The sequence below is a fragment of the Rhinolophus ferrumequinum genome, chromosome 4 (genome assembly GCF_004115265.2).
Source record: "Rhinolophus ferrumequinum isolate MPI-CBG mRhiFer1 chromosome 4, mRhiFer1_v1.p, whole genome shotgun sequence".
NCBI classification, from domain to species: domain Eukaryota; kingdom Metazoa; phylum Chordata; class Mammalia; order Chiroptera; family Rhinolophidae; genus Rhinolophus; species Rhinolophus ferrumequinum.
The window spans coordinates 104681623-104910648 of NC_046287.1; the positions used below are offsets into that span (position 1 = coordinate 104681623).

Genomic DNA, 229026 nt, shown 5'->3' on the forward strand with positions numbered 1-229026 from the left:
ACAGACGTCGTTCTGTCCTGGGAAGTCGGAAATGCCCGTCTGCCCTGTGAGGTACTGAGTGCCGGGCATCTCAGCATACGGTTTGGGAGCCACAGCTGTACACCTTTTTGTAACTTTTTAATCTAGTTGAGTCAATCCATTGAAACATAACATGAAGTATAAATATCCCCCAATAACTTTGTCCCAAATCAAACTGCCCTTTCCCACTGGGTGGCCAGTTCCTTACAGACATTTTGGGCAGATTCTTGAACTTGGGCCGTAGGCATCTTTGGCGTCAGAGAAAGAAGAGTGTGGGAGACAGAGATCGCCTATGTGACCGCCTATCAGGTGCAGATCCAGACCTGAAGCTTACAAAAATTGATAAACTGTTCAGGACGAGTATTAAAATGGAAATGGGCTCGTGCAGGTGAGGGGCTCTGGGGCTTCAACTTCATTACCTCATGGTAGGTTCCAACTTCTTGTCAGTCATCCCTGCCCCTCTGGCTAATGCTGACTGGGTTTTGTGAGGCGGGCCCAAACCTGGAGCTTCCCTCGGGAAGGGGCCTTTGGAGGCTCCATGAGGGGTGAATCTGCACCGTCCGCCAAGATGAGAGGTCTGGCTCCAGTGTGCCCTCTTGCACAGCCTCTGCCTCCCTTGGTCCCGCAGACCCCCAACCTGGCCCAGTGGGGCAGCCTTCTGAGTCAGCTGCCTCGGGTCCAGTTAGCACTCACAGAGTCCACTCAACAGACACAATCTTACTTCAGGGAAGCAGCCCAGCCAAACAATCAACTGTGCGCTCCCCTCCTCCACTCTCTCAAGCAGTCTTTTCCCGGTTTTCTTCCCTCGCTTGGTGGCACATGGTTCCTGATTAGCGACAGGAAAGGTAAGAGGGCTTGGAGAGCAGCAGGATGGAGTAGGCTGCCCCCCCTCCCCCCCTCCCCGCATTCCTCGGTCAGCCCAAGGGTTCTCAGAATGTGAATTCTTAACATCTTTGATCCCTAGCTTTGGGCCTCAGCCATGATTCTGGAATGAAAGAAAAGCCATGTTACACATTTACTCTAAACACAGAAGTGCCAGAAGTGCAGTATTTAAAGAATAAAATAAAGACAACATTCACGAGTATTATGAAATTAATGCTCTCGTGGGAGTATGAATTGGCAAAAGCCTTTCAGGAAATCAATTTAGAAAAATGTAACAAGAGTCTTAAAAATGCTCTTAAGGATGTAATTAGAGAAGCAGAAAAAGATTTGTGTACAAAGATGTGCACTTTTTTTAGAAACTGTTTATTTCCCATCAACCTTACTTCCGTGTTCTGTTAACAGTCTGTGGAAGAACAGTTTACGACCACGTAGTGGCTATGCCCCGCCACTCAGTGGCCTGAGCAGTGGGCGTGGCTGACTGGGCACAAGGACAGCTGCTCACCTTCATACCAGCCTGTGACCTTGGGTTGAGTAGCTGTAAGCACCAACCCATGACAAAGGAAGTGATGGACCCACCAGATAGCGTCCTCCTTGCTCAGGAGAGAGGAACAATTTTAGGAGGTTGGAGAGTGTGGGGACAGAGTCCCAGAGAGCAGTTTCCAGGCTCTCGGCCTCACGTGGAAAGGTGCTGGCTCAGGTAGTAAATGGCCATCGACTGCGATCAAATGGCCATCAGCTGTGGCTAGTTGGCCGTCAGCTGTAACCAGTGAGCCATTGGCCACTAATATAACTGCCGTGGCTACGCTAGCAGCGGATGGTGGCTGGCAAGCGCGGAATGCAGTTAGCAAGGGGTTGGTTGGTTGGTTGGTTGGCAGAGAAACGGATGGTGGATTGTGCATCATGTGGATCCTGCTTCCTGTGTCTCCAACCCAGTCGCCAATGAGAATATAGTGGTATGACTCCCCTACCTATGGCTCCGTGGGTGTTCCTTTTTGGCCTCACCATATCCTGTGTTTTTATGTGGGGAGTGGGACCAGAGACCCCACGTGACACCCTGCATGACACACTCCATGCCCACTTCTGCTCACATTCTCCCCAGCGGGGACAAAGGACAAAAACTTGGGAGTGGCAGGCATGTGGCCACACTCTCAAATGCACTTTATACCTGTTTGGTTACCATTCCAGGTACACTGGGCTTATCTCCTTGTCTTAAAGAAACTGGTAGAAGTGTTACAACAATGCAGCAAAATGAAAATGTCACATTTACAAGTTACACTTTTTATTATTTATCTGCATCCCTGTGTTGATGTTCAGTCTTGGGGCAGCATTGACAAACCGTGAATAATCACAACCATGCACTTAAGTTCTACAGACGACACTGAAGTCTTGTCCAAGATTTAGAAATCTCAGGCAGTGACACTGATACAGGAGGGTTAGCAAGTCCCTAGGTAGACTGGGAGGTCCCTGGTGGAACAAACAAAGACAGTCATATCCCAAAACTTCAGGTTTTGAAATCACTCCTTTGCTCCAGGACATAATGTAACAAGGCCTTGAGGTGAATCATAAAATTCCTTTTGGCCTGACAAACGGAGCAGATCTGATAGATAAGAGTGGGTTGCTTTGCTGATTCCTTTAGGACGGGCAAGCAGAACAAACCTGGTAGACGAATTTCATTAGAAGGCGCCAGTTCCCTTCTTCAAACAGTTCCCTTCTTCAAACACTCCCCTTCCCCAAGCAGGCAAGGCAAGGTATAAAAGTAAGAGCTTTCTCCTCAGTCATGGGGCACCCCCCATTCAGGACCCCCTCCCACGCGGGAGCTGCAACCTCTTCTCCTGCCTCTAATAAACTATCCTCTTTTTAAAACTTTTTGCCTCTCCCTGGTCTGTGTTTCCATTCTTCGGCTTCATGAGACACGATCCTGGCCCACACTCAGAAACTGCTAGCAGATCCTACATCACCTACATCATTTGGGGGCTCGCTCGCTCGGGATTGAAGGAGAGCTAAATATTATCTGTGCCTTTCTACTTGCTCACCCTATGGGCCTTCATCATTTTTTTGTCTCCTTTACTCTATCATGCCAACAGTTGTCCTCCGTCAGCCATTTAAATGCGAAAAGCGAGGCTGCTACTCTTAAGACTTGGAGAGCAGGTCTTGCAGGAGGGCTCTGGTTGATCCCCTCCGGCACTGAGCCGGAGGAATGTGGGCCGCAGTCTAACTGCCTTCTCTCTTGCTTTCTCTCTCGGGTGGAGTGAAGCCCAAAGATGGCGCGTGGTTGAGGTGAATGCCCTTGGCAGCATTTGCAGAACTCTGATCTTGGCGACTCTGTGATGTGTCCCAAAGGCTCCATGAGTCTTCCCTCAGCCCAACTGGCCATAAGGGAGCCATTCGGAGGCTCGCTCCCCCTCCCTACTGCTTTCTCATCTCTCTTTCCACGAGGAAACTGAATCAGGACTGTGGGCCTTTGCGGACAACTGAGGAAATTTTGGCCGTGGCCACTCTACAGCAAATTTCCAAAGGTTCCTTAGGTTCTCTCCCAGCCCGACTGCCCATAAGAGTTCCAGCAAGATGACTCCTTTGTCTTTGCTCACCTTTCATACTGTCTCACCTCAACTTTTGAGACGCTGGTCTAGGGTCTCTTTCCTGCGGGACCTTCTCAACACTCCCCTGCCAACCTCAAGACATCTTAAGGTGAGAACATGAACCTCTGCCTCTATAGGACATCTCTTGTCACCCAGGATAAGATTTACTGGCATTTAACATTTCCTCTCAAATCATCCCCTGCTCTCCCGTGATCTCACTGGACTCTGGGGACTGCAAGCAGCAACTCAGCTGCCTGGCTCCGCCCCCAGCTCAGCAGGGCTGCAGCCACAGCCCCGAGGGGAAAGGCCGCAAAAGCGCAGCTCCTCCGGAGCACCACCCGCCAGGCCCCCTCAGCCACCTCCAGGCAACGTTTTCAAGGAGGACCAACATAGTCCAGACTCACTTTACCTTAAGGAGGAAACTTGACCTGAAAGCTTTTGGGGCTTCCCTTTTTCTCTTTTTGCACTCTCTTACCCGTTGGGAATCAAAACGTCGCCACTTGCCTTTCTGCGCTGGCTAAATACGCAAGCTCCAAGTCTTGATTGAGTATGTACTCTGTCCTTAAATACCTTTATTTAGAAGGCCACTATTATATTAATTGTGCAATCAATTTCTGTTATGCACAGAGTCGCGGTATACACCCCGCTACTTTAAAGCATCCCATTATAGGCCACAGCCTTTATCGGCCTTCAGGCGGGGCCAGGGTAGGTGCCCACCGCGAGGCACGGGCCGGGCTGCCCCGTAAGCGCGAATAATCCTGGCGCGCCGTGTCTCCCCACCCGCCTTGGAACCTGTCGCGCAGTGTCCGTGGCCCACGCGCGTCTGGGGGACGCCTCGGAGCAGATTGTGGGAGATGAACTGCGAAGGGACGCCTTTCTCTTCTCCCTCCCTTTCCGATGGGCAATCAGCCCTCACGTGCCTCCACCCCCCTGGACCGCATCTTGAAAAATTGGGACAAATTTGACCCTCAGACTTTGAAGAAACAGCGCTTGATTTTCTTTTGTTCAGAGGTTTGGCCTAAATACTCATTGGAAGATGGGGAGACTTGGCCTTCTGAGGGAAGTAGTAATTACAAGACTATCATGCAGCTAGACCCGTTTTGCAGGAAGTGCAAGTGGTCAGAAATTCCATATGTTCAGGCTTTTTTGCCCTGAGGGACAACCCAGCTCTCTGTAAAAAACATAAAGTTGACCCGGCTCTTTTGGCTGTGATCTCTTGTCTGTCTTCCCCCAATGAGTCCCTTTTTAAGGGGACTCCTCCTAAGGGGACTCCTTCCAGGAGGACTCCTTTTAAGGAGACTCTCCTTAGGGAGACCCCTCCTGAAGAGACTCCAACAAGAGAACTCCAGCGGGATGCTCCTCTCCTGGGGAGGACCCTTCAACAAACACCCATCTCCTAATCCACCTATAAACAAAAATGCCTGAGGCTGAGGTAACTGAAGGAAAAAAAGTGGCACTTTTAAAAACCAAACCTCAAGCCAGTGCCCTTACTCCACTGCTCTAAGTCCTACAGCGACCACCCACAGTGAGATTCATTATAAGGGAAAGAGCCTTTAGATTGGAGTCCCAGAACACTAAAGTCATGATATCTCTGTCACAGAATTTGTCAAAAAAGTAGCTTAAATTAAATATCTAGGCATTTCAAAATAACAAAATACTGAGGTGTTAATTGTTAGGTACATCATAAGTTCATCTATTTCTAACTTCTTGTCACACAAATGTTAAGAGAGAAATTAAGATCTGTTAATAAATATATCTTATATTTTATTACTAAAGCCTATGCTTTTAAAGGTTGTCAAGTATATTCCTGGGTTTGCCAATAGAAGTGCTAATTGCTTGCTTTCGGTTGTCAGTATATATGTCACCACAATAATTTCCTGTTTTATATTTTCTCAATCAGATCCTTGGTTACTTAAAAATTAAATCTAAAAACTAAGTTTTGCTAATAGTTAAGTACACTTTTATATTGTAAAACTGCTAAAGTTCATGTGATTTCCTCAGTATCAGCTATAGGCCAATATAAGGAAACTTAGCCTAATGTTTTTCCCTAACTGGCAGGGATTTCTAATGGTTCTGACCCACTGTTACATCCCTGATTAAGAGGCTCAGATCCGAGAAAAGGCCAGGAATTTGTTTAAATGTCTTTAACAGCCAGGACAGAAGGACGAGGAATAAAGGAACAGTGAGACCAGAGCATAAGACCAAAGACAGGCCAGACTTTTGGCCACAGTTACAGACAACCCAGGGCTAAAGCCACCTCAGGGCACTCCAAAAGCCCCAGAGAAAAAGCTCCAGATAAAAGAGCCTACTCTGGATATACAAGCCCAGATCACTGGATTCCTAATCCTCCCAAACAGCTGCGCCCCCTATACAGACTAAAGGGCACTACAGGAGAGAGTACCCCTTGTTCTGAAGGGAGCAAGGACCGACCCCCTCCCCAAAAATGGCTGTCATCACTGCTGGGCCTGAAGTTCCCAGTGGCTCCCAAGCTGTTCTCATCACGGGGTAAAACTGTGGGTGACCCTGACATGGTAAGCCTATTCATTTCCTAATTGATATAGAGGCCATTTATTCTGTCTCAACTGCTCACTCTGGACCTTTTTCCTCTGAAAACTGCTTTGGTTTTAAAGAGAAAGACAGCCCCAGATTTGGGCTCATTTTGCTCAGCCTGTTTCTTGTCATTGGTCTATACCTTAAAGAAAATATAAAATAAACAAAATTAAACTTAAAAAGGACTCGAAAACTATTTAAGTAAAAAAACGAGACATCTTAGCATGCGGTTGGCCAGCTTGCCTCCAGGCCATAGCTGCGGCTGCCATCCTAGTTCCCAAAGCCACCAAGCTCCCAATGGGACAAGCTTTAACCGGTTTCCTTTCTGCCCCACACCACATTCAAAGGCTTTTAAATGCTAATAAGAGTCACAGGCTCACTGATAGCTGCCTCCTACAACATCAGGCCTTCTTCAAAGGTCCTGTCATTCAAGTAGGGACCTGCTCCACCCTTAATCTTGCCGCCTTCCTCCCAGAGACAGAGGAAGAATTAACTGCCAATAAGTTTTAATATAAGCCTATACTGCTAAAACAGATGTACAAAAGAATACCCCTAGACAACCCACATTGGACGCTCTTCACTGATGAGAGTGCTTTTGTAGAAAAGGACATACAAAAGGCTAGATAGTCAAATAACTTAATAACAAAAACCCTAAAAAGCCACCTCACAGGCTATCCATGCCATGAGACAAAAGTTAGGACAGGTCAAAATAACAGTTCTCAAACAAAGCTGCCATCGATTATCTACTTCTCAAACACAATCAAGAATATAAAAAGTTTAAAGTGTTATGCTGTTTCAGTCTCTCTGATAGTTCACAGTTAATTAAAGGTTTCCAATATTAAAGTAAAAACAAGATTCTTTGGTTTAGAGTTATCCTTCCTTAGTTCCTGGCTTCCTAGCCTAACAGGACTTAAAGAAGCCTTTCTCATATTTCTGTTATTCATTATTATAGGAATCATCTCTTGCTGCTGCCTACGGTGTATCTCTGCTTGTGGACCACTCACTGCTGGCTACGCGGCCTCCAAAGCAACAAACTCCTCATCTGGATCTGCTCATCTACCGGGGACCCTTAGAGAGACCTCTGGACAGGACAAGCCCCAGCTGCCGGTCTCTCTCTACGTCCCTCCTCAGCCTGAAGTAGCCAGAGTGGTCGTCGCCCCTATCCCCTAACAGCACTTAGGGTCTTCAGAGGGGGGATCGATACAGGAGAGTTAGTGTGTCCCTAGGTGGACAGGGAGGTCCCTGGTGGAATGAACAAAGACAGCCATATCCCAAAACTTCAGGTTTTGAAATCACTCCTTTGCTCCAGGACATAATGTAACAAGACCTTGAGGTGAATCATAAAATTCCTTTTGGCCTGACAAACGGAGCAGATCTGATAGATAAGAGTGGGTTGCTTTGCTGATTCCTTTAGGACGGGCAAGCAGAACAAACCTGGTAGACGAATTTCATTAGAAGGCGCCAGTTCCCTTTTTCAAACAGTTCCCTTCTTCAAACACTCCCCTTCCCCAAGCAGGCAAGGCAAGGTATAAAAGTAAGAGCTTTCTCCTCAGTCATGGGGCACCCCCCATTCAGGACCCCCTCCCACGTGGGAGCTGCAACCTCTTCTCCTGCCTCTAATAAACTATCCTCTTTTTAAAATTTTTTGCCTCTCCCTGGTCTGTGTTTCCATTCTTCGGCTTCATGAGACACGATCCTGGCCCACACTCAGGAACTGCTAGCAGATCCTACATCACCTTCGTCAACACGTCAAAGCAGCATTGCTATTAGCAAAACTGTCTTGCATCCTGCCATTATCAGTGGAGGATAAAACCCTAGTGATACAAATGTACTGTGAATCATATAGAATTTTAGACTTAAAGGTGACCCTGGAGATGCTAGGGCCCAACCCTGCTTTTTCTTCCTATAATTATTTTATAAAAGGTCACAGTTTCATAGTAGAAAATATAATGGAGGAAGAAAAAAAAAATCACCCATAATCGTTCCACCCAGAAGAGGCAACCATTACTTTTAACACTTTTCATTTTTTTTCAGACATTTAATGATTTGATCTTTGCTCTACATTCCATAATTGAGATCATACTATACATAGTTTGTATCCTCCACTTTTTAACCTAACATATAGTGATTTCTAAAGATTTATGAAAAGGCACTATGGCATGGTTATACCATAATACTTTTAATTGTCTCATATCATTGGGCGTGTCATTGTTTTTAAAATCCTGCCATGAATGTTCTGGAATTAGTAGTTCTGTGCATGGCTCTGGCCTTCAGACACTCTGCTTCCTTTGGTCTCCCTAGAACACAGTTCAGTTGCTACCCAAATCTGCTTCTCCTGGGTTGCAACTCCTTTTGTTCAAATAAATGCTTTTTGTTTTTCATTACAGTCTAAAATTAATTTTGATTGACAAGGGCACCAGACACAGTGACGGGCAAGACCTGGGGCCTGGAGCGGCACATGAGGTATCACACGGGCAACAATGCGAGTGCAGACGTGGGCCTTAGAGTGGAGGCTGTGGAGACAACGACTGTCCATCGTCACACAGGACCCGGCCAGGGACCCAGAGGCGCAGAGCACACACGTGGGGTGGTGTTCCTGTTCTGTGGAATTTTGAACACTCGTGATGACACTGCTCTAGGCCGGAGGGTCTTACACCTTGAACTCAGGAACGCTTTACAGTCTTAAAAATTATTGAGGGGGCCGGCCCGGTGGCTCAGGCAGTTAGAGCTCCATGCTCCTAACTCCGAAGGCTGCCAGTTCGATTCTCACATGGGCCAGTGGGCTCTCAACCACAAGGTTGCTGGTTCAACTTCTCGACTCCCGCAAGGGATGGTGGGCTTTGCCCCCTGCAACTAAGATTGAACACGGCACCTTGAGCTGAGCTGCCACTGAACTCCCGGATGGCTCAGTTGGTTGGAGCGCGTCCTCTCAATGCTGGTTCGAGTCCCGCAAGGGATGGTGGGCTGTGCCCCCTACTACTAGAAAATGGCAACTGGACCTGGAGCTGAGCTGCGCCCTCCACAACTCAGACTGAAAGGACAACAACTTGAAGCTGAACGGCACCCTCCATCCCCAATAAAGTCCTGTTCCCCTTCCCCAATAAAATCTTTAAAAAAAAAAAAAATTATTGAGGACCCCAAGGAACTTTGTGTGTGAGGAGTGAAGGGGTAGAAAAGGACTATACCTATCAATACTTACCATATTAGAAATTAAAACTAAGAAAATTTAAATATACTTATTTATTGAAAAAAATTAATCAGACTGTTACCTGTTCACATACATGTTTTACGCAAAATAACTCTTTTCCAGAACAAAACACAGGTTGTGGTGATGGAATAGGCGGAATCTCTAGAATGTCTGGTTTCCCATTTCTGCCTCTACATTCAGTGTGTTGAGACTGTTGTTTTGGTCGAAGGGGGTGGAGAGAGTCCACGTGTGTGGTTGGGAAAGGGGACCTCGTGGCCCCTAAAGTCTGCGGGACACACTTTGAGAACTGCTTTTCCGGCCTGAGCCAAGGTCTCTGCAATCCTACGGGCAGTGCTCCAGCCGGAAGCTATCAGGTTGGTACTGCACAGAGACCAGACACAAACTTTGTTTGAAAAGGGTTTCCTGGGAATTGCTATAAGTCACATGACACGTTTGTATGTTTTTATTACTTTAAAAAATACTTCAGCCGCACAGCCTGTTCCTTCTCCAAAGCAAAGGTGCTGGCTTCCTCCAGCATCCTGACCTGCACGGCCGTTCCACATGACCCCCCCCCTGGCCTTTTCCAGATGGATTGGTCCAGGGCCCCTCATTCCTAGGGGGCACAAGCTGTGGAGGTCACCAGGGGTGACTTGGTTTCGTTCACCACAAGACCAGTCAGTTGGGTGAGGGGACAATTCATTCAGGAAAAGGAAGTTAAGCAAGATTTAAACTATATTTAAACATGGGGGTTAAATTCTGAAGAGTTGTCCCAAACACTGGGAGAAGCACCATTTGGCACTTTTGCTCTCTTACCAGCTGATGAGGCTTTCTCCTTCCCTTACTGCCTTTAACTGATGGGCTTAAATTCTATGTTCCCATCACTACCAAAATGAGCCCCCCCAACGTGAGGCACTCTACCAGCAAGCACGTGTGGTCAGTACGTGGTGGCAGTGGGCAAGCCACTCCGTCCTGACAGACAGGAGGTCTGAGTCTTACTTTACTCATTGTGACACTGGATGGTCACTTGTGTTCCCTCAGCCTGAGTGAGCCATTTCATCTATAAAATAGGGCTAAGTATTCCTTCTCCGCCCAAGACTTGGTTCCAAGTCAGATCATGGCTGCAGCTCCTGCCCAAATTTGAGGTGGAAGAACCTAGGATCCAACTTGAGTCTGGTAGAGTTCCTTGGTTGCCAATGGCAGAAACCAACCACGGTGAACCTTGCCCAGTTTCCTCAACATGACTCATGAGGCCCTTCTTGGTTCAGCCCCTGCCTATGTCTCAGCCTTCTGTCTCCTGCAGTCACCATAAGCCCCCAGGCTGCAACCTGATCTGTCACTGGGCTCCAAGCAGCGTCACTTCCTCTGGGCTGCCCTCTCTGACCTCTCCAGTCAGGCGCGGGGATGCGCCGAGGTGCTCCCACTCAGCTCCGCTTCCCCAGCACACCTGTTAGATGATTGTGTTGTAACTGTCCAGCTGCTTCACTGCACTGAGAGTCCTAGGAGACAGGAAGTGTGTCTGCCTTCTTCATGGGCATCCCCAACACGCAGCAGTGTCTGCCACATAGCAGGCATATGTGCGTGCACGCGTGCGCGCGCGCACACACACACAGACACACACACATTACTGGATGAGTGAGGGAAAGAAGGGAGAACATGTCTCCTTGGATAGTGCCAGTCACATAGTAGGTGTTCATTAAACACTTGTTGAACTGAGCAGAAAGTTCAATAAAATAAAGATACTAATAGAAATTTGATAATGGGGTGACTTGTCTAAAGACCTCAGATTTGAACTGACCTGTCCTGATTCCCACGGCTCACAATAACAGTGTTTGGAAGAGGAAATGCCCTCTTCTCCACCAGGCACAGCCTCAATAACTTGTCTCCCAACACCCACAGCACAGACTGCTACAGAGACGTCAACCCTCGAGAAGATGGAAAGACAAGGAAGGGGAGCTGAATAGTAGATTCTAACAAGATCCAAATGTGGACGAAGGGAGGCCTCCGGGGACAGGACACACAGGAAGATGCACAGACCCGGTCTCCTCCTCATGAGTGTGAGGCACGTGCGGGCCTCCGGATGTCTTGTCAGCCTGCTCCGCCTCCTGCCCTCAGGGAACACCAGTGAGACTGGACAGCCGGTCCCCTTTGTGCCGTGGTGAGAGCCCCCTACGCTGCTACTGCACAAACACCATCCGCGGCTTCTGAAGGGCCTGGTACACAACAGGGCAAGCCAGACAGAAACCTTCGGTGCTGCACGTCGGAACCCGGCAATACTGACAGCAAAGTCCAGGTAGTGGGTTCTCCCTGAAGGAGCCTGTGGACAGCAGCCCACAGCAGGCCACCATGATGCCTCCTCCACAGACTGCAGCCCCCCCCCCCCCCGCCCTGGGCCCCCCCAGGGGATTACTTATTCATTTTATTTCTAATTGTGGTAAACAACGCGTAACTTAAAAGTTCCCATTTCTTGACTATTTGTAGGTTTACAGTTCACTTCTGTGAAATACACTCACAGTGCTGTCGGCTGTCTGTGCCACGCGTCTCCAGAGCTTTGTCTTGGGAAAGAAACGCTGTCCCCTTTTGCAGTGACTCCCCCGCCCCTCCCCAGTCCCCAGCACCCACTATTCTACTGTCTGTCTCTATAAGTTTGAAAACTCTGAGGGCCTCATGTAAGTGGAATCATACAGCATGTTTTTTGGTGTCTGGTTTATCTCACGGAGAACCATGTCCTCCAGGTTCACCCCTGATGCAGCAGGTGCCAGGATTCCCTTCCGTTTTCGGGCTGGGTATGGTCCAGTATACGGTCGGACCCCTTTGTGTTCACCCTATCATCCACTGATGGAAATTTGAGTTGCTTGCACTTTTTGGTTTTTGTGAATAATGCTGCTGTGAGAAAAGGATTTATATTAGTCACTGTTCTCCAGAGAAACAGAACCAATAAACTATGTGTTTCTAAAAAAGAAACAGCAGGCCAAAATGGAGTCACTTTTGCGAAGTCACATCACCAAACCAAAACTTACTACCAAAACTGATTGCAGTTTTGGCCCCTCCCAGGAGTAGAATTTTAAGCCAATAGGTCTGGAATTCCCTGGTCAGCACTAGTGAGGTCATCTGTCTGATGAGCCCCCCTGCCTTCCCCTAAGGGACAGTGACCTTCCTGAAATAATGCACTCTTTCTTGTCCCACCCTCTCTCTGCCTACAAAAACCTCCCATTTTGTACAACCCAGAGCGCCTTCTAGCTTTGAGGTGGGATGCTGCCCGATTCATGAATTACTTAACAAAGCCAATTAGATCTGTTCTTGTATATATGGAAAAAGAGAGATTTACCATGAGGAGTTGGCTCACCCGGTTATGGCAGCTCAGAAGTCCCACGACCAGTCCCCAAGAGCCTGAGTTTGGTTCACTGCGAGTGTGCAGGCCTGAGAGCCAAGGGCAGGAGAGGACACAGAAGTCTCAGCTTGAGCAGTGGAAGGAGAAAAGGGGCACGTTTCTTCTTCCTCCACCCTTTGCTCTACTCAGACCCTCCATGGACTAGATGAGGCACGCACTGAGTCAAAGCTGACCTCCTCCAGAAACACCCTCTCAGACACACCTGGGATCATGTTTAATCTGAGCGCCCAGCGGGCAGTCCCACTGACACACAAAACCAACCATTTCAGGGTTATTGACTTTGAACAACAATGCATTTATTTGTCTTTTCTGAACAAAATTTTTAACAAGGACCCAGAAATCTGAAGGTTTGGTTCTGAGGACACAGGCGACATGTGTTAGTTCTGTGAGATAAGCCTTGCAGGACTGTTTCCTCCACTGCAAAATGAATTGCCACCTTTACGTTTGTGGCAAACATTAAGTGAGAGCATGGGCATGAAAATATTCTTTTTTTTTTTTTTTTGCCAGATCCTGCCTCAGCTTTATTGGTCCAGGTAACACAGGAGGACACTAGCCCCACGCAGACAGCAGCCCAGGGTCCCCCAGTCTCTCCGTCCTCCATCGGCAGACAGAGGCCTCTACTCTGGAGCCTTCGTGGCAGCCTGGGCACCTTTGGCAGCCGGGGCCTGAGCTGGAGGCGGAGCTGCAGCTGCAGGACCAGTTGGGGCCTTGGTTTGAGCCTTGCCCTTGGCTTTTGGCCGGCGGAGCCTGAGACCCTTGGCGATGCGGGCTCGAGCATGTTTCCCAAGCTTGGGGTGGGCAATGTAGGCAAGTCGACTGAGCTTGCGGCTGCCGCCCTTTGGGATCTTGGGCTTGGCCTCCTTGGGCTTTCCGAGGGCCTTGATGGCCTCAGCCCGTGCACTCAAGGCCTTGGCGTTGTTGGCCTGCATCTTCTTCAGGCCCTTCTTGTTATGCTTCTTGGCAAAGCGCATGTTCCTCAGGAACTTGGGGTCCACCCCCTTGAGAGATTCGTATCTTTGTGATCGGGGTTTCTTGATGCCGTTTCTGTGCCATTTTCGGGACTGGTTGTGCGTGGTGTGGTTCTTGGACTTGGCCATGTCTGCACCCAAGCCCGCAACTCCCAAACTCCTGGGACCGGAAGAGAAGGAGATGAAAATATTCTTAAGCTGAAAAGCACCATCTCGCGTAAACCACTACTGCTTTTGTGACCAACTCTCGTGACCCATGGGAAGTAGGGTCTTGTGGTGTTCACCTCACAGTACATGCAGGTTTAGAGTTTCCTGCAAGAAAAACTGGTCAACAGTCAGGTCAGGTCCATAGCTGGAAAGCAGTTTTTCTATTTTCTGTAAACGTTTAATAAGTAGCTTTTATAAAAACATTCCGTAAAAATCACTTCTCGGGTGTATTTATTTTTTACTGAGACAGATTTTGACACTACCCCGTGTTCCCATGACCCTGAATGGTAGATTTCTTACTGTGAAAAGGGGCTCATTACAGATAAGCCCTGTCGGAATCCCATGAGCATGTTTGACATTAACTTTGATTGAGGAGGGGGGTGTCACAGGATCTTACAACAGGAGTTCTTGAGAGGTACAACAGCTTTAGAAATAACTCGGCCCTGCTCTGTGCTTTTACAGACCGTGCTGGGGTGAGGGCAGTTATGACTTCCCCAAGGCAGCATGACTTCCTGCTAACGGTCACTAATACTGAAGAAGGATAAGAATGAGCCCTATACTTGGCTGGCTATGTGCCCTGCAGCGCACCTTTCCTCTTCACCAGTACAGCTGTGAAATCGACACTGGTATTATTTCCATTTGCAGATAACAAAGCTGAGATGCAGAGAGATTGCGGGCACGTCTGACAGGGGCTACAGTCCTCTGACTCTAGGGCAGAAGCACGATGAACAATGATGCATTTTCATTCATTTATTCAGCAAACATGTCTCAAGTGGCAGCAACACGGTGCCAGGCCCTAGGCAGGCAGAGGATTGGGACGGATTAGGACTTGGTCCCAAGCTCCCGGAGCCTGAGAGCAGCGCTTGTAAACAAATGTCCACAGTCAGCGTGATGACGCGCGGCTGGCGGTCTGCACACATGCTGTGGGGTTTGGAGCAGAGAACAATGTCCGGGGTAGACGGGGCCATTATCGTGGAAACGGCCCTGGAGCTGGGTGGTTTTCAGGTGAAAGCCTGGAGGGAACAGCACTGCAGGTAAAGGAAATGTATGCAGAGGCAGCGGAAGCCCGGAACGGAGGTCCATGTGCCTTCCAGGACCCGTGTGTGGCTCCACAGGTGTGTGGAGGAGGGCGGGGAGCGAGAGGGAGGGGAACTGAGTCCCTGTGCGGGGAGCACGTATGCAGGCGCGAGGACTTTGTGGGGCCTTGCATTTAGATCTCCCAGTGCCACCCATTATCTTCATTTTACATCAAGGAATCAAGCACATTTTGCCTCAGAGGTGTTCAGAAAAGTGCACAGCTTCAGACAGGTGAGGAGCTTAAAGTCAGGTCCGCCTGACGCCAAAGCTTCCGATGGTCCCATCCTGCCACGAGGGAGGGACCTAGAGTGGTGCTGAGAGCCTCCAGCGCTGGGCCACCGCTGGACCTCATCTTCGGCAATGGACCCAGGGAAGCTGTTTTATTAGGCAGATGATCTAACCATAGGCACTCCAGGGGGCGCAGGAACTGACTTCTGGGCAGTGGTCCCCAGGGGGTGGGTAGGTCCCCAGGGCCTCCCTCAGCCCTCACACCTTGGGCTCCTCATATCACTCCTTGCAGGAGAAAAAGAAGAGAAACCAAACAAGAACACCGTGTGGTTTGGAAGCCCTGCCCGAATGCGAAGCTGCCAGTGTCACAGGAGATCAGGGATGGCACCACCTGTCTCCTGTCGTCCTCCAGCGCGTCCCTCCAACTCCGTCCCTGCAGTGCTGTGACTGAGCCTGTGGAGACAGGTTCTTCACAGCAGGAAGCTGCTGGCTGTGTCACATGACTATGGTTGATTTTTTTTCACCTTGTATTTGGGTAGATGAAAGTAAAACACTATGGGTATTTAAGCGTCATCAATGCACTAATACTGGCTGTGTGTACTCCCAAAGCCGGTGGTGTTTGTTTTGAAGAGACGTCATGCTTTGATGAGATAAGGTATAAGATCAAAGAGTTCCCAGGGCAAAGAGAAATGGCTGCAGCTCACAGGCTACGCTGTCTTTAAAATCCAGCGCCAGCAAACCAAAGCCTAGCCACACGTGCCTGGGCAGAAGGCGAAACCCCAGGAAGGTAGGACCAGAGGGGCCCATCCATGCCCCCAGCTGCCAGCGTGCAGTGTGCCCAGTCTCTTCCCTTTGTCTGCGGGGACACACATGCCAGCCCCAGCCCCGCTCTGTGGGCACAGCAGAAGCACGGCTCCTGTGGGCTCCCAGTTACTGAGTGTTAACATCCTGATAACACAGTGTCGGGCTCTGGGTGACAGCATAGAGCAACCAGAAAACAAATGACTATCACATACAGGCCCTGCCCTGAAGGAGCTTGTAGGTGAATATGTGCATTTAACAAAAAGCATGAGTGCCTACTGTGTGCTACGCACAGCAAGTTGATGGGGGAGTGAGACATCTTTAACTAAAATCACTCAACACAAAAAATACTTTGACATGGATCCTAGATCTGCAAAAGCTAAACTTTAAAAACTTCCAGAAGAAAACAGAGGAGAATGTCATAATGATGTTGGGGAAAGAAAAGATTTCTTCAACAAAACGCTAAAAGCACTAACCAAAAAAGGAAAAATAGTAAATAGGGCTTCATTAAAATTAAAACCTTCTGCTCTTTAAAAGACCCCATTAAGGAAATGGGGTAAGCATCCTCAATATGTACACATGACTAAAGAAAAAACAAATGTATCCAAATGGCCTCCTTATAAGGCAACATCCTGAGTTTTCCATGTTAGCAGGATGTAATTATTTCCCAGCATGGAGGAAGAGAATTTAAGTCTTTTTAAGCCCTCTGCCCCTGGCACCCGTGCATGTCCTTCCTGTCCCCCCCATCTTCCTGACATAGTACTGTCAGAACTTTGGTGAAGGATTTAGCATCTTATTATCCAACTATGTCAATGCCTTCTCTGAAGAAACCATAGGGAAACAATAACCACTTTTACTTTCCTACACAACCGTTGGTTTTCCCTAGAATCAATCCACCATTGGCTAGTTTTCCATGCACTTAAATCCAATCCCAAACTCTCCACTAAGTACTCCAGTTCCTTTCAAGACAGGTGAGACTCCCCTAGAGTCAGTCCCAGAGGCTTCTGGCCTGTCCCAGGTGACATCCGGGTGCCTCAGTACCGTCCCCACAACACCCTTCTCTCCCCTCCTTTGTGGGTCTTTTGGACTGCACATCCTCCTCTTGCTTCTTTCAGTGGAGTGCATCTCTCGAGAGCTTCCTAAGGAAGAGTATGGAAAGGAAATACCGGGTTTCCCCGAAAATAAGACCTAGTCGGACAATCAGCTCCAATGCATCTTTTGGAGCAAAAATTAATATAAGACCCTGTCTTATTTTACTATAATATATATTAATATAATACTGGATCTTATTTTAGTAATAAGACCAGGCTTTACATAATATACATAAGACAAGGTACAGTATTAATTTTTGCTCCAAAAGACGCATTAGAGCTGATTGTCCAGCTAGGTCATATTTTCGGGGAAACAAGGTACTCTGAATTCTTGATTGTCTGATACCTTTATTCTACCCTCACACTCGATTAATGACGTGTCTGGGTAAAGACTTTAAATTGGAAACAACTTATGTAATGAACTGTTTTCTTTCTCTGGAAGCTTGCAGGATTTTCTTTGTTCCAAATATTCTGAAATTTTGTATATGGTCTACTTTTATCCAGTGTTCTGGGCACTGCAGGCCCTTTTGATCTAGAAATACATCCTTTAGCTGAATAATTTTCCTGAATTATTGCATTGAGGATTTCCTCAACTCCATTCAAACATTTTTTCCCTTGAGACTTCTATGATTCAGACAGAAGACATAGACTTATCTCATAATTTCCTTATGTCTCTCTCTCTTATTTTCCATTTCTTCATCTTTTGGCTTTTTATCCCCCCGGGAGAGTTCCTTAACTTTACTGCCTAAACTTTCTACTAAGTGTTTCATTTTTGCTATCATGATTTTTTTGTTTTTTAATTTCTAAGCTCTCTCTTATTCTCAGAATGTCTTTTTCACAGTGTCCTATTCTTGTTTCAAGGTTTTGACATCTCTTATCATCTTCAAAACATGAATGGTAGTTTGTTGAAGCTTCCCTCTCCTCGCACAGACACTTTCATTTAGGTTGCTTTTTGTCTGCATCTTCCATGTTAGAGGCTTTCCTCAGGTTCATCTAGTCTTTGGAGGCTCCCAACTGAGAGCTGGACACTGCAGTGCCGAGTGGAGGCTGAGTATGTGGGAGGCCTACGTGTATGAGGTCCTCTGGCTGCTGAACCCTGATGCCAGTGTCTCCAAGTCTCTCCTCCCAGGTGGTTCAGCGGCCCCTGAGAAGACCACCAGCCTCCTGCCCAGAGCATGACAGCCTGTGGCTGGTATTCTGAGAGCTGAGTGGGAAAAGGGCTGAAGGATTCAGTGTGCATATTCACTTCATCCTGCTCTGACAGTCCCATAGTTCTGTCCAAAACAGGCCTCACAACCTCAGCAAACCTCTTGTTTATCATCCTCAGCAAATAACTTTCCCATTTTTTTCCAGTTGGGGGAAGGGCAGCCACTTGTCTGGCCAGAGTTGGGGAGATGATCTGGATAACTTCTAAACCAGACTTTCAACCAATCCTTATTTCAGCATAGAGCATTAATCCAGATAGAACACATTCTATATACATTTTTATACATTTAAGAGACTAGAAATCATAGCTCTTAGAAAGGTAGCTGGAAAATGCCAAAATACTAAGCAACACACTTCCATGTAACACTAGGTCAAAGGAGAAATCTCAAGAAATGTTAATATTCTGAACTAAATGAAAATGTACATACAACTTATGAAAATTTGTAGGATGCAGCAAAAGCAGTGCTTAGAGTGAAATGTATAGTATGGATGCATATATTAGAAAAGGAGAAAAACGTAAAATCAGTAATCTAACCTTCCTTCCACCTTAGGAAACTAGAAAAAGAAGAACAATTAAATTCAAAGTCAGCAGAAGAAAATAAATGATGAACATTAGAGCAGAAATCATTGAAACTGCAAATGGAAAATTAGAAGAGAAAATCAATAAAAGCAGAGCGGTTCTTTGAAAAGATCAATAAAATCAATACACTTTCAACCAGACTAATAAGGGGGGGTAGGGGGAAGAGGGAGAAGATAAATTGATGGTATCAGAAATGAAAGAGGGATTACCACATGGACACTAAAAGGATAATCAAGGAATACTGTGAACAACCCTACATTCACAAATTTGATGATCTAGATGAAATGCACCAATTCTTTGAGACACAATCTGCCAAAACTCACACAAGAAGTAAAAGACAATCCGAGTAGGCCTATATTATTAAATAAATTGGGGTAAGTCTACATCATGCAATATTATTTGACAATAAGAAGTAATGACATACTGCTATATGCTACAATACGGATAAACCTTTAAAACATTATGAAAAAAGCCAATCACCAAAGGTCACATATTGTATGATTCCATTTATATGAAATGTCTACAACATGCAGTGGAACTCAGATAGACAGAAAGTAGAGTAATGGTTGCCTAAGGTGGGAAGTTGAGGTGGGGATAAGAAATGGGACTGACTGCCAAAGGGAAGAGGGCTTCTTCTGGGGTGATGAAAATGTTCCAAAATTGATGGTGGTGATGTTTGTGCAACTCTGAGAATATACTAAAAACTGTTGAATAGTACACTTTAAATGGGTGAATCTTGTGGATTTATGTGAATTATATCTCGATAAATCTACCTTTAAAACAAAAAAAGGTGGTCAGAGTTTTTAAAGTAAAAGTCTCCAACATGAAAGAGAAAAGACAAAGCAAGGAAACAAACAGCAAAATGACAACAAACAGGACCTCTGAGGACACAAGGACACTTGGAGAAGTAGAGAAAAACCAGACCCTTGACATAATAAGAGAAATAATAAACACAAAGATTAAAAATATAAAATGATAACACCGATTAGAGAATAAGAATAAGCTCATAAGAGTTGAAAAGATACTGTCTGTCCTCAAAAACGTTTTAATATAAATTCTGAAAGATAAAGTCAATGATATCTTCCAGAAAGTGGAATAAAAAAGACATGGATCACAGGACATAAACATAAGAAAATCAGAGAATCAATTAAGGAGATCCAACCTAGATGAGTTAGAGAACAGAGGGAATAAAGCTCAAAGAAATAATGCAAGAAAATTTCTCAGAACTGAAGGGCACAAGTCTCTAGGTTGAAAGTACCAAGAGTGTTCAATCTTTATCAAGAAACACAATCATGAAATGCAGGACCCTGGGCATACAGACACCATCCTAAATCCTTCTAGAGAGGCAGACAGATCCATCATACAGGTCTGAGTATCAGAATGGCCTTAGACTGCACATAGTGACACCAGAAGCAGGGGAACAAAGGACTTATGCCTTCAAAGTCACTTTTCATCCTAGAATTTTGTGTCTACCCATATTTTCAATCAGTAAAAAATGACGCTTTCAGGTATGTGGCAGAAATGGGATTCATACAGGAAAGTGACAAAAGGCATTCCCAAGATGATACCTGTTTGGCAGGCTGGGAGAACAGCCAGTCCACACTGCAGGGGGAGGTGGACAGAGCATCTGTGCTCCTGGACGATAGGTTGGCATTTGCCGGATCCATTGCAGCAACTGGGGAGGAAGGGAGGAGCGAAGGAAGGAGGGAGGGATCCGCAGGTTCGAAGAAAACAAATGAAAAAATAAGGAAATTACTAAGTTCAAGAGGAAAAAAAGTTGCGCAAGAAAGGGAACAGCCAAAATATACTATTTGCCTCAAAGACCACCTAGGATAATCTTAATAATATTTACAAGCACAATTGATTTAACTGAAAATCATGATAGAACTATATTGGGAAACAAAGGGCGGGGAGGGGAATATACGAGAATTACCATAATATGCAGTTGATAGAAAATATTTAAAATCAGAAATATCATTAAAAGCTATTAGTAATTATAATGGAAATGCCAGAGAGATAACTTAGAAAGCACAAGAGTGTTGTGCTTGGGAAGCAGGAAGTAGCAGGAAGTGGACAGTGACTCCTTTTTTTTAATTAATATAACTCTTCAAAAACTAGGTACATTTATTATGCTTATAAAATTAAAAATTAGCTTAAAAAGACATTATCAACAATTAAACTAGTGGTTGTAACTTTGTAAGGTATACAAATGTTTAATCACTATGTTGTACACCTGAAACTAATATAATATTGTATGTCAACTATAATTGAAAGATACATTTTAAGTAAATAGATAAAATTAAAAAACCCAGTGGTCTTAAAGCTTTCTTGTTAGAATGCTTTTTTTTTTTTTTTTTTCCAAATTATTCGGCAGACTAAAAGCACAGCTAGTCTGATGGACACAGAGGGCAGAAGGCACTAATTCTGAAGAATAATTTAAAAACTGCTGCTTCAAACTCTCTCTGACACACATAACTGTCGCCATGCAGCATCCTACCCGTCTGTCTCCTCGTACCTGCCCCTAAGAAAGGAGAGTCTGTGAGATGGATCCTTTCAGGGACTTTGCTTCACCTTTGTGTTTGCACCTTAAGTCTCCCTGTTTGGTCCCAAAAAGACGGCTGGTTAGCCAATGACGAGTAAGATTCCCCACGGAGGGGGGGGGGCCGGGGACAACTCAAGCCAGGTGTAGTGGAGTGGGGACCAACAGGAGAACCCACAGGGTTCATAGAGGTGGGCACAGCCCCCCACCTTTCCCAGGCTAAGGAGAGCCTCTGCCTCTGTGGCTGCATTCCTTCCCACAACCTGCAGGGGAAGAGATTCAAGGATGTGGTCTCCATCTCTTCATATGCATATAGGTTTTGTCCCTTGGGGAAGTACAAACATCCTGAGACTTACAGTCCAGCTGCCTGCAGGCAAGGGTGATCAGCTTGAATCAGTTTCCTATTATGGTGTATGGAATTCACAGATCTTGAGATTGACAAGCTTTATTCCCACCTAACTAATAAAAGCTAAATGCTTAGGCCGATTAGGTATGCTCAGTCCTTGAGGCTGCACGTCCCTTGTCCCCCCCTTAAATTCTATTCATTGCTACTGTCTTTTCTTAACCCCGCGCCGCCCTCCTCGCTCCCCACAACCCTTGTTGGGCAGGACACAACTAATCAATCTAACAGAAGTTCATACCCCAAACTATACAAAGCTGGGCTTACAAATCAAGGCCCCTGAATTCCTGCCCAGGACTCCTACTTCGGGAATTTAAAAAGAAAGGGACAGATGTATCAGTTAATGCCAATTCAGTTTTAGCACAGGAAAATGTGGCTATCTTTGATCACATTGGTATGGGAATTGGGGGAAGTGGAAAGGAACACATGAGAGTTGAGGCCTTCACAGGAGGAGAGATTTAGCAAAAGAAATAAACCTATAGATTCAAGAAGCTGAGTGAACCACAAATAGGGTAGGATCCAAAGAAATACAAGCCAAGACATACCATAACTACACTTCTAAAAAGTAATCAAAGAAGAAACCTTGAAAGCAGCCAGAGAAACATAACACCTTACTTCCAGGGGTGGGGGGGAACAATTAGAATGATGGCAGATTCTCATCAGAGACCATGGAGGCTAGAAGGAAGTGGCACAGTATTGCTTCAACCACAGAAAGAAAAGTCAACCCAGAGCCCTCTACCCCAAAGTGTACACCTAAAATATCTGCCAGGACAAAGGGGAAATGAAGACATTTTTAGATGAAGGATAACGAAGACAATTTATCCCCAGTTGACCTATCCTAAAAGAATGGCTAAAGGATGTCTTCTAAAAAGAAGGAAAGCTAAAAGAAAAAAGCCTTAGACCTTCAGGAAGAAAGAACACAGTCAGCAAAACTATCAGTAAATACAATAGGCGTTCCTTTTCCTCTTGAATTTTCTAAAGTATGTTTGGTGGTTGAAACAAAACTTTTAACACTGTCTGATGTGAATTTCAAAAGAATAATGTTGCCATTGGATTACTTTTTCTCATCTAGGCCGTATGTATTTCATTCCAGTATCCAATAACCATACAATTTTTCTCCCTTTCTACAGTGAATAAGCACATTTTATCCACTAAATTTAAGCTGCCACTTTTTAAAATGGAAAATTCTCCTGTAAAGAAGAGGTTCTTTACTGATGGGAAAGGATGTAAGGGTTAATGACGCATGCATAGTACTACCTATAAATACGCACAGATCATCTTGGTTATTCTGAGTTTCACCAGTGGAAATAAAACATTAGTGAAGTTCTGGAGCTCTAAACTTGGTTTATAAGCCAGATCTGGAAGAAGCAAACTCCATTTCAAAAGTTTGTAACTGAAAAATGGTCTGGACCCAAGAAGGCTCAGGGCAAGCCGGTTGTGCTGGCTACTATTTGCATTTCATGATTTGCATTTAGCTACATCAGGGGACATGTAACATGCAAGTGTGAAGAAGGAAACTTGGAAGGAACACAATAAGCTTTTTCCTTCCTCCACAAACTCCAATCACACCCAACAATGACCAAAACCCAAGGAAGCCAGGCTGTGCCTTCCAGCCTCTGAGCAGGTACTCATCTCCTACGGGATCTGTCCAAAACACGTACAGAGTCTGTTCTCCATGACCTGTTGTGTGACCACTAGCCCAATTAAACTATTCTCTTCAGCTGGGCAGGAAGAGGAGACGAGAAGTGAGAAGGGAATGGGAATAGTTTGGGAGTCTTTGAGGAAGGCCACAGGCACCAAACTCAAATAATGCATAAAATCAGGACCACCACGTTGTAAGGATATTTAAACAGATTAGCAAGCCTACACAGAGATGCTCAACTCCTTTCAAAGAGGAATGCCAAGTACAAGTACACCAAGATTGTTTTTTAGTCAGGGGCAAAGACTGGAAAGGTTACTACCCTGTGTGTCTGGCAAGATTGTAAGTATACACTCTACTGGGAATGTGTACATCGACACAATACCTGTTGTATTATGTCAGGTGGAAGAGTTGACTTTACCCCACTTGCAAGGTAATACGTGAGTCTGTTACTCCCTCATGAATGCTGGACTCAGACAAGAGATTCCCGGATCAGAGACAAAGGACTTTGTTAACACAGCACGGCACCAGCGTGTCTGCACGAGTTCTCCCTGCCCCAAGTCTCTGGATGAAGCACAGGAGGCCCAGATGGGTTCTGCCGAGGCTCCCTGAGCTGGAGGAAGATCACCCCTGTTATAGCAAGCAGTAAGCAAGCTGGCTGTTTTTATCCTGGAAGGAGACACTGCCGCACCCCTAAAAGTGCCTACAGCAAACTCAGTGCTGAGAAGTGGTCAGGGCTGTGCCTTCTCGGCCAGCTGGCAGGACGTGTAGGACAGCCATGTAGGGCTCCCTCCCAACACCACTCAGGGCTACTTTGCAATAAAAATTGCACATACACTGAACTTTTGGCCTAGAAATACCACCTGTAGGAATCTATCCTACACATTTACTTGCACAGGCACAAAACGATGACCATAAGAGGTTATTTATTCCAACATGGTTTATAGGAGAAAAAGTCCAGAAACAAGTGAAACACCCACTGATGCAGGACTGGTCTGATTATAATAGACCCTCATGATGGACTGTTACACGGTAATAATAAAGCATGAAGAATTTATGTGCTGGTATACACTTCCAAGTAAAGAAAACAGATGCAGAAAAATATGCATAATTCTATTTGTGTCAAAGAGGCAAAAAAGTATACATATTTTCTTGTGCTGTATATACATAAAGTTTCATTTCTCTAAGGATACACAAAAAACTGATTTTAACTGTCTCATACGACTCACTGACAAAAGCAAGAACTTACAAATTCCAATAAAACATGACACCAAGGAGTTTGGATTCAAAATTTTAATAATAAATTGTGCCAGTAGAAGCTCTTCAAAGGCAATGATATATCAATAAATAATAGTTAAATTGAGTTCCTGAGAAAGAACCTACCACATAAAAGTGTGTCAGAGCGCTGTAAATAACAATATGGCATTACTGAAAAATAGCGAAAATACTGACAGTCACGATACAAGCACAGCAGACTTCAGAATCAGCCATTCATACACAATGTAAACCAGTACACGGGAATCATTTTTTGTTTTTAGTTTAGACATTGATAAACGCTTAAGTGTTGCTGCCTAGATATATACTAAATAATGAATACATTATGCTAAAAACTTCAAGGAAAAATACGTGGAATAATATAATGAAAAACACGATGCGTCAGGTTTTTAAAAAGCAAAAAAAAAAATTGAACTTTTTACTCAAATATAAATCACTTTAAATAGGAATCATACTAATTTGAAATAAGGAATATTTTGTATGTTTAGCTATGTAGTTATATATACATCTACACTTCTAAGAAAATATGTATGGCTTAATTTTTTTGTATTTCAATGTCACTTTGAGTAATCCTTGCTGTTTTACAAAGACGAGAAACATGTATTTTTAGAACCAAGTTAAGATTGATACTTCAAAGCACACCGAAAACAAAATGTGAGAGGGCGCCTGCCTCGGTTACTGAACTCCAGCCCGTCACACCGCCGCTGCCTCAGACAAGCATGGCCTGGGTCAGGCCTCTCAGTGGCCTTCTGTTGGCAGCACGGTGGCGTATTAGATTCCACACGTCAGCTACTCCAGGAACAAGAGAGCAGACTGCCCAGTGACATGGACAGAGTTCCACGATTAACTTAGAACTTTTTGGCATAGCTAACTTAATCCCTTTTGATGTACACAAGTTTAGTATATGACAAATGTTTACGTTTACCCCCAATAGAACCCAATCATACCCAAGACACACACAGAAAGTCTTGTCAGTTACACACTGACATCTCTCCAACAGAACAGTCAGGGCACAGTCACAGCCAAATCACCCACACGACACGTCATCGCGCACTGTCTAGAGCGTCTCTTTTATAGATTCTCGGTAAAAATGTCTTCACAGAACCTGCTGTGAATGGCAAGATATGGTCATTTTATAATAGAAAACCCTGCTCATGCGGTCCTCTGTACACACCAGATATCGGAAATCACACCCAGTCACCTTGCTCACACTTTCTATGATACTATAATATGCAAAAAGCAAAAAAAAAAAAAAAAAAAAGCAGCTTTTAACATTATATCACAATTTTGAAATGTGGGGAAAATATGAAACAAAAAACATTGTGTGAATAAAATGGTATCAGTAACATCAGAACAGTGTTATCTTTCTTCTTATGTTATTGCACAGAGATTTCTTATCACATGTTCTTCAGTTGTACTGTCTTTTCCTAAATGTGAGTAAGTGCTGTGGACAAAATACAAAGGTATAAAATAACAGCAGCAAGATTTGTCAAAGTTAATCCCTATAATTTAGTAGGAAAAATGGCTATAAACAAAATAAGTGCTCTTTTTAAACTGTACTAAATTTTTAGAAATAATGTTTTAATGCAGGATGTTCCTCAAAAGCTAGTTCAGAGCAACGTCGACACCCATCCCACTCAACCAGAATCTAGAAATGAAGATATGCTAGACTTGAGTCCTTTTTTAAAAAGCGTTTTTGTTTGTTTGGTGTAGTTTTGGTGAAGACGAGAATTTCAAGTGAATTAATCATTGGTGGAACTGAACACAGAGCCCACCTGAACTTTCCCTCAGGCCTGTGACGGAGCAGCTACGGCACCCCAGGCCCGAGGCAGCGGGTGAGGGCCGGTTGCTGCCTACACGTACACTGGCTGGTAGCCTTCAGCCTGACCCACCAGGTCAGCGCTTTCCAGCGCAGGGGTGCCGGCCCGCGGAGCCTCGGGCCCTGAAGGCTTTGGGCGCCGGAAGGGGTAGCCGTTGTCGTCAAAGAACCTGCGGAAGGTGAACTCGTAGAAGGCGTGCTCAGGATGCCTGTTGTTTGGGGAGGTGAGTGTGTCCCAGGCCCTGCTGCTGTCCTCACTGGCATCGCCCCAAGGGCTTTCTTCATCTACGGGGTCGAAGTTTGAGGTGTCCATGGGGTGGCTGATTTGGGGAACATAGGGGGCGGGCTGCCTCCGGATGTCACTGGAGAAATCCATAGCGGAGAAGAACGGGTGGGCCTTCAGGTCATCGGCGCCGTTCCTGCCCAGGCGCTGGTCTGCGGCGCAGCACAGTTTGGTGATGAGGTCCCGGGCCTCGGCGCTCAGCTGGGCCTGGGCTGGGATGTGCAGCGTGTTCTCCCAGTTTATCACCTCAAGACACAACAGAACCAGTTTTAGTTTCTCCATATCCCAGGGCCAATATGGGCAGCTCTGGGACAGTACGTGATTATGTAATTTACACAATTTTACTGCATGATGGGAGGAAAGTCAGGACAGACACAGAAGCCATGGTTGAGAACCTGGCAGCGATAGGTCAGTGGGGGTCTAGTAGGGGACACGCAGCCTGAGGCCCGGGTGCTGAGGCCACACACAGACCAAGCGACGACTGTCCTCCATTAGAGGCTGTTTAGCAAAAGAATTTTGCACTCTCCACAAAAACGAAGAGACTGATCCTCTGTGAGTCGTTTCTTTAGCTATGGCAACAGATTTCTGTTGAACCATTTCATGGTTCTCATTCAGTACTTAACTGTAGCCAAGAGATGGCCAACTGAGGTTTTGAAATTTAAAAACAAGCAAGCTCACAGAGAAGAATAAAGCTGACTGACCTACCGCCGTGGCCTCGTATCCCTGATGCTGAACCACACAGACCAGCTGTCTGGATGGCCAGTAAATACGTATGTCACACATGCTCACTGTGAGGGGAAAACCTAAGGACTTCATTGTTCGTATTTCGAATAAGGAGAGAACACGGCAGCGTAACTAGCTGCGGGCGTGGGGATGGGCCTCAGAGGAGGCAGGCGGGGTGTGGGTGGACGGCTGGTTTGAACCTGAGCAGTCGTTTTTAGAGCTATAAAACTAATGGAAGAAAACATGGGCAGAATCTTCATAACATTGGATTTGGCAATGACTTCTTGGACATGATACCAAAAGCACAGGCAACAAAAGAAAAATGTACCATTGGACTGCATCAAAATTTAAAACTTCTGGTCACCGAAGGACATTATTGACAGAATAAAAGGTAACACATAGAATGGGAGAATATATTTGCAAAACATCCATCTGCTAAGGGGTTAACATCCAGAATATATAAAGAACTTCTGTAACTCAACAATAAAACAAACAATCTGATTTAAAATGGGCAAAGAACTTGAGCAGACCTTTCTCCAAAGAAGACACCAATGTCCAGTAAGCACACGAAAAAAAAGAGACTCAATGTCACTAATCATCAGGGAAACACAAATCAGAACCAAGTGAGACACCAGCTCACTGGGATGAAGTCACCACTGGGATGGCTGCTATTTAAAAAAGGAGTAAAATAAGTGTTGGTGAGGATGTGGAGAAAAAGGAACCCTCGTGTACTGCTGGTGGGATTGCAGATTGGTGCAGCCACTGTGGGAAACAGTGTGGAAGGTCATCAAAAGAATAAATACAGAACTACCACGTGACCCAGCGATCCCACTTGTGGGGACACACTGAGAAGAATGGAAAGTGGGGCTCGAACAGACACCTGTGTACACTTGCTCACAGCAGTGCCATTCACAATAGCCACGTAAGGTGGGGACAACTCATGTACCCACTTGCCAGATGGTGGGCAAACACACACACAGGAATAGTATTCCGCCTTAAAAAGGAAGGAAATCCCGTCCCCCGTGACAACACATGGGTGGGCCCTGAAGACATTCTGCTGAGTGAAACCAATCACCGGAGGACAAGCGCTGTGTGATCCCACTCATGCGAGGCCCAGAGCAGAGCAGTCAGATCATAGGGACAGAGAGTGGAAGAGAGGGCGCAGGGGCTGGAGGGAGGGAAGAATGGGGACCCAGTGTTTACCTGGGACACTTTCTGTTTGGGACGATGGAAGTGTTTGGAAATAGTCGTGACAGGTGCACACCCTGTGAATGTACTTACTGCCACCGAACTGTAGTTGAAAAAGGTTAAAACGGTCAAGTTTATCCCACTGGACACAGGGTCATCATCACTCAGACAAATTAGTGAGTGGTTTAGCTATTCAACTAGGATACAGAGGATGCTGAATTCCAATTCACTGTCACTGGAGTGAAGCCTGGCCTTAACGGAGGGTTCCTCTGATTAAGGGGCTATTAATTTAGGACCTACCATGAACTTTGGGGCATATGAATACTCCCTAGAATTGCTAGTAAGCATGTGTGTCAGTGGGTGAGTGCACTCTTCTGAGAAGTTCCAAAGATTTCATCAGATTCTCAATTCAATCCTTCTCAAGTAACCAAACCATTTATTCCAGATTAAATGGCCATCATTCTAAAACTAATTAGTTAGCATTAAATGATTGATAAAATAATTATTTAATTACTTCAAATTAATATTAGAAGTATGCGCAACCAGCCTGATACAGCTGATAGTTTTCAGACAGTAACGATATAACCTCCAAATACACCAAGTGATTTCTTTAGGGAACTTAGAGTTTTCTGTCTGCTTGTAAGCAGCAGGCACGGGGGCAGCAGGGCCTAGATCTGAGCACTGCTTCTCACTGCTCTCCCTTGGGAACACCAAGATGGCAGGTGACCAAGGATTCAAGGAAAATTTCATACACGCATATATATTAACATTCAAGTCTAACTCTGTGGCTTTACTTATTAAAATAAAAATTTTCAAAATAGGTAATAACAATAATGCTTTAAAAAACCCAATATATACAACTGACATTCCTACATTAAGAATTAAAGGTCACAAGACCATGTGTGTTTGCAGCAAACAGACACGTTTCCTCTTCCATTACCTTCAGCTGGGTCTCCGTGGGGGTGGGGGCCAAGAAGGGGGGCTGCCCCACGAGCATCTCGAAGAGAATCACGCCGACGCTCCACCAGTCGCAGAGCTGAGTGTACCCTGGAAGACAGGCATGCACCCCTCTCAGAGACCTGCACGAAGCCTTAGGGACCCCGCGGGAAGCACGGCCCAGGAGCATGCGTGTTATGCAGAAGAAAACCGACCTATACCAACGCGCCTCCTTGCACGAGTGGCTCAGAATAAAGGCTGGAAAGGGCACCTGTGGGGCAGTGACAGTCTTCATGTGGGGAAGAGGATGGTCACTTGCCTTTTTTTATTTTCAGTCATTAGTCTGTGATAAACACAGGATGCTTTTGCAATAAGTAAAGGCTTCTTAATTTGAAAAGACTACTTGTTGTTAGTGACAATACCAACCAGAGTGTTAAGTTCTTTAAGGACATACCAACAGACACAAATTAAAAGAATAGAAAGCACAAAACAGAAAGTGCTAAGACATGTCAATAGACAGGTGTGTGCAGCGACGGGTGCTTCCCGGAGAGCTTTTCTGGGAGGGTCTGGAGGAAAGTGAAGAAAATGGAGGAGGGGAGGAGAGAAGGGGGAACTTTGATAAAGGGAACAAGTGTCACCAAAGACACCGTCTGTGCGAGGAACTACCTAGCTGGCTCTTGATCACAGAGCTCCCAGACAGAGCCGAGGTGGGTCACCGCGGCTGGATCAGGGGCTCCAGAGGCTGTAGACAAGGTACATGTTTCTCTCTGACGCTATCCCACTTCTCCTCCAGAGCCCTAAGGTCCAGTCCAAGCCAGGCTCCAGTCTTGATGTCACGTAACCCTGGCTAGGTGTGACCTGGGACATAAGACCTGCTGGCAAGACTGCCAGTCTAGCTCCTGCCCAGGTGGCACTGCAGGCTGCAGAATAATTCCACCCCCTGGTTGTGGGCCTGTGCACAGGGTGGGGTGCTGGAGGACATGGCTGTCCTCCCACAGTCCGGGCCCCCTCCTCCTACTCTAAGGTTACTATTCCCAACGCCTCTCAGGGTGGTTCCTGTCAGACGTGGCTCTGACAGCGAACAAAGGAAACTGACACTTGATCCGAAGCTGGCTGCTGCAACGACTTGGAACAGCACACGAGCAGAGAAGGCCATCCACGCTGGACCACTGCACAGACCAAAGCAACACACCACTGCTGCGAGGGCCACATGACGGGTCCCTGAGGGGCTCCTCTGGGTCTCAGTCAGATGTCACATCTGGACACCCCCCCCAACTGAGCACTTGTAATTCTCTGCACACTACTATCCCCAAACCTCTCCTGTAAGGTGTTTCTGGACTAACAGGGAAACCAGGGGAAACAACGTTTGGACCGTCACACTCAGCTGGAGATGGCAGGCTGAGTAGTGTCCCGGTGACCCTCAGAGTTGTCTCCATCACATGGCTGGCAGAACCGTTGTGGAGGGAACCCCTTGGGTCACAGGCAGGAAGCACGCACCCCACTCAAAGGAAGGAGTGAGCAGAGACTGCCCAGTGGTGACTTCCATCCCCAAACAGAAGTGACGCACGCTTCCAATGGGAATGTGGTGGGATGGGTCTTAGCAAGCTGGAGCCAGGAAGACAGTGAAAGGACCGGAGTGAAGACCGACCCCCGCTGGGCAGCAGGAGTGGGGACACTGGAGTTGAGCAGCCAGGTACCCACCTTTCCGGAGCAGCACTTCCGGTGCGATGTAATTTGGGGTCCCGACCAGGGAGTGGGCCAGGCACCTCTGGTGCTGCTTCCTGGCTCTCTGCTCCAGGGTCTTCAGCCTGTCTCCACACCGACAATTCGACACGTCATCCCAGAGGTCACTGGGCTCCATGCTGTCCTGCCTGATGTGGCTCCCTTCCACCCAGGAATCATGGCAGCGAAAGAAGAGAATACAAAACGAAGTGAATTGTCAGCATTCAACATCACAACAGATGACAGCTTCAGACGGCCCAGCTGCTGGCACCCTGACAGGTGGCCCAGAGGCTCTGTGGGGCAGCCCACGTCCTGGGGCAGAGACACTGCATGAGGCCAGCAGGGCACTGGGCACAAACGATGGTGCTGTGCTCGTGGGACCGCAGGCTGCACTTGAGGGACCCGAAGGACCCGCAGGCCAGCCCTAATAGCTCACACCCACGACAAAACGCGCTCTGTACATGTGCCACCGGAATGAGCACGCAAGACGTGTTTTAAGGTGACCATGGAAAAGCGTCAGAGGACTGAAAAATGCCAACAAAAATGACTTAAGTGCCATAAAATGGGAATGACTTAGGAAAGCCTGAGCTATGGTATTAAAATAAGTGCTGGGAGGATCCGAGCCATGAACAAGATAATGGCCTGCTGTTTTTGACTTCCCTGTACGACACAACTACAGGAGATGGACGACACCACTCTGCATCTACACGTACACCCAAACACTGCAGGAGACTCAGGCTGGCCGCACAGACGGTCCTCGGGGTCCTGACACTTCCTTTTTAAGGCTCGTTTTAATAGGACAGAGTGATAGTTTCTCACAAAGGCCCACGACACCACATCGCCTACTATCCCAAAAATATCAGAGTAAAACTGAAATGCACCAACTTAAAAAACCCTCATACATGTCACTTTGTCTGTAGGGAGGAAAGGACGTCACATCAAATTATAAAATAATGGAGTGACAGACAATTTCGCCAGGCTGAGCAGTTGCCAGGGTGAGCCGCAGCTGCCCTTCAGGGCGGGGTGGGTACCCGGGCCTGCGACAGTACCTTTCTGGTAGTACTTGGAGTTGTGGGTCCACCTGAAGCCAGTGCAGAGGCCAAAGTCTGTCAGTTTGATGTGACCATCAAGATCTATCAAAATGTTGTCCGGCTTGATGTCCCGGTGGATGAAGCCCATCTTGTGGACGCTCTCGATGGCCAAGGTCAGCTCGGCCACGTAGAAGCGGGCCAGGTGCTCGGGGAACACCTCCATGCGGATCAGCAGGCTCATCATGTCTCCGCCCGGGATGTAGTCCATCACGAAGTACAGGCTGTCCTTGTCCTGGAAGGAGTAGTACAGCTTCACCACCCACTCGTTGTCCGCCTCGGCCAGGATGTCCCGCTCGGCCTTGACGTGTGCCACCTGGTTCCGGTTCAGGACGTCCTTTTTCCTCAGGGTCTTCATGGCGTACAGGGCATGAGTGTCCACCTTGCACGCCAGGCACACCTCCCCAAAGGCGCCGATGCCCAGGGTTTTGATTTTCACAAACATGGACTTGTCCATCTTGGCCCTCTTCAGCCTGTTGTAGTTGGACTCCTTCTGGTAGAGGATCTTCCGCATCTGCTCCTGCTCGGCCTCGCAGAGCCCCGCCTGCGTGGAAGAAGACAAGGTCACGTCACAGGGGCCCTGGCGAGAAATGCCCTAGGACTGACCGGACCCCGCCTGGATCTACAGGAATGACAGGACGCAAGAATGCGTCCGACATGCCCCAAGCAAGGGAACACTCGGTTCTGTTCTTTGTACCACAGGCAGACACAAATCTGAAACCCAAACGAAGACAAAGTAGGCAGCTCTCTCTCGACGTGGCTTTAGGCCCTAAAAACTAAAGGAAACGCCTACTAATAAAATTCTGTGGGAAAGGGGACCATAAAATTCCTGGAACTCTAAGAGCAATCTACTATTTTAATAGCTCATGGAAAATAGGAAAACAGGAAAGAAAAAGTCAATGAAAATGGAAGAGCACAAAACCCACAAATTTTTAGAATTTGAAATTATTGGTTGTATGATTTCAATTTATATTAAGATTTTATTTAAATAATTTCATCAATTATCTTCTCTAGCTGTTTAGTGTCAAGTAAAGTATATTTAAAACATTACTTGTTAAGTATCCACTTAAAGAAAAGGTAAATGAATCACTACTATATTTTTCTTTATATATTCCACAATTTCAATTCATAAAACCTCAAACTTCACTCCTACTTTTCCCAAACTGTTTTACTACTAGTTAGCAAAATCTGATGAATTTTGTTAATGAATGAGGACACATCCTAACAATCCATTTGGTAGTTTTCCTGTTGGCACCCTGACGTCGGGGTGACAGGGGAAGGGCGGCTGCGACACCTGTCACTGCTCCAGGTCCCTCCGCTGTGCCCAGGCCACCGCCGGGAGATGACGGGTTTGCACCTAAGGGGACGACGAGGCGGAAGCGGAAGGCATCTGCTGCCATCCACCCGTTACGGCTGGCAGCGAGTGCGGACAGCGGTAGGAAGGAAACGAGACATTACTCTGGCCATCTCCTGCTCCAGCTGCAGCCTGCGGTTGACCTTCTGCTGGTAGGTCTTGATGACATTCTCCACGTGCTGCTCCATGAAGAACTTGAACGCGTAGGGCGAGTAGCTCTTGATCCGAGACTCCCTTTTCTCCTCGTCTCTGCTGTGTTTGCGGACCGGGACGGGAGACGTCTGAATCTGCTTCTTATCCTTCCCGGCTCGGTCGGCCTTGGCGCCTTTGGGGCCCCGGTCGGCCGGGTCCGGGGTCTCGGCCTGTGCACCCCGCAGCCGCTGCTCCACCTCGGTGCATAGGCTGTCCACGTCCACCTGCTCGGCTGCGCTCCGCAACAGCAGGTGCTTGGGGTACGGTGGGGGCGGGCACCTCACGTCCACGTCCCGTGGGAAGGTGCCAGCGCCTCCTAAGGGTGGGGGGTGCTCGTCGGCGGACTCGGGCCCCTCCGGGCTGGGGGCGGGCGGCGGCACCCAGGCTGGGTGGGAGGGCCCCACGGCAGTCTGGGGCTCGGGCCTGAGCACGCGCACACTCTTCACCGGGTGCAGGATGTGCGCGGCCGTGACAGCCGTGATGGTGTTGGGGGACGCCACCGCCACTTGCTGCTGGTGGCTGTTAAAGGAGCTGGTTCTGCTGGGCACCGGGCCCTCCGGCAGGAAGGCCACGTGCGGGCGCGTCGGCGCCTCCAGGCCCGGCTTCTGCAGAGAGTCTCGGCGGGCCAGGCCGGGCGCTGGCCAGGGCTGCACCGGCGTGCTGCCCGCCTCGTACAGGTCCGCACTGAGGCTGTTCCTGGAGGGCGCCAGCAGGCTCTGCGGGGGGCCCATCACGTGCGCCTGGGGGGCCTGTTTGTGGTGCGGGTGCGGCACGTACAGCCCTGCCGCGGCTCCCGCGGGCTGAAACGCGTGGCCGACCCCGGGCTGCCCGGACGGGCCCTTGGCAGCTAGGTTGGCGTACCCACCCGCGTCTGGCGGCGCCTTGTTCTGGAAGGAGGGGCTGCGCTGGACGCTGTAGCCCAGGGGCTCCCCGGACACCAGCAGGTGCGGCCTGTAGTGCGGGGCCTGCAGCGGGAGGCCCTGGCCCCCGGGCCCGGCCCCCGGGAAAGTCAGCCCTGTCACCTCCATGTTCGAGGAATAGCCTTTGGGCTGATGCTGGGGGCCGCCCGGCGCGCCGTGGGGGCTGGCCCCAGCGAAGAGGAAGTCCACGTACTGCCGGGGCACCTCCTCCAGCGCGCCGCAGCCGTCATAGGCGCCGCTCATCTGATGGTAGCGGGGGAAAGGGTCGCCTGCTCCCTCGAAGCTGGGCCTCCGCGGCACAGAGGTGGGCGCGAGGCCCTTTCCTGCAGAGGAAAGAAAAGGACGCGCCATTAGAGGGGTCTGTTCTGGCACTTTCAGGCTCCCGCTCACCTTAGCATGCTGACGCCGCTCCACAGCTGAAGGCCTCTGGCGGGGCAGGACCCTGCTGTGGGCACGTCCAGGCTGCCTGCGGAATCTGCAGTTTCTGCCCTGCCCACAGAGACCCCTCACAGGGATGCCTGGCAGAGCCGAGACCCCCTACAGCCACCACGCCAGGCAGAAGTCACAGCCAAACATCACAGTTTCCTCGACTAAGAAGATGTAGCACTGGGCACACAGCACAGGCAAATGCAGAAGAGAATGTGGCAGAGACCAGGCCTGCGGCCTGGGAGCCGTGTGAGACGGGTGAGGGCCCGGCACTGCCAAGAGGAAAACAGGCCCGTCTCCTCTGAATAAATAGCCTGTGCAATCCCCACAACAATGGTGTGGGTTTCTCCGAGGCCTTCCACAAGGCGGGGGACGCCTTTTGCTAAGTATGCTGAGTCCCTTGTCACACTCAGGGGTCTCAGGCACCAGACGATCGTGCAGTCGGCTCTGTCCTGGAAGGAGACCGTCCACTGTCTGTGGCCAGTGGGGCAGTGTTAGGTGCTGGACCCTTGGCCTTCCTACAGGCTACAGTGGGAGAACAGGCGTGTTCTAGAACCCAGGAAATAAGCCTCCCTTTTCAAAGACCCCTCCACAGAACCGAGAGAAAGTCAAACAAACGTTTTTATTCTCACTTTGTTGGGCTGCTTAATTTTGGTGTCCAGTGAATTTTTGTATCTTTCATAAAATAAAACAAGCACTTTCCCCAGGTAGGAAGTAGCACAGATCATTTCAGACGGGAGGCACTCAGGTAAGTCCCAGCTGTGACCGCCCTCCGTCCTGAATGTCAGAGCAGGGCAGGCCCGGCTCCACCACGACAGGTACGGTACATGGTAGGGTCCCGAGAGCAGATGTGAGGACGGCCTCGCTGGGCCTCCCAGTGCGTGTGAAAATCGCCAGTGTCCTGGCTCCCAGGGCAGGTCTGCGCTCACCTGGGGAGGTCTGCTTGATGACACGCACGATCTGCTCATTCCTGGGGTCCAGGTAGCCCATCTTGCTGATGTAGTCCAGCGCGGCCTCAATGCTCCTGCTGCCCGTCTGCTTGAGCGCTCGGCCAGCCATCTCCTGTGGGAAGTACACGTGCCATCGTCAACAGAGCCACCAGGGACCTGACTGCTGTGACACTCGCCGCTCTGTGCTGGCTGGAGTCTCAGAATGACAGAGTCTGACCCACACTAAACCACAGTCTGTTCAGCGAGTGTCAAGAACATACAGAAATTTGGGTGGGGGACCTGAAGGGACCTGAGGTTCCGCTTTGTAGAAAATGTGTGGGGTCAGGTCTGGCCTGGTCTGTCACTGCCCTCACTGAGCAAAGGGATTTTGTGTGTGAAATTTCAGGGCCCCCTGTACACGTACACACAGCCATGCTGCCAAAGCTGAAGGGAGGGCAGAAGCTGCCCAGATGCACTGGGCATGTGCAGCTCACTGGCTGCCGTGGCTGCAGCCACATGTCACTGAGCCCTGACCCCATCGAACGGCACAACCTGCTTCCTGTGTGTGGCTGTGCCACACTCAGGCTCTGTCACCAAGCCAGCAGCTTGGGGTGTCACCATAAGAAGGTAAACTTGCTCAGAGAGGTACAAAGTGAGGGGTACGGTGGGCAGTGGCTTCCAGCAAGGTCAGCGGACCCTGCGGACGCACGTCTAAAGCATGACGGGGTCCAGGGCACGTGACACACGTGTAAGTTCTGCTGTCGGCGAGCATGTGCCCAGCAGCCTTGAGCAGCGACCAGCTCTCATGCTGCCGTGGGTCCAACAGGCCTGCCTCACCAGCCACTCAGAGCAGGAAGCCCCCGGCCAGCAGAGGAGGGACAGCGGTTGGTTCTGCTGGCCCCTGGCCCCTGAGGCAGGCTCTCCCTCCTGCTGTGTGGGCCGAGGTAAAGGTTGCTGGCTGGCCAGGTGTGCGCCCACCTGACGTGTCACCTGAGAACAGGCAAGAGCTGTGGGGAACCTGCCACGTTCCAACATTTTGACTCCTAACTCACAGGAAGACAGTTGGGTTCACATACCCTGCAGCTCAAGTGTGTTCCGGGCACCAACCCAGGACTGAGAACATTTTAAATTCAGTGAGAAATTATTATGAACGAAGAAAAGAATTTCCTACAGAGCTCCGCCCCCCCGCCCCCCCCCCCTTCCCGGTAAGAAAGCATTTTTCAAATGTTAGCAAAGTTCTATGCCATCATTTTAACATTCCAGGGAGGAGTCCGGGCCAGCAAAGGAGATGAACTCACATTGTCAGCCTTGGTGGGTGTACGCGGCCCTCCGGTGCGCCCGCGCCTGCCTGCCTCCCCGTATTCCTCACCTCGCTATCAAGTCCAGTGCAGTTTAAAGGGAGGAAAGGCATCTCTGGCCATGGCTCGCTGAAGAGGATGAGACGCCATGGCCACCTGGGCGCTGCTGTCCTGGGGTGTAACAGTTTCAGTAGCTTCTGAGGACCTCAGACGCTGTGCCCCCAAAGAAACCCCACCTAAACGGGCACATCCTCCGCTCGTCAAGGACAAGGAAGGCAGCACAGGCAGCTCTCAGACACCCGAGGTGGTCTTCCTCGTCTTCTCCTTAGAAAGGAGTCTGATCCAAAAGACTAGGCTTGTTGAGCACAGAGGACTCTGAAGAACTAGGGAGCACGAGTTTCCTGAGGCGCGTACATGTAAGTTACAGCCCCCCCACCCCAAAAGGCGCGTCCTGACGAGAGACGCCAGGCCACGTGCTTCCTTGCAGGGTTCCTGCCGCACTGCATTGCCTGGTCTTCTGGAAGCTCAGTGGGGCGCGCGTGCCAGGGTGTCCTGTGCCAGCTCTCCACCCTCAGTCAGAAGCACAGGCTTGGCGGGCTGTGTGGGAACCTTCTGCGGCCGCGGGCCCAGCCCCCGCGTGCCGTGCATTCTGTATTTCCCAAAAAGAACACGCAGGGGGCCACTTGGACTTCTTCAGGCGCCTTTTCCTGTGTGTGCTCAAACGATGGTGGGAAAATAAAGCGAAGGAAAAACGAAGTCCCCTTTGAATTGTAAATGTGTACACGAAAAGAAAATAAATCATTGCTTCACATCAGTGCGACTACGGGGGACTTCAACCCTGGTGGTGGCCTCTGAAGGCCGGCGGATGAAGCTGCAGCCCTACACCCTAAAGTATTACACAGCCAGTGGCTAGCACTTCGGAGGGGTATATGTATATATGATATATGTATATATAAAATATATAAATTTGTATATATTTATATACTTTATATATAAATATATATTTATATATAATATATAAATATATATATAGGTGGGAAATATATATATATAAATCTATATATACTTATATATAAAATATATAAATAAACATAGGTAGGGAGTGAAGAAGAAATTTGGCCTAAAATTAAACAAACATGAAAAAATTTCAACCTTGCCTATGATCAAAGACACTCTAATAAAGCAGCCTTTTATAACTATTGTTAGCACCAAAATAAAATAAATCATTTAAAGACAAACGGGCTAGTGCAACTCTTCAGTCTCGTATTTTTGGTGCCAATATAAATCATAAAACTCTTGAGGCGAATATTTGTTAATAAGTATTAAAAGTAATTAAATGTGTACCCTGAGTCATTAATTTTACTCCTTGAAATTTATTCTCAGCGTGTAAGTAAATTCCATTTGAAAGTCAATTTGTATAAGGGTGTCTTCAGAATTAGGCATAAGAAATCAGCCCCTCAAGTAGAACGGGAGAGGCGGGGCTTAGGCAGAGCTTAAACATCCGATGACAGAACAGTCACGTTAATTATAATGAATTACACTTCGCTGCACTTGATGCAGCCAGAACATCGCATTTATGGCCACAATTCTTTACCTGACAAGTATTTTCTGAGCATCTACTACTGTTCTCGACACTGAGTATGCAGCCGTGAACAAAACATGCAACTTTCAACAGTGTAAACATGAAAAATGCTCATGTATAAAATTTATGTCTCTTAGTATCAAAGCTGTGTACAAATTAATCATATCTATGAACAAGGGTTTCAGTGGAACATGAGAAATACAAAATTTGACTTAATTTGGTTTAATGTTGAAATACACAATGATTTTATTAAAGAGGGTAAGACAAGAATACTTACACATGTGTCAAATTCCATAATAATAAAACTGCCTATACTGTCTCGTTACAGAATTGTGGACAGATGACAAAAATTCTCCAGGTCACAGCTGACTCCAGAAACAGGGCAAGGTTTCACAAGGTCATCCCAAAGTTCCTGCCAACCCTAAAGTTCCATGGTTTTCAGGGATGTTTGACAAAAGTTTAGAGATTTTACTTTGGCCACTATCAAGACAAGTGAACTGAGGTATGACACACTCGATGGGAACTTAATATACCAAAATTCCTATTAGTTTTCTCTGACACAGACACAGACACACAGAGACACACAGAGACACACAGAGACACACACACACACACACACACACACTCTTTCAGGGGTCCTGGATCCTGTATGTCAATTCCTGTGTCCCTAACTGTGTCCAACAATGAGCACAGACAACTCCATCCCCATCTGCATGGGCTGCAGCTCCCGTTGGGACATGGCATCCGTCTCCTCTCCCCTGAATCGCAGCTGGCCTGTGACTTGCTCCAGTGCAACGTGAGCAGAGTGACCTGTGCTGTCCTGAGCCCAGCCCTCAAGAGACCTGGCTGCTTTCACTTTCACTCCAGGATCCCTGAGTGGCCAAAAGAGAGACCCAGCCAGCTCTGAGACCCCAGGCCCGCTGCTTTTCTGACATGTGAGTGATGCTGTGTGTGCTGGATGTTCACAGCCAGCTGAGTCACAGTGCAACGGTCCACCCAGGACCCCAGCAGAGGCCACGTGGAGCAGAAGAATCGCCTAGTGGAGCCCAGCCAACCCAGAGGGTCATAATACGTAATAAATTATTGTCACTTTTCAGCCACTAAAAATCCTGGGATGGTTTGTTACACAATAGATTATTGACAATTAACTCTCCTTTTTTTGCAATGTATAATCTGGAAAGTATGTCCACCTAAAGTATGTCTACCTATTTATGTTAAACTTTGAACAGTTTGATCTACAAAACTTTTGCTCACATAAACCCAATTTCTGTAAAGATCAGAAAGTTTTCTGAATAAATTTACAGATATGTAAGATTATTACTATTATTAGGTTTAATAAAATGCCAAGAAACAATCTTTCTTTTCTTTTTTTTTTTTAAGAAAGAGTGAATTTAATTTTAATATTGGGTAATTATCAGACTTGCATGCATGTAAGGTAGCACTACAAGAAAAAAGTGCGAAGTTTGGGCAGAATTTTACACACGTTTTTACAGAAAAGTAGGAGACAGAACGACTAAAACTTCTCTTATTTCCTTGAGAGGCCAGGGGATGCACTTGTGTACCTTGTGATGGACCCTGAGCTAATTCTGGATATATTTACCATTTCAAGGTCACAAGGCTCACAAACATGCACTGTCAAATGAAAAGAGTGAGCCTTATAACTGGGCCTACTGTGTGCTCAAGAAGACACCCTGATGAGGAGAGAGTGGGTTGGCAGCAACCTTGCTCCTTAAAGAAAATGTCATCCTTATAACTTTACAAGGTCCAGGTGGGAGCTCTTTGATGGTTACATTTTTAGTGATCAGTTTGTTGTTGTGTATCACAAAACATAAACACATCCACATCCTTTGACCTAGCAATTCAAGTTCTAGAAGTCAATTTTTAAGAAATATTTACATTTGTCTTATTTGTATACAGGGAAGTTCATCTCAGAATTATTTAGATATAAGAGCAAGATTTAGAAACAATCTAATGTCTCTCAATAAGTATTAGTAAATTAAACATGGTACATTCACGTAATGGAATATTTTGATGTTGTGAATATATTTAATGACATAGGACAATGCTCACAATATACTGTTGGGTGAATAAAAAACCACATGACAAAACCTTGTGCACATATGATCCCAGTCTTTACATCCAGACACATATGGGGGGAAAAAAATCAAAGGATTTTACTAAGGTTATGTTTACAGGATACGGGATAACTAATATTTTACTTTATGCTATTTTCTATAGTTCACATTTTTATTCAGAAAAACAAAATGTTATCAAAAACTAAGTAAAATAAATTGTAGTGAGCTAGCGTTTAATAGTAGTTACTGTTCAAGGGTATCTAATTTTTTAAAATAATTTAACTACTTTTATTGTTCAGTTCTGATTGACATTCACTATTATACTAGGTTAGCTGTGCAGCGTAGTGGTCAGACACTGATATCATTTATGAAGTGACCCCACCCCCAATTACACGTAGTCTCGTCTCCACCTGGCACCACACACAGTTAGTACAATATTATTGACTATATTCTCTATGCTGTACTTTACATTCCCGTGATTATTTCTGCAACTGCCCATTTGTACTTCTTACTCCCTTCCCCTTTCTCACCCTGTCCCGCAATGCCCCTCCCATCTGGCAACCATCAGTTTGTTCTCTGACTCTGTGAGACTGCCAAGAAAAAGTATTTCATCCGAAAATTGGAAGATTATTCCAACAGTGACTGCGCTATGATTAGTGATGTTTGAGAACCTAAACAAACATATTTTTATTCCAGTATATTCCATTAAATTGTTCTTGTTTTCCTATTATGACCCCAGTTAGTAAAACACCCACTTTGCATTTACTTATCATAATTTGGCTGCATGTTCAGCAGTAAGCGCTGCCTTTTGACAGTCTTGCAACTTTGCAGACCCTCAAATAAAATTTGGTTAGGTTAACATCTGACTAAAAAATTATTATTATATCTTTAAATGTTTTTGCTCTTAAAGAAATACTAAATTCTTAGGTATGGCTATCATCGTGATGACTTAGGTCCAATTTCTTTTTGAGAAATCACAAAAATCAATAGGAAAATAGAACGTAACATACAAAAACACTTTACACTGCTTCAGGGAAGGAGGGGAAGGTGCTGTCCAGTGTCACGTCTTCTGAAGGAGAGCTCCTGGGTCCTGAGCACCTGTGTGTAGGCATGAATTTGCGCCTGCACACTGTCAGCCCACTGCTGGGGCTCACTGCACTGCTTCCCCAGCCCAGCCTCCAACCTGCAGGCAGCCCGCGGCTCCCACTGGACCAGGAGACCGTCCAGCAGCGGCCTGACCCAAGGAGCGGACTAAAGCACAGGAAGACTGCGCACGCGTTTCACAGACAGTCCGCTCTGGCCCCCCCCAGAGCAGCTCCCCCACCAGGACACCCCTCCTAGTTTTAAGGAGGACAGCAGGTGCTCTAAAATTGGGGTCGTACAGTTCACCAGGAAAATAAGCACACAAAAGCATGGGGAGTTCTCATGTGCCTCCCTTTCACAAGGTTTTAAAAGAGTCGCTAGGAAATCCAGATGGTCACTCCTGGGGGCAGACACAGCCGTGCTCTGCGCGTTCACTCCAGGAGGTGGGGGGCCTTCAGCAGACAGCATAGGAGTGGTGCGCTGGCAGGGCAGCGCTCAGGAAGGGGTGACGCTGGTCCCACAGAAGAGACAACTCTAGGGAAGCACCCGCCAGAGGGGGTGACGTCTCAAGTAGGCAGAGGTCCATGTTTTCCCAACACAGAAGAAAATCAAATACTATGTTAGAAAGATTGGGACTTTGAGAGACTGAACTAAGGGGTGCTGTATGGAGGCGGCGTGGTGGGGGCAGAATTCAGAAGACAGCTCAACAGACTTTCTGGTAGCTAGGGGAAGACTGCAGACCGAGAAAGCTCAGAAAGAACACAACTGATCTCGACAGAGTGTGGGCTACACTGGACAGATGCCAATGTAGTCACCTGTCTACAGCAGGCTTCTTTGCTCCCTGGCTGGACAGGGCTCAGGCTGGCCAGGACAGCACTGACTTTCTCTCCCTTTCAAGGAGGTTCAGAGGTCAGGACGTGTCCAGACGGTAGGGCTTGCCAAGCTTGGCAGTTCTGCAAACTTAATTCTGCACTTCCAATGCTATCCTGACAGAGATGGTGATAAGCTAGGAAAGATAAGGTAAGACAAAAGGCCACTGCCCTTGTCTTCCAGTGCCTGGAGGTAAGGAGCCGAATGAAGAAGGGAATAAATTTGGAACTTGAATTCACTCTTGTTGGAAATGCTACCTTCAGAGGAAAAGGTCTTCATAAAGGACAGGACTCAGTTTCTGCCTCAGCCCCTGATGCTTGAGAATGAAAAATCATAGCAAGAAAGGTGACAGGCCAGTGGTCTGTGAGTGAGGCAGGGCAACCTGCCGTTGGTGAGCAGAACTCTGACCGGAGGTGTGTGTGTGGCCTTGGAAGGCAAAGGTGCCCAAGCCCGGTCCCCATGACCCCAGGTGTGCACATCCTGGAAAAGGGTACAAGGACGCGGGTCAGCTCTATGAAGACCGTTCACACCTCAGCCCCGAGTTGCGATGAGACTGAGTTTCCAAGGGGCAAACCTGTGCTGTGACTGAGCACTAGACCGCCAAAGGACAAACCAGAGTCATCAAATACAGACAGCGTGGACGGGCTTCTGGAAGAACAGATGTGTCCTGTTGGGCTACCAGCCAAGCCTGGCTCCCGAAACCGAGCGGGCTGAATGTGTGGGAAGGCTGGCTGCTCTTCCTTCCAGACAAATGAGCCTGCAGGCTGGGCCATGAACACCCCTCACCCCAAACTGCACACGGGCCTACGTCACCCCAAACTGCACACGGGCCTACGTCACCCCAAACTGCACACGGGCCTACGTCACTCAAGCGAGGTCTGTCCCAGTCCCCAAGCTTTCTTCTTCGCCTTTTGTTGAGCGGCTGTGTTGTTTTCCTGTGTTCTGTGGCCCTCAGTGCTACCTTTGTCTCACTGTGCTGGGGACAGTCGACCCATCTCACCAAAGGGAGGGAATATTTGGATGCAGATCACACAGACCTCTCTCCCCTGTGGTTATTTTTCAAATGTTATCAAGTCAATAGGACGATCTTGGAAACTAGAGGCTCATCTAAGAAGGAAGACAGGAATCTGCTCCGTACTGTCAGTGGTACCCTTGAAAGATACAGGGTACTTTATTATTAAGCAACGGAATTTATTCACATGTAAACATTGTAGTTATAAAACATGATAGTGAAAACTGAAATTCCCTGGCTATTAGTTACATTTTTATGTACTTTTCAGAAAAAGTTACCATGTAACTTTGAAAGGGATACATATGGGGGTTTAACTTTTTTGTTTGTTTTGTTTAATTTATATGCTGCTTTACTTCTGTAAGGATACGCTGATACATCACATGATAATACCTAATGACAAAATGTAGAAATGAGGCATCAGCTTCTGTAACCACGGCTACGAGAATGTTACTATGTATTGTCAGTACATGTTCACTTTTGATATCGTCTCATTCTACTAGGTAATATAACAATGTAGATAGAATACAGTAAGTAGGTGATCCTGCATCTCAGCTAAACACTACATGGAAATCCGGTTCTGCCTGTGAGGATGGTGCCTGTGAGGATCTGCCCTGGAGATCCAGCTATGCTCTTGAGGAACGGTCCTAAGAATCACAAGAGAAGGGACGTGGTGGGCCTCTTTAACACATGGCCAGAGAGCAGACAGCTACTATGTTACAAGGAATTCAACCTGTCACTGTTTGGAAATGTCACATCCGTGCCAATGACAGTCCTGGTGCCTGCTCAGCTACCCCTCTAGAGTTTTATGGTTACTTCTGTAGGATGATTTCAAAACTGCGGGAACGTTTGAGGGGGCTAAAATGTTTTCATGCAAGTCTCCAAACCCATAAACTATGTTGCTATTAATTAAAACAAAACTATTAATTAAAAAAAAAAGAAAAAGGACAGCTGAGTTAGTTTTGTTTAGCTTCCAGAAGTATTTGCTGTGACGATGTTCCTCTGAAACAGGCTCGTTTTCTCAGATCTGCCTACTTTCCAAATCACCTGCATGTTCCATGCTTGACAGGAGGAACGTTCAGAAAACGTGCCACACTGGGAACTCAAACATTAGTACAGGGAAAAGGTCAGTTTAGAATCACAGCTAAGTTCAAAAGTTATTTTTTCTGGAAATTCTTTTTACTCATTCAAAAGCACAAAAAGAACAGAAGGAAGGTTTTGATGAGAAAGTTAAACCATGCATTTTGGTAAGTTCTCTTTCAGCTCACAGAACAGGGTGAGCAGTGAGTTGGAGCAGCCGCTACAACTCTTGTGTGTCATGTGACGACACGATGGGTCCCAGCTGAGCCACGAAGGGCACGTCAGTAGGGGCTTTATCTCTTCGGCTTCTTGCTCATATTACTAAGCAGCTAAATGGTTAGCACTTTTCTGCTCTATGGTAAACATGCAGAAGAGTCAATCTGAGTGTTCTTTTTTTTAACTGTGGCCATTACGAAATTAATTTTGCCACAGTTGGTTTTTGCTCAATCCTAATATGATCACTGTGTGCCCTTATTTGAGTAATACTGTAAAATGGGAGAAAGAACAGAGGAGCAACTTCAAAGAGGTGAAAGGCCACTGTTTCCCTACAGTTGTTGCAGGGCAGAGGGCGAGGACACAAAGAACAAGGCTCAATTCCATTTTACAGGACGGGAGCCCCTGTCACTTTACAGCTTTTTGGCACAGTTGGGGCAATACACTTGTTCCTGATGGAAAGCAAAGCACTTGTTGGCCAGGTTCACGGAGCATTTTTTGCAGTGGAAGCAGTAGTCGTGCCAGGATTGTCCTTCATAGGCCACCACACTGGAGCCTTTACCAAAGCCAGTGGTGGGGTTCTTGCATCCAGCACACTTCTTGGCCACAAAGTTCTTGTAGCAATCCACGCAGTAATACTGGTCCTCTACAGCGGTGAAATGCTGCCCAGCCAGCTTCTTAGAGCAGGTGACACACACAAAGCACTCGGCATGCCAGGGCTGATCTTGGTAAGTGATTGCTCCAGATGTGATGGCCTTGTTGCACTTCACGCAATGCTTGGCAAATGTGGTCTCGTGGCACGTCGTGCAGTAGGAGGCCTCCCCGTTAGGGAAGAAGCTTCCAGTCCCGATGACTTGCTTGCAGTTGCTGCAGGTGAAGCAGTGTTTGTGCCAGACGATCCCCTTGTACTCCACGTTCTGATCTCCTGGCACCATTGGCTTGTAGCAGCCCTTGCACTTGAGGGATTCCTCCCGCGTAGTGCACTTGTTGCACAGGATCTTGTTGTCCTTAGCCACAAAGGTCTCATTGGCCAAGGGGTGAAGGCACTTGGAACAGCGAAAGCAGGTATCGTGCCAGCAGCGGTTCTTGCAGTGCTCCCCTTGCAATCCGCACTGATGGGCTTGCGGCAGTCCACGCAGGTGTTGGCGCAGAACTTGGCAAAGCACTTCAGGCAGGAGTGGTGGCCATCCTGCTCCACGTACTTCTTTCTTTCCCTGCAGGGGGTCCCTGCAGTAGTGGCAGTCAAACTTCTCAGTCATGGTGCCCACCCTGTACCTGGAGGGACCCCACACTGGATGTGTGGAGAACGGATGTGTCCAGCAAGGGCTGGATATGGCTGTCAACTTCCAATGTGCTGCCTGGGGATGCTTGGCAGCGCAGCTGTCCCGGCGGCGGCCGCTGCCTGCACCGACACCGAGACACGGCGGTGGCGGTGGCAACAGCGGTGGAGGCGGCAGTGGCCGGGGGTTTAACTTTTAATTCGCATCACACAAGGCTCTCTGTAACAGTTTCCATTTTCTAACAGTGCTTTAAAATCCAATTGTTTGATACTTGGCTGTGAAGACCAGTTGGAAATGGTTTTTAATTCTATGTTGCTGACAGTGAAATCTCAGAACATGCACTGCCAGTGGTATGAATTTTATGTGAAAAAAATCCGTGCACATTTATTTTAATAATTTTACTATTATGTGGGACGCTGCATTTAAATCTGGGTGTGCCCAGCAGGACAAGAATAGCTTTTGCCAAATTGAGGTGGTAAACACACCCCTCTCTGCCCTGAATTTTTCCCAGGAAGGAGAAAGTTATCAATGCCATTTCTAGAGAGCAGGGAGCGACCCCAGGCATGTGACACCCCTCTGCAGGCCAGGCCCAGCCCAGCCGCCCTGCAGAGGGGACAGAGTGAGCCTGTAGGTGTGTGGGTAGGTGTACAGGAGAGGTGGGAAGGTGGAGACAAACTGGTCATGGGCTTAGAAATAAGGGGCCCAAAATCTATGTCATTTCCCTATTTGGGGAAAGGCTGAACTTACAATAAGAGTCAAGAACGTGGGATTCTGTGGCCAGCATTCTCCATGCCAGTAACTGTCACGAAGAGCTCTCAGTTCCTGCAGGGCTCCCAACCCGACATCTGACAAACTTCATAATTGGAAAAAAATGATTGTTATTAATGAGGATAAAGAATGCAATAGGCAGTGAAGGAAACAGCCTGAGGTGCTAGCACTGCCATCATCGCTGCGTGGTAGGATTACGTGGGAATTTTATATTCTCACACTTTCCCCATGTTTTCCAAATCTATAATGAGTTTGTATTGTTCCTATATGCAGAAAATGAAGCCTCAGTAAAAATGCATCATGCATACACACAAACACTCCAGTCCGCTACTGCCGGAATTCAGGTCTGCCCCTCTTTTCCTGGCCTTTCTGACTGCTCAGAGCCCCCCCACAGGGCCACCTCCACAGTGTTGCCTTTTGTGTCCTCTGCAGCTCTAGCTGGGCTGCACTGGGCTGTACTGAATGGCAGCCGCTCTGAAATGCATCACAGAAATCTGTCATGTGGCTTCACATCCTAGGGCCTCTGCCCACACTGCTTCCTAGGCTGGATGTCAACCCACTTCCAGCTCCTGTGTGACCAACGCCACACTTCAGTAGTCAGCGCCAGCCTTATGTCCACCACGGAGCCTTTCCTGACGCCCCATGTGCACCCAGCACACGACCCAGCAGAACTGACACTGCACTTGGCGTTAACACCATCAGTGAACTCATGCCACTGTGTGGTACTTACTGGTTTACATACTATCTGCCTGCGGGCGGTGGTAACATTTACAAATAGGTGCATTACTGAGGGCCCACGGGTGCTGGGATGGCAGGGGTGAATGAAACTGAGGAGCTCATATTTTCACAGGCTCGTAACAAATGAAAACGAAATAAATACCGAGGATGTTGAGATGGCAACAGGTGTTATGAAGAAGAAAGTCAAATCAGGGTGACGGGGTGTGTGTGTGTTGGGCCCGGGCTTGCTATTTTGTAAAGGACGTTTGAAAGCGGAACACATGAGCAGTGACCTGGAGGAAGTGAGAGGCTGAGCCTGGAAGGTTTGTACAGGGGTGGGAGCAGCAGCTGCAAAAGCCATGCGTGTCCCAGGAACTGAGGGACTTCCCTGGCTGAGCAGCATGGACAGGTGGTGGGAGGGGGCCGCTCATGTGGCTGTAGGACACGGGAGACTGTGCCCACGCACAGAACTCAGCCAACTACCCGACACTCGCTCAGTGCCGCCCTGGCCTACCCTACTTCACTTCCTGTTTTGTCAACTGATTTCAGGATTTAAACGGGTGACAAAGCACAGTGGGAAAAGTAATCGAGGGGACCACGATGGGCGCTTCCCCTGAGTGAAACAGGAAGCCCCTGGAGGGTCTAGAGCACACGATGTGAAGTGGCTGCTCTGTGGACACTGCAGAGGCCCTTCCCCCACGGCACACACCAGCTGTGGGTGCGAGACCATAGCTGGGTGGGGAAGGGGGTCTTTTCCATGGGGCAGGGGCAGCGTTCTGGGTATTGTTGGTAGAATGACTGGAGACTGAGACACAAGTGACCAGGAACGTGCATGGGCTGTCTGGTTCTCCTAAGAACTAAATGTAGGTATCGTGGCTCACGGATATCAGGAGACAGGCTCAGCATGAGGACTCATTCCCCAAGTTCACACAGTGAGCAGGAAGTCAGAATCCAAGACACAGAGAAGCCAAAGAAGTCCCACGTTGTTAGTACTCACAGAAGTGCATTTTAAAACAAGGGACCATTGCTCTCATTACACTGACAGATACTGAAAATGTCTGACACACTCAGTTGGCAAAGACAAACTGAGGACAGGCGGAAGCTGCTCTAACCACAAGGGCAACACTTTGACAATATCCAGTCACGTAAAGATGCTCAAATTCTATGACCCTGAAATTCCACTTCTAGGAATACATTCGAGAGAGACTCCCACATCCACAAGAGCTCATGCAGAAGCCCTGATGCACGTCTGTCTGCAAAGGAACTGAAACAATCGAAATGCCCTGAACAGGATAAGGAACAGGTAAGTGGCGCTATAATGATACAATGCAATATAACTCAGCAGTTAAAAAGAAATAGAGCTCATCTATTAACATGGATAAATCTCAGCAACATAACGTCCAATGAAAAAAGCAAGTTACAAAGTCATGTTGTGTCCTTTTTGTATGGGGCAGCAGTAAAAGTATACAATGTAAATGGAGGTGACAAAATTACTAGGGTAGTGGCTGCCTCTCTGGAGGGAGTGAGGCAGGGAGACGCAGGAACAGTGTGCAACACAGTATTTCTCCGAAACAAATGTGGAAAATGCTACATTATTCTTTCTACTTTTACAAATGTTGAAATAGGACATCAGCAATCGGCACCAAACATATTTAACAGTAAAACCAGGCCCCGGGTTCTGTGGGTTCCTGGCCCCCGCCCTTTCCTCACAGCTCTGCCTCCTGTCCTGGAAGCGCTCTGGGCAGGGGGCTGAGTCGTCTCACATCGGGTCCCCTGTGCCTGGCCGACTGGAGCTGCTGGGTCATGCTCGTGAGCAACGAACGAACGGTGTGCAAATGCGCAAGAACACAGCCCCCTCCCGCCTCGGTTTCCCCACCACCCCTTGAGCTCTCAGAAGGCAGGAACAGCACCATTTCACATCTGATTCGCTGCCCTGGAGACATTCTTCCTTTGCACCTGCTCCTGTCTCCCCATCTTCAACTCTCAGGCAACTACCCAGAAACCCCTCTCGCAATTGGTTCAAATCCTCTGTTGGACAATTGGTGTCAAGCAGTGCCAACTCTCTGCCAACACTGGCTAGCGAGTCATGCCCAGCAAGGAATCTGTCCTATATCCACCTGGGTGTGGTTTCTGAGTGAAAAACTGCAGACCTGATTCCCAACGTAAACTAAGGTCTACCATCCATTCAGTGGAATACAACACTGTTTTTTAAACAACTGTGCTAGAGAACACAAGTGAATGGTACAGGGAGATGTTTACAATACACTGTTAAGTAAAAACCAATGAGCAAAGTGGGTCTCGTTAACTTGCACCGTGTGGGACTTTGGCTCATATGTGAGCACTAGGCACTCCGAATCCCTATCTCGTTACTCTGCTTAACACGTCACCATAGCTCTTACGTGACATCACGGTGAGAAGGGAGCTCAGTGCCTTTCAGAACATGAAACAGATGGAGGGGCAGCTGCTGCCCCGCAGCGCAGAGGATGACACCCTGGGGGAGCTGTGAGCCCGCAGGGTAGAGGATGGACTGGGCCTGACTGGAGGTCTGTGGCAAAACACCTGGCTTGTTAGGTCCCTACCTTGCCCGGTCCCCTCCCCTGGCGACACTGCACCAGAAGTCTGGCATCAGGGACGTGGCACTGAGACGGGCAAACAGGAAGCAGAGAAGTAAGGTACAGGGCCGAGGTGCGGGGGCCATGCTGTTGGACCATAGGCCCTCTGGCTCTGCGCTCTGCGACTGCACTGCCCCCCCCCCCCCCAGATTTGAGAATCCTCTGGGAAAACCAAAGGGCCCCTGACACAAGCCTGCAGATGTGGACATCTGTGGGTCTGCCTGGCCACCTGATCACCCACCCTACCATGACACCCCAATCCACGGGCCCCACCCACAGTCCTTCCAACCTGCATTTAACTACATCACTCCCACATATGCACAAACGGCCAAAATGCACTGATGCTCGAGAGTGTTTTCCAACACAAAGCCAAAACCAACAAGTCAAACAGTTCACACAATATGCCGTCTTTGTCAAATTCAAGCACAGCGTCTCCCAACGTGTTAATGGTGGCTACCTCACAGGAGGGCATGGCCGTGTTCTAGAAACGCACACCTCATCACCAGCAGGTCCTCTACGCCACAACCCATGGCCCCTCTCAATTCCTCCCAGCTGGAAATGTTTTGCCTGCCAGCCTTTGCCTGCCAGCTGGAAATGTTTCCCTTCCCTTGGCCTTACCAAAGACTGGAGCTTCTAGAATGGTAAGTGTCAACTTCAGTGCAGAGTCAGAATCTATATCCCTCTGCACCTTCCCCGGGTCCCAGACATTGAGGAATATGCACTCTGACACTTTCTGCACATGACTGGCTGGACGAATGCTTCTCATGATGTGGTGACCTGTGCTTGTAAGCTGGTCACCATCCCCATGAGGGGCAGAGAGCCCGTCAACTGAAAATCAGAACTCACGCTGTATAGCTCGGCAGGCCCCTTACTGTTCTCTGAGAAGACGGCTCGGGGGGAGTGCCTCCCCGTGAGGGAGGAACCGTGCTCCCACCCGTGGCTGCGGGGCCCCTGCCTCAGTCCTGGAACTAAAAAATCTGTCCTGCTTCTTGCTCAACTCTGGAAAATCTGGGGCCAAAATACTAGCTGGCTGCTAGGGACTCCATAGATTTCCAGAATGACACAATGTTTCATTCATTACTATTTGCCAAAAGCTTCAACTCCTCCACTAGGAAGCTTTCTAGTCAAATACCCTACTGAGTGGGTGCCCACCTTAGGATTATGTTCTCAGAAAGTGCCACCACGACGCCATTGGATAGGCCACAAAGGTCAGCTGCAGGCGGATGTGTAAAGGAAACAAGAGGACAATGGAAGGAACAGTGTGATAAGGGGCCTAGTGCTGTGCCAGGCTCTTTGCCCAAATCGTCTGCTGTCAAGCCACAGTCACCCTACGAAACAAGCCTTACCAGCCACGTTTCAAACATGGAAGAACTGAGACCAGGGCAGGTTGGCAATTTACCCAAAGTCCCAAAGATGACATGGACGGAGGGGGGAGGGCAAGGACAGGAGATGACCATGGTTGTCTCCATGACAAAGCAACTGGTTCGGTGACAAAGACCTTGTTCAAGACAGGAATGCGTGCGCTCACTTGCAGTCGCTCATGCACTCCAGTCACTACACAATCAAACAGTGTGAGGCCCTGTTCCCGGTACTGGGGACGCAGTGACAGAAGCAGACAGTCCCTCTGCGTGGGGGTTCACACTCTAGAGGCACGGCATGCTCCTGCAGTAACAGTGCCCCCTGCGCGTCCCTCTGCCTGTCACCCCGCCGGCTGCTTTCCGGGTGACCAGCACTGCTCGCCATTTCATGGCATCAGTGCCAGTGGCACCTGGACAGCTGTCCTGGCTTGACGCCTAATGATCCGCTCATTTCTTAGACTGAGCAATGTGCTTGAGGGAACACATTATTATACCTGATAAAAACAAAAAACAGTGCTTTCTTTCTAATTCTAGAATCCCTGAATGAGTCCAGGTTTCTGCAGACAAGATGGTTTAGGGGAGCACCGCGTGCAGAGAGCACACCTGTTCTGAGGCCAGCTGTGAAGGAGGGATTTCTGACCCGGGAGGGCACGCTGCTTGTTTACCAATCACATGGGGGCGGGGTGGGAGGGTGAGGGAGGCTCTGAGAATAGTGCCCAGGAGGTCTGGAGGTGCTGAGACGGCGCGTGGGGGTGCCGAGATGGCCCATGGAGAGCTGAGATGGCGCGTGGGGGCCTTAGTCACTGAGTCAGAAAGGCCTTCAGCTTAGCAACTCAGTTTTGCTGATCTCAGGAACTGGGAAACAAATCTGTTCCTGCAGCCAGCACACTGCTATCAGCCTTAAAGTCCAATTTGAGCAATAACAATAAATATCACAGGGCCAAGGAAAAAAGAAAAATGATTAAAAAAAAAAGTTGAGTGGTTTAACTTTACAGATTCAACTAAGTCAAACTCCTTTCTCAGAAATTCACAAATAACACGTAATAATTCTTTTTTCAGTGGGGCAATCTAAACTAGTCTTAAGATGTCTGTTTTATGACAAGTTAGTTTAGAGAAAAGGTACTGAAGTGTATTTGCTGACTGGTTGAAAAGTCCAAGAGGGTCCGTCAGGGCCTTATGTTTGTTATTGCGCCTCCAGGTCTAACACAGAACCTGGCACACAGCCGGCACCCCATAATGTGTGTGCTGAGTCAGTGCCACTCAGAATTCCTTTGAGTGACAAATATATGGTGTTCCAGGTCAAACTGAAAACTCCTGGTCCAGTAATATTCAGATGACTACTCAAATGAGCTTACAGTTAACCCTTGAACAACGCAGGGGTTAGGGATGCTGACTCCCTCGGGCTGTCAAAAATCCACATATAACTTCTGACTCCCCCAAAACTTAACTACTAATGGCCTACTGTTGACCAGAAGCCTCACTGATAACATAAATAGTTGATTCACACATATTTTGTATGTTACATGTATTACATACTGTATTCTTACAATAAAGTTAGCTAGAGAAAACAAAATGTTATTAAGAAAATCATAAGGAAGAAAAAATACACTTACATATTACTGCAAACACTTGCGTAAGCGTGGACCCATGCAGTTCACACCGTGTTGCTCAAGGTCAACTGTACTGCACTTTGGCAAGAATGGTTTAGTAACACTTTTCTTCTTTCAAATCAAATCCCTCACTCTGAGGAATTCAGATACCAGCTGCTGGCCGAACAGGTAAAGGGACAGCCAAGCAGAGGACGGGCCGAGGCAGTGGGAGCTCCTGCTCATGTTGGGTGGGGTTTCGCTTTCTGCTGTCTCGTTCCTGCCAGGGTCCTGGTGAGAAGCGCGTGGTTCCGATCCCATGAGGCCAGGACTCGGGTAGGGTTAGATGTTGTACCCCTCTGGGCACAATTTCTCAGATGTGTTGAAAGTAACATCCACACATAACTAAAAACATCTAACGTAAGTAACAGAATGTATTGTAGTAAGCCATACTACACACATTAACTCACCTAAAACCCCAATACAACTTACTCCCACCTTCCGCGCCCTCCACAACTAAGACTGAAAGGACAACTTGAAGCTGAATGGCACCCTCCACAACTAAGATTGAAAGGGCAACAACTTGACTTGGAAAAAAAAGTCCTGGAAGTACACACTGTTCCCCAATAAAGTCCTGTTACCTTTCCCAAAAAAAAAAAAAAAAAAAAAACTGACCCTTTAAAAGAAAAAAAGCTCCATTTCCCTTTTTATGCCAGTTTATTCCTTTAAGAGTAGGGGAAAAAAATCTTTGCATTTCTCCCTCATCCTACACTCTGGAAACATCCTCAATGTACTGCAAATACCACTGAACGCTGCCTCGTATGTGATGGAGTGAAAACCAAGTGCTTCTCTACATCGCCAACAAGCGACTAGTTTGCTAATTCCACAGTGAGAAACTGGCAGAAAGTCTGTCACTCACAGAGCTCCTCTTGACAGAAACCACCGCCACAGGCAGAGGCCGTGACTGCCCACCTTGTCAGGTCCAGCTCCCTGCACTGAGGGAGATCAGGACGAAGGGGAACGCTGTGAACAAGCCTCGCCCCTGTGTTTGTTCTTGCATGGAAGGAAGACTAAAAAGGCACCAAATTACACTTGACAAAGAACTTGTCTTACAGAGGAAAATACAGAAAACCGGAAACAAATCCATCCTCGTTTCATTGCACCTGCCAGGTTTCTAACGAACGTGACGCCTCACAAGTAGTGACAGGTGGTGACACCATCAGCTGTAGCAAAGTGCCTGGCACTCCAAGGCAACCAGCACGATGCCGGTGTCCTCCCGTGCAGGGAAAATCCCTCTATCTGGAGCTGTGTGTCACTGCTTTGTTTATACTGACTCACAATTTATAAAAACAGCAGTTACCCTATTTACATGTGATGTGACTCTGCGTTGTTACTCACAACCCGAACGGATCATTTGATCCAGTCCAGGAGTTCAGTCTGCCATTTGGGAAAAACACTGCTAAAAGGGTGGGAGCTGTCAGCAATCAACACCTTCCTCAAACAGGTAACTCATTTGTCCCTTCAATTAGGTGCCACGATCCTCTTTGGAGCCTCTGTATTTGAAGGTGCCATGGAGAAGCGGGAAGTTGTAACTTATTAGCTTCAGTCCTCAGATCCTTTTTCCTACTCAGAGGCTCACCAGCTATTTCATAATAGACATGTAAACGACGGTTCAGTCAAAAAGGTCATTAAAACTGAACACATTCCCTCAGGCATGTGTATTTAGGGTTCAACGGGACAGTAAATATTTATTTTAAAAATACTATTTAAGGAAATAAACAAATTTCTTCCTGATTGGGACGATCCTACCCATAGCATTTGTTTCAGTGGGCAACAATTCATAACACTGCAGGAATTTATTGCTGTGAGGTGATGAGGCGGAATCACCAGCAAAACTGTGTCACAGGGTAGATGAAGGCCGTGTGAGGGGCGAGGGCTCAGAGGGGGCAGGACGGCTGCAGCAGGACACCTGGGCTTCCGTGACTAAAGGGCAGGAGTCACCCTGGGCAGTGAGTGGCAGGCCAGGAAGACTGTTCTGCTACTGTCACCAGAGCCCAAGACTGACAGGCTGTTCCCCACCAACACTCCCAGAGAGGCAAGGAGTCCCTCTTTCTGGCTTATTTTTCTTCCACAACCACTCTCTCACCCAGCCAGGTCTGTAAAGTGGCAGGTTGTGAAAGCAGGGGCCAGACATGCCAGGTTTGAACGTGGATCAGCCTGAGGCCACCTGCGAGTGTGAAGGGCCTTCCTCAGTCTCTCAGGTGAAGTCATACCTGCCTCTACACGAGCTCTGACAATGAAGTTCGTGAACTTGGCCCCGTGCGCTCACATGGGCAGCACTGTACAGGCAGCTCGGTGAGGTGTCATAACCGTGGTCTATCAGTGTCTCACAGCTGTGTCATGTCAACGTGTGGCGGTGTCTTGCTGAGTGGCGTTCATTATTGTTGTTGTGTGTTTTTGTGTGCTGTTGTGAGAATGTCTGAGCTTGAATTAGAGCAACGAACAAACATTAAATTTCTTGTTAAACTTGGCAAGAGTGGAAGTGAAATCAGGGACATGTTAGTCTAAGTTTATGGAGATAATACCATGAAGAAAATGGCAGTGTACAAATGGATTAAATGTTTTTCTGAGGGGCGAGAACGCGTCACTTATGAAGAGAGGTCAGGGTGGCCAGTACCGAGCACAACTGATGATAACAGTGCAAAAATTTGTCAAATTGTGCGCCAAAATCGTTGGCTGACTGTGAGAAGCATAGCAGACAAGTAAACATTGATAAAGAATCAGGAAAATCTTAACTGAAAATCTTGGCATGAGAAAGGTGTGTGCAAAAATTGGTCCTGAAGGAGCTCACCAGTGAACAAAAACAAAGGAGAGTCAAAGTTTGCCAAGACCTTTTGGAGAGGAAAGACGATGTTTTGGGCCGTGTTATCACTGGTGATGAAACATGGGTGTACCAATACGACCCTGAGACAAAGTGTCAAAGTGCACAATGGAAGTCAGCCAATTCTCCATGACCAAAATTGTTCCGTCCAAATCAAGAGTCAAAATGATTTTGCTAATCTTTTTTTGATATCAGAGGGATTATTCGTTATGAATTTGTGCCAATTGGACAGTTTGGACGTGCTGAAAAGGCTGTGTGAAAAAGTTAGACGACCTGAACATTTTGCAGACAATTCATGGCTCTTGCATCACAACAATGCACCAGCTCACAGGGCACTGTCTGGGAGGGAGTTTTTAGCCAGTAAACAAATAACTATATTGGAACACCCTCCCTACTCACCTGATCTGGCCCTCAATGACTTCTTTCTTTACCTGAAGATAAAGAAAATATTGAAAGGAAGACATTTTGATGACATTCAGGACATCAAGGGTAATACGATGACAGCTCTGATGACCATTCCAGAGAAAGAGTTCCAAAATTGCTTTGAAGGGTGGACTAGGCGCTGGCGTCGGTGCATAGCTTCCCAAGGGGAGTACTTTGAAGGCGACCGTAGTGATATTCAGCAATGAGGTATGTAGCACTTTTTCTAGGACGAGTTCACGAACTTAATTGTCAGAGCTCGTTTTCCTGCAGCATTCCCACTGCCTGCTGTGTCTGCATCCAGTGACTGTCAGCTCTGGGCCTGGCTGCTTGTCTCAGAGCTGCCACCCAAGTCTTCGGCACAAGGAAAACTGAGTGCTCAGGCTTGGCTTCTGGGCCCAGGCCACTTGCCCAGGCAGTGCCTCAGGAAATGCATGTGTGGAAGCCATGCTCCAGACATAAAATGGCATTTCCAGTTCACAAGACCTTGCTCCTGCTTACAACAGAGTACTAGGGGTACTCATAGACCTGGCTTGCTGTCCCCCTGCATGGAACAGGCACATCTGACTGGCACTGACCGGCCCGGTGCCATTCCTGCCACCGTCGGCACTGCTCCTCTGTCCGCCAGGAGGAGTGTCAGCACCACGCCATGGGGATAGGAGCGCACCCGTCCTTTGGCACAGGCACGCCCCCCCAGACATGCCATCCAGCATTCCTGTCACCAGCATGAACACCACAGCTGTCATACCAGTGCCCACAGTCTGCTAGCCCACAGCATGCAAGTCACTTAGCCTGTGTGTTCTCTCTTCAAGCCACACAACAATGCTGGGGAGATGTCCTTGGTTGTCCACACACACAGAAAGGTGCTTCTAGGTGTGATGTCCAGGATTTCTTTTCAGGGAGTCTGGGAGGAGGTGAGGCGAAGGGACAGGTCGTTCAAGCTGGACAATGCGTACAAAAGGGCTCGTTATTTCATTGTCTACTTCTGACATGTTAAGTTTTCCATAATGAGAAGTGCTTTCAGAGGCATTTCTGATTTGCACATTTAAGGTTCCAGAGAAAACAAAACCCTTTCCAAGCCCTGCCTTCCATGTACTTCATTTTAACACCGTTCTGATGTATAGTTTTCCTGTTGTCCTCACTGAAACTCCCCGCCTGTCCCAGAAGCCCTGGCGCTCCGCCGTGGGTGCAGGCTGCTCAGGCCGTCACTGCACACGCTCTGGCACATCTGTCACTTGGCCTCCTCTGACAGAGCTCCAGTGTGCCTTCCGCAGAATCAGGAGACCAGTGTCACCAAGCAGCCAAGTGATACTCCTCAGCCTCCCCACTTCTACAAACCCAGGACAAGCAATAGCCGAAACCTGCAGTTGGACTGCTCTATACTCTCACCCTCAAATCACAAGAGCCGACTTCATTTGTGACACAAAAGTACATGGGGTAACGGGTGGTGGCCCGAAGGAAATGGAAAAGGGCAGAGATGAGACCAGTCGGGGGTGCTCACGGCTGCTGAGGAGGTTGTTAAATACCAGCAGAGCCCATCAAGAGCAACGAAATCTGAACCTCTGGGGTTGGCGCCCAGGCCTGTGCATGCGAGTCGTGTGAGTATATGTGTGAATGTGGTGTGTTTGTATGAAAGTGTATGTACGTGTGCGTATGAGTCACATGAGTGTGTGGATGTATGTGTGTGTGTGTATGAGTATTGTGTGTATGTGTGTGAATGTGTATGTGAGTGCATGTATGTGTGTGAGTGTGCGTTTTTGCTCACTCGTGTTCCAGAGCCCCTCGCTGAGTCTAACGTGTGCTCAGGCCTGCACGTGACCATCTGATGCATTAGATGTCCTCAGCACAGCCCTGACAACCCTCACCCCCACTGGCCGTGGAGCCCAACCTCCCTGACGTCTCCTCTTCAGAAAGCTCTTCCTGTGTCATTTGTAGGTGGCCCACACAGACCTTGTTCCCATCGCCGGAGTTGTAACCATACAGAGTAAACCTGGTCCCCTTTCCAAATGTCTGAAGGGACAGACTGAACTACATGAAAGTCACAGTCGAGCTTTTGATTTCGTTGTCAAGGAGGTTTTAGAAATCCTGTGTTTATCACCTGAGTCAGAGAAATTAAAAACTCAAGCAAGCAGGATGGAGATGAAGGGCATCAGAAACGAACACAAAGTCATATAGACATGAAGTGGGGGTTCACTTATGTGTTTTTGAGAAACTGAAGCTGATGTAAAGAGCTATTCGCCCTGAGAGAGAATAAAAGATCCTTACTATGCTCACAAAGGGATTTTCCAGATAATCTCTGGGGAAGAAAAAAAGCCACAATGCCCTGCTTTCATAGAAATAATCACCTTTTTGAGACACGGCTATCACCTTGACCGTAGGCAAGTAAACACTAAACATCCTCCTGTTCCCTCTTTGGCTGGACGCTTCCCCAGTGGCTGGTGTGTTATACCCTGGGCCTAAGCACTTGATCTTCTTCTTCTCTAGCAAAGGCAGGAGTGGGGCGCCAGGATTTGCAATCCCAGCCACGTAGAGGAAGGAGTGGGCAGTTTCCGGAGAGGACGAGGTTCGGGGCCCCTCCAGCCAGTATCCCGAGCCAGCCCTCCTCCCTTCTTTGGGCTGGTGTTCAGTCTCCCAGCCCATGCTTCTCCTGTGTCAGCACCGACCACTGTGGCAACAGAGGGCTCAGAAGTCACCCAGGAGCCCTGCGACCACTTCCAGGCGAGAGAGACGAGTCACGAAGTCATGGCTTCTATTTTTTTTTTCTAAAGCAAAATTTGGGGTTTAATTAAAACAGAACAAAATATCCATTTCTGATCATCAATGTTTCAGACTGAAAGCATCTCCAAACCTTGGAAGTCTGGCTTATTCCTGAGCGACACTAACCATTACAAAACGTTTCACTCTGAACTATTCACATTTTGTAGCAGAAAACACAACAAAGGTCCTCAGACGTCCTTTCTCTCTTCTGTCTAAAATGTGTTTGCAATCAGGGTCTTTTGAGAGTTCAAAAGAAAAACAGCTTGCTTTCTCTGCTAACTAGCCGGTTCCTCCCACCCTGGGATGTGATCCTCAGAAAGAGGGTTCAGGGCACCAAATGCAATCAGAACTCCAAGGACACCAATGGCTACTTTACTTGTCTTTCTAAGAGGGGACAGAGGCATTAGTCTCCCTAAGAGAGGAGTGGCTCCTCCGGGATTACTGTGCCAGTCCATAGTCAGGAGAGCAGCTGGGGTAGAGGGGGAATGACGGGGCAAAGGAGAAGGGAGAAGAAGGAGGCTTTCATGAACAACCCAGGGCAAGAAGAATGGCCCAGTTTTACAAACCACCCACTACAAATGCTGAACATGCACACCCAAACTACAGGGAGAAGGAAAGAGCTCATGAGGGACCACAGGAGACAAAGGATGGTGACATGGAACAGCAGGCTCGCCTACGGACATTCCTTGTCTTCCTAACACTGGAAGATGTGTGATTAAAAAGTTGCTGTTCAAAATTTACTGAAAACATGTCTAAAAAATAGGTCTGTAGTCATCTTAAAAATAAAAGATCACTCCTCAGATAAGAGAAGTGACAGATATTATCAGATACCAACACCTGGGTATCTTTAATGTATATTTGAAAAATGGCCTGGCAGAGAAAAAGGAAGGAGAGAGGGAGGGAAGGGAGGAGGAAGGAGGGGAGGCAGGAGGGCCAACAGAGCAGGGGAGGAGGGGGAAAGAAAGGGAAAATGCAGAGTACAACGGGAAAGGTAAGAAAATGGGGAATAACACATTTTTAAGCCTATGCTTATCTACGTCAGTTGCCAAAAAAGGCAGATCCACAAAGGAAAAAAGTTTAGTTCTTTTCTAAGAGTATTCTGGAAGTCAACCTTAAACTCAAAACATAAAACACTGCAATCTGAGACAATGAATGTCACAATGCTCATGGGGCTGAAAAACAATGGCCACCGAGACTGGGCACTTGAATAGTCCAACGCTCTCCCAAGGTCATTTTCAGGAACACCATCAGCCTCGTCCCAAGTGCCCCATCACTTGGCACAGACCTGCTCTGGGAGCAGTGAGGTCCCCTGGGTGCTCAGAGCACAAGAGGGCTGGCTGCAAGCAGCGAGGAAGGAAAAGGAGTGAAGCACAGCTGCTTACCCGCCACTCCCTGCTCAGGGAGAGTTCAAATGTGCTAAGTAAAGGGATGGGCAGATGACACCAAAGACAGGAGACATTCCTCCCAAAGGATGGAGGGGAAGGACCTCAAAACACTGTCACAGGGTGGGCTACCAGAGGGGTGCAAAGGACTCTGTTCCCAAGGACAAACAGCTCAGGGGGAGGAGGACAGCAGGTCTCTTGTTTATCTTCCTCTGCTGGTTCTGAAGACCCCACCCCCAGACTCACTGAACCACGGGACCAGACACAGGTAAGAACATGAACAGCACTGAGCCCACGCTTCCCAGACAGGCAGCTGTGGGTGGGCTGATATTTGATTTGGGATGAAAACAAACAAACAAAAATGTTTTTGATGGGGTGTTTCTGCACAGCAAAGTGACTGGGGAAACCAGAATTCAGCTGTTGTCTGTGGGCTGCTTAGTTACACAGACATGTGCCGCCGACCTCCGGCCTGGCCTGCCTTTTCCTGGGAAGGGGAGCAGGTCAGCGACAGGAACCGGTCGACGCACCGAGACCGGGACAGAGGAGCGGAGGCTGCCGGGCCCTGCTCACCGCCTCCCCGGTACGCTCTAGGCCACACGGGGGCCACACGGGGGCCACACCGGGGCACGCAGGTATGAGAGTGGCTGCCCCTCCGGACCCTGCAGGACCATCGTGTGTCCAGCGCACTCTGGGCATTGTCCCCAGCTGCTTTTCGTCGAGACTGTTCAACTTGTTGAAACTGTTCACGTCAACTTTGGAGTCTTTGACTGAGGTGCCAGGCTGCTGACTCCCGGGATGCTGGGCAGCTGGGCAGCTGGCGGGGCGGGGTCCGAGCCACCCGCAGAGACTCTCCATCACACAGGACCCGGGGTCCTGCGGCGCCTACTGGGCCGCGTCACCGGGGGCTGCGCGACGCCGCCGACGCAGCACGGTGCCGGGGGACGAGGACACGGCTCTGGGCGGGCGGCGCTGCGGACCCCTGGCGGACGGGAGGCCGATGGCGACGGCGCCGCGGGGCGCTCCGCTCGCTCCTCGTCCCGCCCGGCGCTCCGGCCGCAGCCTGGGCAGCAGCGGCGACAAGGACGACCGGAAGCCGACGAAGGCCCACGGCTTCTACTTTCCACGGGGAAGTAAAAGCCCACATTTTAAAGTGAAAAGTCCTGGCTTTTCCAAGTTGGGACACGTGTGGGGTAGAAGAAAACGGAGCTGAGGAGAAACAGAGGCGCGGACCTGGTGTGGCGGCTCCGCGCGGGGGGCACTAGGCGGGGCCCAGCGTCTGTCACCGCAAAGCCCAGGGCCCCGCTTCTGACACCCAGGATCAGCAAGGACAGATCTCAGAATTCCAGAAGGATAGCAGGGAGGCCCAATTAATGACACACTTCGTGCTCTGCGTAAGAAAAAAATCAGGGGACTTTGGGAAAACATAAAGCTGGCCTCCTGGAAAATAAAACATCAATTTGAAAAACAACATTAATGGATTTAAACACAAGAAGAAAAAAGACGTGGAATATGGAAATAAGAAATTCATGAAATGATAAACCTTTAGTAAAAATCAGAAAGCTGATGAGATTACAAAAGTGTGATTCTAGTTTGTTTTCTTATAAAATGCATATATACAAAAAGGCTGAAGGTGTACTTAATTCAAATACGAATGTTAAAAAATGTAATCTTACTAGTGGCTTTCTATCAGAGGTCAGCTGCTTGTTTTCCTCATCTGCAGTGCCTGAAGTTTTCTACAATGAGTACACATTACCACATAAAAGTAATGATAATAAGGAACAATGAAATGACAAAAGTTACCCTAGCTGGTGACACCTTTAGTGAGGAAGTTTCAGTGCCAGCGGGAGCTCTGCCTGAGCAGGAGACAGCCTGCTGCTCTCAGCTTTCCTGTGACCACGGCTAGGACAGCACCTTCTCATACAAACATAACATGAGCCACAATAATTTTCAATTTTCTTGTAGCCACATTCAAGAAGAGAAAAAGTGGAACTAATGTTAACACCGGGGGTGCCAAAAAATGTACACATTTTAAGAGATGTTATCTATGTATTACTTTTCAAAGTTGAATTGAATTACCGTAGCAATGTGTCGTATGATGTTGGCTCAAAAGATGGTGTTAAATGAATGCTAGTGTTATTCATTGTATTACAATTTTAATAGTTTTTTTTTCTTTCTTAAAATGTGTATGCATTTTTTGGCACCCTCTGTATATACCGGGGGTCCCAAAACAATGTATACAAGTGGACACTTTGGTCAACGTTGCTCAAGCAGTAGTTCACCATAATCAGAAGTGTCTGGACGCTGATGGTAACCATTTTGAGCACCTCTTGTAATTGCAGAAGTCAAATGTGACTTTTTTTAATTGGTGTATAGTATTAGAATTTTAATACTTTTTTTCCTTTCTTAAAATGTGTATACATTTTTTTTAGCACCTTCTGTATTATTTAACCCAATGTATCTTTTCAACATGTAACTGATATTAAAAACACTGAGATGGTTTATGTTCTTTTTTGCATGGACTCTCCCAGACCAGGTGTAGATTATGGACGCCCGGGGCACACCTCAACTCAAACAACTTCCACGGTGGCTTGGGTGGAGCAATGTGGTCCAGAGAACACCGGCATGCCCTTGAGCCACTCACACTTGCACAGAGCCAGCAGACCTGGGTTTCCCACATAACGGTCTGTCTGATTTGGTCATGACCAGTTATCACCAATTACACTGACATTCCCGAATGTCTAACCCACTATCTTCTACTCCCAGGGAGTTTTACACCTTTAGTGACGTGTCACTTCTGCGCACTGATGGAGAGGTTCTGGTTGGCCTCTGTGGAGGCATGGGTAGCACACATTTGCAGGAGCACCTGTGAGGGTTTCTTGAGAGGATTATGTAGGTGTTCAGTAACTCTACTTCCAGTGTCTTCCTGCAGAAAGGATTATGTAGGTGTTTATCTCTGTTCATGACATGTGAGCTGGCATCACACGAAACTGTCTGCTTTCCATTAGCTCCAAATTACTGACCCAGATGATATCCACATCATCTAGAATGGTCCCTAGATGATTCACAGATGGTGGGGTCTCCCATCCCCCGTACAGAAGAAGAAGTGCAGTTTCCACCATGACCCCTCACGTAATGCTCCAGGCTAGAGCGATGCAGGCTGTGGACTCTGGCACTGATGGCCATGCGGCCTGGAGATGAATCTTGGCGTTCTTACAAGGGCCAGTTTAGGGCCCCATCTTAAACTTCTTAAAGTACAGCTTGCTTTTGGCTTTGATTTTGTCTGACAGTTTGGAAGAGATTATCTCTCCTCCCACCCCCACCCCCCACACACACACACCAAGATCTGGCCAGCTCATCCCTAAGCCACTTCTGAAAGTACTTGCCATAGGAAGCGTTGCCCGTGAGGTCAGTAACAGTGTCTGGAACTTCAGCTGATGTGCCATCCTCCTCTAGGTCATAGGAGGGGGAGAAGGAAACAAACTCTCTATTCGCATTCACTTAATGGGAGAGCTCAAGGAGTGTGACCGGCAGGTACACGAGTAAACCACCATCACAACAGATAGGGTTCGCATCACTCCCGAAATTTTCTTAGTGCCCCTCTGCAACACTCCCTCCTGCACCCCACCTGTTAACCACTGATCTACTTTCTGTCACTTGAAGTTAGTTTACACTTTCTAAAATATTATACAATGAAAATCCTACATAATGCTACTTTGTGTTTATCATCTTGCATGCAGCGTGATTCTGAAATCCATCTGTGCTGTTCCTTTTAATGGGTGAGTAGTATGCCACTGTATGGCTGTGCCAAGGTTTACTTAGCATTCACCCGTTGATGGACACTTGAGGGGTTCTAGTTTGGGCTATTACAAGTAAACCTGCCATGAATGTTTATGCACAAGTGCTTTGTAGAGTATGTTTTCATTTCTCTTTGATAAATACATAGGAGAAGAAGGACTGAGATGTACGGTTAGCACACATTTAACTTAAGAAGCTGTTTTACATTTCCACCAGAAGGGTAAGAAAATTCTAGTTGCTACACATCCTCACCAACACTTGGTATTATCAGACATTAAAATTTTATCCTTTCTAATAAGTATGTAGTGGTATTTCACTATGGTTTTAATTTGCATTTCCCTGATGACTAGTGATGTTGAATAATGTTTCATGCATGTGCTTATTAGCCATTCTTATATACTCTTTTGTGAAGTGTCGGCTCAAATCTTCTACCCTTTTAAAATGTTTGTCATTTTACTATCGAATTGTGGCAATTCTTTATGTATTCAAGAAACAAGTATGCTGTCCAATGTATGTACTGGGAATATTTTTTTCTTATTCCATGGATTGACTTTTTGTTTCCATGGATTCCATGGATTTGTCTTATTCCATGGATTGACACAAGCAAAGATTTTTTTAAGTTTGGAAAAGGCAAATTTATCAACTTTACTTTTATGGTCCATGCTTATTATGCTGGAACTAAGAAATCTCTGCCTTGGGAGACACGAAGATTGTGCAGTAGGTAAACACGACCACATCAAAATTACAACTAAACTACAGAACAACTGTCATTGAGAATCACCTAAAATCTTGCTGAACCAAAGCTCTATAACTAAAGACGTGCAGAAGAAGCCACCTCAAGACTGGTAGGAGGGGCAGAGACGCATAATGGGCTGGTCCCACACCCACTTGTGACCGTTAAAGATCAGGAGGGATATTTCAGCTGTGGAGGTCCCCTCCACTTCCCAGGGGACTGAGAGGTCCCAGCCCCACCCCAGCCCAGGGTTCCAGTGCCTGGGAGAGAAGTCCCCATAATTTCTGGCTGTGAAAACCAGTGGAAATTGTGACTGAGTGAAACTGAGGGCGGCTGCACTCACAGGTGCTCCTCTTAAAGGGACAGCACACGGACTTACCCACCAACGGAATCACTTGCTCTGAGCTCCAGCACTGGGACAGCAGCTGGAAAGGCGGCAGGGACATGTGGTGGGGAATTGAGTTGTCTGACTTGTGACGGGGGCTGGAGAGGTGGCTTTCTCCTGGATGGGGACCTAGGGGAGGCCATTGTTTCTTTGCTGAGTCCTCCCCCTCCCCTGCATGCAGATGCAGGCGGCCGCCATATCTGAGTCTCCCCAGTTCATTCGCCATGTCCTGGTGATTTGAGATCCGGCCCTGCCCAACTTTTGGGCACACCCAAGCCACTACCAGTGGCTTTTTCATACAAACCACCTGCCTTAGCTCACACTGCAGACTTTCTTTGGGTCTCTCAAAGATTTGCAGAACCCAGACAAGCAGCATTTGGCTTGAGCGTGTCCTGTGCCTCTGGCTGAGCAGCCCTAAACCAGCACTAGTGGCAGCTGGCCTTGGTTCACGGCTTGGCCTCTCAAGGTGCTTCCAAGCACAGAACAGGCGGCAGCCAACCATGGGTTTCTTTGTGGCTCCTGCCAGGTGGCCTGTGTGGGGCACAGGCTGTGGCTGAACTTGACCTATAGTGGATCCTCTCCAAGATGGTTCTGGGGCTGGCGCCCCCAGTGGCCAGCTTCAAAAGGAGCTAGGGCATCACCCAGCTGCCTCCAAGTAAGACACACCCATGGGACACTCTGGGCAGACACCAGAGCCCTGCTGAGGCAGATCCTGCTCCGTAGGGTCACCCCTTGCACAACAACTCTTCCACTGTAGTCAAGGCCAGTCCTCACAACCAGTGAGCCTAAGGGTCAGTCCGTCCCATTGAAGTACAATTATCAACCAAGGCTCAACTACAAGAAAAGGGCACACACAACCCACACAAGGGACACACCTGGAATGTGTGGCTCAGGTGATCGGGAAGACTGTGCTACTGAGCCCCTTCCCCCCATCCCAGGCCACCTACAATCTACACCATGCTACTAAGACCAGAAGACACAGCAGCCCTACTTAATACATAGAAACAAACACAGGGAGGCAGCCAAAATAGGGAGACAAAGAGACATGTCTCAAATAAAAGAACAGAACAAAGCTACAGAAAAAGAACAAAATGGAGGCAAGCAATCTACCAGATGCAGAGTTCCAAGCACTGGTTATAAAGATGCTCAATGGTCTCAGGGAGAACTTTAACAAAGAGATAGGAAACATAAAAATGGAGATAGAAAACATAAAAAAGAACCAGTCAGAAGTGAAAAAAAAATACAATAACAGAAGTGAAGAATATAGTACAGGGAATCAACAATAGATTAGATGAATCTGAAGATCGAACCAGTGATGTAGAAAATAAGGTAGCAGAAAACACTCAACCAGAACAGCAAAAAGAAAAAAGGATCCAAAAAATTGAGGAGAGTTTAAGGGGCCTCTGGGACAATATTAAGTGTATAATTCACATTATAGGGGTACCAGAAGAAGAAGAGAGACAGCAAGGAATTGAAAACCTATTAAAGAAATAATGACAGAAAACTTCCCAAACCTGGCGAAGGAAATAGATATAAAAGCCCAGGAAGCAAGAAGAGTGCCAAACAAGATGAACCCAACGAGGCCCACACCAAGACACATCATAATTAAAATGCCAAAGGTTAAAGACAAAGTGAGAATCTTAAAAGCAGCAAGAGAAAAGTAGTTAGTTATCTACAAGGGAGCTCCCATAAGACTGTCAGCTGATTTCTCAACAGAAACTCTGCATGCTAGAAGGGATTGGCAGGAAATACTCAAAGTGATGCAAAGCAAGGACCTACAACCAAGATTACTCTACCCAGTGAAGCTATCATGTAGAATTGAAGGACAGATAAAGAGCTTCCCAGACAAGAAAAAGCTAAAGAAGTTCATTATCACCAAACCAGTGTTACAAGGAATCTTAGAGGGACTTCTTTAAGATGGGAGGGAGGTTAGGTTAGGGATGGGTGAAAGGGGAAAAGGATTAAGAAGTACAAATTGGTTGTTACACAGTAGTCATGGGGATGTAGGGTATAGCATAAGGAATACAGTCAATAATACTGTAATAACTATGTATGGTACCAGATAAGTATTAGATCTATCAGGGTGATAGACGTGAATGGGGTTGGGGGTAGGGTGAAAAAGGTATTAAGAAATACAAATTGGTAGTTACAAAATAGTCATGGGGATGTAAAGTATAGAGAATATAACCAATATGGTAATAACTATGTATAGTGCCAGGTGAAACTAGTTAGGGGGATCACTTCCTAAATTATATAAATGTCTAACCACTATACTGTACACTTGAAACTAATATAAAATAATATTCAATGTCAACTGTAATTGAAAATTTTAAAATGGGGGGAAAAGATCAATAATATTGTGATAGCATGGTACAGTGTCAGATGGTTGCAGGACTTATCATGGTGATCACTTCTTTAGCATAGGGAATAAAATCAATAATGTGATAATAACACTGTATAGTGCCAGGTGGGTACTGTTGAATAACTATGATGTACACCTGAAACTAATATATTGTATGGTAACTGTATTTTAATTTAAAAATCTTAAAAAAAAAATCTGCCTTTGTTATGATTACAAAGATTTTCTCCTATGCTTTACTCTAAACGTTTTTATACCTTTGTATTTAGGTTCATAATCCATTTTGATTTAATTATTGTGAATGGTGTAAGAGTAAATGTCAATTTCTGTCCATCAGGATATCCAGTTATCCCAGCACCATTTGCTGAAAAAACAAAAACAAACAAAAAACCCTAACCTTCCAAATTGAATTTCCTTTATACCTTGATGAAAATCAATTGACTATATAAATGGAGGCTATTTCTGCAATCTGTGTTCTGTCCCACTTATCTGTGTGTCTATCCTATGCCAATACTGTCTTGATTACTGCAGCTCTAGAGTCTACTCAATTATAGCCTAAAGTTTTGATTAGTATAAGTCTTGAAATTAGGTAATTTAAGTATTCCACCTGTGTTCTTTTAAAAATTCCTTTTGCTATTCTAGGTCCTTTGCAGTAACATATGAATTTAGAATCAGTTTGTTAATTTCAATTAAAAAAAAAAAGCCTGCTGTAGCTTTATTGGGTTTGTGTTGAATCTATAGATGAGTTTGGGGAGAAATGCCATCTTAAGTCTTCCAATCCATGAACACAGTGTATCTTCCCATTTATTTAGATCCCTTTAACTCATTCAGTAATGTTTTGTAGTTTTAAGTATACAGACCTTATATATTGCTAAATATATCACTAAACATTTCATATTTTTAAGTGCTATTGTAAATGAAATCACATTTTAAATTTCAGTTTCTAAGTGGTCATTACTAGTATATAGAAAAACTATTGATTTCTGCATATTGACTGTGCTAAATTGTTGTATAGGAAATAATTAGTTCTGGTAGCTTTTTAATAGATTCCGTAGGATTTTTTACAAAAAAGAACATGTCAAATGCAAATAAAGACAATTTTACTTCTTTCCCAATGTGTACTTCTATTTCTTTTACTCTCCTGAATGCACTGGCCAGGACCTCCATGGAAGATGAAAATGGACATCCATGCTTTATTACCAATCTTAGAGGCAAACTATTCGGTTTTTCACCATTAAATGTGATGTTAACTGCAGATTTTACACAGATGCCCTTCAGCAAATTGAGGCAGCTTCCCTTTTTTGCTCAGTTTGGTGAGAGTTTCTGTTATGAATGGCTGTTGAATTTTGTAAAATGCTTTTTCTGCATCTATTGATAGAGCTTTACTCTTATTTACATGGCTTTCCTCTTCACCATATTGATAGGGTGAATATATTGATTAATGTCAAACCAACCCTGCATGTCTGGGACAAATTCCACTTGGTCTTGACATATTATCTTCTTACTGTATCCACCTGGTACTGTTTCAATTAGGATGTTCAGATCTAAATAGCATTTATAACAGATATTGGAATATTGGCCTGTAATTTTCTATGCCCACAGTGGCTTTGTCAAGTTTGGATTATCAGAGTGATACTGGTCTCTAAAATTAGTGGGGGAGTATTCTCTCCTCCTTTATTTTCTGAAAGAATTAAGCTAGGACTGTTATTTCTTCCTTAATTGTTTAATAGCACTCACTACCAGTAAAGCATCTGAGCCTGCAGTTTTCTTCGTAAGAAGGATTTTAATTATGAATTTCTTTAATAGATATTGAGCTATTCAGATTTTTCTACTTCTTGTGTCAATTTGGGTATTTTGTCTTTTAAAAAATTAGTCTATCCATTTCATCTAAGTCACATTCATTGGATAACACATTTATCATTTATATATTTCCTTAAGTCTTTTTAATGTCTGTAGGATCCATAGCGGTATGCCTTCATTCACTCCCGAAATTCGTCATTTGTTTTGTCTATGCCTTTTAAATTTCTTATTTATCTAGTTATTTATTTACATTTCGGGGTAAGTTTAGCTGGAGATTTATCAATCTTATTAATCTTTTTAAAGAACCAGCTTTTGCCTTCATTGGTTTTCTGTACTTTCTGTTCCTATTGTTTGTCCTCTTTATTGTTTCCTTTCTTTGACTTAACTTCAGTTTGTGTTTTTCTAGCCTCCCCAGGGAGAAGCTTAGACAACTGATCTTAGACTTTTATAAACTTCCGTCTAGGTATTGCTTTAGTGAAATCTCACAAATTTTGATATATTGTTTTTATTATTATTATTCAGATCAAATATTTAATAATTTCCTTTGTGATTTCTTTTGTGAGTCATGAGTTGTTTAGAAGTCAGTTGTTTAAGGTCCAGGTATTTGGGGCCTTTAAAGATTTTCACTTTTTTTCTAATTTAATTTCCTTGTGGTTACAGAACACATTCTGTAAGATTTCAGTCTTTGAAAAGCTACTGAGACTGTCTTAACAGATGGCCTAGCTTTATGAACATCGGTGGGGAAGAATGTGTACCCTGCAGTTACTGAGTGGGGTGTTTATGGATGCCAATTAAGTTGAAGTGGTTGGGAATGTTCAGATCGCCTGTCCCTTCCACATACTGTGGCCTCTTGTTCCATCAGTTATTGAGAGGCAGCTACAGTCTCTGCGTATGACCATGGGTTTGCCGTTTCTCCTCTTAGCTCTTGCCTCACATGCTTCACTTCGCGTAGTTGGAAGTTGTGTTTTTAGGGGCATCCTCATGACAACATCTTCTTGTGTGCTGACCCTTCCATTATGAAGTGTCCCTCTTTGTCTCCAGTAGCTCTCATCGTGAAGGGTAGTCTGATATTAATAGATGCCAGTACGTCTATTTTATGTTTACTGTTTGCATGGCATATCTGTTTCCAGACTTTGACTTACAGTCTGTCTGTGTCCTTGAATTTCAGAAGTGTGTCCTATAGACAGAACATAGTTGGAACTTGCTTTTTTAACTCAGTATGACAATCTGTCTTTTGAGTGGAGTGCTGATCCCTTCACAGTGAATATAATTATTAATATGGTTTTATTTAGGTCTGCCGTTCCTATTGATCTCATCTGGTTTTTGTTCCTTTGATTCCCCCTTCCCTGCCTCCTTTCATGTCAATCAATTTTTCTTAATATTCCATTTTAATTCCTCAGTTGGCTTTCCAGCTCTATCTCTACAAATTACATCTTAGTGGTTGCTTTAAAGACTGCAATATACATTTTTAACTTATCATGATCTACTTAAATGCTAATTTCTAATTATGTCAGAAAAATATAGGAACTTTGCAATTAATATAACTCCATTTAACCCCCTATCCTTAGTATTCTGTGTGCCGTCTATATGCGTGATAAACCCATTAATAGTGTTGTTTTGCTTTAAATATTGACATATCTTTTAAAGAAATTAAGAGAACAGAATAAATCCATCTTTCATATTCACTGATACCCACCATCCTAGTGCTCTTCATCCCTTCCTGTATATCCTTTAGCATTTCTTTTCCTATAGGTCCCCTGGTGACAAATTTTCGTAGACTTCTGTTTCTCTGGAAATATCTTCACTTTCATTTCCGAAGGACAGTTTGCTAGACATAGACTTCTCAGTGGATAGATTTTTTTTCCCCCTTCAGCACTCTGAACTTGTCGTTCCAATATGTTCAGCTTTTATACTTTTTGATGAGAAGTCAGCTGTTAACCTATATACATTACTCTGTGAGGAACACATCGTTTTCCTCTGGAGGCTTTCAAGATTTTGACTTTATCTTTGGCTTTCACCAGTTTAAATACGGTAAGTCTAGGAACTGTTTCCTCTGTGTTCATCCTGCTTTGGGTTCACTGAGCTTCCTGAAGTACCTAGAAGTTGTTCCACAATTTGGGCAGTTTTCAGCTATTACTGCTTCAAACATTTTTCTACCCCTTCCCATTGCTCTTCTCCTTTAGGGGTTCCAATTTCACACATACTGGACCACCTGACAGAGACCCCAGGTCTCTGAGATTCTGTTTACTTCTCTTCAACCTTTTCTTTTTCTTCTTTTTTTTAATATAGAAGGAAGACTTATTAAAGTAAGAAGAGGGTTGGCTGGGCAGAGTCTGCTGGAAACTACTGCAAACTACTGCCTCTTCAACTTTTTCTATATGTTTGGCTGGGAAATGTCTACAGATCTATATATCTAACTGAGTTCACTGATTCTTTCTATTGCTGTACCTAATCTTATGTTGAGCCTATTTAGTCAATTTTTAAATTTTATTCATTGTACTTTGCAGCTGAGGATTTCTGTTTTTGTGGTTTCCATTTTTCTGTGGAGATTTTCTGTCTGTGCATTTATTAGTACTACATTAATTCTTCTGACGTTTTCCCTTCATTCTTTGGACATATTTCTAATAGCTTTTTTAAAAATTGTGGTTTTAAAAGCACATAAAATGCCGTCTTAACCATTTAAAAACAACTCTTAAAAAATTTTCTGCTAAAGCCGACATCTCGCTCCACCCAAAATCAGTTCCTATTGACTGCCTTACTTCCTGAGTAAGGGTCTCACTTCCTGTTATTTTGGTTTTTTGTTTTGTTCTGTTTTTTTTTTGCATGTTGAAAACTGGACACTGGGTAATACTGCATTCTGCTGGGTTCTGAGGTTAGTGATTTTGTTGTCATAGGCAGCAGCTTGACTGGATTCAATCTGCAGCACACAGAAACAGGTATCTCTGCTCTGTTCTTGTGTTCCCCCAATGTTTTAACCTGGCACCCTTGTGGGGGGCTCTCCTGTGCCTACGTCATTTGGTTGTCAGCAAAGGCTATGGGGAGAGCTGAGGCTCAGCCTGTCTGTGATTTTCTTGCTTCTGGGAATTCCATCCCCTCACCAATTTCCAGGGGCTCTGTGCTCTGAAGCTTCAAGCCTAGAAGGGTTTGACTTTACACCGCCTACACAGCACATGGCTGAGGAATGCACTTCGTTTAAAAATGCAGCAAGCTCACAAGAGTAGCCGTACACAGCTCCTCTCTCAGGATGTATTCCCTCCTGATCTGTACCTGCTTTCTGACTGCTCCTCCTGGACTGTCCCCACACATGTACAGGTGAACTGCTGCCAGGGGTCTGGGAGAGTTTGTGGTCAGAATCTGAGCTCACCTCTCTGTACTTCCCCACTGCCTAGATGCCCCCTTTACATTCTGGGGACTGCCTGGATTCTGGTCTCTGTATCCAATCAGGAAGGCTGACGTTTACTTCCTCCTCTGTCCCCTTTTCTGCAGCTATGGGCGTTAGATGAGACCTTTGGGCTGGAAAGGCACAAGTTCCCAGTTGTTACCGTTTCCCATTAGTTTTTGGAGATTAAACCTCTCCTGTAGTGTGTCTGTTTTTGGATAATTTCTAGTGTTGTTAAATGTTTAATTTTTAAAATCCAGTGTTTATAACTGCTACAGAATGAGGGTGTCTGCCACCACTTAACTTCCCTCGCATTAGTGGAAACACTTCCAGGAGAGTTTAACTGGTAAATGAGAAAGAGTCCAGAACCAACCAGGCATCAAAAGGAAGGGTGTCTGGTCTCAGCCATCTCTGTGTCCTCAGTGTTTAGCACAGTACACGCACCTAGTAGGTGTTCAATAAACACAAGCTGCAAGAATGACAAAAATATGACTTGGGTTTACTCTTGCTTCACCAATCACTGACTGCTGCGTGCGTGATCTACTACTATTTAAGGTTACTCAACCTCTAGGCAAAACTTGCACAACACAATTACAGAATGAGGTTCCTGGAGTAATTTTACTTCCAAAAATCTGACCTAAGGAAAGTAATAATGTATGTCTTCCAAAACTTATGAATAAACATGTTCACTGTAGCATTGTTTATATAGTAAAAAACTGGAAACAAGCTCATTGTCTAAAACTAGGAGAACTGTTAAATTCTGGCAGATGGACTACCATGATGACACGTGTCATGTGGGGTCTCTGGTCCCGCTCCCCGCACAAGAACGCAGGATATGGTGAGGCCAAAAAGGAACACCCACAAAGCCACAGATAGGGGAGTCATACCACTATATTCTTGCTGGAGGCTGGGCGAGACACAAAAGCAAACATCCACCAGTACCCCAACAATGGTCTTCCTGCACCCCAGTCTCGCTGGCGGCCGGGTGAGACACAGGAAGTAGGATCCACTCGATCTACAATCCACCATCCACGCTTGCTAACCCCACTTGCTAGCCACAATCTGCCGTCCGCTTCTCTGCCAACCAACCAAGCAACCAACCAACCACATAACCACGGCAGTTATATCAGTGGCCAATGGCTAACTGGTTACAGCTGATGGCCAACTAGTCACAGCTGATGGCCATCTACTACCTGAGCCAGCACCTTTCCACGTGAGGCCGAGGGCCTGGAAAATGCTCTCTGGGACTCTGTTCCCACAGTACGTAACACATTTTAGAATAATGTTTTAATGGATATGAAGAATGCTCTTGCGGGGACAGAATTCCAGAGAGCAGTTTCCAGGCTCTCTGCCTCACGTGGAAAGGTGCTGGCTCGAGTAGTAGATGGCTATCACCTGTGACTAGTTGGCCATCAGCTGTAACCGGTTAGCCATTGGCCACTGATACAACTGCCGTGGCTATACTAGGGGGTTGGTTGGTGGGCAGAGAAGTGGACGATGGATTGCAGATCGTGTGGCTCTTGCTTCCTGTGTCTCCAACCCAGCCGCCAGCAAGACTATCGTGTATGACTCCCCTATCGATGGCTCCGTGGGTGTTCCTTTTTGGCCTCACCATGTCCTGCGTTCTTGTGAGGGGAGTGGGACCAGAGACCCTTCATGACAGCTCTGTATATTATTAATTTGAGGAAAAAGATTTCAGGATACAAAACAAGAAATAGCCAGGTCTGGATCTGATTTTTAGTTCCACTACTTAGTTCCACTACCTACACTATTTACCTTGAGTAAGTTAACCTATGATTCAGTTTTTTCATCTGTAAAATGTTGACAACGGTAGAACTTTCTTCGTGGGCTTGTTGGGAGAATGACAGTCCCATAGCAATTGTTCAAAAAAATATTAATTGCATTTACATAGTAAGTTGTAAAATGGTAACCAAGTAGTTATTAAATTATGTTGAAATTATATATATGTGTGTCTATTTTATTGAATGTGATAACAGTATTGTGATTATCTTTTTACTTTGTCTTTTGTGTTTTTTTAATCTTTTTTTGTCTTTTAGAAATATATTGAAGTATATATGGGTGATAAATGATATGATGCCTGGTATATGTTTTCAAAATATCTTAGATATTACACTTCAATTAAATGTTTATTTTAAAAATTACTTCAGAAACAGATGAAACAGGAAGAATGCTGACCAATGTTGATGGATACATGGGGTTTTCTCTGGGCTGGTTTGCTTTTTAAAAAATTTTCCAAACTAAAAAGTTAATAAAAACAAATATATGTATGGCCAAATAACAGTGATTATCTCCAGATCAGTCAGTTGATGGCTAATTTTACTGTAAGAAAATAATCTTATTTTTATAAATGGGGAACAACAGTTTCTCTTTCTCTCTCTTTCAAGTCTCATGGAGCAGACTAAGTGGCCTGTGGCTGCAGCTCTGCCCGCCACCCCACACACACTTGCTGTACAGTCTCACACTGACCACATCATCTTGCTGGGTCTCAGGTATTTCACCTGTGAAAAGACCCTGTGTAGGTGAAAGACGGATGCCCAGATGATTGTGATGAAAACAGGAATTCAGAAAAGGAAGAATTCAGCTTGTGCTGGAATGAATAGCTGGAGAAGGCCACAGAATGAATCATGGAAGAAGCGGGCCTCGAGTGGGTGGAATGTGGCAGGCTGGGGGAGTGCATTCCAGGTAGGGTAAATAGCATGAGTGAAGCCAGTGTGGAGAAAGTGACACAGCTTGATGGCAGACGGTGTGTAAAGAGATAGACATAGCTGGAGCCAACGGGCTGGACTAGTAAAGAGAGAAATAATGAAGTGTGATAAGTAAGTGGGGAGCAGATGATAGCAGAAGGGCAGTGGTTACCAAAAGAGTGGCTGATGGTCACATTCTAGGAAAAGTTCACAGGAAGTAATACTGAGTCAGGGAGATTACAAAGAAGAATCCGGGTGTAGAGGGTGTTAGCATTGAAAAGACATAGATTTGAAAGCTACTTAGGAGGAAAAAATAGCAGTTATCGAGGAAAGTCCTCATTATAATGACTTACGTAGAGACTACAGTCAAAGACAAGTCTAAGACAGAGGTCTCAACCTTTTCTGTGGAACTGCTCCCAGCCTTTCTTGAGGCAGAGAGTTAAGAGAGAGGAAAGGGAGAGCCAGCGAGTCAGAGAGCGTACACCTTCATGTTGCACAAAGGACTTCTGAACCTACCAGTGAAATCCTGAAACAAGGGTGGAAGCACTCTGAACCTACCAATGAAATCCTGGAGGGTGGGTGGAGTCTGAAAATACCAATGAAATCCTCAAACAAGGGTGGGTGGAGTCTGAACCTACCAGTGAAATCCTGAGGGGTGGGCACAACCTCAGCTGCCTCAATCCCTTCTCCTGGGGATCTCAGAAACCTTAGCCCAAAAAGAAGTGACACAAATATGGCACATTGAATACAAGCATATGGAAATTTACTAACAGATCCCCAGCTACAGGTGGGGGCCTCCTGTGCTAACATTTCTAGCACAAAACACCAAAAGACAGTGAGAATGCCAAAACAGCAGAGTTGAATGAAGCCATTAGGCATGAGGCAGAAAGGGGAAGTGACAGGACAAATGCACGCAGCTTCCTCTAGAGGTTGACAGTTGGCACAGAGGCTGATTCGCTCCAGTGTGTTCGGCCACATTCTTGGACATCCAAGATGCCAAATGCCACCAGCTTTACAATGGCTCTCTGCTGAATAAAAGTTTTTATAAAGCAAATGAGATTGCTTTCAATTTATATTGCACGTTTTCTTGTTGGCTGGGGAACTTTTGTCACGGTTAATCGTTTACTTTTTTATTTCTGCCACATGATGAACAACTCTTCTAATGTCATAACCAGACAAGTACAGAACACACTGCATGAGTTAGAGTGAATCTCTTCCATGTGGTTACCGGGGAAAGAGGACCTGAAGCTACGAGACTGCTGAGAGTTGATAAGCTCACCATGAAGCACCTGTAGCCCAGCTCTCCAGCCACTCACAAATTTTCGGGACAGATGACACACAGCACTGTGGTTTAACCACCATCCCTTCCATGCCTGCCCTGTGCCAGGCACTTAGAAACGTTCTTTCTGGTCTGCAGCACTACCCATGAGGCTGAGCAGTTGTTATCTAAATGCACAGGAGATAAAGAACCTGGAGGCTCAGGAAGGTCAGCTGTAAGCCCCCCGCGACACAGCCGGTCTCCTAACCAAGACCCACCTTCCCTTTCTTCCTTTCTAACACAGCCCAGTATTGTTAGGGGCAGCAGTCCGCCCAATGAAAGTGCGTATTTCCAAGGCTGCTTTCCCTCACTGTGACTACGTGACTCGTTCTGGCCAGTGAGGTGTGGGATGCTCCTGAAGGAAGAGGGCAGCCCATTCTTGCTCCCCCTCCCTGCCTCTGGCCTGGAATGCTGATGGCACAAGTACCACCAGAAGGTGGAAGCCTCTCCTGAGGATGGCAGACAGGAAGAGGAGGAGCTTGGGGCCTTGGCAACACCACAGAACCACCGTGCTGGCAACGCCTTGCCAGCCTCACGCCTTCCTTTTCAATCCACATGTGGGTATGGGGACCTGCTACCAGCAGCTTAATTCAATCCCCGAATCACACTCAGAGCAAGCTCAGTGAGACTCTAAGTACCGAGTCTGTCTGATCTGTCACCTGGCAGTGTCTGCTGAGCATTCCTGACCCAGGCCTATGCTGGGGGTAATGGTGAGGGGTGGGAGAGTGGGACCAAGGGCAGAGAAGGTTCCTGTAGTTTCCCATGACTACGGGAACGATATCAACACATAAAGATTCAAATTGCAGCACTGAAGAAGTTAATTATGTAAAATTACAAATTGGAAAAGTATAATTATGAAAGCCATCTCCCTTCCAAATAATGAATTATAAAATAATTTAAAAAAAAAAAGGAAAATAAGAAAATCCAAGATGGGTAAAACCTAACATATAAAAATTGCATGGTGAATGTAGTTCACTTTAAACTTGATAAACGTGAACTTCCGGTAACTGGATTAAAAAAAATAAATCTGGAAAGGGGCAGACTTTTATTATTTATTTGAGAGATACAGGATTCTGTTCAATCAGGAAGGGGTTCAAAAGGGACCTCTCGGAGTGCAGTGACCTTCCCAGACGCGACCCCACTACTGACCTGCACGGGAACTTTCACTGCTGTTTCCCACCTGGGCCGCCTCACCCCTCCTCAGGCAACGTGGTGGTCACTACACTGATGCCGGACTCAGCGTCCGGACACCCGGTCAACACAGCGTCCTGCAGCACAGAAGTGGGCTCAAGCCATCCTCCGGCCTCAGCCCCGGAGGAACTGGGACTCCAGGTGCGCGTCACCCACCCGAGTGGGTAAGTGGATTTTAGCAAAATAAGGAGAAGCTGGTAGTGACTATAACAGGTGTGGTTTCTTTTTGTTCTTAAGTCTGAAATTCATCATTACACTATTAAAAATAGTTCTAAAAGAGATTATTGTTAAATGACATTTAAAAATGGAATTTCCTTATTGGGTTTTTCCCAGTCTCTTCATACCCGTAAATGGATTGACAATGTAAGAAGCTGCGTAAGAAGGGGCCCCAAACAGCTGAGTGCGAACAGGAGACGCAGGACTCAGTGCCTCTCACCCCGGACCCAGTCCATCCGACACAGAGCAAGGTTCAGGCCGTATGTCAGAATCCCCCTCTCCTGGGGCCCACACCTCTCTGACTGCATTCAGTTTCTGGGGTGGCGGCTTGTGCAACACGCCCCAGGTCCCTCTACGCAGCACTGTTACAACGTCTGCCTGTGCAGCACTTGGTAAGGGCTAAATCATGATGCTACAGAAGAAAATGACCATCCATCACCCACGAGGACGACAGGACCCATCAAATGGGCCATGACAACATAACATAAACAATCTTCCATGTAGGAAACTGCTTGGCATGACATACAGCTGGTGGTAAGCAAATAATACTGGTGATCTCCCAACAGTTTTCACATTTGGCACTTGAGGAAATGCTGTATGCCAGTATAAAGGCAGGGGGTGGAGGCGGGGACCCAACTCCCTGCCACAGCGGGGCCCAACTCGTTTGCAAACCTGTGGCCCGTTATTCCTACACACCACCCAGGAAGCGGTGCTGTGCGCACAGAACAGTCTGCTGCAGCAAGCCCAGCAGGCTGTCAGATGCTCCTCCCGCTCCCACCGCCTGTCCTTCTCCCCAGGAGCAGGCCTTGCCCACGGTCTGCCAGTGCGCCATCCCTGGCATATCCACCAGGACGGCAGACTCCTGAGTCAGCCTAGGACCTGTGCCACATGCAACTGTCAGTCACTCAGAAAAGATGTTTCCTCAAAAGATGTGTTTTGGTCTCAATGTCCTAGACTTTATGTCTCATTTCAACAGGAAAATAGAGCCAGTCTCAGACATATAGTAAGAGCCTCACAATATAACAGTTTCCTGCTACTTAAAGAACGATTACCATTTTCTTTTTACTATCACATACCAATCACCACAATTAAGAATACAGAACAAACCATCAACAAAATGAAAAAGCAATCTACAGAATGGGGGAATATATTGGCAAATCATACATCTGATAAGGGGATAATATCCCAAATATATAAAGAACTCATACAACTCAACAGCAAAGAAAAAAATCCAATTAAAAAATGAGCAGAGGACCTGAACAGACATTTCTTCAAAGAGGACATACAGATGGGCAACAGACCTATGAAAAGATGCTCAATGTATCTAGGGAAATGCAAATCAAAACCACCATGAGCTATCACTTCCCACCTGTCAAAATGACTATCATCAAAAAGACGAGATAATAAGCATTGGTGAGAGTGTGGAGAAAAGAGAACCCTCGTTTCCTGTTGGTGGGAATGTAAATTGGTGCAGCCATTATGGAAAACAATGTGGAGGGTCCTCAAAAAATAAAAATAGAACGACCTTATGACCCAGTAATTCCACTTCTGGGTCTTTATCCGAAGAAAATGAAAACACTAATTCGAAAAGATATCTGTGCCCCCATTTTCATTGTAGCTTTACTTACAATAGCCAAGATATGGAAGCAACCTAAGTGTCCATCAATGGATGACTGGATAAAGAAAATGTGATACACACACACATGCACCCAAGCCCATAGATACAGAGAACAGATTGGGGGTAGGGGGCGGGGTGAAATGGGTGAAGGGGGTCAGAAGGTACAAACTTCCAGCTATAAAATAAATGAGTCCTGGGGACGTAATGTACAGCATGGTGACTACAGTTAATGCTGTACTGCACATTTGAAAGTTGCTGAGAGTAGACCTTAAAAGTTCTCATCACAAGGAAAGAAATTGTGTAACTACGTGAGGTGATGGATGTTAACTAGACTTATTGTGGTCACCATCTCATAATATATACAAATATGGAATCATTACATTGTACACCTGAAACTAATATGTTTTATGTCAATTATACAATTTTTAAAAAAGAATACAGGAAAAACAATTAAATTGACAAACACTTGCTTTTTTGTTCTTTTGGTTTATTTTTATTTTTTAGTAGTAGTAGTATTCATTGTTGGCAGGGTTGGAAATATAAGGGCAGTTTAATAATTTTTAAAAAGAAACTTGGTGATACAAATAAAAACTGCAAAAATGTTCTTATCATTTGCTCTAGTAATTCCATTTCTAAAATTTATTCTAAGGAAATCAGTGATATTCATACAGATTTATGTAGAAAGATGTTCATTACCAGTGTTAAATTAAAAGAGAAGGCCATTAGAATGAGGTGGTTCTAATGCCTTAGTAGCTAATGTAAGCAAACTCAAACCAAAGCCTATAAATGCCTCAAGGTTAAGACATCAAAAGCTAAGGACAACCAATCACAGCCGACTTGGCTTTCCCAAATAAGGCAATGGCTTAAGCTAGCCAATCAGATGATCTCCTTGCCTTGCTTCCACCTCTTCTCTATAAGTCTCTCTCCAGCTCCTGTCGGTGGAGGGCTCCAAACCACTTCTGGTTTGGTGCTGCCCAATTCTAATCAATTTTTGCTCAAATAAATTCTTAAAATCAATATGTCCCAGTTTATCTTTTAACACTGGTCATTGTCAATAAATTATAGAACACCTACTTGAACATGGGATAAAATACAGACGTGAAAAATAAGAATGTGTGTAATAAAATGTTTACCTCTTCACTTATTCATCAGATATTTTTGAGAATTTGCACAGTTCTAGGTTCTAGAAAAGAGTGAGTAGAACAAAGCCACTGTCTCTTGGAGCTTGAAATCTAAACGAAGAGATGAGTATTAAATAAGATACACAACTACTTAGTAACAAACTGATAAAGGCTATCTATGCAAGGAAGTTACAATATATTGAGAGAGAACAAAACAGAGGGATGTGATTTAGACCAAGGGCTAAGAAAGGCTTTCTCAAGCCACCACAAGACACCAGGCAGGCCTTCCAGCAGGAGTGGGCTCTACCCAGGCAGGGGCCAGTGTCAGGAAGTCTGGGAAAAGGCCAGAAAGCTGGCCGGCCAGAGCACCAGCAGGAAAAGCGGTGACCGGAGGCCGCAGGGTGGGCCCTGCCTACCCGGCCAAGAACTCCATCCCAAGTACAGTGGGAAAAGTTTCCAGAAGGGAAATGACAGAATCTTTTCCATTTCAGAATCACTCAGACTGCTCTGTGCAGGGAACAGGAGGAGCAGTCAGGAAACACTCCAATCCGGTGAGCCAAGGTGAGGCTGGGGGTGGGGCGGAGGGAGGGGCAGAGAACAGGCTGGGCGGGCGGGCGGTGCCTGAGATAAGCAAAGCAAAGCAAAGCGAGGCGGGATGCACCACACACACAAGGACTTGGAAACAGAAGAATTGGAATCATACTGTATGTACAGTATCGACTCTTTTCCACCTGTCACCCTTGGCACGTCCCTCCTCACTTTTCTTCATTTCCTTTAATCAGAAAAATTCTGGACACTTTTACCAAAATGTTCGGAGTGGTCATATCTGAGCTAATAGAATTATAGGCAATTTCTATTTTCTTTTTATACTTTTCTATATTTTCCAAACTTATACAATGAACACATAACTAGAAATAACTAGAGGGGAGCCGGGGGGATGACACAAAGGTGTGATTTGCGTGTGTCTTGTCGAAGTATTTTAAAGTAAACCTACCTTTAAAAAGGTATATAGTTTATCTTGTGGCAGGGCCAAATTTAATTTGAAAGTCAAAAAGAAAAAGAAAAGGGGGACGGGGGAGGCAAGGAACTGCTACACCCGAAATCCATTGTAATACAATTTCCTGTGACATTACTGACATTCCTAAAGCTAAGTATTTCTTTTTTCTTTCTCATCTTAATATTTCAGGGCCGTTCTCAGTGCCCAATAACACAGAGAAGTCTTTCCTTTTCAGAGGAAGGGAGGAGGAAATGTACACGTTATCTAAATTCCTTTTGTCTTTTTTGTTAGCAAAATGCCTCCATTACAGTAAATAATCTTGAGGCAGGACCTTGCCACTGAAATGAGGGATAGCAGCTTGGTGACAGCATTTGTCTGGGCGTCTCTATAGCTTTCCTGATGGTGCACCTTGTTAGGGCTGAACATGAATAGCGTGAGGCAGAGTTGTGTCCCGGTCTGTGACAAGGAGCTGGGTCCCTTCTTCCCCTCCCATGGGGCACACCCTCCCGCATTCCCTGCGGGAGGGGAAGGGCACCGCAGTCTGCCACATGGCACAGGCCCAGTGCACCCAGCGCCCGAGGAGTTAGAAATAAATGACCGTGGGAGTCCGAACAGGAGCAAGCTCATGAGCAGCTGGAAGGATCAGGAAGCTCCTGCAGTAAAAAAGAATTCATGCTAAACCCAGATGCCCAAGTCCAGACATGGGACACTGGAAACGACATTACCAGCCAGCACAACGAGACGTGAAAAGAGCCCCACACAGAGCCGGGGGAGAGGTGTCTGGGAGCAGGCCACACATGGTCCGAGGCAGGGGGCGCACACAGAAGAAGGACGGAGTTCCCGGGACGGCCAGCATGGCGGCCTGCAGAGGGCCAGCTGTGAGCAGGGTACGGGGCCTGGACAAGCTGAGCAAGTGCTGCCCACAGAAGTGAGAGGACATGGGATGGTGCCTCGCTGGACACGGGGGAGAGAACAGGAGGAAGTCACAGGACGAGACACATATCAGCAAACCCAGAGGTGACAGTGGCCACAGCCTGAGGACACAACCAGCACACACGGGCCACACTGAGGGAGCACAGATGTGTGACATGCGTGTGACAAGCATGTCTACCTCACACCTGCTGTAAGAGCTGCGGGGGGGTGGGGGCTCCAACCACCTGCATGATCCCGAAGCCACAGCTTCTAAAACACAGGGAAAACCACTGGGGTCCATCTCAAATGACTGCTGTAATGTTTCAATGACACTGCGGCCACCAGGGCTTGGGGCAATACCTGGCCTGTGGGCCGCTGTGAACCACAGGTGTCCTCCCCGGGACATCCACGGGCCCCAGCGGGCTCTCGTTGACAAAGGGACATGGGTGGGAGAGTAACGTGTAGGATGGGTTGAGAAACTTGAGTTCTTGCACTTTTTGGCTTGCGAATGCAAAGAATTCATTCCCTTTTCCTAGTAGCCAGTTCACCCTGACGTATTCGGTGCTGCCATCATTTTCTCAGGGAGCCTTGCCTGTGAATGCACATCCCGACTGCTGGCTTTCTTCTTATGCTGAGCGTGGCATAATACATCGATTTGTCTGTTTATATTCCTTCCTACCCTCATTCCATTAAAGACTGAGTTCACTTAAACACATACAATAAGGCTAGGAAAAACAGGCTTAAATCAGGATTAGAAAGTCACACTAACAGGGAAATTCAGCACACCAGGCCAGAGCCCTGAAGCGTCTGCAAAGCTGCCACACACCTAGCTCCCTCAGCAGAGGGCAGGGTGCAAGCTGTCCACAGAGAAAAAGCACATTCCAGCTGCTCAAAGGGAAGCACAAACACCTCCTAGTGCCACATCTGAAGGAGATTTGTCACCTGTTTTCCTCTAGGACACACAGGAAAGTACTTTGTTATTCTGAGGGGCTGGGGGCTGCTGAAATCAGCTGTGGGCTGTCCCAGGTCCCCAGCGAGCATCTGTACCCATCAGCCCACCTCGACCAGCGAGAAGACGAGTCCCATGCTTCTGAGAAGCAGAAATGTCATACCTATCGACGTCACTGCAAAACCAAATGAGTGGTTTCTAAAACACTATCAGGAAGAAAAAGAGGGAAAACCTGGTAGTACGGGCATTTGAAACCATAAAGATTAAAAGAAAAAGTGAAGCCAAATGTTATAAATAGTAAGAGCTAAATTTAAATTATTACTTATCCCAGTAATAAGAATATCCAGTGATACAAAATATGACACTCATAACCAAAACACCGACCTTCCCAATTCCTTACATCTATATTTAAAGAACAGCTCCTTCCTTAAGGAATAATAATATTGTGGCCTTGTTTTTTCCCCATAGGAATTTTCATGTCTTTAGTAATTTATGTACAAAAGATTTATGAACATTGTATCATTTGACACATACATTATATCATTACGGAGAAAATACTTAAAGTCCTTTACTTTTCCAGAAATTTCTATTTGAAACTATTTTAATTAAAAATATACCCATATGTGCTAGTTACATGGGTAAAATTCCTTGGGTAAAAGTCACGGAACTGTACATTTAGGAATCATGTACTTTTCTTTTATGAATTTTATTTTAACAAAAAGTTTAAAATAAGCACTCATTTACAAACACTCAAGTAAATATTTTCAATGAGTCTTAATCCAAATAAAATGGAAAAAGTGTGTGTGCGCACGTACGATAAAACAGTGCATATAAAAGGGGGTCACCACTAAGCTCCTGTAAGACCTCAGGAAAACATGGAGTATATTGCCATTCTGATGACTATAGGTTTAAAAAGGGCAATTAGCCTCAACATACAGGAGAACAGAACTGAACCTAAATTAAAGGGCAATACCATAGGAAACAAAGGGGGAAAAGCTGCAACAATAGGAATTCTCTCTAGCTATTGTAATTCGAATAATCTGCTTTACTCAAGACACATACACCTATTATAGATACGGCTGATCTTTTTCTCACACATTATCTGGACTCACATAGTGACTTTCTGAATAGAATTCTCTGAAAGCAAACATACCCTTTATCCAGACCAGAAACATCTGAGTTGGAGGCTGAAGGGGGAAGGCAGAGCTGTTGTAAGTCAGAAAGGAACGCTGTACACCAACCTGACTCTATTGTTTCAGGAGTATTAACTATGGCAAATGGAGTCCTTTCTGCTAGCAATTAACATAAATAAATATTGATGAGAACTCTCTTGGTGTCGTCATCCTGCATTGCACTGTATCAGAAACAGCACCTGTTCCTAGCACTGTAATTATCATGAATGGATTTTACCATAATGAGACCCCACCTGTATTTTGGATCATCTGCTTGACTTGTTTCTTTCTGTCACAGCTGAAACACAAATGCAAACAACACTCTGGCTCTGATGACCTCTTTTGTCGGCAAAGTGATTTACAGGGATTGTTAGCTTTGCTGCTGGGCTGCGAGTCTCAGCAGTGTCACTGGAGCGTTTCCCCTTCCTACGTGCAGACCATCCAGCTCTGCCAGGCAGGCAGCACCGGGCACCACACTCGACCTCATGTGCCCACGGTGAGAAAGGCCATGGCTGTGCTGTCAGTTCCCACTGCTGGAACACTCCATGCCGCCTCACTCATGGCCCTGGGCTTCCTAAGCAATGCTCACTACACACGAGTCAGTCCTTGCATGTCCCACAGCAGCAAGGAAGGCCCTACAAATATCTCATCCAAGGCATGTAAATTCTCCACTTAAGTTCTGTGCTAACAAACAAGAGGGAGAGAAAGGAGGGCACAGTTAGCCTGTTCTGTGACCGTGACGCCAGGAGTGCACAGTTAGGTTATTTCTAAGAAACTAAAAGTGCTTAAGCCATGCTGATGTGCTTTGAGCATGAAATCTTACTAATCTTCCAAGGCAGTAAAAATACTTCACATTTCCATTTTCATACACTTGTGACTTTTAAGATGACAGATGGTAACAAAACACTGGCTTTCAGAGGTCATTTGATAAGGCAACTTATATTTTACTAATTACATTTTTACCTTGGCTGGACGCTAGTTCCACGGGTTCCGTTTTATATCGCCCTGCCCCAACCTGGATTTTATTCAGTTTTGTGAATAGCTACGGGACCATCAAGGCATAGCTACACATTGTGTATTTATGTATGATTAGTGCCACTTCCATTAATGCGCCCTTTATTCTTGAGCAATTGAGAAGGTAGACTGTTGCCACCATTTTGACAATTTTTCTAGTCTCTCTTATTTCCTTAATATAGTTACATCTCCTATAACAGCATATCGACTTTTTTTTTTAATAGTGGAAAACAGAGTCAAGGAAGAGCCATTGGTGTTAACCTTCCCCTTAACTAAGTAAAAACTGCAAAAACCAAAAACAAGATAAGGGAAGCCAGTCTGCCCTATGACAGGTCAGAGTAAGCCCAACTAACCCCCATGGAAAGGACTCGTGTGAGAGCCCTTCACAAGGACAAGACGTATAGGTGGCACAAGTCAGGAGCACTGAGACACTCCTGTATGTGGCCAGCAGAAAAGCAGCTAAGAAGACCCTTTTGGAGAGAAGGTGGAGGAGGGCAGTGACCCACGGGAAGGGCCGGGGCGTGTTAACCTCGACGCCTTCTCTGAGCAGTATCCCACTCAGAGCAGCATGGCGGGACTCCTAGGGAGGCCGCCACGCGGGCGGGGCGCTCACCCACCTGGTCGCAGCCTGCGCTCACCAGCTCCTGCAGCATCTGCCGGTTCACTTCGGCCGCGGCCTGCGTGCCCGACTCGTTGGCGAAGGGCAGCAGGGAGTACCGGATCTCCCTCAGGGCTTTCTGGTACGGCCCGAACTTCGGGGCGGCTCTCAGCTGCTGCGGTCGCGTAGCATCCTTGCCCCCCAGGGAGGAGTCATTTGGTCCCACGGGTGGGCCCTGAGTGGGAAACTTGGGTGGCTGCTTCAGCCCCTCGCGGATCTCCTGCAGGCGCTGCCGGCTATTTCCAGAGTAAGTGGTGGCGGGAAAAGTCTTCGGCCTCATGGTGGGTCCAGTTCCCTCTCACCATAAATACAACCTTCTTCAAGGGTTTTATTCCCTTAAAAAACTGGCAACAGTATCAGTTAGTTGTAAACATACTTTCAAAACAATCTCATTTTAAAAGTTTTCTTTCCTTCAATTTTTGTAGTTCCTATAGAGAACCCAAAATTTTCCAGAGCCTTCATTTTGAAGATCATCACTACCTGAAAAAGAAGATGGGAAGAAATGTTCATTGGTGGTTTTCACATAAAGTTCATAATACTTTTCAGAACTGGACAGTGATCTTGAAAATATTCCACTTGGAAAGATTAGGAAAGAACACGTCACCTCTCAGAAATGAAAAGAATACATGACATCCACGACTGTCCCAAGATGTTTCCCACCCGTATGGAGTGACGCGCAGCCGAGCACATCTCCACAGCTGCTGAGAGTGGCTTCAAATCCAACGCAGGCGAGAACAGCAGTGTTAACCACTGACGGCTCATTGAAGGTACTTTGTTTGAACAGTTTTATTTTGAAATCCACAGCTGGAGTATTCAGAGCCGAACTTTCTTGCATGGGGTCTCGGATTTCTGGTTGTTCCTAATAAACCAGCTCCTGATCCTCTCCGCTGTCCCTTATCCGGGGCCTCACTGACCTCTCCCCGACATGACGCTATGCTTCTTCCATCTCTCTGGAAATTTTCCCTCATAAAACCCTCCCAAATTTCCTAAAAGATACCACAAAACATGTCACACTGAAGGTGTCCTATATTGCAACTGAAAGTAGTCCCAGTGCATCAGGAGACGTTCAAGGCAACTGCTTCCTTGATCTTTTGTAAATCGGTCAACTTATCAGCATTTTGACCTAAATACCAAAATAAAAATATCTTTCTTGTACAGACTGACACTTCCATGGAAGGTGACGTGTTTCTTAGAGAGCACTGACAAGGTAAGTTATCTGCATAGACCAGCTAGGACCTCAGCATTTTCCAACAGTGATTGGACCTACCCCAGGCTATCCTTGGATACTCTGTTATTCTTGCATCCAGAAATGAAATGAAGCTCAAAAAAATGAACTCTGACAGTGCCCTTAGCAGCACGGGGTATCTAGTGCAAGTCACTTATTTGGGTGACCTTGGGCCAGTCATTTGCCTTCTCACACCCACCCTCTGTAGAGCAGATGACAACACTTGGTAATAGGGTGGAGGGGAACGTGGAATGAGACAGCGCTCAGCAGTCCTTGGGACAAGGTCATTATCATTTACGTAATCAGCTACCAAAGCCCAGCACTGAGGCCCACTGGTGCAGAAGGCAAGGGTCTGCCCAGCCTCCGCAGAAAACGGACCCAGGAAAGAGTGTCCTTTCCAGGGGGTGGGCAAAAGGGGCTGGGCTTTGTCTCAGTAAGGGACTTCAGAAAGTGACAGGGAACTCTGCTTCACAGACGTCCTCGGGTGGGAAAGGATAGCTACCAGACAGCCAGTATTTACTACATGCCAGGCTTGCTACAAGAGTGTGTATGAATTAACTTACATAGATGTATCATGTAAGCATAGACAAGAGCAAGCCCAAAGGATGATGTTAATACTACCGTGTTTCCCCGAAAATAAGACCTCGCCGGACCATCAGCTCTAATGCGTCTTTTGGAGCAAAAATTAATATAGTAAAATAAGACCGGGTCTTATGTAATATAATGTAAGACCAGATCTTATATTAATTTTTGCTCCATAAGACGCATTAAAGCTGATGGTCCGGCGAGGTCTTATTTTCGGGGAAACACTGTAGTATTCTTAGAGGTGGGAGGATGCAGGGTCATCACCATGCCCTTTCTCTACCTGAGAGAGGACTGCATTTAGAAAGAAAGACCCAGACTAAATTTCTCCACATGCAATCATATTTCAGTACCCTTCAACTGCACTGAAGGTGCGGAAAGGACTCGGGAAGGCTGTGCGGACGCTGCAGGCCGCCTGCTGCAGCCCGGGAGCCTGGCGCTTGGCCCCACTGCTGCACAGTGGGGCACACTGCAACTACACTTATTCTCGGTGGCTTCACGCCCTCAGCATCTGTGTGAAATACCTCACTCTCTGAACAGTGAGTTCACATTCCAACAAGACGGAGATGTTCTGAAGGACGTGCTTCACGCATGAGGATCATGAGTGGCTGTCTGAGGACTGAGGCAGAAAGTACGGCTTCTCCTAGGGGCTCACACGAATCACCTGTTTCCCATCATGAAGAGAGAAATCATACTATCTTCACAGTAAACAATGAGGAGGGCCTGACAATATGCAGGGAGGATTGCTTGTCAAACTGTATTTATTCCCCCTCCCCCCCACCCACATGTCCACCTTGCAAACATTTATCAAATGCCTCAGTCTCAGGCACTGCTAGGATACACAAAAAAAGAACCAGATCCTGCCTTCAGCAAGTTCACAGTCAAGTGAGAGGTGAGGGTGCCTGAAAATGAACAGCTTTAAACAAAAAGAGATGCCCAAAAGGAGGAAAAAGTCATCTAACAGATGGGAGAATAAAGGAGAAAGTCAGCAGAAGCTGTGAAGTAGAGATAAGCAAGGGGGGGGGGGCGGGGGGGTACCGAGGGCTGGGTTTCCAGGCAGAGGGAGCAGCGCATGCGGGAGCAGATGGCGAGGCTGCGGGCCCACCCACGGCAGGCTCTTCCTGGAGGGCAGCGGTGAGAGCCAGAGGCTCACAGGCGTGGGACTGGGAAGACCCTCCAAGGCCACGCTGCCTGTGTGACTCAGTGAAGAGGATGAGGAGCCGCAGTATGCAGTTGACTTAGACCAGGGGTGTCCACACTGCCCCGCGGGCCAACTGCGGCCCATGATCCATTGTTATTTGGCCCGCAGCAAATTCCAAAAATATATTTAGTTTACTTAAATAAACCAGGTGAGGCAATACGTACTTCACCTCGAATGAGTGGCCCGGCTGTTTGTGTATTTTACTGCATATGGCCCTTGGTGAAAACCGTTGAAAAAAGATTGGACACCCCTGACCTAGAGTGACATGGCCAGTGCCCTTTAGGGAGTTCAGTCTGGAAGCCACTGGAAGGTGGCCTGGAAGGGAGAACTCAGCACTCCAGCCGGATGAGAAAACCTGGGTGAGATGCAGCAACCCCAGTGCTTTTAGGAGCTAGTCACACCTTGGCCCGACAGAGGTGGAGAGCCAGCAGCAGTGAGACACTTAACTCAGCTTGACCTTCCTACGCAGCCACGAGACAGAGCGGTCAGGTGAGGGGAGGCCAGCTCCTGCCCCTCCCAAATGGCGTTCCTCAGAGGAGCAGCCATCACTAACCAGTGAAATATGGTATAATACACGTGACAATAAAAGTTTCCCCTAAGAATTAAGGGATCTGAAACAGAGTAGTCGCTGGAGGACAGAGAAGAGGGTGGAGTCAGTGGTGCCTACGAGCAGGGCCCACAGCAGCCGGTCCCGTGCACTAGACAGGCTGCTGCAAGATGGAGCCCACGGCTCTGGTTTAGGAACCAGAGCCAACAGCGGTGACTTCTCGGAGCCAGGACAGCCACCTGGACAGTGGGGACGGTCGAGAGAGCAGCCCATATGAGGGAGGAGGCAGCTGTGGGGAGGTGAGGACGAGGCGGGAAGGCTGTGTCTGTGCAAAAGCTGAAGCAGCGGGAGGGGCCCGGCTGGCACTGCACCTCTCCGAGCCTCCCTTTCCTGCCTGCCAACAAGCCTTGCTCTGGCTATGTGCTAGGGTGACACTGCGTGTGAGACCACTGCCATCGGTAACGCACGGCACACTGGCCAACGATTAGGATTCCTAGTAAGTTCAGGACTCAAAATCAGACCAAAGGCTTCAATCACATCAGGAGACAAGACCAGGGCAAAACGCAGGTGTGCTCAGTGGGAAGGCACCAAAGTGAATGCACAAACAGGGTTTCACACTCACTCCAACTGACCCCTCTTATGTGAGTACTTGATAACCACACTTAAAAAGTTCAAGTACCTTCTTTTAACTTGAAAGAGAGAAAAGCGCAGAGAGAAAAGCTGAAGTAACGAGCAGTGCGGTCTGAAGGTGCTCCATTCCCAGCAGGCCTGAGCTTCACTGAGCTGCCTGCCTCCCAGACGACCGAACCAACTCCCATCTGGGCGACCCTGGACTAGTCAAGGCCACTCTATGCGCCATGATAAATGTCCCTCCCGGGCGAGTCACTTCCCTGCCTGGAATTCCCCACCAAGGAGAGTTCCCCTGGCCACCCCGTCCACCTCTGGGCTGCAGCACCCACAGTGTGGGGTGCTGCCGTGCCTGGCTCCTCGTCAGTCTCGGGAACCGCGAGCAGGAAGAGGGAAGGAGTGCCAGCAGAGTAAGGCAGGCCATTAGGAGAGCAGCAGGCTGTGCACGTGCGGGCACGGGGAGGTGGCAGGGCGCTCTCTCCTGAAGACTCAGGCCCCAGCGAAATGTCCCTGAGTGAAGCTTACAGATACTATTATAAAGTCTCAGAACCATGATGCTACAACATGGGGGACCTGGAGGACACCAAGCTCAGCAAGACACCACTTATGTGAGGCAGCTGGAGCAGGCAGAAGCAGAGCAGAATTAGGTGCTGGGGCTGGGGCATGGAGAGCACTGTTTCTGGGTACAGAGCTTGTGTCTAGGATGATGCAAGTTCTGAGTGTAGCGTGTGGTGCCGATGACAGCACAATATGAGTGTATGTCGGCCAGGGAATTGCACACATGTGAGTGGTTAAAAGATAAGCATCATGTATATTTCACCTTGATTAAAAAATGGGGAAAAGGTCACCTAACTATTCCCATCTAGCTACCTAGTGTTTGGAGAACGGGCCCCTTTCTAAACATAGCTACCCAATAAACAGACTTGACCTTGGGGCTGGGTGCTGATCGCAGAGCAAAGTCCCCTGGCAGAGTGCAGCCTGAGCTGCAGGCGCACTGTCACCTCCCTGCCAGGACACTGGGACACACAGTGGGGAGCGGTTTCCTCAGGGCCCACTCGCGGAGATACTGTGAGTTTTCAGCACCTGTGTGTCCCAAAATGTTCCAGTTATAAAGCCGCCAGGGCCATGGACACCAGGCAGGTCTTCCTGTTCTCACGTCTGCATTTATGCTGAACTAAGAAATACCAAGGGGATGCACACAAACAGACTCCAGACCACAGGTCCTGCTTTCCTTTTTTTCTTTATTCCCCTCAACAGGTTATTATGAAAAATTTCTAACATACAAAAAGGTTGAAAGAATTATTCAGTGACACCCCAAAACCCACCACCAGGAGGGCTTCCTGGTATGGAGGGAGAAAGAGGCCTGTCACATGGGGTCTCAGCTCCCGCTCCCCGCACAAGAACTCAGGATGTGGTGAGGCCAAAAAGGAACAGCCACGGAGCCACAGATAGGGGAGTCATACCACTATATTCTTGCTGGCGGCTGATCGAGACACAAAAGCAAACATCCGCCAGTTCCCCAGTGAGAGGTCTTCCTGCACCTCAGTCTCGCTGGCGGCCTGGCAAGACACAGAAAGTAGGATCCACACGATCTGCAATGTAATCCGCTTGCTAACCGCACTTGCTAGCCGCAATCTGCTGTCCGCTTCTCTGCCAACCAGCCAACCCCCTAGCGTAGCCACGGCAGTTATATCAGTGGCTAATGGCTAACCGGTTACAGCTGACGGCCATCTACTACCCGAGCCAGCACCTTTCCACGTGAGGCCGAGAGCCTGGAAACTGCTCTCCTGGCTCTGTCCCCACAAAGCCACTTCACACAGTGGTCACTAGCTTCCATCCCAGGAAGCACTGGCCCTAGGATCACCAGAGGTACTGTCCCTGTCTTAAGTGAGTGTGGGGACAGAGCCCCAAAAAGCAGTTTCCAGGCTCTCGGCCTCACATAGAAAGGTGCTGGCTCAGGTAGTAAATGGCCATCGATTGTGATCAACTGGCCATCAGCTGTGGCTAGTTGGCTGTCAGCTGTAACCAGTGAGCCATTGGCCACTAATATAACTGCCATGGCTACGCTAGCAGCAAAATGGGGGCTAGCAAGAAGATGGTGGCTGAGCCTGCACGCGGCGCAGTGAGGGTTGAGAATTGTGTGGCTCCTGCTTCCTGTGTCTCCAACCCAGCCACCAGCGAGAGACTCCCCTAACTATGGCTCCGTGGGTGTTCCTTTTTGGCCTCACCATGTCCTGCGTTCTTATGTGGGGAGCGGAACCAGAGACCCCCCAGGCCGCCCTGCACTACACATGGTGCAGCGAGCAGGGTCTCCTGCATGATAGTGAGTATGTAAAATAGCACCTATGGGCAAACTGTGCTCTTCCTGAATAATCTGGAAAGGATCAAACTTTCCTTCAGTCTCATAAAGAATGAAAGTACCAGGCGCGCCAAAAAAATGTATACAAGTAGACACTTTGGTCAACGTTGCTCAAGCAGTAGTTCGCCATAATCAGAAGTGTCTGGACGCTGATGGTGACCGCTTTGAGCACCTCTTGTAATTGCAGAAGTTAAACGTGACTTGTATTCATCTTTTGTTATGGGTATATATTAGTGTTACAATTTTAAAAGTTTTCCTTTCTTAAAGTATATATACATTTTTTTGGCACCCTCTGTATTTTCTCAGCTTGAGAGCTTGTATTTTAGGCTTTACTTTAAAGACAGTAGATTTCATGGTCAAAATATGAACTTCTGAAAGAATTTTTCATGAGAATACTCATCAGTCAAATTAAGATTGCAGCTGGAAATGAGGCATCCTGACACACTACTATATCATTTTAATAAGTTCACATATGAGAAATGTTCTTTCATCATGAGTTTTATAAATAAGACATAAGGCCTCATGGATGTGAACTTTAAAAAATGGGGATACAAGCAAAACAAATCTACCTTTGTAAGTTTCTTTGGCATCATCAGTTAATTTAAATATACTTTAAAAGAAACTACAAGGCACTGCAATTTTAAAACTAACATAACTCGCAAAACAAAAACAGCTCATTTCCAAATCTGGAGCTGAGATAGGTACTAAATCCTACACTCAGTATGGGTGGCTCATGTAAAAACTTAATGTGAGAGCAATCTTTTAAGCACCGCTTCATTAGGCTGTACCAAACCCAATTCCAATTCTCAATCCAATCGGAAAACACTATCAGATGTTCAAGAATTTTTATTCTAATTTCTCCTAGTGCTTCATGAACCTAGACTGGCTGCCAAACACACATCAAGCACCAACCAAAGAACCCACCAAACCCACGTCTCGTGGGGCCTCCACTAATAACACATGATGGCATTTTTAAAAACAGAATTTCTTGGACCTAAAATTCCAGTTATCATTTAAATCATATACTTACTATAATTAACTAGCAAAGATGAAACTAAACCAGGCAGATGGGCCAGGCCTCCAGCCAGATGCCGGAGTGTCAGAGTCACAAACCGCCTGCCAGGCTGACGTGCCTCCCAGCGCTGTCCAGGGACCCACAGGGCAGGGGCTACTCCTCAGAATGAGGGTGTCCAAGGACATAGTGATTACCTCCCTCTGGGGGTCCAGGAACACTCTCCAATCAACAGCGTCGACACAAGGTTTCAATGGGGTTAGAAGTGCCACACGTGTGGCAAATACTGAGCTGGACCTTATATGGTCTCACCTAGGCGAAACAAGGTGTTGCCTCTAAATAACACCTACAATCTAGGGGAAAAGCAAACCAGCACATTCTCTATTAGCTTGGTACATGATAGCTGTGTGATACAGGATATAGGGCGGGATTACACGAGATTATATTCAAGTTCATACTCCAGCAGGGGTTTCAATCTTTCAGAAAGCCCAGCCTCCTCTGCCCCACCTCCTTCCCTCCAAGTTCCGGGTGTACCCCAACCCAGGAGTCAGAATGCCCAGTCCACATGAGAAGTCACTGCTACGCACAGAGGTAAATCTGTGGTGCCCAAAGAATCACAGTGCTCATGCCTGTTTGGAGAAAACCTCCCAGTGAAAGGAGTGTCCCACCAAAGTTGGAAAGGCTAAGGGATATGATTTGATGGAGGAAGTGTGAAGCTATTCTTGGAGTCTGGAACTTCCTGTGAAAAGACTCAAACCTAGAGGGGAAAGATGAACAGGCAGACAGTGTTGGGGAGGGGCAGGTCCTCTCTGGGTGCATTTAACGAAAACACTGGAGTGAGACTCAGGAGGCAGAGAGGAGTTAATTACCCAAGGAAGAGGCTGTCCCTAGCATGCCTGCTCCAGGTAACCGCCTGGAGGTGGTGAGGACGCTACTCCAAATGGAGGCCCGCTGCATTCGAAAGCAGACTTACAATTTAAGAAGACCCCTACCATCCCAGCTAATCTAGGGGCCTCAGTACTGCAACAGCCATAACAGTCCATACAAACCACTGCTACTAAATATGAGATTTTTCATTTTCCTCCAGAAAAATTCCCATGAATGTCAAACATTGGCACAGAAACAAAAAGTATTTAACTTAAAGAAGCTGCTTATCACAGTTAGGTCAACATGGTGTAGATGGCATGTGACATAAAATTTTCATTCAGTGAATGGCAAGCAATAAGCAATGCCAAATTTCCATCCTAACTTTAGCATGATAACCATTATTTCCAACATCAACTCGTTTTAATAATACTTCCAGAATGAACCTATCCATCAAATAACACTGCCCTTAAAGCTGACTAGGAGTGCAACTAAGGGTCCGAGCAGGGAGCCCCTTACAGGTGTTCTGCGTAACACAGCCCCACTTCAGAGAGGCATCCAGCACACAGTGGGATTGGTAACCCCAGGACTGGTCCAATTTGGAGGCCCAGTTCTGTTGAGTGAAACAGCTAAGCTTTTCTCTAAGGCTTTTTAAAAAGGAAAGAGATTCAGAGAACTTCTGGAGCTAGAAGTCAGTCACTTCATTCTGTTGTTCAGGGTATTTTGCTCCTCGTTAGAGCAGATTTACAGTCAAGACCAAATAAATTCACAGAATTCATCTTCTGTTTTTCAAGCCTGTTTTTAAAAAGTCCGTAAGGAATATTTTTTCAAAGTTTCACATTATTATAACCATGAAATAAAATATAAAAGCAGCTTTTCAAAAACCGTGTATGTCTGGTTTTCCAGCACAGAGCAGAACACCCCCAAAGCTTCCCCAAACCCTGCCTGTGTGTTTACTGCGCATTTATCAGCATTAGCACTTCCCCCACCTCCACGCACACAGTGGGATCTGGGAGCCTAGGGCTGGCTACTTACAACACAGCATTTAAAACAACAAGGCATCTCATTGTAAAAACAGTCCCCTCCCACCAGAGGAAAGTCCCTCCCACCAGCCCTGTGATTTGCTGAGAAAGAAGTATGTACAGTTCCAGCTCACCCTTAAGTGAAAACTATTTCAAAGTGGATGGAGAAGCTGGAAGAATCCTTCCCAGTTCTACAATGCTCTGATTCTAGTAACTCACCATTATCCTTTTGCTTGATGTCTTCTGCTCAGATACCACTTTAAATTGCTTGACATTTTAAGATTAAATACTCAGCAATTTTAATTTCAAAGGAATGCTGGTGTATTCTATACGCCTGGATAACCATACCAAATTGTATGAGAAGCTGAATAACATAGTGTCTTGTCAATTATAATTTAAAACAGACTTTCTTAAACAGTCTCTGCATTCTTACTTTGGAAGATTTTCCTGTTACTACCTTATTACACCAATAAGGATGGTAAGGATCTTTTTTGCTAAAGAAAAAAAAAATACACGATACAAAGCAGCCTAGTCTCCTAATTTGGCATCAAAAACAGTGAGCCATCACTCAGGGATCAAGGTGAGGTCCCACTGCAGTGTGGAGCCAGGTCTACTTGGTACAAATTCCCGAATAAGCAGGCACCAGTTACTTTCTCCATTACCAAAGGGGGCCCCTCAGCTACTGAGTGAAACTTCAACAGGACACTTGTACCGAGGTCACGCACGTCCTGCGACTTCCCACTCCCGTTCCAGCACACTCAAGCTTCTGGGTAAGGCGTGGGCTGACTTCCCCGACATTGTGCGTGTATTTGGCAGCGCAGTCTGCGAAGAGCCCAGGCGCCTGTCCCTTAAGTCTAGGTCACCGGCACACTTAGAACACCTCACTTACCCGGCAGGAATGCGTAAATGTCAAAGTTCTCACTTAAAATAGTGTCAACATGAGCAAATCCGCACATAAAGTGTACCCGCAAAAAAGGGCTGGAAGCGCAGCCGGCAGGCGTGAGCACCAAGGCCCGTGGGACCAGCACGCAGGACAGGCGCTCACGGGCAGCGAGTAAGGTGCCAGCACTGCGGAGGCAGCCCGCCGAGTCCCGGGACTGAGAGGGTGAGGCCGTGAGCACCACAACACGCGCGAAGGCTCGACGGGGGACTAGGGGCAGTGCGACGGCGGGGCCCTGAGTGGGGGACACTCGATGGCACGGACCAGGGGCAGGGACATGCGACGGCGGGGCCCTGAGGGGGGGACATGCGACGGCGCGGCCCTGAGGAGAGAGGGGACATGCGATGGCGCGGCCCTGAGGGGGGGACATGCGACGGCGCGGCCCTGAGGAAAGAGGGGACATGCGATGGCGCGGCCCTGAGGAGAGAGGGGACATGCGACGGCGGGGCCCTGAGGGGGGTACATGCGACGGCGCGGCCCTGAGGAGAGAGGGGACATGCGACGGCGGGGCCCTGAGGGGGGGACATGCGACGGCGCGGCCCTGAGGAGAGAGGGGACTTGAGACGGCGGGGCCCTGAGGAGAGAGGGGACATGCGATGGCGCGGCCCTGAGGGGGGGACTTGCGACGGCGCGGCCCTGAGGAGAGAGGGGACATGAGACGGCGGGGCCCTGAGGAGAGAGGGGACATGCGATGGCGCGGCCCTGAGGGGGGGACATGCGACGGCGCGGCCCTGAGGAGAGAGGTGACATGCGACGGCGGGGCCCGGAGCGGGACCCTCCGGGGCTCGGGGGAGGCGGGGCCCCGCGAGATCCCCGCCCCCGGCCCGGCCCGGCCCGGCCCGCGGCGCCCCTGCCCACCCGCCGGAGCCGCCCTCCCGCCGCCCCGCGCAACAAAGCGGCGCCGCCCGCCCGACCTCCCCACTGGTCACCGATTCACGGCCCGGGACCGCGACCATGACGCCTCCGACGCGGCGGCTGCGAGCGGGCCCCTGCGCACCAACTTCCCGGCCAGTCCCCGACCCGCCCTCCTCACCTCGGCGCCGTCTACCGCCTCGGGGCCGCCCTGGCCCGCGGCTCCGGGGCCTCGCGCGCCGGGGGACCGGGCGCCGGTGGTGGCAGCGGCTGCTGGCCCCGCGGGGACTGGGGCGCCCCGGGCGGCGGCGCGGACGGCGGCGGCTCCATCTTCCCGGGCGCTCGCGCCGCCGCTCCGACGCGCAGACCCAAGTGGGACATTCGCTACATTGTTGGCATTCCACGGGCGTCACGTGACCGCAGCCGCGTCACGCTCGGCCGCCGACCCGCCCGGCGCTCGGCCCGCCCCTCCCGCCGCTTCCTGGTCCCGCCGCCACCTGCGGCCCGGGCCGCTGTCACCGGCCGGCTCCACGCTGCCCCCATGGCACTCATTACAAGTTGTTCACTGTCCCTAAAACCATCTCTTCTCAGGCGGCTCACGCCCGCCTGGGTGCAGACAGTAAGTTAACAGGCCTGGAGGACCCTTAAGTTACCAAGTCTGTGTCAGCCACCAAAACTGAGGGCAGAGACGGACATACGGACATACGGCTGGCGGGCCATGGAATCAAGTCACAGAGAAGGATGTCAGATACACCCAGATGGAATCGGTGTGACTCACACCCAGTGCTGTGCTCGTGGTCTGTAGGAGAAGTGTTGTGTGATGTACATACAGTGTATTGATATTTGCCAGCAAGTGACTTGTCAGCCGCTGCACACACTCTGCATTTGGGGCCATGGATTTGGTACCTGGACATGTGCAGGGACTGTGCTGCCATGTGGAGCAGAAGTAACACGGGCAGCCAAATGCTCCACCTACTGCTGGCTCTCCTGTGTCATACTTCCTACCACCTACTTACTGTCTATGGCCTGAGGCTGAGGGCTGCTGTCACCTTCAAAGTCAAAGAATGTCCCTTTCCATTAATCAACTCTCGTGAAATTTTCAAATTTTAATCTCCAAAGAAACAATAATGAAGGTCGTCTCTAGATGACTTTAACACCATTTCCAGCCCCTGATATGCCACCCTGTCCCCCTTCCTAGCTGAACCCCAGCTGGGCTTTCAGCCCTGCCTCTGCCTTAGCTCTTTCCGGGAGCCTCCTCACCCCTCCGTTTTCTCTCTCCTGGGAGCTGATAATTAGATTTCTATTGTGCAGCTGGGAACTCAATTTCATTCTCCAGTCTTCTCCTGTACTGGACCCAGGCATTCGGCACCCTACTGGGAGCAGACGTAGCCTGCAGGGAATATTCTGTGATGGAGCGCCCCTTGCACTCACCTGTGTACATTTTCACTCACACACTGAGCATCCTGTCGCCACCTAGGCTGCAGGCCACGGGGTGGCTGCCAGCCTTCCTTTGTGTGTGTTTAAAGGTCCTGCCCTTGTTCTGTCTTCAAAATGAAAACATAATTTTTAAAAACAATCGTCAAATGAAATATTGTAAATAAAAGGAACTTAATGGATTTTACAATTTATGTGTAAAACACTGAATAAAATGTAATTACAATGAGCATTGTAGCATGGTTTGCAATAGAGAAAAATCAGGAAGAATCTAAATGTCCATCAATAGGGAAGAGTAGGAAAATAAAAAGTAGATATTCAAATGATGAAATATGTAAAATAGCTCAGCTCTTTTCAAAGGATAAACGATTGCAGATAGAATTCAAAATCACTGTAGAGTGGAAAAAAGCAAATGGCAGAACTATATACACACTATATTTATAAACAAAATCCTGCAGAACCTATACTAACCACGTATTTTATATAAGTATCATCACAGACTGAAAGAGTACACACCAAATGCATTGTCCAGGTAGAAGAAAGGAGGGAAATTTGACTGAGGAGAGAAAAATGCAGACTTCAACTTTATCTGCAATGCTTTCTTTTATTCAAAAAAAGTAAAGCAAAACTGTCAAAAAAAAGTTTGTTGATTCTGGGTGATTAGGTTTAATAACCTGTGCAGCGTTATTCTTTGTGCCTTTAGAAAAAAAATCTTAAAATTGTCAAATGTATATGTGAAACAAATTGGAAACAAGTTAGTTTCCAAATAGAGGCTTGCTCGGAGAAACTGTGACACACCTATATAGAGAAAATTATGTTTAATGAGATGGTTGGTATGTGTTTATTGACATGGAGGCATTCATTCCTTTGGACTTTTGGTTTTTAATTTTTGAGTACCTGCTGTGAGCCATGAGCTAAACCATATTGTAAAGACACATATGATTTAGCCCCTGGTAGAGCTCACAGTCCTGTAGATGTGTTCAAGAAAAAAGCAAGTGGCAATATCTAATTTTGTGTATAAGCACATATGTATATATATATTATGTATATGTATTTTTCAGTCCAGAAAAATATGCAGCCCAAGGTTAAAAATGGTAGCCTCTGGATGTGGTAATTCTGGGTGATTTTTGTCTTATAATTCCTGATACTTCTACCAAATGATAATTAACAAAGTTTATGTTTAAATATATAATCAGCTAAATAAGTACATCCATATAAACGAGCTAAGAAGGGAAGAAAAAAGAGATGACACAAGGACAGCTGAGCCCACAGCCTACAGTAGGGGCAATGTTGCAGTGTATAAATTAAGACTTCATGCATGCATGCACCCGTGTGTATGCACGCGCGCGCGTCCTTACTCCATCCCAGGTGGTGTGTGTGCGAGTGTGCGTGTCCTTACTCCATCGCAGGTGTTGTATGTTTGTGTGTGTTTTTGTTCTGTGTCCTTACTCCATCCCACATGGTGTGTGTGTGTGTGTGTGTGTGTGTGTGTGTGTGTCCTTACTCGATCCCAGGTGTTGTGTGTGTGTGTGTCCTTACTCCATCGCAGGTGTTGTATGTGTGTGTGTGTGTGTGTGTGTATGTTCTGTGTGTCCTTATCCATCCTAAGTGTTGTGTGTGTGTCTGTGTGTGTGTCCTTACTCGACCCAAGTGTTATGTGTGTGTGTGTTTGTGTCTTTACCCATCGCAGGTGTGTGTGTGTATGTTCTGTATGTCTTTACTCTATCCCACATGGTGTGTGTGCATGTGTGTGTCCTTACTCGATCCCAGGTGTTGTGTGTGTGTGTCTGTGCATGTGTTCTGTGTTTTTACTCCATTCCAGGTGGTGTGTGTGTGTGTGTCCTTACACCATTGCAGCTGTTGTGTGTGTGTCTGTGTGTGTGTTCTGTGTGCCCTTATTCCATTGCAAGTGTTATGTGTGTGTGTGTATGTGTCCTTACTCTATCCCAAGTGTTGTGTGTGTGTCCTTACTCCATCCCAAGTGGTTGTCCGTGTGTGTGTGTTCTTACCCCATTCAAGGTGTTGCCCCAAACTTGTGTATGATCTCACTTAATCCTCCCGTATGATTAATCCTGTTTTATAGAAAAGGACCCTGAAACACTGCCAGTCCCAGATCAAAGAGCTGGGGTTTGAACCCTGGTCTACCAAACTCCAGAGCTTTGACACACTGAATTACGAAGCATTCTTCAGGTAATCTTAAAAAACTCATGATTATAATGTACTTATAAATAAGGAAAGTGGGGTCAGGAAGAGGGCAGCTCAGAGACTGTCTGGAACATCAGCCAGAGCAGAGTACAGGCTGGGCCGCCCCAGGGGACCTGCTCACCAGCACCACTGATTCCAACCAGTAAAAGACCCTTTGCTTCTTTGGTTCCTGGGCATTTCCCAAAAAGTTCACATTACTGGAGGTCAGAAATACAGAAAAGTGGTTTAGTGTTGTTTTTCAGACAGTAATAGATTAATAGGTAGTAGATGAATAAACAGAAACGTTTTATATCTTGTACTTTTTAAAAGCTTTTATTTAATAGGTTCCACCACTAGGATTCTTCTAAAAATTATTTTATTTCACTTTTTAATTGTGGTAAAATACACATAACATAAAATTTACCATCTTAACCTTCTTTAAATGTACACTAATTTTTTACAATAAGGAAAACAATTTTGATACCACAGGGAAAAGGTCCCCAGTATTAAATTTCAATTCTTACATGTATTGTGTTTTCCAATATTAAAATCATGAGAGAGTAAACTTTCTGCTGATTTTAATTTATTTCTTCTTGCTTTGCTTTTAGCCATTTGGAAAACAGAACCTCCTAGAAATTTTGGTAAAAGCCTCTGGTACACATTTAGGGGAAAGCCCCGGCCCCAGCAAACCTTAAGGGGCAGCCACCTTGTCGGCTCTGCAGACCTGCCCTTCCAGCCGCCTCCAACAGCTTGGCTTCATTCTCTGAATAGCTATTCTGCCTCTGAGATGAGTAATGAAGCATGTGATTGCATAAGTCAGAATTGCTCAATAATTTAAGATTTGTTCCCAGAAGACCTCAAAGAAATCCTATCAAGATAAAGATCACATTCTACATTTAAAGAATTTTATGTTTACTCTTTACATTATTAAGAGATGAATTGCTAAATCCCGTGTTAGCTTACTTTTTATGCTGAGTGAGCTATGACAGCAACACCAAACTGTTTACTTATTTCTCATTACATTTATATTTGGCTACAACTGCTATTTCATTTGTAGACATGAGCGGAATGTTGTTGTGTCTGTAACTGAAAGAAAAATTTCACTATAAAGGTCTATATGCTCCTACATGCTCTAAAGTCTTTCATTCAAATATTTAATCTAATCTTTTGCAGTTAAAATTCGTAAAACTTGCTTTAGGAAGAACAAAAATGGTAAGGTTTGACCTCTTGTCTCAACAAAATCAATTTCTATAACAAAATTAAAATTTCCAAAGGAGGGGTGGACGGGTGGCTGGGGCAGACCAGTGGCTCAGTGGTTAGAGCGCGAGCTCTGGGCAAACGGGGCTGCCGGTTCGATTCCCACATGGGCCAGTGAGCTGCGCCCTCCGCAACAAGACTGAAGTCAGTGAGCTACCGCTCAGCTCCTGGATGGCTCAGTTAGTTAGAGCGCGAGCTCTCAACCATAAGGTTGACAGTTTGACTCCTCGACTGCTGCAAGGGATGGTGGGCTGCGCTCCCTGCAACTAAGAGTGAACCCGGCACCGCGAGCTGAGCTGCCGCTGATCCTGGATGGCTCAGTTGGTTGGAGCGCTGGCTCTCAACTACAAGGTTTCGGGTTAGACTCCCGCAAGGGCTGCGCCCCGTGCAACTAGCAACAGCAACTGGACCTGGAGCTGAGCTACGCCCTCCACAGCTAAGACTGAAAGGACAACAACTTGACTTGGAAAAAAGGCGTGGAAGTACACACTGTCCCCAATAAAGTCCTGTTCCCCTTTCCCAATAAAAAAATCTTTAATAAAAAAAAATTTTCAAAGGAAAACATCTGAGCTAATCTAAATTGATAATATTTCACTGTCTGACTGTAAAAAAAAAAAAACAACACTTCCACAGTCTATTTTTAACTCTTAATTTAAAATTAACTGCTAACTGTTGTTTTGGTTGTTACTGAACACTTGCTTTTCAGACCACGTATTTTGCTTTATCAACCAGCTCTGAAAAAAATGAGTGTGTCATATTCAGATGCATGACAAGTGGGGTTTGATAAGGAAAACCATGATGAGGTTACGATAAGGCGATTTCACATGTAGAAGTGGAAGGAGGCCAGCAGCAGGCAGCCTGCCAAGTGTCAAAGACCAAAGGGAAACCTATAGCAGTCAGGAAGCAGTCATGCAGATCGCAGCTGATAACCGGTAACCCCAGGACAAGAAGAGTTTCTGGGTTTGAGGTTGGAACTTGGAAAATGCCGAAATGCTAAGAGCCTCCAGAAAGACAGAAGTGAGAGAAGAACCCAAGTTTGAAGTGAAGATACTTGGAAGGGGGGAAGGCTGGTATTTCGGGCCTGCAGGAGGATGTCAGAGAAATGGGCGCATGGAAGAAATGGCGGAGTTGGGCAGAGGAGATGGCACGGCTCTGTGACTGTGTACTTCCCATTAATACTCGAGGATCAGAAGAGCTGGAAAGTATTTGGGAGATGTCACAGAAAGTGAGAAAAAAATTTAAGCGATCTGGCGTAGAGCCAGGAGCGAGGACCGCGCTGTGCTTAGAAGCACCTGAGTGCCCAAAGTTCACAGGACAGGATGGGGCACGGCTGTTTCTCCCCTGAAAGGCGACCCAAAGCAAAAACAACCTCGAGTTTGCCTTGGTCAGCCTACCCTTTTTCTCTGGTATTGTGTATGAACAGGAATTTTTGGTGTGTTCACGGGTAATGAAAGTTATAATCTGCATCACAAAATCCTGTATTTTCATTTCCAGACTTCCAACCACTCACTAGACATTTTTACTTTTATTGTGTCTTGACAATCTTTCAAAGTCAAGATGACCTACAATGGAATGCACACATTCACTCAATAAATATTTACCGAGCACTTACTATATGCCCGGCATGTCAGCCTCTCCATCAGTGCCTAATCTATTCTACACATCGGGCACCCAGACACTGGGCACAAAATAGTGAAAATGGAGCTTACGAATCTAGTGCGAGAGGTAAGTCATAGTCAGAGAGTGCCATAAACCAACAGAAATTCTGGATGGAACAACACTATAAAGGAAAGACACAGTGTCCGTGAAAGCTGATACAGAGGGGATGTGACCTAGTCTAAGACCAAGGAAGCACTTGAGCTGAGATGCAAAAGATGAGAAGAAATTAATAAGATGAAGAGGGGAGTACTGTAAGTGTGAGAAGTCCGTGTGAAAGGCCCTGGGGCAGGACCCGTTTCAGACACTAAAAGAGATCACTGTGATGGGGATGGAGAAAGAGTGGGTGAGGCCGGAGATGGCCTCATGGTTCATTATAAACATGGTAGTCTCTCCACTCAGGACATGGGAAGTCCAGGAAGGGTCATAAGTAGAGGAATGACACCACCTGATGCATTTCCAAACGATGACTTTGGCTGCTATGTAGCGAGTGAGTGGGAGCTGACAGGAGGGAGGAAAGATGGCGACCAGAAAATTGTAGTGTTGAGGAGAGAGGCGATGCACCTGGGGCCAGGGTGATGGTGACGGGCACGGAGAGAAGATGAAATGGGGAGACAGCAGTGGTAAAACTCAGACCCCAGCGATGGGACAGGCTAGCTGTATGGCCCAGGGGGAAGGAAGGGCCCCAGGGTTTCTGCTCAGTACATGGTGAGTGGGTGCCATCCGCTGGACTGAGGTCATCAGTCTGTGTTTGGCGGTGCCCTCTGAGATGGAGTGCAGGCGATGGAGTGCTCGAAGGCAGTCGGGGACACTGATGGTAGCTCAGGAGATACACCTGCCATACTGTGTATGAGCACTGGTGCTGAAGGTGTGGAGGAACCTGCCAGGGTGGACAGAACAGAGGAACGGGCAGTGGACCTCAACGCTGAAGAAACTCAGCATTTAACGGCAAGGTAGAGGAGGGTGAGCTGCACAGGAGCCAGGGGACAACGTGGCTTCACAGAAACACAGTGCTGCAAGGAGGGAGGGGCCAACAAAGAGACATGGTGCTGAAAAGTCAAGTCAAGTGGTAGCTGGAAAGCGTCAGCTGGACTTAAAAACCTGGCAGTCACTGGAACCTTAGCAAAGACTGGAAGCTAACAGATGAGACAGATTTGTGATGAATAAGGTCACAAAGAACAAAAAGGCTGAGATGTACTTGGAAAGGGGAGGGAATCGGTGACGTCGCAGCGAGAGGAGAGTGAGGGGTCCGAGGCCTCGTTTTCAGTGGGTGACGTCATTCTATCACTGCTGAGACAAATTACCACAGAAACCATGACTGAAGGATACCTGCGTTTCCTCCCTCACATCCCGAGGGGCAGAAGACACCATCGACCGGAAGAGCTGGCCTTGGACAGGAGGCCACAGCATCACAACCCCTTTCATTTTCAGACTGGCCCCCTCTTTCAGTTCCTCCTTTCCGACCCATTCGACAGGACCCTAACTAAGCAAGGCTCGTTTTCCAGATGCACATCCGGCTAGAACTTTCAGGACTCCCCACGGCCTCTGAGGAAAGCTGACATCCTCCATATAAAGTGGGAAAGATGTTTTTCTGGCATTTTCTTGCGCTCTGTGTAGGCGTGTGTGTCCCAGCCTCCCAGTCACATGAAACGGCTGTTTCCTGCATGGGATCTGTCCTCACATCCTGCTCATGCCTTTCCAGGCATGGGTGTCCTCTCCCTAACTTCTCTGCTGGCTGGAATACTACCCACATGCGGTGGGCAGAACGCTGGCCTCCCAGATGTCCACGCCTTAATGTCTGGAGCCTGCAGATATGTGACCTCAAAGGGTAAAAGGGATACTGCGGATGTGATTCAGGTTACAGACATTAAGATGGGGAAATTGTTTTGTATCATTCAGGTGAGGGTAATGTGATCTAAAGGGTCCTTTAAAGTCGGAGAAGACGACAGAAGGGGAGGCTAGACAGATGACACCTTGAGAAGGACCTGACTTGAAGATGGAAGAATGGGCCACAATTCAAGAAATGTAGTGGCCTCTCAAAACTTTGAAAAGCCCTCAATTTACAAGCAGCAAGAAAACAGGGACCCCATTCTTACAACCCCAAAGAGCTAAATTCCACTGACACCCAAAGGGGCAGGAAGCCAACTCTCCGCTCAAGTCTCCAGAGAGGAACACAGCCCTGCCAGCGTCTTAGCTTTGGCCCAGTGACATCCGTGTGGGACTTCTGGCCTGCAGAACCATACATTGATAAATCTATGTTGCTTTGAGCCACTAAGTTTGTGGAATTTGTTATGGCAGCAACAGGAGACACTACACCCCCTACGCGGCCTGGCTCTCACGCAGCGTCTCCGCGATGCTCCCCCAGCAGCAACGCCTGCAGAGGTGGCCTGATGTCACCACCTTGCAGACTTGTCCTTCTCCTGTCAGACTATGGCTTCTCGCGGTCAGGGTGTAGGCTTAGGTGGGGTGGCAGCTGCCATGGTGTCAGCCCGCTGCCTAGCACGTGGATGCCCAGTTAGTTTTTACATAATAGAATGAACAAATGAAGTCCCCACAAAGATGGCAGAAACACAATGCCCAAAGCAAGCGTGCCCTTTCTCTTCTCTTCCCTCAGAGCGGGTATCATTATCCTCACTTTGCAATTAGAAGCTATTCCTTCACTACCATCATGAAGGATGATAAAACCGCTGAAATGTTTCCTGTCCATAGGAAACAGTATTCTTGTTACATAATAAATTTTAATCAGTTACATTTCAAGCCTTTCCTCAGAAGTGGCCCTTGGGACTTTAGGGGAGTAATAATAAATAAAAATGGATAAAGAGACACTTTTATCTGTAAATGGTTGCTGACAACCAAGGTATTTTTCTTAATAAGTTACATTTACACCAAACAGGACTTGGCTTATTCACGAAGACTGAGTCTGTATTTGAATGTTTCTCTCCCAGGATGGAATTGTGATAGAGGGAAAAATACAATGGTGAAGAGAAGTTGTATTTAGACTTAGAAAGAGAAAAAAAAATGAGACTTCCCCCCAAATCAAGGGGCATAGTTATGCCCATCGCTACTGAACAAATGTCATGGTGATAATAGCAAGACGGACAGTACAATTATGCCAGTACTTATCAGACGGACAGTACTAAAAGCCAGACACACAAAGCTACAGTGTTCACATAGTCCCTGTGAAAGCAGAAAGCAAGATTCAAACATTAGACACCATTGCTCCCCTGACTATGGAAGAATGAATTTCACAGGCTCCGGGATTAGAAATTTAAGAAGTCAAGACCAAAGGCAAGCACATTTTAAATAGCGGAAACTGCACTAAAAATCACAACCCAGAGCAGAGCTAATGGACTGATTTCCAACCGGGAGGGCAGGATGACGGGTTTGTTTCTCCAGGGCTCTTGCTGGTCCTCAGCTTCCACACACCCACTCAGTATGCCTTTCACTCAGCACTGCTTATTTTTCACAACGAATGTGAGCTGAAGGCCTCCGTAACGAACGTGCAAGTACTCAGCCGTGGGGCACAGTCAGCTACAGAAATCTAGAGAAACTTTAGATAAAATCTGGCTGGGAGGGAGAAAGTGGCAGGAAAACAGAGGAAGAGACAAGCAGTGCAGCTGGTGCAGAGGCTCAGGAGACAGGACAGGCTGTGAGCGGGAGCTGGGCTCCAGCACAAATACTCCAAGCGCTGGTGCTCCTGCCACAGGCCGGTGCCCACCCTGGGGCTGCAGAGCTGTTCTTGGCAGATTTCTTAATTCTCTTGTCCAAATTAATTTATAACGACTAAGTAAAATAAAAATAGTGTAGGATCACATAGGTTCCCAAACCCAGGTCCTTTTTACTAGGAGCCCTACGAGGGGGTCAAGAATAAGAGAGGAGGATGACCACAGAGCAATGGGAAGTCACTGAGAAGTTCTAAGCTGAGAGGGGACCTGATTTCAAAAAGACCATGCTGGCCGCTGTGGAGTGTGGATGGTGGGGCCGGTGGGGGAGGGCCAGCACAGAAGTGGGACAAGAAGTGACAGAGCCCTGTCGGGGCAGGGTGATATGAATTTGCTGGGGCTGCTTCACAACACACCACAAGCAGAAACTGATTGTCTCCCAGTTCTGGAGGAAGAAATCCAAGGTCAAGGTGGGCAGGGCTGGTTCCTTCTGCGGGCTGTGAGGGAGACTCTGGTCCAGGCCTCTTCCTCGCTCCCGGTGCCCCACTGCTGCCTCACTGGTGGCCATGCTCTCCATAGTTTCAGACCGTCTTCAGACCATCTTCCTCTGACGTGTCTGTGTTCAAACTTCCCCTTTTCTTGAGGACACATAACTATACTGGGTTAGGGCACACCCTAACGACTTCATTTCAACTTGACTCCTCTCCAAGTCAGGTCACATTCTCAGGTGCTGGGGGTTAGGACTCCGTCACACCAATTTTTTAGGGACTCGACGCAATCCACAACAAGGGGTCAGCAAACTTGTGTGGCTCATGGGCCACATCTGGCCCACCACCTGTTTTTTGTGGTCCGTGAGCTAGGAATGATGTTTACATTTTTTAAGGGTTGGGGAAAAAATCAGAACAATAGAATTTATGCTTTGTGACAGTCATATGTGTGTATATGTCAAGTGTCTATGAACACAGCCCTCCTGGAACACAGCCACCCGCCTCACCGACTGTCTCCAGGGCTGCTTCTGCCCACCTCACAGCTAGGCCTTCACAGGAGCTCGCCTGACACTGGCTCTTAAACCTCAGCAGCAGGCGAGGCAAAGCTGATGCTGGCAGAAGGCGAGCACCAGAGCAGGGTGTCAGGTCAGGCAGGGCTGCCAAAAGGGAGATGCCAGCGGCTGCAGCTTCTAGGTCCCCTAAACTACCATAAAGCCCACGACCTGCAAATGCCTACAGGGACCAGCCAGGCGAGTAAGATGAACCTGAGTGTGGACCCACATACGAAATAAAGACAATCTGGGCAGGGAACGGAGGCGTGCCTTGCCTAAAAGTTCACTAAGTCATTTTTTCTGAGAACACTTTGCTGGTGAAACAACACACAGCTGGAAACCAAAGTCAGGCCGACCTTCTGATTCACAACTCCCACTGACTTAGGAGGCTGATGGTGGAAGCCGGTGGGGAGAAAGGTGGAGAGAGATGGAGCCGCATGTGGGTGAAAGCCCAGTCACCTGTCCACCTCTGGGTCCCACGACACCAGGACCCCGTTTTACACCCTCAACACTTGCCAGGGACCTCCTCTGAGTCCCTCCCTCCCCTGGCCCACTTCTGCCTCCATCCCACCACAGGGCTAGCAGACTTGGCCTGCAGTGGCCTGGCCTGGGTGAGCTGGAAACCAGGCTCCAGACTGACAGATCCCGTGAGCGCCGACACATATACACAGCCCTGCTGCTGGGTCGCTCCAGGCGTCAGCCTGGTCTCATGGAACTCTTCTGAGGGTCCAGGTAGAGGGAGGTACGAGTGAACTAGAAGTGGAGGTGGGACGGAAGGAGAGGCCTTACCCCACTGCTGCCAACAGTGCTATGACGGGGATTACTTCAGCCGTAGCTCTGCCCTCAGCACCTGGAATAAGGACTGGTACATAGAAAGCGATGGACAGATGTGACAGGACGACTGAAACCACTTCCTTTCTAACGTGTGATTTCAGGTGCCCGGGAAGGCTGCAATGTGCTATATTTCTATTTATCTTCCATATGGGTTTGAGCCTTAATACTTTTCCCAGCTCACTGCTCTGAAAGCCCCCATCTCTCATCTTAAAACAGCCCCCCAACCTGCCACCACCTCCAGAGGCTTTCCTTGACTGGGGACCTCTGCTCTCGGAGGCAACCGAGTGTGCTGGAAAGACCCAGCCTTTGTAGCCAACAGATCTGGTTAGTTATGAGATCTTGACCAAGTTTCTTAAAACTTGTCAGAGTCCTGGTTTTCTCACTTATGAAGCAGGGCTTCATATCTGTCTCGTAGTGTCATGAGGATCAAATGAGACCATGCATGTGAGGTTTCTAGCACATGGTAGGTGTTTGTTGAGTAAATAAAGTTTCTATCCAAGGAGACATTGTGAAGAGCAGGGCTTACCAAATTATCAAAAGAGTGAACAGAACATCCTAGAAGGGAGGCAAAAGCTAGTCATGTCCCCGTGAGTGCTCAGTCTACTGAATCACATTATTAACGACAATGAATTTCTACAGAAGGTAATAGCACCATATGCTACCAATTACAGCCCAGAGCTGTGCATTCTTAGGAATCGTGAACAGAAAATCTGAAAAAACCATTTATGATGATTCTTAAGTAAGGCACAGTTGTGACCAACTTCCTGTGGACACTGAATTGCTTTCTATAAAATTATTTAGCTCTATTAAATTCTACATGCTGTACATGCTGAAAACACTAAAAGAACTTGGGGACTTTGAATGGAATTTCCCTAACCTTAGGAAGGAATGCCACAAGTTGGAGATCGTAACTGCCAGCTGTGGAATTAATGCTAAGCCATTTTAAGGCCTGACAAGTATTTTGTTTGGCGAGAGCAGAGCCATGTGTTTTGCAGGATCTCTGACATTTGGACTTCTGGTTCAGGGATAATCCTAGTTTCCTTTCATGCTATTATACAGAGAAGAAACATAGGATTTACAGGTTAGACTGGAAATATACAAAGATGACTTTGAACTTGTTCACATCCCATGGTGTCATGTCACCACTTCACCATTTTCTGAAGGTTTGTTTTTACATTCATCACATAATTAGCTGAATTGATCAAAGTCAAGCCCTATCCTTTGTCAAGAAAACTCAAACACACGCACAAATGCAAACACACACACATATACACACATGCACAAAAATACAGGCACACACAAACACACACACAAACACACAAACTACACACACGCGCATGCACACATCCCCCACACACACACACAGATGCCCTCGCTCTTGTCTGGAAACAAGGGTGACAGTCACAGACGAGCAGCTCCCGCCAGCACACTCTGAGGCAACCCCGTTTGGTCAGTCCACACACCCAGTGGAAAGTGTCACTGCAAAGCCTTCAGGTATCAGGAAATTGAGACTATGGGTGAAGGGTGATGGTCATGTGATTCCAGTTCCTTCCTTGAAAGAAGCAGCCACTCACACTGTGAGGAGTGCTCGTAGGAATTCGCTCTGTCACTTCCAGGAAACAGGTCCCCTATCTGATGGGCACCGTGTCAAATGCCAACAGGGTCGACCAAGGACAAGCGGAGGACAAGCGCCAGGCAAGGGGCTAGCCCTGACATTCCTGACAGGGCGGGCCGTGAATTTGCAAGGAAGTCGTTCCATGTAAGTCCCACACAAAAGCACAACTGGTACAACACTGACGTGTGTGACAAATGAGTCCTTGTCTGCTGAAAACATGTCACGTTGGAAGGTGTGTCGTCACTGCGCTGCTCAGGGCTGAGCACAGCCCCGTCTGTGTGGGCGGAGCACACGCACCACATTCTCCGAAAGGCCCCTACCTGCAATGGCCGCTGCTCTGAGGGGAGAGGACCCGGTGTCAGTGGCAACTCCCAGGGAGCACTTCTGTGCCCGGGACCTTGAAGAGAATGAACAGAAAGGACTGTAGAGAGATGCCTGGAAGCGACAGAAGAGAAATGACAGGCTGCTTTCTGTGGAGCGACATCACAAAATCCAAGTGACACACTGCAAAACCAGGGCCACAGTGCTCAGAGGGAGCGAACAGAAACTCTGGCTCGGCTGGAGTCCCAGTGAGGGCATCATGGGACGCACAGATGAGGCTCCGAGGGGGCAGCTCTGGGGCGGCCTGTGTGCTTCACAGTCTGTGGCCTTAAACGGGATTTTGAAATAGTGGCCCACATTCGGCTCAGAAGGCATCATCTCACCCCCAAAATCTAGAAGGCAGAGTTAATTTTTTTGTTTTTGTTTTAACGTATCTAAAAGAAAAAAAGCTGTCTGCTTCTACTGAACTGCTAATCATTCTCATGCGAAAACCAGAAAATCAGTCTGCGGATTCTGCACAGTTAATTGACAATTGGTTTGAAGACAATTTACACTGAAACCTGTGGTGCTTGACAGTGATTAGACAAAAGGAATAGACCAGTGGAACATTAATTTAAAAACTTGGCTTCAACCATTTATGCTTGGCTTCACAGTCCTTCTTTTGCTGGAAGTGGTCTAGCTGAGTGGTACATTAATGAAATTTAACATTCTCAAGCAACCAAAATATACACAGTCAATGTACTATAAATGACACGGCGGTAAATCACAGGTTTTGTGAAGGTGACAGGGCATCCTTCGTTGTGGCTTCTCGACCCAGACCCTGGTTTGGCAAAGCACCAACAAGATGGAAAGCTGGAGTGGCCCCGGCCTGGGAGAGCCACTCAGCGCGTTTCTAATGCACAGGCTGGGGCAGAACCTCCCACAGTGTTGCCTTCAGGCCCAATCCAGGGAGCTCGCTAAACAGCATCGTCCTATTCTCTTTTCCCAGAGGTTCTGAGTCCAAAAGTCTGTAATGGCTCCAAGCATATTTTAAAACTTTTATAAAAGTAAAGAGATTACTATCAGCTGCAAGTCAGGGCCTGTGTTGTTTTACCTATACCCCTCAGCCCCCTGCCCATGGTGTTCTGAAGCAAATCCCACACATAATTGTTTTCTGTAAATATTTCAGTATTTACCTCTGAAAGATAAAGACACTTAAAAAACCGTAAAAGGCATCCGGATTAGAAAGGAAGAAGTACAATTACCTACGTTTTGTAAATGACATGGTCTTAAATATAGAAAACCTAAAAAATACACACACACACACACACACACACACACACAAATTATTAGATCTAACAAGTTTGTTCAGCAAAGGAAAAGGATAACAGAGCAATGTAAAAAATTCCATTGTATTTCGAGGCACTGGCTCAAACAACCCTCCTGAGACTCAGCCCTACTTCCTCCTCCCTCACAAGAACAGGAGCCAGCACCTTGGTGTTCCTGAAGGATCATGACCACCGCCTCCCCCGCCCTTAATCAGACCATCCCCAGGGGAGGAACCCTACAGTTCTTAACTCCAGCTTCATGATCACTACCGATTTTTGCTTTGCCCTTTGTAAGGAGTGCGTTCATTATAAAAAGCATCTAAGCCAATCAAATTTTTCTCTGAAAACAGCTAAAATGATCCAGTCAGCAGTACCTTTCACCATGTATGTATACAGTCACTGCATTCATGTTGCTGAAGTAAATTAAATAAGAAAGAGGAAAGCCAGGTGCAGTATGTGAAATCAATGAGGCAGGAAAGAAACCCTCGGCTCTGTAAAACTGTTCCAAGAAGCAGTGCACACAGGCTAAGAGCCACAGAGGACAGTCCAGTCTGGACTCAGCAAGTACGAGCAGATGGCAGCCAGTTGGCAGGAAGTGCTCCGGGGGCTTAAGGAATCAGGAAATGCAATAGGAATGTTTTTAAAATGGTAACTGCATTTTTATTTTTTGCTTCCCTGATATTTTAATGTTGCTCATATGATCACAAAACAACAATAAACTCTTGTTTTGGAAAACTGGAAAAGGCCACATGAAGGGGCTGGCGGTTCAGGCTGGAGGGCTGCGTGGGCCCATTTGTGACATCTAGGCTGACTGTCCTCATCCTCGGCCATCCTAATACGTTCACAGAAGTGGTGGTGGCAGGAAAGGGCTGGGGACCTGCAAAACCACTTGAGTGGGACCTTGTGTGTTTAATGGTGTCAAAAAATATATATAAATGAAGCCAGTTTAAAATGGAGCTGGCATTGCCATCCCAGAGGAACCGCCTGGCACATCTCAGACCTCAAACCTTGATGTTAAAACAGGGCAAAGTGACCTCAGCACTGGGCCTAAGGCAGCATGCACGTGTCCCAAAGAACTGTTTGCAAAGGTGACAAGAAAGTAGATATTATGACTGCCAGACTGCAAGGTGAAAACATTGTTTAGAATTAGCATCACTGTGTCACGTTATCTGCACCAACAGCAGTGCCTCCCTTCTGTTGATGTCACTGTCCCCCGTTCCCTTTGCATAAATACCAATGCCTTTGTCTCCTGCTCAGATCACTACTTGGGCTTCTTCCTGAACCAGTGTGTCCCAGTAGCTATTCTTTGATCTCAAATAAAGGCTCTTGCCTCTCACTTTGAAGGGCTTTATTTTTAGGTTAGTGATGGTTGACAGCAAACAAGTCTGGCGGCTCGCACTGTGGCTTCGGCTCTTAAAAACGCCAGCGCTGGGTCCTCGCGCAGAGGCCTGTTTCACTGAGTCTGGGCTGGGGCCAGACATTATCTAGAAACTGCCAGGGGAGAGTTAGTGATTGAAGGGGACAGAGTTTCTGTTAGGAAGATGAAAAAGCTCTGGAGATGGAGGTGGTGATGGTGGTACAACAGTGTGAATGTGCTTCATCCACTGAACAGTGCGCATAAAAATGGTGCAATGGAAAATGTTATGTAAATTTCATCAAAATAAAATAAAAGCAGAGGAGCTTGTCTCTCCCTGCAGTGTCTCTCCCTGCAGCCAGCCAGCAGGGAGCCTGGTTGAGACGTGCTCACCTGTGGTGAGCCCTGGGCTGAACCCTTTCCAGAGCTGCTTTCATCTGACCCTCCGAGAAACCCCACGAGAGAGCTATTCTGATAAAGTCTCTTTCACAGTGAGGAAAATGAGGCTCAGGCTTTAATTTGCCTGCAGTCTCATAGCTGGTAAGTAGCTAAACCAGGTTTCAGACCCAGATCTAAGTCCATTGTTACCATTCGCTAAGTGAGCTGCAATTCCATCGCCATTAAAACGGACCAGAAGACGCCAGTCAGTAAGCACCTTTCAGGCCAGTGGCTCTAATAAAGGCACAGGGTATATCCCCCCGCCCCGCCCCCTTTTTATTGAACATACTGTGTTCGTCCAGAGCTTGGAACAGCTTCCAATTGGGTTCCAGCCAGCAGAGCAGGGGCGGTTATCAGGCATTTCTGTGCAGCGGGCCAAGGTTGAGCTTCACTGAAAACTATGTGATACATTTGCAATAAATCCACTGAAAACACTGAGGCTCACACCAAAAGTGAGGAATTTGAAGATGACTGTTTGTAATAGCAAAGGTTGTAACCGTAACTACAGCATACAAGCCAGTCCTGGGTCCAGACAGGTGGGGGGGAGGGCATGGGTCCTGGAGGGGAGGCACAGAAAAGGGCTTGAGGCAGCCCCCTTCCCAGCCTGTATCCTCAGCAAGTGCCCTGTCCGCCGGCCTCCTTCCAGCCCCTCCAAATTCAGACCAGTTGCTGAGGTCTGGCTGGCAGAGCCCCTGGGGGCTTCCAACCCTTCGGAGTTTTGGTGGAACCACCCTCAGACTGGCTAAGGAGGGTTTTTGAACCTTTTTCAAGCCATGAATCTCTTTAACAGTTGGGGGATGCCTATGGACCGGTTCTCAGAATATTTTCTAATGCATAAAATATGTATGATTACAAAGGAGACGGTTTCCATTGAAGTACAGTGATCGAATATCTAAAATCTGGAGATACAGTAACACAGCACGTGTTTCCGTATTCATGCATTAAATCTGGTCGCAGGGCTAACTGCTTCCACAGTTTTCAAGTAGTGATGACCATAAGTCGCATTTCAAGAATAAGGACAGCAATTGTCAAGTGATGTGAAAATCTCTGTAATTCCTATTGGAGACAAAGTCACAGGTTCTGCTAACGCTACTGGGTGGGTGTGCTGCCCACATCATAATGGAAGGAAATGCTCATTTCAGTTAGAACTCAAGGAAAGTAAAGCTGTAACTCGGCCCATCCAAGTTCACAAGCCGCTTGTTTTTCTGGGATCTCAGTCCCTCCAGTGAAGACCCCCTGGACTGGGGTTTTCCACATGCAGGGCAGCCTGGTGAAAGATTTTGTATAGAATTAAACGGTAGGAGGATCACAGTATACATCACCTCATTAGATTTCCTTATTATGAAATCAACTTTCTGGAGTAGTCAGTAAATATTTTTCAAAGTCAGTAAAGATTTTCAAATTTGGGGGAAAAGAGAAGTCTGATTAACCAAAGAAGGATGTGATGAGGCCTAAGCAGAAATCGAAGCAAGTTGAGAAGCTGTGCATTTCTGCAATGAATACTGAAGGAGGAATTTAAAAGCACTGTAGGTAAACGGTTGGACTTCTGGTGAAGCAACCTCATGGACTTTCCAGTAGTCTGTCCCCTGCTGCTCTAAGTGACCTGAGTTAAGTGATCAGGCACAACTTCTCAGTTCACCTGGCCAGGGAATGGTAGCTTGCACAGAAGTGGTCAGGTGAGCTGCCCTCCATGGCTCCCCCCCAGGGTATAAGGAAAGCGGGCCTCAGGCCGAATCCAGATACACACAGGCATTTCTTAGACATTCATTAGCAGAGCAAGCACAAAACAGCTCAGACAACCAGTTCTGGAAGTTCAAAGAAGTCTCAGCGCTCTTTCAGATACCATGGATGCAGCATTCCTGAGAAGCCATGGCCCAAGGGGCCCAACCTGGGGGTCACAGGCTGGAGCCCTCCAAATTCTCAGACCTTGCTCTTGCCTAAGCTATTTTAGCCAATTCATACATGAGTGCCTTTAATTTTACCAACAGGAGCCCATCTGGGGCATTTATCATGCTAAATAACAAGACACAACTTTTACCAGTCAAAGCCCCTTTGCAATAGCCAGTATGCTCACCAGAAAAGCCTCAAGTGTTGAAGGAGACACGGGTGGCAGCAGGACCACGACAGCCATCCTGATAGAATGCTCACTGACCACTCACTCTGCCCCAACATTTTACTATGAAAACGTCAGACATATAGCAAACTTGACAGAACTGTACAATGACACCCATATATGCGTACATCTCCACCGATAGCTCTGTTTCAGCGTGTATTAGAATCACCGCCAGGACCTTTTCAAACATGTGTGGGCTTCACGCCCATAGTTTCTGATTCCAGGATCTGGCCTGAAAATGTGCATTTCAAACAAGTTTCTAGGTGGTGCTGATGTTGCTGGTGCCTGCACCTCACTTTAAAAAACCACAGACCTTGGTTCTACCATTAGTATTTTGCTATATTTACCTTACCACATATCTATCCATCCATCCATCTATCCATCATCCATCCATCCATCCTTCCATCCATCCATCCATCCATCCTTCCATCCATCCATCCATCCACTCATCCATCCATTCATCCATCCATCCATCCATCCATCCATCCATCCATCCATCATCCATCAACCATTCATCTGTCCATCTGTGTGGCTAGCAGCTACTGTACTGGACATCATAGATATAGAAGTAACCATTAACTAGGACCCTGTGGCCGAGAGGGGAAACAGTTCAGGATAATAACAGTAATAGTAACAATAATATGTTACAGCAGGTTGGGGTTTGCAAAGACTTCCACAGACATTATCTCATGCAGCCCTGTAGCAGCACTCTGAGATAATTATTTTCACCACCATCGTTCCACAATGAGAAAATGAAAGCTCCTCACGGTGCAAGTGGTTTGCCCAGCAACACTCAGTGAGGAGGTGGTACAGCAGCCTGGCCTGGCCCCCATCAGGCATGTCATCCCACACAACCTCCCATGAAGCAGAGACCCTACAATCTAGGTGTCATGAGGAACATGAAAGCAAGTGGTTGCCTCCTCAGTCCTTCTGGACAGTGACTCGCAGAGAATTTCCCAGATGGGATTATTTAACAAGAAGATGCCTGGGCCCCAAACCCTGACAGTCTTTTCAGTAAGGCTGAGGTGGGAACACAAGGATTTTATCCAGAGCCCCAGGACATGCGGATACAGGTGGCCCTATGGCCCACGAGTCCCCACAGACGGTCTGGAAGAACATGCAGGCCCTTAAGTAAGAGTCCTGCTCACAAGCCGAAAGTCACGTCAGAAAGTTGTTTGTACTCAGGCAGTCCCAGGGGGTGGCCTGGTCATACAGTGGGGTACCGAGCTGCAGAGGATTTAGTGACACGGGGGGTTGTTCTAGATGCATGAACAAGGAGGTGATTAGACTTGGGCATTTTTTCTGTAGTATGTTATACTTCAATGAAAAGTTTTCAAAAAGAAGCCTCTGTCCACCAAACAAATGTCATTCCACATCTACACATATTTATATGTATCCTCATAAAATGAATGAAAAACACCAAAATATTTGCAGTGGTAATCACAGCCTAACTGGGTTATAGATAATTTAAAATTCTCTTCTTTTACCTTGATCTTTTTTCTGCATTTTGTACAACTAATGTGTGTTATATTAAGTAAATAACTAATCATAAGGAGAGGTCTTGAAAGTTAAGTCCAACTAGTAATCGCTTCATTCTCTACATGAGATCTTGGGAGATGACATTTGGCAGGTTTCCCACTTGGGGTACACATGAACCCCATTCGTGCTCAGGACCCCAGCACGACCGCTGTGAATGGGGAAATTGGATCGGGGAGCGCCTTCAGGGAGCTCTGTCCCCTGGCACTGACCAGAAGGCAGGCACTTTGCTGTGAGGGAGGCACCGAGGCTCCACGTGGAGCCTGCAGGGACCACAGGTAAATAAGCGAGTGGGAGCCACCTCCAGTTTGACATGAAAGCCCAGGGGTGCCGAGAGCACATCTGAAACCTGAGGCGTGATGTGAGCAACGCGTTGATTAATGAAGAGCTGGACCTGCTCGCAGACCCGTTTTCTCTGTTTAGGTCGACAGAGCTAAGGTGCACAGATGGGCAAGTTGAGGGAACATCCGGGTGTGTGGCGGGGGCAGGGATGGGGGTGTATTGTCTAGAAAGTGAAAGCATCTTTTAAAGGCCAAAGGAAAGAGTGTGTTTTAGGGTGGCTCTGGCTTCTGGCGAGTGCCGAATACACACGCCTTGGGGGAGCCAGCCTGGCCTGGTGGGTGAGACCCCAGGACCCCACTGCACCAAAGGTTCCTAGTGAAGCCACACCCCAGGGCGACAGCCGGGCCCTGTGCTCTGTGTCCCTGTGCCCCACGGAGGAGTCAGCCTGGCCAGTCTCCTCGCCTGCGTGGCGAGGTTTTGTGGGCGTGACAGCTGCTCAGAGAAAACTCCATACTGTGCTTAATGGTTCTGGGTCTGGCGCTGAAAGCTGTTACCGGTGAACAAATGAATAAAACAGAGATGTGTGAACACAGTGGGCAGGGGAGAGTGTGAGCCGGCAGCCCACACCTGGGGTCTGTCCCCACAGCTTCCCACCTCCGTCTCCTCTGAGGCTCCCAATGAAACCTGGCTCAGTAGCCTGCAGAGCTGCCCAACAGGCTCTCGCATCCACCCTCAGTCTAGCTTTGCTCTGTTTCGTGCCCCCTCTTCTTTGGCAGGATTTGCCTGCAGGTTAGAATGAAGATGGGCAAAGGGCTCATGCTCCTCAGCCGCATCGCCCCCCTGGGCAGGGCAGGCAATGGGGGGGGCAACAGAGCTGGGCGCAGAGGATGGGGAACCCCCACACTCCTCCCACAGCCAGGAGCTGGCGAAGCCCAGCCCACCTGCACCCCACGTGGTGCTAAGGCCTGGAATTAGCTCAGGACAAAACAAGCCTGAGAACAGAAGAGAACTGTGTGAGAAGAACTAAGCCATGTCCATCGCTGTGTAATTGCCAGAAAGAGTCTAGGTTTGCTGATGAAAAAAAACAAACCCTTCCACCATGCAGAGAGGGAGGCTGCATTTCATTTAACAGCAGGATACAAAAATAAGCCTTAAAGAAGAAAAAAGACTCTCCAAAGAGTTAATGAGATCAAACAGCACCTCCAAGGGAGGCCCTCCTCCCACACTGTCAGGAGGACATGGCGGAGATTCAGCCTGTGGGACATCACAACGCCGGCACGGGACAGGAGGCTTAAAATGCCACACATTTCTGACATTCAAATTTCAGAAATTAATCATTTTTAGTTTGTTTAAGGAAATACTTTTGTTATTGGTTACTGTGTCCCCACAGGACCTCAGACTGTGACGAACTAGGAAACAGGGTCGTTACCGAGGTGACAAAGAGATCATTAGGATAGATCCCTATTCCAGTGTGACTGGTGTCCTTACAAAGGGGACATTTGGACACAGACATGCAGACGTGGAGAATGTCCCGTCAAGATGAAGGCAGAGATGGGATGATGACAAGCCAAGGAACATGGAAGCCGCCCACAGACCACCAGAAGCTGGCCGGAGGCTGGCAAGGCTCCCTCGCAGCCTCAGGGAGAACCAGCAGCCGAGACCTGGACCTCAGACGTCCAGCCTCCAGACCTGGGAGACGACACACTTCTGTTGTTTAAGACACCCCGTCCGTGATGATGCCATTTTGTTATTGCAGCCCTAGGAAACTAACACAACCTTACAATTTTTTCTTAATTGTAGTGGTAACATATGCGCATGGTAAACCACTTCAGAAAATGAACAAGGTACAAGGAAGGAAAATCGATGTCTACAGGGACCCTAGCAGCAGAGATTTGTCCCGTCTTCCTGTCTTCCTTCATTTACTCACTGTCCTCGCTGACACAGCAGGTGCTATGCTAGACCCTCGGGGACAGAGGCAGAGTAGACAGGAGAGCAGTCAAAGCCAGGGACAAGGAAGGCTGGGCGGCAAGTGAGGGACAGATGGAGCAAGTGGTGGGATAAGGGTAGGAGGGCTCAGCCCCAGAAGTTTGGAAAGGTTTCTCTGAGGAACTAACATTTGAAAGGGGAAATGTGAAGGGGAGGAGAGGATGAGCCATGTGACTATTGGAGAAAACACCGAGTGTGAAGACATGCCGGGCATGGTTAAAGAACAGCCAGAGCTCCTGGCTGGGAAGAACAGAGGGAGGGGAGAGATACAGACGGGTCACACATTATTGTGTGTGAGATGGGACATCACTAGAGTGTGACAAATGGACTGAGGGGTCCCAGCTGCCAAGGTTCTCTGTGGCTGCTTGTAGAGAACAGACTGGAGGGGATATGGGGGCCCTGAGTCCTGCCAAGAGCTCTTGTGATAATCCAGGTGAGATGCCCGCAACGTTCACACACAGGCAGAGCGTGATAATGCGTTTAGTGGGGGGCACCTTTATTGCTTTAACGTTTGGTAAACAAATAGTGTCCTAGAAGTGCATATTTTCAAATGTCTTTAAAAATCAAAATGGGTTTCTACTGTATGTAGAATTGTTACATGGTTTGTTTTTGGTTTTGGTGAGCCCGCACTTGCTTCTGATGATCTTGTCTTTCCTTTCTCTCTCTCTCTCTCTCTCTCTCCATCTCTCCCTCCTTCCCGGCCTCCCTCCCTCCCTTTCTCTCTCTCTTTTATTAAGATAAAACGTACACACAGTAAAGCACCTAAATCTTGAGTGTGCAACTTAATGAAGTTTTACGTGTATTCAGTCACCAGATCAAGGCATTACATATTTCTAGCACGAGCCATTTCCCTCCTGCTCCTTCCCCACTTTTCTGTTTTAATAAAGAAAAAATTCCACTCAGTAAATTTGAAGATCTAATTGGCTTTATTAAGTAATTCATGAATCGGGCAGCATCCCACCTCAAAGCTAGAAGGGCGCTCTGGGTTGTGAAAATGAAAGGTTTTTGTAGGCAGAGAGAGGGTGGGACAAGAAAGAGTGCATTATTTCAGGAAGGTCATTGTCCCTTAGGGGAAGGCAGGGGCTCATCAGACAGATGACCTCACTAGTGCTGACCAGGGAATTCCAGACCTATTGGCTTAAAATTCTACTCCTGGGAGGGGCCAAAACTGCAATCAGTTTTGGTAGTAAGTTTTGGTTTGGTGATGTGACTTCGCAAAAGTGACTCCATTTTGGCCTGTTGTTTCTTTTAAATTTAGGATTATGCCTCTATCTCAATCAATATACAAGTTGTGATCAAAAAATATGGTGAATGTTTAAATAAAAAAAATTTATTACAGTAAAAGACACATTGTCATTAATCCCCCTCAAAATACTCCTCCTTGCTTTAAATACACTTATCCCATCATTCTTGCCACTTTTTGAGGTGATTTGAAGTCCTCTTTCGTGAATGTCTTTAGTTATGCTGTTGTGGCTGCCTCGATGTCCTGAATCATTTTGACTTTGGGCAAGGGCTAGAAGTCGCACGGTGCCAGATGGTGACTAAGGTGGATGAGGACACACCGTCATGTTTTTATCTAACAGAAGTTGCCATACCAGAAGCAATGTATGAGACGGAGCCTTTCCGTTGTGATCACAAAATGCGGTGAATGCTGCTGCTGAGCGTCATCCAACGGAACGGCAGGGCTCTTCAATATGAGAAGCAATGCGTCGAACCTTAGTAAGAGTGTGTGACAAGTTTCAACTTGTTCGGTGCAGTCAGTTGGGTGTGAGCTATGGTTGAGAGAACGTGTGTTTTAAAGTGTGCCATAAATCATCCTCCATCTGACAATGCTCCGTGTTACACATTGCTTCTGGTATATGGCAATTTCTGTCAAACACAAACATTACAGTGTGTCCTTGTCTACCTTATTCACTGGATTTGGCACCGTGTGACTTTTGGCTCTTCCCCAAAGTCAAAATGATTCAGGACATCGAGGCAGCCACAATAGCACAACTAAAGACATGAAAGAGGACTTCCAGAACTGCTTCAGAAAGTGGCAAGAACGATGGGATAAGTGTGTTTGAAGTGAGGGGGAGTATTTTGATGGAGGTTAATGGCACTGTGTCTTTTGCTGTAATACATGTTTTTTATTTAAACATTCACTGTATTGTTTGATCACACCTTGTAGACCTACAAATTTATTTATATTTTTTTGGACAGTATTCCATTTTATGGATGTTCCATAATTTACTTAACTAGTTTTGTATTAAAATTCTTCCCAGTTTGTCATGTTTTATAAATACTCCATAATGGCCTTCAGAGAGTCTGCCCAGAGTCACCCTCTTGAAATGCACCTTCAGCAGCTGTATTTTCACTGGTCCAAGCGAATGTACTTTAGGAAGGAGGTTTGAGAGCCCTTTAGAGAGAGCATTTGGAGAAGAAGCTGCCAGGCAGCTTAAGAAGGAGAAATGAACACGGGCACTGGTGGAAGTACTTTTTGGATGGGGACACACTGCAGACCCTCCCAGGTAGAAGGACTGACAGTGCTAGTATATTGCTTTCTTGCAGTTCACACACTGCTTTACACACATACTCCATTTTCTCAAAAACCCACTAAAGCTGGCATCATCATCACAGAGGACAGATTAGTGGTTGCCAGAGGTGGGGGGCAACAGGGTGGGAGAAATAGGTGAAGAGGGTAAAAAGGTAAATAATAATAATAATACTCATAAATACTTTGATAAAATAGTAATGTTCAATTAGTATGCATATATGTACTACATGTAAACACACACACACACACACACACTTCCAGGGAGAGGATCCAAACATTTCCCAAACACACACACGCACAGAAAAATACCCCAGAAAACAACAAGCGTTGGTGAAGATGTGAAGACCTGGAAGCCTGCCCACCACTGGGATGAGGGTGAAAGGTGCAGTCACTGTGGCAAACAGTCTGGTAGTTTCTCCAAAAGTTAAAAATACAACTACATCTGACCCAGCAACTCTACTTCTGGGGACAGACCCAAAATAACCGACAGCAGAGACTCAGATATTTGTAGCCCCATGTTCCATGCAGCACTGTTCACAACAGTCAAAAGACAGACACAACCCAAAGGTCCATGGATGGATGATGGATAAACAAAAGTCCATCCATACAGCGGATGTCATTCAGCCTTAAGAGGGGAGGAATCCTGACACACCCTACATCATCCGTGAACCCTGAGGACGTTATGCTCAGTGAAATCCGTCAGTCACAGGACAAGCGCTGTGTGATCCCACTTAGATGAGGCCCTGGAGCAGTCAGATCCTAGGGACAGAGTTGGTGTGGGTGATGGAGCTGGGGGAGGGGCATGAGGAGTTATTTAATGGGGACAGAGTTTCAGTTTTGCAAGATGAAAAACTGGTGGAGATATGTTGCACAACCATCTTACTGTACTTGATAGTATTGAACTGCACAGTTAAAAATGGTTAACATGGTAAATTCTATGTTATGCGGGGTTGTTTTTTTTACCGCAATTAAAAGAAAAACCCAGATACCTAATTATTAATTCTTGATTCCCTTGTGGACTAATTAATAGTCATACTTGGGTTAATATTAGTTTCTCCACCCTCTCACAGCCAGGAATGTCTGAAATTTCCAGAATAGATGACCGAGCCAGTCTAGTCGCCATCATAATACTCCCTCAGTTGTGCGCTTGGTGACGAAGTTCAGTCACTGTTTATGTTATGTCTCTTTCTCTGCTGTTTACATGAAATCTCAAACTTTGTATTTTTTAAAAAACAATCAAATATAGCATAGAAATTCAAAATAGTGAATTGGAGTGAAAGTTACTATTTCAGCAGCTTTGAAAAACACAGAAATGTTCTTAGTTTTTTAAGACTTTCACTTTAAATTATAAAGTTATTGTCAATTAGTATCACTCATATGGAAAGAGATGGAGTATGATTTGCCAACCGACAAAATATCCCAGTGCCTCTTGGTACAGCTACGAACGACAGGGTCCACACAATAGTGTCCACGTCCTAGGTTTCAACAGGAAGAGCCGGGCGGAGGGGCAGTTCTTAAAGGATGGAAAAAGAAGGTAGGATGAAGCTGTACAAACGTGTCCCTTTTTGAGTCAGGGGCACAGTAGTCCCCACTGTCCTGTGTTATGCTGTGGTACTATAGTAGGAACTTGTTTTCTATGGGGAGCCTGGCTACATTTGGTTTACTGCATTGTTTCACCTGCATTTCCTTCCAATTTCTTCAATTAGTTAATTGCAGTTTGAATCAGACGTAGTGTTTTTACAGAAGCATATTCCTTGACAATTTATTTTAGAAGTTGTTGAGGAGGTCAGCTTGCATTCGGGTGGGATCAGACAGATACATGAGTCTGTAAAAGCAATCAAGAAGCTAAGGATAAAAATGAACACAAGTTGGCAGCCTGGTCTGATGGTGGAAATGACTAAGTTCACGGGGAGGAGACCAGAATTCTCATTCAGTCAGTTACTAACCAGTGAGACTGGGGAGCTCTCAGATTCCTCGGGACACATCTATCCGCCTATCAAATGGAACAGCTGCACCACGTCGTCGTCATCTCTATTGACCCTCTCCTGCGCTAACATCCTCTGATTTCATGAGTGCAGACACGCCTCGCTCTCCCCACACTTCCATGCTCACACCCCTGCGCTGTTTCAGTTGTCCCCTCTATGCAGGGAACTTGGCAGTCTGGCCCTGGCCTCCCCCTTGGGATGTCAGGACAGTCCCACTCCTGAGATGCCCCCAAGACTCCAGCAATCCCAGCTATCACGGCGCCTCCTTCACCCCGCGACCCAGCTCTCTGACACCAACACTGGTCCGCTCGCTGTGCTTTTCAGGGCACCAGCAATTCAGGACTGCCGGTCCTCACTGTGTGCCCCCCAGTCCTCTGGGGGTGAACCTGGGCCCTTCTTCCACTGAGTGTGGGTGACAGCAGCTGTACTTGAGGCTGAGGCTGCAGTTCAGTACAAAGAGCAAGAACAGCCAGAGCAGAAGCCGGCTCTCCCTTCACTCAGCGGGCTGCACAGCAGGTCTAAGGGAGGTGGTGAGCTCAGGACTGAGTGTGACACACGACACACACAACCAGCCCCTTTAGGTACCACTGTCAACGCACTCCCCACGCAGTGAAGCCCTCCCTGGCTCCCAGACCTTGCCGCATGCAGCCAGCACGAGCAGAGCCCACCCTACCTGGTCGACATTCTATTCCTCCTGGGACGGCTGGCCAGGCCTCCTTGGGGCTCAGCAAACCAGAGCAGGGCTGGCTTCCTAGCGGCCAGAGCAGGGATCCTCCCCACCTAGGCAAACAGAAAAAAGCCCAAAGTGTACAGATAAACTTGCCGAGGGAGCGCTGGGTTCACCCAGAAGAAGCGAACATGACACTTAGTACAGAAGGCCACCCCTGACACAGGATGCGGCTGAGACCCTGCTGGACGGAACTGAGGCCAGGCAGGCGGACAGTCGGGGGCCGACCGGCACCCACCTGCAGCAGCCTCACTATTCACTGACAGGCTGAACACCTTCCTCCTTGGCAGAAGTAAAAAGTCTAAGAAAACGCAAAGGACTGAAAATCCAATCTAAAAGGCTAGGACACTTTTTAAAGTTCACTTTTTCGAGATATGACTTACATGCAATGACATGCACCCATTTAAGTGTACACTCCAATCAGTCAGGAGCGTTTCTCCCACACCTCAAAGGTCTTCGTGACTCCCTGTCATCTGACCTCTCCATTTCCCCAGCCCCACAACCACCGACCTGTGTTCTGTCATTAGAGGTTACGAATACCTTGTTTTAGAATTTATTATGAAACAGTTAAATGACATGTACTCTTTGGTTCCTGGTTTTTTCATTCTGTAAAATATCTCTGAGACTCATCCATGTTCTTTCGTGCATCTGAGTATACTCCATCGGCTACCAGCTCGTCTTCACCTGTTAATAAACATTTGGGGTCTTTATAATTTAGGGTTATGAACCTCTGTGGATGAGTCTTGTGTGGAAACATATGTTGTCACTTCTCTCAGGTACATACCTAGTAATGAAATTCTTATAAACAAACTTGATAAAAGGCTGCCAAGTTGCTCGCCAAAGTGGTTGTCATTTCACACCCCTCCAGCAGTCCACGTCCTCGCCACCCCTCTGCTGCGTGGTAGAGAACGTGTGCGCGTATTTTTATTTGCCTTCCTTGACGACTAACGATGCTGAGCATCTTCCCATGCTCTTATCACAGCTTCTGCACAGTGTTTATCAAAATCTTTGGCTCGTTTTCCTGTTGCGTTTATTGACTTTAATGAGAATATTTGTACTGTTTTACCATTAAGTATGATGCTTTTGTAGATTCTGACAGTTATACTTTATAATAAGTTAATAAGAAATATTCTTTCTTTTGCTAGTTTGGCAAGTATAGCAAAATGCTTAGTAACAGATGCAACTAAGGCTCTAAATTTCTCTCTGAATACAATTCTGGACATTTCTAAGGATATATTTTTGCTTAGAAAATTAAGAAATGTGATATTTTTGATACGATTTAGAAATTACAAAATATGGTGTTTCTAATTGAATGTAGAATATAAAGAAATGTGACATTTGGGCATGGTTTATTCTTGTTACATGTTATAAAAAGCCAACAACCCAAATCTAATGATGACAGATGTGTGAAGGTCAGAATGGAGCGGATACGTTTTAACTGGCCGTCCTGAAAAAAGCGCCCTTGTAAGAGGAGGCTGACAAATGCAATGAAGTGCAAGAATGTGAGATCAATCCAACCTCAGATTACTCTTGGGGACAGTAATGGCTGTAATGGGCTGCTCTGTGGGTCATCAGAGTGACAGATCACAGGAGAGACGAAGTTTCCTGTAAACATCCCGATTTATTCAAAGTACGCATGGGTACCAAGCCTGGTGGCCAGCGGGCTGCCGAGATGGCAGGAGCTGGGAGGGTAGCCAGGGCCAAGGCACAGAGGCAGTCAGGCCTCTGCACACCCCAAGCCAGTGCACGGCAAGGCCCTCACCAGCCTCGTCAGACAAGTGCCTCCCTCCAGGCATCTTCCTGCCCCTTGCAGGAAAACTGTCACCTTCAGGTACTGTTATAGGACCACCATGGTGAGAACGGAGCTCACAGGACAGTGCAGAGCTGTTGTGCACAGCTGTGAGCAGCGGCTTTTCTGCTGTCTGGGAAGTGTTGACTCTGTGATTAATCTTCCCGAGACCCCCGAACCCTGCCATGCAGGCAGAGGGACAACATGCAAGCTAGCGGCTCTTTTTAATCAACAAACAGGTAAGGCTGATAAACAATCAAAACCAAGCTCCCCAAAACATCCCCCACAAAATTGCTCTCACATGAGCACCGAGAGTCCTTCCCCACTGCCACCAGGCCACACAGGTCACTAACACACACTCACTGAGGGCTAGGCTGTGTTGTAAGTGCTCTACAAGTATCCACTCCCTGAAGTTAGTCCTCTTAGCATTGCCCAAGGCTGGCATGCTTGTCTGGCACAGATGAGGACTCGGGAGCTGACAGAAGCTAAGCAACTTCCAAAGCAAAGGACACCCAGCCAGTCAGTGGCAGAAGCAGGAGCAAAGCCAGGTGGCTGGCCTCAGCCTCCACTCTCAGTCACTACAGTATGCTTCCTCGTATCCAGAAGAACGCTCACCAGATGGAGATGTACACAAAACCAACGACACACAGCACCGTGGAGCTGCAGTCAATGCAGAGCGTTCCGAGTAGCGTGCTCATGCAGCCCTGGACGCAGGATGGGTCACTGTCCTGACACAATCACGAGTGTCCACAGGATAGCAGCCCATGGCCCACACTGTGGTCTGAAGCAACTGACTGAATCCCCTTCAGAAAATGCCCTTTCCTACTTGCATAGGCTTGGGGACAGTATCTGAGCCAAAGCCATTGTTAACGAGAGCCAAAGTTGAAACTGGGGGAAAGACGTGAAGCATCACAGGAAAACCTGAGGCCAGGTGAAAACGAGATAAGGAACATCCAGCTCTGATATTAATACAAAGCTCCAGAACAGAGGGACCTATGCAGGAATACCACAGCAGGGCTGTGTTGGAGCTGCTCTCTGGGTGTGTGTGGCAGGGTGGCATGCTGCAGCTTATAGACCCCACAGGTTACTAGAAAGAAAACGCATTTGCTCAGGTCACTGCCCAGGTCAGTGGGGCATGCGACTCTGTGACCAGCAGCCACAGCAGCACTGCCTGGGGCTCGAGGAACTTTAGCCTCCACTCCAGACCCAAGGAAGCACATCTGCATTTTAACAATACCCGCCAGGAGATTCACCCACGTTACCATTCAAAGATGGAGGCCACTGTTTGGAGAGTAGCTAGATTTAAGCCCCAGGAGGAGGCTGGGATGCCATACAGTCCTAGTGAGGAAGGGGAGCTAAGGAGAGGACAGGAAGCAAACTTTCTGGATGAATAACCTCTGCTGACATCATTTGTGACAACTATTGTCACAAATCTCACTCCCTTTCATCTTCCCAACAATTTTGTGAGTTTGTACAATCCCAGTACATAGGTAAAGAAACTGTTTCAAAGATGGCATATAATTTGCCCAAAGTTATACAACCAGTAAGTGATGAAGATGCAGTACAAATCCAGGGCCACTGAATGCCACACCCAAACCTTTCTCCTGTGTCTTTTTATCCAAGTGAGAAAAAAGGAAGGTGTGACCTGATGTCTACAGCAAACTCAGAAATGATGGTGTTTATCATCATTGCTGGCTTCTTTTTTCCATTTTCACTAATGTTTTTTCATTTTCACATAATGAACATAACCAAGAGTCTAAAATGACCTTTACATAGGCATCATAAGCAGATATGTATTTTCAAGTTTCTATTAGTCAACACAATGGTCTGGGAAGAATGGAGAATGGGAGCAAAATTTAAATGCCTAAAAATCTTGTGTTTGCATGACTTGGATTTGGAAAATGAAAGCATGGGAATTCAGATCGAGGATCTGAAAAACTCCATGCTCAGCACTTCCTGTCACTGCCAAGCCCCTGAACTTCCTGTTTGGGAAGCAGTGCCCCTCCCACCCATCTCCCTGGTAACTAAGCCTGGCCGTATTTTCAGCCAGGGAGGTTCAGCTTTGCCTTTTCTCCACAGCAGGCCACTGGGAGCCACGCTGGACTGAAGCCAAGACAGTCTAGTGATACTGAATATCTGTAATTATTGCTTGTCCCTGTAACTACCCTTTCAAGCAGTGTCCAAGAAACTAGTGTTTTCAAATTCAAATTCAAATCTGAAGTGGAATCTCTTAGAGATTCCCACTAGAGGTCATTTGATTTATAAGGTTATGATGCTATCATGGCCTTAGCAATGATAGGTTCTGTGTATATGTAATTTGTAATGTGGACCAAGTTTTAGGAATTTTTCTATCTTGCTTTCTAGTATAAGACTAATTCAAGATGTACCTAAAATAACTACCTTTGCTTGATATTTATTTTTCCATATGTTCACAAATGTATTAGGTAGGACCAATTTGTCAATTAGTTACTCACTCATTTATACAGTTTCAACCAATATTTGTTGAATGTTAGATCTCAGACATAAGCTAGATCCTGGGACACAAGGAAAATAATATAGACCTTTACTGTCCAAGAGAAAGAAAGGAAAAAAAAACATTCAATAAAGGCCAGTCACCTCTGTGACAGGCATTGGGTTAAAAAGCCAGATGTATACAAAGTGGCAATTACAAAATAGTCACGGGATGTAAAGTACAGCACAGGGAATGCAGTCAATAATGTGATAACTATGCACAGTGCAAGGCGGGTACTAGACTTACTGGGGGGATCATTGTGTAAGTTATATAAATGTCTAGCCAGTATGCTGTACACGTGAAACTAATATAATACTGAATGTCAACTGTAATTGAAAAATTAAAATTAAAAAAATAGACAGATGTGGTAACAAATAATTGAAATAGAATTTGAAAAGTTCGGAAAGTGCTCATTCAAGACTCCGTGGGCACACGTGGAAGGGGGTGAAGTGTCCTGCAGAAGTAGGCACTCAACTGACACCAACAAATGCAGGCATCGACTTCTCTTTCCTAATTTTGTGTTTCCTCCATGCGTTCTGGTCCTTTTCTTTCCTCCAACACACAGGAGCCCTTCAGGTGTAAGGTGATTTATGAGCACAAACTATAAAAAAAGTGAGCTAAACCCCAAGGGTAATCTCAGTTTACTCAGTGTGTACTGTTGGCTTTCTTGCTGTAAATATATAAAATAAGGTATACAGTCTCCACAGGGAACTTTTAATAGTTCCTCTGGGTCTTTCTTTCATGCAAATACAAACTACAAATGTGCCTGCCTACTCCCTCCCCCTCCTTTGCCTTTACACACAGAGTGCAGACTATCTTCTTTCATTCAACAAATATATCCTGGACAATAATAGTGCCGTCATTTTCACTGCTGTATAACATTCCATTTGTGTATGGGTCATAGTTTATTTAACCAGATCCTCACTGATCATTTTTGGGTTTTTGATTTATAGTCTTTTCTTACAATCTTACAAACACAGTATTTTGTATGCATACATGTGTATCTGAGTGGTCAACAGTCAGAGATGGGGTTGAAAGTCAATGCATGTTAATTGGATCACATACAGTATTGAAAAAGCACCCTTAGAGTTTATCATTTTGCAATCCCACCACCATGTATGAGAACGCCTAGTTTCTCAACATTTGGATTTTTGCCAACCCAATAAGTAAAAAGTAGTATCTGGACCGAGTTTTAACTTGCCTTTCTCTTATACGAGAGGCCGGGCATCCTGTCTTTTGCTTACAGGCCATTTGCATTTCTTCTTCGGCAAACTGTCCATGTCATTTGCCAATTTTCTTTTGGATTCTCCTTCCCTTATATATTTCTAGAAATTTTTTTATAAGTTAGAGAGCCTTGTGTCTGTGGTATGGTTTCCACTGTTTTTTTTCCTGATTTGTCATTTCTTTCTTGGCTTTACTTAATTATATTCACAAAAGTCTCTGTTGCCACGTAACATAATATACTCACAGGATCCAGGGATGAGGTCAAGGGCACCTTTGGGGGTCTATTATTCCACCTTCCACTCTTTGTCTCTGCTGGGAATGTCTTCCTCCAGATACGCATGGCTCACTCCCTCTCCTCCCTTTCATCTACTCATGGAAAACAGCAACACCCACACCTACCCAAGCACACCAATCCCTTCACTCTGCTTTACTTTTTTGCGTAGCAATGACCACTTTCTAACGTAATACATTATTTACTTGTACATTGCCTGTCTTCCTTCAGAAGACTTTAAACTTCATTGGGCCAGAAAATTTTTTTTCTGGTTTACTAAATACCCCAAAAACCTACACAGAACCTGAAGCACAATAAACGTTGAATACATTTTTATTGACTAGATGAACTTAATTTTCTTTTTGTTTTTTCTACTGGAATTTTCATCTTTTGCTCATGAATTCTTTACATATTTAAGATATTAACCCTTTGTCAATGTTATATTTTTCTTAGAACTTTTGTCTCCAGTTTTCTCCATGCATTTTCTTGCACTTTTGATAAAGTATTTTATATGCCATATTATAGATTTTTCCAGCTTAACTTGACCACAGTTTCCCATGTTTTTAAAATCTTTAAAATCAGGGCTTCCTTATTGATAGAAGCAGAAATTTGCTATGTCTGGGCATGCCTTGTGAGCTGGAGGAATGTGCTGGATGATTTCTGTGAGAAAGAAGGTATGTTCTGGGAAATAGAAATTCTGAGAGATGCCAGGCTCAAGCAGCTTGATTTACTATTCTGTACCCATTCTAAGACACCCTTGTTTTCCTTCTCATTTTAACACTCCTAGGTCAGGATGTGTCTTATAAACGATGACATCTTACAATTACAGTTGGCAAGGTTTTCCCTTTTACTGATACATAGACCAACCATGTGTCTCACATCTGATAGGTCTTAGATCTGGTGAAATACAAAAGAAAGTCTTGGTTACCTGAGGGCAGTGTGACTGACACCCCTTCTAGCAGTCTCCGACGGTAGCTCAGTCCCTGGACTCATTTTTATTTTGGGGCGGGAGGTGGGGGTACCAGGAGGGACTGAAAAGTAAAAATGAAGCACCAAATACAAGGGAACAATTGGGGCACAAGAAGGACTGGCCTCCCTTGTACTGCAATGACACTCGGGGGCCAAAGCATGCTGCGCCTTGACCTTGGATCTTCCTACACCTTGGCTGGTGGGCATGAGGGGCATTGCTGGTGCTCACTGAGCAAACCTGCTTGCAGGAATGCTGGACGCCTTCCCAAGAAAGACTATCCTTTGTGATCTCTCTTCATTGCTTCCTCCTCTCAACCCCTGGTAACCATTGAATGTTTTCTGTGTCCATAATTTTGCTTTTCCAGAATGGGATATAGTTGAAATCATACAATATATAGCTTTTTCAGTTTGGCTTCTTTCATTCAGTTAATATGCATTTAAGTTTCTTCCATGGCTTTTCATGGTTTAATAGGTCATTTGTTTTTAGTGCTGAGTAACACTCCTTTGTCTGGATGCACCAGTTTGTTTGTCCATCACTTACTGAAGGACATTTTGGTTGCTTCCAAGTTTTGACAATTATGAATAAAGCTGCTATAAATATCCCTGTGCAGGTTTTTGTGAGGACATAAGTTTTCAATTTAAATACCAATGAGCTAGAATGCTGCATTCTATGATGAGAGTATGTTTAGTTTTGTAAGAAACTGTTACGCTGTCTTCCCAAGTGGCTGCACCGTTTGTATCCCCACCAGCAGTGAGCGAGAGTTCCTGTTGCTCCACGTCCTCACCAGCATTTGGTGTTGTCAGTGTTCAGATTTATCTACATAAATAATCATGTCATCTACGAATTAGGACAGTTTATTTCTTCCTTCCCAACCTGTATTCCTACCATTTCCTTTTCTTGTTTAATTGTATTAGCTAAAACTCCCAGTACGATGTTGAATAGGAGTGGTGAGAGGGGACATCCTTGCCACATTCCTGATCTCAGTGGGAAAGCTTTGAGTTTCTCACCATTAAGTATGATGTTAGTTGTAGCTTTTTGTACATTTTCCTTATCAAATTGAGGAATTTCCCCTCTATCCCTCCTTTGCTAAGGGTTTTTATCATGAGTGGCTATTGAATTTTGGCAAATGCTTTTACTGCATCTATTGATATGGTCACGCTATCTTTCTTCTTTAGCCTGTCGATATGATGGATTACATTAATTAATTTTCTATTGCTAAACCAGCCTTGCCTACTTGGAATAAATCCAAGTTGGTCATGGTGTAGAACTTTTTCTTATACATTCTTAGATTTGATTTGCCAGTATTTGTTCAGGATATTTACATCTACATTCGTGAGAAACATTGGCCTGTAGTTTTCCTTTCTTGTAATATTTTTGTCTGTTTTGGGAATTAGGGTAATCTTGGCCTCAAAATGAATTAAGAAGTATTCTCTCTGCTTCTATTTTCTGGAAGAGACTGTAGAGAATTGGTATAATTTCTTCCTTAAATGTTTGGTAGAATTCAGCAATGAACCCAATGTGGGCCTGGTACTTCTTGTTTTGGAAGGTTAATTATTGATTCAATTCCTTTAATAGATATAGGTTTATTCAGATCATATATATTTTGTGTGTGTGTGAGTTTTGGTAGATTTACTTTTTAATTTCTAAAAGTAAATTTATACTCATTATGAAAAATGTGGAAAATACAAAAAAGATGGAAATTACAATTATCCATTATCTTCCAACTCAGAGGAATTGGAATATTTCCTTCCAGAATGTTTGTGTGTATATGTATACATATTTAAAAAACAATTGAATTGCTTTATTTCTAATATTTTATCCTTCTTTTAAACTTAACATCCTATTAGCATAGTTTTACTTATTAAGAACGCTTAATAAACATTTCGCTTATTAGAAATGTTGAGTTACCTAACTTAACATCTGTGTTTCCATTTTCTCATTTGTAAATAGGTTAAATAATATACACATCTCATAGGTGAATTGTATGAATTAAATGAGATAATGCAAGCAAAACATGTAGCAAAGTGCCTAGCATGTAGATTATAAAAAATGGCCACAATCCCCCCTACCCTGCGTGCATGCCCTTCATAGTGCGTATTAGTTGCAACCCTGATCAAGAAGTGACGTCTACTTCTCCACTTCCTGGACTCTTGGCATGGCCTCTTGGCTTGCTGTGACCAATCACAGGGGTCAAAGGGGAAGCTGTGTAGCTGATGAGCCTGGTTCACAAGGTGCTTTGAAGCTTCTGCTGTCATTCTCCTGGAACTCTGCGACTGCAATGTGACGAAGCCTGGGTTAGCCTGTGACAGACACATGGCCCATCCAATGGCCAGCACCATCATTAGACAGGGAGGTGAAGTTATCATATACCATCTCACCCCTGACACCCAAGGTGAGCTGTCAGATAACTACAGTTGCAGGAGGGGAGCAGGTGGACCAGAAGAACCGCCCAGCAGAGCCCAGCCCAAATAAAACAGTGTCTTTGATTTCTCTGTTTTCAGGTGGTAGTTATACAGCAATAAAAAGATAATGATACAGTGATAAATATTAACTGTTATTATTATGCCATATAACCCTGAAAGGTGCTTCAAAATATTGTTAATCATTTAACACATATTTTAGCGTCAGGTATATATAAAGCAGGGCCTTAAGTTTTACTCATGTCATGGTGGACATCTATTTACATACATTTCCTAATCCCAAAGAACTAATAAGTTATTGGAGATATTTCTTCATGTGCAACCTTAGAATCAGGGCATGAGTGACCTAAGTCTCCTAAAAAAGCACCCCATACATATTTGATGGTTAAATATCTAATCAAATTATTCCTATGGCTGCTTTTTTTTCAATTGAATAAACATGCTCTCAATATTTTGTACTGACTGAAAATAATTAGTACATCCTTATTTATTTGAATGTGCATGATAATGAATTGGCAAAGATTTATAATTCATTGTAACAGCAATGCTATTTTTTCCCCATATAGTTTTCATGGAATTAGCAATCCTTCGGCAATTAGCCTTTTAATTTGCCCCCCTTGCCTCACTGCAAAAGGAGACAGATTCTACATGACAATGATGGTGATGATTTGAATGGCTCCATTTGAGTGCTTAATACATAGAGAACCCGAGCCAACAACTTTAGATGCATTTATTCCTCCTAACAGGAGGTGTTTTATTATGACAGTTTAGGGATCAGGAATCTGTGACTCAGAGCAGTTAAGTGATTCAAGATTAACCAGCTAGCAAGCTGGTTAATTTGCTAACGTTTAAATGTAAGATCTCTCTAACTTCAAAGACTAAACTTTTTAACCACTGATTAAGCCTTTGAGTCACCCTCTGCAACTTGCTTCTGGTAAGTACATATGTTGTTGACACTGCAGACTCTTGAGGAAGAGAATGTTCGTTTAAAAACCATTTCAATATAATCATTCAAATGCTTAAAATAGGGGGTAAAGTGAGAGATTCAACTCCATGACAAGCAAATGCAACCCCCATTCTGTTCCACTGGCTTAAAATGTACTGGTAAGGAGATGGCTCTCAGAACCACCGAGAACTGTAATTCTCCTTTGTAAATTCTATAAAGAGAAAGGATGCATATACTTAAATTTTACAGTTTGTGCTCAGTGCTGGACCTAGAAAGCCAAGTAGGTAGACTGAGGGATGCTGAAAGTCAGCCTGAATTGTTCTGATATACAGCTGCAGTTGCACTGTCACAGGCATCAGGACTCCCATTTTGATGAGAGCCTCATTCAGAAAGGTCCATTATAAAAGCTTACATCTAAGCGACTAAACCTCCCAGTCACCACTAAGAGGTCATGAGGTTCATTTTCAGTTTCAATGTTTCCCTTTAGTTTATTGGTTAGAGTGCCCTCATGTGTCTGTATTTTTATACTATGGAGGTTTTGAAAAAGGTTTAATATTAGAATCATAGAACTTGAAGGAAATTTAATCTTTTGTAAAAAACTGGATATTGACTGCATGTAAGGTCCTATCCCTAAATAATAGTTAAAAATTTTTAACAGTGATCTAAATCACACGAGTATCTAAAATGTACAGCTACAATGTAAAAATGAAAAACCACCCCCACCCCTAGTGAGAAAGAGCACATTTCTAGTATTTTAGAAGCTCCCAGGATGCCCTTCATAAATTGGGTCATCCAGCTTACTCTCAGAGATAACACTATCCTGAATTTAGTTTTAATCATCCCAGTTCTTTTCTTTATAGTTTTACCATGTGGTGTTTGTTTCCCTAAACAGTACTTTTTGTGTGGGGGTGGGGGGAGACAGGGAATATTTTCCTAATTTTGAACTCTGCATAAATTGAATCCCATTGCGTTTTTCTGACTTGCTTTTTTAATTCTACTTTTAAAAGAGCATATTCATTCATTCATTTACTTTCAACTTTATGTATTCCATTTTACCAATATACTCTTGGTAGACATTCAAATTGTTTCTAAAAGTTTGACTATGTGTAACAATTTCTCTGGGGCATAGCATAGAAGTGGAATAGCTGGGTCTTCACGTGTACTCATATCCAGTCTTTCTAGATAACATCAATTTTTCCAAAGTAGATCAGAGTAGCCCATAAAAACTCCCTTTTCTCCATCTCCTTCATAGCACTTGGTTGTCAGATTTCCATCTTGGCCAATCTAGTTGTGAAATGTTATCTCATTGTGATTTAAATGTGCGTTTTTCTATGATTATTCATGAGGTTGGGCATTTTTTCATGTTTACATGCAATTTGTGTTTTCTTTGAAAGGCCTATATGCCCTTTGCCCATTTTCTATTGGATTGTCTTTTTCTTACTGACTTATAGGCATTTTTTTTCCTTTGGTGGGGTATTTTTTAAAATAGCATGATACAGCATTCATGCAGAAGAATGCATAAAACATAAATGTACTGTTTAAAGAACAATTTAAAATCAAACGGTGTAATCACCACCTCAATAAAAAAAAAAAACACCTTTGCCCCTCCATGGTCACAATCCATTTTTTTCTCAGAGTTAACGACCATTCTGACTTTTGTGGTAATGACTTCATTGCTTTTCTTTTTATAGTTTTATCACCTGGAAATGAATCCTGAACAATATGGCATTGCATGCTTTTGAATGTTGTAAGAATGGGTTCACATAGTATACATTCTTTTGTCTTCGGCTTCTTACACCTACCATTATGCTTGTGAAATTCATGATGTTTCACACAGTTGGTTTCATGTGGCTGTAGTTTGTTCATTTTTGTTGCTGTATAGATACCACAATTCATTGAACTACTGTAATGCTAATGGACACTTGGGATGTTTCCACTCTTTTTTCTTATGAACAATACTGCCAAGAACATTCTTATGTCTCCGGATACAGCTGAGCAAGGCTGTCTCTAGGGTATATACCAAGGAGTGGTATTGTTAGATCTAAAGTATACGTATCTTCAATTTTACTAAATAATCCTAAACTACTTCCCAAAGTGGTATATATACCATTTGAGAATTCCCATTAGTCTACCAACAACTGTCAGAATTCCAATTTTTACCCAGAGGTACGTGTAGTTTAAAACCAATCAATTAAAGCCGATCACTGTGGTTTTAATGCATTTCCTGACTAGTAATGAGCTTCAGCACCTTATGTTTATTGGCCATGTGGATTTCTCCATTTTCAAATCAATGATTTTACCCATTTTTCTATTGGAATTCTTCTTTAGTTCTTTCATATCCCGGACCCTAGCTCTTGTCAATCACATGCACCCCTGATACCTTCTTCCACTCTGTGATTTATGCTTCTCTTTCTTTATGATGTATGCTGAAGGTTAGGATTTGTTGTTTTTTTTTCTATTTTAATCTAGCAAACTTTGTCAACCTTTTATGGTTAGTGCTTTTTGTATCACATATCCCTATCCATTGGTCATGAAGACGGTCTACTATGTTATTTCCAGAAAGTGCGAGTTTTGCTGTTCACACTTAGGTCTTTGACCGCTCCCGAAATTCTGTGTAGGGGTGGGGTGGGAGGAGTCCTTTCTTCCCTCAGTCCAGGTCACTCACTGTTCCCTCTGTTTTGCAGTGCCTCCCTAGTCTTAACTCAGGGACCACGTTCGGGCCCTTTTACCACGTGTTACCCTACCTCTATCAAAAAAGAGCTCGACAGTTTGCTAATAAAGGCATGTTTTTGCTTACTCACAACAGGACCTCCTGTACTGTTCTTAGGCGTTTTGCGTTAAGGTTTCCATAATTTCGTGCGAATACGCCCTCGTGAGCTTATTTGGCCTGTGAACATTTCAGGGAATGCATAAATACCTTGGCCAACAAGGTCCGGCGACGTCCCTCAGAAGTTCCGCTGCGGGGACGCCAGCGCCCGCCTCTTCCCGAACAACACAACGCGCAGGCGCGGCCTGTCTGGGTTAGTGCACCGCGCAACAAAATGCGCTTGCGCCGCGGAAGGCCCCGCCCCACCCTCACCCCGCCCTGTCTGCTATAAAGCCTCGAGCTTCTCCTCGCGAGACACTTCGTTCTCATGCTAGCTGCCGGGGTCGGAGGTCAGAGCGAGCGTCTCGCGGGCCACAGGAGGAAGATGGCGGTGGAGTCGCGCGTCACCCAGGAGGAAATTAAGAAGGAGCCGGAGAAGCCGATCGACCGGGAGAAGGTGAGGCGTCCGGACGAGGTGCCAGTGGGCTGGCGGGGTGGAGAGCGGGGCCTGCGCGCAGGGGGCGGCTCGGAGGCCGCGGCGCCTGCGGGAGGCTGGCCGCGCCGCTTCAGCTTGTTCCCTTGCCTTTACTCCTGTCCCCCAGACGTGCCCGCTGCTGCTGCGCGTCTTCACCACCAACAACGGCCGCCATCACCGCATGGACGAGTTCTCCCGAGGGAACGTGCCATCCAGCGAGCTGCAGATCTACACCTGGTGAGTGGGCCGCGGGACGAGCGGGCACCGGCGAGTCCCCTGGGCCGGTGGGGAGCAGCCCCCACTTGAGCCTGCGGGCGCCACTCTCACAGAGTTAGTTTCGGCTGTTAAGTGAAAAGATCGGTCCGACCCGTCTTGTAAGCTTCTGCGTCTAATGGTGAACCTTTGGCGTTGTGGAGTTATGGCTGCTTGGTAGAGCAATGGCACGCAGATCGTTAAAATGCGGCAGCCGCCCATAAGGGGCTGCCGGTCGAATACATGGTACTACAGTCACGGGGAAGGGTCAGCCATGCTGTCGAGTGATGTGTGTTGTCCTCGAGGAGCACTTCCAGGTGATATTGAGCCTTACTGCCGTAGCATCAAATATCAGCAAAACCGGGGTGGTTTCTGATCTGATGCATAATAGAAAAGATTTTGATGTGTGCTCAGTGAAGACCTGCCCCTGAATGTGTATCTCTTGTGTGTACCTTACCTACCCCGAGTCTGACTAGGAACGTTATACACAGCAAGCAGCATGTACGTGTAATTCCTTCGTTTGATTGACATCATAATGGTTTTTTAGTAGCAGTACGAAAGGTATACTTTTTTAAAATTTGTCTTTTGTGTGTGTGTATTACATTTGCCATTTTAACTGTTTTTAAGGATACAATTCAGTGGCATTAAGTATATTCACATTGTGCACCATTACTGTTAATCTATTCCCACAACTTTTTCATTCCCTCGCAACAGAAATTCTATACCAGTCCGGGTATATCCAGGGTAATCTACTTTGTCTCTGAATTTATCTACTTTAGACACTTCATATAAGTGGACTTACACAATATTTGTTCTTTTGTCTAGTTTATTTCACTTAGCATAAGTTTTAAAGCTTCATTCATGGTGTCACATACAACAATTCTTTTTTATGGCTAAAATTTCACTGTATGGATATACTACATTTTGTTGGTCCATCTATTGATAGGCATTGTGGGGTTGTTTGTACATTTCAGCCAGTGAATAATGCTGCTGTAAACATGGGAGTACAAATCTCTTTCAGCCTGCTTTCAGTTCTTTGGGTTCTATACCCAGAAGTGGGATACAGTTGGTTCTATACTCAGAAGTAGGATTGCAGGATCATGTGCTCATTCTATGTTTAACTTTTTGAGGAACCGCCAAACTGTTTTTCACACAGTATTTTACGTTCCTCTAAAGGTGTGTAATTTTAAACTGTAAGCCCAATATACTAGAACTCAGCTCTTTAAAGATTTGGACCTTATTTGTCTTTTTGAAGGGGCTTGTTAAGTTTATGTAGTAGTATGAGTCCAGTTCAGTATATCATCCCAGAATAAAGCCAGAGAAGGTTGATTTCAGTTAGAGGGAGGAACTGTTATTACTGGGTTGATGAAAACCTCTGTTCAAAGATTAAAGTGTATATTTTCTCCAACAAATAAGATTTTGTTTGCCAGGTGCTGTACTTAGACCCTCAGGGCATAAAGGAAAGATGGTGCTGACGCTCCCTACAGTGAGCTCAGTCCAGCGAGAAAGCACTCTAACAAATGCTAAGGAAGACTAGGGTGAAGATGGCAGGGTGAGATTGTTCAATAGATCCTCTACTCCCGATCAAGATTAGAAAAATTCCTGTCCTAAACAAACAAGGAAAGAACCTTATACTATACCTCCAAAAAAACAGATTCTGAAAGACTGGATGGTTGGTGTGGAGGTAGCGCAGAGACCTGTCCCTCTCCCAGAAGCAGGAATGAGGGAGGTTGGTTAACAAATCTTAGGAATTCTCAATTTTTGGAACTGGACCGAGAAGCTAATGTACACAGCCCTAAGAAGTCAAGGAAAAGGCAGTGGGAGTCCAGAGGAGCCCAGCAGAAACCAGTTGAGTTTGCAAAAGTTCAGGGCATTGCGTGGGGCTGGGAACAAGACAGATACACCAGAGTGATACGTGTCCTGTGATTAGGTGGTCATTAAACAGGTTACTGGAAGAAAATCATGTAGGCCACTGTATCAGGGTTCACCCAGGAAAACAGAACCATCAGCAGTTTTAAGAGATTTATATAACAAAGAATTGGCTTATACAGTTGGGGGGGCTGCCCGGCGACCTGAATTCCTCATCTGTAGGGCAGTCTATCAGGAAGGGCACTGCTTGAAATCTGGGTCCACAGCCGGCTACGGCCCTCAACTGATTGGATCAGGCCTACTGGATTATCTAGGATGATCTCTAAAGTCCAACTGATGGGACTTGAATCCCACCTACCAAATAGGATGCTCCTTGACTTACCATGGATGGGGTTATGTCCCGATAAACCCATGCTAAGTTGGAAATATCGTAAGTCGGAAATGCATTTACTACTACGCTGTAGAGTATTCGTTGTTTACTCTTCACCTGAGTGCTCAAGCTGTGGACTAGTCAGAAAGTGCACTTGGCAGTCCAGCTGCTCTAGGTGACAGCCCTCAGCAGGCAGGCGGGGGCTCATGGAGGAGGACTATTCACTGAGAGGTGTGAACCAGCTCCCCATGTTCGTCCTGAGCAAGATGAAAATCTGGAAAACGTTTGTAGAAAGGAAGAGAATCCTTTTTGGTACACACAAGTACATTCTGTATATCAGGAATAATTGATTACAATAAACAGCAGAATATCGGGTTAAAGAAAGTCACTCGGGCCTCAAGTTTCAGGCCAACATTGGAGATCACTGGGGACAAAGTAAAAATAAGCTACAAAAGGACAGGGTTGAGAGGAAGAGTAACATCGTTACGAAGTTTTACAATTCCTTCAATTTGACTTTAGTTTTTCCTTCTGTTAATTTCAAGTTTTCTTAAAAATATGTGTAATATTTGAAGCAGTTTTTTTTGTATTGTCTCAGCATATATAACACGCTTGATGATCAATTTCTGTAGCACTGTGCATGTGCACAGAAAGATGCCAGAAGTGGTGTAACGTCACTGGTTACTGCTGGGTGGTGAGGTGTGGGATATAATTTACTGCATTCCTGCAGATGGCTTTCCCCTCTTTCAATAATGAACATGTGTCATGTTGGGAAAGGCAGTCTTGCACAGCTTCTCGCCTATCACAGGGCCACAGTGGCCTTGGGCCTGGGTCATTTCCTTGTAAAGAGGTAAGGGCCCTCGCCGCCTGTGCTGAGCTTTGCTCTGTCCCTGTCCTGGGCTTGATGTTCTTTGTGCTGCTCAAGCATCATGTGGCCCCTTCCCTGCTCATGAGAGGGACATGCAAGACCGTCTGATGGGCTGCAGGTGAGAGCTGTAGGCAGTGGGGGGACCAGCAGTAACGTCTGAAGCTTGTCTTGCTGTTCCTTCTCAAAGTGTTGTCCGTGTCGTTCTTGGCAATCCCAACACTGCAAACCCTGGAGTGGGGTGACATCCTGGGTGCTGCTCCTGGCGGCACATGCTGTCGTGCTCTTTGCTGTCCTCCAACAGTGGGACTCCTCCCCGTAGGTGGGAAGGGGTAAACAGAGGAATTAAATAATGAGAGATTGAAACAGCACCAGTGGTGGGCATGGAGAAAAATGATTTGATCTGTATTGAGCAGGTGGAAACAGCAGGGTAACGATGGGGAGAGGGGAGCAGTGCTTAGCTTTAGGGCTGGCAATTGAGAGGGCATCGGTTGTTCTCATGGTAACGAGAGGAGCGGCTTGTTTCCAGAGCACCTCCTTGTTTCCAGAGCACCTCCGAGCTGGTGGGAGCCTCCATGGAAAGATTCGATTTGGAGTTTTTTACTCAGTGTGAAGCCGAGGCTTGTAAATAGAGTGTTAAAACTAAATGGCCTTGGGCGTTTGACCCCCTGCCTGGTGCTGTGTTTCAGAGTTCTTAATTCTTCATCAGTGCCTGGTGTCCTTGTGTCATCTTATGGGCCCTACAGGCTATGCTGTTTCAAGTTTTAGGTCATCTGTTTCATCTTCCCAGTTGCCATGAAAGAAATACAGAAATTTATACTGGTTTGTTACTGTTTCCAAGATGCTTGTATTTTTAATAGATTTTTCCACATTTGTGCCACATTAGCTCAAAGGATTATATTAATTTCTGAGATCAAATAAATATTTGCAGGGCAAAAATATACATTGTGAAAGGAGCATGTGCTTAGTCTTGAAACTTTCATGTTTCATTGGCTTTTTAGGATTCCATCTTAGAAAGGAGAAGCTGCACATCTGTATGAAAGAGCTTGCCTATCACATGCATTCTACGATGCATTGCGATTTCACAGATGCTGAAATGTGGAAAAGTATGTGTCTTAGAAATAATGAAATACGACTGTTTTAAGTATTTGGATTAATTTGGACTAGTTACCTTAAAGGGGTAAATAAGTAGGCCACCAGGATGTTATAGCAACAAAAATTACCATGTGTCATTCTGAAGCCCCTTTTAGCACTAACGGTCTGACTTTCACTCCTTAAATTTCAAACACCGAGGTTGGTAAAGGGAGTATTTGGGGGCAAATAGTATTATTAGATACTTTAAAATTAACTGAAATATAAAACTTTGAGTTTCTGGCATAAATCACAATTCAGACAAATGTAATTAACTTTGTATGTCAATATCTGTTATATTATTACTGATTAATCAAATGTAATGTTTGTTTTTGTTTTAATTCAGGATGGATGCAACCTTGAAAGAACTAACTAGTTTAGTGAAAGAAGTCTACCCAGAAGCTAGAAAGAAAGGCACACACTTCAATTTTGCAATTGTTTTCACGGATATTAAAAGACCTGGCTATCGGTGGGTTTTCTTTTTTAATTCCTATAATGTCTTTTTGATTTTGATATTCTGACTGGTAGTGGTGACCCCTTTAGTGAATCTCATGGGTGGGGGGCATAGATTTATACTATGTTAATGCAGCGCTTAACTTCACCTGATGGACAGACCCAGGCCCACGCTCATCTGGTGTGCGTGGAGCCCACTGATTTGTGACACTGACAGTTGCTTTCCTTCCTCAGAGTAAAGGAGATTGGCAGCACCATGTCTGGGAGGAAGGGGACTGATGACTCCATGACCCTGCAGTCGCAGAAGTTCCAGATAGGAGACTACCTGGATATAGCCATCACCCCCCCGAACCGGGCACCTCCTCCTTCAGGCCGCATGAGGCCATATTAAATTTTAGTGACTCTTTGTTGCTCTTATTTTTTGTTCAGTTACGTAAAACAAACCTACGCTTTTTCCTCCCCTCATTGCCATTAAGCCTTTAAACGCTAATCAAATTGTAACGCATCTATTTAGGACTTAGGTTTGGCTGTGCTATGGAATGAATGTTAATAGAAAGTCCATGTATCAAGTCCTGTAAAATACGAAGAAAGTGCTCTTAGCAGTCTATGTAAAACTATATTGTTAAATATATGTGTGCAATCGACCTGAGTGTGGAAGTTAACGCAGGCCTGGGGACAGGGTTGCATTTAGTGTGGGGCTGGTGCTCAGGAGTGAGGATGGTGTGTTGAACAGCATGAGCTTGTGTCACAGACGATGGTTTTCAGTTAGGAAGAGGACTTGTGTGACAGTTGGCAGCAGAGGCATTTGGGGATCGTGGGAGCTGGGCAACTCGAAGGGGCGGTGAGAAGGGATTGGCCTGCCTGAGTCAAGGTACAATTACAAAGAGAAACGGGTGCCACAGTGAGGGCTTTGTGTGTTTTAAAGATGGGCAGAATAGGGCATTCTGAGGGGAGGAAGCAGTGCAAAGGAAACAAGGGTAAGATCTCGAAGTGGAGGGAGGGATGAAGACCAGGGGCAAAGAGCCAGGGATGAGGTCAAGCTGAGTAAGCAAGGGACAGTCACACATCCTGGTGAGTGTTTGTGTGTGAGTACAGCTGTCCTGCTTATGTGGGGGCCACGGTCCAAGACCCCCAGTGGATGCCTGAAGCAGCAGATAGTACCGCCCTATATGTACATGCATACTTGTGATTGTTTAACTGGTAAATTAGGCACAGCAAGAGATGAACAACTAATAATAAATTAGAACAATGACAACATACTGCAATGAGTTATGGGAACATGGCATTAGTAGAGTAAAATACACTGACCTGGACACCAGCACTGCAGCTCAGTCAGTGATCACCCAGACGGCCAGCAAGTGACTGACTGGCGGAGAGCAGAAGCGGATAGCACGGGGACGCCGGACAGACGCATGTGCCAACAGGGCGGGACGGAGCGGGACTGCATGAGATTTCATCACCCCATTCAACACTGATGACCGAAGGGTAAGGGACTACTGGGAATGACCCTGGAGGGGCCGAGACCAGCTGGGCTGAGTGTTTCAATCCTGGTTGCACCAGGAGGGCTGGAACCTTGGGCAAGTTGCTTGGATCTGTTAACAGCCCATAGGGCTGTGAAGGTTAGATGTTGGCAGCAGTGCTAGGATAGTGCCTTCCCTGTAAGAAACATTGTCTGCCCGCAGCCCCAGTTTATAGTCAGCTCGAATCAGGCCATGCACGGCCATGACAAATGGTGACAGTGTGCAGCAGTAAGTCCATCGCAGCAGAGGATGGAAAGTGCACTCCAGAATGAAAGAATACGCACTACCGGGATCCTCAGAAGAAATCTGCAGTTTATCTTGTACACAAAAGCAGCCTCGAATCTCGAGGACCTGTGGGGCTGGTGTCCCTGTCGCAAAGTCAGCAGGTGGCAGAGAGGAGCCTGGAGCTAGACCTAGCGCCTCTCCTAGTCACCCCAAACCCTCAGATTATTTACTCAGACAAGACACTTGAATTCTGTGAGTCATACAATTAATGTACACCTAACTCGTAGAGGAGCCACAATTACCTTCCTATGTGTGGGAAGACATTACAGCTTAGTAAGTGGAGAAGGTGGCAGGAACTACACCAAGAAGCCAGATTTCACAGAGGTGTGAGCCGCAAAAGGGCTCCTGTAACTAGGTTATTCTCCCCCTGGCTGAAAAATCACATACTTTATTATTTCCTTGGTTCTAACATGGCATTTTCCCTTTAAATACAGCTAAAGAAAGAACACTTAGTGAACTTACTGAAGATTAAGCCAAGAACCCAGACTGTCTGTCCTTAGTCCTTGTTTATCTCTGGCTCTGTAAGTATGACTGGAGCAGCTGTTTCCTCAAGTGTAAAATGGGAAAGGGGGGCGCCCGTGCCCAGTGCTCGAGTACCCCGGCTGCCTCACTGAGGTTCTAGAGTTGCTTTTCCCTGTGCAGTGTCAGGGCACAGGCATGGCTCAGACCTTTTCCACTTTGTTATGTGTCGCGTCCAGCGCAACACAGGCAGTGAGCGAACAAGAAGGGGCGGCAAAGGGTTAAGAAAGTAAGAAACAAATCAAAGTTATGAAACAGGCCAAGGGTCTCACAGCCTCAAAGGACTGAGAGCCCCAAATTGGGCAGTCTTGTGGCTTTTATTGATGCACACACAAGAAAGCAACATTGTTTTCTCCAAGGTCTGTGAATTTCACACATTGTACTAAGAAACTGATTTGAACTAATTACCCTTGTCTGCAAGCAGCTGAACTGTCAGTTTCAGGATGTACCTCCCCAAGAGACAAAACCTTTATGCTGAAACTTACTGAAATGGATAGATGGAGAACTGATATTACTACACCCTTGAATCTCTTCCCAAGCATGTTGTGGGAAGGAATGCAGCCACACAGGCAGAAGCTCTCCTTAGCCGGGGGAAGGTGGGGGTCTATGCCCACCTCTATCAACCCCGTGGGTTCTCCTGCTGGTCCCCACTGGGCTGTGCCTGGCTTGAGTTGTCCTCCCCGTGGGGAATCTTACTCGTTACTGACTAACCAGCTATCCTCTGGGACTAAACGGAGACATAAGGTGTAAGCACAAAGGTGAAGCAAAGTCCCTGAAAGGATTCATCTCAGACTCTTTCTTTAGGGGCAGGTACGAGGAGACAGACGGGTAGGCTGCTTCATGACAATACTCATGTGAACATGAACTCGGTATTTTCATTTATTTACTTGATCCTCAGTAGGGAGTCTCAACATTAAATTTCACAAAACGTAACTGGGACTCTTATGCCCATAGCAACCATTGGCTCAGGTGATTGGGGGGGGGTGGGGCGGCATGTCCCAGAGATGTTAGAGGCCACCAACAGATTTGCGGGGACAGTGGGACATGGAAAGTCAATCATCAACCACCGTTTCCCCATCTGAGAGATCGGGAGGGCTGTACCTACTTCAGAGGTAATCTAAGAACTACGTTAGTGAATCTGCAGGACGGCCTAGCCCGAGCTCTGCTCATTGTGATCAGCAGTCACGTTACTGGGTGCTATGCGATGAACGAAGCCAAGGGCCTGGGCGGCACTGAGTGAAGGGTCCAGTGGAGGAGACAAACATTCAATAAACGTGCACTTGAACACTTCTACACATTGTATGGCACACTGCGAAGGGTGAGAACGTTGCTGAGGAGGACTAAGGGCAAGTAGGTGAAGTCTGAGAACATGACATTGAATCACACCTGAAGCAGATGAGCTAAGGCTTAGTTTCAGATGCACTTAGGCATTCGTTGTGCCTCGCTGCCCTGTCTACACGGACAGATGTCACGTTCTGTGGGATGTGAAGGCAAGGCCCTCCAGTGGCAGATCACCAGGAGCTTCACTGTGCCATCTGGAGCAAGCCTGCAGCGTCAGAACCTGCTGGCTTCACACTGAGTTTGGAGTTCTTTCACAGAAGTGCCCCTAGAGCCAGCTGGCTTCAGGCCCTAGCACCGCTGGGCGGGCCTCAGGCAGGTGCTCCCTCCGGTGTGTCTACACATCTGGGAGAGTGCTGCTCTTCCAAGTTCCCCAAGGTCCCTGGACTGGCCATCTGATGGTGTGTCGTGCACCTGGCAGCTGCTGCCTGAGCCTGGAACTGGGCTGAACCTTCAGGCACATCAGGACAGTTTCCTCTAAAGGGGCATAACAGTGGGCAGACGCCAAGTCTGTGCAGTGCAGCATTGGGGGACACGTGGCACAGGGAGAGATAACCAGGCAGACTCTACCGGCCTGTGGGCCTGCCGGACACCCTGGGCTCCATTTCACAGCAGCGGGAAGACATGGAAGGGTTTTCTGCCAGAGAGAGACACTTGAAAGATCCTAAAATTTGAAGCTTGATAAGCTGGAGGTATCATGATTCTACGTAACAGAAGCTAGGATCACAGGAGGGAAGTGGTAAGGGTCAGGGGAAGAGAAATCTGGGGGCACAATTTGAGAGGCCATCACAAAACAAGTGCAGATACCTGGCAGGCAGGCATCCAGAAATGCTGGGTGTGCCAGTGTCGGGCTCCCATCTTAATCCCGTGTTTTCTGTATCCTCTCTAAGCACTGCACCACCTCTTCCCTTCAGCAGAACTCAGGGAGGAGCTGTCTCAGTCTACTGGGGCCTTGGCGATCTCACCCTGCCCTTTCCAAGCTTGTCCTGGCACTCCATCAGCTTCTTCAGTGCTGTCAGTAACACCCACCCGTTCGGCCAAATCCAAGTGACTCATTCTCCTTCCTCCTTACCGGCACTTCGTGTCCTGTGCTAGGCTGCTCTGCCATTTCTGTTCTGCAGGATTCAGCCCCAGGACACTGGGTACAGCTCCTCCCCTCGGCAGTCACATTCATGCCAAGACTAATGTACATGGAGCTATGGTAAGTAATGAACGGAAGGCTGAGAAACTGGGGAGTTATCATACGTAAGGCTGACTACAGCTTTACCTTGAAAAATAAAACTATCTTGAAAATAACTTATGTTCTATTTAACAAAAATTGTAACTGCACAGTAATTCTTAGAACAAAGAACCAAGCTTTGTTTTAGTGACAATTTTCTGACAAAATGAAGAGCATAACGTGACAGGTCTTCACAATGGACTTGAAGACACAGTCATAAAGGAGGGTACTCAGCTGCATCACGTTTCCCACAACTAAGCCTGGGAAGCGCCTGTCAGTTCTTTCTTCTCATCTCGACTGTCTCCTCAGTACTCCAGGCCCTTATTTTCCCAGGGGCCACAATCTGAAAAGCTTGCCAACAGTACTTCCGTCAGCTTAATTAGAAAACATTACTTTCCAGCTGTGCTTAAATTGGCAGGACCTTAGGCTGGTTGGGCAGGGCATTAGGTCTCCCAGCTGACAGTCCAGAGAGGACACCTGGCCCAGGAAGAGTCATCAGAATCTTCCAGAGTGAGCCCTCAGGCTCTGCTGGGCAGCCAAACTGGAGATGGGGACTGGGCGAGGTCAGCAGCCACATGCTGGCGAGAGCTACTTAAGAAGATGAAACTGACACCAAGTAAAAAGCAGAAACATGCATCCTGACAGCAGGTGAGTTCCCAATAATAACTGCCTGGGACATGCCACAGCGCACTTACCTAGGCTGGTAAGTTCTTCTCTTTTCCTAAATTAATTTAAGCTGTCATTTATAAACAACTGTCCTTTAAAAGTACTGTTGAAATAAAAGGTGTAAGACTGGGGATAGTCATGAGGGGGCCCCACTTGTAGACGCAGCATCCACCCAGCCCCGAGAAGCCTGCAGGTGGCCGAACAGTAGCAAACAGTAACATTTATGTTTTAAGTTACTGATCCTGCTTCCTGATATTATCAAACCATCCTGTTAGATTAGGTAGGGCAAATTTGAAATCAATGAAATAGTAATGATATTTAAAAACTGACTGAGTTACATGTCAACAACGCTGAGGTGAAACAAAATAGAAACTTAACAAAAAGCATATTATGACATCAGTGTCCACATCCAGCTTTAATGGGGGGTGTTTTAAGAACAGGAGAAAGATGTGGGGGAATGTGAACAGCAAAGTCAGTCCAGCTCTGTGTTCACCTCATCTGTTCAGTTTCCATAATGGACAGAAAGCCCACTAAAATTTCTGCAGAAAGACACAAATAAAAATGTCAGGTATAATTCACAGCCATCAGCAAAACAAATGGCATGAGACTGGTTACACCTTTTCACACTACGCAGAACAGTGGGGAAAGACCCCCCCCCCCCCCCCACTGACGTCAGCACACTGTAGGAGGCTGGGATCCAGGGATCCAGGGATCCTAGCTCTCTGTAAGAGATGGGCTGCTAACCCATGCTGGCAAACGTCAATTACACATTTTCACTGCCACTCAAATGTTAATTTTTAAATGTTCTCCTCAACACCACGTGCAACACTCACCCCACTGGCTTTGGTGTTACCACATCTCGGACACACTGCTCTTCGCCCTTGGTCAGGAACGCTTCGCTGGGTGGCCCGGCCTTAACTGCCACCGGAGTAGCTAGGTTTCGGTTGTATTTGGATAGAATCTAAAACCAAGCAAATTCCTTTTATGAAGTCACATGAACAACATAAATTTGGAAGGTGTTACAAAACATTCAAGGAAAGTCTGACAATATGGGTTACTGGAAACAGTAAGAACTTTTTAGCAGCACAGAAAGGACGGTGATATCAGAAACCTGACTGGGGTGTGGACACCTGACTTCCAAAATGTATGCTACGGTTAGTGGACACAAGCAGCAAGCAGCGTATCCCCGAGCAAATTAAGCCTTTACGAAAATCTAGGGGAACTACATCAAGGAAAGAGGTGAAATAAATGCTCAGAAGAAAGATCATCAGTACTACAAATTATGAAAAGAATCTGAAATACCAATTATGGTATTTTTCATACAGAGAGGTGATACATCACATACAAGGCTCCCTCTTTTAACACAGAAATAAAAAGAGAAAGACTGACAACAGTGAAGTGAAGTGAACGCTGTGTAAAGCCCACGGACAGAAGCTTCCCCTCCGCTCTCAGTTCACTACAATGCCCAAGAAAGCAGACAGACGGGGAAGAGGGGTAACAAACACTTCACTGGTATCTTAGGGTGAATTGTTCTAATGGCATCTGGGAATTTTCCCAAGTACTTTCTCCTTCTCATGCCTGTCCCTAAGCTAGGAAGGTTTCTAGAATGGTTATTAAGAACAGCATTTGCCTAAGTAAGTGCCAGTCGCCACACACAGTAAGTTCTATTGAGGGGGAGATGCCAAGAATCAGACTGCTGATTACTGAGCGGGTGTGAAGCTGTTAAGTCAGTAGTGGACTAGTGCTGTGCTAAGGAGTCAGACACTAACACACCTAAGCCAGCGCTTCTCCAACTGAGCTCCAACACACGGCAAGTTCAACTAACGCATGTTAGTCATGACACCCCACTATGGAGAACTGCAGGGTAAATGACATTCCTGACTTTCCAGCAACACACCCCTGTGGAAACAGCAGCTGACATGGCCATCACAGCTGAATAGCTATTAGAAAATATAAGGATACATTTCAGAACATGAAGTTAGAGGAAACGTCCCACGAGGGCATAAAAGCATGATGATGTCACCAGCCTGTTGCAGCTAGCATTAGAGGAGCCTAGCACCCAGAATTTAGATTTTTCTCAACACCCAAACCAGCAGAGAAATACTACAGTTTACATCATGTTATATAAATATCTAACTTTGAAAAAAATATGTCAAAAAAATAGCATGGAAAAATAACCTGGAGAATATCTTCTGGAATTGTAGTTACTTTTGGAGGTGTAGGTGTTCTGAGCAGATTCTCATAAGAAGAAATCAGAGGAGAAGAGGGAGCCGTGAAATTCTCAAAGCACTTTTCTGAATTTAAAACTAACGATGTGCAGTCTTTTTTTTCCAAATCATTTGATGAACTATTTGTTTTTGATAGTGGATAATTTGTGGACATCTGAGGAACAAAAACAAGTCATTAAATTATGGTAGTATAAAATAATATAGTAAATAAAAAATTGTCAGTCAGTTGTTAGTTCTGTCGGGGTCTTTAAGTGGCCCAAACTACCCCCTCTCCCCTGACAGAACACTGAATAAAATCAAGGAAACAAAGGAATGGCATATGGAGGACAAAGTACCACCTTCGTTACTAATACAGGCTAGGCTAGCGCTTACTATGAAATTGACTGAACTCCAGACTTAGATGGATCCACGCACCCAGTCTCAGGTCACACTAAACTGGACCACGCAGCAGTCACAGCACAGAAGAGCAGGTGTCACCATACGCCTTCAGCCCAAAGAGGAAGAAAGCAGATCCGAGGTAAGCCCGGCACTTGGTTTCTCTATAGTTGCAGTGTCCAAAAGACTAGCAACAAGCCACCGGGGGTTATTTAAATTTAACTTTAAATTAATAAAATTAAAAGCATAACAATTAGCTCCGTGGGTGCACTTCCCACATTTCACGTGCTCAGTCGCTAGCTATAACTCGTGGCTCCCACAGTGGACAGCACAGAATACAGGACACTTCCATCACTGCACAAGGTGCTATCAGACGCCCGGTCTACTACATTGGTTGTCTTATGCATTCATCTCAACTTTAAAAAGGGATGAGGTTTTTGATTATAGCAAATTTATTTACTGGGGGGAAAAAAACATAAAAATAACCCATAAGTAACAGTTTGGTATGTTTCTATCTATCCTTTTTCCTTAAAATACAGCAGTTCTCCCTTATCTACGGGGGATGCGTAGATACCTGAACCCCCAGTGGATACCTGAAACCCCGGATAGTACTGAACCCTCTATATACTGTTTTTTCCTATACATTTAAACCTATGAGTTTAATTTATCAATAGGCACAGTAAGAGATTAACAATAATAAAATAGAACAATTATAACTACACTGTAATAAAAAGGTTATGTGAGAATGGCTTTGGGGCCATTATTAAGTAAAGAAAGGGTCACTTGCACAGAAGCCCTGTGATACTGAGACAGTCAAAATGCAAACCAAGATGCTATTGAATGACGATTGGGCAGAGAGCGTCTATAGCACGGAGATGCTGGAGGATTCACATCCGGGCGAGACAGCACAACGGCATGAAATTTTATCACGCTCCTCAGAATGGTGCATAATTTAAGACATGACATGTTTATTTCTGGAATTTTCCATTTAGTATTTTCAGACTGTGGTTGACCACGGGTAACTGAAATTAAGCAAAACTGCGGGTAAAAGACAACGCATGTGTGTACACATACATACATGTCATTTTCCATATCATTAAATATTTCTTGAAAACATTCTCTTTATATGTTTTTATCTGTTTTTCAAAAACATTTGGTAATTATAGAACACCAGACCTTATGGATATACTTTAATGTATTTCGCTTCTCCTTTACCATTTGACATTTAGATTTTCTCTCATGTTTTGCTCTTGTAAGTAATGCTGTCTGTCCTCTGTAACTTCCTTGTTATAACTCTTTGTCCCAGTGTGCCTTGGAATAAATTCTGAGACATGGTTAAAGGGAAGGAAAACTTTAAAACTCCTGATATATGCTGTTAAATTACCCTCCAGAAATACATGGTAAATACACAACTAAAGGCTGCATTAGTCTATGTTGTTTAAACACACAGTTTCAGTCTGGAAATAGCAGTATATTGGAGTCATCAGAAACAAAATTAGAGCTTTCAATTTTGTGCAAATTTACCAAAGCTGTACTGTTCTTTGTAGAAGGAATTTTCAAACCAGGAGTGCAGAATGTAGGTGCCGAGGGAGACTCTGTACACTCGGCATCTGGAAGACACATACAATGGTGTGAAAAGAAATATTTGAAAATAAAGTTGAAATAAAGACTTCAACTTTTAAGTTATAATCCTTGTTAATTAATTTGTGCATTTTATTTTTAATAACTGAAGAAATGATAACTGGTGTGTGCTTAATTGGACAGGAAAAAACAAAACTCACATTCACATATCTAATTATCGTGAGCACTAATAAAATTCAGCAAGGTACAAGTGCAATATACAAAAATGAATAGTTCTAGCAAACAATTAAAAATATAATCTGAAGAAATATATTTTGAAAAATATAGCAAGAAAGAATAACAAGAAAGAAGAGCAAGATACCATACATAAATCTATTGACAACTGTGTAAGTAAGAGCTTATGGAGAAATAAAATTTCCGAAGAATAAAAAGGAGGAAGAGAGCAAGGAGGTCACTTGCCTTCCAAGATATTGGGACTTTAACTCTAAAGTTACAATAATTTAAAAAGCAGTGTAACATTGGCCAGGGATGGAAGATTGACTATTAGGACAAATAGGAGATTCTAGAAACGGAATCGCATGTATACAAATATTTGATATCTATAACGCATAGTACCATACAAGCAATCTTAAAATATATCAAAGAGAAACACTGAACATGTTAGGAAACTGATCACACTGGCAAAATCAGATTGAGTCTAAAAATCAAATGCTGGAAAAGATGAGAAATAGGAACTCAAAGATGGCTGGTGAGGATAAAACCAAACAGCCACTCCCAGGGCAGCTTAGCATTTTCTAGACTAAGTGAAGGCGTGCGTCTTGTGATACAGAAATTCTGCTCCTGTAAGACACACATGTGTGCACAGGGGTAGTTGTCAGTACAACACTGCCTGTAATAGTAAAAACTAAAAACAACCTAACTGTCCATCAATAAGCAAATGAACAATTAAGATGACTTGTTCATACAATGGAATCCTGCTGGACCATTAAAATGATAGACTGGATGTACATGAATTAATGTGAAAAACAGACGGTGGAGTGAAAACGCAAGAGACAAGAGAACATGAATTGGATGTTGCCACTTCTGTGAAATTTTGGAATACAACTACTTTATGAGGTCTGGCAATTAAGTTCATGAACTCATTCTAGAAAAAGTGATATATGCCTCACTGCTGAATATCATTACGGTCACCTTCAAAGTGATCCCCTTGGGAAGCTATGCACTGACACCAGTGCATATTCCACCCTTCAAAGCAATATTGGAATCCTTTTTCTGGAATGGCCATCAGAGCTGTCATCGTATTACCCTTGATGTCCTGAATGTCATCAAAATGTCTTCCTTTCAATATTTGCTTTACCTTCAGGTAAAGAAAGAAGTCATTGGGGGCCAGATCAGGTGAGTAGGAAGGGTATTCCAATACAGTTATTTGTTTACTGGCTGAAAACTCCCTCACAGACAGTGCCGTGTGAGCTGGTGCATTGTCGTGATGCAAGAGCCATGAATTGTTGCTGAAAAGTTCAGATTGTTTTTTGTCTTTTTCATGTAGCCTTTTCAGCACTTCCAAATAGTAAACTTGGTTAACTGTTTGTCCAGTTGGTATAAATTAATAATGAATAATCCCTCTGAGATCAAAAAAGGTTAGCAACATCCTTGCAAGAAGTTTGTGAACTTAATTGTCTGACTTCATAATCGTTACTTTCAGGGAGGAAGGGAGTGCAGCTGGAGGGTTAGCTTTATGTGTAACTTTAAAAAAAGATTTGAAGCAAATATAGCAAGATAATCACACCTGTCTTGTGGGGTTTTAAAGACAAATACAGGCTCTGTGAGGAACTGAAGTGGATGTAATGCAGAGCACCAAGGCCTGAAGAGCAGTAGGGGCTGTGAACCTGAGATCAGAAACATCTGCCCACTGGCTGCAGGGTAGCAGAATGAAAGCAAGCAAAGGTAATGGTAGGAAGTCTTTGAGAAAACACTGAACACTCAGAATCTCAGTCCACCCAGTGCAGAGCTGCAGATTCTGAGTTCACCCCCGTCCAGTGCAGGTGTTCTGAGCCAAACGTTAACCTGAGAACTTATCTGCATTTGGCAAAGCATGGGGCCTTGGCTGGGGTAAGCACAAAACAGCTCTATGGGGCACACACAAATGCCACTGAAAACTTATCTGAAGATGACTTCACAGTTAAGGAAACAAGCCCCTACAAAGAGAATCAGAGTGGTAAACAAAGACACAAGAGGATCAACACCTTAAAGAATCTTTCAGATACGTGTATTTAAAATGTTCAAAGGATAAAGACATAGAAATCGTAAGGCAAGAGAATGATATAGAAGGAAAAACAGGAACAGTCATATTTGAAAGAAAAAAACTTGTGAAAGAAAACTGTACTAAAAATTCAAGTGATGGATTAAAATAATAATTTAGATTCCGTGTGAGAGAGAGAGACAGCAAGCAGATCGGAAGGAAGCTCTAGCTAAAGCACTAAGCAGCACAAAGAGGGAAGGAAACTCTCCACGGGTAACATTCTAAAACGTATCATACAGGAATCTCAGGAGGCAAAATTGAGGAATTAGGGGACAGGTAGTATTATTAAAAGGTAATGTAGGAGTATCTTCCAGAATAGATGATGAGTTCTTAGTTTGAAAATTCATACCAAATTCTAAACATAATGAATGAAAAATATACACATATGTTATAGAGAAATGTAGACTATTAAAAATAAAGACAAATATATAGACTACCAAGAACAAAAGACAGATTTTCTACAAAGAAAAGCTGATCAGACCAATCGCCCTCTGCTCATCAGCAGCAATAGAGACCAGACCAAAATGGAATAATTTCTTTAAAATATTGAAGAAAATCAACTGTCAATCTAGTCCTCTATATCCAGCTAAATTATCATTCAAGAATGTTTGAAAGAGAAAGAAAAAATGTTTTCAGACATATAAAAATTGAGATGACTGCACACATGAGAACTAACACCTCTGGAAGAACCGGTAAAGGATGTATTTTAACAAGAAAACTGAACCCACAAGCAATGAGTGGGATACAAGAAACAATTGTAAACACAAAAAATAGTAAACAAATCACTAAATTTTAATAGAATATGAAAGTTGTAATAATGGTATTTTGTGGCATAAAAATAGAGTCAAACTAAAATACTGCAGAAACTCTTAACAAGCCTCCACTTAATCAAATTACTAATGGATAAGCTTTCTGTTCCTTCCGTAAAATATACTGCTGATGGCATGCTGAAGGATTTCAGTCAGTAAGCTATTCTTTAAAAACCCATCTTGCTTCAAAAGTCATAAAAACATTCTCCTTTATTATAGTCCATTGGGAAGTGACTTCTGAGGATCGTGTGAGGTGATGGTCCAATCTCTCATTTTATAAAAATAGGCGAGGGCGGCTGGTTGGCTCAGTTAGAGCACAGTGCTCATAACGCCAAGGTTGCCGGTTCAATTCCCACACGGACCAGTGAGCTGCACCCTCCACAACTAGATTGAAAACGACTTGCCTTGGAGCTGATGGGTCCTGGCAAAACACAGTGTTCCCCAATAAAACTGAAAAAAAAAAAAAGAAAGAAAAAAAAAAGGCTACTCTTTAATACACTCATGTTTTTTCTTGTAAGCTGAGCTCTAAGCTTACTGTGAGTCAGCTGTATTCTTTCACACCTGTTTATCCCACAGGTGCTTGTTAATTTAATAACAAGTCAGTGAAATTAGTATAAAGAGAATTTTTCTGAAAACATACAAAACTTCGGAAAGACCTCATAATGACAAGTTATTGAGGATTTCTTATTCTATATTTCATGAAAATCAGTATTTTTATGCTTACAGGGACAAATATGAAAAAAAAAACATGAAAATTTTAAGTTCTTATACTATTTTAAAATACCAAAATTTGAAATGGTAGCTGATGCATTCTCAGTGTGGTTTATGTAAGAAATAAGAAACACAATGCAGAACTCTAACCAATAAGCTGAAGCTAAACTAAAAAGGGTACTATTGGGTCGACATTAAAAGATTGGAAAATGGATATGTATTTATAGGCTTTAAGTTAAAATGTAAGAACAAACAAGCTGACAAATACTGAATATAATCTGGAAGAGTATGAAAAGCTTATCAGAAAATTTTTTCTCTTGTACGAATCTGAATGCAATGGTATTTAATAGAACTCAATGTCAAGAACTGAGAGCATGCAGAAGGCTCCAGAACACCTGCACAGAGACTGTCTGGAAAGAGCACAGCAGGGAAGTCAGTGGGGTTTTACACTTACCATTTTTTCCCAACTGCTGGTTCACGAGGCCAGGAGTGGTGAAGAAATGCTCTGTGGAAACTGGTTCTGTTTCTATGGCTTCCTCACTGGTGTGATTAACAGGGAGATTATAAGCTTAAAAAAGTTAATACTAAACCTCTGGGAAAAATTTAATCTTACTATAAATCATCAAGTCTGGATGAATGTTCGGTTCTATCTTATGGAACAGAAAGCCCTTGGAACAGTTTTCATTTTAAATGTATAAAAAGGGCTCAAAAAAGGTTAGGAACCATTTTGTATTGACAGTTTTGACTTAGAAGTGGGTTAAGAATCTCTGAGATAAAGGAAAGCTGTAAGTTCAACTGATTATATAAATCAAGTCATTACATAGTGTTTCTGGGCTATTCTGTTCCAGTTACAGGCCCATTCTGTGACAGTTTCATACTGTTTTACCTACTGTGGCTTTATATACTTTAATATCTAGTAGGTCATGTCCCCTCAGTACTGTTATTTTTCATTATTTTCTTAGCTATCCTTTTTATTCTTCCAAATAAATTTTAGAATCATTTTGTCAAATATCCCTCTCCACCTTAAAAACAAAAAAAAATCCTATAGAGGCTTTGTTGTAATTGCGTGACACCTGTACATTAATTTAATATATGATTAAATATCTCAATAATATTCTGTCATCCCATTCGGGAATACATTATCTTTCTTCATCCTAAAGTTCCCTTTATATAACTCAGAAATGTTTGATGGTTTTAACCATACAGGCCTTTCCTCTACAAATGGCATGGGTATTTTACTTTTTTGTTGCAAATTTGAAAGTGTTTTTTCCACTACATTTACCACCAATAGTTATTAATAAAATATAGGAAAACATACTATTTTAAACGGTTATTTTTCATTTATCTGAACTTTCCAAATTTTCCAATACTATACCCTGTATTATTTCTAATAGCTTAAAAAATAAAAAATATAGCCCTTAGTTCCTAATTTTGTCATTTGTATTTAGGTTTAAATAAGAGGTAATCCTTAGATTTATCAATTCTACCCTTCTAAAAATCTTTAGCAATGACATTTTATCTTCAGTGTTTATTCCCTTCTCTTTTCCCCACAATTGTGTGTTGGGTTTTTTTTGGCATCTTTGAGATAAATATTCATTTTCCTCCTTTCACGATTACAGTTCTTAAAGACTTACATTTAGATATTACTTGGCTCCTTTGACACGTGGTATTTTCATTGTCAATGTAAGTCTTTAATTACCATTTTCACACTAATTACTCCCAATCTCTTTAGTCTAGCAGAAATTCATCACGGAAATTCAAATTCATATTAAAATACCCAAGTTTAAGAGCACTTCTACAGGCTCCTCCAAATGAACAGGTAAAATATCACCTTTACCCCCAAGCTCCAGGTATTCCTTAATTCTTCCCCTAGCGTCATCCCAGGCAACAAAGCAGGGATCTGGGATTTATTCTGGATCCCCTCTCTTCCCAAGTCTCCATACCAAATCAATTCATACTGAGTTTACCCCTTTAATCTTTTCCTCGCTTCTCTATCCCACCAAATACCTTTTATTTTTTCAGGCCCTTTTCACTCCTTCTATAGCATCTAACTCCAGAAAATCAATAGCTTGCACTTCACTGATGGAATTGGTGATTCAGAGAAGTTTGAAATAAGAAGTATCTGAAAACCTTTTAAGGATACACAGTCTGAAACACTGTCTTTCTTCTAGGAAAAAGTTAGTAAATACAAAAGATTTAGAAAGTTAGATAAAAGTGCCTTTTAAGAAAGCTGCTCACCTCTTATTCTTCCTGTTTTTAAGTCCCATGGTGTAATCTTCATTTAAACACATCGTATATTCAGAGATACTAACGTGCTCTAATTTAGGAGTCACAGACTCAAAATCGTCCATATTCAGTGCACACTTTGGAGTTTTCTGTATTTTCACTAGCGGCTCTTCCTTTTGGTTGTTTTCCACCTGTGGAGGGTTTGGTGGGACTTGAGAGATGAGGTACCGCTCAAGGCCAAAATCTGCAAGTTGTGGACTACCTGGAGACTTTTCAGAAACAGAGCTGCGTGGGCCACAAGGATCAGACATGTCACCCTTCACATCAGGCCTCTGAAGAGTCTCATCCCTAGTGTACTCTGGTTCGGAGTCAACGACTTCTTGCTCACCCACTGGGAGGAAAAACCAAGGTCATGTTCTATTCACATATCAAATCAGGGAATCTCATGTACTAAAACCACATAAAATAGTGCCATCTGAAATGTCCCAAACCAGCAAAGCTCTGATTCTTTCCTTAGTCTCTAAAGTTTTATTTCAAATTCATGATGTGCACCCCTTATCCACCCATTTTAATGACTTGACATATTATAGAAAAGTAAACTAGTGTTAAAAGATGAAAAATCAATACCCACGAACGTAAGTCCAACTTCCTTACTTCCCCACCTAACGTCATTTAGTCATTCTTAATATAAAAGGAAACTACTGCATCATTCAATGACATTAATTAGTGTGGAATTAACTACAGTCTGATTAAACACAAAGTATAAAAATATTATTTTAGATTTTTAACTTATATATGCCTAAAAGGAAAGACTGTTATACAAAGATACATATATTTTTATCCTAAGTCAGTCTAGAACACATGTCAAAAGCCTAGTGAGAGAAGTAACAGGCAATCATTACATAGACACGCAGGTCCTCAATCTTTAATAGACGACATCCAGCTCCAGACGCCAACGCTTAATCACTACACTGTCCATTTCAGACTAACTCATTTATTATACTAACAACTATACTTTTGCCCACAGTCCTTTGTCATTTCCTGGGTACACTATTGGTTAATGAATTTGGTGTGGAACTTGAGTTGGAGTTAAAAGATCCAGGATAGCACCTGCAATGCCAAGGCCTTTTTGTTTCTGCTGATTCCATCTTTCAAAGGACTGTCTGTAGTTGAAATGGGGTAGATCAGACCCCTGTCTGATATATGGGATCTATACAGATCCCTGTCAGAATCTTCTGGGTCCAAAAGAAGAGGAAAGGAATAAATTTAGGCTGTACATTTACTTGAACAGCTGAGACCCAACAGACTGGAAGAAGTAAAGAGATACATATATTTTCTTTGAAGACATTATTTTCTTTGTTCTGATTGGCAACTGGAAATTAACTTAGGTTAGGGTACCATTTCTGTGGGCATAAGCCAGGACAGGTTCAAGCTGGAGGATGCATCATACCAAAAAAAGTTATAAACTTTGATTACATGGCTTTTGGCCCTTGGAAGAGTCTCTTGCTGATTTGACACCGTGCTTTTTGTTAATTCTGAGAAATGTTACAAGAGCTACCAAAAACCTATTGTATCTATCACAATGCTGTCATTGACGTGATTAACAAAATAAACTCATCATCATTTTCACTACCCCCAGGGAGGTACGATTTAGAGAAATTACCCACAGTCACACATGGTGTAGTGTGACTGGCTGGGCAAGTGTCTGAATCCCTGGCCTGTTCACACCAGAGTCAGCTGAGTTCTTTCCACCAAACCACACGGACTGCTTAATACACCTTCCGTATATGTATCCTCAATATGTATTTGTTAGATTTAATTAACGTTCTACTTATGTACAAGATCATTCTCAATGGAAATGAAGATACTGAAGCATACTGAAATGAAATCAAAGGTGCGGGCACAATAACAATATTAATCACCTGGTGATTAACAGGCCAGGTACTGTTCTAAGCAAATTTTATCTCATTTAATCCTAATACAAGCTGAGAGGCAAATACTCTTACATACCTCCACAGTACACACAAATGAGAAACTGAGGTACAGGTTAAGTAGCTGGTCAAAGACAACACAGCTAGTGTGTGGTGGAATCAGAGATTTGAACTTGGCCAGTTTGGCTCTGAATTTAAAACCACCATGCTATACTACCCTTCATCAGAATTTTAAAACTAAAAAGGACTATCAGTTTATGTAGCCCCAAATCTCTCATTCTACAGAAGAAATTGAGAAGAAGAAATTGAAACAACCTGCTTGAAGGTCAGTCTCTCGTTTATTAGCAGAGCAGGCTAGAAACCAAGTATCCTAAAGTCAGATTTATCTTGTACTCTTCATTCATCTAGCACTGTGTTAAGTTCTTTTTTTTTTAAAATAATTTTTAAGTAATTTTTTGTTTTCTAGTGACACTTGACACACGTGTCAGTTCCTGTCTTGCACTTTGGAAAGGAGAGCAAGGACTGTCCTTACCCTGTACCAATGATCAGCAATGCATCCAGAGTACAGCAGTTGTGTCAGAAATGATCCAACAATAGTCACACGTCAAGAGTGAGAACTAGAGACCAGGACCAAGCCCACAATGGTCCTAATCATGCTGCCCTTCTTTAATACTAAAACAAATGCTATAAAATGCAAGTTATTCACACCTGAATTTTTCTTGGCACGTGGATTATATCCATACTTCTGGAAAAACTCTCTTATTTTCATGATATCCACAGAATTTTTTCTCATCAGTACGTTTGCTGCCTTTATGAAACCAATGCATTTTTTACTTTCCAAACTTGCATTGTCAAGAAGAGTGCGGACATCATCCTTTTGAGAAAAGAAAGTACATTAGAATTTCTCTAACTTTTGACTAAATCTATTTAATTTTTAAAATTACTACATAAAAATATTATAGTAGAGATACCTTTAGAGTCTGAACTTCTGAATGAAGGTCATGTAAAATTCTCATTGGATAACCTTCAAAGTCTTCAATATGAATATTGAAAGGAAAGAGTGCAATAACAAGAAGGAGGAAAAAGAACAGAAAATATAGTTTAGTTTATTTTCTTATAATTATAAAATCCTGTAGATATTTATTTAAAATGTATATCGTGTTAATCACAAGGAAAACTGTTAAGGCCTTTCTTTAAAACTTTTATTAAACTATAATATACATATAGAAAAGTACAGAAATCCTAAGTATATAGCTTGATGAACTTTCAAAATAAACACCTACACAATCAGCATTCAGGTCAGGAAGGAAGGAGGGAGGGAGGAAAAGAAAGAAAGGAGGGAGGAAGAAGAGAAGGATGGAACGTAGTCTTACTGAGTATTTTTTCCTTTATGGTGAGCACTTTTTGTTTCCTGTTCTAAAAATCTTTGCCAATGACAATACTTACATTTTCTTCTAAAAGCTTTATTGTTTTGCCTTCTGTTTGAGAGCTAAAATCCATCTGCAATTGATTTTTGTGTCTGGCATGAGGTAAGGATGAAGAGCCATCCTTTTTTTCATGAGTACAAGTGACCCGGCACCATTTACTGAAAAGACATCCTTAACCCACTATACGTCACTTTTCTTATTAATCATATATTGTTTTTCCAGTCACAAAAATAAAGGTATTTAAGTGGCTGGAAAAGTATTCGTAATATAATTACAGTAAAAGGACTCTGTGTCTGCAGGGTGCAATATTTTAAGGCACATTACAATTATGACATTAAATCTGAACTTGTCTTGCAACAACTTTTAAAAATCTGTAATACAAGGGTTAGTAGTGGAGAATTCTGCTTTATTTACAAATTAGAAAAAAAGAAGAACGAGTACTGAGCGTTTGTGTTGGCAATATGGTTCTTTGGGAAAAATACATTTACTCCAACTGTGGACCACCGGGGCGAGACAAAAGTCACCATACCTGTAAATAACCGTGCTAAGCAGATACATTTTAAAAGAAACTGTTTAAATTTGTTCATACTGCATGTTTATTGATTAGCACACATTCTACGCGACTCAAAATCATACCGTGCGGAAATCAGGCACGCATTCTGGGCCCAATCTGTCCCGAGCGCCGCCGGTTCTCTTGGTCGCGCATAAAACAAGGCTGCTTTCCTGGCCAGAGGAGAGCACTGTGGTTGCAGACTGACGCAGGCGCGCAGCACCCCAGAGGGGCCCAAGGAAATGAGGAAAGGCGGTCCTCGCGGCCCTCCGGGGTGTGCCGATGGCGCCGTCAGTACGCCGGGGGGCGCCGCACACCCCCACGGCGGACGAACTGCCATCTCCGTGATTGTGCGCGTTCAGACCGGCGCGTACCCTTCTGACGCCGCACGGCGGGCGCCGCCAGGGCCCCGCGCCGGAGCCGCGTCCACCCGGCTGCCTCACTCACCACTGTCTTCTCCGTCCAGCGCTCGCTGCAGCCGCGCTGTCTCGCTGTCTAGGGTGACTGCCAGAGACCGCAGCTTCCCGCAGAAGCTCCGGATCAGGTCCATGCCAAAGACACCCCACCGCTCGGCGTAGCAACCGCCACTCGTTTGAATCTCTCGGCGCCACAAGCGTCATTGGCTCAGCGACGTCCCACAAGCCCTCTCTCGCGAGAGCTGAAGTCTCGCGCTAAGGATACAGAAGGCCTGGTGTAGTGGGCACACTTCCGGCCTCGCGTCAGTGGGGGTGCGGACGGACGCGTGGTTCCCGAGTCGTGCGACTGGTGAGTGCGCCGGTGTTTGTGAACCCCCGGGGGCCCGGCGTGGGCGTCCCACTTCCCCCCAGGGCGGCAGGGCACGGCCTCGGGGACGCCGCTCCCCACCTGCGGCCGGGCGCGTCACCACTTCGTTCTTTGGCCTCTGTCCCCTGCAGACGCCATGTTCCTGACCGCTCTCCTGCGCCGCAACCGCATCCCCGGCCGGCAGTGGATCGGGAAGCACCGGCGGCCGCGCACCGTGTCCTTCCAGGCGAAGCAGAACACGATCCGCCGCCTGGAGACCGAGGCGGAGAACCACTACTGGCTGAGCATGCCCTGCCTCAGCGCCGAGCAGGAGTACGGCCACGCCGCGGCCCGCAGGGCAGCCGCCTTCCGGGCCATCAAGGCGGCCAGCCAGGCCAAGTTTCCCAGGCACAGAGTCCTTGTCGACCAGCTCAGCCACCTCAATGTCACCAAGAAGTGGTCCTAACCGGGACCGCTGCTCTGTCGGCACCTGATCCGGAAAACTAAAGTCTAGAAGTGTGAGCCTTTGGACAAGTCTTAGGAAACAGACTGCAGGCGTGAGCACGTCGTCTGCGTAGGGTCTGGGCTCCCGCGCTCGGACTCCAGGCTCATCCCTGGTGTGTTGTGTTTTTTTCATTATCCTCGGAGGACGATACCAGGGATTTGCCCGGGTCACAGAACATGTGAGATGCATTTTAGAAGAAAGCTGCAGTAAAGCTGCAGACTGGGGTTTGGGATCTGTGTCAGACACTTGATGGGGTTGGTTTGCCTACGTTCTGTCAAGAATAATTGCTTACACGTAAATGAAAACATGAGCTTTTTACGGTTAAACGTGTCCCTAAAAATAGCATTTTCTTCTGGGATTTCTACTGAAAGCGGACATTTAAATGAAATAAAAGGTATTTATAAAATCTGCATGAAGATGTATTTCAAAAAACATCTTTATTTGGATGTAATTACAATAAGTCTGTTGAAGATGTTTTTCAAATAACCTTTTTCTAATCATAGAAACATGCGTTACCAGATACAGTAATCCTGTCACTTGGGACAATTTTACACGAGGAGACATTTAAGGAACTCCCAAAATTATACTCCCAGTAATGACAAAGACTTCAATTTGAATTGCTGTAGAATCCAGAAATCTTAACTGCTGTGTTTTTAATTAGAAAATTTTCAAAATGCATAGAAGGAAAAAATTCTCTCCCTGCTTTCTGTCCCCCCCCATCCAACTCTGGAAACACGTGGACGTGAGCCTGCGCAGGTACACCACATGTGCTTCTAAACCTGTGTGATGATACTGTGTGCAGGTTTCTGCAGTTTGATTTGTTCCTTCCCTTAATGTCTTTCCCCTGAGTTGCCTTCGTTTTGATGAATCTAGCTCTACAAAACCTTTAAGTGGCTTCACTGTAACCTCTGAATATGTAACATAATTGAGCTAGTTTCCTTTTGATGGACATTGGTTTTCCTTATTTACTGCTTTTTAAAAAGCCTCACAAGTAGCCTTATGTGTAGGAAAGTTTTTTCTCTCCATGTAGGGGAAAACCCAGTTCTAACCTTTTGTCTCCCTTGTGTCTCACTATCTGACATAGCATCAGATCCCACAGGTTAAGGACTCTGTCCCACAAAACTCCCCCACCCTGATTCAGATGTGAGGTGCAAGTAGTAGGTCCCCAGGTTACTTACAACTTCTGTTCAATTCAGCAGTTTATTAAAGGATATGGACACACAACAGCCAGGTGAAGACGAACAGGGCGAGGTCTGGAAGGGTCCCAACCAAGCACAGGAGCTTCTGTCCTAGTGGAGTTAGGGTGCTTCACACTCCAGGTGTAGATGTGTTCACGAGCCTGGAAGCTTTCAAACCCCCTACGATTGGGATTTATTGAGGTTTTGCAGAGGCTTCCTCACATAGTAACGATCAATTAGTAACAAGCTCCTCTGGAGGATGAAGCTTATGCCTAAAAATTCCAAGCTTCTAAACTTTACTACTTCTGACGACCAGCCCCCCTCCAGGAGCCCACCCAGTCACCCATTAGAACAAAGGATGCTCCTAGTGCTTTTGCCATTTAGGGAATCACAAGGATTTCAGGAGCTCTGTGCCAGGAACTGGGGGCAGAGACCAGTACATTTTTTCTATTATCTCAAACCTTATATGTGTATCTGAATTCTTAGGAGTGGTGTTGCCAGTACAGAGGTTACGCAGTGAAATTGACACACAGGCCACATTCTTTTACAGCTAAGCCATTTTTACACTCCCACCGAAAAGGCATCTGCCTACATTCTCAGCAACACTGCAATTGCCTACATAGGCAAAAATGGTCTTACTGCTTATTTCACTTACATTTCTTTAGTGAAGCTGAGCATCTTTTTCCACACTCTTATCACTGATCATTCCTATTTCTTTGTGAACTTGTTCTATCTCCATTTTTTCCATATTAGTGCAAGTTTTCTTACGTTTTCATGTCCTCAAATGTTATGGTCACCACCAGTATGCCTGCTTAGTAATAATACCTGTCCTATCCCATTATAAAGCCCTGTACCATCTTCTCTTGCGGCACCTTTTTGTTTTCATTTTCCAATACTTAAGCCCAAGAGCCATCTGGAATTTGCTCTGATGTGAGATATGAAGGGTACAAGCAACTTCATTGTTTCCCAAATGGCTAGCACATTGGTCCAGCATGTCTTCCACCACTGATCTAGAACATCTAAGGCATTTTTTTTTCCTACAAGTAAAAAGTGCACATGGTATGAAAATAAAATAGCTTGAAGGGGCGCACACAGTGAACCTCTTACCCCTCGGTTTCCTCTCTGGAGGCAACCCCATTAATCATTAAGTCTCCTTTCAGATGTTCTACTGCACAATGATAAATGGAGGTGGGACATTTGGGTTGTTTCCAGTCTTGTTGCTTCAAACAGTCTGCAACTAATATCCTTATAATTATTGCTCATAATGCATAAGTAAATATATGAAACTCCTGAACAGTACCTGATAGGTCACAGAATATGAGCATCTGCAAACTTGATATCGTCAAATTGTTCTCCACAAATACTGCATCATAAACTTGGCTTCCACTAAAATGTGTGCGAGTTTGACTAATATTTTTAAAGTTTGGGGTAATTTTATATGCTCTGGTGCCTACTTTTGAGAACTTGTGCAACACAAGATACCAAATCTAACGAACATGAAATTCATTATTGCAGTTCTTTTCTGAACTTCAGTGTTTTTTGTGGGTAGCTATTACAAGACCTCAAGAATTTATAGTGAGTTGGCTTCCAAATATGCATAAACAACATGTGGCTAAGTGCAATTAGTGCTGGACAGAAGGACTGTACTCCAGGCAGCACAGAAATGTTAAGTCAGCTTGCAGGCCATGGAGAAGTGTGGTGGAAGAATGCTACCGGAGTGGAAATCCTGGATGAAAAGAAGGATCTTGTGTGGAGAATGGGCAGGCAGGAGACATTCTTGAAGAGCAGGATGCCATGAATTAAAGATTAGAAACAGCGCTCCAATTCTCTGTATTGGATAAAAGGCACTGAAGGGTTACAGACGATGATGACAACTCCACAGGACTGTTAAAACAGCTGCAAAAACCTGTTACACAGATGCCATCATTCCACTTTGCCGGTGGTTCTGAAAAGCTAGCTTATGAGAAAAGTAAGGCCAATGTGATGTCATTAGTTCTATTCTTTAAGCGTCACAATGGCCTTTTGGCCCTTTAATAGCTAATCCTCCTACCTACCCCAGTGCTCTTGAATTACCGAAAAAAAGAAAAGAAAAAAAAGTTGCTTCATCTCTACTGGCCTCAGCAGTTCCTGGGAATCAGCTCTCAGATCCTTCTTGTCTCCTTCAGCTGCCTCAACTATCAAAACTCCCTTTGGAAGTGAAATGGAACACAAATGCCATGAAAGAATTCTATACAAAATAAAATCTATTGTTCAGCATTTTGACAACAAACACGATTCAACAATTTTTAGTGTTTCGAAGGTACTTCCCATTCAAAAGTAACTTCTGAATTAAAAATTATATTCAATAAGAGCTAAGTTAAAACCTTTTTGAATAAACCAATGTATACCTCTAGCACATGTAAATTACAGTGTTGTTGCTTTGAAAGAATACCTATCTTAGATGCAGTCACCCCAAATTATTAGCCAAACCTCATTCTCTAACTAAACACTTTTAGCAAGTTTTTGACAAAAATAAGTCATTCTCTCACTTGGTAAATACCACTGTTCAGACTGAGTCTGAGTTGTTCCCAGATTTGGGCCTGAGAAGCTGCAAGCCCAAAGAACACCCCAGGTAGCTGAGTGCAGACATAGGTTTGAGACTCACTGACCAGGGCGAGTCTCTGGTGGCGGCCGGCAGGAGGGGTAGTGCTCTGCACGCAGGTGGAGAAGCAAGGTTATACGGGTCCAGCAAACAACGAGCGTTCTGTGGGACAGTCATCTGGCAAGTCCTGCTGGCCCGCCCTCATGCACACAGCATCCCAAGAAGCCGGGAGACCTGACTGCAGCCAGCTCATGTGCCTGTGGGCCAGGTCCCTACAGCCAATTCATAACAACAAAAGACTGTTTAAATACAGGACTTCATTTTCATTTCTTTATTAATAAAGTAATTATGATTTTTGAAAAAAAGTTTAAAATGTTCAGCCTTCATGTTAATGTAGGTTAGGCCATCCAAAAGACAAAGCAGAGAATTAACATTGAGTCATGGTTCCGGGTTATACCTATGAGAAACAAATACGAGACTATGGGACTTGATAAGTAAAGACAACCAAGTACAGTGTATTTCAAATTTGTTTATATAAAAACTTATTAAAGATCACGTTAAAATAGTGTCCATCTTTTCTTTTAAGTGGGCATACTCATCTGCAATCACGTACAAATATAATAAACTTGACCAATAGCTTTCTCAAGGTTTTAATATAAATACAAATCCTTGCTTTATATAACACAATAAAATGATATAAAGTGAACTCGTTAGAAAAATATGGACCTTTCTGGATCTATACTGCATTTTTAATTTAAACTGGAAAATATAGTTCAGATTATATGAAACACGGATTTCAGGCTTATGTATTACCTATACCTTACAGATTATTAGATATGGTCTTTATGTTGGCTGAAATGCAAAAATATCAATATCTTAACAGATTAAAAATACTTTCCATTGATAGCAGTGCTAGTTCTAGAACAAAACATAAGCTACACATATTTGTAAGTCACTGTATTCAGTGCCCCCAATATGCAGACCCTAACACCAAGCCCTTAATATACATTTGCTTTAAAGATTACTGAATTGAAATCTCTCATGTCTGATGATCTTGAATTTAAACAATCCTGTAAACAAAGTCAAAATCTGCTTTCGAACAGAAATAAAACTCAAGTAAACATTGCATATTTGATTTCAACTAACCTTAGTTAAATTAACTTAGGACACATTGAATCATAATCATTAAATATGCACTTTAAAAATCATCCATATGTAAAGATGACTGAACTCTGTAAACGTGTTCTGTTTAGTAACTACTCTACCACAGCTGCTCTTTGGTTTGGCGAAGTGATACTGGCTGGATGCCTCAGGTACTGAATATTCAGGTAAGTTTGTACCCAGGGAAAACCAATCTCCTGTCTACATTTGTTTTTTAATGGCAATGGCAAGACCTGAAATTCAACTTTATTTTTCTTAAGTATCATCACATCTGTTCAAGTGTTTGAAGGACCAAAACAGTACCAATAAATTCTCACAGGGCTTCATTTAGACCTTTCTCCCCAGAATGCTAACTAATCAATACCAGCTGAGATACCAGAGGAAGCCTTTCCCTGACCCCCACACCACCGGGAGGCCCTTGCAATATGGATGAGTAAACCCAGCCAAATAGTATTCAGAACATGGCAGAATGTTGGCCATAAATTAAACCAAATGTAACAAAACAAAACAAAAAAAGGCTTTCACTGAAAATGTCCAAAAAGTGCTACTAAACTTTTTTAAACATGCTACTAAAGATGATATTAAATAAGGGGAATGAAAAGAACTGAGAAAGATTCCAACACCACAAAAATGCCTGAATACATTCAAGGGGAAAACTGTTTGCTAGGTGCTTAATCAGGTACGTGCATAATAACCTTTTATTTAAATGTAGAAATACAAAAAGTACCAGGAGAATGTTTCTGAAAGCAGTAAGTTTAAACACTATTTCCTTATAATATGAGAGCTGCCAAACTGAAGTGATGTTTTCAGTTGGTAACTGATATCCCTTAAGCAGTCTTATACTTAAAGGTTTCCTAGAATCAAGATTATTAAGCTACAGAGTTAAAATAAAGGTAGGCGAATCAACATTCTAGTTTTCCAAACTATATTTTCAAAGCTAATGCATTCCTTTGGTTCAAAGGGAAGAAAAGTTAATTTCTTTTAAAACCTAATATTAGTATTAGCCAATGGAATTAGACAAATCCGACAAATTCTAAACCTGGAATAGTTGACTATAAAACCTGTGCAACATTAGACATTAGAGCTATTCCCTTGTACGCTGTTTGGCGTACAGAAGGTACTCCGAAAATATGTGTTGGATGAATAAAAAATAAGGTTATTTTGCAAAATTAGAAATTGAAGAATGTTACATGTTATCCAGTCCAACTCATTCCTTAACACCCCTCCCTATAATCCCATTTTACACATAGGTAAACTATAACCCTTGATACTTATAGACGCTGGTTAAGATTTGTCTGTATCCACTACTAGAAGGAAATCAATTATTTTGGGTTGTGTGTACATATCTGACTTAAAAGTATAAACATTTCTACACTGTTTGTCCTTTATATGATACTGTATTTTTCTTTAGAATTAATGCAACATTTCTTGCCACTTAGACTGGATTTCAAAAAGAGAAGAGGGTGTGTGGGCAGAAAGAGATTACCCTTAGGAGGTCAGATTTACTATTTTGCATTTAAGAGTGGCATCCAGTTGAAGTTTTATGAGTATATGGGCAAGGAAACACAATGATACACGTTTTCTTTTTTGATTTTTTTTTTGGCTTTTTTTGAGATAAACCTAAAATAAGATTTGAATAAAATACAACTGACAAAAATAATGAAGTGGATATGCCATTCTAATTTTTCTAATATTTTGGTTGATAGAGATGCTGGGAAGTATTCCACATGAGAGCTGGCACGTCCATGAATGTTATAGAGAAAGTGTCCACAGGGGAAAGCTGGACTGGATGATGTCTTTCGGGACCCTTGCAAGGCTAAGAGACTGAAGTTTCAAATGACTTCTCAGGTTAGAATTTCTTTCCTGAGAGCAGTATTATTCTAAAGAGTTTCACCCTACTTCAAATTTCATTTCAAGTCACTGATTAAGGTGTTAATAAATTACTGTAAAAGTTTTGAAGTAATTTTTCATCAATACCTAAATTGAAATTTGATCCTACAGACCTTAGAACTAAAATATTTTTAACAGCTTTTAATAGCCTGCCTATTATTCTCTTTACTTTTCTTCTAGCCACTTCTACCCATTCCTTCTGTGTCCAATATTTCCACAGCACATATACCTTTGTGTTTCCCTGCCCATATACTCATAAAAATTCAACAAAAAGGTAATTTGAAAGCAGACAGAAACAAAAATATTTCTTATACTGCCAAGTTTCCTTGAGGCCTTGGGCATACCATTATGAATTATACCAATTATACAAATGTGCTACATGTTTTCAATCATTACATTTAGATATTTTAATCCTTGAGTGTTACTGTGTAGCCAACAATAAAAAATCTGTATTAAAAATGTTGAAAAGTTTAAAACAGTAATTATAAATTAGCAAACACCCATTTTTTAAAAAGCAGTTCTGTTCTTTTCCTTACACAGTTCAGCAACAGGAATTGGGACTCACTTCTGGCCACCACCCTGCCCTAGATGTACTTCACTTAGACAAGTTTTCAGCTTGTTTCAGGAGTGAAAATTTTTATGGACACTAAGAAACAACTCTGGTAATGTAACTCAGGTATTAAAAAGTACGTCTGCCATGTGAACATGTGATCTGACAGCTCCTTATAGCATCTCACGACAGGCAAGTGTTATTTGCAAGTAAATGAAGTCACTCTTGTAACTGGAAGCTGCGCTGGGCTTCTTTAAGATGAAGGCATCTTCGTGCTCTGCAAAGGGCTTCGTGGGCCCCGAGGTCTGTACAAAGACTTCCTCTCTGAAAAAATGTATCTTCCGTTATGCTTCAATTACTTCCTTCCATTGATCATCTTGCAAGTGATACTGAAAATATCAGTCATAACATGTTTTTATAAACCTGTAAAACCAGACGCAATTGGGTTATTGGTTAAAACTTGATTTTCTATTTCAACAAACACGATGTATTCAGTGCTGCTGTGCGCTAAGATGTAAAGCTGCTACTCTAGCAAGATACGCAGGAAATACTTTACACGATATGCTGTCATAATAACAAAGAGTTTTATAAGCAGAAAGTAAAGGCAGCACCCAGAGCATTTTACAAGAGGCAGGTTCTCAGAGCTGCCTCCTGCTGCTCACTGGGGCACGTGTCAGGAAACAGCTCCCCGCACAGTGCTGTGGGGCGCAGGCTGGTGCCCACAGCCACTGTCTAGGGATTGCAGCCAGCCCGGCACTCAAGCAGCACAGGTACCAGCCACTGTTCCATCTATAGGAAGCAGCAGCGAAGCCAGAACCGAGCAGCCGTCTGAGGCCCACCTGTGGCCCACAGCCACGTTCTCAGAGGCACTGACCATGGCTGTGACCAGGGCTCCTGCTGCTGTCTCCGAGTGCAGCCTGCGCTGCCTGACAGCAACCCCACCTGCATGCCTGTGTTCTGCGTCCGTCCAGGTCTTAGGCTCTGCCAGTAACTCGGACCCCTGGGTTCCAGGTCCCTGCACGAAACTGAGTGCTCATGACGAACACGGAGAACGGCAGCAGAGGCTCCCGAGACTGCAGATGACAACCCTTTGAAGAAATGCACTCCTGACACGGGACCACGGTAAGAACGAACGGGCTAAGCTTGTGTAAGCTCCTTACAGAGCACTGGTAACCAATAAACACTACAGGGAGTTTTCAGACATCAAGTGTCTTCACCAGACACTGCGGAGCCACTGAGCTCAGCTCCTGATTCGGAAACAGACAGCTGCCTCCTTGCTTTAAAGCATCAGGAGAGAGACCTGCTACCCCCCTGCACTTCAACTCCAAGCTATCCAGCTCCCTCACAGCTCACAATACTTCCTGTGTCTGCTCACCCTCGCCGGGCACACAGATAAAGAACAGCAGGTCTGTGCTTTTGGCCGCAGCAAACTGCTCTTTGCCCCACTGTTCACCAAGTAAGTAACATCACTGAACCCCTTAAGTCTGTTTCCAGCCTTTAATTTTAGTCACTCTTCTCTAGATCAAATTTCTTCAATAGTGGGCAAAAGTCACTTGTTTTTCTTAAATTAGTAAGGTACTGTTTACTGAAAAGGTTAGTTGTCCATATACCAATCCTAAACAATTCTTACTAGTTTCTTCATTAATCTACCAATAAATATTTACTAAGATCGAGCTAGGATTGGTAAGAAAACTGGGATTTAGGCTGATACTTTCCAGTTTCTCCTGAACTACCTAGTTTTGCTGATGTAACTCAAAGAGTGAAAAACTGAATTGCAAATTGTTTTGAGATGATGAAATATGCAAATAAACTGCATTTGTTCAAGGAAATTACCTTTGCACTGTCTTACCTTGCTCTTAGTCAATTGGTTAGTTATGAACAAGTGGAACTCAATTTTGTATGGCCACTGTAACATGGTTATTTGTCCCTGTAAGCACACAATTATATATGACATGACAAAAAAAGAAGTATTAAGTTTCTGGCTAAACAGCACAATTGATGATTACAGTAAAAGCAACTCTCAGGAAAGCACTAAATAGGCTTATGGTGCCAAGCACTTATCCTCTTGTCAAACCCAGAGGTAGGTAAAGCAGGGCTAAGAGCTAAACATCCCGTTTTATGCCTGTTTTTGTGAAAATGTCCACTGGCTTTAAAGAGGTTTGGCAGCGACAACTAAGAATCCACAAAGCAGACTTTCCCTTGACCTCACACAAGGGCTCTACTGACCCTCATGTAGATCCCAATGACATTAATTTTAAAGATTAATTTAAAAGCTGCTAAAACCCAACATGATAGAAAAATCAAAAATTCTTACAGCAAGTTTTCAAGTTTTAGGATATTTCCTAGATTTAGTACAAACTGATCTGAATGTCCAAATTACATTTCTACAGTGCCAGATGATAATGATAATGTAATGTCATTACTATTATTATTAAGAACTACTACAGTTATATTTCAGGCTGTAATGCTAGTAAGTGACCAGACTATGTTCTGACTCAAAAGCCCACTTCTATCTTATCAACTGTTCTATAATGCATCCATAATTCATGATATGATTAAGTAATCAAGGAAAGGTTAAAATATATTCACATGCATTCTTTTTATAATAAGGCAGCAAATAGTATAATGCTTTTCAAAAAGTTATTTTCAAACAAGCAATAGCTAGGTCCTTAAAGAACAACCTTGTTAAATATTATTCAGAATATTATGATGCCAAAAGAATTTTATATGTCTAAGGTAAAGAAACGCATGGATGGGTAAGAAAAACCACCCTGACTGTGAACAGAACAGAACAGAACAGCAGAAGCCAGTACACTTTCACACTCAACCTGCTTCTCCAAAAAAGATAACCAGTAAACAGTAACACCCCGGATATGCGATACTAATTAAAAAGTTTCACATTTTAGTATTTTAAAATAGCACATTATTTTGATTTTTACACATTTACCAAATCTGGTAATTTTTATTTTTACCACCAGAAGCAGTGTTTCCCGATAACCAATATTACCTGATCTTACAGTGCCTTCCTCAGATCCATTCTCTGTCCACTGACATTCACTGTCCAGCAATCGGTTTTTTGATTCACTAAGCGGTCTGACAGGAAAGGGTGGATTTGAGCCAATACTGAAAAGAAGAGCAAATCATTTAGTAAATACTGTAATGCTCAATTACGAATACTTAATTAATAAGCAGCAAATTAGTATTCCTTCTCCTAAATACGTGAAGGCAACTCATAAGATCTCAGCACTCTGAAAAAATTCTATCTTCAAAAGAAAAATATGCCTCCACCCCCCATTAAAAGGCTCTCTAGACCCAAGAATTGGTACTCCAATACTGCCAATGAAAACAGTTAGGCAAAAGAACAAAGCTTTCTTCAGAAGCCAGCCTGAAACATTTTTAACATATGTTAATCAAGAGCCATACAGTAGCACAAGGAAGGTGAGGGTCTATGTCTGTGGCTAGGACAGAAAAATTACCTGTCATTTCCCAAGTTTTCTGCTTTCTACCTCTGCAGTTTAGATCTAAGGGGAAAAAATGATTTAGTGATTTAGTGTAGACTTATTTTTCTAACTAACAGATCCAGGGAGGGAGGGAATGGAGGAGCGAAAGAGGAGGAAAAGGGAACTAATTATTTGTTGTGTACCTACTGTGGGCCAAACCCTGTGCTAGGTGCAGTACACACATTATCTCAACCTCCGCAGTAACCCGGGAGATAGGTATGATTATCCTCACTTTATAGAGCGGGAAACAGAAGCTTGGAGAGTTGAAGTGACTTGTTCAGAGCCCCAATAAATGTTAGCGCTCTGAGGTCCTAAGGCTTTACGTTCCAGGCTCTAAGGCCTATGTTCTTCCATATTAATATGCCAGCTTGGAATTTATAACCCCTTCTCCCCCACAATTAATTTCTGTAGTAAGTAAGTTTCAACTGTTTCACTTTGACAGATCTGAATAACACTAATTTTAGAGAATTTAAATGCTGCTAAAACCCAAAACGATGAAAAAAATCAGAAATTAAGTATCTGTATCGTCTTTAAAATTTCATTTAAAACGAACTATTTCTCTGAATATGAATCAGTTTGCTTGCTGTGCAAATACTGAAAAAAAACTCTCTAAGATGAATGAGAGAAAATTTTATATTTGTATTTTTGAATTCTCATTAATATTATTTTCATACTGCAGTTAAAAATCTGCTTATCAAAATAAAATGGTGAATAGAATAATGAAGAATTTCTTTGAAGAAATACAAACCAATATAATGAAATCTTGAAAGGATGTCTTAATTTCTAGGAAGATGCAGCATATTTAGGGAGACCAGGCTTCCTAGTTTGTCCAGACATTCCAGTCACAGTTACACGTGACTGTCCTGGTACAACTAGTAACAGTAAGCATTCTCTTTCTTACTCTCAGAGTGTTCTGGCTTAGATAATAAAAGTATGGTTATCCTAAGCTAATTAGGTATATATGCTTATTACCTAAATATATATGTTATATAACAATATAACATATAATTAGATATAAATTATTACACATTAACCCTCAGTTAAAATAATTTAGATAGAATTTCTCTCTTCTTATCTATACTGACTCACTAAATTACTACCGTATTTATCTACAAGGTATGTATGTATATATATATATATATATATATATATATGATTTGCTTTATAATGAATACTGAAAGCTTAATGACAAGAAGCTCACCTTCTGGCATATTCATTTTGGTTTGTAACAGAAGCTTGCTCTGGATCCATGCCCACAAGGCGAGTTGGAAAACTGCAACCATCACCCAAACTGCACAATAGAAAATATCAGAACAGTTTAAATCATATTAAATGAAATCAATGTGGTCAAACTTAACCCCCATTTTTCAGAGGCATGGTACAAAGAAATCATTGTAACTTGTTATTTCACAGAGTAATTCCTCAGATTTCTAATAAAGAGGGTGATCAGCATCCACTGAAGATAAACCTCTTTCTTTTATAATTACATATATTTAAAAACAGTATCTTCTATAATACTGTATGCCAACTATACTTTAATATAAATAAAAAAAATGACCTTCCCTATTAAGATTATGACCCCTATGAAGATTATGACACCTCAAACAGAGGTATTCCAATGTTTGGGTAACTGACCTGCTCGTCACAATCATTTAAGAAATCATAAAGATTCAAACTGAAAATCAAGATGTAAGTTCCACACATATTCATTCGACAATATTCATTACACAAGCATTTATGGAATGCCTATGATACTCCAGTTACTATTTTAAGTGCTAAAGATCTAGCAGTGAACAAGGAAAAGGAAATCTCTGTCCCCAAAAAGCTTACAATCTAACCAAAGTACAGACAGCTTATGTTCACATTCTAAACACCGAGGCTGTGTGCAACAGTTTACTTCCAGCCAAGATGGATTAACCAGTAACTTGACCTGCTGTCGTAAACAACCAGCAAACTGAACGGTATATACAATAACTGTTTTCAAAGCAGTTAGCACAGAACTGTGGTCTGTGACAGAAGAGAACCAGATCAAGTGAGGCCCAGCCTCCAACAGGCCAGGAAGAAGCTACCCGGAGTAAGGTGGTGTCGCTGAAGAACGTCACAATATATCGCAGTCCCTGAATCTTAAAACATTTAACCAGAGAGGCAGAGACTATCACATATTCCATAATTTCTGAGACCTGCATTTTATAAATTACCTTGAAAATATTGGAAGTAGCCAATATTTCTTTTCATCGCCAAAGACTTGTCTCCAATTTTTACTGTGTCCAAGAGAGAACCCATTTCCATCCTGTCCGTATGAAAATGTGGGTGCACGGAATGATTCTGTTATGTGTATATACATGAAAAAGAGTTAATCTACTTAAAATTATCGGAGCAATAAAAGTACCAATTTTCTTGTTTTATATCATTGATCTCAAAAGCTATAAATATAATTTAAAATTAATATTTGTGACAATTAAAAATTTCTGAAACCTATTTCAGAAAAAATATCACTTCTGAGTATTTCATGACCCTTACAAAATGAAAATGTCAAAATAATTATCTAATATTACTGAAAATTTTCTAAGTGTGTTCAATGTATCTTATTTTTCTTTATTTCTATATTCTAACTCTTACAACTTCGCTCACTCATTTTTGTGAACTTCCACTATGTGCCTGATGGCACATTACCAGGTGTTTGGGATCCAAAGATAAAACTAGATGAAATTCTTACCGAAGAACCCAAGTCCAACAAAAGTCCATGTGACCGATGTATGTGTGTGTGTTGGGGGTGTTGGGGAGGTGAAATATGGAGGAGGTGATGCTTGAGGATGACCTTGAACAGTGAGTAACAGGTGAGGAAGCAGGTGGTATTGAAGACCATTATTTCAAGCTTGGTTATAAAGTGATGTAGAGTGAGGGTTAGAGAAAGATTTAAGTTTCACAGTATTTTTTTCTTTATTTAAAAATAGAATGCATTTCAGCATGTTTTAGAAACTAAGGATAAGAAGAAGCCAGGGATAGATTGATGGGGAAAAGTTGGTAATACAGAAAAGTAATGTAAAAATTGATGGAAGAAAATCTAGAAGAAATGGGATGGCCCAAGAAGAGCTCTAAAGATTAACCTTAGATATTAGAAAAGACACCTTATCCTCGTAAGTTAGAGAGGGTGACAGTGACAGGTTTGAAAGTAGAAATGTTATGTGAGGTTATAAAGGTGGGAAGGTAAGAACTTACTTGTGACGACTTCTAATTCTTCTATGAAGGGCTCACAAAACGGTTAAGAAAATTAGGGAGAATGGTGAATATCTGGAAAACTGTTGTGAGTGATAAGGCGACCAACCTGATCAGAAACACATTACTCCCAAATAGAGGTGTGGGCCTCAGTGAGGCTGAGATTTTAAATCTGTAAGCCAAACAGTCTCTGTGGGAGTGAGACTGCCGTCACCAGCTTGCTACAGCCCTGATGCACATATAGATAAAATGGACAGAGGGAGTAATCCAGGTCATGGGTTAGCACATGCATCATGGGAGAAAGCCTAGGAGCAGGTATAATGTGAGGGTGCTGTCAAGAATTATTAGTCATTTACTGCAGGATCTGGAATGGAAAGGGTGGGAAATGAAACCAGAAGGGAAAGAAACACTTGGGAGAAGTGATGGAGAACAGAGAACTCAGTAATCTAAAAATGGAAGTACATTAAAGTACAGAAAAGGGAGACCTGAAAGGATGCAGACTGTGGTCAGACAATGGAAATTAGCAGTTGAAAATTTCAAGGGCTCTTCAGTTGCAAGTGAGGGAAAGATTCAGTGTTTCATTATGAGAATACCAACCACCAGAATCAAAGGGACTGCCTGTCAGGGATGAGCAGTGTGACTATAGAAACTCTTTAATGTGGGGGAACTGTCTAAAGGGGTGGAGGTTACAGCTGTGAAGAAGGGTAGAGGCGGTACCCCAAAGGACAGATCAGAGCTTCAAAGGACAGGGTACACTACTGCCAGGTGTGGAGGGCAAGGGTGTGGAGGGCGAGGCCGTAACAAGGACTGCACCCTTCATAGGCAGCAAAATCCATTCAGTCGTTTATAACCACTGAATTATTTAAGGAACTAGAACAGAAAATATTAGCGTACGCTGCACATACAAGAGATTAATGATATCTTGTGAAATTTTTGCTTACTTTATTTACATAACGTTGTCAATGTGTGCACGCACTAGGTCGTGATATAAACTGACACATTTCTTCCTGCAGTCCCTGGCCAGAAATGGTTAAAAAGACTAAAGGGTACAATGGGTCTTCCAGGAAGTGCCCACCCTTGACACCCACACGGTTGGATGGGGATAAGTGGCCCAGGTATGGTTAGGGCAGCCAGCTGCTACTCAGCCCCAAGTGAATGGTGCAGATGGAAAAATGGGCCGCCGTCACCACACTTAGCAGTTTTGAAATGAAGAAATCTACTTTTCCATGTAAAATCTCTAAGTTTTTAGCTGTTATAGAAGATCTTAAGCGCCAGACTTTGCAGGTAGGTTGCATTTTGTCATCTCTGAGTAACGGTAAGGAGATGGCAGGAGAGTCTGTGCGGAGGGTAACAAATTAATGGATATAAGGAAGTCTGTTTACATGGAAAAGGGAGGAAGGCACAATGGAACTGGAGAGCACAACAGTAGAGAGGGAGCTGGGCAAGGAAGGGCACAAAGGCCCTTGGCCTGGACGCCCATGACCCCTCACATGACTCAGTAAGACATGAGATCAAAACAATCCAAATGTGAAAGTGCCCAAGTCTCCATCTTTCTATATTACCATCTGTCCCTCCTAATTCTCCGGGCAACACACAGCTTCAGATGGCAGCAGGGCTTTAACTTCCTTACAAAACACTGGGACAAAGCCCTACTTTGTATCCTGGTACATTAGCTGAGACTCAATATTTCAGTTATAGCAGTGGTGCTGCTTACATGCCAATAGCCCATCTGAGCAATACCACATCAGTGTGTAAGAAAGGTCTGTCTGATTATTTGAACATCTCACTGAATTCTTTCCCTGTACTTTCTTTTTTTTTAAATTAAAATTTATTGGAGTGACAGTGGTTAGTAAAATTACATAGGTTTCAAGTGTACAATTCTGTAATACATCTATATATCACGTGTGCTCACCACCCAAAGTCAGTTCTCCTTCCATCACCATATATTTGATCCGCTTCCCCTGTACTTTCACTTTAAAATATTGGCAGAAGAAAGACATCAATGGTGATATTTGTGATACAATAGGTAAATTTCACTGTCAACTGACACAAAGATGGAAATGATTAACCATGTCAAAAAACGAACCCTCAGCCTCAATCATGAAACATATGCCAGTCAACCGTGTAATCAATTGTGGTAAAAAACATGTTTTCACTTAAAGAGAGAGTGTATTAAGGATTTCAAAATTATTTTGTCAATCTGAGAATGAACTGCCTCATAACATGTAAATCTACTATCCATCTTCCATAGACTGATTTTTGAAGACACTGTGAGAATGCAGGAAGCAGCTTTTATTAACATTTATAAGACATGGTCACTTCTATACTTTTATATACAATGCACTACTGAAAACATATATATAATTCAACCTCACTTCTTCAACCTTCTTTAAAATAATGAAGCTTTCCATTTATATATGCCCAGTGTTCCTATCCAGTCACAGTGAATTTTCCTACACAATTATTTTACATTTCTTTCTCATCTGACATTTGTCCTTCTTTAGATTTCATATTCATTTGTGCTCATTTTCCTAAACAATTATGATTTATTTTAACCTACTTACCTATTGTTGTTCTGTTTTTTCCAACCAGCCAACAGTGGTAGCTGAAGAGTGACAGGACGCTAATGAAGAACATCGTCGATACAAAGAAAAGAAAAAGTACGTGGAATTTGGCACGTGTATCTGGGAGTTCATTCTGAGAAAATAAAATAAAAAGTGTTAATGTTAAAGACAGTTAACCTCTAAAATATACTTATTATTTGATTCTTCCTAAAATTACTGAATCCACCAAAAAATTTGCCAGATATGAAAAGTAACAGAATAAATTAGATAATATATCCAAAAACATTACCAGAGTCAGAAAATTGGTATTATCAAAGGAGCTTGCTTAATAAAATGTCAGCGCCATTTTAAAAATTGCTCTTAAACATTTAAAATTTTAGCAATACTTTCAGTAATATAATTAAAAAATGGATTCTTTTAGCCAACATTCTGCATCTATGCAAGCTTTCCCCAACATCAGGATACAGAAGGGTTTTTCCCCACCAGTGCTAAAAGATCTGTTATTTTAATTATAGATGCTATTAACCAGAAACTAATTGTGATAAATTTGTTTTTGTACTTTCCTAATCTCTATTTTTAGAACACCACTGCAAATATACCCATCCCTTTACCTGCTTTAATTCCTACCTTTTTTTTATCCTCCCTCCATTCCTACAGAACATTTTTTAGTAATTAACAATTTTGGTAAATAAATTTAACAACAGGTATTAGTGAATGAAAACAGGTTCTCAGTTACCCATTCTTAGGGCTATGTTCATTTTAACAGAAGCAAAGTCTTAACCTAGAAGAAACGAGTATCTATTGATAGGAGGAAACTTTTCAGTGTTAGCTCTTAAAATAAAATCACGTAGGGAGATCACAGACGCCACTAGAACCTGAGGTGGTCCTGCTTGATTTAAACAGTTTACAGGCGAAAAGGAAGATTTTTACCATTACATAATTCTGATATTTATCTTTTTCTTCTCTCCTAAAGTTACCTCAATACCTTTTAAATACATTAAGCGATTCTTCTGTCTCCCCATCTTGTGAAGCAAATGAGTATTATATAGTATATTCACTACAAACGTCATATAAGAGACGAGAATGTCATGACAATAATGTATTTTACCTGTGGACAACTCTCTGTAGACTTCCTGCGGCAAAGCTTGTACAAATAGAGACAATATATTAAGAAACCAATTCTTACACAAAATTTTCCTGAACACTCGTTTTATAAATCTTGTTTTGAAGGAACACTAAGGTGTTACTCTCTAAAAGTCACCAACAACATTTTCTCAAAAAATGCAAAATAGAAAATGGACAAGAACACTTCACTCTTCAAGCTCGTTTTAGGTACACTTTACACACGTTTCCACTCAGTTTTTAAAACAGATGTGTATCTAGGATAGAATAAAAATTAATATTTTTTAGAAAATAGCTTTTTTACAAAACTTCTGATCAGCGGTTTCTAAAAACCAGATCTGACAATTTGTTATCACGTTCACGGCTATTGCAATGGCCTTCTCAGACGAGGTGACCTGCCCCGTCGGTCTAGTTTCAGCACAATCAGAGTGACACTTCACAAGTCAGGTCACGTCACTCCTCAGCTCCCACTTCACTGGGCAGTAGCCAGGGCTCTGTACCATCTGGGCCCATCTCCGGACTTCCCGACAGTCTCACTCCTGTTCATCTCCTTCAGCTAGGGTTTCCAGGTGGGAATTCCCACCCATTCTCAGGAATTTTTTTTCGCTTTCCCGTTCCCGAATCCTGAGAAAAGTTGGTCGGGAAATCGGGAAATTGGCTCCTTGAACCCAGATGGTTGGTAGTATCAGCCGTCACTTTGTGGAAACGATTCATCGTGGAGAACAGGAAACAGTTTATAGCTCAGGATTCGGGAACGGGAAAGTGAAAAAAATTCCTGAGAATGGGTGGGAATTCCCACCTGGAAACCCTACCTCCAGCCACACTAGCCTCCTTGCAGCTGCTCAACATGAGATACTTTAAGATCTAACTCTTAGAGACTTTCAAATATACTTATTAACTATAGTAATAACACTGTACGTTACTTCTCCAGGACTTAATTTTGACCACCTTTACCCACTTCACCCATTCGCCACCCCTTATTTCTGACAACCACCAATCTGTATCTATGAGCTGTTTTACGCTATTTTTTTTAAATGTTCACATATAAATGAGATCATCCAGTATTTGTCTTTGACTTATTTCTCTTAGAAAAATGCCTTCAGGGTACATCTGTGCTGTCTCAAATGGCAGGATTTTCTTCTTTTTTTAAGGCTAATATTTCATTTTATATGGATACCACAATTTCTTTGTCCATTCACCAATCAATGGACACTTAGGTTGTTTCCATGTTTTGACTATTGTAAATAATGCTGCAGATATCTTTTCTAGTGTCTTTGTTTTCCTTTGAATAAATATCCAGAAGAGGAACTGCTGAGTTGTACGGTAGCTCTATTTTCAATCTCTGGGGGAACTTCCAAACTGTGTTCCATAGTGGCTGCACCAATTTACAACCCCCCAACAGTGCACGAGGATTCCCTTTTCACAACATTCTCGCCAACATTTGTTTGTTGACTTATTGACGAAAGCCATTCTGACTGGTGTGAGGTGGTATCTCCTTGTGGTTTTGATTTGCATTTCTCCAACAGCTAGTGAAGTTGAGCATTTTTTCATGTACATATTGACCATCTGTATGTCCTCTTGGGAGAGATGTCTATTCAGTTGCTCTGCCCATTTTTAAATCAAATTGTTTGGGTATTTATGCCATTGAGTTGTATGAGTTCTTTATATATTTTGGATATTAACCCCTTATCAGATATATGGTTAGCAAATATTTTATCCCCGTTGAGAGGTTGCCTTTTCATGTTGTTGATTTCCTTTACTGTGCAGAAGCTTCTTAGGATTATGTAGTCCCACTTATTGATTTTTGCTTGTGTTGTTAAATCCAAAAAATCATTGTCAAGACCTATGTCAAGTAGGTTTGTATTTTCTTCTAAATTTATGGTTTCAAGTTTATGTTCAAGTCTTTAATCCATTGGGAGTTGATTTTTTTCTATGGTATAAGAGAGGGGTCTGGTTTCATTCTTTTGGATGTGACTGTCCAGTTTTTCCAACACCATTTATTGAAGAGACTGTCCTTTCCCCATTGTATATTCTTGGCTTCTTTGTCGTAAGTTAATTGAAGATATATGCCTGGGTTTACTTCTGGGCTCTCTATTCTGTTTCATTGATTTATGTGTCTGTTTTTTATGCCAGTACCATACTATTTTGATTACTACAGCTTTGTAATATAGTCTGAAATCAGAAATCGTTGTCTCCAACTTTGTCCCTTTTTTTCAAGATTGCTTTGTCTATTTGGAGTGTTTTCTGGTTCCATACAAATTTTACGATTGTTCTATTTCTGTGAAAAATGCCCCTGGAATTCTCATAAGGATTATACTGAATCTCTAGATTGCGTTTGGTAGTACGAACATTTTAACAATATTAATTCTTCCGATCCAACAGCACAGACTATCTTTCCATTTACATGTCTTCTTCAAATGCTGTCACCAATGTCTTACAGTTTTCAGTGTACAGGTCTTTTACCTCCTTGGTTAATGTTATTCCTAGGTATTTTATTCTTTGTGATGCAATTGTAAATGGGACTGTTTTCTTAATTACTCTTTCTGATAATCTGTTATCAGAAACTCAACTGATTTTTCTGTATTGATTTCATATCCTGTAACTTTATTGAATGTGTTTTAGTTCTAACAGTCTTTTGTTGGTCTTTAGGGTTTTCTATATATCGTGTCATCTGCAATTACAGTTTTATTTCTTCCCAATATTAAAGTCTTTATTTCTTTATCTTGTTTGATTGCTGTGGCTACGACTTCCAATATTATGTTGAATAAAAGTGGCGAGAGTGGACATCCTTGTCTTGTTCCTCATCTTAAGAGGAAAAGCTCTCAGCTTTTCACTGTTGAGCATGTTGTTAGCTGTGGGCTTATCATGTATCACCTTCATTATGTTGCGGTACACATTTCCTCTATGCCCACTTGGTTGAGAGTTTTTATCACACAGAAGTTGAAGTTTGTCAAATGCTTTTTCTGCATCCACTGAGATGAAGATATGATTTTCATCCTTCATTTTGTTAATGTGGTTTATCACACTGATCGATTTGCAAATGGTGAAGCAACCTTGAATCCCTGAAATTAATGTCACTTGATCATGGTACATGATTCTTTTAATGTACTGTTGAATTCAGTTTGCTAATATTCTGTTGGTAGTTTTTGTATCTATGTTTACCTGGGATATTAGCTTGTAATTTTCTTTCTTGTAGTGACCTCGTCTGGTTTCTGTGTGTCACAGTAATGCTGGTCTCATAAAACAAGTTTGAAAGTGTTCTCTCTTCTATTTTTTGGAAGAGTTTGAGAAGGATTGGTGTTAGTTCTTGTTTAAATGTCTGGTAAAATTCATCAGTGAAGCCATTTGGTCCTGGACTTTCATTGGGAGGCTTTTGATGACTGAGTCAATCTCCTTACTAGTAATTAGTCGGTTCAGATTTTCTATTTCACCTTGATTCAGTTGTGAAAGGTTGTATGTTTCTAGAAATGTATCCATTTCTTCTAGGCTGTCCAATTTTTAGCATAGAATTGTTCATAGCAGTTTCTTATAATTCTTTGTATTTCTGTGGTATCAGCTGTAATGTTTCCTCTATAATTTCTGATTTTATTTGAGTCCTCTTTTTTTCTTGGTGAGTCTAGGAAAAGGTCTATTGTATTTATCTTTACCAAAAACCAGCTTTCTGTTTTACTGATCTTTTCTATTCTCCTTTTAAGTCTCTATTTCATCTATTTCTGCTCTGATCTTCATTATCTCCTTCCTTCTACTGACTTTGGGCTTCATTTGTTCTTTTTTCTAGTTCTTTGAGGTATAAAGATGGATTGACGGAGATCTTTCTTAACGTAGACGTTTATCGCTATGAACTTCACTCTATGAAGTGCTTTTACTGCATCTCGAAATTTTTGTATGTTGCACTTCCATTTTCATTTGTCTCAAGATATTTTTTGATTTCTTCTTTGACCCACTGGTTGTTCAGTGGCATGTTATTTAAGGTCCACATATTTGTGAATTTTCCAGTTTTCTTCTTGTAACATTTCTAGTTTCATACCACTGTCGTTGGAAAAGATGCTTGATATAATTTCAGCGTTCTTAAATGTATTAAGACTTGTTTTGTGGCCTAACATAAGATCTATCCTGAGATGAGAATGTTCTCTGTGCGAACAGAAGAATGTGTATTCTGTTGCTTTTTGATGGAGTGTTCTGTACATGTCTGTTGAGTACATGTGAACTAATGTGTCATTTGAGGCTGATATTTCCGTACGAATTTTTTATCTGGATGATCTATCCATTGATGAAAGTGGGATCCCCTACTATTATTGTATTGGTGTCTGTATCTCCATTAAAACCTGTTAACATTTGCTTTATATATTTAGGTGCTCCTATGTAGGGTGCATAGATGTTACCTCTCAGATATCCACTAACTCCCTTCAAGACTTTGCTCTAATCTAATCTTCTTACTGAGGTCTACCCTGATCACTCTCTTTAATACTGCAATCTGCCCCTGTCCTACACACTCCCACATACTTGCCAAATTTCTTACCCTAGCTTTCTTTTTTCATAGCGTTTACTTTCTAATATACAATATAATTTACTTACTATGTTTGTTATTTGTCTCCCTCTTCCCAACAGTAAGTTCTACAAAGACATGAGTCTGTCTTGGTCACTGATATACCGTGTTTCCCTGAAAATAAGACCTAGCCGGACCAACAGCTCTAATGCGTCTCTTGGAGCAAAAATTAATATAAGACCAGGTCTTATATTATATATATTATATATCATATTATATTAAAATAAGACTCGGTATTTATTATATTATATTATATTATATTATTATATTATATAAGATCTGCTCTTATATTATATTAAAATAAGACCAGATCTTATATTAATTTTTGCTCCAAAAGATGCATTAGAGCTGATGGTCCGGCTAGGTCTTATTTTCGGGGAAACACGATATATACAAAGTGGCTAAAATACTGCCCGGCACATTGTTTTAAGTGCTAAATAAATATTTATTGAATAAATAAAGAAAAAGGTAGATTTGAGTTTATTAATCTTACCTTACTCATGATGAATCTTAAAAAATTAATATTTATCCTTTAATTAATAAATTATCACATGCAAACACTGCTGAAGTTTCTGACAAAAAAATGTGAAATTGTTTAATTTGGACTTCATTCATTTGGCACTGAATCTTCTTCCTTTAAATAAGGCCACTAAAAGTGCCCACATAGGGGAATAATGGAGGTCAAAATTCATTAGGCTAAGACCAGACAGAGATGGGATACTCTTTTTAATATGCAGAAAGGCACCGTAAGTGCTAGTACCCTCTGGTTTTAAACACCCAAATTTTAAAAATCTAATAATGTCTTAATGAAAATCCTCCCAAAATGTATTAGATAGTATTTCCTGGAAAAATAATTCTGGTTGATGACTCAAGGTTTTTATTATGTTCTTCACAACTATGAGAAGCAAGTCAGTGAAAAGTACCTGGATATCGGAATAGAGAGATCTCAGTTAAAATTCTGGCTTCCTATACTATTAAATATGTGACCTTGGGTAGTTACCTAACCCCCAACCTCATATTCCAACTCTAAAAATTGGAATAATAATAGCCCATTTTGCATGAACTATATTTTCTTATTTCCTGTGTTCCTGATGCTCTGGCATTTGGGGCCTTGCTGATGAGGGAGAGAATGCCCCTTCCAGGGCTATCCAATTCTTAAGAGATAGCAAGGAATGCACCTCTCATATATAAACTAATCAATCCAGAGCCCATATTCCAAACTACCTCCTCTGTTTGGCTTTTACACTCCAGGAGGAAATACTCCCTTGCCTACTCACTGCAGAGCTCAGTACCAGACAACTAGGGACAGCCTATATGCCCAGAGACTACTGAATTATTCAGACTAGCTAATCCTAAATCCGCTTACTCTGCCTGGCCTTGCCTTCCCCGCTGAAACCACAATAAAGGCTCTGGGCTCATCCCTTCTGCTACCTAAACAACGCTGGTGCTTCCCTGTGTGGCCCTGCGTTGGGTAGCATGGTATGGCATGCTTCCTCCCTTGGCAACTACAAGTGACAAACTATCTTTTCAATGATAATCATCTCCTGACCTGTCGGCTTCACCACACCCGAATAATAATAAAACCTACATTTTAAAACACCTTCATAGAGCTTTTAGGAAGAATAAACACAAAAGTACTTTTTAATCACAATAACCTCCCTTCAAAATTAAAGATTTAAATGTGAAAACAAAAACAATAAAAATCCCAGAAGAAAACATGGGTGAATATTTGTATAAACTTACAGTGAACAGACTATAAAGCCAGAAATCATAAATAGAAAATACTGCTTTAAAAACAAAAATCAGAAACCATAAAAGTTCTTTAAAAATATAAAACTTTAATTTAATGAAAATAAAACAGGGTTATAAGCTATAAATCGAAAATGTGAAAAAAACATACACAGCTCATGACAGTAAAAGCATTATTATCTATAGAGGCAAGAAAGAGATTAGTGATTATCAGGGACTGGGACTATCACTTTCATTATTGTAAAACTGCAGTAAGTTTCATCAACTCAAATAAAAGCAATTACTTCCCTATAATTGATATGCCTATTACAGTATGGCTGAAAACCATGGATCATTAAAAAGCTCACAATATCATGTTTAATATTCATTTATTTACAAACAAACAAGTATATATGAAGGTAAACATTATCCCTGTTTGCCCGTTGATCCATTATAGAGTCTAAGTAATAAAATTAAAATAAAGTATATCTACTTGTAATAAAGAATGAATTCTTCATGAATATAGCATCTTAAAAAGTCTGAAATACACTTTAAGATAGAAAAAAAGACTTACCGTCCAAAATTTTATAAAGTACTGTAAAACTGTTGTAGCCACAAAAAGGCAATATAATAGGGAATACAATAAAAACAGCAGGAAGAATTTGTAATTAGAAAATCCCACACAGTTGTTCACCCTAGAAGAATAAAGAAAGTCACACTATAAAAATAAGATAAATCATAAACTCACAAAAACAAAAACTAGAATGGTTTTTGCCAGGGGCTGGGGGAAGGGGAAAATGGGAAGTTGTTTAATGTATATAGTTTCACTTTTTCGATGAAAAAGTTCCTCACACAATCTGAACACACTTAACACTACTGAAAACACATGCCCACAATGAAGACATTGCTCCTGGCTTCCCAAATGACACATTTCCAAGTAATAATGTAAGACATTTCAAAATGTCTATGATAGACACATTTCAAAAAACTTAATCATTATTACTTGGAAATGGGTTGTTTGGGAAGTAGGAAGCAATGTCTTAATTGTGGATGTGTGTTTTTAATAAATGCTATAAGGAATTTGGAATTTTAATGTTAATCATTCATATATAATTATTTGGGTTAATATCAATATATTTTTAAAGGAAAACATTTTATAAAAACATGTATATACATACGAGTATAAACACGTAAAAAACTAGATCAATCATATTAAATTGACCTTGAAAATTTAGGAATGCTGAGGTCCATCACTCTAAATTCTCTCCTTCCCACCTCTCCACTCCCATATGTAATTTTCTGTGTTTTTTATACTTACCAAGGACAGTGATGATCCATCTTAAGAATACATCTAAAAAACAAATAAGTATTAAAAAAATCCATGCAGAAGGTTTTTCTAATTCTAATTTCTGATAATTATTTTTCCTTAAAAATTTCCCTTTATAAAAAATCTTAGAAAAACCAACCCAATAAACATTAGGTTAGAGAAACTTTCTGACATTTCCACCAATACTTTTATAGGTAAGAGGTCATGATTTTTGAACACCGGGAATTCAGCTGAGCATAGTCAGTTGCCTTGGACCACATCAAATGACATTTTAATACACAGATATGGTGCAGACAGCTCTTGGTGTATTAGCTAGGCCCAGCTAACAAATCAGCTGAGGGAAATAAAATGAAATATACACGATCCCTATTTAAAACATGTGCAAGTCATAAAAATAAAACTTCAGGAGCAAATATGTTAAAATATTAACACTGATGGGCTTGTACCGTGTTTCCCCAAAAAGAAGACCTAGCCAGACAATCAGCTCTAATGAATCTTTTGGAGCAAAAATTAATATTAGACCTGGTCTTATTTTACTATAATATAACACTGGGAATATAATATGTAATATAATAATAATACAATATACTATACTATAATATAATACAATACCGGGTCTTATTTTACTATAAGACTGAGTATAATATAATATAATATAATACCAGGTCTTTTATTAATTTTTGCTCCAAAAGACGCATTAGAGGTGATTGTCCAGCTAGGTGTTATTTTCAGGGCAACAGGGTAAATGTTCTTTTGTCCACGTATTTTATAAAATTCTATCCCATGGATAAGCACTACTATACTTTTATAAGCAGAAAAAAAGAATTCCAAAATTTGCCTCCGTGCCAGAATGTGTAATCTATATTTGTATAGACCACAGATCATCTCAAATAATATAATAAATGAGCAAATAACACCCAGAAGGCTAAAGTGCTTGTCTAACTCAAGTTCAAGGATTAACTGGGATTCTCAAACTAGAGATCTCTCCTTCAGCACACTACCTTCTCACAAGTACACAAGGACTAAAATCTTTCAAATTTTTCTGGGAACAATGTTACAGATGGGAATTGAAAATGATATTTTTGTGGTTTGTTAGGTTTTAATATCAACATTAATAATCAAAACAAGAAAACTGTCATTTTGGTCTTTTTAATCCAGGAAATAAAGTTATCATTCTTAAGGGGATTATTACTTGCTCGTCTATATTATATTAAGCATGAACATAGGAAGTATGTTAAACAAAATTCTGTCAACCTTTACAAGAACTGTTATCAAAGATTGCTCCAGAGTATATTGTGGATTATAGGAATATTTGTTAGGCTGCTCATATGTAGCAAATAATGGGAGAGGACAGGGTGTTTTTGTTATGTATAAAGCATGTAAGATGTTCCTGCCCCTTCTATTGTCCCTTCACCCATTGCCAGTGCTGGGGTTAAAGGAAAGCAAACGAGGGTTAACACTTACATGTCACATGCTGAGCAGTGATGCGCACGGTCAGGTTTAATCAGCTGGCATCTCTCACAATACCTGATGGCTACATTTAAGAATTAAAAGGAAGTTGTTGAAGGATGGACAAGTTTAGTTAATTTGACTAAAATGTGCTTTCATTTGTTGTATGAACAACTCTGGAAAAACTGACAACTAATAATTCTGTCATCAGGTTTGATACTAGTTCTCCCACTTCCTAGCTGGTGACCTTGGGTAAGTGAGTTGTTTCTAAGAGCCTCAGTTTCCTCCTCTGTAACTGCAAGTAATACCAAATGTAATGAACTACTGTGCAGATTAAAAGGAAACCTTCTAGAACATATCAGATTCTCAATAAAGCAGTTATCATAATAAAATACTGTTATTTCTATTATTATTTTTAATGAAATATAAAGTCAGACTCTACGATGGGAAAAATTAGTGTGGGGGAGAAAACCAGGGAGATTACGAAGTGCACAAAGAGCTATTGTGGAGAACACCCAGGGATGCATTTTTCCACAGACATCTCCCGAGTGCTCGCTTAGTGAGACACTGTTAGGAACCGTGGGAGAACGCCTGACTCCAGAGGCTCAGGATATGGTCAAAGTGGTGAGATGAGCACAAGGAACGACGAAGCAGTGACTTGTGATGTCCAAGGTAAGCATCTGAGAAGGTCAGAGAAGACTTTCAAAATCACTTCGTGTTAAAGTGGATAAAATGGTTTGTAGAGAGGTGGACAGTGAATTCAAACTTTCAACTGGATTTAGAGAGGAGAAAATCATCTTTCTAGGCAGAGAAAAAGACAAAAAAATAAAAGGCAGCGAAGGACACAGTGTTTTAGCTCAGAATTGACACAGGGAAACAGTGTAGGAGAAAGCTAGAGAGAAATGCTGGTGGGATCCAGACTGTGAAGGGGGCAGGTTCAGAAAGACACGTTTTGTTTCCTGAATAGATAATGATACGTCCACATGGTTGGAAAACGCACAAAGAGGAGTACAGTGACAAGTCCCCAGTCCTACTGCCCGGCCCCATCTCCCCCGGGAAGGCAGTGCCATCCCCTTCACTAATCTCTGGTCTATGAAGGTCCACTTCCTGTAGCACACATTTCGGAATTTTGTTCTTTAAAGAATGAATGGGTATTAGTTCTATAATAAGAAAAAAGAAGAAAAAGCCCCAGAGTGTGAGGTTCTCAGCAGTAGAAATGGTTCTCCAGAGCAGGACTCTGCCAGCAGTCAGAAGATAAGGTACGGATCCCAGACCTCGCCCCCAAGGGGCTGTGGGCACCTCACTGCCCCTCATTTCTTCATCTGTAAAATGGGGACAAGCAGCACCATCAGAGAGTTGTTCTCAGGGGTAAAGAATCACCAGTGCCGCACTAAGCAGAGTCTGATGTAATACTCTAACGAGGGCGTTATTCAGAGGAGAGGGCGGCCGTGATAACTAATGAAAAGCAGTGAAACTTCCACATCAGCGGCTCTTCACTCTGGGGCACGAGTGCTGCTCTGACAATCAGATGATCTCGCTACCTGAAAAACAACCCCAAAGTTTGTGCACAATCGCAAGGCTTCCTAAATTCTCTGAAATCTTGGACTTGGGGTTAAAAACATCTGCTCCGCAGAACCATGATTGCTAATAATTAGACCAGACCAGACCTTTCCTAATTAAATACAACAAAGGAGTATCTTCAATTAGCTCTCATGTACTGAGAATTCATTGCATAACATGATCTACCCTTAGGGCATATGGCATTTATGTATCTCACTCAATACTTCCACTAACCCAGAGATGCAGGTATTGTTATTCTCGTTTTAAAACGAGGGCTTGAAAGTTTCAGTGACTCTCACCGCACTAATAATGGAGAAGCTGGGGTTTGATCCAACACCCGTGTTTTCATTCTACATGGCAACATACTAGTTATGCAAAAGGGGCAGCACTGAACGCATGAAAAATCGAAAACTTAGTCAAACATCCCCTCCCAAACTCTTTGCAAACTTGTACCTTTCTAAAGTCACAATCTGTATATAACTGTACACAGGGAAAGGTCCCTTTTATTTCCCCTTGGACTTGAGAAGCACAGTGGGTTCTGGAGCCAGAGCAGCTCAATTTAAATCCGTTTTTCACATACGTCTGTATGACCTTGAACAAGTTACTTAACCCCTCGCTGTAAAACAGAGACAACAGAATCTGCTTCATAGGGTTGTTGTGAAGTTTCAATGAGCTCATACGTGCAAAGCACTCAGAACAGAGTGTCTGTTAGTTATGACTATTACCTGGTATATAATTAATGAGGTATGTACTTCCTAATTTAAAACAATTCCCTGGATTTCAATGACCAGCTTGACCACTCAGAGATCCACCCTATCCTAAGGCTCTCTCTACCCTTGAGAAGAAGTTTCTGCTGCAGTCACTTATCCCAATGGAGGAGGCCCAACAGTGGAAACACCAACGGCTTTGAAACCAGACACACCTGAGCTCAAGTTCTGGCTCTCCGAATATTAGCTTTACAACCCTGAACAAGTTTCCCCCTTTTGTAACACTTCTCCCCATTCTAAGTTAACACATTCTTGATGTTTTAAAAATTACTCAGTGATGACACACAATATTCAAATTCAAACCAGAATTTCCAAATACGAGGTTACAAAGAGTAACTGCAACTTGCAGCCATGAGGTTGAGTTGGGAATCAGAGCACGCAGAGGGGACACTCACAGCAAAGTGAGCCACTTCCAAGATCTGTACCATATGTGTACACTTCTGCACCTGGGACACCACAGAGGTGCAGAGCACAGGAACACCTTCCTGCACAGGTTATTTGTGGCAATCACAATGTCCACAGAATAGACGAATCATGCAAATATATCTTGGCAGGAATGACCATATTTTAAAAATTCTTTGGAAAGGAAAGCTTAAGATTTGTCTTCCTTACTTCTGGAGCCTGATGTGGTGTAGATAGGTAAGTCCCTTGCTGTTCTTCTCAAAATATCTTGTTGTCTTTCTGGGCTGAATTCCTTTTCATAACGCTCCTTTTCAGAACTGGACAAGTAGAACTATAAAAGGAAATACAACTATTAATTGTTTTTAATCCCATGATTATTAATGATCACGCTCAGAAAACAAAGTTTTATCCAGCACCCCTCCAAAAAAACTTCTATGAAGGCAAAACCTCTCCAAATTTCTTTGAGAAACTAAATCAAGCATGTGTGAACAAAACAACATACCTCTGACAGATTAAAAAATATTTGCTCTGCATGGTGGCAAAGAACATGAACTAAATACTCTGCATCTTGTTTTTTTACAAAGTTAAATTCCTCCACCAAAGGGGGCTTAATACATATTTTCTATTACTGCAAATTTTGGTGTTTGAAAGCTAGTGTCAAGAGATTTTTAATTTTTGGAAAAATGTCCAAAGATTGACTTGTTTTGGGTAAAATGCTAATCACAGATCCTGGGGTCCTATCATTTTCTAGCCAAATGTCTCAATGAGGTCAACAAGTCATTCTCGTACCACTTTGTTTTAGCTTTTCAAAAGCTAACCAATAGGAGTACTTTCTCTACAATTACTAAGGATTGTCTAGGCAAGCATTGTCTCTTTTTCTTCCGCAGCGATTTCTTTATGGAGCTGTTTCTAGTTTCCATTTAAGTTTTATTCTCATGGTGAGGCCAGCCTCTAGGTTCTCTCTTTATATAGCATTTTCTCTACAAAGGGCTCGTTTAGTTGCTCTTCTTTTATGTCATCCCAGCATCTAAAGGACCCTTATTTTTATGCTTCTATTTCATGTAACCAGGAGTTTTACATTTCTATTGAAGAGAACCAAAGTTCTGCCAACCCCATTCCTGCCCAAGAGATTCAGAGAGAAAAACCTGCTTCGGGAAGGATGCTAGTAGTCTCTCCACCTCGGCCTGAAGAGCCGACTTTGAATCAGGTGTGGTAAATAAGAGGGCTCAGCCGGGTTCTACTCCTGTGTGGTCCCCCTGCACTGTTGGTGTAAAACACATATTCTGCCCTTCACAGTCCCTTCCTCGAACCTGACCAAAACACCACGGCTTAAGGAGTGGATGAGTCTGTTTAGGTTACATAGACTGGCTCCCACAATCAAATCCTGATGGACGAGAAATCCCCAAATTACTTATGAGAAACAGTAAGTAACATGGACAGATGAACAGGACAGAAAGAAGTCAGGAAAGATGCCCACGATCGTACAGCTGAGACTATGGAGGTCACTTACAGAACCTCTCACACAGGCAGGAATCTTCAGGCAAATTTCTGAGACCCACCCCCTCTCAAATACTCTCAGGTATAGCAATACTTTCCTACTTTGCAAGAGAATTATAACTTGTTAGAAAGTTCTCCCCTGAAACATTGTGTCTCTAGAACCTTTAAATTATGTTTAAATGTCTCTGGAGCTTTTAAATTCTGAAAAGCTTAAGTCAAATGAAAATCTCAAGAGACACCAGAATTTTAGATGAGGAATGAAACAAAATAAAATTTAAAATGGATTGGTTTTGAAATTATGCCTAGAAGTCTATTTTTCATTAAAATCTACTGAACAAAATTCAAACTATGAAATGTCATTATTTTAAATTCAGTGTTTAGATGGTTCGATTTTAAATATATATTAAATATATATTAAGAGCTTGGCACTTGTCCCAGGGATCAGGGATCCAAAGACCAATAAAAATAGAGGCTTTGCCTTCAAAAGTACATTCCTAAGGTCTAGCAGGAATGTTAGACACACAGAGAACTGCAAACGACAAATCAGCATAATAAACATATTATGCTGATTAACAATTAACAAACATTAACAATACAGTGGGACCTCGGTTTTCAACCGTCTCCGTTGAGGAACATTTCGGTTTATGAACACCGTAAACCCGGAAGTAAATGCTTCGGGTTTTCGAACACGACTCAGAAGTCGAATGTGTCACACGGCTTCCGCTGAGTGCAAGATCCTGAGGCCTAGCTCTTGGCTGTTTTCGAACGTTTCGGAACTCGTGGATTACGTTCGAAAACCGAGGTACCACTGTACTTGGCAAGGTGAGATGAAGGCTCCCTTGGGAGGGGGTGGGGTCGTCAGTGGAAGTTTCCCCGAAGGAAGTGGGACCCAGCTACGTTTTGAAAGATAAACAGGAATCTTCCAGAAGACAAAGAAAGAAAGAGAGTCTCTGCAAAGGGAACAGCGCGTACAGGAAACACAAAGGTGTGACAACAGTTTGTTCAAGATGTGTTACTTGAGCACAGAGTTCCAGGAAGAAGCAATGGAGACGGAACTGGTAGGATGTTAGATCACAAAGGGTCTTGTGTACCAGGCAGATGAGCACGACCTTTATTTTGTAGCTGAGTGACAAGCTCAACTGCGTTGCTAGATGTGATGGGAATATACTTTCTTTCTGGAGAGAGGACTCTCAGTGATGGAGGATGCCCACCAGCTGTGCATGCCGCCTCCGCCCCCTCACTCCCTCAGGTGCTCAGCAACGGGTTCCATTATACACTAGGGGTGGTTCTCGGTAAGGGGGCAGCAACGAACACAGCTTCTTCCTTCAGAGCTTATACTTTAGTGACAGACACACAAAGTCTCGGCATAAATGCAACTTCGTCAGAGAAGACTTCTTTGACCGCACTATCTAAAGGAGCGTCTTCTCTGTTACGCCCTACCACATCATCACGTTCTTTTTCTAAATGTATCACAATTTGTCATTATTTGTTTGTTTACTCATGTATTCTCTGCCTCTCCCTTTCAAATGTAAAGACCCTATCTGTCTTGTTCTTTGGATTCCCAGAGCCTACCAGTCTGACGAACAGTAGGGACTAAGTACCTACTGACTGAAAGAATGAAAAAAATAGCCATATTTGTAATTTTTCTAAAAATGTACAGTTTTTGCTTTTTACACCAATTGGTTCCCCTAGATCTGATCCCCAATTGTTACTCTAACCTCTGAACGTGCAAAGTGCTTTAACACAATTCCATTACCACCTATGTCACCACAGCACTGTGATTTATTTACAAAGAGCCACCTCAGTCCGCAGTGTAAGCTTCTTTAGAAAGTTCCTGTTCTGGGTTGTCACCGAAGCTCAGCTTCGCTGGCCCTTAATGCTTCAATAATTAATTCATTCAACAGTAACTGAACACCCACTATGTGCTAGGCAGTGGGGAGAGGGACATAGTGGAGAACATGACAGAAATGATCCCAGCCCTCAAAAAGTTGAAAGTGTAATAAGGTGACACATATAAATAAACCGGCAATTACGGTATAGGTGACAGGAGCTATGCAGAAGGGAGGCCGCCTTGGGCTGGCAATTGAACTTGGCAACTGAACTTGTAACATGGGGAGGCATGAAGGCTGCAGTGGGTACAAAGGCTTAAGCCCAGGCGGGACGCTACATGGATGCAACGTGCCAAAAACTACCACCAAAAACGAGGAGAATAACATCTGGATGGCACTTACTATGTGATAGGCATTCTTGGGAAGCACTTTAAAGTGTTCATTATGTCACTACAGATATAACCACATGTATTACTGACGGGTTCAATCCTTCCAGCCATCCCCCATCCTCATCTGACAGAGCTCTGAGCTTCAGACAGCTCAGCAGTCGCGGGCGTCATCTGGAGGTAGGCTGAGTTCTTCAGCTCTGTCCTCTATTGCTTCTTAAAAGCACCACCAATTGCTTTTTTATTCTATTTCTTATTTCCTGTAATGAGAACTAAGCTTTCATACATGCTATGTTTTCAATCTCCATCACCACTAGAAATTGATTACATTAATAAAATCAGGTCCTTTTAAACTGAGAGAGTAAGATGTGGATGATATAACTTTAAGGGTTGGTTAATTATTACCAAATGTCTGAAAAAATTATTTGAATACCAAGTTCTATTAATGGTTTATGTTAGTCCTTAAAACAAAAGCACACAATAGGAAAAATGGGCAAAAAAGTCTGGCATTATCTACTAATGCTGACTGTGTATACAACACATGACCCAGCAATTCCACCCGTACACATCTCCCCAAAAGGACGATGTATGTGTGCACGTGTGTGCTACATATGTGTGTACACACGTTTCCGTGCACTAGAACGTTCACAGAAGGCCTCGGTGCAGTAAACTTTAACTGGAAGCTACCCAAATGCTCGTGCCCATCAGCAGCAGGACCAAGTATGTAAACTGTGTTATAAACCACAACTGAACATGAAACAGTGACAATGAATGATCCACAGTTGTATACAACACGGGCGAATCTCACAAATGGAATGTTAATGACAGAAGCCAGACACACAAGCATACGTACTGTGTGACTCCATTTACGGGAAGTACAAAAGCAGGCCAAGCTAGCCAGAGCTACCAGAGTGGCCTCCCATGAAGCGAGTGACTGGCAGGGAGCCGAGGAGGCTCACGGGATGCTGGAGAGCTTCTTTCTTGACCGGGGTGGAAGTGTTCAGGTTACGGAAGCTCACCAAGTATACACTTACGGTGCATACACTTTCTGCATATATGTTCTTCTATAAAATGTTAAGTGGAAGTTGATACATTTAAACAGGTGGAATGTAATTTTTAATGGATTCTGATGAATATAATAGGAAGAGAAATAATTACATAATTGTCACCAGCTAACAATGTCTGGTGCCAACCATGTACGTGGCCGGTGCTATGCTATCAGTCTCAATCCTCAGAGCAACCTACAGAGACACAGGGTCTATAATCAGCTCCAATTTCCAGGGAGAAAACTGACGCTCAGGTTTATTTAGTAACATGTTAGAGCGAAAAAAAAATCAAACTCAGACCATCCTAACTCTGAGAATAGATTCTTAACCATCTAGCTACACGATATTTGAAGTGAAGGAGGAAGTCAGGCAATGTCAAGGCAAGAGAGACACACTGATCTTAAACCTTATTCCACATAAATGTTTACTCACATTATTTTCCAAGTGGAAGCTTCAATTAGAATAAACACTAGCCATATTCAGGTGCAACAAGCAATGGCTTAGACAATTTGTTACCCACAATAAAAACACTTTCTTTAGTTGCAGCATACTTGCTCAGGCCTGAGAAAACATAAATGCTAAGAGGGTTTCTAAAAATAAACCCTACTTTCCTAACTCAATTCTGTCCCTTAAGATTTTTTACCCCAATGCTATAAAGTACGTCTTTAATTTAAGAAACTGTAGCAAGGCAGGAAAATATTAGTACAGCTAAACTTTACCACTATTATTAATCTTTAACTACGATCTGCTGATAGGCTGGTGACTCACACCCACAATGCAGAGTACCAAGCACTCTGATGAATGGAACACAACAAACGAATTATGTAATAAAGCTTTAACACAGGTAACACAGGGAAAAAATCCATAATTAGTTACAGCATTTGGAGATTTACCAACATTAAATTTACCTCTTTGGAAGGGGAAGCGGGAGATGTGAAAATTGTCATCCAATAGGACCATACAAACATAACAAAGGACAGATGGAAAGTCACGAGGTAAACAACGGCCTTTCCTGGTAAATAAAAACAAATAACATTTCATTGAATCCCAGTGAAAGCAGAAAAAAGCATTACATTAAAACACAGTATTGAGGGTCAGGAGGCTTAATCTAACAAAAGATTCTTAATTAAAACATACTGAAAACAGCAAATACAGAAAGTCCTTTGTCTGCATGATGGAACATCACAAATACAAAGAAACATTTTGCGCCTGCACGGAACGGTTATCAGGCCGGTTTACAGGTACAGTCTGTAGTCTGAGATGACAGCTGATTGCACTGTTGCTGAAGACAAACTGAAACATCTCCTTCACTCACTACATTTCAAGCTCTTCCTAAAAGTTAAGACTTTGAATGACTTAAAACAGATTCCATTACTATGAACATTAAATCCAAGGAAATGCAAACTGAAAAATAAAGGAAGTTCCCATCACAGTAAGTAATCAGTACCTGTGAAAAACTCAATTCCTGGGTTGTTCAGAAAAGCTTTCCTAAATTTCCTTTTCCTTTTCCACAAAGGGAACACTTTCAGCCACTTTGAACTTCTGCTTTCAGCCACTTTGAACTTCTGCCGTAACTGTCTCCCAAGTGGATTAGTGTACCATCCAACCAAGTGTTGACCTTGGTCTCCAAAAACTAACTCACTGACAGAACTTCAAGCTCTCTGTTGTGTTATGCAGTTTTTCTGTTTGGAAGAAGTGCGACTGGTTTCCACAAGAAGCAAGACCTACGTACCAGGTGCTTAAACTCTCTGTTTGGAACACAGCACCAAACAAACACCCACTGAAGAAAACGAAGCCCAGACAAACATGCAAGTTTGAAATTCTACTCATTTTTGAAGCCCAGACAAACATGCAAATTTGAAATTCTACTCATTTTTAAAGTTCAGATCAAATACTACTTCCTCCACAAAAGCCTTCTCCATGACTCTCACAACTCATCCGTCTTCATACTCTACTCCCCAAATAATTTGCTCAGACTTGAATGAAACCACTAAATTTGATTCATTGAAGTTATTTACCTAATACTGATGATCTAATAAATGCAAAACTCTTTAGTGCGTAGCACAGAACAAACCAGTAAATGCTGGCCATTGTTACTATGGAAGGGAGCCACAGCTCGGCTACCCTTACGTTGTCTTTTGAGGATACTGATTTTCAGCTGTTTATTAAGAACCAAGACTCAGAAAGAACCTTTGACTCCCCCCTTCCTACCCAAGAGATTCAGACAGAAAAACCTGCTTCAGGAAGGATGCTAGTGTCTTCCCCTCCACCTGAAGAGCCGACTTTGAATCAGGTGTGGTAAATAAGAGGGCTCAGGGGGCCTGACACCCTGTGTCCCTGTCTGAGCGCCCAGCAAGGATTCTCCCGCCAGGCCAGGGCGTGTTCACTCTTCCGCAACTCCCTGCACACCACCCATCTCACTTCTGAAATCTAATACCCCGCCCCCATTTTCTCTCTTGTCCAAAAATGTCACAGAGACCCAATGTTGCCTCACTGTCTTTAGGATCTTCACGTGCATGTTAATTCCCTGTGAGCACGTATTAAAACTTTGATTTCCTCTTTTCATCTGATGACTGGCCCAGCTGGAAGAACGCAGACGGTAGCAGGGGAAGAACTAACTCTGCGGACCCCCACACTGTCGTTACTCCTCAGGATCTTAATTTCTTCTTCTTTTTGTGTTTTCCCTATAACAGTGTTTGCCAAGCTGAAGGACTGACAAACATTTTCACTGTATGCAGTGAAATGAGAAACATTAGGAACAAAGTGATGAAGGTTTTATAAAGCTAACATGTATTCAGTTCAAAGTACTGTCCTTCCTTTGGTCTGAGCTTATTTCTCTTTATATTTTTGGCTTTTAAAATGTTCTTTTTAAATAAAATAACAATACAATTTGACAACTCCTTGGACTCCAACATTTTCCTTTGCAATTGTTCTGGTACGTGCCTGGTCCAAGAGGCACGGAGGAAGCCAGGGCTCGGACCGCTCATCACGGTGATACAGCTAACAGCACAACGTTCTTCAAATTTCAGCTCTTCACTCTCAGAGTAACCGCCACCGTATTTTCCCGGCCAGGGCAACAGTTTGTGTTGCTGCTTGTCTCACTTGGATTACTGCAAAAGCCAACTGGTCTCCCGTCCAGTCTGTTTGCCACCCATCTCAGTCAGCAGTGTAAGCAGTGTGGCTGAGTTCTTGTCCCCTGGCAGTGAGACCCTGGGAAGTAACTCCAGGAGCACGGCTAACGAATGCACTCTGAACTGGGACTTCCTAGGAGCCGTCCTTGACTATTCAAACCACCGCTGCAGATGCGAAAGCCTGCGAAAAGGCATGGGAGGCAGCCCTCATTCTAACCCTCACAACTGTCCCATCAGGTGCTTTCAGTTTACAGAGGTAAAACCCACGGCTCAGAGAATTCAGTATCTTGCCCAGTTTCACTTTGCTACCAACCCATGTCTGCTTGATAAAAACACAAGACTCTTTACACTATAAAGTTGTATTCTCCTCCACTTCTTGAACCATCATCACCTTAGTGGTCACAGCCAACTTCCGAGCCAGCATCTGAAACCTAGATAAAATCCCAACTATTTTCAAATTTGCTTTCTTTTCACTTCCATTAAAAGTGACTGTCATCCTCACTGAAAATTCTGGTTTCTCAGGCTCCTTCTGTACCATTGTGGCTCGCTCCAAGCTGAACCCAGGGTCTACCCCCAGTGGACTGAATATCACTCCTTCCTTTGTTTTTCCTTTGGAAAAGCATGCTGGAGCTCAGCCTCCTGCTGTTACCCCCACTGTTCTCTTCACTGAGCTCACCTCACTTAAGGACATTTTTGCCTGGCCCCATATTCAATCATGTTTGTCAATCCTCATCTAGATATTATTGTATAGCTTTGAGATAAATGGCGACCTTGAGTTACTCTAAACTTCTTAATCATTTATTTACAATTAAGGATAGATTGTAAAGCAATATACTTTAAAAATATTTTTAAAACCATTTAATATAGTTTTACAACATTTCTGCTCTGCAGAAGAACAAAAACAATGGCTTTTACTTTAAAAATCTTAACCTGCGGTTACAAAAAATAGATAAATCTCTCAGCATAATGCCTGGAATACAGTAAATACTTAACACACAGTTAATCATCAAATTATAATGTAAAGAATAATAGAAAACTTTGCTATTAATTAAGTTTGAATTAATGTGATAACTAATAACTTCTGGTCACATATATAAGCTAGAAGAAATATACAAGGGGTGATCAACAAATACAGTGAATGTTTAAATTAAAAAAAAATTTATTACAGTAAAAAACACATTGCCATTAATCTCCCTCAAAATACTCCCCCTGGCTTTGAACACACTTATCCCATCATTCTTGCCACTTTCTGAAGCAGTTCTGGAAGTCCTCTTTCATGAGTGTCTTTACTCATCCTCCATCATAACAATGCTCTGTATCAAACATCACTTCTGCTATGGCAATTTCTGTCAAATAAAAACATTACGAAGTGTCCTCATCCACCTTATCCACCGGATCTGGCACCGTGCGACTTCTGGCTCTTCCCCAAAGTCAAAATGATTCAGGACATTGAGACAGCCACGACAGTGCAACTAAAGATATTCATGAAAGAGGACTTCCAGAACTACTTCAGAAAGTGGCAAGAATGATGGGATAACTGTGTTCAAAGCAAGGGGGATATTTGGAGGGGGATTAATAGCAATGTGTCTTTACCATAATATATATATTTTTAATTTAAACATTCACCGTATTTTTTGATCACATCTCATATAAAGTAAAAGTGAACTAAGCAAATAAAATCAAAGTTAAAAGAAAAACTGAACCTAAAATCAGAAGGTCTGATTCCAAAATCACCTGTAACTGAATTAAAAGACAAACTAAAAAGCAAACCAAAATAAAAAAAAACTTCATCAAAAGACAGAGCAACATGGGGAGAATCGCACCAAGAAATGGTGCAAGTTCAAAGTTCAGCAATTCTGTTTTCTGTATGTGTGCTTTCAACGTATGGGAAACAGTTTTGATTTAAAGGAAGAAAAATAAGCCTACTAAGATTGAGTCTACATTTATTCTGTTACTGAGAAATTAGATTCAAAGGTAACGAGATTTATAAGCTTAATACCTAATTATTTCCAATAATAAATATTAATTTCTAGCTGCTCAACTGTTCTAGAAATCCTCTGAATTTTCATATCTCAAATCAAGTTTCATTTTTGAAGTTGGATCTCAAAAGATTTAAATTAAATTCTGAGCAATGATTTTTCCCTTTAGGCATTGTCTTTGACTACTCATTATAAAAACTTTAATTCCCTTTCAAAATGAACTAGTAATACAATTTTATAATTACAGTCTGGTTACTATTTTTAACAAATGTATAAACAAAAGAAAACAAAATCCCCTTCTCAACTCTAGCTAGAACCGTATTGAACATCTCTGAACTATTACTATAAAGAGTTCTGAAGAACACACGAGGCAGAAATATGTACATAAGTATATCAAAAAAGTTTGGGTAGTAGGTGCCCTACAAAATGACAGCTACTTCAATTCACATAAATAACACCACCGAGAATACACTGAATGTATAGGAATAAATCCAGTATCACATCTCATTTGAACTACTTAAACTTTAAATACATACTTTTTTCTCTCTGAAAACAAATGCACATAGTCATCACTAAATAAAAAGTATATGGGTTGCAATTATGATACCGTAATTAGTCTACTTAAATTGAGACTAAAAGTGCCTTACCGTTTTCTCCATTTCCAGAGAGAGTAACTAGAATAGAAGAAAAAATAATGAATATACTTTAAACGTTTTGTACATAAATGATATTGCAAATTGACTATTCATCTCAATATCATTTTAATAAAAATAAAGTTTGGTTATAAAATGTAAACACTAATGCAAATTCAGAATTGTACACTCAAAAAAACCCGAAAACACTAACATGCTAAAATTCAAATTTTCTATCATTAAACTGCAATCATGTTTAAAATTTTTTCAAACCTTTGTTTATTTTTTCAGACCTTTGTTAATTTTAAGTGAATCGATATGGTTATAGCTGTGGTATTTCTTTAGCTCTTTCATTATTGCTGCCTACAGAATGCATGGGGTTCTCCTGTGTGGCACTCATACTTATTAGTCTGTGGCATACCTTTATATAGAGTTTTTTCCTTAACTTCTTTGGCACCATATCTGTATCTCTTTGCTTTTAGACTGAAAATCTTAGTTCCTAATTAATTAATTTACTTATTTGGTTTATCCTAAAACATACATAAAATAGTTTAAAAACCGCATACTAGTTTAAGATTTCTTTGCAGTTTTTAAAAATTTTGCTTAGGCTTTCAATTATATCTCACTAAGCAATTGTCATGCGGGGTTTTATGCAGGGTCTCAGCTCCCACTCCCCACAAAAGAACGCAGGATATGGGGAGGCCAAAAAGAAACACCCACGGAGCCACAGGGAGCAAACATCCACCAGTACTCCAACAAGGAGTCTTTCTGCACCCCAGTCTTGCTGGCGGCCGGGTGAGACACACGAAATAGGATCCACACGATCCGCAATCTGCCGTCCACTTTCCCACCTGCCAACCAACCAACCAACCAACCAACGCAGCCATGGCAGGTATAGTAGTGGCCAATGGCTAACCAGTCACAGCTGAACGGCCAACCAGTCACAGCTGATGGCCATCTACTACCTGAGCCAGCACCTTTCCACGTGAGGCCGAGAGCCTGGAAACTTCTCTCTGGGACTCTGTCCCCACACAGTTCTATGTTCAAAAGTCACTTGAAATAATTCTTTCCTCTGTGGAGTTATAGTACCAACTTTATCTAAAATTAAAGTTTATTTGTTTCATGATTTCAAATTCTATAGTTTGCTTTTCCCCCCGTTTTAATTTTATTTTTTCCATATGTAAAAAATATCAATGTTTTAAAAGTGAAAACTATATAAAAAGGTACTTAGAAAGGCCCGACTTTCAGTCTTCACCCTCTCACCCCAGGTAATCATTTTTATTAGTGTCTGTCTAACCTTCTAATAGTTCTTTTAGCAAAATAAGCAAGTATGCATTTCCCATTTCATCCTTTATGTAGCGTTCCACACCTTGCTTTTTCCCTCACATACACAAGTACATGGACACAATCGCTGTTTGTTCAAAGCACTGCACAGTACTCCATTGTGTAGGTGTTCCAGTTGTACAATCAGGCCTCTGTTGACAGACATCTGGGTTGTCTCCAGTCTTCTGCTGTCACAACGTGGCAATGAAAGACGTGGTGCATGTGCTATTTCTCTGTGGAGGTTTATTTTCAGTGTAGATTCCTAATGGTGTGATTACTGGGCGTCTGTTTCTCCCCAAATCTGTTACAGGGTTGCACCATCTTATGCGCCTGCCAGCAATGCATGACACTGCCTTTCTCCACAGTCTACCCAATAAAGTGTTTTCAAACTTTTGGCATTGCAGGGTAATTTTACTTTGCATTTATCTTGTAAGTGAGGGTAAGCATCTTTTCATAAGTTTATGAGCCGTTTTCATTTTTTTCCTCTGAACTATCTATTTATGTCACTTATCCATTTTTTTCTATGAGGCTTTCCTCACTCCCTGGTTACACCACCATCTGCCCATGTATTGTGGTACTCAAGTGTTTTTAGTTTTTACATTCAGATTTTTGTCTACTTTGAAATGGCACATTCCAGGGGCAGGAAGAGTATCAGATAAACTGGAACAAATCTCGTGGTTCCAGAAAGTAAGGAAGCAACAAATGATGGGGACATGTCAGAAGGACACAGAAACTAAATAGAGACAGCTCCTACTGTCCAAATCTGGGACAACCTGAGCAACAAAATCAATAATAAGATTATAATCCATAAAATGAGAATCCATGAAAGCATGCTAATATAAATGAACGAAGAAAAAAAATGTGGGGAGGAGAGAGACCTCTTCCTTACAGTTCTACTGTAATTAAAAGCAGGAGAAATTGTGGAATTAGAAAAATCACTATTTGGCAACCAGCAGAATACCTGTTTCAAGCCAAGAATCCTCAAGAAATGCTGAAGGGAGTACGTGTGAGTGACCAGGAACAGATTTACAGTGTCAAGGTGCTCCAGGCAAAGATGCTGGTCTCAGCTTGGGTTCTCTGCCATCAGGTGCTGAGAGAGTCGGGGATGCAAGATATCTAGTGTGAAAGGAGGGGGACGAAGCAGAACTGGGCAAAGGGCGAAGTCTAACTGCCAGGCAGGCCTATCAAGGCCTCTGCCCACTGGCACTGGCACTCGCACTGGCATGGAGCTCTGCGGCAGTGCAGACCCTTCTCACTCACACACAGGATGCAGGCTGCCCAGGCAGGGTGTGACCTTGGGTGAGGTGAATCATACTCAAAGGGCTGACAGCGGGAAGCTGTCTGCAGGCTGCACTGCCACAGCGGAGCAGTAAGCCTCCTGGAAGGGAGTCTGTGTGGTGCACCTGAGTCTACCAGAATACTTAGTAATTACAGAGAAAAACTGTGCCTTTACAGAATGGAGACGCTCGGCAGACACCACCTGAAATGATCAGAGTGAACAGTCCCCAAAGTGTCAATCAGTGACACATTATTACTTTTGTGGTATGCTTGCTAAACATGCACTCATACGAATCATGAGGAAACATCACACAAACCTAATATAAGGGACATTGCACAAAAGAAGACTGTACTCTTCAAAAATGCTATGGTCACAAAAGACAAAGCAAGATTGAGGAGCTCTTTCCAGGTTAAAGGGCACTGGAGACTTGACAACAACCTGAATGTGGAATCCCAGGCCGGACTGCAGAGCAAAACAAGGGATGAGTGGGACAGCTGGTGAAGTCTGACTAAAAGAGTAGTACAGTGGTACCTTAGTTTTCTAAAGTAATCCGTTCCGGAAGACCGTTCGAGTTCTGAAATGTTCGAAAACCAAGGTGCGGTTTCCCCATAAAAAGTAATGCAAAATGGATTAAGCCATTACAGACCTTTAAAATCAACCCCTAAAACTACAAAATTAGCATGAATTTTACTACTGATACCATAGATCCGTAAAATTTAGGCATTCGTAAATCAAAGTGTTTGTCAACGGAGACGTTCAAAAACCGAGGTAGTACTGTATATTTTTCACCAATGCTAATTTCCTGATTTTGATAACTGGATTCCGATTATGAGACTGAAAGTTTGTGTCCCCCCACCCCCCAAAAAAACCAACCCATTCATATTAGGTTGTAAGGGTGAAGCCCTCATGAAAGGGATTAGAGCCCTTTTGAGAGTGACCGCAGAGAGCCCTCACCCTTCGGCCACGTGATGATACAGTGAAAACACGGCTGTCTATGACCCAGCAAGCGGCTCTTACAAGACCCGGAATCACCAACACCTTGATCTTGGACTCCCAGCCTCTAGAACTGTGAGATGCACATTTCTGTTGTTTAAGCTGCCCAGTCTATGATATTCTGTTATAGGAGCCCAAACAGACTAAGACATTCTTGTTCTTAGGAAGTAACACTGAGGTATTTATAGGTAAAGACATATTGCGTCTGCAACTTACTCTCAAACATTTCAGAGGGAGAATGGATGAATAACAACATATAGCAAATAAGATTTAAGGAATCTATGTGAAGCACATAGATTTAAAATATAAGAAAAAGTAAGATTGTATCCATTTGTAGTTTATCTTGGAATAGTGTGCAGTATGGAACCAATTCTATCTCTTACTAAACACCCATCCAGTTGTCTCATCTTTTCCTCTGTAATTCGAGATGCTATTTTTATCACATTCTAAAGTTCTATAATTTCTGGACATTCTATTCTGTTCCATTGGCCAGTATGTTTATCCATGTATCATACCATACAATTGTTTTTATAAGACTTTATTTTTTTGAGCACTTTTAACTTCATAGCAAAATACAGCAGAAAGTTGAGAGAGTTCTCATATAACCAACCTGCTTCACAGTTTTAATTATAGAGGCTTTGTGCTGTAAAAGCCGGTGGGTGTAAAAAGCTTTGTGGTGTAAAAGCTCTTTATCACTATTCTTTTTTTTCAGGGGTTTCCTAGTGGTTCTTTCTTGTTTATTTTTCTAAATGACCTTTACAATCCACTTGTCTAGTGACAAAAGAAAGAAAAGAACTTTATTGGGACTGGAATTCATTTATACATTAACTACGGGAGAAATGAAATCTTTGTAATATTCAATTATTCTATCCATAAACAGAATATATGAAATGTCCTTCTGTTTGTTCAAGTCTACTTTTGTTTTTCAAGAATGTTTTCCAGAATGTTTTCCCTCTTATAGTTTTGACATATTTCTTAAGTTTACTCTTAACTGTTTTATCTTTTTGATGTTATTGGAAATGGAGACTTCTCTTCCACCATATTTTCACTTATTCATTATTTTCATTATTGTGTATATAAAGAAGGTATTGGTTTTTGTTTGCTAATTTTATATCCTACTTCACTTAATTTTTTCGTATAGATGCTTTATCGTACAGATTCTCTTGGCTTTTCAGCATGTACTATCACATCATCTGCACACAGAAACAGCCTTCCCTCTTCCTTTCCAATGTCTTATGCTTCTAATTATTTTATCATGATTAAATGTGGTAACTGATTTTACTAATACAGTGTTACATGGCAATAGCCATAAACATCTTACTTTAATTGCTGGTTTTAATGGAAATTAATGAAGTATTCTGCGTGTGTGCAATTTTGTTTGAAAAATGCATTTACTCCTATTTTATTTTTTGTTGTTGTTGTTAATCAGGAATGGACGTTGGACTTTTCAAATGCCTTTTTGACATCTATAGAAATAATTATTTTTCTTCCTAAATGTATTAACGTGATGAATTTAACAACAAAAATGGAAGGAATTAGTTATTACTGATAACACCACTTTTTTCAGAGGCACAATCCCTTGAACCCTCATCTCTCACGCCCGGTCTCCATCTCCCCATCATCACGACTGGTTGACACCTGCCTGTCTAAAAGGATTTAAACAGAGGTTTCAGGAAAAAAGAATTCTATGGCAAAAAAATTTAGAAAAATACTGGGTTAAACAAAGTTACATACTTAGTTACAGCAGGGCTTCTTACAACTTGTAACATGCAAATGAGCACTGTGATATTAAAGATATATGCAGCCCAAATGCATTCGACCATGTACATTTGCCTATCTTTGAATTTCCAGCGTCAAGTAGAGTGCCTGGAACACTGTAAGCACTCAACGTTTGATAAATGACTAAATTAACATAGAGATGTTTTTAAGGTCAGGAGAGTATCCATATTCGAAATTGTGAGTTATCTACTATGAGAATACTTGTCCTATTCCCCCTCTTCTACCCACGCGGGAACCAGCAGCTATACAGTCGATCCACTCATTCAACAAATATCTACTGTGTACACATTATGCAGGACCTATTCTAGGTTCTTGATGTAAAGCAGTGAACGTATTACACAGGAGAAAAACACAAATAACTGAAAAATCATAGTGAGTATTAATGAAACAAAGCAGGGTAAGGAAAAGTGAAAGAGGAAGTACTTATTTAAATAGGGCAGTGAGAAAGCCTCTCGGACAAGTGACTATCTGAACAGAAATCTGGACGAAGTGAGAAAACTGGCCATGTGGCAATCTGGGAGGAAAGCCCCCCACGCAGGAGGAGCAGGAAGCACAAAGGTCATCAGGTGGGACCGTGCAGGGCCTGATAGCCGAAAAGCAAGGGGGCCTGTTTGCTGAGGCCGGTCTGGCAAAGGGAGATGGGACAAAGTGCTGGTGGGCTTTACAGATGGCACAGAGAACTGCCCACGACTCTCGATTTCGTCACGAGAAGGGGGAAGCTAATGGACGGTGCTGCACACAGGAGTCATAATCCTGACTCGGGTTCTAAGGGACCGACTCTGGCTCTGTGGAGGAGGGCTGGGAAGAACATATTGTCAGGAGGCTACTGCACATATGTACGTGGTATTCGGCATCCCACTACTTTTTTTAACGCTTATAAAAAGTATACCAGTTATCCATAGAAAAATGGGAATCAGAGTATTAGGAAGAAAAAAGATCAGTATAATCTCACAGCAGTGTCGTTCACTATTAACCTCTGGGCATACTGGTACAGGTGCTGATCATATCCTTTCACATTTAATAAGTCGTGTGTCTTTATATGTTGTTCAATTAGTATCTTAATAAAATTAGTCCTCCTGTGGTTCCAATTGGGTGGGCCAAAGCTCACATTAGTAAGTGTAATGAAGCACTGGGAGGGTTGCAAGAACACAGAACACAAATGTGTTCAAAACAGAACTGAAAAAGTCTTTATCAAGATGTATGGATCTCTCTTACAGACGTCTATTCACCATAAAACCATCATCACCATTTTATGTGACCATTTCAGTTTTTCAAGTCGAGATGCCCATCTTCTCAAGAAAATGTGCCACGTATCCAAGCAGTACCTAACTGTAGCTCACATGCTACCAGAAGTAGTGTCAGGTATGACTCTGCAGGTGTCATGTGGGGATGTGGCGGGCGCCATCCCTCAGACTATACATCCTGCCAGTCACTCCTGATACCACCCGTAGCTCAGAGCAAAACGGGTACGTTTCTGCAATTTGATCTTCAAATATAGCTAATTAAGTATACATATTTTAAACTGTGTGAGAATGTGCTCCTTCACTCCTTAAAGACTGTGTGTGTGGTGGGGGTAACAACAGAACTCCAAGAATGAAAAACAAAACAAAAAACCTCCCACCAAAAAAGGGAAGGCAAGAGAAAACGTACTAGTGGCCATTTACATCTTCTCCCCGCCCCCAATAGAATATGAAAGCCTCCTCTGGTAAGAATCTTACATTATTCTGTAAGACAGGTATTACCCCATTTGACAGCATGGGAACAAGTTCTGAGAGGTTCAATAATTTATGAAGCTCATTCAACAAGTATTAAGGTAGAGCAAGGAGGCCAGCATGGCAGACGAACCAATAAAAGGAGAATGGGAAGGAAATGTGCCAGAGAAGTAACAATGGGAACAGACTATAGTAAGGACTTCAGATGTCCCACTGAATGAGACAGAAAGTCATAGAAGGTTTCCAGAAGAGGAGTGACAAAGCTGGTATTAATGTCAAAGGGGCCATTCTAGCTGCTCTGTGGAGAGTAGACAGGGGACAGGATAAGGATGGGGATGCAGTGAGGAGGGACAGATGAGACATAAGGGTACCACCATGATATAGGTGAGAATGTGGCACAACCATCCACCCAAACTTAGTGTCTTTAAACAACCACCACTTATTTCATACGATTGTGGGTCAGCAGTTCGGGCTATGCTGTTGAGCTGGTTTCCAACTGGCTGCAGTCAACTGGCAGCTCAGGAAAGCCCCTTCTCATATAGGGGCCTGGCATTTAGCTCATCTTGGCTGGGCCTCTCTCCCTACACCATCTGGCCTGGACTCCCCTATATGGCAACCAGAACATTCCAAAGACCTATGGTGAAGATGCACGCTGTTCTGAGGCCTCGGCTCCAGAGCTCACACATCACTTTCAGCACATTCTATTGGTCAAAGCAAGGGCAAGACCGGCCCAGGTTCCCTGGATGGGTAAACAGAGCCACCTCCTGATGGGAGAGAGTGCCAATTTTGCGGCCATGATTTTCAATCTAGTACAGGAGAGATCACGGTGGCTTGAATGAATACAGCTGCAGCAGTAGTGGAGACAAACAGCCATATTTGAGCACAATTAATGACAAGATTTGCTGATTAACTAGATGTGGAATAATTTTTCAACTAAGGCACTGGAATGATGAAACTGTCCTTTACTGAGCGAGGGTAGAAGGAACAGGCTCAGGAGAGAGAGGAAACAAGTGTTGTTTTGGGGATAGTGAGTCTGAGATAGCTACTAGATAGACATCCAGTAGAAATGTCAAGCAGACAGACATCACAGTGTGGAATTTTGCGTGCTGTGCTTCTCTGCTACAAAGTGCAAGTGGCCAGAGGAGAAAGAAAGTTTTATTTGCATGACTAGGGCACAGTATTCTTCCAAATAGTCTGACCTGGCTTCTAAACTGTCCAGCACCTTTTCCTTCCATATTTCTCCTCTAACAAGAAAGCAGTGAAGGCTCAAAGAAGAAATTTTATATGGAATTTATACGCAAGAAAATATAAAGGTCTTTTTGTTCATCGGAGTTGGGGTTTTTGGATACATACTTATAGATCTCTCTCAGACCATCTACTTTATGGTATCAACAAAAACTGATAACCAGGACCGATTAACTCACTAGCAGTCATAAGAAAAAAAACATTTTTCAGAAAAAAGGCAGGGCACTACCGCTTTCAAAAGACAAGTTATATAGAAAATTGCTATACTCCAGCTGTGAAACAGAAAGGAAACAAAATTAGTAAAAATGTTTTAAAAAATTCTAATTCACATTTTAACTTTTCCTATAATGATGTCAGCCACTGGGGATGGAATTTACAAAGCCAGATTTTCCTTTTTAATAGTATCAGCACAATTCCAAAGGCTCAACGTTTCATAATCCAAAACAAAGGCTGAAAAACCAATAAACAATTATCAGGTAGCCTGTAACCCCAAAGACTGTTGAAATATGTTTGGTAATTATAATTTAATTAGTATTGTTAGTGTGGACATTTGTTCTAACATTTTCAAACATGATTCAAGTGAGTTTCTAAGGGCATGATTCTATTCAATTAAACACATATTAATTGAAAGTCTACTAGTAACTAGACTCTAGTGACTACAAAGATGAACAGGACCCAATCATACTATACATCTTATAAGCAGTGATTTAAGTATTTTTCAAATACTTAAATATGATATAATAAACATATAATAAAATGATATAATAAATGATATAAAAAATGATATAATAAAAATACATTTTAAAATATTCTAATTCAATGCTCAAATGATTTGTGGAGGCTTACGAGAAATCTATTCTTAAATAAAACTGCAAATATATATTTAAAACAAAAATACAAATTAGAATATTAAGTAGAGAATAAGGGGAGAAATACTGATACATGCTACAACACAGATGAACCTCAGAAACACATAAAAGACAGCAGACACAAAAGACCACTTATTGCATAACTCTACATGAGATGTCCAGAAAAGGCATAGAGAGACACATGTAGATTAGTGGGTGCCGGGGGCTGGGGATGGAAACAGGAAGTAACTATACATGGGTACGAGGCATCTGAGTGACAGAAATGTTGTAAAAATGGATGGTCATGATGACTGCACAACTTGGTAAGTTTACTAAAAATCACTGCATTGTACATCTTACATGAGTGAATTTTATGGAATGCAAATGATACCTCGATAAAGCTGTTTAAAAAAAAGGGCAAAATAAAAACTTTGATAAACATACAAAAGCTGTAATAATTCATCACCAACTGACCTGCACTATAATAAATGTTAAAGAAAGCCCTCAGGCAGAAGAAAATAACACCAGATGGAAATACTGATCTATAAAAAAGAATAAAGAATACCAGAAATGGTATTAACTACATGGGTAAATATGTAAGATTTGTTTTCTCATTTAAATCTTTAAAAAAAAAGCTGTTTAAGCAAACTAACAGCAATATAGTGTGAGTTTTATAACATATGAAATGCAGGAAACAATAGCATAAAGGCTGGGAGGGAAGAAATGGAAGAAAGCTTTTATAAGGTACTATCTGTGAAGTGGCATATCACTTGAAGGTAGATTAAGTTAAAGATGCACGGTATCCTAAAGCAATCATTAAAATGAGAGCTACAGCTAATAAGCTAACACAGCGAAAATAATCATAAAAGCAATTCAAAATTTTTAAATCATTTAAAAATTGATTAATTGAAAAGAAGGAAGAGGAGGAAAAGGGAACAAAGAACAGATTTAAAAACAGCAAATTTAAACTTAACCATATTGATAATCACATTAAACACCAGTGGTCAAAATACCCCTATTAAAAGGCAGAGATTGTACAGCATGACAATAATACTGTGACCCTAGGTAATAATACTGTACCTGTACTGTGTATTTGAAAGTTGGTAGGAGAGTAAATCTTAAAAGTTCTTATCACAAGGGAAAAAATTTGTAACTGTGTGTGGTGATGAACATTAACTAGACTTACTGTGGTGATATTTTTCAATATGTATGCATATATATATATATATACACACACAATGTATATTCACACACTGAATCATTATGTTGTACACGTGAAACTAATTATTATGTTGTATGTCAATTTAAAAAACAGGCAGATTAAAAAAACAAGACCTAACTATATGCTGCTTACAAGAAATGCATTTTAAATATAAAAACATAAACAGGTTAAAGTAAAAGGGCTGAGAAAAACATACCATGCTAACACTAATCAAAAGAAAGATTAGTGGACATGTTAATATTTGCCAAAGTAGATTTCAAAGCAAACAATATCACCAGGGATAAGAAAGTCATTTCATAATGATAAAGGGTCAATTCACCAAGAGGATACAATAGTCCTAAACAGTTTATGTACCTAATTACAAAGCTCAAAACACATGAGGCAAAAACTGATAGAACTACAAGGAGAAATAGACAAATCCACAATTACAGTCAGACCGCTCTCAATAATTAATTGATAAAACAGAAAATCAGCAAGAGCACAGAAGACTTGAACACTACCAACCAACTTGTCTTAAATGACATTCGTGGAACATTATGACATAATACCCAACAACAAACTGCAAAATATACTGCAGGACACAAAATATATTTTTCTCCAATGCACATGGAACACTTCTAAGACAGCCCATATTTTGGGCCATCAAACAAGCCTGAATAATGTTATAAAGGACTCAAGATACACCTGTATGTTCTCTGACCACATGGCATTAAATATGAAATCAGTAACAAAAAGATACCTGGAAAACCCCCAAATAACTCCAAACTAAATAGCATACTTCTAAAATAGGAGCCTCTACATGCCAAATAAGAGGTACACATCCACTATTAATAGCTACAAATGACCTGTCAGGTGTTGTGAGAAAACTCTGGAAATCTAAAACCATCTTGAATAAAGTGGAAAAGTTGGTCAATCCACCCATAACTAAATTCTTATGTCTAAATTCAGCGTTGGGGGTAAAAAAAATCAAAGAATTTCAGTTTAATTTAAAATCAAGGACCAATATTACTAATTAATCATTACTTTTCTGCCTATCACCTCTGTGAAATGGCCATCTTAGATGCATTACTTCTCACTCAATTTTGTCCTCATTCTTACCCCTTCCAACAATAGGAGTTACTGATTGTGTGTGTGTGTGTGTGTGTGTGTGTGTGTGTGTGTGTGATTACAAAATGAGGAAGTTATAGAGGCTGGGATGGAATGACAGCCTCATAAACAATTTGTTTGTTAAAATGTCCTACTGTGGGCGAGGCATTTTTATTATCTGAGTATTTTAATAACCTTCTCCTGCTACCTGTTAGGAGAAAATTACCTTACAGAAGTAGATCATAAATACAACTGAAATCTGTCCTGAGTGTCCAGGTCTAGATAAACAAGTAGACTAGTCTTGCATAGCAGTTAATTTAAAAAACATGGAGGCATTCCAATTCTGATTATGCTATGTACTAATCGTATGACCCTGGACAAATCATTTAACTTTACAGAGATTATTATGAGAATTAAATAAATTAACACATGTAAAGATACAATTATCATTATCCTCTGCCATCTAGTTTGATAAATACCAGAAGCTATGAAAATTCTATAAAAATTATTAAAACAGCACTTTAAGTAAAACTCACACTTCACTCAATTTAAAAATCCTACAGTTATATATTTATGTCTTCCAGTGGGAGGGTCTGTGCTTATGAAAACATAAATATACAAAAGTAGTTTAAAGGGTAGTTTTAATATGAGAGTGAATAAGATTTTATGCTCAACTATATAGTCCTGTGACGCTGCAGACCTCCCTAATTTTCCAAGGTTAAACTTGGGTAACTCAGAAGTATTAAATACAAGCCCGGTGGTAAGACTTCTCACTACCAGTATTTTAAAATTCTGCGAAGCACTGGGCCTTAATTATTTGGTGAAGAACGTTCAACTTAATGAAATTCTGGGGTATGATTTCTAAAGGATGGGCCTCAAGTCTAATTGAAGTGATCTCCAAAATGGGCAACCCCTCAACCCCACCTCTACCCCCATTACGGACCAAACAGTTACAGTTCCAAGGGATCCTCAAGGCTCACTAAAAGTTACATGCAGAGTAGAAAGATATGGATCACATTCCAAGAGCCACTCCACTATTGTTGACTAAGCCAAGGGCCTATTTGTTCAGTCTCACTTCCTACGTCTGTAGAGATATCAGGGGTTTAAAGGAGAGAATGATGAAATGCCCCCTCCATTCCCACTAGCACACAGCACTTCTCAATTCCTGTTCATTTTCTTTTATGTTTGATGTCACTTTTTGATAGGTTAAATGTGCAAATTTCAACATAAATGCACATTTTTAGTGTTCCTTCAGAAGCTTTTCTTCAAAACCATGATGGAATTAAAATAGGGTGGGACTAATCTGACAGAACTACGTGGTACAACTTTTGGAATAAATGCCCACGTCAGAGTAAATAAGATAAAAGTATCATATATTAATGAGAATCCTATGACCACCATCACTTCCTGGAAGGTGGCTCAAGAAATACCGAAATCTACTTGATTTTAAGTGATTCAAACATTTTCGGCAAACATTTTGGTATCAAAAGGATGATATTAAACAATAACATTCAACAGTTTATTATTATTTCAAAATGCATCCCACAGCTAATTTATTCTATGGCTACTTGCAGGGACAGTTTTCCTGGAAATTAAATATACTGTAGGTACAAACCCTCAAACTTGAGCCAAAGCATTCTGTCCCACGCACAGAACTCGGGTTAACCAAGTCGTATCTGAGAGCTGTGCGCAAACCCAGAGCCATAACTGGAGAAGTCCTGATTGTACCACTTTCAAGTGCAGTGGGTGGTACAGCTTTTCATTCATAAAATTCGTATCTATCTCCTGTGGCTTTTTAAAAAGTCTATATACCATATTGGTCCGTTACACAACTGTGGACTCAGCCTGGACACTAAGACTAGGTCATTCTGGGACTGCATACCAAGGGTCTGCTTTTACAAACACCACTTACCGTGTTGTCCTAAGTTTTCTCGAGAGAGGACACAAGCAGCAGACAGACAGAACCACCCAGAGGAGGCCAGAAGTAGTTGCACAAAGCCTATGAACAATTAACTTAAGACAGAGCAGTCAATCAGTGTCACAGAGGAACAGCCCTCATGTTTTGATCGACAACCAATCTCCTTCCACCTGAACGACAACCTATTCAAAACAGTATCGTAAATCCTTGAAGTGTGCTGGGATGTTCCTACTTTTTTCCCAGGGAATCGGGTGAGAAATCGGATATAGGAACTAACGAGGAAAATGGCAACAGGAAAGCGACACCAGGACATCTGAGGATGAGAGAACTAGAAACCTGCAGAACAAAGAGCTGCGAAAAGGATAATAAAGGCACTCCTTCTTTGTCTGAAAACAGCATTTTGTGCGAGTTACTGAGACTTGAAATAAGGAACTTCCCAACGGGCCGGGCACCACCGCGCCAGAGACCGGCGCTCAAGGTCTCGGCGGCAGCCGGCTCTCAACCGACAGGAAGACCACCCGCCCGGCCGCCGGCCGCCGGCTCTGCGTTAACTCGCTCTTCTTCTCGCGCCGTCTATGCCACCACCGCCACCACCACCACCAGGAGGCACGGATGCTTTACCGTAAATATTACAAACGCAAATACGGTCAAACACCCCAAACACTTCCGCGAAGCTCGCAGGCTCCTGCGGGACGCAGCGCCCCGCCCCAGACCGCGGCGCTGCCCGAGGGCCGCACACCCGCCGCGGCCGCCGCCCAGGCCCGCCCGTCGCCAGCTCAGTACTCACACACGCACAGCTCCACCACGTACGCGTAGTAGGACCAGGCCACCACGAAAGCGATGAACAGCACCGGCACCCAGCCCACGCCGCGCTGGCAGCAGCGCCAGAACCGCCCCGGCGCCATGTTCCGCGGGCGGCTGCACCACCGCGGCGACGAGGAGAGCGGGATCCGAGCTGCGACGCCGGCGCTCCGGCGGCGGCTCGCCCGCGGCCCTGCCCCCTAGGCCCGCCCGCCGTAGCCCCGCGCCCAGGCGGCCCCGCCCCTGCCCGGCGGCCCCGCCCCTGCCCGGCGGCCCCGCCCCCAAGGCCTGTCCGCCTCAGCCTCGCGCTATGGCGGCCCCGACCCTCGCCACGCAAGGCCCCGCCCCCTGAGCCGGCCGCTGTCGCGCCGCACCGTGGGGCGGGACTTCCGTGGCCGAAGTAGGTGGGCCGGCGCTGGGGTCCGGGCCTCGGTTGGGGTCGGACCGCCTAGGGGCGGGGCAGCCCGAGGGAGCGGTGGTGCCTGTGGAAGGAGCTCAGGGTCCGTGCCTGGTTGGGCCGCTGAGGCGAAAAGCACTTCCTGGCTGGTTGCGCTGAGTTGTGGGCCTTGTGTGTATACAGATCCTGCTCTCGTGGGACCCATTTCCAAAGAGGGTGAGACCGCGCCCCACCGGGTGCAGGCCAGGGAGTTTGTACATTGTGGTCAGGCCCACCAGTGAGGCGAGTGTTCACCTCTCCGTAAGAATCCTATGCTTGGAAATCATTTGCTCCACGTTTCAGGCCAAACCCCTCCATTTTTCGAAGACGGAACCGGTGGACGCCCGTGATTTAGGATGGAAGCCAATTAGAGTCTGTCAGTTTGATTTGAAACCCAAACTGAAGGTTGAGTTGTGAGGAGAGCAAAGGCTCTCTCCCTGCTCCCCAAAACGACAACTGGAATTTCGAGAATTTAGTTACAACTGGAGACTATTGCTAAACAACGCTTGTAATCATAATTAGAACCCAGAAGCAGCACTGTGAAGACATCATAATACAAGCACATCCAAACCGCATTTCCTGATACTATCATGTCTGTTCTGGTTAGACTAAGATTTCAATTAGCTGCTGCTCAATAAGGCCTCCATGAAGCACACGTCCCCTTTTATAGTGGAGTATAAAGGTCGTAAAAGCCAATAATACTGAACCACTGCATACTAGTGCTAGAAATACTGAAGGGTGTGTAAAATACTTTGTTCTCCCAAATTTTATACCTTGATAAGTCATGTTAGTGGCACAGTTGACAGGTTCAAGGCATTAAAGTGGATCAAATTCAGCTTGTTTTCCAGAGAGCCTCCTTGAGAGGGTTAGACTTCCAGATGGAATATGGAAGGAGTCCTGTAACTTACAGACTTTCTCCCTCCTGCCATCTCCAAAGCTCAGCACAGTGGCACTTCCTCCAGAAGGCTTTCTTGATCACATCACCTGCAAATGATTTCTTTCTGTTATGCCATTTTGCTTATAACAAATGGATATTTGGATATTTATTTCCTAGGGCTGCCATAACAAAGTACTACAAACTGAATGGCTTAACACAGCAGGTATTTATTGCGATGCTGGCCTAAACTGGAGTGTGGCAATGGAGAAGGTGATAAGGAAGCTATTTAAGACTTCAGATCAACTTTGACGCACCCATTCTGCTCCAAAAACATAGCAATAGTAGATGTAAATCTAAAAATAGAAAAACAGCAGACAACTCAGGCTTAGAGCTCCATCTTCCCCAGCCCCCACCAAATAAAGCAGAAAAAAGTTGTGCTGATCAACCCCCATGATCATGGCTTTTAACAGAGACTGGAGGACACACTGGATCTCCTCAACCTGGAAGCGATCTAAGCTGCTAACTGTCCTAGTGACTTGATCTATGGTGTCCCCATTGTTACCACCAGCCAGTAAGCTCATAAAGCCCTTTTATGTTCTACCACATTTCCCTGAAAGTAGACCTAGCCAGATAATCAGCTCTAATGATGCTTTTAGAGCAAAAATTAATACAAAACCTGGTATTATATTATAGTATATTATACTATTATATTGTATTGTATTATATTATATTATATTATATTATATTATATTATATTATATTATTTTTCTATAATATAAGACCAGGTATAATATAATATAATACTGGGTCTTATATTAATGTTTGCTCCAAAAGATGCATTAGAGCTGATTGTCCAGCTAGGTCTTATTTTCGGGGAAACACGGTAGCTCTGAATTGAAGCCTGGGGAGGAATAAGGGTGACTAGAGGCATCTATGAAACCATTAGACAAGAGTTATGGAAACCATGTAGCAGTCAAGAAAAAAGAGAAAACTTCTTCAGTCCAATGCAAGATAGGAAAGGAGAGGAAAAGAGGAATAAAAAAGGGCTGGAAAAAGAAAACACATGTGAGATGAGGAAGTTACAACCAACTATATCAGTAATTAAATACAAATAAATGCCACATTTTATTTTTTATATAAAGGCGCATGGGAGAAAGTTGGAAGCAAAATGTTAGCACCAGTGATTGCTTTTGTATTTTCCACAGTTCTACAAAAACATCGTGTGGGGACAGAGTCCCAAAGTGCAGTTTCCAGGCTCTCGGCTTCATGTGGAGGGGTGCTGGCCCCAATAGTAGATGGCCATCAGCTGTGGCTAATTGATCATCAGCTGTAACCAGTTAGCCAATTAGCCACTGACATAATTGCCACGGCTACGTTGGTTGGTTGGTCAGTCGGTTGGCAGACAGAGAAGTGGACAGCAGGTTGCAGGTCGTGTGGATCCAGCCTCCAGTGAAACTATAGTGCCTGCAGTGAGACTATAGTGGTATGACTCCCCTATCTATGGTTCCCCTGGTGTTCCTTTTTGGCCTAGCCATATCCTGCGTTCTTATGTGGGGAGCGGGAGCTGAGACCCTGCATGACACCCTGCATGACAAATGGCGCAGTGAGCAGGGTCTCTCACACGACACATATTCTACTTTTATAATCATTTTTAAGAAGAGGATAATGGCTGACATATAGTGACAGGTGGTATTAGTATCATCACTGAAAGTATGAAACAGTCTTGCTTTCTGCTGCCATGGAGAGGAATCTGACCACAGTCTTTTGAATATGTCAGCCCATAAAAGTTTTGTGGGGTTGGCTGAAACACATGAAGACATAGAAAGCCACGCTTCCCATTTCTACCAACAATAAAAATATTCTCCAAGAACTTCAGGAGAGCTGTGTCTTGCTTCAGGAACAAATGAGTCAGGGAAAGTTGCAAGTCTCCATTCTTTAATGATGGGCTCAGAGGAGAGAGAAGGAGCGGGAGCAGGAGCAGGTTTGGGGGTAGGGGGGAGGAAAAGAGGCATGGGGAGCTGCTTCTGGAAGCAGAGGCATCGCTGAGGCTGGAGGCCTATTTCCCTCAGTCAGTTAAACTGTGTCCCCTGAGTCCTGCGCCTCCTTCCCTCATCGGCCTCCTACCTGCTCTCCCCACACTGACACTGCCCTCCACCAGTCGTCCTACAAATTCCTTCCTCAGTCACTCATTCAGCAAACAATTTCTGATCGCCTGCTTTGTGCCAGGAAGTTCTGAGCAGGCAGCAGCGACAAAATCTTGGCTCAGATGTTGCTTTTGTTCTTTCTGGTATTCTGTTCTCCTGCATGCCATGGTTAGAATGAGCCTTTGGAAAATGAAACCTGCTTAACGCGTGAATGATCTGAATGCAGCCTATGGCTATCTACCCACCCACCCATCTCCTCAGCCCTTTCTTCCGGGCTTGCTCTGGCCCACCCCCACACTCGCTTCCCCCTGCCCCCCTCTGACTCCCTTTCTTCTCCTGGAATCTCAGCACAGGTTTCCTTGGGGCCTGGTCCTGCTGGATCCTGGGCTGCCCCGTATCCCCTCACCCGCCGTATTTCCCACACCTCCTGCAGACCTGGCTGTGCCTCAGGGCAGCCCGCCCGGGATCTCTGTGCATCCTGGCTTGGCTGCTAAGGAACTGGGACCAAATCTTACAGGTCTCACCTAAACTCCACAGACCTAGACTTTGCTGAATATAAAAGTAATACTCCCCATCACTGAAACAGTAGACATGTCATATGCGTGAGTAGAGATGGGTTCTAGTTTATGGTGTCTTTTTTCCCTTTTCTTTTTAATCTTTTTATATTGAAATAGTTTTAAATTGGCAGGAGAGCTAATAAGATGGTATAGAGAGTTCCTATGTAGCCTCCCTCCAACTTACCCCGATGTTAACCCCTTACATAATGGTACATTTAACAAAGCTAAGAAGTCAACATTGGCAAACACTTTTAACTGAACCGCACACTGGTTCTTACCAATTTCTCCACCAACATCCTTTCTCTTCCAGGATCTCACATGACACTTAGCCCTTACACCTTAGTCTCCTCCCATCTCTGGCTGATTCTCAGTCTGTGGGGACAGAGTCCCAGAGAGCAGTTTCCAGGCTCTCGGCCTCACGTGGAGGGGTGCTGGCCCCCTAGTAGATGGCCATCACCTGTGGCTAATTGACCATCAGCTGTAACCAGTTAGCCAATGAGCCACTGATATAACTGCCGCAGCTGTGTTGGTTGGTCAGTCGGTCCGTTGGCAGGCAGAGAAGCGGACAGTAGATTGCAGGTCATGTGACTCCAGCCTCCAGTGAGACTATAGTGCCACCAGTGAGACGATAGTGGTATGACTCCCCTATCTATGGCTCCGTGGGTGTTCCTTTTTGGCCTAGCCACATCCTGCGTTCTTATGTGGGGAGTGGGACTAGCTACCCCCCGCAGGCCGCCTCACTCGACAAATGGCGCAACGAGCAGGTTCTCCTGCAGGACACAGTCTTTCAAAAAGTACTATATTGTCAGGTGCTTTGTAGACTGTCCCTCAGTCTGCATTGGTCTGATATCTTCCCATAAGCCGACTGGGGTATGGATTCAGGGGCAGAAAACGCCATCCTGGAGGGTGGAGGCGGTACAGCTCACCTTCTTACTGGTGATGTTAGCCTGGATCACTTGGTTAAAGGGCTGCCCCCACTGTGAGTCACAATTTTCCCCTTTCCCTACACTATTCATTAGAAAACAGTCATTAAGTCCAGCCACACTCAAAGGGAGAAGAATCAAATTAAATTGGAGGGAGAAATATCAAGGAATTGTGGGCATGTGTTCAAACCATGACAGTAATTAGTAAGTGTTTGGGAAGAGGTACTTCGTGGCTATGCAAACATCCCGTGTTTCTGTAAAGTCTCTCCCACTGATTTTAATGTGCATCGGTGGGCCTTGCTGCTGCGAGGTCTTTTTCTTTTCCTTTGCTGCGTAGTTGACTAATGATCTGCTTTTGGACTGATAACATGGAGTCAAAAAGGGAGTTCAGGGATTTAGCTGTGGCGATTCCTGACCCTGATTACAGCAAGAATTTCTGTTTTGGTTACATTTGTGTTCGCACACCTGGAGGAGTGTGCCCCAGAAAGCTTCCTGGCCACTTGCCCATTGCTCGGTGTTACTGACTGCATTTAGGCTGGAGGGCACAGCTGGGCTTGGCTGCTGCCATGGCAACATAGATTGACCAGAGTACAGCAGGATTTCAGGAAATGTTACCTGGCTCCACTGTCTCTATTGCTGTGATCTCTTCCTGTGATCACTTTGGATTGAGAGCCGACAGGTTCCTGGCCAATCAAGGCAGAGTGGATGAGCCATTCCAGACAGGAGAGGAGCAAATGCCAGGCTTTTGAGTGTGTGTGTGTGTGTGTGTGTGTGTGTGTGTGTTCAGCCTTTGAAACTGCCCTGTAGTCATGTAGCCTGTCGAAAATCCCCGTATAAAACACTCAGGTACCTCTCTTACTTAGGACTATTTAATTAAAGATAGTCACTTTCCCTAGACTGTAAACTTTCTGAACGAGGGACTAGGTCTACTTTGCTGACCATTGTGAGCACAGCACATAAAAGGCACTAAATTGTATTACAGTAGTACCTCGATTTTTGAATGTCTCTGTTGACGAACATTTCGGTTTACGAACGCCATAAACGTCGAAGTGAATGCTTCAGTTTTCAAACACGCCTTGGAAGTCAAACACGTCATGCGGCCTCCGCTGAGTGCAAGATCCTGATGCCTAGCTGTCGGCTGTTTTCGAACGTCTCAGAACTCGAACGGTCTTCCGGAACGGATTACGTTCGAAAACCGAGGTACCACTGTAGTTGAATAAATGAGTGACAAGTAACCTGAGTTAGGAATGTCCCTGCTTCCCTTACAGTTTTCTCGAACTCCCCATAACTTCGAGCACAGAAGCACTCTTGCATCCACACACTCTCTAGTATTGCTAGGAGAGTGTTATAGTTTATTTATATCATGAAGTAAAAAACATTTGTGGGCTAGCGTAGCAATTAAACTATGACGTCGAACACTATTAAGGATAACCTGACTTTGGGCAGAGTGGAAAAAAGATAGACTGTGGTGTCTGTGATACCTGGATGCAAAGCCCAGCATCATCACTTACCAGTTATGCAACTTGTGGAATTTGTGTAAGTCCCCAGATACTCATTGTCTCCTGTGTACCATTTGTTGTGAGCTGACATTTCATGTACAATGTATGCATGTGTAGTATGTATGTAGTCTAAGTAAAAATGTATTTGTATGTGCTTTATGCATATGTGCCCCTATTCCTGCTACATGTGTATGTATACGTATATTCCAGTGCATAGGTGTGTCTGTCTATCCATCTAATTATCTATCCATATTGTGTACCTGTAGTTCCTGGCTTTCGGTCACTGTACCCATCATTGTCCCCATTGAGTATCTCATCAGAGACAATTTACTCTAAGGAATGGGTAAGACAGGTGTTAGAGAACTAAAAAAGCAAAAGGGGACACTGAGATAACTCAGGCAATGTACCTGCAGGAAGAGCTCCCAGAAAGGCCGGGGCCTCAGGAGAAGAGGTTGGAGCTTCGAAGAAACGCCTTGTCCTGCTCAGTGGGTACTAGTTCTCCAGGAGGACAAGTGAGCTGCTCTGGCAGTGCCAACTACCAACAACAGCAAGCACGAGGGACTGGCCCCAACTGCTGCTGGGGTGTGGCGGGGAATGGGGACAGTGGCAGGATAATAGGCCCATGGGAGGGCGCCCTGTGCTGCCCACCCCTGGAGAGCCTAGGCACCGGAAGTGGGCTTGCAGGGTCCTGCCCGCAGCACAGGCAGAAGTGCATGGAAGTGCTGGGACACAGACAGCAGCTTAGCAGCCAGCAGCACCGTGTAACTTGATGCTGACACCTGCCTAGTATCCCGGCACAACTGTAGTACATTATATTTATCCCTTGTCGTGGGACAGTTGACTTAGTTCCAAGTTTTTACTGTTTGAAATGATGCTGCAATGAGCATCCTGTTAACTGTCTTTGGACAGTAGAATTTTGTAGTTGGGGAGAGCTTGTATGACACTCTGCCAACCATAAAGCAGTTATTAATTAATGCTTTTCTATTAATTAATTCTTTTCTAATATTACTGTCTACATATGACGTAAAAGCAGATGTTATGTTACAAGCACAATATTTTCTCCTGTTTCACCCTCAGAGGAACGACTGTCAGAAAAGCAAGGCTAGCGGCTAGCAGAGCACATAGAACAGAGCACGTTTCAATCAAGTTTGATACTGATGCTGCTGAAGAAGTAACCCACCCCATTACAACGTACTGCCTAGAGTCCAAAGATTCGTTTCCTGCCTCGCTGAATGCACCGAATGTGAATTGCACACGTTAGTGATAAAGTGTGCCAACGCCGTGTTCATTTCCCTAAGAGCTGGTGGATACTTAGCTCAGGGATGTCAGTCCAAAGTCTCCCACACTGCTTCCTCAACAAGGAAGTAATTCGTGACACGTTCTATAATTTTCTGTATACTATTTACTTGGTGTTTTTGTTCAAGATCATACTTGTGCTCAAGGAAGATAAACCATTTTAGAAAAGCACGAGTGCCATCTTGTGGAGGACATGTGCAGTGTTTCGTTCTTTTATTTTAAATGTGCCGTGGTGCCACCACCAGTGGTTTGCAGAATTCTTTCAATTTTTATCAATATCGTTCTTCTCCCTGCAGCTCATCTTCGGGTCTCATTTATTTTAGGCATTAGAGGCGTATTGGTGTCAATTTGCACCCCAGCTCTTGCAGACATGCAATTTCTATGAAATAAAACTTAATGCCTCGTCTGTCCTGTGCTGCCTTTGTCTTGTCTTTCTGTTCCCTAATTTTCATAATTTGCATCAAACTCTGATTTTGCAGTTTGCCTGTACTTCCCCAGGGAAAATTATTTGAGTTTCGCTGGATACAGAATTCTAGGTTGGTGGGGTTTCTGTTCAACTCTTACATACCTATTTCACTCCATTCTCTTGCTTGCATAGTTTCTGAACAGAAGTCCCATGTAAGATCATTAGACACGTTTTCTTTGGATATATTAATATACAGAGGGTGCCAATTATTACATGAAGTCACTTCGCTAGGTGGTGTTGTTGCATACCTGAGATTCTTTACCTGGTTACTATCTTGCTTACAATGGACCTCAAG

General features: G+C 44.1%; 6 protein-coding genes and 1 pseudogene across 13 annotated transcripts; 2 read left to right on the forward strand and 5 right to left on the reverse strand.

Annotated features, from left to right (window-relative positions):
• Positions 1-13090: 13090 nt before the first annotated feature.
• On the reverse strand, positions 13091-13748 carry LOC117021476 (60S ribosomal protein L29-like). The gene has a single exon (XM_033104653.1). The coding sequence runs from the start codon at positions 13699-13701 to the stop codon at positions 13222-13224; it is 480 nt and encodes a 159-aa protein (XP_032960544.1). The 5' UTR covers positions 13702-13748; the 3' UTR covers positions 13091-13221.
• Positions 13749-24618: 10870 nt separating this feature from the next.
• LATS2 (large tumor suppressor kinase 2) lies at positions 24619-140129 on the reverse strand. Of its 2 annotated transcripts, XM_033104286.1 has the most exons (9): positions 140035-140129; positions 126932-127038; positions 87448-87968; positions 36196-36328; positions 33833-35163; positions 32336-32918; positions 31266-31448; positions 29569-29675; positions 24619-26963 (listed from the first exon to the last, which is right to left on the reverse strand). In XM_033104286.1, exons 3-9 carry the CDS (start codon positions 87766-87768, stop codon positions 26469-26471), a joined length of 3153 nt encoding a protein of 1050 aa, XP_032960177.1. In that variant the 5' UTR covers positions 87769-87968; positions 126932-127038; positions 140035-140129; the 3' UTR covers positions 24619-26468. The 2 variants fall into 2 exon arrangements, with proteins under 2 accessions (XP_032960177.1, XP_032960176.1); XM_033104285.1 differs by lacking the exons at positions 126932-127038; positions 140035-140129 and adding an exon at positions 98901-99021.
• LOC117021323 (four and a half LIM domains protein 1-like) lies at positions 45819-46829 on the reverse strand (annotated as a pseudogene).
• An 88-nt stretch (positions 140130-140217) lies between the features above and the next one.
• SAP18 (Sin3A associated protein 18) lies at positions 140218-145977 on the forward strand. The gene is made up of 4 exons (XM_033104502.1): positions 140218-140380; positions 140526-140635; positions 145229-145351; positions 145570-145977. Exons 1-4 carry the CDS (start codon positions 140252-140254, stop codon positions 145724-145726), a joined length of 519 nt encoding a protein of 172 aa, XP_032960393.1. The 5' UTR covers positions 140218-140251; the 3' UTR covers positions 145727-145977.
• Positions 145978-151273: 5296 nt separating this feature from the next.
• On the reverse strand, positions 151274-165639 carry SKA3 (spindle and kinetochore associated complex subunit 3). 2 transcript variants are annotated; one of them, XM_033104496.1, is made up of 10 exons: positions 165467-165602; positions 165106-165192; positions 164014-164075; positions 163751-163916; positions 161124-161502; positions 159340-159425; positions 155010-155095; positions 153061-153264; positions 151716-151843; positions 151274-151421 (listed from the first exon to the last, which is right to left on the reverse strand). In XM_033104496.1, the coding sequence occupies exons 3-10, from the start codon at positions 164056-164058 to the stop codon at positions 151385-151387; spliced, it is 1131 nt and encodes a 376-aa protein (XP_032960387.1). In that variant the 5' UTR covers positions 164059-164075; positions 165106-165192; positions 165467-165602; the 3' UTR covers positions 151274-151384. The 2 variants fall into 2 exon arrangements, with proteins under 2 accessions (XP_032960387.1, XP_032960386.1); XM_033104495.1 differs by lacking the exon at positions 165106-165192 and having other exon boundaries at positions 165467-165639.
• A 5-nt stretch (positions 165640-165644) lies between these two features.
• On the forward strand, positions 165645-166696 carry MRPL57 (mitochondrial ribosomal protein L57). Its single transcript, XM_033104503.1, has 2 exons — positions 165645-165784; positions 165934-166696. The coding sequence occupies exon 2, from the start codon at positions 165939-165941 to the stop codon at positions 166245-166247; it is 309 nt and encodes a 102-aa protein (XP_032960394.1). The 5' UTR covers positions 165645-165784; positions 165934-165938; the 3' UTR covers positions 166248-166696.
• Positions 166697-170361: 3665 nt separating this feature from the next.
• On the reverse strand, positions 170362-220753 carry ZDHHC20 (zinc finger DHHC-type palmitoyltransferase 20). Of its 6 annotated transcripts, none has more exons than XR_004422852.1 (14): positions 220520-220753; positions 206343-206369; positions 201494-201597; positions 196038-196158; positions 193114-193183; positions 191641-191673; positions 190897-191017; positions 184035-184070; positions 182927-183059; positions 179345-179471; positions 178348-178437; positions 177123-177167; positions 176654-176769; positions 170362-174069 (listed from the first exon to the last, which is right to left on the reverse strand). XR_004422852.1 is itself a non-coding variant. In XM_033104497.1 (14 exons), the coding sequence occupies exons 1-13, from the start codon at positions 220635-220637 to the stop codon at positions 175536-175538; spliced, it is 1134 nt and encodes a 377-aa protein (XP_032960388.1). In that variant the 5' UTR covers positions 220638-220753; the 3' UTR covers positions 170362-174069; positions 175496-175535. The 6 variants fall into 6 exon arrangements, 4 of the variants coding, with proteins under 4 accessions (XP_032960388.1, XP_032960390.1, XP_032960389.1 ...); XM_033104497.1 differs by lacking the exon at positions 177123-177167 and adding an exon at positions 175496-175573; XR_004422853.1 differs by lacking the exon at positions 184035-184070.
• Positions 220754-229026: the final 8273 nt, after the last annotated feature.

What these genes read in the sequence shown, in the direction of transcription:
- LOC117021476 (XM_033104653.1), bottom strand. Translation starts at nt 13,701, where the DNA reads ATGGCCAAGTCCAAGAACCACACCACGCACAACCAGTCCCGAAAATGG.
- LATS2 (XM_033104286.1), bottom strand. Translation starts at nt 87,768, where the DNA reads ATGAGGCCGAAGACTTTTCCCGCCACCACTTACTCTGGAAATAGCCGG. An exon ending in CATCAAGCAGACCTCCCCAG is followed by an intron (nt 35,164 to 36,195) that starts GTGAGCGCAGAC and finishes TTTCCTCTGCAG; the next exon opens with GAAAGGGCCTCGCGCCCACC. An exon ending in TGGAGCAGGAGATGGCCAGA is followed by an intron (nt 32,919 to 33,832) that starts GTAATGTCTCGT and finishes TCTTCCACGCAG; the next exon opens with GCGGGGCTCTGCGAGGCCGA.
- SAP18 (XM_033104502.1), top strand. Translation starts at nt 140,252, where the DNA reads ATGCTAGCTGCCGGGGTCGGAGGTCAGAGCGAGCGTCTCGCGGGCCAC. An exon ending in AGCCGATCGACCGGGAGAAG is followed by an intron (nt 140,381 to 140,525) that starts GTGAGGCGTCCG and finishes CCTGTCCCCCAG; the next exon opens with ACGTGCCCGCTGCTGCTGCG. An exon ending in ATTAAAAGACCTGGCTATCG is followed by an intron (nt 145,352 to 145,569) that starts GTGGGTTTTCTT and finishes TTCCTTCCTCAG; the next exon opens with AGTAAAGGAGATTGGCAGCA.
- SKA3 (XM_033104495.1), bottom strand. Translation starts at nt 165,569, where the DNA reads ATGGACCTGATCCGGAGCTTCTGCGGGAAGCTGCGGTCTCTGGCAGTC. An exon ending in GCTGGACGGAGAAGACAGTG is followed by an intron (nt 164,076 to 165,466) that starts GTGAGTGAGGCA and finishes TTCATATTGAAG; the next exon opens with ACTTTGAAGGTTATCCAATG. An exon ending in AAAAACAGGAAGAATAAGAG is followed by an intron (nt 159,426 to 161,123) that starts GTGAGCAGCTTT and finishes TAATCACACCAG; the next exon opens with TGAGGAAGCCATAGAAACAG.
- MRPL57 (XM_033104503.1), top strand. Translation starts at nt 165,939, where the DNA reads ATGTTCCTGACCGCTCTCCTGCGCCGCAACCGCATCCCCGGCCGGCAG.
- ZDHHC20 (XM_033104497.1), bottom strand. Translation starts at nt 220,637, where the DNA reads ATGGCGCCGGGGCGGTTCTGGCGCTGCTGCCAGCGCGGCGTGGGCTGG. An exon ending in CCGCTTCCCCTTCCAAAGAG is followed by an intron (nt 196,159 to 201,493) that starts GTAAATTTAATG and finishes TTCCTTTTATAG; the next exon opens with TTCTACTTGTCCAGTTCTGA. An exon ending in ACTTTATAAAATTTTGGACG is followed by an intron (nt 184,071 to 190,896) that starts GTAAGTCTTTTT and finishes TATTTGTACAAG; the next exon opens with CTTTGCCGCAGGAAGTCTAC.